The sequence below is a fragment of the Schistocerca americana genome, chromosome 3 (genome assembly GCF_021461395.2).
Source record: "Schistocerca americana isolate TAMUIC-IGC-003095 chromosome 3, iqSchAmer2.1, whole genome shotgun sequence".
NCBI lineage: Eukaryota > Metazoa > Arthropoda > Insecta > Orthoptera > Acrididae > Schistocerca > Schistocerca americana.
Genome location: NC_060121.1, coordinates 387,906,883 through 388,144,760, shown reverse-complemented (window position 1 = coordinate 388,144,760; position 237,878 = coordinate 387,906,883). Strand labels below are relative to the sequence as shown.

Sequence of the window (237,878 nt, the reverse complement as noted above, 5' to 3'; positions counted from 1 at the left end):
CGGAAGAACTTCAAAAGCTAATATTTCTACCCAGCTCCGGATCTCGGATGTTTCTGAACCGGAGCAAAAACTTGGTAGTCCCGTTTATATATTGTAGATTATATAAATAACTGATTTTTCAAATTATGTTGATTTAGTAGCGCACATCTTTCTGAAGAGTTTGATATATAAAACATATATGTTCGAGGAAATGTAAGACATGTTATTCGGTGTGCCAAAGTGCAGTGCCACGCCTCTTTCAGACAGCATTCTTCTATTGCACGCCACTGTATTTTGCTCTGTGGAATTCAAACGTGTATATTTTGTAATGGAAGCCAACAAATCTACACTCCTGGAAATGGAAAAAAGAACACATTGACACCGGTGTGTCAGACCCACCATACTTGCTCCAGACACTGCGAGAGGGCTGTACAAGCAATGATCACACGCACGGCACAGCGGACACACCAGGAACCGCGGTGTTGGCCGTCGAATGGCGCTAGCTGCGCAGCATTTGTGCACCGCCGCCGTCAGTGTCAGCCAGTTTGCTGTGGCATACGGAGCTCCATTGCAGTCTTTAACACTGGTAGCATGCCGCGACAGCGTGGATGTGAACCGTATGTGCAGTTGACGGACTTTGAGTGAGGGCGTATAGTGGGCATGCGGGAGGCCGGGTGGACGTACCGCCGAATTGCTCAACACGTGGGGCGTGAGGTCTCCACAGTACATTGATGTTGTCGCCAGCGGTCGGCGGAAGGTGCACGTGCCCATCGACCTGGGACCGAACCGCAGCGACGCACGGATGCACGCCAAGACCGTAGGATCCTACGCAGTGCCGTAGGAGACCGCACCGCCACTTCCCAGCAAATTAGGGACACTGTTGCTCCTGGGGTATCGGCGAGGACCATTCGCAACCGTCTCCATGAAGCTGGGCTATGGTCCCGCACACCGTTAGGCCGTCTTCCGCTCACACCCCAACATCGTGCAGCCCGCCTCCAGTGGTGTCGCGACAGGCGTGAATGGAGGGACGAATGGAGACGTGTCATCTTCAGCGATGAGAGTCGCTTCTGCCTTGGTGCCAATGATGGTCGTATGCGTGTTTGGCGCCGTGCAGGTGAGCGCCACAATCAGGACTGCATATGACCGAGGCACACAGGGCCAACACCCGGCATCATGGTGTGGGGAGCGATCTCCTACACTGGCCGTACACCACTGGTGATCGTCGAGGGGACACTGAATAGTGCACGGTACATCCAAACCGTCATCGAACCCATCGTTCTACCATTCCTAGACCGGCAAGGGAACTTGCTGTTCCAACAGGACAATGCACGTCCGCATGTATCCCGTGCCACCCAACGTGCTCTAGAAAGTGTAAGTCAACTACCCTGGCCAGCAAGATCGTCGGATCTGTCCCCCATTGAGCATGTTTGGGACTGGATGAAGCGTCGTCTCACGCGGTCTGCACGTCCAGCACGAACGCTGGTCCAACTGAGGCGCCAGGTGGAAATGGCATGGCAAGCCGTTCCACAGGACTACATCCAGCATCTCTACGATCGTCTCCATGGGAGAATAGCAGCCTGCATTGCTGCGAAAGGTGGATATACACTGTACTAGTGCCGACATTGTGCATGCTCTGTTGCCTGTGTCTATGTGCCTGTGGTTCTGTCAGTGTGATCACGTGATGTATCTGACCCCAGGAATGTGTCAATAAAGTTTCCCCTTCCTGGGACAATGAATTCACGGTGTTCTTATTTCAATTTCCAGGAGTGTATATTCAAGTCACTGGAAATTAAAATGTCCTTTGGTGCCTCTCCTGCTCCCAGTCGATCGGTCTTACATCCTATGGAATTCAAGCCTGTATATTTTGTAATGGAAGCCTTCTAATCTATATTCAAGGCACTGGAAGTTAAAATGTCCTGTGGTGCCTCTCCTGCTCCCAGTCGATCGGTTTGACATCTTACCCCCCCCCCCCCCCATCTTTAAAGAAAGCTCACAATCAATACAGAAGTACTGGGTGGAATTATTTGTGACCGGGAGAATATTAACTCTTCGGGAAAATTTGCACTCTTTATTGCCTATTAGCTAATAACTTTCTTTTGTGTGGCATAAAATATAGCAAACATAAAACCAGTAAAGGCAAGGGGCAAGCAAGACAGTACACATTTCTTAAATCATTAGGTCCCAGCATTTTTTTCTCTCTAATTTTGCTACAGCTCTAAACGGCGTGCATTACTTTCTGGAGAGAATGTATTATCTCATCAAAGTCCATCGTGCGTTTTGCTACATGAAAAATCAAAATGTCGTTGTCTAATAATGAAAAAGCTGTTAATACGAATAGTACCCCAGACTGGTGTGGTTTCTCGATTTGATTACCCTCAATTTTTTCACTGTCTGCTAATATAAAACGAAGCAGGCCTTTCTACTATTGTCGCTTTTGCAACAATTACTGTTTTTGCACAAACGGTCATTTCTATCAACCTCATTTACATAACACGACAGAACATAATTCAAGAAGTACCAATGCTAAATTCCTATTAGGTCTACCACAAACAAAAAGTTTTATGCTAGGAAACAGTTTCATATTTGTGTGATGTCCCCGTTTCTTCTCCTTCCTCGTTCTAAAAAACAATCTTGTCATCACTAATTCTGTAACTGTTCCTGCCACAGTCAAAACTTATTCTCCGGTTAACTTCACTAACCCTGCCAGAACCACCGGTTCAGTTATCCATCGCTTATTCTCCAGGTACGCGTTATTGCGTGTTCATAGAACGGTTTTTCCGCGCTATTCCGAGAACAGAACTTAAAAGCAGCTGCTAACCGGAGACTGTACAGCTAGTAGTGTAGTGATCCGGCAAAAACTTTCTCTCAGAATTTCATTTTTTTTGGATACACCGAGAATATGCAATCTTTCCTACCTGTTATTCTTGTTAGTCGCTTATTTCCACTCTGGTAGTCTGAATTTATGGATTTCACTAATAGTTATACAACGCTTATCACTCGCACACCCATTATTCCACATAAGCAGACAGCGATTGCCATTAACGCGTTCAGGACTATTCAGCTCAGCTCCTGTAGTCCCGTCCCCTTTTGTCTGCTGGGAAGTTTTTTATTTCTAGATCGACGGGGATTTCCCTGGCAGAGAAATTACATACACTATGCACCAAAAACCAACAGGGTTGCGTCTCAAAATCATATGAATAATCGATAGACCAACGTGCGCTCGATGCTAGGCGCTTTGTAAAACAAGTTTTTTTTTCCTCCAAGAATACACATTTTGCCCCCCCCCCCCCCCACACCGCCTCTCCAACCCCGCCCCCAGATCCGGGCCTGTTTCTACTAAGTTTGGTAACACTGAGACGCGGTGAAGCCCTGAGCAGCGTGTTTCTGAAGGTCGCTTTACGCGGTCGGAACTGTTTAATTTTGACAGCAAAATATTTCAACGGCTCGTCGAAGCAGAGAAGAAAGTGTAAATTTTTGCAACAAACAGAAAATTGAAGGCGCTTGAAGACATCATACGCACTCGTCCTATTAAGGGAGTGTGCTGCAAACGAGCACACACAGCAAGGGGATTGATTTGGTTAATTCTACACTATGTACTAATACGAGTGTTTCAGCATGGGTAGATACCTGGTACCTCAGCATCGCTTGTGCTGCTGATCTGTAAATGTAACCGTTTCGTCTTCTCCATGTGCACTGTTGCAACAATAAATGTAACAATAAATGTTGAGTGAATTGGAAACATCTAAAACGGCGTACTAATTTTTTTTTTCATGCGTGTATTTAGTTTTCTTCACTTAATCTACAATATAATAAACCGTCGTTTCTGCCAGAACTGATATCACACATTTGTAAAGAAGATATGTTGTACTCTCTTTTCCGCTGTTTCCGTAATGTTTTACATGTTTAGCAAGGAAAGGATCGAATTCTGCTATTAGCTGTAGTGCCGTCTCGAAATTCCCGCAGGGTATTGAACCAAACCCGTAGCAACTGTATTCGTTTATTATCCAGTTCGCAGAATCGTCAGAAGCTGAACCACTATCGTGATTCGCTTTATATGTGTCATTTGGGTCAACTGATATGATTGTTTCCGAGCCATTATTACTGGTTTTAATATTTGATACTATTCACCACATTATTACTCTCCACATTACACTCTGACGTTTCCAGACTCGAGCTCGAGCTAGCTGGTCGTGTTTGATTTTTAAACAGTACGTCCTTTTTTCCACTGTTCCTCACAATTTATTTATTGCCTTATCTTTCGCGAGTTTTCAGGGACCGAGAACCTCTTACTCTTCTCCGACTATCACTGACTTTAATTATTACTAAAATACAAATCACAAACTAAACACTAGATAACTGCATTCTTTATCGTTTCTAACTAAACTGAACCGCCAGCCAATCGGCCGGTTGTTGGAATGACCGGCAATATTTCCTCCGAATTTGAAGTTTTGAGTGGTTATTCTTGAGTGTCGACACTGACTACTCCTATGGCAGCGATAGGGGCGTTTCCCATCACAAAGTTTTATTGCAAGCAACGAAATTTGCTTTCCTAACATATATCACATGAGAAGGCACGACACTGAATAAAGCGAATAATGATGACATTGTTATGACGCAACGTCATTGCTAAAGCAAAACCTGTCATTCCATTGCCTGACCAGACTGTTCATGAAATATGACCTGATTGTTTCCAGTGTTATTCATATCCATTTCTCTATGAGTTATGTTCACATTCTCTTTTCAAGCGTTGTGAATAAAATGTTTTATAAAAAAAATCAGCTTATAAGCCACCCCCTAAAATCCACCGCCCCTTAAAACCCACCGCCCTAGGCAGCTGCTTCTGGCAGAGGGATATAGTACCCTCCGAATCCGGCGACGGTCCACCAGCTGTTGAAGCAATAATCAACTCACTGGTGCCCTAGTTCCACAAGATGAACAGGAGAACGTCTGTAAAGTTTGCAAGGTTCGAGACTGGAGGGGTACTGTCGAAAGTGTAGCTGCGATAACGGGTCGTGAGTCGTCCTTCAGTAGTTCAGCCAGTAGAGCATTTTCCCGCGAAAGGCAAAGGTCGCAGGTTTGAGTCCCGCTCCGGTACACAGTTTTGACTTGACGGGAAGTTTCGAGTGGGAATCATTGTAGCGACTAGACGGGCTGCGAAGGGAGAAATCCACTGAGATAAGCGACTTTGACAAAGGGTGGATTGTTATGGTCCGGCGGCTGGGATTGTATAGTTCGGAAACGTAGAAGCTAGTCAGATGTTGGCGTGCTACTGTCGTGAGCATCCATGAAAAGTGGTTGAAGGACGGCGATACCACATGTGGGTGACAATATTTGGACGTCCACCCCTCATCGTGGAATGTGGAGGTAGAGGCTTTCCCATTCTGTAAAGCAGGGTTTGTGGCAGATTGGGCGACAGAGTGTAATGTTGATGCAGGCTAAATGTTTCGGTAAAATTGTTCAGCGCTATTGACCATGGAACTCCTCAACAGACGACTTCTTACTGTTCCTGTCTTCATCCAAAGACATAGTTATTTAGGATTGGACGGGGCACAGGATCATCAAGAATGGACCGTGGATCAAGGAAACGTATCACCACGTCGAATAAATCTCTTTCCTACCGCGTCGAATGTCGTCTTCAGATACACCGTCATGCTGGCCGATAGCTGCACGAAACTTGCACCGCACCACCTATGTAGACCGGGGGCAGTTATTACGTAGTGTGGGACAGTCACTTGGGCTTCCGTGGGACCTGTGGTAGCAACCGCAGGCACCATTTTCGCTGGGAACTACGTGGACATTACTGTAGACCACATGTATCCCTACATGCTTGATGAGGCTGTTGCATACAGACAAGTAGCGACGCTAGCAAAATTGTAGCGAAATGCAGGAAGTGCTATGATTTTCTGCAAAGTAAAAACACCTTATAAACGAATCAAACAGCCGTCTAGTGGCGCCATCGAACAAGCCAATGTCTTCGGTTGGGGTACTTTATCAACAAGAGTGGAAACATGTCTTCTCAGAGCTCAGGAACAGTATATCTTCAATTGGCACCACAGATGCCCATATTCTCCTGCAGTTATCAGGGACACAGAGCTCGCCTCGTGAATGAACATCTCCAAAAGCAAAGTCAGTGTTTAGAGTGGACAGCTTTATTTCGCAATATGAATCCTATAGAACACGTTTAAGATGGACTAAGGAGGTGTATTATTGCTTAAAACCCATAATTCTCGTCACTGTTAATTTTGTGATTTAACTTAGTTTGTGCAAACAACAGTAGTTATAGTCTACATAATATAGTCTTCTTTCACTAATAGACTATTGTCAAAATAAAATATTTATGTTTATAAGGATAATACTCAAGTCTGGCTCGCAAAAGAATCACAAGAAAACGATTGATCTCACTCTCCGTAGCCAGCCGAATTTTGTACCTTATAATTAGCTACATGACAGGTTAACAGTAATTAGTACAAGAAAGACCAGTTTCACTACTGAGTGAGATTTTATGAGTGATCTGTGTTAGTGCTATAATGATCAGTTTCCTTTTTAGTCACTAGTCTTCTTACTGGATCGATGTGAGCCGTCAGCAGTCCCTCTTTCGTGCCAGTCTTTACATCAAGGAGCAGCACTTGCATCCTACATCCTCAGTTATCTGCTGCATGTATTCCAAACTCTGTCTTCGCCTACAGTTTTTACCCTCTACATCTACCTTCAGTGCCATGTACGTTATTCCCTGATGGCTCAGTATATGTCCTACCATCTTGTCCCTTCTTCTTGTCAGTGTTTTATGAAATCGCTGGCTGTGCGCATTAGCCGAGCGGTCTTGGGCGCCTTGCCACGGTTCGCACCGCTCCCCCCCCTTCAGAGGTTCGAATCCTTCCTCGTGCATGTGTGTGTGTGCGTGTGTGTGTGTGTGTGTCGTTCTTAGCTTAAGTTAGGTGAAGTAGTGTGTAAGCCTAGAGATCGATGACCTCAGCAGTTTGGTCCCATAGGAACTTACCACAAATTTCCAAAAAAATTTCTTCGCTGATTCTAGAGGGAACCTCCTCATTTCTTATGTTATCGGTCCGTCTGCTTTTCATCATCCTTCTGTAGCAACACATTTCAAAATCACTGATTCTCTTCTTTTCCGGTTTTCCCAAGGTCCACGACTCACTACCATACAATTCTGTGCCCAAAACGTGCATTCTCGGAAATTTCTTCCTCAGATGAAATCCTGTTCGATACTAGTAGAATATTTTTGACCTTGAATGCATTCTTTGTCTGTGGTAATCTGCTTTTTATGTCCTCCTTGCTTCGTGTGTGATGGCTTGTTTTGCTTCCAAGGTAGCAAAATTTCCTAACATCGTCTTGGTCTCCAATTGTAGTGTTTATCAATAATCTCATTTTCTTACTCTCATTACTTCGTCTTTACTCTTAGTCCATATTGTGTACTGACTGGATAATTCATTCCATTCAACAGGTCCTATGTCCTTCCTTACTTTCACTGAGAAGAGTAATGTCATCAGCGAGCCTGATGGTACTGTATGTCTCCAGTCTCCTAACTTCTACGCAACTTGAATAGTCACTGTATCTATGAACGTAAAAATATTCTATGACTTCTCTCACAACATGACTAAGGAAAAGGTATGAAACTTCCTGGCAGATTAAAACTGTGTGCCCGACCGAGACTCGAACTCGGGACCTTTGCCTTTCGCGGGCAAGTGCTCTACCAACTGAGCTACCGAAGCACGACTCACGCCCGGTACTCACAGCTTTACTTCTGCCAGTACCTCGTCTCCTACCTTCCAAACTTTACAGAAGCTCTCCTGCGAACCTTGCAGAACTAGCACTCCTGAAATAAAGGATATTGCGGAGACATGGCTTAGCCACAGCCTGGGGGATGTTTCCAGAATGAGATTTTCACTCTGCAGCGGAGTGTGCGCTGATATGAAACTTCCTGGCAGATTAAAACTGTGTGCCCGACCGAGACTCGAACTCGGGACCTTTGCCTTTCGCAGGCAAGTGCTCTACCAACTAAGCTACCGAAGCACGACTCACGCCCGGTACTCACAGCTTTACTTCTGCCAGTATCTCGTCTCCTACCTTCCACACAGTTTTAATCTGCCAGGAAGTTTCATATCAGCGCACACTCCGCTGCAGAGTGAAAATCTCATTCTGGAAACATCCCCCAGGCTGTGGCTAAGCCATGTCTCCGCAATATCCTTTCTTTCAGGAGTGCTAGTTCTGCAAGGTTCGCAGGAGAGCTTCTGTAAAGTTTGGAAGGTAGGAGACGAGGTACTGGCAGAAGTAAAGCTGTGAGTACCGGGCGTGAGTCGTGCTTCGGTAGCTCAGTTGGTAGAGCACTTGCCCGCGAAAGGCAGAGGTCCCGAGTTCGAGTCTCGGTCGGGCACACAGTTTTAATCTGCCAGGAAGTTTCATATCAGCGCACACTCCGCTGCAGAGTGAAAATCTCATTCATTAAGGAAAAGGTAGGTTGATAGGACGTATCCTTAAACGTCAAGGAGTAATTAATTCGGTGATGGATGGAAGTGTAGGGGGGGGGGGGGAGGGAGATGTAGATTGCAGAAATGTTGCTGGGGACTAAGGCTTGGCTACTGTAAAGCAAGTTCAAGCTGATGTAAGTTTCAGTAGTTACGCAGAAATGAAGGGTCTTGCATAGATAGGTGAATGTGGGAGCTGGATAAAGCAGATCTATGGACTGAAGAACAAAATCACATGTAATAAACATGCTCTTCATAACAGTACAACGAAACGAGGAGAAGAAGAAACAGTGCTGTTTGATAATTATATGCACTCAAACACAAAAAGCCACACACCACGAAGGAATTATCCAAATGGGATGGAATTATTCGGCTTGGCATTGACTGATAGAATTGTTGGATGTCCTACTGAGAGATATCGTGTCAAATTTTGCCCAAGTGACGTACCAGATCGACAAAATCCCGAGCTGCTTGGAAGGCCCTGCCCATACTGCTTCGAACATTCTCAGTTAGGTAGAGATCTGGAGATCTTGCTAGCCAAGTACAAAGACACGCAGTAGGAACTCTCGTTGTGTGCTGGCGGATATTTTCTTACTGAAATGTAAGTCCAGGATAACTCGCCATGAGGGGTAACAAAACGGGGCGTAGAGTATCGACGATCTCCCACTATGCTGTAAGGGTGCCACAGATGACAACTAAAGGTGTCATACTATGAAATGAAATGGCACCCCAAACTATTAGTCCGGGTTGTCAGACCACATTTCAGGTGATAGGTTGGTATACCACTGCTATCTGGGGCGTATCCAGATATGTCTTCACTGTTCACTGGGGCTCAGTTCGAAGCAGGACTCATCACTGAAGACAATTAGGCCCTCTTGATTGAGATTCCAGGCTGAATGTGCCTGACACCACTCCAGACGGGTTTGTTGGTTTGAAGAGGTCATGATATTTGGCGAAAGGGACGCCTTGAGCTCAGATCCCTTTTTGTGAGCAGCCTCTAACGGTCTTTGTGGTCATGAAGCATCACTTACACGTCACATCCATGATAATGACGAATCCGGTGCTCTAGGTGGCTCTCTGACGGTTGCTTGGGCCTCATGTCCTGTAGTTTCTCTAGGTCAACAGCTTCCTTCTTGACACTGTTTTCGGCCATGGTTCACCCATTCCCGCCTTCGTCGAATAGTAGAATCACTCGTATTCTAATATTGACTGATTCACCGACTACTCCAACTGGATTCTTTGAGCCCAACTACACGTCCTCTCTCGAATTTTCACATCGGTGAATACTGTTCATGTGCCTGTCTGTGAGGAATAGTTATTGTCCAACTGAGTACAAGGAATGAAATTCGCAAAGACTTTGTGCTCCGGTATCGACATGCCTGACCCCTGTTTACTATCTTTGCCAGCAAAAACAAACAAACACCATCTGAACAGGTACCGACTGGCCGCCTTGTCATCCCCAGCCCTTAGGCATCATTGAATGCAGATACGGCGGGGCATGTGGGCAGCACACCTCTGTCCCGGGCGAAGTCAGTTTTCGTGACCGGTATCGCTACTTGTTAATCAAGTAGCTGCTTAACTGGTCTCACAAGGGCTGAGTGCAACCCGCCAGCCAACAACTTTCGGCAGACCCATAGAGTGACCCTTCCAAGTGCTAGCCAAGCCCAATAGGGCTTAACTTCGGTGATCTGATGGGAACATCTGCGTGGTGAAATTACGCTGCTACATCACACATTCGGCCACCACCAGGAGCCCAAGTTAACAATTTCTTTTTTATTTTTAGAATGTACAATTTCTGAGATGAAATTTTGCTGCTGCTATTGAGGTACATTCAATAACATGTTAAATGTGATGCACAAAGTACAGTGATGGGAAACCATAATGTAAATGGCAAAGATGGCTCAACTATCACAGGAAGGTTATCATTATGGACCGAAGCACTTGTGACAGAAGGGTATATCTACAGATATTCGCTGAAATGTTCTGCGAAGAAATCTGATCGCTGCACAAAGCGGCTCTAAACCCTTGCCTCATTATCACGCCTGTGTATCTTGTATACCTGTCTCCAAAGCGTTTTGGCTGTCAGGTGCGCAAATATGTACAGTTCACTGGTGTTTTGGGATTGTAATCTTACCTCTGACGTCACAGTTTCTTCAGTCAAAGTGTTGCTAACTGCAAATGAGTATGTACTCCAAAAGCAATTGGACACTTTTTTGCGATTGATTTAAATTTATTGATGGTTGATACATCATAACCAGTAAAGATACGTATTTAGATGAAAGGTGGCAGCAACAAATTCAGGGATCCTGCTCCACAGCTTCGTACAATAAACATTTGATATCACTGGTACTTCGTTATACTGATTTATCTGAAAGTTGGCAGAAGTACAAGTCACAACTTCATACAGTGAACAACTGATGTCGCTGAATTGGTTTGATTTGAGATATACGCCATATTGTGTTAAGTATAGTTGCTGATTCAACAATTGATCTGTAACTATGTATTTTAATCCATGTAATCTTTAATGCATTTCGAAAAAGAAAGAAATATTTTACAATGTATTTTGTGCAACTTGTAACAGTGCATTGCTTTAACAATTAAATTTACTTATCATCTTCATAAGTAGCTGAACGCGCTGATGTACATTTGTGCCACTGTTTTGAATGTTGTTGTATCACTCTTCGTGAGCACAGTACAGGGTGTCCCAAAAAGAATGACCCGATTTTAAATAGAATTATTTACTAGGAAGAAGGGCTTGGCACCAACAAATTGCATACTAAATTACTCAGAAATGACAGAAGTTTATAAAAACCCATCATAAATGTTCAATATGTCCTCCACTGGCTGCACGGACGACATCTAGCCGATAGCTGAATTCATCTCAAACTGAGTGTAAGTTGTCTTCAGTCACTGAAGCTACAGCAGCTGATATTCTGGTTTTTAGTTCATCAATGTCACGAGGTAAGGCAGGAATGTAAACACATTGATTAACATATCCCCACAGGAAGAAATCAAATGATGTTAAGTCAGGGGACCTAGTAGGCCAAGACTGTAAAGCCTGGTCTTGTTGTCCTGTACGCCCTATCCAGCGTTGAGGCACATTGGAATTGAGGAAACTGCGTATGTTGTTGTGCCAGTGTGGTGGTGCTCCATCTTGCTGGTAGATGAAATTGTCAGAGTCAAGTTGTGGGAATAACCAGTTCTGTAGCATTGCAAGATATGATTGTCCTGTTATGGTTTCTTCCTCAAAAAAGTATGGTCCATAAACCTTGCTTTGCGAAAAGCACAAAAAACATTCACTTTTGGTGAATCACGTTCGTGTTCAATTGTTTCATGAGGATTTTCGAGCCCCCTTATACGCACATTATGATGGTGAACCTTACTACTAATATGGAAAGTTGCCTCATTGCTGAATATCAACCGTGACATAAAAGTGTCATCTTCCATGTCCTCTAGAATGGCATCGCTTAAGTCCACTCACTTCACTTTGTCAGTATCTTCAAGAGCTTGTACCAGTTGTAATCGGTATGGTTTGAGGGCTAAATGACACTTTACACATGCCACACTGTCATGCGCGGTAACGCAAGTTCTTGGCTAGCACGATGCGTAGACTTGTGGGGGCTCCTCTCAAACGCTCATCGGATTTGTTCCACTGTTTGTTCAGGAACGCGTGGCCGACCAGGAGTTTTGCCTTTACAGAGGCACCCTCTTTCTTCAAACTGTTTACACTGCCGTCGTATGTTCTTTCGTGATGGTTGTTTCGCACGAAATTGAATATGAAACGCCCACTGAACTGCGGTCACTCATTGAGTACAACTAAATTCAATAACACAATATGCCTTCTGTTGCGCGGACACCATATTGCGTGAGACTGGTTGCACGCTTCAGGTCAGCGCTCGTAACGACATCTAGCAGATTTTTTCTGAAACTCTAGACCAAGCCGATTACATCTAACGCTGTTTCAGTTACCTAGTAACACTTGTCTCAATATTATTACAAGTTATAATCGGGTCATTGTTTTTGGGAGTTAAGCACTTCGACTTCATTTTCCTTCCAGGTCTATTTCTAGGTAATAGGTGGAGACCAAGATTAGACTTGAGCATCTAATTTTGTATACAAGAGTTGCACAGAACATTTGCGCTAGTGGTCAAATGGTGAACGAAAGGGCATGAAATTAGGATGCCAGTGATATGGCTAGAATAGAGAAATCACAATGATGACTTCTGTTTGTATTTGGCGAATGTAAAGGGCATCAATAGGAATAATCATATGAAGTAGATATATCCCAATGTAGACTTATCTAGACGCTTTGTTCCATACACAGAGGAGATAGCTGTTCATATTTTTTCTCGTCTTCCAATGTTAGCCAAAGAATCTGTTGGTGAGAACCAGACTATAGTTGGGCAAAACGACAATGATTTCTAAGAACCTTCATCAGTTGCATCCAGTTTTAAACAAGGGGAATCGAATGATCTCATTACAAATCTAAGTCTTCCAAAGAAGTCATCTGAAATACTAGCGTCTAGGCTGGCTGAGAAACAAGTCCATTACCGAGTATAATAGTCTACTACAACAGAGAAAAATTAGTTTTCCTTAACAACGTGCAATGATTGCTAACGGAACTGTGTACAAGAAAATACACACCAAGTGAATGGCTGTTATTTACAGATTGCTCCAAATGCAGCTTCATGTGTGTACTTTTGGATGATAAGAATCTACACATATCTATGTCAACTGGCTACTCAGACGGTATGCATGAAAATCAGGCTGTAGCGAGCCTAACCCTGGATAAAATCTCATACTGCAGTGACCAATTGATCATCTGTATTGATCTAAAAATGGTGCATTGTCTTCAGGAACAGCAATGTGGGTACATAAAAGACCTATGCTATATATGTCTTTGAGAGAGTGTAGCACGCTGGGTGAGAAAACAGTGGCCTCTTAGAGAAAACATGGTCGTTGGAGAAAAAAAGTCATCACAGAAACTTAAGTTGACAGAGTCAAGGCTGTACTGCCACCACTGCATATAAAACTTGAATTGGTGAAAAAATTTATAAAAGCGTTGAAGAGAGGTGGACCATGTTTCTGCTATATATGTATAAAATCTTCTGCACTGTATACGGACAAAATAAAAGCAGGCATATTTGACAGACCTGCATTGTAATAAGTGCCGAGCGTGTGCATATTATGGTGTTGGAGAGAAACCTCTATATTGAGGACAGTCCCAATAAATAAAAAATAAATATTTGATGGACCATAAATCCGGGAAGTCATAAAAGATCAACATTTTCCGGACTCAGTGAACAACACTGAAGCCTATGCATGGTTGACATTCTGCATAGCTGTGATAAACTGGGTGACCGTTTACACAAGGGGATAAGTCGAGGCCTACTATATTCCACAGGCTACAGATAAGTACAAGGGAAGAACAGTACTGTGAACGATAGGATATGCATGTGACGGTAGACTACTGTTGGTGCATCTCTCACGAATGTCTAGGAACATGTAATCCGAGAAATCAGAGATACAAGGTTCAGTGACCTGACTGAAAATTCTGATGTCATAATCAGTCTACAGACCCAAAATGTTTTGAAGATATGAATAGATAATAAAACTACTTTGCTATAATACTGAAGCTGCTGCATAAGTGATTTCCTAATCAATAATATGTAATTATGATTTTAGGTAGTAATATGGTGGTTTAGTATAGTCTAATTGTTTAAAATACTAAATATTTATTGTAATAGTACTGTACTGAATATATTATTAATATTAATCGTTTTTAAATAACACAACTCAGTACGAAAACTTCTGAGAGACATTAGTTTGAGCAGAATATGTGGGGGGTGTCAAAAGTAACGACTCGTTTTTACGAAACACATGTTAAAGACAGAAAACATGTATCTACACAACAGGGGCATATACGAGGCGTTAGAAATCAATGCAGCTCAACTCGCCCACCCTGCAAATCAATACAAATAGATAACCTTTCCATCCATAGCCCAGAACATGTTCCACAGTAGTTCAGGTAGGATGCTTTAACCTCCTCAACATTCTGATCAAGCAGCTGACGCAGGGTAATGGTTTTAGCCCTGGACACATGGGAATTGATGTAAACCCACGGATAGAAATCCAAGGGGGAGAGGTCAGTTGACCTCGGAACCCAACATACGTATGTATTGAACCTCTGCTGCCTCACCGTCTGTGGGACATGCTCCTGAGATAACTTCGAACAACGAGAGCAAAACGTGGTGGGGTCCCGGTCTATTACTACACAGTAGAATTCAGAATTCCATCAGAGTCCAATTGCGGTTCCCAGAACAGTTCAAGCATGTCAAGATAGCTTGCTCTGCAAAACAGAGTTGCCTATAAATCTTAGTCTTGGTCATCCATAGCGATACGTTCACTATCTGTATGTTACCCTCCCATTCTGGCACCTCATGAGGATTGTTTTCGGCTGATATCCGGCGGTTGTGACGGTTCAAAAAACCGAGTGTGTGAAATAGGCCTTGTCTGAACACCGCAGATTATCTAACAGGTTTTCACTTTCCACGTCCTTCCAAAGATCGGCTCCCATTCCCATATGGGCGGCATAATTTTTTCCTCCAGGTGATGCGATAGTCGTCTTCTTCAGTGTAAAACGAAGAGTATCGTGGAATGTTCAGCTCACGGCTCAGCCGTCGAAAGGAAGCGCGTGGGCACCTCAGTGTTCCGGACTGCATCATTAAGAACGCTCTAAACTTGTTGACAAGAAGATTCATGTGGATCCTTATTGGTGGCTCTTTTCCGTATCTTCGACGGTATGCACCTCCTCGAAAGTTTTACCATCAAATTTCCAGGAAACAGTGACTACTTTTTCTCTTACAGAGGGCATCGCAGAGACATGTGAAAGAAGAATTGATTACGTTATTGTTTTCATGACAGTAATGGCTTCTTTTGGGACAATCTTTACATAGTACGGTAGTAATTTTGGATCTCAAAAACTGAGCTGTTAGGAGAATCGGATTCCATTTCCAGAATCAACACCCCAGACATAAAACCAAGTCCAATTTTTAAGGCACCAGAATGAGTGTTTCGCAGTAAACTGAAGTAGAGTAACATCTAATTCTACGTACCCAAGCGAAAAGTCACCGTTATCATTGGGGGCAGTCCTTATAAGACTGTTGCACGCCAAGAAAAATTTAACTGTTCGGATACTGCCAGCAAACCATCTTCAGTAACAAGGGAAACAGTGTCCATTAGTATCTGACAGTCACTTTGGTGTTGATTTACTGGAGAGAGAGTTGCTACTACTCCACTTTCTCTTACGTCCACAAGACGGTCCTGACATTGTAGGTGGAACTACCATTTGCCTTGACTGGTAATATTTTAGGACCATCTACAGCAGAGGTTCTCAAACTGTGGAGCACTCAATAACTAAGGAATAAAATTATAGTTCACCCATTAATAATTTGTTTGCAAGATAATATCCGCAATAGGACAACTGTGCCCGCATCTCGTGGTCGTGCGGTAGCGTTCTCGCTTCCCACGCCCGGGTTCCCGGGTTAGATTCCCGGCGGGGTCAGGGATTTTCTCTACCTCGTGATGGCTGGGTGTTGTGTGATGTCCTTAGTTAGGTTTAAGTAGTCCTAAGTTCTAGGGGACTGATGACCATAGATGTTAAGTCCCATAGTGCTCAGAGCCATTTGAACCATTTGAAGGAAAACTGTACGAAACAAAGATTGGAATTCTTTCTAGATGAGCTTGTGTTCACTGGGGATGCTGTGCTCACCTCTCTGTAGTTTTTCGCTAAAATTTTAACCTTATATGGTATCTATCAGTTTAATAAGTCACAGCTGCAAAATACTAACGCGAATTCTTTACAGACGAATGGAAAAACTGGTAGAAGCGGACCTCGGGGAAGATCAGTTTGGATTTCGTAGAAATGTTGGAACACGTGAGGCAATACTAACCTTATGACTTATCTTAGAAGAAAGATTAAGAAAAGGCAAACCTACGTTTCTAGCATTTGTAGACTTAGAGAAAGCTTTTGACAACGTTAACTGGAATACTCTCTTTCAAATTCTGAAGGTGGCAGGGGTAAAATACAAGGATCGAAAGGCTATTTACAATTTGTACAGAAACCAGATGGCAGTTATAAGAGTCGAGGGGCATGAAAGGGAAGCAGTGGTTGGGAAAGGAGTGAGACAGGGTTGTAGCCTCTCCCCGATGTTATTCAATCTGTATATTGAGCAATCACTAAAGGAAACAAAAGAAAAATTCGGAGTAGGTATTAAAATTCATGGAGAAGAAGTAAAAACTTTGAGGTTCGCCGATGACATTGTAATTCTGTCAGAGACAGCAAAGTACTTGGAAGAGCAGTTGAACGGAATGGACAGTGTCTTGAAAGGAGGATATAAGATGAACATCAACAAAAGCAAAACGAGGATAATGGAATGTAGTCAAATTAAATCGGGTGATGCTGAGGGGATTAGATTAGGAAATGAGACACTTAAAGTAGTAAAGGAGTTTTGCTATTTAGGGAGTAAAATAACTGATGATGGTCGAAGTAGAGAGGATATAAAATGTAGACTGGCAATGGCAAGGAAATCGTTTCTGAAGAAGAGAAATTTGTTAACATCTAGTATAGATTTAAGTGTCAGGAAGTCGTTTCTGAAAGTATTTATATGGAGTGTAGCCATGTATGGATGTGAAACATGGACGATAACCAGTTTGGACAAGAAGAGAATAGAAGCTTTCGAAATGTGGTGCTACAGAAGAACGCTGAAGATAAGGTGGGTAGATCACGTAACTAATGAGGAGGTATTGAATAGGATTGGAGAGAAGAGAAGTTTGTGGCACAACTTGACTAGAAGAAGGGATCGGTTGGTAGGACATGTTTTGAGGCATCAAGGGATCACAAATTTAGCATTGGAGGGCAGCGTGGAGGGTAAAAATCGTAGAGGGAGACCAAGAGATCAATACACTAAGCAGATTCAGAAGGATGTAGGTTGCAGTAGGTACTGGGAGATGAAGAAGCTTGCACAGCATAGAGTAGCATGGAGAGCTGCATCAAACCAGTCTCAGGACTGAAGACCACAACAACAACAACATGGTATTTTAAATACAAAGAATAAACTCATAATCAAAAATCCCGGTTGACTTCTGCAGAATACACGCTATCATATCAAATGTATCCGTATCCCTATGCATTGAGAAACTGAATACTTAATTTCACGAAAGGTGGACCCGCCCATATATAAAAGCAGGCGGGGACTATCGTGTGGTCGGTAGAGAAGCAGTGACAGCAGAATGGATGGATGATGAGGGATGGAGAGGGTTGTATGGGCGCACGACGGCAAGGTCTTCAGCGCCAGCTCAGTAACAGACTGAGACTGGTGTCAAGAAAAGACTCAGAACAGTAAGATAAAACATAACGTAAAACACAGGTAACAAGCTTGGAATAATATTGGCCTACCCACACCGAAGCGTCGGACGAAGCATGCCGCCAGCAGTAAAACATGGAGAACACAGGAAGAAAGTGGTAGAGGGAGCTAAAACAATATAGCAGATAAAAGCGGCTGGCTGACCGCAAGGAAGAAGGGAGGAGCCAGCCACTGTGCAATACACTAAAACCTCCAGCCTAAAAGTTTAGGTCAGAGTCCAGACACATCACAAAACTTTAAAACCCTAGACACACAAGTCTCATCATTAGCTAAAACACAGGGCAGATCCCCATCAACTTGTACTTCTGCCCTTGCATCACGGTATAAAATGTAGTCTGTTAAAATGTGGCGGAGAGAGATGTGCACACCACAAGCATCACAAAACGGGGGATCTATTGGTAATAGAACGCTACGTTTGAGAGGACACTGCCCAATCCGAAGACGCGTGAGGGTCACTTCTTCCCACCTGAGCAACCGGCAGGAGGAACGCCACGGCCGAGTTGTTGACTTCACCAACCGCAGTTTATTGGACGTCACCGCCAGCCATTCTTCCTCCCACAACTCCATGCACTTCTTGTGGAGTGCAGAAATGACAGACTGCAAAGGAATAGGACACTGGACCACTTCCTGCTCTCTGCAGGCTTCCTTGGCAGCCCGATCGGCCTGTTCATTGCCCTATATTCCTACATGAGCAGGCACCCAGCAGAAGGACAACTCTTTACCCCGTCGTTGGAGCAAGTACAGTTGGTCATATATCAGCTGGACCATCTCCTCAGTTGGGTACAGATTCTGAAATGATTGTAAGGCACTAAGAGAATCGGAGCAGAGGAGAAATCGATTGCCCCCAACACGATTCATCCGCTCCAGTGCCTTCACGATCGCGTGGGGCTCCACTGCGAAAACGGTATATTCATGAGGGAGGCGAATACGGGTAACATGATCAGGGAACACTACGGATCAGCCAAGGAAATTCTCCTGTTTGGAGCCATCAGTGTAAACGACGGTAAAACCGTGATACTCATCTAAAACGTTAAAAAACTGAGATTGGAATGTAAAATCTGGCGTACTATATTTCTTAAAATTAGTCAAATCTAAAATAAGTCTCGGTCTCCGGAGGAGCCAAGGTGGAAATTGCTCCAACGGCAACGGAAAACATGAAGACCAGCCACATCCATCGCAGAGAGGCAATCCTGTGCGCGAATCCCATAGTGCCGCGTCGCTCGTTGCCGGTTATGAAATAGCCGTGCCAGAGGAAGCTGAGCAACGGTATGGTATGAAGGTGTGTATGGTGTGGACAAAAGTTTTATACGCCTGGCGCACCGTAAGCAGCCGCCGCCGCATAAGTGGCGGTTCACCAGCCTCTGCACAGAGGCTTGGTATGGGGCTAGTTTTGAATGCCCCAGTGGTCAACCGAAGCCCTTCATGGTGCACAACGTCCAACATCTTTAAGTAAGAAGGCCTCGCAAACCCATACACCGTGCATCCATAATCGAGCTCAGATTGCACAATCGGTGAAAAGCGCTCAGTGACTTCAAAAGTGAACTAGTCATTGGATGTCACGTAAATAACAAATTCATCAGCGACATTTTAACCCTTATAAAGTTGTCCAAGTCGACTACTGATAATGTGACTGTGAAGAGGAAACGCGTAAGGACAACCACAGTTAAACCAAGGCAAAGCAGACCTCATATAGTGACGAGCATGGGCCGTCGAGCACTGCGGAGGGTGATCGTAAAAAAATAACATGAAATCAACAGAAGGAATCACTTGCGACCTCCAAGGTACTACCAGCAGCCCAGCTAGCTGTGCGTTGCGAGTGAAGAAGAATGGGGTACAATGGTCGAGCTAATCCTCTTTAGCTACACATTTCTGTACTCAACGGTTAGCGACGCTTGAGATGTCATTGGACACTGGATGTCTGGAAACGAGTGATTTGGAGTGATTAATCAGTCCATACCGCGCAGCAGTCCGATGGGTGGGTTTAGGTTTGACGAATGCCTGAAGAACGTTACCTGCCATCATGCGTTGCGTCAACTCTGAAGAACGGAGGAAGTGGTGCTGCGATATGGGACCGTTATTCGTGAGCTGTGTGTGATCCCCTTATCGTGCTTAAGAAAATACGAAGTGGGCAAACAAATGAACAGATCTTAACAGCATTGTGTACTGCGTGAAGTAGAGGAACAGCTCTTACACGATGACTGTTTTTATCTGTGTGGCAAACCACCGCGATATAAAGCAGCGTCTGTGAGAATGTGGACTATGAACGATAACATTCCTGAAATAGACTGGCCTGCCTAGAACGATCCCAGCGTCCACGATCGCTACCTTTTCTGGTTTCGGATTTTGAGGGTAAAGAGGCTGTTATTCCTCTACAGACGTTCAGAGCTGTCACAAAGGCGAAGGGTTGACACACACTATGTTAATGTTCACTACTAGGTGTCCGGTTATTTTTGATCAAATAGTGTTTGTACTTTCAGCTCAGTATAAATTCCAGCGTCTGTCTCTGTAGTTCTGCCTCCATAGTTGAGTGGTAGCTGACTGCCATGTGGACATGGATTTTTCCTTGATGGGAGGACCGGTTCGGGGTGCACTCAGCTTCGTCATATCAACTGCAGAGCGACCTGAATGAGAAGTAGCGGCTCCACAGTCTAGAAAGCCTTCAAAAAGGCCGGGAGGTAATGTGCTGACCACATACCCTTTCATACCGCATGACCCCGCAAGGCAGGGGACGACACGGCGTTCGACGTTCATCCCCTGGGCCTTTAAGGATTTTGCGAGGACCCCGTTGTATATACAGGGTGATTCAGGTACCCCTAATTAAGCCGTCAGCACACGGGCCGTGTTGTCGAACGTTAACGTAGAGCGTGCCAAGTTCAACGTGCTGCTGAAAGCTCAGGAACGATGCGACTTGTGCATACGGCACGTGGGCCCCAACGTGATATACGCGATCACAGCGCACTCCAGCGGCAGTTGCGGGATGTTTCTAGTTCTAAATCAGACTGTTTACTAAACAGGCGCGCGTAAAATTCCCACGTTAGCACTATTAAAACGCACATTCCCTCCATCGTCCACGAAAAGGAAAGTACCATGTCCAATCAATAAGGACACAGACTTATAAAAGTTCCATTACAAACAGTGCGATACAAATTTGCAATACTTCTCCATATAAGACAAACATTATTTCATCATTCTCACATTTTAGTAAAACCCCAAGGCCAGCCTTACTTGATCACGGTTCCTACACAGTAGCACAATCTTTATACAAGTAGCGCAAGATGTCCTATACATTAGACCAATCGAACAAAGTCAACCCTCAAAAAAGGTGAACTTATATTTACATAACATCAAATATTATAGTAATATTATAGTATATACTTATATTAAACTAATAATAGAGTGTCAGAACCCAATAGAAACACAAATGTTAGGAAAAAAATTGGAATTGTCGAGTCGCTAACCACCGCCCAAGTATGTTACATCACAAGGAATAGTGACGCTACTCATTTCGCCAAACCAACAACAGACTAATGACAATCATAGCATGTCAGCACTTGCTGACAACCTTAATCGTAGATATATTACTAACTGAAATTTAATTATAACAAATTGTACCAAGAACAATGCCTTTTTGGTGAATCTTCAGTGTGTCGCTGCCTTCAAATAGCATACTGTCATAATACGCAAGTTACAATAATTCTTTTGCCTCGAGTATTATGTTTCTCATTATTTTATTGGAACGAATCGCACAATTAACAACGGGTTTTCCAGTGATTCTCAATTTGCTGGTGCCCAGAAACGGCATATATAGGTATAGGCTTGAAATGAATGCCAATATGGCGCCTCAAAAGTCTGTACTGAAGGGAGACGACGTGCGTGTGACGTAGATGGCGTTGTGCCATCTCATTGGTCAACGCTCAGACGCACGCTCAGATATCGGGCATGCCAGGTATTGCTCTGCACGTTCGGAAAGACTCCCGAACGTGCTATTTCATGCTATGACATCAGAAACACGGCACGCTCAACGTTCGGTTGCGCGGTCCGTGTGCCGACGGCTTCACGCTGTCGTTCTCTGCGGCCTTCATAAACCACGTGCTCGCTACACGTAAACTATTAGTCTTACAAAAAAAGTGAACAGAATCTTTTTATAGGAAATTTAATGTTGTAAAATTTTGCTCTCTGATACGTTTTCGGCGGAACCACGGCTTCCGAGTTCTTGAAGAAAAACGGTCAAAAAAGATCTTCAAACGCACCTCCGCCCCATACTCATTCCTCACCAGTCAATGTCTCTAGTATGTTATTCGTGGTACTTCCTCCTACCACTGTAGAAAAAGTTCTGACTATACGAACGGTTCCCGATGTTCGACTATCCTTGGTCTCTGTTTATTGGCAATTACGCCACCAGCGTAGTTGGCTAGGTCACTAACATTATTACTTTAAACATGCACGTGAGGACAATGAACGAAAAATGACTTTCGTAGACGTTACGCTAATTCTAATTACGTTGACAATTGGATCCAAACCTAATCATTGTAAGCAAAGAAGTTTCGTAGTCAGATTACCTGACAAATACAACGATGTAATTGTTTATTTTATGCTGTTAAAATTAATAAAACTGTTAAGTAAACTCTCCACAAAAGTAATTTTTACAATTTGTGACTGCTCGACAAAGCTTGTGGCGTAATAACGCCAGTCAATGAACACCGAAATAGGTCGAGTGTGGAAATAATTCGTGCAGTCGCACATTTTTGCACAGGGGTAGGAGGGCACTCCATGAACAATGTACTAGAAATCCTGACTAGTGGGACCCGAGTGTCGGAGCAGGGGTGCGTTTGAAGATTACTTCTGAAGGGTTTTCTTGGATAACTCGAAACCTGTGGCTTCCAGCTAGAAGGTATCCCATTACAAGACTTAACTGCATTACATTTCCTGCAGAAAGGTTCTGTTCATTTTTTCTTTAGGGCTAATAATTAGCGTATAGCGAGCGAGAGAATATGAAAATCTCGCGTGTCGTTTATGGAGACCAGCTGTAACACTGCGGGTTGCGTAAAATAGCAGCGGTAGGGACACCTAAATCACGCTGTATATGTTCCTGTAACCCATAAGAACTGAAGTCTTAAAGAAACGTTCGTAATATACTTAAATGGGATGAAGTATAATGAAGCGTCTGTAGTATAAATTTTACATATTCCCTAAATCATAAAAGTCTTATACATAATTATACTTGAAAAGAACAAGGGAAACCATAACAAAACTTAATTAGTGATTGTTTTTAAGAAATTTACCACTTGTCATCAATTTAATTAATTTAATTAATAAGAAATGGAAAGGGTGCGATTAGTTTACATCAGGTCAAATATGATGAGAAACTCCAACCTGTAGTGGATATTTGCTACTGAAACTGGATAACCATCAGACGACGTTAATTATTTTCAGGATGAATCTGTCATTCTGCATCGAATTGTCCTCTGTAAGTAGTAATTGTTTTGGCACATCTTGTTCTCCTGCGTTGCAAGTGCAGCGAAAGATGCAGAGGAGCACCTCTGTGAGTCATGAAAAGTTATAGATAAGGCTGGTAGACTGGATCTTTCAGTCAGACTGTGATGTGTGCTGGAAATTTAAGTCGGTAAGAAACTTGTCCGCGAAAGTCTAGGATCCTGGTTCGAATCCTAGTCCAAAATACTCTTGTAATCTGTCAGGAAATTAAATTTATCGTTACATAATGTTGGCCAATGGCCTTGCCGCAGTGGTAACACCGGTTCCCCTCAGATCACCGAAGTTAGTGCTGTCGGGCTGGGCTAGCACTTGGATGGGTGACCATACTGTCTGCCGAGGGCTGTTGGCAAGTGGGGTGAACTCATTGTAAGGAAAACTGAGGAGCTACTCGATTGAGAAATAGTGGCTCCGGTCTCGTAAACTGACATAGGGCCGTGAGGGCGGTGTGCTGACCACATGCCTCTCCATATCCGCATCCAGTGATGCCTGTGGGCTGAGGATGACACGGCGGCCGGTCGGTATCGTTGGGCCTTCCAAGGCCTGTTCGGACGGAGTTAAGTTACGTAATGTTGCATTGGAAGTAACGTAACATCGTTAGAGACTACGCGTAGTTAGGTAATAGGGACATAAAAAGTATCTGTAACGCTGTGGTTTAGGAGAGACATAAGAAAGACGTAAGTATTTGAGTATTATCGTATAGATAATTTTAGTGATCAATTTTGAAAATTCAACTGAAGATTGACGGTTGTTCTAAATCACAAATTTTAGCTGAGCAAAACAACACCGAAGTATAACAAAATTTCAAGTAATAATTCTGTAGGAAAATAGGAAAATGAAAACGTTGTTGGGAGTCTCAAGCGGTTCTTATGCTGCAGTCGGTGATAACAGTGTAGCAGAAGGTCCGAGTTTCATGATCCGTCGACATCGATGTCATTAACGAGGGGACAGGATTGGTGCAATGTTTTGACTGTGCTTTTACTGAGAGGACAATTCTCGTATTCGCCTAAAATGGCTTATGACGGAAAGCGTAAATGAGGACGGCTTGTTGGAGATTTCAACACATCTCTTCTCGACTGCAAATACAGTACCGTAAGGGCTGCGGCAAGTCAGTCCAGCCGCAATGGGTCGTGTAGTCTGCTGAGGCAGACATTGTTGTCTTCTGACAAAATAATACGCAAAGCAACAATTTTCATCTGTGAACGGATTGATATTTCTAGCACATACTAAGATTTGATAATTAGAAGCGCGAAATTAAAAAGTTACGAGTAAATTAGATGTTCGTTCAAGACTGTACCCAGAATGCTAGGTTGGGTGGGCTGAGAGGCGGAACCTCATATTAGTTTCGTGTAAGAGGAAGTGTGGAGGAAACGAAGCACAATTTCTTACAGAATGAAACTCAAAACTATTGAAAAACTGTGTTCATTAATTACCAAAAATCCTAGCGTTACCGGTTTACAGTACGTACTTACTGCCAACAACGCGTTTAACGTAGAGAGTGTACAGTGGTACGAGGTTTGCAGTCAGTCATGTAATGTTCAGCTATGCACAAATAATGTCCGTATTCACATTTTTAGTTGATTTTTAAATTGGCCGGAAGCACGAGGGAAAACATTACGAATTGAAGGTACACGTTAGTGCGTGAAAAACCAGCCTTGAATACAGACTGCTCACCAATTACGCACGAATTGTTACCCTCCACGAGCATGTACAACAACAAATAAATAAACACGTGGTAATTAGATAATAAAGAAATAACAAATAAGCTAATGCAAGGAACTATATTTACTGAACTGATCTTGTCTTTTACGTTACATTAGGCGCTGAAAATGACTTAGTTGTACTTCAACGCACTCTTGGGCGCAACACTGCTGCATCATTCATCAGAATTTCATCATGATTATTGTCCTACAAGTCTTCTGACATTATTGAGTTATTTGGGTACACTTTTCCGATTAGACTGCCCACAGATAAAAAGTTACCAGTGGTGAAGTCAGGCGAACGCGGCTGCCACAATCCTTTGCTGGCAGTCGTTTCTTCTATGAATCTTTCATGAATTCGTGAGACTGACTTGCGTGAACTGACAGGTCTCTGTATCCTGTTGAAAGACAGCATGCGTACGTCAACTGTGTGTAATATTTCTCAAAGATTACCTATACACAGCAATGTTTACTACTGTTTCAAAAATATATGGGACCCACAATCCGACTTGGTGACACTCCACACCAAACTGCGATTTATTTCACCCTGAAGAAGTTCCTCATTAATCGTATAGGGATTGTTGATTGTGTGCTACGAGCTCACACGCCTTGTCAGATGGAATCGGTCTTCATCACCCGTGAAATTTGGCAGCGTATCCAACATTCCAATCTCAAATGTTTGACATAACCAAGTACAGTAATTCACAATTTTTGCAGCATTTTCCTCCTTCAGTTCTTGAACACAAGTCATTTCGTGGGGTTTCATCTCCACACGGTGTAAAACATGATGACAAAACACACGAAACGTTCACATGTTGTAACAGTTTACCTGTCGACTTCTTTGGACTCTGGATAATTCGTGCTTCAATATCCGTGATCGCAGCAGGTGTGCGAACGGACAGGGCTCGATTCTTTTCTGCGTTTGCAACGGACCCTCTAGTACGCCACTTTGGCACCAAATCCTGTATACTGCTCTTTGCTGGTATGGAAACGCCAGGAAACGTTATTACAAAAATATTCCGCGTTTCCTTAAATGAACCGGTAGACCCGTACGCCTCCATTACAGCAATTCTTTCTGAAAGACGATAGATTTCGCTGAGATATTTATTTCACGCCCTTTAACCAAGTTGCAACGGCTTTCGTACTGGCAATACAATAGTAGTCCCAACAGTTTCGAAACAATAGATACCAACTGGCGAGCGACGCTGGGATCGGTTTTTCGGGCGCTACGCTGCTAGAAGCTCTTACAATTCAAATCATCTGGCAGTTTCCAATACAAGAACAATAACAGTGAAAGGCGAAATAGTTTTCTGGGGTTACGACAAAAGTTTCTTGGTACTCTTGCAACTAATCAGTATCCATTACATATTCTGGTTTTATTTAAACATACTGAATTGCTATGTCTGTCTGTGTGGAGGGTGAGGATGCGGTTTGCCAAGATCATACACTTTTTTCTAATGCTGCTGTGGTGGAAAGTTAGCTATATATGCCCTTGTGCGTTAAAGCGGTATTTTCCAGACGCTTCCATCTTGAGCTACGACAATAAGCAGATGGTTATTCAAGAATGAACGCCCAAGATTCACTGCCACGTGTTGGCCTCTTTGTTTGTGTGGAGCTAGCACACTTTATGCGCTAATCTCTGTGCATACTTCTTACAGTCTCACAGCCTCTGATATCAGTCAGATCGGAGCATTATACACAGGAATTTTCCCTCCTACTTATTTACCAGAATCATTACGACCGCTACGAGCTGTAAGCTGAGTCATATTCGTAAAAATTGCAATATCACGATAAAAACGTGAACTCTGTGTTTACACGGGCGAGAGAGATAAGGAATGAATCCTTCAGGCGAATGCATTCTCACTACTGCTACGAAAACAATAATTTTTTTAAACTTCGACAGATACCTCTGGTCGAGTAGTTTTGATCCTGGCATAGAAATCACTTTTTAATTTATAATACATACCATTTAAGAGAATACAATAAAATTAATTGTGGGCATAACACCTGTCTCGCTTCAGGTATTATCACAGTCTTAACACATACAATCAAGAGACTCGCTATAGGGAAAATTGTTAGCGTCTACACACACTAGCAGTTGGTTCTCAAGTGTTATTAAAATACTGTCGCAGAAGAAGGTGAGTAGCACTGTGGTGTAGTGGCTATGATACTCCACTGTTGTATGGAGGGAGGTGAGTTCAAGGCTTACCTGGGCTGCGCAATTTTAATTTTTATATTCGGTTCGAGTACATTCTAGAAGTATCTATAAAAGTCAAGAATAATTGTACGGGAATGTTCTGTAGCTGTATATATACTGTATGTGTTCTGGCCGGAGGCAGTTCGCTCTGCGCTCTTGTATGTACAAGTGCTGAATAAACTTTCGTTAAGTGAAGTTAGTGTTCGTCATCCGCCTAATTACACCTTCTTCTACGTGACAATATCAAGCGTCCTGAATAATCGTAAAACAACTGTAAACAGAGCCAAAACTCATGAATGAAGTAACATTAAGAAATTCTCTCGGAACTGCATGTAATATAAGCATAGTCCACTGAAAGTAAGAAAATGTAACCACATTATTTCACCCCTAAGGATCCTATATTATTGTTACTGACTGACTGATACTTTCTTTGAGATGAGACAATTTTGCACGATGTCTAAAGATTTGCTCCTAATTACGCTTCATTCTACTTCCCCATTAAAAACGTTTCTTTAATATAATTACTTCATCTTCAATAGATGACTGTGCTGAAAAATTTTGAGTTTGTGGGTCTGCTGTAGCAACAATTTGCGGAATTGGTATCTTGCGAGTCGGGGGAACAGTTTTATTGTTTTTATCGGTTTATTATTATCATGCTTGTCTGGCAGTTTTCTCTTCAGCTAAAGTTACGGTGGTTTAACTAGTACGTCAAATAATGTAGGTACTGCATTCCATAGCAGATTCCTTTGTTTTTAGATTTTTTTAACTGGTTTATCTGGCCGTATAAAGAACGAAACTTCACGTTACTGCGTAGATATACGACGTGCTTCTGCAATTCGTCATATCTTCTGTTGTTTACTATCTATTCCTTTTTCTTAATAATATACGTTGTTCTTCAGTAAATGTCTGTAGGCTCAGGAAAACCGGAACTAAACAGTCCAGCAATGTTCTGTTTCATCCAACTTGTGGTCGTTAGGAAATCTGTAGAGTGGTAAATTTGGTGTTTTCTTTTTGTTATAGGTGCCATCTACAGCGCAACGTACTGTCAAATGTTCAAATGTGTGTGAAAATCTTATGGGACTTAACTGCCAAGGTCATCAGTCCCTAAGCTTACACACTACTTAACCCAAATTATCCTAAGGACAAACACACACATCCATGCCCGAGGGAGGACTCGAATCTCCGCCGGGACCAGCCACACAATCCATGACTGCAGCGCCAAAGACCGCTCGGCTAATCCCGCGCGGCGCGCGACGTACTCTCCTAGTTGTACAAACCATGCAACAAATCAATATAAACTATACTCTTCGCTTATATCGGTTATCGTATTCATCAGTGTAGCTTACTGGACGTTTGGTACATTTCTGTCACAATGTACAACACAGATGACCAGCAGTGTCGTGACTGTATGTGTTTGGGTGCGTTTACACCTGTGTACGCTGCACACGCGGAAGTAGAGGCGCCTGTGTGAACACAGGTATAAACGGCATCACTCGCTCGCACATGTTGAGGAAGAGGCATGCATCCTGAACGCGGCAACTAAGCGCAGGGCACCCAAGTGCAAACACACCTTTAGACTGTGGTGTTATGTTGACTTTTTGTGTAGTTGGCCATTGTTTTATTTTTGTAACGCAAGACGGGGCATTTTCCATAAAATTATTCTGCTTTGTAGACTGCTTGATGTTGTAAAATACACCGACGTTTCGTCCACTGTTACAGGTGGCCTACATAAAGGTCGACAACACAGAATAATTTTGTGGAAATTGATTCCAGACGCAAAAGCCTACGAACTTACAACTGTTCGAGCAACATGATGATGTTTACAGGTATGCCGCTGAAGATGGACATGTGGCCCGATTCTGGTCCGGCATAGTAAAATTTTAAAAATAAATCCTATGTAGCTGTTGTAGAGTTATAGTCATTAAAGAAGTGAAATTACTGGATAAACCATCCACGGTGCACCAAATCACTGGCCAGTTCCGTATAAGTCAGCAAATGATAACCAGCTGCCACTGAGTCACGACATTCAAACCACCTCCCCGCTACGGGATGCAGAAGTTACCGATCCACACGTCTGACCATGCCAGTCGCATGTCACAAGACATGTCGCTCAAAGCATGGGAAGAGATCACCTGGACTGACGAGTTGCAACAGTTATTGGTGCATCCTTTACTCATGAGAGCTGAATGAGCTGCTGTACAGTTTTATTCTTTTCAGCCAAGTATCCCGTTGGCTTGTAGTGGGACAGAGGGGACGTCTAGTCCTGAAATTCGCCTAATTACCAAGGGAATCAAACATATTGATAGGGGTAAGTAGGGCAAAACTGAATACCGTAACTTTTAATTCATAAAAATTATTTTAAGTCATCAATAAATTTTTAAATTAAAGTTATTCATATCTATTACGTATTCAACAACGTGACAAAAGCATAAAAAATACTAACCTCGTCAGGAGCAAAATTCACGATTTTCTCCACCTATGGGATAAAATGGATTACCAATTTAAATCACTGGAAAAAGCTTTAAAACAAGAAAATTGTTTATTCTACAGAAAAAAAATGAAAATGTGTACAGATCATTAAAAATACTACCAAGGCATAGCACGAATCTCTTTTGAATACGAAAACTAGTTTTTGACAAAGGGAATCAGATTGTCGAATTATTACACTAATTTAAACAAAGTTTTCAATAACTGGCCCTAACGAAAAACAGAACAGAAATCGTAGACGAAGTGGTTTTCATCTTCCTCGGCACTGATAATTCTTCATGAGCCCAGCCACGACAAGACCGGCACTGTGTCCTCTCCTCCTTCGATGATGACTCTAAATATGGCCTGTTACCAAATATGTTTGCTTCGATTGGGGTTTCTGTTCCTGATGAACTCGAAGAATCTGGTTACTCCAGTTCCTTTTGAGCCAGTCTAGTCTTTCTGTCGTTTTCTGCATCTTCACTTTATTTACATCTTGGCCCTTTTGGTTCTTTCCTGTAAAAAGTTTACGTTTTGAGTTTTTTTTCTTCTTTATCTTTCCTGCTTATTCTTCAGCTTAAATATAATTTAAGGAGAGCTCAGCGTTACTGTTTTGCCATTTATCCTACTAATGCTTGGGTGTTGTGTGATGTCCTTAGGTTAGTTAGGTTTAAGTAGTTCTAAGTTCTAGGGGACTGATGACCATAGATGTTAAGTCCCATAGTGCTCAAAGCCATTTGAACCATTTTACTAACGCTTTGCTTTGAATTTTCTACCGAGTCAACCTTCGGAGGAGGCATTAGAAACTTTGGTGACACATAATGACGATGATATATCATAAGTTTCAGTAACCGCCGTCAATCCGTCCGATGTCATTGCCAAAGTCCAATGAGCTGCTCCCAATTCATCTTGTGGTTATGTAGAAGATTGAGAAACTCTGTCGTGGAGCAGACTGGTTTCAGGGATGTCATCTTGAAATGTCTCAGGCACTGATACATCCTTTTGTGGCGCTTTCCCTTTTGGTTCTCTTTCTTTGTTTGAAGTTTTATCGTCTGAAACCTGGTGTAGCATGTTTTGCTCCATAGTGCAAAACTGAACAAAACATGGCATTGGAAAGTTAGTATTCACATTATGTTCCTCACCCAAATGAGCCTTGTCAAACCAATGTCAGCACTACTCACAGACTATGTCGTTTTGCCCTCACATTTGGTTTTGATGACGATGATGATGATGATGTTTGGTTTGCGGGTCGCTAAACTGCGCGGTCATCAGTGCCTGTACACATTCTCAATTGTACTGTACACTGACCATTCTAGTCACTTTCATGAATGATGATGGAATGATGAGGACAACACAAACACCCAGTCCACGGGCAGAGAAAATCCTCAACCCGACTGGGAATCGAAGCCGAGACCCCGTGATCCAGCAGTAGCAACGATAGCCACAAGACCACGAGATGCGGACACATTTGGTTTTACCCGCCTCTACTCTACACTACGAATTCTGACTCTTCCCACTTGAATTCAACACACAGAACTTTCATAAAACCATGTGAAACCGTCAGAGAAGTCCCCTTTTGGGATGCCGATCAACTCGTGCGTCTCATTGGCTCGAATGTCGGTCACCTCGTCAAACCGTTGACCTTTCTTTGAATTTCTGCACTTTGTCATACTGTGGTAGGTTCGTGTCGATAACACCAAGTCTTGTCACCAGCGATGATTTTCTCCACAGAAGAATTGTTCGCGTTTTGCGTTTCAATCAAACTGTAGCAAGCGTTCACGCATTGTTGTTTTTGTTCTGTAGTCAAGATATACGGGACAAGCTCTACACACACTATTCTCTTCTTCAGAACAGTCTGGAGAATTTCTTGTACACTTGATTTAGAGATGTTGCTCCAGTGCGATTTTCGCCACTACAACGTTGACACACAACAGTCGCAGACCCAGTGCTTAACACCGCGTGATAGCAACTGGCCGGTCGGAAACGCACCTGCATTTTACAGTTTTTAGCTCAAGCTGCCAGTGCAGTTGCTGTGCTGTTTCGCTTATACACCAGGAATAAAATAAGTCTCGGAACTTCTGCACTGACAGTGATTGCAACTTGGACCAAGCTCTGGCTATTCTGCCTGAGTTGTGAAAGGTGAAAGGGGGTACTAAAACTACAAGATACGTGTTCGTAATTCAACTTATCAGCTGATCATGAACGTTCCAATTCAACTTATCAACTGATCATGAACGTAATTAATCAACATGGTATCTGTCAGACTAATTCTGAGCACTGTATTAACTATCATTAAACTCTACATTCTCTCTGTACTTACACATGTTAAAAATTATATGATAAAATTAACTGGAAAGCTGCTACTCTAAGTAAGTTGAATTATAAGTTCCCATCGTAACTGACAGGGTGATATCTCAACCTGATATATCTCGACCAGCGCCAGTGCTAACACCGTTAGCATCATTTTCAAGGTTGTTATTTATTGTACTTTTTAACTTTCTTAACACGATTTTCCTAACAAGTGCACATAAAATGATTACAGTGTGTTAGTACTGGAAACCTGTTTTGGGGTAATGTGGCAAAGGCACATGACTAAATTTTACCTGTGTTATGAGATATGTAAAGGAAACATACAGATATCCACTATTTCTGATCCTGACACACGTCCACCTGTACTTTCTTCAATAAACGGACAACCTTCAACAACGAATTATCTCTAAATATCGTTATTCTTACAAATTATCTTGTTCGCCAGAGGTTACATTTTCAGTTTGATGCCACAAGCATTTTGTTACTTACGCGTGTATCGTCTTGCACCTGAGGTATTGTGGTGTTGCAAGTGATAAGTTCTCAATTTCCCTTGGTTTTCTTCATTTGGTATAAGAGTACAAGATTACAAAGTATCCATTAGGATTCTGTCTGTATTTCGGGGAAATGTCATAAAATGGAATAAACCGAAATTTCGACAGACATGCAACGGTCCTCCTCTGAGTCATTTCTGTTCGGCTGCACTTGAATTTCGTAACACGATGGCGTTTCATAGCATCGGTGCACCATACCTTCTACATCGAAACCTTCAGGTCTGTGTAAACATTTTGCACCATGCTGTTTTGCATAGGCATACCTGCAGACGAATTTCGCGACGTGGCATGACAGTTACGACACTGTAACTTTACGGGAGAACAGGAGTTCAAACCTTCGTATTGTCATCCAGATGCGTGTTGTTTCTATAGAACGGTTGAAGCCAATGACGTGATGACTGCTCCAAGAAGCCTATGGTCCGTTTTCAGACGCAGTGTTGTCCATCTTCAAAAATGGTTCAAATGGCTCTAAGCACTATGGGACTTAACAGCTGAGGTAATCAGTCCCCTAGACTTAGAACTATGTAAAGCTAACTAACCTAAGGACATCACACACATCCATGCCCGAGGCAGGATTAGGACCAGCAGCGAGGTTCCGGTCTGAAGCGCCTAGAACCGCTCGGCCACAGCAGCCAGCTGTCCATCTTCAGTTGTAATTACTTTGATGTCGACGAAATATTAAAATGTACTGTCCTTCCTTTTTACGTACAACAGTGAAATTGTGCAGACGATAATAAAGTGGTTGAGAGAGGAAGAGAGACACTTTTTATGATCTACAGGAAAAAGCAAGTTGCATAGGCTCACAAAATGTATAGACATTACGATTATTGTAGTGAGTATTACGCAAGTAGAATAGCTATTAAGCATACTTCGAGTATAAAGTTTAAAAGTATAAAGTATAAAAACAGTTTGTATAATTTGCATCTATACGTTCAGGATATTTCTCATATCTAGAAAATTACAGAATATCTGCTATGTTTACACAAATGAAAACATAATCGTAAAATGACTGGAAAATTTGCGACAAATTTTTAGAGACAAATCATGCAGACGTAGATTGGTACAGAAATGTTACAAAATCTAAACTGGCTGATACCTGCATCAAGATTCTAGATAGCTCACAAAAATTTTCTCATAAAATCCCAGGAACTAGTTCTGAACGAGAAATATACGTATATTTTGAAACACCATACATGTCGCTGCGGCACACAATATCTGATCAAAAATATCAGGACACGTAGTAGTGGAGCCGGCCGGAGTGACTGAGCGGTTCTAGGCGCTTTAGTCTGGAACCGCGCGACCGCTACGGTCCCACGTTCGAATCCTGCCTCGGGCATGGATGTGTATGGTGTCCTTAGGTTAGTTAGGTTGAAGTAGTTGTAATTTCTAGGGGACTGGTGACCTCAGATGTTAAGTCCCATAGTGCTCAGAGCAATTTGAACGTAGTAGCGGAGTTTAATGTGGAGTGTGAGCACCTTTTACCTTTATGATGTCTCGAACTCTTCTGGGGACACTTTTGAGGTGTCTGGATGTCCGTGGAGGAATGGCGGCCCATACTTCTTCAAAAGCCAAAACCAGGCAAGGTTGTGATGTTGAAATCTGGGGAAAAGGAGCGAAATCGACGATCTAACTCATCCGAAAGGTGTTTAATTGGCTTCAGATCGGAACTCTGGGTAGGCCAGTCCATTTACATCTACATCTACATCTACATGATTACTCAGCAATTCACATTTAAGTGCTTGGCAGAGGGTTCATCGAACCACAATCGTACTATCTCTCTACCATTCCACTCCCGAACAGCGCGCGGGAAAACGAACACCTAAACCTTTCTGTTAGAGCTCTGATTTCTCTTATTTTATTTTGATGATCATTCCTACCTATGTAGGTTGTGCTCAAAAAAATATTTTCGCATTCGGAAGAGAAAGTTAGTGACTGAAATTTCGTAAATAGATCTCGCCGCGACGAAAAACGTCTTTGCTTTAATGACTTCCATCCCAACTCGCGTATCATATCTGCCACACTCTCTCCCCTATTACGTGATAATACAAAACGAGCTGCCCTTTTTTGCACCCTTTCGATGTCCTCCGTCAATCCCACCTGGTAAGGATCCCACACCGCGCAGCAATATTCTAATAGAGGACGAACGAGTGTAATGTAAGCTGTCTCTTTAGTGGACTTGTTGCATCTTCTAAGTGTGTAAGTAGGCTGTTTAGGTTTTTTTATTGGTAACGCCACCTCTGTATGAAAATCACTGGCTGTGCTGTGGGCAGTCTGTGGCTGCTTTGCATTGTTGTAATACTCGCCATTGTAGTGTTAGGCAGCTGGCTGTGAACAGCGCGTAGCGTTGCGCAGTTGGAGGTGAGCCGCCAGCAGTGGTGGATGTGGAGAGAGAGATGGCGGAGTTTTGAAATTTGTCATGAACTGCTATATTTATATATGATGATATCAAGGTAAATACATTGTTTGTTCTCTATTAATATCTTTCATTTGCTAATTATCCCTATCAGTAGTTAGTGCCTTCCATAGTCTGAATCTTTTATTTTGCTGGCAGTAGTGGCGCTCGCTGTATTGCAGTAGCTTGAGCAGCGAAGATTTTTGTGAGGTAAGTGATTTGTGAAACGTATAGGTTAATGTTAGTCAGAGCCATTCTTTTGTAGGGAATTTTGAAAGTCAGATTGCGTTGCGCTAAAAAAATATTGTGTGTCAGGTTAAGCACAGTCATTTGTAATTGTTCAAAAGGGGAAGTTTCATATGTCGACCCTTAGCCGAGGATACCTCACTGGAATCTTCTGATCTTTTGTTGTAGTTTGTTTAATTAGTGTAGATTTTGTTTATTTCTAGCGCGTAATTGTAGAGAAAATCTCCTTTGTAGTTGCAGTCTTTCATTGTTGTACAGTAAAACAGTTGTGGCATGCATGTAGATTTGCACCAAGTAATTCGCAGCTGCAATTAACTAGATATTATTTTCAGTGTTATGTTAATGTGTTCTCTTATTTTTGCTCTTCAAATTGTGCTTTTCTGTGTTGTCGTGTGAAATATTGTGACAATAATGGCGTGTGAAAAACGTAATACTAGGCTCCAAAGTAAACTGAGAAATGACAGTGAAAATGAAAGCAGTGTGTTAGCGCCACCGAGTAATGAATTAACTGATGTTCAAAGTAGTAATTTGGTAATTGTGCATAGGGAAATGGAGCGGGCTGCAAACAATGGTGTAGACAGTGAAACAGGTAGTGAACAGGGAAGCATTATCGATCGATCGGTCGGCAACAGCTCGCCTCAGGAATCCGAAATGACAGGACACAATTTCGCAAATACTGTAGATTCAGGTTTTGGGTTATCACCGTTTTCTCAAATAAGTCAAGACGCATTTTCTGCTTGTCAAAATGTGAATGTTGCCGGTGCAAATGCACTGCCGAAAAGCGTAGAGAAACAGATTCCAGACACTAATACATTATTATTGCAATTAATGCAACAAATGGAACAAAATCAGAGACAAATGGGACAAAATCTTAAAAAGTTAGACACAGTGGAACAAAATCTCAAAAGTTAGACACAGTGGAACAAAATCTCAAAAAGTTAGACACTACACTTGAACAAACACGTGAAGATTTAACCACTGAGTTACATAACATCGAATCGAAATGTCAAAAGGTCTGTAATGACGTAAAAACACAAATTTGTGAGCATTTCCAACCTATTTTTTCGCGTCATGAAAATGTATTACAGAATCACGAAGCAGCCATAAAAGAACTGCAAACTATTGTTCATGAAAATCATGAGACCTTGCAAGCTAAAATTGACTCAGTTGCATCTACCGATTCGGTTACGCAACTTGCAAGAACTCAGGAAAACTTAAAGGACACAGTAGATATCCTGAAAATTGGTTCAGAAAGACACATGGAGGAAATAAGTACACTATCGGAGAAAGTAGCCGAACTTTCGGATCAGGTCACTAACTTATCTACAAAGGTAGATGATGATCTGAATGACACAAGACCCGTAGCCTTCACTGACACAGAAGAGTATGAACAAATAAGAAAATTCAAACAAAATCAAAATCAAATCAATACACAATACAAAAGAGAAATCCGGGAAGTACAAGATCAGTTGACGCAGGTAATACAAGAATTACGTATTTCAGAGGACACTCGCGCCCCAATACGGGAAGAGGGACATAGAAATACGGAACAACCACAAAATAATAACACAGGACACTTCGGAAATTATGAAAGAAATTGGCAAGGCGCATTGGATTTTGAGATGGAACCGCCGAAACGAAGTAACAATGACAGATATGCGACTCGCCGACATGATGACTTTGACTATAAGCTGTTCATTACTACACGTAAATTCAAAACATTTAAGAATTCTGGCAACGACATTCATCCACAAGCGTGGCTCCATCAATTCTCTCATTGTTTTCCTCCCAACTGGTCATTGGAACACAGGTTAGAATTTATGTGTGGCTATTTAGAGAATGAACCAGCTGTAAGAATGCGATTGGTCATTCACGATTGCCACAGTGAAGGAGAGTTTTACCATGCCTTCCTCTCAGCATATTGGTCTCAAGCCACGCAAGACCGAGTAAAACATGGCATCATAATGATGAAACATTTCGAACAATCTGAATTTTCCAGTCTTGTGAAATATTTTGAAGACATATTGCATAAGAATCAATATCTTTCAAACCCATACAGCCCCTCAGAACTCATCCGCATTTGCTTAATCAAATTGCCTGAACATTTACGACATATTATTTTAGCAGGACGTTGCAAAGATGACATTGAAGCTTTTCAGGGTCTGTTACAAGAATTGGAAATTGACACTGACAATTGGGGAACGCGGAAACAGGAGCACAACAATTACAGGTCACATCTGTCACAATTCCACGATGAAAGAAATAATAACTGGACATGACAAGGCTATTCTCACAACACATATCGTGACCAAAACAGACACCATTCGTATGACAACCGTTGGCAGAGTAGTAATAGTTACAGAGAAAGATCGCATTTCCGAAGTAGTGAATATGACAGAGATTACCTTAGAAACGGACAATATGGGAACCAAAACAATTATTATCGAGGGAGACAGAATAACTTCAGACGCAACAGTTCAGCGCGCAGTTACGATTCCGGGAGAAATTCTCCACCACATGACCGACAAACAAGAAACTATGTAAACTACCGACAAAACGACAGACGTGAATTTCATCAGAACTGGCGGGATTCTAACAGAGCTGGGCCCTTTCGGCAAGGCGAATTTGTAGAAGTTAGGTCTCCTAATCCCAATAACGACGCGCGCCAACAAAGAGACAGACAATGACTCGCACAGCAGGCAGCCGCGTGCGCCCGCTGGCTCCGAGAAAAATAACATAAGACGCTAGCCTTGAGAAAAATTTTAGCATTCTTTACCGATGAATACAACATGATAATTGCGTTGAAGTTGAAACTCTGTGCACTAGGAAGAGTAACGGTTTACACCACATTTCACATGCAAAACCGTTTATTGAAAGATAATCTGCTTTTTAACTTTGTCTTTGCCATATAACTTTTCACTTTACATTTCTAGTATGCTTTGTCAGACTTAAGAAACTGTTAACATACAACAACGTTTGAAGTTAAATATCCAGTCTAGAACCTAGGGAACATTTTTAAACAGAAATTACGAATGCATTGTTATAGTGAACAGACGACACAGTGTTATTAATTGTACATTCTTGCTTGTTAGTTGCACGACTACGTAACGACTATCAGGCTTACATACTTAGGACACATGCTGGTACTGCTAATGAGATTTTAATGCAACATTTTGGTTTACTTGAAAATACATTATGGATTTAAAGTACTTTCTGTGAGATACCAGACGACACAGTGGTTAGTTTATGTGACAACTACACGGTTTTATCACGACGCTACTAATGAGTGACAATTTACAATGTTGCTTTTGCAGTGTTTCTGTTTTATATCTGCACAGTTTTTCTGTATTGTTCTGGAAAGTAAAACATGTTTTAGTAGTAACTTTTGTGGTATAGCTACAATGAGACAGCCTTTTCTGTAGCACAACAATACGTTACATTATAGTACTTTCTTGGTCACGGTAAGGTACGTAATAACTACGATATCTATACACAAAGCATTTCACTTTTGTTTATCATGAGGTAAGTACATTGACTTCTGCAGAACTTAGCTTTCGGAGGACGATAACTACGACACTTCCACAGAGATTATCTTACAACAAGACGCACAGTTTAGCGCTACAGTACACGTATTTGAGTGATTAATTTTGTACTTAAAACATTTATTTTTAAAGATTTTTTGAATTACAAAGAAAGTTTTCCATGATACATTTCATTCCATTGCAATAATCTGTAACACCTGAGGGTATAATTGCATTAATCCTCAGGGGGGTACACGCTTACTTTGTGTACCATGTGTGTGGCAACCACAAGGAACCCTAGCTAATATGGTATTTGCTTATACAACTTTACACATCGGTACCATATTTCTCTAACACACAAATTACACAGCTATCTGATCATTTAACTGAAAGAGACAAACATTTATTTTACTATATCAGTGACAGATGTTTACATAATTACACAGTTGGATAACTTCACACTTATGAAACTGTATTTTGTCTGTACTTTGTAAACTGTTCATATTTTTTCGGAATCATTGTGATACTATGAGAGCTTAGAATGATGTATTTGGTAAGGGCGCATGATTTTAAAGTACGTTTGAGGTAGATGACACTATTGAAATGAGCAGAGAATTTTTTTTAGGTTTTGAAATTATTGGAGGAAGCTACGACGATTTTGAGATTTGACTGAGGTGTTATGATGTTATTATTATGACGACGATGTGTACTATGCTGTTGAGATATGTTTATGATCAATAAGATGTTGCTACCGTATATGAGGAATAAGAAGTATGTTGGAAACCAAGAATCGTACTTTAAGAGTTATGAAATGTGCGTAAATGCGTGACTGTATCACAATGCTGACGAATATTTTATTTGGACACTTATATTTATAGGATTTTCTTTCTACAGATTTGCAACGCTAATTCTTGACCTGTGAAATATTTTTATGTGAGACTGTCACTGTAGCGGAAACTGCTGTCGTAAATATTTCCGTAAGAAAGTTAAGTGACCACCTGCACGTAATGCGTCGTGGGCACCCAGCTGTGTCGGACGCCTGGAGAGAGGGCCATTGGCGCGTGCCTTTCAGAGCACAGGAAGAAAAAAAAAAAGGGAGGCCATTATCCTGGCCATTGTCATTCCTTTAGAGAAAGCATCGCAAATCCGACATGCTAATTACTTGGAAACATATCGTACTTTCTGATATTTACTGAAATGCCTAATGAAATGACAAGAAATAGTTTGTCTACACACATGACTATGACTACTGTCTTTCTAGATGAGAGATTTTTTTACTACTTATGAAATGCCACATGACTATTGAACGATGTTCTTACGCTTTGCTTTGTACATAGTTGCTTATTTCATTTGATATCTAGTTTCTAGCTGCACTGTAGCATTGGTTAAAATAAAATTTTATAGATGTACTAATATAAATATTTTCTGTCTACAGATCGAGTATATAATAATTTTTTTCAAAAAAAAATGAGGGAGCACAAAGCGACATTTACCTTCACAGGAACTGCATTCATAATTTTCTTTTCAAGTACTTGGTAATTTCTTTTGTAGAATAAATTGTGATGCATCACTCTAGTGTTAAGATGTGACATAGGTATTAGACATGGCCATTTTTAGTGTAATATTTTTTTCTGCTTGAGCTATGTCATGTTTTGATATAAGTTATTACATTTGCTGCTGCTAGCTTTGCCAATCTGTATTTTTTGTCATTGCTGCTTGTGTTAATTGTTTTGTGCTGCTGCATTGCCTCGTCCCTTAGTTTAGCATCTGAGCTCAGTAGATTTAAGTTAGCTTAAGATGGGGTAGGCTATATGAGAGAACGAGATGTGATGAATTGGAAGAAATGCATTGAGAAGCTATAAGAAAATGGTTTGGCCAAAAAAAGTATTTTGAAAGAGGATATGAGCAAAAAAGTAGGGTTTAAGGACAACAGGTTTACGTAGGATTTTCTTGGAAATAAATAATGAGGTAAGAAATATGTGAACATATAAATACAGAAAGCATGCTTTGATAGGATTTTTTTGGTGGAAACAAATTTTGAAATAAGACGAAAGATCTATGGAATGAAGTTTTAGGTTGGACTGCAGTACCAAATGTTACACTGAAAACAAACCCTGCCCTTTCCTCTTGTGTTATTCTGCTATGTGTTTGTGTACTCTTGTATATTTGTGTTTTTCCTGTCTTTATGTGTTTAGCGGATATGAGTTACATTGTAGAATTTTTCTGATACTATGTTATTTACTTTGTAAAGATGTTAGACATTATTAATTCTGTTCTGTTTAATGCTCATGTGTGAAGTTGATGTTTCAAAAGTTATTGTGATCTTTTATGTATGTACTTATGTCATAATTCCACTGATGTATATGTTTATTTCTATTCTGTTGTAAAGCCGGTACTACAAATGTTATCTGTATTGTTATGTTTTTAATGATGTATTTTGTACCTTTGTTATTGTATTCTTATGTTATAAAATTGTAATTGTCACCAGTTCATGATATTATTAACTTGTTAGTTACATTTCACTGCACACGTTTCTGTTGGTCATAGTATATGGACAATATGTGAGAAGTTGGGACTGTTAGTGTTTGCACGTGTGTTAATAACTCAGCAAGGGACTGGATAACAGCATTGCTGGTTCTAAGGACAATTTCAAAAACTTTGTGAGTGCACAAGTGGTGGTTTATGGACTTGCTATATTATCCGCAAGACTCTTCGATGGTGATTGTGCACCTGCACAGTCACAACACATGGCTGCTGGCCATCTCTATAAGGACTACAGTGGGTCTGCATCTTTGATGGCCCACCAATACCATTATTTCTACAAGGACTACAGTGGGTCTACATCTTTGATGATCCATCAATACCATTATTTCTACAAGGACTGCAGTGGGTCTGCACCTCTGGTGGCCCACCAATACCGTAATCTCTACCAGGACTACAGTGGGTCTGCTCTGTGATGACCTACCTACCAATACTCGTCAAAATTTCGACTGACTCTGCTGTGGGTTTGCTATGTTGTGGCCCATTACCTGTCTGCATGTCAAGAGTCAGCACTGTCTTTCCGTTGGAAGGACAACACTACTTCTTCAAGACTGCATGGAAATCCACTACTTCTATGTGCATTTTCTTTTACTGCTCAGACTTTGAGAAAAACTCTGCATTTTTACTGTGATGAACATTGTGGACTGTCTTTATGGACTGTGAGAAATTTTTAGCTTTTGACCAACATTGTATCAATAAGTGTGTGCATTTGATTTCTTTGTTATTGTAATTATGAAAATTTTTTTTCAAATCTGTATTGGCCACTGCCCAATCCAATTTGTAAAAATTTTTGTGGGGAGCATGGGGGCTATGTAAGTAGGCTGTTTAGGTTTTTTTATTGGTAACGCCACCTCTGTATGAAAATCACTGGCTGTGCTGTGGGCAGTCTGTGGCTGCTTTGCATTGTTGTAATACTCGCCATTGTAGTGTTAGGCAGCTGGCTGTGAACAGCGCGTAGCGTTGCGCAGTTGGAGGTGAGCCGCCAGCAGTGGTGGATGTGGGGAGAGAGATGGCGGAGTTTTGAAATTTGTCATGAACTGCTATATTTATATATGATGATATCAAGGTAAATACATTGTTTGTTCTCTATTAATATCTTTCATTTGCTAATTATCCCTATCAGTAGTTAGTGCCTTCCATAGTCTGAATCTTTTATTTAGCTGGCAGTAGTGGCGCTCGCTGTATTGCAGTAGCTTGAGCAGCGAAGATTTTTGTGAGGTAAGTGATTTGTGAAAGGTATAGTTTAATGTTAGTCAGGGCCATTCTTTTGTAGGGAATTTTGAAAGTCAGATTGCGTTGCGCTAAAAATATTGTGTGTCAGGTTAAGCACAGTCTTGTATAATTGTTCAAAGGGGACGTTTCAAGTGTCCTGCCAATGAAACGCAACCTTTGGCTCGCCTTCCCCACAATATTATCTATGTGGTCTTTCCAACTGAAGTTGTTCGTAATTTTAACACCCAGGTACTTAATTGAATTGACAGCCTTGAGAATTGTACTATTTATCGAGTAATCGAATTCCAACGGATTTCTTTTGGAACTCATGTGGATCACCTCACACTTTTCGTTATTTAGCGTCAACTGCCACCTGCCGCACCATACAGCAATCTTTTCTAAATCGCTTTGCAACTGATACTGGTTTTCGGATGACCTTACTAGACGCTAAATTACAGCATCATCTGCGAACAACCTAAGAGAACTGCTCAGATTGTCACCCAGGTCATTTATATAGATCATGAACAGCAGAGGCCTCAGGACGCTTCCCTGGGGAACACCTGATATCACTTCAGTTTTACTCGATGATATGCCGTCTATTACTACGAACTGCGACCTTCCTGACAGAAAATCACGAATCCAGTCGCACAACTGAGACGATACCCCATAGGCCTGCAGCTTGATTAGAAGTCGCTTGTGAGGAACGGTGTCAAAGCTTTGCGCAAATCTAGAAATACGGAATCAACTTGAGATCCCCTGTCGGTAGCGGCCAGGTATGTTATCCTCCACAAACCATTGCCTCACAGCTGCTGCTTTATGACAGGGTGTGCTGTCAGGCTGATGCAGACATCATCCTTTCCGAACTGCTCCTCTGCTGCACTCAGAACACAATGCGCTAAAATGTGTTCACTTCCTTCCACGTTTAGCGTTTTATTAAGCCCAATAATGGACCCTCTCTCTAACCACACTCACCTATTGTAAGACCACTCCTCTGTATTTCACTGTTGGCATTACACATGATGGCAGGCAACGTTCCCTAGGCATTCGAAAGACCAAAACCTCGCCATTGGATTGCAACAGGGTGTAGAGTGATTCATGATTCCAAATTAGTCAGTAGTCCAGAAGTCATCCACTATCGAATGGCGTCGCTCTTTACACCAACTCAAACGTCGATTAGCTTTCGTTAGAGAAGCTTATTAAGAGCTGCTTGATCATTCCACCACATTCATTTTAACTCCTTACACACACACACACACACACACACACACACACACACACACACACTCACACACACACATACAAACACACACACACACACACACACACACACACACACACACACACACACTCACACACATAGTCCATGTGCTAGCTGGACTACTGGTAGCACTTTGGAACTCTCGAGTAATTCCTTCCGCTGACTTCATGCGATTTTTTACAATCACCCTTCGCAATGCTCGACGGTCCCCGCTCGTCAATGCCTGAGACAGGCCTGACCTTTGTTCAGCTGCGGTTGTTTCTTCGCGTTTCCACTTCACAGTTGTAACGAACAGTCTACTTTGCCAGCTTCAGGAGGGTCAAGATGTCCCTGATTTGTTAGGATACGTCCAATGACTAGTAAACGCTCGAAGTCACTGATGTCTTCTGACTGACCCATTCTGCTATAGCTGCTTATCCACTGACAACACAATACTCACCCCTTCCTGGCAGGCCTACCTTTCGTGACATCTAGTGGTAAATTCCGCACTACGTACAAGTGTCCGTATACGTTTGATCAGATAGTGTAGATCATGGAGATAAAACGAGTTAACAGCTCCGACAGGAACATATAATCATACATTAATCCCACTCGTTGTCAGTGATTGGAACCGGAAGAACAATTTATGTATGGTTCAATAGAAATTATCCGTGTCCTCGCTCTGTTTGCAATGTGTATACGTATGTGTAGCTGCTCCATAAAAAAAGAAAAATTAATGGTCTCTGAGACAAATTATAAAGGCAGATTAAGACTTTTGGCAATAAAGGAAAAAAAATACAACGTGCACTTGGTGTGCTACGGGGCGAGGCCTTATATGAGATGCGTCGGAGGGCCTGCCTGCAGCTATCGAGCCAGGAGGGTTCACTCATCTTCATACTGTGGCTCATGTCAGCACCACTGACTCCTGTCGCTTGGGTTCTGAGGCCATCCTGGGTTACTAAGGACGGCTGGCGGAACTGGTCAAGCCTGCTGAGCTGCCTACGTGGTTCAAGCACAGCTTACAATTTGCAGTATCGTGTCCAGAGTCGATTGAGATCCTTAGGTTTGTAGCCGAATGGAGAGGGGCAGCCATTTCGGTCGATTCTGTGACAGTCTTGGCTGCAGACATCTCGATCTGCGTTACGGGCGGAGAATTGTAGGATTCCCCTAGATGGACCAGGTGAGCATTGCACAGAAGAAGCAGCTACTGGGTAGCGGACTACATGTAGAGTACTCTTGCGTTTCATAGGCTAGGCGATAGTTTGAGGTACTCGGATGAACGGTTGCCAGTCAATACGCAGAGAGCGTAATCTGATCGCGTACACATTTCGAATGTCAAGATTTTAACAGTAAATTGGTGAAGCATTAGTAATAAAGTCGGTGAATGTACTGCCGTCCTCGAAATCTGCCCCGTTCACATTATACCTGGAGTCGACCGTTGGATACATCCTGAAGTAGAAAGCTCCGAAATATTTAAAGAGCCGTGGAACGTATACCGAAAAGACGGATTAGACATCAAAGGACGATGAGCGTTCATTGCAATCGACATAAACACACATATCAAAGAAAGTTTTGCATCACCTCGGTTCCGAGAGTTCCGGAAACTGTACAGAACATTGGAATTGAGATCAACCCACGCATCATTTCCGCCCTTTTTATTGCTCATGAAAACCACACATTGCATGTTGTACCACCATACAGCGAGACCGTCAGAGGTGGCGGTCCAGATTGCTGTACAGACCGCTATAATTAATACCTAGTAGCACGTTCTCTTGCATTCATGCATGCCTGTACTCGTCGTGGCATGTTATCCACAAGTTCATCAAGGCACTGTTATTCCAGACTGTCCCACTTCTCAACTGCGATTCGGCGTAGATCCCTCAGAGTGGTTGGTGGGTCACGTCGTCCATAAACAGCTCTTTTCAAACTATCCCAGGCATGTTCCATAGGGTTCATGTCTGGAGAACATGTTGACCACTCTAGTCGAGCGATGTCGTTATCCTAAAGAAAGTCATTCACAAGATGTACACGATGAGAGCGCGAATTATCGCCCATGAAGGCGAATGCCTCGCCAGTATTCTGCCTATATGGGTGCACTATCGGTCGGAGGATGGCATTTACGTATCGTACGGCCGTTTCTGCGCCTTCCATGACCAACAGCGGCATATGTCGGCCCCACGTAATGCCACACCAAAACAGCAGGCAACCTCCACCTTGCTGCACTCGCTGGACAGTGTGTCTAAGGCGTTCAGCCTGACTAGGTTGCCTCCAAACACACCTCCGACGATTGTCTGGTTGAAGGCATATGCGACACTCATCGGTGAAGAGAACGTGATGCGAATCCTGAGCGGTCCATTCGGCATGTTGTTGGGCCTATCTGTACCGCGCTGCATGGACCTCGCCACGGACGTCGGGAATGAATTTGCGCATCATGCAGCGTATTGCGCACAGTTTTAGTCGTAACATGACGTCCTGTGGCTGCACGAAAAGCATTGTTCAACATGGTGTCGTTGTTGTTAGGGTCCCCCCCCCCCCCAGCGATAATCCGTAGGTAGCGGTCATCCAATGCAGCAGTAGGCCGGCCTGAGCGAGGCATGTCATCGACAGTTCCTGTCTCTCTGTATCTCCTCCATGTCCGAACAACAGCGCTGTGGTCCACTCCGAGACGCCTGGACACTTCTCTTGTAGACATCTCTTCCTAGCACAAAGTAACAATGCGGACGCGATCGCAAAGCGGTATTGACCGTCTGGGCATGATTCAAGTACAGACAACACGAGCCGTGTACCTCCTTCCTGGTGGAATGACTGGAACTGATCTGCTGTCGGACCCCCTCCGTCTAATTGTCGCTGCTCATGCATGGTTGTTTACATCTTTGGGCGGGTTTAGTGACATCTCTGAACAGTCAAAGGGACTGTGTCTGTGATACAATAACCACAGTCAACGTCTGTCGCTTAGCGAGGTCGAAATTGAGACTCACTGCAAAAGCTATTTGGATGCAAGTTACTTCCCTAGGTTAACTCAAATTAATCATCAGACTTTTTTACAGGACAGTTTATCCCGCTGCAATAGTTGTAGAATCATTCAAAGAAAGTCTTCGCTCAGTGTCGCAGAAGTTCCCTGTTCATTAAATAGTTAGCTGGAGGCGAATGTCGAGTGAGAAAACTATTAATTATTTACATGTGTTACTGACAGACTCGCGAAGAAGCTCTGAACGTTTTCTCTGAACTTTCTTGAACAACTAGTTTCACAACTCACGCGATATGGAAATATTTTGGACCTTGTTGCTACGAACACTCCTCACCCTATCGACAGTGTCAGCATGGTGACAGGGATTAGAAATCACGGTCATCATCGCCCAGATGGTTACTGAAGTTAATAAATCCATCAAGAAGGTTAGGATAGTTTATGCGAGTATGCTGGAAAGAACAGATAAGTACTTGTCTACTCAGCCAGCGAGTATACGTCATTTAGTTCCAAGATGATGGATGTAGAGCAACTATGGGCAAAGTTTAAATTGATTATAAATCGCACTCTGGAGAAGTATGCACCGAGTAAATGGATTAAGGGTGAAATAATCCTATCGAAGTTTAATAATAAAATTCGTATAATGTTGAGAAAACAGAGCTTGTTACACCCTCGGTTAAAAAAAAAAAATAAAAATAAATAAAAGACAGAGAGAGAGAGAGAGAGAGAGAGAGAGAGAAAGAAAAAATAACGCCTGTATGTCGACAGGCAATATTTAGTAGAAATTCGTACGTCTATAAGAAAATCGATGAGCGAAGCATATACACTCCTGGAAATTGAAATAAGAACACCGTGAATTCATTGTCCCAGGAAGGGGAAACTTTATTGACACATTCCTGGGGTCAGATACATCACATGATCACACTGACAGAACCACAGGCACATAGACACAGGCAACAGAGCATGCACAATGTCGGCACTAGTACAGTGCATATCCACCTTTCGCAGCAATGCAGGCTGCTATTCTCCCATGGAGACGATCGTAGAGATGCTGGATGTAGTCCTGTGGAACGGCTTGCCATGCCATTTCCACCTGGCGCCTCAGTTGGACCAGCGTTCGTGCTGGACGTGCAGACCGCGTGAGACGACGCTTCATCCAGTCCCAAACATGCTCAATGGGGGACAGATCCGGAGATCTTGCTGGCCAGGGTAGTTGACTTACACCTTCTAGAGCACGTTGGGTGGCACGGGATACATGCGGACGTGCATTGTCCTGTTGGAACAGCAAGTTCCCTTGCCGGTCTAGGAATGGTAGAACGATGGGTTCGATGACGGTTTGGATGTACCGTGCACTATTCAGTGTCCCCTCGACGATCACCAGTGGTGTACGGCCAGTGTAGGAGATCGCTCCCCACACCATGATGCCGGGTGTTGGCCCTGTGTGCCTCGGTCGTATGCAGTACTGATTGTGGCGCTCACCTGCACGGCCCCAAACACGCATACGACCATCATTGGCACCAAGGCAGAAGCGACTCTCATCGCTGAAGACGACACGTCTCCATTCGTCCCTCCGTTCACGCCTGTCGCGACACCACTGGAGGCGGGCTGCACGATGTTGGGGCGTGAGCGGAAGACGGCCTAACGGTGTGCGGGACCGTAGCCCAGCTTCATGGAGACGGTTGCGAATGGTCCTCGCCGATACCCCAGGAGCAACAGTGTCCCTAATTTGCTGGGAAGTGGCGGTGCGGTCCCCTACGGCACTGCGTAGGATCCTACGGTCTTGGCGTGCATCCGTGCGTCGCTGCGGTCCGGTCCCAGGTCGACGGGCACGTGCACCTTCCGCCGACCACTGGCGACAACATCGATGTACTGTGGAGACCTCACGCCCCACGTGTTGAGCAATTCGGCGGTACGTCCACCCGGCCTCCCGCATGCCCACTATACGCCCTCGCTCAAAGTCCATCAACTGCACATACGGTTCACGTCCACGCTGTCGCGGCATGCTACCAGTGTTAAAGACTGCGATGGAGCTCCGTATGCCACGGCAAACTGGCTGACACTGACGGCGGCGGTGCACAAATGCTGCGCAGCTAGCGCCATTCGACGGCCAACGCCGCGGTTCCTGGTGTGTCCGCTGTGCCGTGCGTGTGATCATGGCTTGTACAGCCCTCTCGCAGTGTCCGGAGCAAGTATGGTGGGTCTGACACACCGGTGTCAATGTGTTCTTTTTTCCATTTCCAGGAGTGTATTTCCAACATTATACTCCATCGTAAGCTCTTGCCAAGAATCCTAGTAATTGTGATTCTACGTAAAACATCTAAGCGGGTCGAAGCTTCCATTCAGCCATTCGCAGACCAGTCTGGTATGGCAATAAAGGGAGCAAGAATAAAACTAGAGTTTTAAATTTCGCATTTAAAACTCACTCAGGCAGGAAGATCGTAAAGCGGTATTGACCGTCTGATCACTTACAGAGACACGATAGTATTTTTTATTTACTTTCTTGTTTAAGTGAAAGTATTTTCTCTTACCTTTGGATGCAGATGTAATAGTCTGCCTATGTAATGTGTTGTTTGTAATGACAAATAAGGAAAATGGCTTACGGATGTAAAACATAAGACCATGGATCTGAAATGTTAGGATTTCGGAGCCGTGTGCAGAATGACAGGATTGTTTCTGAGAATTAATGCTCATTTTTTGTCTGACATTCTTTACCAGTCACTTCCTTCCTCATTTTTCCATCTCCTGGCCTTGAACTGTTAAGACTTATATGTTAAAGTAAGTGTTTTTGAGCAATAATATCCACAAAATTGAATTCACACATTGTCTAATACTTTTTTATTTCGTACTAATAATATCCGTTGTATGTTATTAACAGATTGTTTAGTGCAAAGGCGAGTGAGTCTTATATTGTAAGAATGGAAGTAGCCAGCTTGGGCGAAGTTTGTTCGCCCGCCATTCCAGCCCTCTCATTGAATAGCTACGGATTATGATAAAAATTCAGAACCTGCTTGTTTTTTAATTTGCGAAGTCCGATTTGCCAGTGCGAACAATACTGACGCCCTCGAGATATTCTAAAGTTCTCACGGCCGCGAAAATATGAAACCAAGCGACTTTTCCAGTAAAACTTAATATTTCGTGCAAGCTTAGAAATTTCAATTACCCGTCCTTTTAACTCTCAGGCTTTGGGGAGTTAAACAAACTCCTGTATCGAGGACATAGAAATAGGCGCCCGTGGCGTTGTAAAACACCTGAAAGAGTTGAAAATAAACAAGTGGCGAGTTTCAGATGAAATCCCAATTCGGTTTCACAAAGAGTTCTCCTCGTGGGAGGCTGAGCAGAAATCTGAGACTGTTTGCAGTTGAAGCTGTAATGTACGGAAAGTGTCTTTTTTTAGTGAATTTGAGTGAATCTTTGGTGCAGTGGAAAGTCCCAAGCGAGTGGAAAAAGCGTACTTGACTCCCACGTATAAGAAGGGTAAAAGAACAGACAAGCAAAATTACCGACCAATATGCTTAACATCGGTTTCCTGCAAGATTGTTGGGCATATTCTTATTTCAAATATAATAAATTTTCTTGAGAGAAAAAGGATTTGACCCACAAATCAACGTGGATTTAGAGAGCATCGCTCGTGAGAAACTTGTAACGGTACGTCAAATGATTTATAACATTTATATTTATACATGCTGTAAATGCTATTAGAAATCTGTAATTGCATGACTATTTGTATGCATGGTAAGGGAAGACAAACTTAATATATGCCAGTAATTGACATAAAAGTCAACAAAATATTCTTTCCGAATTTTGGAAGTTGTTCATCATTCGTTTTGTTACACTAATAATCACTATTTTCATAGCTGATGATCAGGAAATTGCAGCTTTGTAAGTACTTGTAGCGCTTTCTGGAATAACGGCTTGCCGATGGACAGTTACCGACCATTTTCTACATGTCTTTCAGATCGCCACCAACGAAGTAATTTTTTTCATAGCGTGCAGCTATTATTTCAATAAGAAGTCCGATGTCCAAGTGCGAATAAGATTGGTACGCCTATCACGCAGTCGTGAAAAAGAAGATGCGATCTTGTTTTTCTGGCAGCAGAGTATGAGTCTACATATTTTCATTCTCAAATAATTTTTTTATCAATGTAACTCTTCTTCTCGGTCAGGGAGAGAGAGTTATAAACTGAAACTGCGCTATTCTCGCATGATGTACTGCGAAGCAAGGATGAAGGGCAACTGGAGGGTTCGATATTCCTAGATTCCGGAAAGCGTTTGGCACATGGGGAACACTGCTGACTTCTACCGAAGGCACGAGCAAACATAATACACTACTGGCCATTAAAATTGCTACACCAAGAAGAAATGCAAATGATAAACGGGTATTCCTTGGACAAGTATATTACACTAGAACTGACATGTAATTACATTTTCATGCAATATGGGTGCATAGATCCTGAGAAATCAGTACCCAGAACAACCACCTCTGGCCGTAATAACGGCCTTGATACGCCTGGGCAATGAGTCAAACAGAGCTTGGATGGCGTGTACAGGTACAGCTGCCCATGCAGCTTCAACACGATACCACATTTCATTAAGAGTTGTGACTGGCGTATTGTGACCAGCCTATTGCTCGGCCACCATTGACCAGACATTTTCAATTGGTGAGAGATCTGGAGAATGTGCTGGACAGGGCAGCAGTCGAACATTTTCTGTATCCAGAAAGGCCCATACAGGACCTGCAACATGCCATCGTGCATTATCCTGCTGAAATGTAGGGTTTCGCAGGGATCGAATGAAGGGTAGAGCCACGGCTCGTAACACATCTGAAATGTAACGTCCACTGTTCAAAGTGTCGTCAATGCGAACAAGAGGTGACCGAGACGTGTAACCAATGGCACCCCATACCATCACGCCGGGTGATACGCCAGTATGGCGATGACGAATACACGCTTCCAATGTGCGTTCACCGCGATGTTTCCAAACACGGATGCGACCATCATGATGCTGTAAACAGAACCTGGATTCATATGAAAAAATGACGTTTTGCCATTCGTGCAACCAGGTTCGTCGTTGAGTACACCATCGCAGGCGCTCCTGTCTGATGCAGCGTCAAGGGTAACCGCAGCCATGGTCTCCGAGCTGATAGTCCATGTTGTTGCAAACATCGTCGATCTGTTCGTGGAGATGGTTGTTATCTTGCAAACGTCCCCATCTGTTGACTGAGGGATATAGACAAGGCTGCACGATCCATTACAGCCATGTGGGTAAGATGCCTGTCATCTCGACTGTTAGAGATACGAGGCCGTTGGGATCCAGCACGGCGTTCCGTATTACCCTCCTGAACCCACCGATTCCATATTCTGCTAACAGTCTTTGGATCTCGACCAACGCGAGCAGCATTGTCGCGATACGATAAACCGCAACCGCGATAGGCTACAATCCGACCTTTAACAAAGTCGGAACGTGATGGTACGCATTTCTCCTCCTTACACGAAGCATCACAACAACGTTTCACCAGGCAACGCTGGTCAACTGCTGTTTGTGTATGCGAAATCGGTTGGAAACATTCCTCATGTCAGCACGTTGTAGGTGTTGCCACCGGTGCCAACCTTGTGTGAATGCTCTGAAAAGCTGACCATTTGCATGTCACACCATCTTCTTCCTGTCGGTTAAATTTCGCGGCTGTATCACGTCATCTTCGCGGTGTAGCAATTTTTATGGCCAGTAGTATAGATTCCCAGATATGTGAGTGGGAACGTGATGTAATAAAAGACGTCTTGCACATGTAAAAAATTTGACAGCCTGCGGTGGATATTTGAAATAGTTTTATCATTCAGAAATTGCGTCGAGGCTGTGGATCGACACATGAAGGAACTAACGGAACAATTGAGAAAGTTTAGAGAACAGGCATTTGCGACAAACTGCAGAATGATCCTACCGCCACAAGCATACATCTCACGTAAGGATCTCGATGACAAAGTAAGAGAAATAAGGGTCCGTATGGAAGAATAAAGACAATTGTTTTGCTGTCGCTCCATTTGCAAGTGGAATGGAAAGGTGAATGACTAACAACAAAGAAGATACCCTCCGCCATGCGCTGTATCATGGCTTGCGGAGTATGTACATAGATAAATATGTACACGTGGAGGATGTAGGTAGCTTCAGAAAGGTTGTCGGCGTAAATGATGCAGTAGAAATACACAGAGTAGATACGTTTTATTGCTCGCTTAGTATCAGTATAGAGGGTTCTTGTTTACGGACGTCAGGTCGCAACGTAGCCGCTCATCCAGTTTTTCAGCCAGTGGGAGGCGTCGCGACGAATGGCGTCGCAACGTGGTACGTCGGAACGCCGCCAAGACGCGGCGGACGCTAGCGGATGATCTCCCAGAGAGGATGCCAACAGGCTTATCTGCGAAAAAATGCAACATTTCCGTTATTTCCTAACTATATGTCGCACTTCCTTCTTATCTAAAACGTGATAATAAGAAATTGGATTGCGCCTCACATTCACTTTTAAAGCCAGATTATTAACATTAATTACAGATGTCTCGGTTTGTGACTGATGTTCAAACATCGTCTTTTGAAAACTATTAATAGGCCAAAACACAGCGTATGTGCGCAAACCAACAACTCAAAATTTGTGCAGCTATTGGCCATAAAATATGACACGATATTACAAAAATGAAACCTTTGCTCCTTTTCTCTGGAGTTGGAGGAAGACAGCCTTCGTCAGTCCAGAGAGTGGTTTGATGCAGCTCTCCATGCAACTCTATCCTGTGCCAGCTTCTTCATCTCCCAGTACCTACTGCAGCCTACATCCTTCTGAATCTGCTTAGTGTATTCATCTCTTGATCTCCCTCTACGATTTTTACCCTCCACGCTGCCCTCCAGTACTAAATTGGTGATCCCTTGATGCCTCAGAACTTGTCCTACCAACTGATCCCTTCTTCTAGTCAAGTTGTGCCACAAACTCCTCTTCTCCCCAATTCTATACAGTACCTCCTCATTAGTTATGAGATCTACACATCTAATCTTCAGCATTCTTCTGTAGCGCCACATTTCAAAAGCTTCTATTCTCCTCTTGTCTAAACTATTTATCGTCCGCGTTTCACTTCCATACATGGCTACACGACATACAAATACTTTCAGAAACGACTTCCTGATACTTAAATCTATACTCGGTGTTAACAAATTTCTCTTCTTCAGAGACCCTTTCCTTGCCACTGCTAGTCTACATTTTATATCCTCTCTACTTCGACCATCATCAGTTATTTTGCTCCCCAAATAGCAAAACTCCTTTACTACTTTAAGCGTCACATTTCCTAATCTAATTCCCGCAGCATCACCCAATTTAATTCGACCACATTCCATTATCCTCGTTTTGCTTTTGTTGATGTTCATCTTATATCCTCCTTTCAAGACACTGTCCATTCCGTTCAACTGCTCTTCCAAGTCCTTTGCTGTCTCTGTCAGAATAACAATGTCATCGGTGAACCTCAAAGTTTTAATTTCTTCTCCGTGGATCTTAATACCTACTCCGAATTTTTCTTTCGTTTCCTTTACTGCTTGATCAATATACAGATTGAATAACATCGGGGAGAGGCTACAACCCTGTCTCACTCCCTTCCCAACCACTGCTTCCCTTTCATGCCTCTCGACTCTTATAACCGAATTGATATCCAATTTCAAATGACACTGTTTCAAATACAATGAAGCACTACCATTATTTATTCAAATATTTACACTATTGGCCATTAAAATTGCTACACCAAGAAGAAATTCAGATGATAAACGGATATTCATTGGACAAATACATTATACTAGAACTAGAACTCGTTTTGCTTTTGTTGATGTTCTTCTTTCAAGACACTGTCCTTCCGTTCAACCGCTCTTCCAAGTCCTTTGCTGTCTCTGACAGAATTAGACTGTCATCGGCGATCCTCAAAGTTTTTATTTCTTCTCCATGGATTTTAATTCCTACTCCGAATTTTTCTTTTGTTTCCTTTAGTGCTTGCTCAATATACAGATTGAATAACATCGGGGGTAGGCTACAACCCTGTCTCACTACCTTCCCAATCACTGCTTCCCTTTCATGCCCCTAGACTCATATAACTGCCATCTGGTTTTTGTACAAATCGTAAATAGCCTTTCGCTCCCTGTATTTTACCCCTGCCACCTTCAGAATCTGAAAGAGAGTATTCCAGTCAACATTGTCAAACACTTTCTCTAAGTCTACAAATGCTAGATACGTAGGTTTGCCTCTCCTTAATCTATTTTCTAAGATAAGTCGTAGGGTCAGTACTGCCTCACGTGTTCCAATTCTGAGGTACAAAGATTATTAATTTGTGCCCTATCGAATGCATTAGTGCTGGAATTCCTCGCAAACAAATTGCACCAAATGTGTACCTATTTTTAATTATTCCATCGTGGTATTGAGAAATAGAAGTGTAAGAACAATAACAAAAATAATAATAAATGCTATAACTACAATGACAAAAATACAAATTGGTTTAACAAGTCAGACCACAACTAGATTCGAAGACACATTTTGTTCGTTGTAATTAAATGAAGACCAGTTTCTTAGCTGTGTGTGATAAAGTCATGAAGAACTTAGTTAGGAATTTAATCTACTTAAAATCAAGTAACAAAATGCCCTCAAAAAACACTGAACATTGAGAAATAGTCAACATAAGCATTACAGACGCCTAGAGCGTAATGTCGTTGTGTACATATAAAGATATTTATCATTTATTTCATTTGATACTCATTCTGTTTTGCAACGTAAGCTACACACAACTGCTGCGTTAGGCCGTAAGCATTTTCCGACTGTCTGACTGCTGCCTACAGAGTAGCACGGGGAGCAATCTGTGATTGCGGGACATGTGATTAGCATGTGGCCAATCTCACCAGTGCCACTGCTTCTTTGTTCATGCAGCTCCTCATCTGGCCTCACGAGACTGAGCGAACCCCATTACAGACATCAGCATCTCAGAAAAATCTAAGGAGGAACCGGGAATCGAATCCGAGTCCTCCTGCACCGTAGGCAGTGATACCGACCGTTCAGCTACGGAGCCACTCCTTTATATTTCGTGCCCTTGGAAATATTATTCATTAGGCTGCTGCAGACGATATTTACCTACTGCTGATTATCTGCGGTGAAAATGACATAAAAAACAAATGTTTGTGTAGAAATATGCAATGTTGCTTATATTTAAAACAGTTCGTGAATTTTACTTGAACGTTAGGGATATATGTGATATATGAAGTGGAACGGAGGTAACGTATTTCTGTAGGGAATGAGCCAACGGCAGAGTCACAGTCAGTGTGAAATTACGATGCCATTTGTGGAACGGAATGCAACTAGTGTGTCGTGTGTGAGGCGTCATACGAGATAAAACAGTTGTCTTTAAATTACTAATTCTCGGGCTCGGAGGGTATGCAGCGACTAAAATATCTGCAAACAGTAAATCATAAATGGAAAAGGTATGCTCTGCTAATTACGCAAAATGTAGGAGAAGATCAAGCGAAATGGGTTTCCTATAAGAAATGTCTTGAAACTTGAAACTTCCTGCCAGATGCAGGATCGATCATCAAGACATTTCTTGAACAATTATGATTATGGCCTACTCCTTCGAAATGCGTTAATTTGATTGCTTTCGCAGTTTGAAAGGGGGTTGAGCCTACATTTTAATGTTGATTTTAAGAGCCACGGCCTCTTCATATCCATCATGGATGATCGATGTGTAATCATAACTGTGCAATATTTGGTTCTATGGATACCTTTTAGAATTTCAAAACCACTGAAACTATTAGTGAAACAGTACATCGTACAAAATTTAAATTTAAATTAAAGGGAGAAATTTTGGGACATTTCGAAAATAAAACAGAACTGAGACAAGATGATTGGTTATCTACATTACTTCTCAACTATGCCTTAGAAAAAAGTAATCCAAGAGTGGTGAAAACAAAAATCGTTGCTTAATATTAATGAACCAATCAAATTAGGAGGAACCAATGTTTGGATACACTGTTTAGCTTTTACTGATGACCTGAAACTTCTGTATCATGGTATTCAAACAGGGCAAAAAGAGAGAGGCATTATTAAAGAACCAGCAAAAAGAACAGGAATCCAAATATCATTTAAAAATTATATGTCCAGCAACAAGCTGAGTGTGTTTGTGGGGCTGAAACACTCATAGTTAACTGTAAGGGAGACATGGAAGATATCCAAAAGAAAGAATGGAAAGTACTCAGGTTAATTTTAAATCCAAATTATACTGTAGAAGAAACATACAGACTAAGAGGAAATAACAAATACGTGAAGTATAGAAATGTTTATTGCGATATGAAAAACCACGGGCGAAAATTCTGTGAGAATATTAAAAAAATTGAATCAGTCAGATGAACTAGAAAGATTGTGAAACTCTATGACACTCACAGGAAATCGAAAAGTTTCGTTTCATCCGTGATGGATATGAAGAGGCCGTGGCTCTTAAAATCAACATTAAAATGTAGGCTCAACCCCCTTTCAAACTGCGAAAACAATAAAATTAACGCATTTCGAAGGAGTAGGCCATAATCATAATTGTTACACAAGGATTTTACAAAAGCTATAAAAATAAAAATACAAATAAAAACATAAAAAATTCATGTTCAATCCCCTTGTAACTGTGTCTCCCGAAAATATGCTTCTACATCATTTGTCCAGTCGGTAAAATAAACTAAAATGAAGCGGTGTATGCAGTCCTTAAATACAAGCAGTGGTCACGGACAACCGTTACTCCCGTGCATGGTCCTTAGACCTCCAGCGACACGCTGGAATAGAAACACATACGTATCGTGACTGAGCACTTCGTGAGCACAAGCAAGAAATCAGGGACACTCATCAGTGGTCAAAGGTAGTGCGCACTCCTAACGAGATGTCCAGCCATTGGAGTCAATTCACTCAGTTAATATCAACAGTGTTCACGTAATTAAGGTAGCTAATCTCAGACGTATATTACAACAAATCGACGAAATTAAAAAAAAATCTGTTCATATCTTTTATTTTGATTTTTAGCACTGTGTATCATAACGTCTTACTGTACCAGTAAATGCAGTTATCTACGCTTATCCCGTATCTGACAAATTGTAAACTCTTCTTCAATTCCCAACAAACGGTAGCCACAATCATGGATGTGAATGACTACGGTCGATTTTTAGAAATTATGAAGCCGAAAACCGTCCCTGTGTTCGTTCTACCTCAACTTCAAAGACCTACCAATCTAACCAATGCAGTTCGCATTCATCTGTGACACTGAATTTGGCCAGATACCGGCTTCGTTATATTTATCAATTTCCTGTTTTAAATTATTTCTCAATTTATATTGTAACATGTTGTTGGTTTTAAACGAGGCTGCAATTTTATATGTTTCAAAATGTTTGTTACTTTCTGAGATAAATCACAGAAATGTTGAAGTACATTTTAGGAAGACACGATTACAAGGGCAATGACCACGAATTGTTTTGTTCTTTCCTATCTTTATCTTCTTTGCTTTTGTAAGATTTTTGTAGAATAATTCTGATAATAAAGGCTTGATCCTTCGAAACACATTAATTTTAGTGCTACTGCATTGAGAAAGGTGGCTGAGCCTACATGTCAACATGGAAAGCCAAAACTGAAACAATAAAATGGGTCGGAGCAGTAAAAGAAGAAGGAAGCAAGAATGACAGAACTTGGTGTATCAGGCAGAAAAAACTTTTAGAAACAAAATTCACGACTGGATACTTGACCGAGCATAATGACCTAAGAAGATGGCACAACTCGATCCACTGAGCCAAAAAAGAGTCCATTCTGAGAGAATGGAGATACAATGACCACGGAAAGCTTTTGACACCGTTCCTCACAAACGATTTCTAATCAAGCTACGGGCCTATGGGGTATCGTCTCAGTCGTGCGACTGGATTTGTGATTTCCTGTCAGGAAGGTCGCAGTTCGTAGTTATAGACGGCATATCATCGAGTAAAACTGAAGTGATATCAGGTGTTCCCCAGGGAAGCGTCCTGGGACCTCTGCTGTTCCTGATCTATATGAATGACCTGGGTGACAATCTGAGCAGTTCCCTTAGGTTGTTCGCAGATGATGCTGTAATTTACCATCTAGTAAGGTCATCCGAAGACCAGTATCAGTTGCAAAGCGATTTAGAAAAGATTGCTGTATGGTGCGGCAGGTGGCAGTTGACGCTAAATAACGAAAAGTGTGAAGTGATCCACATGAGTTCCAAAAGAAATCCGTTGGAATTCGACTACTCGATAAATAGTACAATTCTCAAGGCTGTCAATTCAATTAAGTACCTGGATGTTAAAATTACGAACAACTTCAGTTGGAAAGGCCTCGTAGATAATATTGTGGGGAAGGCGAGCCAAAGGTTGCGTTTCATTGGCAGGACAAGAAGATGCAACAAGTCCACTAAAGAGACAGCTTACACTACACTCGTTTGTCCTCTATTAGAATATTGCTGCGCGGTGTGGGATCCTTACCAGGTGGGATTGACGGAGGACATCGAAAGGGTGCAAAAAAGGGCAGCTCGTTTTGTATTATCACGTAATAGGGGAGAGAGTGAGGCAGATATGATACACGAGTTGGGATGGAAGTCATTAAAGCAAAGACGTTTTTCGTCGCGGCGAGATCTATTTACGAAATTTTAGTTACCAACTTTCTCTTCCGAACGCGAAAATATTTTATTGAGCCCAACCTACATAGGTAGGAATGATCATCAAAATAAAATAAGAGAAATCAGGGCTCTAACAGAAAGGTTTAGGTGTTCGTTTTTCCCGCACGCTGTTCGGGAGTGGAATGGTAGAGAGATAGTACGATTGTGGTTCGATGAACCCTCTGCCAAGCACTTAAATGTGAATTGCAGAGTAATCATGTAGATGTAGATGTAGATGAAGCAAAACTGAAACAGATATTTTAAAATGGCCCTTTTTATACATCGCAGAAGGCACGAATGCGAATAATAATAACAGGTATCTATGCTTCTTAAATTTTACTGAGAAGCAAACGCGAAATCTTATTAATGCTGTATTTTCCTGTGTATCTGACGATTCTTTTTTGAAAATTCAAGTAATTTTCTTGACACATGGAGAATTATCCATACTCTGAGAGGCCAGGTGAGTGTTATTGCCCGAAACGTGTGAATGGCACTATAGATCATGTTTAGGACACCACCAGTACTTTTCAACGAGGCGAATAAAATCGTACATACTGCAACTACCTCACCAATAAAATCAGTGCTCGTGCTATGTAAATGGTGGTGCAGAGTTTGGGAACTGATTCAGTATTTCGCCATAAAGAAAGAAATAGTGTTTGTAAGTGCCCACTTGTGCTGACTTAAACATTTTCCGATCAAATAAATTGTGCTATAAAACTAGTTATGTTTAATTTAATTTCGTTACTGTTATATTAAAATTCAAGCCTGTTATAATGGCCACATCTTTTTGGATTATGAATATAGGATTCCCATATTTGTTGCATCGTTGTCTCCTGGGGACGAGCAACTTAATGAGTGTCCTTGACTTCTGATTATTTGGTGTGACACATGCGTCCAGTGATGGAAAAGGAAACAATTGTAGGAGAACAAATCGTATTTTGAGGTAGCAGAAGACGCAGCGGCAGTCACGAAAGGATTAAATTTACTTGTTCTGCGTTGAATTGTAATTTTGATATTGACTGAGTATAGGGCCAGCACGAGGAAGTTGAGGTGTGTTGTTCCGTATGGCGCAGCACTATAGCAGCTGAAAAGTTGTTTTATGAAAAGAAATGTATGATAGAGGTGGATGGGAAAAATACATTTTTCTCCACTTCTTGGAGGACGATTGTGTGGCACTTTAGCCATAGCTGATAACATAGTACCGTACATTATCAGTAAGCACTCGATATCACTACAAAGTCAGTGCCGATGTCTTCCTTACCACATTTCATTCTAGAGGAATGTACTGAAGTTTCACCTCATGCTGGTTGAAACGCGGCAGCCAATACTGCATGTCATTTTCATCAGAATTAGTATCATTTTGCAATCCAGAGACTGACAATAGGGTAAAGCGGTAAGATGGTTTATATTGACGAGATGGAGTCACGATGACTTTTCCTTTATTAACAACGTGATGAGTTCGACTGGGTTGTGAAAGTCTCTGGAGCGCATGCGAATAAAAAGCCCGTTGGGTCTGAAACAGCGAGCATCAGGACCGGTCGCCCGTATGGTGAATTCTTAGAATGGAGGCCGCAACACCCGTCCTCTTGGGCGGTAAGCTATTGTCCATCCATACAACTGTAGAAACTGACGTCCAGTTCGTCCAGTTAGCGAACAATGTGGGCCGAATGCAGGTAGCGGGGGCGCATTCCATGTTTTGCGGACGTCCTTTGAGATAGCCATCTACCAGTTGCAGAAAGTGTGGGCTTCAGGAGATGCTTCATTTCTCGAGCCCTGAGGTGTGAGACTAATGGCATAAACGGGAGAACACGCGATTTTGCAATTGGCATCTAGCTCTGTTTCGGCGGGGAGGAATTATGAGGCTGTAAGTGAGCGCCACTAGAGAAGAGACTAGGTGTCTGGACACGGATATGTCCACATCGTCTTGTGCTTTGTTCGAGGAGGTGTCGGGATCGAATACGTTGAGAGCAGCTGTAGAGGAAGGATCGACGTGGCGTTGCATCGCGGCTGGTCCTGCAACATCTTAGCACGGCAAAGGGCTGCTGAGGACCTCGTCTTCACGAAAAGCCTAACTTACCGGTGTTTTTGTTTGGGTACCTTCACTTTATCAATAAATGCAGTTAACCACTGTTAAGAGAGATAGACCAGTCATAGCAAATCATATGTAAGTATATTATTCCAGTCATATGGCGTCAATCAGATTCAGATTTATGCAAATTCCGCATTTTAAGGTTATGCCGAGGACTTACTTTTGTGTTATACGTTTAACTTCGCACACAATTAAAATCTGAAGGGTAGATCTTAAGGGAGTGGCCTACCGTAATTAGTTTTGAGGAGTTTGGACTGTAACCACCACCCGGTTTCTGCATGGTGATGCCTTCGAAATCTTCAAATGAGTAATGAAAGAATCTAGTGTACTGTTAGGATAGGTAAATATTTTTATTGGACGACTGGTCGTACATAAATGCGTAAAGGAACTAAATAACAATGGGAAATCAGATTATCTAGCGCAAACCGTAATTGTTGAAGTTATGATGAACAATGGAAGTGGAAATGTGAAGACCAAGAACAGAGAGGGAAACTGAAAGACAGATGACTAGATACTGGAATAAATAATTAACTTTTTCGAATTTAATAGCGCTTTTCAAGGAAACTGGTAATACCAACGTTAAGAAGCTGTATGATTATCCATCAGGAGACACAGGATAAATTCAGGAAATTGAGCTTGGGTTACAATAGTTGTGTTACAACTCAATTCCGCACACGGTATAATGTACATTATCCTCTCTAATTGTTTATTACTGGATTTGGTCAAATGCGACTACACGTGAATGAAATAGAAATGATCAAATATTACATTTAGAATTGACAATACATCAATAAAACGTCAATTTATACACTTTTTTTTGGAGCTGGTATGTTGGGGAAGAAAACTCTGACGACCCACTTACCTTATGGATGATGTCTTCATCACAGAGATTTCGCGTGAAGGACGTTAGCAATTTCCCGAACTTCTTCTTGCCGATGCCACTACGGAGAAGACTATAGTTAATTACTTGCCTTCTATGAAGAAAGTACACTGAAAAAATAAACCGTAGACAACAGTAATGTCAAGTATAACAAATGGGAACAGAGTATTCCATACTGATTATCAAGACTGGCAATAAGTAATAAAAGAAGTGGAGAATTAACATACTCAGGAAACGAGACTTTTTTGGCCTGCAAACCGATGATCTGAAAATATTGTACCTGAAAATTGAATCCCGTCTAGCCAACTGAAACGTGTATCTAGATGGTAGTTTGGCGTAGTTGAAAATATCTTTCCTTAACCAGAAACCTATTGGTGTTAAACATTTGCACTTATCTTGGGAAGGAGCTTCTACAGCAATTAATTTGGAACAAAGCGTGCACAAAAGTGAAATATTTATAACTAGTAAACTTGTGGAAATATAAAAAACTGATATGCGACGATAGATATGTATCAAATTAAGCAGATATATTAATGAATAAATGGAGACGTGTCAGGAAGATTGAGGGAGTAAAGAAATCGATGGATACACTTCCCGTGGAGGCTGAATGGGCTAGAACCACGCATGTTAGGAATTCAGAAGTGGCTAATAAGGCTCGAGGGGGTGGGGGGGATGTAGGGAAAGAGTTGTGAGGAGATTCGAAGGCTGTAAGAAGTCATATAACTTACAGAAGATGTTCAGCGCAGATGTTCAGTTCAATAAACCCCATGAAACTTCCTGATGGATTTAAGATACGTGTTGGACTAGGACCCGAGCGTCGAACGCGGGTACTTGCTTTTCGCGGGTAATGTTATTGCCAACTGAGCCTTCACAGTTTCAGTTCTGTCAGTTACCGACGATCTTAACGTTTATTGAGTCAAAAATCCATTCTGGAGACATGAAGGTACTGCTGCACAATAGAAAGAAGTGGAGGATAACAAACAATGGTTCAAAAGAAAGGAGACTATAAAACCCGAAACCTCAGGCTAATGAACCTAGAAATGATGTATTCGGAATTCATTTTGATAAGGTGCACAGGAAAGCATTAACTATCTCGGTAGCAGTTCACAAATTAACGGGTTTTTAATTTAAGTATAATTGGAGGACATCAACATAAATGTGATATATATAAATACATTGGGGCTAAACTGATGGAACCATTGACGTGCAATAAGAATAATATTGGACCTGATACCGATCCTAGGAGTACACGTAATGCTGCCTATTTCCTATTTACAATACGACTAGAGTTGTAAAACTACCTGAGGCTACCGTGGACCACCATAAGTAAGCATAGACCACAGCAGTTTTCCTAGTAGCCATGGTCAATTACTATCGTAACCACTTATCAGTAAGATAGGTGTGTTGCATACCTATTGGGCGTTACCTTATTTCGATCGCTTTGTTTGCATATGTGTCAGTGCCTTACTAGATATCCTTAGAAACTGCAAGCGGTGAACTGTCTAGAAACTGAGTGAGGATACATAAAGGGCCACCTAGCATATGGAACCGTCTTGTTCTACATAGTTATCCTCCTGTCGGTTACTTAAAAATAACAGTGTTTGAACATCGACAATATCAATTTTCGATGTTCAATTCATGTCTTATTTTAAAACAGTTGATTTGTAATGTGACACAGAGGAATGTACTAGTAAAATTAAAAAAAAGTACACATTTATCATACAACGCTAGAAAACGTAATTTTCTCGAAAAAAGGTGAAAGTTAAAAAAATCCGCAAAACAAAACCATCTCAAACAGTGTTTCCATACTACGTCGAGCATATATAAAACATGTTTCTGTTATTCATACACATATTTCGCACTTGTAACGAGAAACTCTTGCCTTTGATCATCATGAAGAACGTTCTATTGGGTACAAAATAACAACAATAATTGTACATGGAACTTGTACTTGCATCAAAGATAATTGCTTTGGTTTGCATAAAAGCGCAGAGGTTGCGCTATCAACTAATTGTTATTACTTACAAAATGCAATTTATATTTTGTAAGGACGTAAAATACACAGTGGACTAACAACGAACGACGTGCGGTTCTAATCAGATTTAGGACAAACAGAATTAAACAAAAAGATAAGTCGTTGGCTCCCAGTTTCTCTTCACACTTTCATATATGTTCCTTCCTCTACCAATGCTACAATTACTACCGCTAAATCTATCATTTGTTGCGTCTTTTATGTACCATACCAAAACTACGCAATCACAGTTTTGATAGAGCCCAACTCTAATTATGACTTCGAGGTCTCCGACGTCAGGTGCGAGAGAAACCATTGCACCGCACTTGGAGGTCTCTTAGAAACCGGTAACTAAGTTCGGAAAATAAAATGTTGAAGTCAACAACATGAAAGACTTTGCCGTATCCAAAAAGAGATGTATAGTCCCTCTCACCTGTCCACTGTTAAACTACAGCAGATGTCAAGATGTTTGTTAAAACGTGGCTGGTTTCCCTTTAGTAGGTTATTCATCCGTAAGTAATAGGTAACATTGTTGTGGATTATACTGTATATTATAAGATATGGTAAGCGATTGAAGACTGCAAGAGGGACGTTAGCAAGAGGGTGCTGTGGCAGCACCTCCTTGAGAAATGGTTTGACAAGTTCCAGTTTCCAAACCACTGGGAGAACGCTTGCAGACAAACAGTGGTTGAAGATAACTGTCAATGAGGACAGCAGTGGGCCAATAATAAGCATAATTATTTGCACTTTAATGCCATCGTGTCCGTTAGATGCTGATCTGTTACGTCTACTGGTTTTTGGTGTTGTCTGTAACATGCTTATGAAGTAATTTTATGCGACGCCATTTACCCCCACGGAATAGTCAATAAGTTTTACTTTTTGCGATTCATTGTTGACTATCGGAAAAATTAAGTACGGATCTTGTTTCCCGGCCTTGATAATGGTATCAGCTGGAGGTCTATTAGATTCATTATCATTTTCAGCTCATCCTTTTGTCAAGGTACCCGTTTTCCTCGCACTTTGCGATCTGTTGGAGAAAAAACTTTTTCTTCTTCCTTACGTCAGGTATTGTCGTGGGGAGAGCCTAATCAGAGAGGTCCACCGCATGAACATCCATGGAAGTGATTCCAGTGGTGGTTTCCCGTTGCCTTCCACTGATAATGATGAAATGGTAATGAGGACAACACAACACCCAGTCCCTGAGCGGAGAAAATCTCCGATACAACTGGGAATCGAACCCGGGCCCCTTGGCGTGACGGATCGCCGCGCTGACCACTCAGCTATCGGAACGAACTCTGCAGAAGAAGCCTATTGGCATATAGTGGGGTAAGTCTTTCAGTAGATTCATGCAGTTTATCGTTTATGTCCAGGAGAGGAACGGAAGTCGTCAACTAAGCTATCTCTTGGCCCTCGGGCACGATTTCCGACACATTTACGTATTTAACGTCTTTGTAGTTCTTTCACGTCTGGCAGTTTTTGCTAAAGTGAAAAATGTGAGTTGCACTGTGTTTCGGAAAGTTAAACTGTACATCCCTCGGTAAACGGCTGTGTCAGTTATTCAAAGGTCGAAAGAAGACAACGGCGTACCAACTATAATACGACTATGCCTAGGAAAGCACTGTGGTGTTCAAACCAACCTTAGAATTAATGACTGCCTTAATTTTTAGGTAGTTAGTTGTGATTTGTTTCTTAGGCATCCTAGTGATTGCCTCATAAAGATTCTTTGTACAGCTTTTCACGACGTGTGGGAAAAATTATTATATAAACCAATATACAGTGACAATTATCGAACTATATGAAACAAAACGTAAATTAGTTACAAACTAGTGCGAGCACATACTTTATTCAACATGTAAACGTCACAACAGACATTCGGATTTAGGTTATGACATGTTCGATATGCCTGCCATCCTTGGCGATGATGTGGCGCAGACAAATAGCGAAATTTTGCATGACCCGCTGAAGTGTCAGAACATCGATGCTGCCGATGACCTCCTGAATGGCCGGTTTTAGCTCAGCAATGGTTTTGGGGTTACTGCTGCACACTTCGTCTTTAATACAGCCCCACAAAAAGGAGTCGCATGTGTTCAGATCCGGAGAATGTGGCGGCCAATCGAGGTCCATGCCAGTGGCCTCTGGGTACCCCAGAGCCAGAATGCGGGCCCCAAAGTGATCGTCCAGGATATCAAACACTCCCCTGCTTCGATGGGGTCTAGCTTGGATAATGTGGATGAAACATCTTCCAAAACCTTCACTCACCGTTTGGTAGCCACCATCCCATCAAGGAATATCGCACCAATTATTCCGCATTGCACACCACACAGTCACCCGTTGAGGATGAAGAGACTTCTCGATCGCAAAAGCCGGATTCTCAGTCCCCAAATGCGCCACATTGCTTATTGACGAACCCATCCAAATGAAAGTTGCCTTCATCGCTAAACCAAATCTCGCATGCGTATTCTGATTCCCATCATGCCCCACAGCGAACCACGCACTTTGAATGTCCTAACGCAAACCGTTCAGAGAAGTTATGATGATTTTACTTAATATAGTTCAATAGTTGTTACCATATATATAGGGTGGTCCATTGATCGTGACCGGGCCAGATATCTCACGAAATAAACGTCAAACGAAAAAACTACAAAGAACGAAAGTTGTGTAACTTGAAGGGGGAAACCAGATGGCGCTATGGTTGGGCCGCTAGATGGCGCTGCCATAGGTCAAATGATTATCAACTGCGTTTTTTTAAAATAGGAACCCCCATTTTTATTACATATTCGTTTAGTATGCAAAGAAATATGAATGTTTTAGTTGGACCACATTTTTCGCTTTGTGATAGATGGCTCTGTAATAGTCACAAACGTACAAGTACTTGGTATCACGTAACATCCCGCCAGTGCGGACGGTATTTGCTTCGTGATACATTTCCCGTGTTAAAATGGACCGTTTACCAATTGCTGAAAAGGTCGATATCGTGTTGATATAGGGCTATTGTGATCAAAATGCCCAACGGGCGTGTGCTATGTATGCTCCTCGGTATCCTGGACGACATCATCCAAGGATAGTTACGTTATTTAAAGAAACAGGAAGTCTTCATTCACATGTGAGACGTCAACCACGACCTGCAACAAATGATGATGCCCAAGTAGGTGTTTTAACTGCTGTCGCGGCTAATCCGCACATTTGTAGCAGACAAACTCCGAGAGAATTGGGAATCTCAAAATCGTCGGTGTTGAGTATGCTACATCAACTTTGATTGCACCCGTACCATATTTCCATGCACCAGGAATTGCATGGTGACGACATTGAACGTCGTGTACAGTTCTGCCACTGGGCACAAGAGAAATTAGGGGACGATGACAGATTTTTTGCACGCGTTCCATTTAGTGACGAAGCGTCATTCACCAACAGCGGTAACGTAAACCGTAACGTATTTCCATGTGTAAGTAGGCTGTTTAGGTTTTCTTATTGGTGACGCCACGTAGCGCTCTGTATGAAAAATCACTGGCTGTGCTGTGTGCAGTCTGTGGCTAGCTTGCATTGTTGACTGCCATTGTAGTGTTGGGCAGTTGACTGTGAACACCGCGTAGCGTCGCGCAGTTGGAGGTGAGCCGCCAGCAGTGGTGGATGTGTGGAGAGAAATGGCGGAGTTTTGAAATTTGTAAGACTGGATGTTATGAACTGCTATATATACACTTCTGGAAATGGAAAAAAGAACACATTGACAACGGTGTGTCAGACCCACCATACTTGCTCCGGACACTGCAAGAGGGCTGTACAAGCAATGATCACACGCACGGCACAGCGGACACACCAGGAACCGCGGTGTTGGCCGTCGAATGGCGCTAGCTGCGCAGCATTTGTGCACCGCCGCCGTCAGTGTCAGCCAGTTTGCCGTGGCATACGGAGCTCCATCGCAGTCTTTAACACTAGTAGCATGCCGCGACAGCGTGGACGTGAACCGTATGTGCAGTTGACGGACTTTGAGCGAGGGCGTATAGTGGGCATGCGGGAGGCCGGGTGGACGTACCGCCGAATTGCTCAACACGTGGGGCGTGAGGTCTCCACAGTACATCGATGTTGTCGCCAGTGGTCGGCGGAAGGTGCACGTGCCCGTCGACCAGGGACCGGACCGCAGCGACGCACGGATGCACGCCAAGACTGTAGGATCCTACGCAGTGCCGTAGGGGACCGCACCGCCACTTCCCAGCAAATTAGGGACACTGTTGCTCCTGGGATATCGGCGAGGACCATTCGCAACCGTCTTCATGAAGCTGGGCTACGGTCCCGCACACCGTTAGGCCGTCTTCCGCTCACGCCTCAACATCGTGCAGCCCGCCTCCAGTGGTGTCGCGACAGGCGTGAATGGAGGGACGAATGGAGACGTGTCGTCTTCAGCGATGAGAGTCGCTTCTGCCTTGGTGCCAATGATGGTCGTATGCGTGTTTGGCGCCGTGCAGGTGAGCGCCACAATCAGGACTGCATACGACCGAGGCACACAGGGCCAACACCCGGCATCATGGTGTGGGGAGCGATCTCCTACACTGGCCGTACACCACTGGTGATCGCCGAGGGGACACTAAATAGTGCACGGTACATCCAAACCGTCATCGAACCCATCGTTCTACCATTCCTAGACCGGCAAGGGAACTTGCTGTTCCAACAGGACAATGCACGTCCGCATGTATCCCGTGCCACCCAACGTGCTCTAGAAGGTGTAAGTCAACTACCCTGGCCAGCAAGATCTCCGGATCTGTCCCCCAATGAGCATGTTTGGGACTGGATGAAGCGTCGTCTCACGCGGTCTGCACGTCCAGCACGAACGCTGGTCCAACTGAGGCGCCAGGTGGAAACGGCATGGCAAGCCGTTTCACAGGACTACATCCAGCATCTCTACGATCGTCTCCATGGGAGAATAGCAGCCTGCATTGCTGCGAAAGGTGGATATACACTGTACTAGTGCCGACATTGTGCATGCTCTGTTGCCTGTGTCAATGTGCCTGTGGTTCTGTCAGTGTGATCATGTGATGTATCTGACCCCAGGAATGTGTCAATAAAGTTTCCCCTTCCTGGGACAATGAATTCACGGTGTTCTTATTTCAATTTCCAGGAGTGTATTATGACTTTTGATGACTATTAAGGTAAATACATTGTTTGTTCTCTATTAAAATCTTTCATTTGCTAACTATGCCTATCAGTAGTTAGCGCCTTCCGTAGTTTGAATCTTTTATTTAGCTGGCAGTAGTGGCGCTCGCTGTATTGCAGTAGTTCGAGTAACCAAGATTTTTGTGAGGTAAGTGATTTGTGAAACGTATAGGTTAATGTTAGTCAGGGCCATTCTTTTGTAGGGATTTTTGAAAGTCAGATTGCGTTGCGCTAAAAATACACTCCTGGAAATGGAAAAAAGAACACATTGACACTGGTGTGTCAGACCCACCATACTTGCTCCGGACACTGCGAGAGGGCTGTACAAGCAACGATCACACGCACGGCACAGCGGACACACCAGGAACCGCGGTGTTGGCCGTCGAATGGCGCTAGCTGCGCAGCATTTGTGAACCGCCGCCGTCAGTGTCAGCCAGTTTGCCGTGGCATACGGAGCTCCATCGCAGTCTTTAACACTGGTAGCATGCCGCGACAGCGTGGACGTGAACCGTATGTGCAGTTGATGGACTTTGAGCGAGGGCGTATAGTGGGCATGCGGGAGGCCGGGTGGACGTACCGCCGAATTGCTCAACACGTGGGGTGTGAGGTCTCCACAGTACATCGATGTTGTCGCCAGTGGTCGGCGGAAGGTGCACGTGCCCGTCGACCTGGGACCGGACCGCAGCGACGCACGGATGCACGCCAAGATCGTAGGATCCTACGCAGTGCCGTAGGGGACCGCACCGCCACTTCCCAGCAAATTAGGGACACTGTTGCTCCTGGGGTATCGGCGAGGACCATTCGCAACCGTCTCCATGAAGCTGGGCTACGGTCCCGCACACCGTTAGGCCGTCTTCCGCTCACGCCTCAACATCGTGCAGCCCGCCTCCAGTGGTGTCGCGACAGGCGTGAATGGAGGGACGAATGGAGACGTGTCGTCTTCAGCGATGAGAGTCGCTTCTGCCTTGGTGCCAATGATGATCGTATGCGTGTTTGGCGCCGTGCAGGTGAGCGCCACAATCAGGACTGCATACGACCGAGGCACACAGGGCCAACACCCGGCATCATGGTGTGGGGAGCGATCTCCTAAACTGGCCGTACACCACTGGTGATCGTCGAGGGGACACTGAATAGTGCACGGTACATCCAAACCGTCATCGAACCCATCGTTCTACCATTCCTAGACCGGCAAGGGAACTTGCTGTTCCAACAGGACAATGCACGTCCGCATGTATCCCGTGCCACCCAACGTGCTCTAGAAGGTGTAAGTCAACTACCCTGGCCAGCAAGATCTCCGGATCTGTCCCCCATTGAGCATGTTTGGGACTGGATGAAGCGTCGTCTCACGCGGTCTGCACGTCCAGCGCGAACGCTGGTCCAACTGAGGCGCCAGGTGGAAATGGCATGGCAAGCCGTTCCACAGGACTACATCCAGCATCTCTACGATCGTCTCCATGGGAGAATAGCAGCCTGCATTGCTGCGAAAGGTGGATATACACTGTACTAGTGCCGACATTGTGCATGCTCTGTTGCCTGTGTCTATGTGCCTGTGGTTCTGTCAGTGTGATCATGTGATGTATCTGACCCCAGGAATGTGTCAATAAAGTTTCCCCTTCCTGGGACAATGAATTCACGGTGTTCTTATTTCAATTTCCAGGAGTGTATTTAAGGGGACGTTTCATATGTCGACCCTTAGCCGAGGATACCTCACTGGAATCTTCTGATTTTGTTCTTGTAGTTTGTGTAATTAGTGTAGCTATTGTTTATTGCTAGCGCGTAATCATAGAGAGAATTTCCTTTGTAGTTGTAGTTTTTCAATCTTGTACAGTAAAACAGTTGTGGCATGCATGTAGATTTGCACCAAGTATTTCGCAGCTGCGCTTGCAATGAACGAGATATTATTTTCAATGCTATTTTAATGTGTTTTCTTATTTTGCTCTTCAAATTGTGCTTGACTGTGTTGTCGTGTGAAATATTGTGACAATAATGGCGTGTGAAAAACGTAATACTGGGTTCCAAAGTAAACTGAGAAATGACAGTGAAGACAAAAGCAGTGTGTTAGCGCCACCGTGTAATGAATTAACTAATGTTCAAGGTAGTAATTTGGTAATTGTGCATAGGGAAATGGAGCGGGCTGCAAATAATGGTGTTGGCAGTGAAACAATTAGTGAACAGGGAAGCATTATCGATGGATCGGTCGGCAACAGCTTGCCTCAGGAATCCGAAATGACAGGACACAATCTTGCAAATACTATAGATTCAGGTTTTGCGTCCTCGCCGTTTTCTCAAATAAGTCAAGACACATTTTTTGCTTTTCAAATTGCGAATATTGCCGGTTCAAATCCATTGCCGAATAGCACTGAGGAACATGTTTCAGACACCAGTGCATTGTTATTACAATTAATGCAACAAATGGGACAAAAGCTTCAAAAGCTAGGCACAATGGAACAAAATCTTCAAAAGTTAGACAAAATGGAACAACACCAGAGACAAACACAGCAACAGTTAGACACAATGGAACAAAATCTTCGGAAGTTAGACACCACACTTGAACAAACACGTGAAGATTTAACTACTGAGTTACATAACATTGAATCGAAATGTCAAAAAGTCTGTAATGACGTAAAAACACAAATTTGTGAGCATTTTCAACCTATTTTTTCGCGGCATGAAAATGCATTACAGAATCACGAAGCAGCCATAAAAGAACTGCAAACTATTGCTCATGAAAATCACGACACCTTGCAAGCTAAAATTGACTCAGTTGCATCTACCGATTCGGATACGCAACTTGCAAAAATTCAGGAAAAGTTAAAGGACACAGTAGATTCGATTTCAACACAAATGGAGACTCTGAAACTTGGTTCAGAGAAACACACAGAGGAAATGTGTTCACTATCGGAGAAAGTAGCCGAACTTTCGGATCAGTTCACTAACTTATCTACAAAGGTAGATGATAATCTGAATGACACAAAACCGGTAGTCTTTAATGACACAGAAGAGTGCGAACAAATTAGGAAATTCAAACAAAATCAGAATCAAATTAATACGCAACACCAAAGAGAAATCCGAGAAGTACAAGATCAGCTGACACAGGTAATACAAGAGTTACGTATTTCAGAGGACACTCGCGCCCCAATACGGGAAGAGGGACATAGAAATACGGAACAGCCACAAAATAATAACACAACGCATTTCGGAAATTATGAAAGAAGGTGCATCCAAGGTGCATCGAATTTTGAAATGGAACCGCCGAAACGACGTAACAATGACCGATATGCGACTCGCCGACATGATGATTTTGACTATAAGCTGTTCATTACTACACGTAAATTTAAAACATTTAAGAATTCTGGCAACGACAGTCATCCACAAGCGTGGCTCCATCAATTCTCTCATTGTTTTCCTCCCAACTGGTCATTAGAGCACAGATTAGAATTTATGTGTGGCTACTTAGAGAATGAACCAGCTGTAAGAATGCGATCGGTCATTCACGATTGTCACAGTGAAGGAGAATTTTATCATACCTTCCTCTGAGCATATTGCTCTCAAACTACACAAGACCAAGTAAAACATAGCATCATAATGATGAAACATTTCGATCAATCTGAATTTTCCAGTCTTGTGAAATATTTTGAAGACATGTTGCACAAGAATCAGTACCTGTCAAACCCATACAGCCCCTCAGAACTCATCCACATTTGCTTAATCAAATTACCTGAACATTTACGACATATTATTTTGGCAGGACGTTGCAAAGACGACATGGAAGCTTTTCAGGGGCTCTTACAAGAATTAGAAATTGACACTGACAATCGCGGAACGCGCAAACAGGAACACAACAATCACAGATCACATCCGTCGCAATTCCGCGATGAAAGAAATAATAACTGGACACGACAAGGCTATTCTCACAACACAAATCGTGACCAAAACAGACACCAACCGTATGACAACCGTTGGCAGAGTAGTAATAATTACAGGGAAAGATCACCTCTCCGCGGTAGTGACTATCACAGAGACAATCAGAGAAACAGACAATATGGGAACCAAAATAATTATTATCAAGGGAGACAGAATAACTTCAGACACAACGATCCTCCACGCAGTTACGACTCAGGGAAAAGTTCTCCACCACGTGACCAACAAGAAATCAATTACAGAAATTACCGACATGACGACAGACTATATAATCGTAACGACAGACCTGAATTTCACCAGAACTGGCGGGATTCAAACAGGGCAGTGCCCTCTCGACAAAGTGAATTTGTAGAAGTTAGGTCTCCTAATCCCAATAACGATGCGCGCCAACAAAGAGACAGACAATGACTCGCACCGCAGGCAGCCACGTGCGCCGGCTGGCTCAGAGAAAAATAACATAGACGCTAACCTTGAGAAAAATTTTAGCATTCCTTACTGACGTATACAACATGATAATTACTTTGAAGCTGAAACTCTGTGCACTAGAAAGGGTAAAGGATTGCACCACATTTCACATGAAAAACCATTTATAATGCTTTTTAACTTTGTCTTTGCCATAAAACTTTTCACTTCACATTTCTAGTATGCTTTGTCAGACTTAAGAAACTGTTGACATGCAACAATGTTTGAAGTTAAACATCCAGTCTAGAACCTAGGGAACATTTTTAAACAGAAATTACGAATGTATTGTTATAGTGAACAGACGACACAGTGTTGTATTTGTACATTCTTGCTTGTTAGTTGCACGATTATGTAACGACTATCAGGCTTACATACTTAGGACACATACTGGTACTGCTAATGAGATTTTAATGCAACATTTTGGTTTACTTGACAATACATTCTGGATTTAAAGTACTTTCAGTGAGATACCAGATGACACAGTGGTTAGTTTATGTGACAACTACACGATTTCTTCACGACGCTACTAATGAGTGACAATTTACAATGTTGCTTTTGCAGTGTTTCTGTTTTATATCTGCACTGTTTTGCTGTATTATTCTGGAAAGTAAAACATGTTTTAGTAGTAACTTTTGTGGTATAGCTACAATGAGACAGCGTTTTCCGTAGCACAACAATATGTTACAGCACAGTACTTTGTTCATCACGGCAATAAGCGTAATAAGTAAGATATCTATACGCAAAGCATTTCACTTTTGTTTTTCATGAGGTAAGTACATTGACTTACACAGAACTTTTCTTACGGACGACGATAATTACGACACTTGGCACATTTTTTACCCTTAAGTAATGACAGAAATTATGTTGCAACAAGACGCACAATTTAGTGCTACAGGACACGCATTTGAGTGATTAATTTTGTACTTAAAACATTTAATTTTAAAGATTTTTGAATTACAATGATACAAAGGTTTTCTGTGATACATTTCATTCCATTGCTGTAATCTGTAACACCTGAGGGTGTAATTACATTAATCCTCAAGGGGGTACACGCCTACTTTGTGTATCATGTGTTTGGCATGCACAAGGAGCCCTAGCTAACATGGTATTTGCTTATACAACTTTACACATCGGTATCATATTTCTCAAACACATAAATTACACAGCTATCTGATCATTTAACTGAGAGAGACAAACATTTATTTTACTACATCAGTGACAGATGTTTACGTAATTACACCGTTGGATAACTCCACACTTACGAAATTGTATTCTGTTTGTACTTTGTGAACTGTTCATATTCTTTTGGAACCATTGTGATACTATGAGAGCTTTCAATGATGTATTTGGTATGAGATCATGATTTTTAAAGTACATTTGAGGTAGATGACACTATTGAAATGAGCATAGAATTTTCTTTAGGCTTTGAAATTATTGCAGAAAGCTACGACGTTTTTGAGATTTGACTGAGGTGTTACGATGTTATTATTACGACGAAGATGTGTATTATGCTGCTGAGGTATGTTTATGATTAATAAGCTGATGCTATATGAGTTTTTTGATTATGCTATGTATCTGTTATGATGAAATATTGAAGAAGTGTCGACGAATATGTATATGTGTAATAAGGTAAGGAATAATGAGTAGTGGTTAGGGACTCTGGTTGTTGGAAACGAAGAATCGTACTTTAAGAGTTATGAAATGTATGTAAATGTAAGAATGTATTACAATGCCGACGAAAATTTTTTGGACACTGTTATATCAATAGGATTTTGTTTCTACTCATTTGTAACGCAAATTCTCAACCTGTGGAATTTTTTTACATGAGACTGCCACTGTAGCAGAAACTGCTGTCATAAATATTTCAGTAAGAAAGGTAAGTGACCTTGACGTAATGCGTTTTGGGTGCCCAGCTGAGAGGTAGTCTTCTGACAAAAGAAAGCCATTAGGTGGAGAAAAAAAGAGGCCATTATCCTCGCCATTGACATTCCTTTAGAGAAAGCATCGCAAATACAAAACGCTCATTACCTGGAAAGATACTTGCATCTGCACACCTGATTATGACAAGCGTCTTTCTACGAGAGTTGAGAGAATTTCTACTAACTTATGAAATGTCACATGACTATTGAATGATATTTTTATGCTCTGCTATGCATAGTTGCTTATTTCATTTGATATCTAGTTTCCAGCTGTGTTGCAGCATTGGTTTTATAAAATAAAATAAAATGCATTTGCTAATGTGAACACTTTCTGTCAACAGATGTATTAAATAATAATTTTGTGATCCAAATTCTTCAAAAAAGGAGCACCTGGAAAGGAAAGAACAATAAGAAGGGACTAGTAACAGTAACTGCATACATAATTTTCTTTTCAAGTACATGGTAATATTTTTTTACAATAAGTTTTTGTGGTGCACCACTTTAATTACATAGACACCAAGCTGTGACATAGGTATTAGACATGGCCATCTTTACTGTAATATTTTTTCTGCTTGAGTTTTGTCATGTTTAGATATAAGTTATTGCATTTGCTGCTGCTCTTTGCCAGACACAATGTTACTGAGTTTGACTTTGTATTACTCTGTTAAGCCAGTTTTACTACTGATTTATTTTTATTGTTTGCTGCACATTGCCTTATATTAGTTGTAATATTGCAATTGCTTTGCTAATTTCTATAATGCTGCTTGCTTTGCCAATTTCCAGTTTTTTGTCATTGCTGTTTATATTAATTGTTTTGTGCTGCTGCATTGCCTCGTCCCTTAGTTTATGCATCTGAGCTCAGTAGATTTAAGTTAGCTTAAGAGGGGGTAGACTATATAAGAAACTGACTATGGACAATAGGGAAAGAATGCGTTGAGAAGTTATATGAAAAAGATTTGGGCCAAAATGAGTATTGTACACTGAGAAATAATTATTTTGAAAGAAATATGAATAGAATGCAGAAAGCAGGTATAGATAGGACTTTTTGGGAATAATGATGAATGAAGGGAGATCTCCAAGAAGTAAAGAAAGTTTTGTTTGCAAAATACTGCAGTAAAACAAACCCTGTCCTTTCCTTTTGTATTATTCCGCTATGTGTTTATGTACCCTTGTGTATTTGTCTTTTTCCTGTCTTTATGTGTTTAGCTAATAAGATTTATGTTGTAGAATTTTTCAAATACTAAGATATTTTCATTGTAAAGATGTTTAGACATTATTTATTCTGTTTGGTTTTAATGCTCATGTGTGAAATTAATGTTTCGAAAACTATTCTCATTATTTTATATATTCACTTATGTCATAATTCCTGTAACACTGATGTATATGTTTATTTCTATTCTTTTGTAAAGCCTGTACTACTACAAATTTATCTGTATTGTTATGTTCTTTAATACTGTCTTTTGTACCTTTGTTATTGTATTCTTATGTTATCAAATTGTAATTGACACCAGTTCATCAAATTAAGTAACTTGTAAGTTACATTTCACTGCACACGTTTCTGTTGGTCATAGTATATGGACAATATGTGAGAAGTAGGGACTGAGAGTGTTTGCACGTGTGTTAATAATTCAGCAAGGGACTAGTTAACAGCATTGCTGGTTCTAAGGACATTTCAAAAAAAATTATGTGAGTGCACAAGTGGTGGTTATGGACTTGCTATATTATCCGCAAGACTCTTCAATGGTGATTGTGCACCTGCACAGTCACGACAGATGGCTGCTGGCCATCTCTACAAGGACTACAGTGGGTCTGCATCTTTGATGACCCAACAATACCATTATTTCTACAAGGACTACAGTGGGTCTACACCTTTGCGGACTCACCAGTACCATTATTTCTACAACGACTGCAGTGGGTCTGCACCTCTGGTGGCCCACCACTACCACAATCTCTACCAGGACTACAGTGGGTCTGCACTTCTGGTGGCCCACCAATACCATAATCTCTACCCGGACTACAGTGGGTCTACTCTGTGATGACCTACCTACCAATATTCTTCAAAACTTCGAATGACCCTGCTGTGGGTTTGCTCTGTTGTGGCCCATTACCTGTCAGCATGTCAAGAGTCAGCACTGTCTTTCCGTTGGAAGGACAACACTACTTCTTCAAGATTGCATGGAAATCCACTACTTCCGTGTGCATTCTCTTTTACTACTCAGACTTTGAGAAAAGAAACGGCAGTTTTACTGTGATGAATGATCAGAAGTGTCTTTATGGACTGTGAGAAAAATTTAGCTTTTGACCAACATTGTGTTAATAAGTGTGTGCATTTGATATCTTTCTTACTGGAATTATGAAAAGTTTTTTTTTCAAATCTGTATTGGCCAGTGCCCAAAACAATTTGTAAAAATTTTTGTGGGGAGCATGGGGGCTATGTTAGTAGGCTGTTTAGGTTTTCTTATTGGTAACGCCACGTAGCGCTCTGTATGAAAAATCACTGGCTGTGCTGTGTGCAGTCTGTGGCTAGTTTGCATTGTTGTCTGTCATTGTAGTGTTGGGCAGTTGACTGTGAACAGCGCGTAGCGTTGCATAGTTGGAGGTGAGCCGCCAGCAGTGGTGGATGTGGGGAGAGAAATGGCGGAGTTTTGAAATTTGTAAGACTGGATGTCATGAACTGCTATATATATATTATGACTTTTGATGACTGTTAAGGTAAATACATTGTTTGTTCTCTATTAAAATCTTTCATTTGCTAACTATGCCTATCAGTAGTTAGTGCCTTCCGTAGTTTGAATCTTTTATTTAGCTGGCAGTAGTGGCGCTCGCTGTATTGCAGTAGTTCAAGTAACCAAGATTTTTGTGAGGTAAGTGATTTGTGAAACGTATAGGTTAATGTTAGTCAGGGCTATTCTTTTGTAGGGATTTTTGAAAGTCAGATTGCGTTGCGCTAAAAATATTGTATGTCAGTTTAAGCACAGTCATGTATAATATTTTTAAGGGAACGTTTCACATGCACCAGGAATTCCATGGTGACGACTTTGAACGTCGTGTACAGTTCTGCCACTGGGCACAAGAGAAATTACGGGAGAATGACAGAGTTTTTGCATGCGTTCTATTTAGTGACGAAGCGTCATTCACCAACAGCGGTAACGTAAACCGGCATAATATGCACTATTGGGCAACGGAAAATCCACGATGGCTGCGACAAGTGGAACATCAGGCACCTTGGCGGGTTAATATATAGTGCAGCATTATGGGAGGAAGGATAATTGGCCCCCATTTTATCGATGGCAATCTAAATGGTGCAATGCATGCTGATTTCCTACGTAACGTTCTACCGAAGTTACTACAAGATGTTTCACTGCATGGCAGAATGGCTATGTACTTCCAACATGATGGATGTCCGGCACATAGCTCGCGTGCGGTTGAAGTGGTATTAAATACCATATTTCATGACAGGTGGATTGGTCCTCGATGCACCATACCATGGCCTGCACGTGCCCGGATTTCTTTCTGTGGGGAAAGTTGAAGGATATTTGCCATCGTGATCCACCGACAACACGTGACACCAGTGTCAGCGCATTGTCAATGCATGTGCGAACATTACGGAAGGCGAACTACTCGATGTTGAGGGGAATGTCGTTACACGTATTGCCAAATGCATTGAGGTTGACGGACATCATTTTGAACATTTATTGCATTAATGTGTTGTTTACAGGTTATCACGCTGTAACAGCATACGTTCTAAGAAATGATGAGTTCACAAAGGTACATATAGCACATTGGAACAACCGAAATAAAATGTTGAAATGTACCTACGTTCTGCATTTTAATTTAAAAAACCTGCCTGTTAGCAACTGTTCGTCTAAAATTGTGAGCCATATATTTGTGACTATTACAGCGCCATCTATCACAAAGCGAAAAAAGTGGTTCAACTAAAACATTCATATTTCTTTACGTACTGCACGAATATGTAATAAAAAATGGGGGTTCCTATTTAAAAAAACGCAGTTGATATCCGTTTGACCTATGGCAGCGCCAACTAGCGGGCCAACCATAGAGCCATCTTGTTTCCCCCTTCAAGCTACACAAGTTCATTCTTTGTACTTTTTTCGTTTGACGCTTCTTTCGTGAGATAGTTGGCCCAGTCACGATCAATGGAGAGAGAGACAATGGGGGAAAAACTGAGGGAAAGACAAAGAGGGAAGAAACGCCAGTTGATCAATATTCCACTAAAATTAAATAAATTTATTGGGAGTGTCTGTTGGAAACCTCACCGAGCCTTGAAGATATGTGGATTATCCACAAAGAAGTCAATGGCGGCAGCGGCAGCCTGTCTGCGTCGCCCCCGAAGCGCCGCCTCCAGCAGTGCAGGTAGGTGGTCCCAGTGGACGCCACTCTCCGATCTTCTTGCCGTCTGCTCGAGCAGGTATCTGCAACAGGGTACCATGTACACGTTCACGCAGACGTGCATTAACGTTGTAGGGTCTCCATTGCTCTAGGTGAGTTTGATGTTGTACGTCCACTGCTCATCTACCCATATTCTGAGCACTAGAAGGGATATTGGAAAGCAACACATCCGCTTTCGTTTTAGCCACTTTGCACTGTTAGTGGTTGTTGAATCAAAGTTTCAAGAGAGTATACAAAATGCTGCGTACTTCCACGTGTAATAAGTACACAGTGGTGCTAATGTTGGCAAATTACACCAGTAGCAAATGAAAAAATTAATTTTTCTGGCCAACATAATACATTAATAAAGATCTTTCACATATTATATTTGGCTCTGCACTGAATATAATCGTAACGATTAGGTCTTGCGTCTGTATATGGAGTCAATATTAAAGGTTCGGATGTCATTTTGTGAGGTACTGTTTCGCGCTATTTTCGCCTTTCAAAGAATGTTGCTTGCTATGTGGATCGGGTAGACGTCCGTCTTGTTCCGAACAAATTCAACGGCGACAGATCTGGTCATCATACCGGTCAGAAGTGCTGATGAATAAGATGCAAAAAGTTTAGGTAACCGTAGATGTGGTATGCGCGTGCATTATCGCGGCGGAAGACTACTTCTTCCTGACACTCTAGCAACAACATCAGACAGGACTAGATGTGGATATACATCGCATTGTTCTGGGTTCCACATCAAACATCACACCTATTTCTTCTCCCTAACGATGCCTTTTGATAGCGGGGCTCGCTTTTTATTTCATGATTTCACAACTAATTACAGAATATGGTGACATGATGCCCTTCAAGTAGTCACACTCGTAAGTTAATCTAAGGGAGAAATTCGTCTTTGTGAATCGTGTGTGCTTCGTTCAACGTTTTTTAGTTTGTTAATTGATTGCATATGATGTTTTCAAAGGCAATAATTGGGAACCAGTCTGGTCTTTGCGTAAACGTGCGAAGGAAATTAATAAACATTACACTCGAGTTGGTCGATACATCAAACGATCGTTAATCCCTCATAGGGGTCGCCGGAAGAAAGTGATAACAGCAGTTTGGTTAGAATTACTCTGATCACCTCATCTGTTGTATTTTCGAATGTATCACATGGTGGTAACAGATTCATATGTACTATTCGAAAACGCCATCTGCTCTTCTCATATTCTGCTTTGTTTGAATGTAAACAAGGATAAGACATGCAGTACCTCAAAATACGCTCTGGTGAATTAGCACCTTCTTCCGCCGGCCTTTGCTATTCAATCCTGGTCTAACTCACCTCCAAGATCGTTGACTGTTGACTTACAGATGCAGATTCAACGAATTTGTGTACAGTAATTGTCAGCTATGGCACCTTATTCGACACAGCAATAGCACAGGATCATCTCTGAAGCGTCCGCGGCTCGTGGTCTTGCGGTAGCGTTCTCGCTTCCCGCGCACGTGGTCCCGGGTTAGATTCCCGGCGGGGTCGGCAATTTTCCCTGCCTCAAGATGACTGGGTGTTGTGTGTCTTTCATTATCATTTCATCCTCATTCACTCGCAAGTCGCCGTAGTGGCGTTTAAGAATTTGTGGAGCGCGAGGGGTCTCCCGGCCACCAATGCCATTCGCTCATTATTATTATTATCTCTGAAGCCAGAGCAGGAAGTCCTCTCGTCACTCAACGAAGTTTAACAACCTTCAATTGCCTTTTTTCTAAATGAGAGGCAGTTTGCATATTGGTATGATTTAAGAGGAACCCTAGAGAGTTGTGTCACTGCCGGTGCATTAGTTTCCTATAAATGGTTCGCGATTGTCTAATTTGACATTCTGAATGCAATTTTTTCTTCTCCTCTTTTTCAACACTTGATGGCTTAGGAACTGAGCCTGTTCCATCTACACAAATAGTCGGACCATCTCTTTTAGGTCTTCCAACATCTCTGCTTCATGCCGTTTTCTAATGTATTTATTTTATTTTATTTATTTATTTGTTTAACCTGATCAGATTAGGGTTATCAGGCCCATTCTTACATTGGACCAGTGTTCCACAAATGCAGCATTTTACACATCATAGTTGCATTATGACAGTGGTTTGAATAAGAAAGATAGATTAATCTAGTGACAATATGAATAAAGAGTAATGACTAAGACCTAATAAAGTAAATACTGGCAGTATTCTTACAACAGCTACCATATATACAAATTATGATAGAAGCAATACTAATAACAGTAAAAGAAAAAATGAAATAGTGATGGTAAACATGAGAAAAACTGGCAATAGTAATGGAGATTTGTCCAGATTTATATTATTATATCGCTGTATAAAGTAGCCGTTTACTGGTATAGCGAGTTTTGGGGAAGGAAGATTTAAGGAGGCCGCATCAGTTAAGAAAAAACTGGGAACTGAGGAAGATCTAGTTGGAAAGAAGGAAGTAATGTGGTGAAGTGCATTCATGTACAGAGGAAGGCATTACTGTTGTTTAAGTAGATACGTCATTAACTGGTTTTTGAAGCCGGACATGTTTTTAAGTTCTCTAATATAACGAGGGAGGTTATCCCAGAGTCGGGTTCCTGCTACTGTAAAGGACTTCGAGAAGGTGATCGACCGATGTAGTGGAACAGACAGGCTTTTATTATGATGGTAACGTGTGTGTCTGTCATGTTGTTCAGACATGAGCGTTAAGGACGAGGAGAGATATGAGGGACTGTGCACATTTATAAGACAGTAGATGAGACAGGGTGTAAGAAAACTCTGCGTTTGTCTGCAAGCAGCATGGACAGTTGTGCATATGCTGGTGAAATGTGATCAAAAAGTCGAACATCACAGGTATATCGGACGCAGGCATTCATGACCAGTTCCAGACGTCGCGAATTTTCTTGAGAGAGACCTTGTAGGATTATATCGCTGTAGTCAATGGTTGAGAGTATAAGCGTTTGTACTAATTTCTTTTTCAGATCGAAAGGGAAGAGTTTTTTATATTTTTGTAAGACATGAAGGGATCCTTTTGTTTCTTGTCTGGTCTTATTTTTAAATACATTATGAATGGTACTACATATATTTCCAAATCTAGCTAATTTTACATCTAGGTCTTTATTACTGTTTAGGCCAATTTGACATACCAAATAAATGAAAGACAACCATGTTCTACAATCACATTAACCACGATGATAATGTATCTAGGAGGACCTAAAACCCAGGAAGACACCACTTTAGTTTCGGTTTTGGAAATCTCAACATTGTGTTGTATACAAAGGTAATTCTGGTGGTTCAGGCACGTTGTAAGTCGTCTTATTCTTCTTTTAATATCGTGACATCATCTACATAAAGTAAAACATTTAACATGGTGTCTTTTGACATTTTAATTCATTTATATATGTTGCTTCCAATTCAGAATAAGTCATTAATGCAAACAGTCCAAATTTAGTTTCTGTTCACGTTGTCAAATGGTTTAACGAAAAATGTAAATGTTATTTGTGGCCGGCCTGAGTGGCCGAGCGGTTGTATGCGCTACAGTCTGGAACCGCGCGACTGCTACGGTCGCAGGTTCGAATCCTGCCTCGGGCATGGATGTGTGTGATGTCCTTAGGTTAGTTAGGTTTAAGTAGTTCTAAGTTCTAGGGGACTGATGACCTTAGAAGTTGTCTCCTGGTGCTCAGAGCCATTTTGTTATTTGTGTTTGTAAATTATATTCTCATCTTAGGAAGAAGGATTCGTGCTGTAGTGGTCGTGCTGTCAGCAGCGGTTGTTCATTTGATACCGCAGTCGCCCAGAACAATGGCGATGCCCATACGACCCTTTCCTGGACCACTGGCATCAATGTTTGTACACAGCTGGCACGTGACAGACAGCATCTTGCGCAACAATTCTGGAAACCATCAAGTTTACCTGGCGGCCAAGAATACGACAGAAATGAAACTTTAGTAAATTAAACAAATTGTGATCGTCGCCGCCGCTGTGCATAGTACACAAGCTCAAGACAACAGAGTAGTCTTCCACAAAGTGAAGTGCGGCTATTATTGGTGTGTTCATGCTCCATACCCTCCTTTTAATCATTCCCTAGATTGCCCTCTAACAGACGGTAAAAGTACCTAAACTGAGTGGTTTTGAGCTCATGTAGTAATAGCCGCAAACGAAAATTACTTTTTTATTGTTGAAAAAATTTCATAGCGACAAGTTGAGCTCATAGCAACTATTCAAAGAGACGACGGTCAAGTTGATGGGAGCTTATTGCTGAATCTTCTTTCACATGATCCGGCATCATCTACTTCTGATGTAGCAACAGTTCTTTGTTGAGACCCTTGGACAACTCACTGTGACTTGAACGATCCAGTTCCTCGAAAATTTCTGATAACATCGACATTTTTCTTCCAGTTAGGATGAAAATCTGTTGCGTGCATTCGTTCAACAGTCTGGGCACTATATACTGCTGCACCATAAATTAAATTCATGTTCTCACGTTTCTGAAACTGATAATATCATCGACGACGAATCATGAACTGTAAGCAGTGATAAATTCCACTGTGGCCACATCACGGCATTTTGAGTATTGTTTTGAAAAAGGCACCTTCAAAGTCGAATTGACAGACATTGCTTCTTATGAAATGGAGCACAAACACGCGCCTCAGATGCAATGGTCGTTCAAGACCTCACACCACCCAGGTATTTATTACCACTGATTCCTCATCTCAAAATACGTATTTTCGCATCCTTTACTGTCTGTATAAAGTTGACCCAAAAGGTTTTACGTACCTTGTATCTTTGGAGAAGATCATTTTTCATTTGCCGTGAGTTAGCATATAGTGCGAAACAGCTCTTACAGTTTCAGATACTGTCCTTTTCGTCCAATATAGTCAGTATTTGCACATAGATAGATCTATCTTATTTATTAGTGTTCAGAAATTTTGTAGCTATGGCACGTGAAGAAGATACGAAAGCAAGACTATGCATATCTGATGTTCAAAGTTTTAACACTCTGATCACTGTGGTGTGCTCCTGCTCCAGGAGACTTACAACTTGTAGCAATTAACAGTACTTGAAAGCTAAATGTTTTTTTTAACATAAAGATATGTAAGCAGAATAACAAACAGAAGCCTAAAACTGTACAGCTAGTATGACGTGTGATCGCTCATATTATAATGTTTCACCATCTTAGGCCACTGGGATGCTGTAAAGAAACCAACGTTGTCAATATCGTGATTATGTCAGATGCCATGCAGAAATTATGCTTTTTCCAACATCACTGGACGAGAGCGATGTTATAGCATGTGCATCCTTGCCATAAGAGGCACTCTGATTGGCCTGTTTCCAAAAAAAAAAAAAAAGAAAAAAAAAGAAAAAAAAAACAAGGTGGCGTAACTTCCAGAGTTGAGAAATATGACTGGACATTAAAATACCGAACTATTACTGGAATAGCTAAACCTAAATGTGTGGCCTTGCTTAGAATATCTCTGATTCGACTATTTAGAGGTGATTTAGAAAGAGTGTGTAGCTTAGGAAGAGAAAAGGGGAAGGGAGAAGTGGGGATTGAGACGGAGGGTGAAGAGAGGGGCGAAAAAGTGGATGGGGAAAAGGTAGGGGAGAGGATGCGCATGGCTTAGGGAGAGCGTCTGACTCTGGAGAGTGGTGGGCATGATGATGGTATGTGTTTGTCCTTGTATTGAGGCAACCCAACAGTCAAATGTCAAATTATATCGAGAGTGCCTGTTACTCTCATTCCATGACCCACAGAGTATTTTCTATCCTACTATTGTCTGCACTAACGTATTTATGAAGGAAGTATCAGCCATAGTGTGAGCAGGATTATTTAACTTTTCTACTGCATTCATCACATTTAAATTACATTGAAATAACACTTTGCTTGAATTACATCCATTCCAAATATACTGTGGAAAGGGGTCTGTCAGATGTATAAGTAAGTCAATAGAGCACATATTATTTAAGTGCAATGAACTGACTTAATAATGTGAAATATTATAACAGTACACTGCTGATGTTAATTATACAGGATGTTTGAAAAAGAACCCCCTAAGTTACTTGCCCCCTAATTTAATGGGGAAATTAATGAAAAATTACATCAATGAGTACATATCATGAAATATAAGTTTTGTTTAGTGTTAGTAGACGCCAAAGTGGGATCCATTTGTTGCCCTGCACACGTCCAGACGATATTACACTTCTTGCCACATATTAATCAACATTTCAGGTGCAACTGTCCCAACCGCCACGACGAATCTTTCCCGTAAATGATTGATTTCTGTGATCTTTTCTCTGTACACAACACTTTTTATGTGGCCCCAAAAGAAAACGTCCAGTGAGGTTAAGTCTGGGCTTCGTGGTGTCAAGGTATTGGGCCAGCCCTGCCTATGCACCTTCCTGGAAAGCGAGTGTCAAGAGCCGCACACGCATGGTTACTGTAATGAGGTGGGGCGCCATCTTGTTGGAAAAACAAACCCCCTTTTCGATCTCAATATCGTCCATTTGGGGAAAGATGTACTCTCTCAACATGTCGCAGTAAACATCCCCGTTTATTGTTTTTTTCTACAAAAATGAAAGGACCAATCATACAATCTTCCATCAAACCGCACCAGGCATTAACTTTGGGAGTCACACTGATGCTGAATAGCTTCATGTGGATGCTCCGCCCCCCCAAATTCTGCAGTTATGACAATTAACTGTTCCACTGACATGAAATGTAGCCTCATCATAAAAGAGAATCTTTTTTTAAAAATTGACCTCATCATCAATTCTGAGTAGAAAGTCAACAGCAAACTCGTACCTTTCAATTTTGTCAGTAGGTTTTATTTCATGTAACAGTTGCAATTTGTAGGCAAGCAACTTAAGTGTTTTACGTATAACATCATACACAGTACCTTTAGGCTAATTGTAGAGTAACTGTAGACTACATCTGGCCAATGACTTCTTCAGGCTCCGATCACACGAAACACGGATCTTTTCAATAACATCTTCAGAAGTTCTCGGTCTACCTGGTGATTTTGCTTTTGAAACACTACCTGTTTCCTTGAAAGACTTTAGCCAACGACAGATAGTTTTTGATGTAGGTGGTTCACCACCATACTGACATCCAAAATTATGTTGCACTGTTATAACTGATTCAATTTTCACAAGCCAAATAACACACTACGCTTTCTGTTGCGGAGTACTCATTGTTGCTGAGTTGCTCTGCGTAGCACTGCACGCACGCCTGGACTGAACTGAGGGAACAGAGGAAAAAAATAGCATTGGTGCCGTCTCAGGGTCAAGCATACCTGCCAACTGCAAACTTCTGGGGAGCCGAACTTGGAGAAGTGATGAAACAAACACCACAAACTAGAATAGTGTATGTCACTTTGTGCAGATTCTAGGACACATTAAAACTAGAGAGTTTGTTTTCAAACACACTGTATTATAATCTTATACATTAATTTTAAGAGTTTCTATTAAAATATTCTTTAGTGCAGTACAAGTTTCCCAACAGAAAGTTCTTTAATTCATTCGTAAATTCCACCACATTACCCTCAAGACATTTTACTTGTTCAATCAGAGTGTAGAATATATTTCTTCTCATGTGAATTACTTCTTCCTGTACTAATGTTACATCGTTTTAGAGGTTGTTTCAGGTGCTCACATTGTATTTATGCTTTGAATTAGGTTTTGAGAAAAACAGAAATATCTGTGACTTCAAAGGATCTATACAAGATGGAGAGAATCAATACTCAAAATATCAAAATTTATGAAGAGATGCCTGGAGGGTGTTCTGTGACCAACGGAAGATATAATTCTTATAAAACAATGTTGTATTCTGAAAGTATAAAAAATGTAAAAGTTGATTACTTAATTCTCTGTCACACTCGTCTTTTTTGGTACTTAACTCAAATTCTATGCTAAGGTGGCTACCAAGTTCGCGGAATTCTTCAAAGTCTTCTTTTCTTTCAACTAGAAGAGCTGTCACCTGCGATCTTAGCCAATGGTATCTGTATTAACTGCTCTCTTATTTTCGTTCTGCACTCTTCTTTCACTTAACATGTACCTTCTTCGTTATACAAATTATATGCTCAGTGTACAGGAAAAACACTGTGGGAAGTTAATCGCCTTCTCTCGTACACTATAAGAATGCTGAATATATGTTCTTTTTTTCCATGAATGACATAAAATCATTATATAAATCAGCGAATGTTACGACTAATCAATATAATTGTACGTCTTTATCGCTATTTTTGTTTTTATTTTTTTTAAATATACACCTCAATGCGTTTCGGCCACACCCATCATCACAATCACGTTTAAGATCTCAATACACTGTATCTCGTCAGTTCACATGTATACATGTACCTTGAGTCAAGGGACATGTGTACATGGCCGGCCGGTGTGGCCGTGCGGTTCTAATCGCGTCAGTTAGGAACCGCGTGACCGTTACGGTCGCAGGTTCGAATCCTGCCTCGGGCATGGATGTGTGTGATGTCCTTAGGTTAGTTAGGTTTAAGTAGTTCTAAGTTCTAGGGGACTGATGACCTCAGTAGTTAAGTCCCATAGTGTTCAGAGCCATTTGAACCATTTGAACCATGTGTACATGTGAACTGACGAGATACGATACATTGAGATCTTAAATGTGATTCCATGAGTCATTGTACAAGTGAACATGTGAATTTGGAAGCCTTCATATTGGGTAGTGGCCGTTATTAAACACGAATAAAATATATTAATGTGACAGTGACGGCTAACTACCACTAACTATTGAATCAAAGCGATATTGTAAATAACTTGTATTTATTGTAAATTATCTCACGATAGAAATTAGATCATATTGAACAAATCATGAATGAAAACAAATTAAACAAATTGTACACTGTTCCTAGATGTACTACGCTGGTAAGATTGGCTCTCAGCTCTTAATGTTGAGTTGATGCGAAGTTAGATTTAATTATGCCCCTGGATAAGCAAATGGTAAATGCGATCTGACTGCGTTCCTATAATCTCTTTTGTGTCTGAAATAATATGTACTTCGGACACCACCACCAAGAAACAAACAAAACAACATGCAAAAAGACAAATAACCAATAACGAATCGTAAGCCAAACTGCACGGATGCTCAGTGGATGGCAAGAACACGATCCAACAACTATTTCTGCACTTTACTGCCGCTGCTGCAAGTTTTACAATACCGTCTACCAGCGTGCTGGCTCCGTCGATACTGCTGGGAGACGACTGTAGCTGCGAGGTCGCTGAATTAAGATAAGTCTCTCAAATATCTTGAGTAGAATAAACTAATCAGAAACTGCTAATACCACAAGCCCTATATTTCCTCTAAATGGTATACAACGCTTTCAAGACTGGCTCAACAATCTTTAAGGTGCAGCCCAGTGCGTCTTGTACTAACGTGGAATACCAGTATGATAGCTCTGCGCACTGGTAGACTACGTTCAATGGAGACTGCCAGCCTATAAGGTGGAATCAACTCCAATTATACTAGTAGTCAATGCAATGCCTATCGTGGACGCTGATGTCCTACAGTAAAGAATGTAAGTCCCTATCTCAGAGCTACCGAACTTTGCGACTGTCCGCTTTCACGGCACAAGACGCTCTCTTCCTTCCTCGCTCTCTCGATGCTCTTGCGACAATCTTGCCGTCAAACTCTAATCAGCCAATCCTAACGCTGCAAAGGCCTCCCACATCTCACTCGCGGAGTGATACAATTTCTCCACCTATCCAAAATTTCTCTGTTCAAACTGCGGGCCTTGACCCTCAGCGTTTCCCGCACTTTCTTATGAACTGCCCAATCAGAGCTCAGCCCATTTGCAGCTAAAACAGCGCGCGACCGGGTGGCGCCAGCACATACGTTGGACGCTCTCTGTCTGCTCGACATTTCCCCTCTCCCTCTCACCTGGCCTCCGGCGGCGTTCCTTTTGATGCTTGCAGGTCAGTGGCCTCATCCCCTGGGACCCCCGGCCCATGCACAATGCTCTTCCGGCGCTCGCCGGCCTTCGCCTCCCCGGCTGAGCCCGACCACTCCTCGACTCCACTGGCAAATTTACTTTGCTTACACCTACAGCATACAACTAAATATTATCATTACCAAAGCCCGTATTATTTTAGACATGTATTTAATCATCACGTATCTCCCTTTCTAATCCACCTAACAAGACTAATTAACCATTATATGGGTTTATTTACTTCAAACATGCAGAATAATCTGCGAAATGAACTTCACAAATGAAAGCCACCTTTCAAATTGGCGAGATACAATGTATCGAGATTTTAAATGTGATTCTGATGATGGCTGTAGCCAAAACGCTTTGAGGCTTATGTTTAAAAAAATGCAAATGTAAATGGCAATGAAGAGGGACAATTATACTGACTGAATGTTTATGCCAGAATGGTTGGTTTAACGCACCCACGCAGTAGGTATCACAACCGTAGCTCACCTGAAGGCTGAGGGATCCTCCTGGCAGGTGAGCGCGTCCAGTATGACGCTCTGCTCAGAGATGACGCTAGTGTTCTGGTACAGCTCCTGCAGGAAATCGTACGCCTCTGCACCGCCCTGGCGAACACCTTCACAATACACGACGCTTTTCATATCCGGGTCCACCCTGGAAAAGATACTGTATTGTGATTAGGTGTTCTCTAGCCATTTCCAGCGAAATAAGGTTCTGCTTTTCATTAGCACGCGTATTTGGAAGCTTCCGTGTCTCACCAATCTGACAACAGGTTAATTCATGTTTGTTGTTATCATTGTTGATCGGTAAACATGAATGCGCGAATCTCAGAGAGTTCTTTCGTTCATGACTTAAAGTTGGGGCATTGAAGTTGACATCATGTTTATGGGCTTCTGGAAAACCTTCGATACTGTCGCTTAGCAAACAAAAAACCATAGTTACCGAATATTGAAATTGAACCACTTTCCCATTTCTATCCTTCCCGTTACTATGTGCAGATCTTCGTGTCTGCTTTGTTTTATGCAAGTAACTTTTATATAATATGCAGATGTTAATGTTTTGTCAATTGTTTGTTCTTTGGAGGTGATGGGTTTTGGAGGGAACTTGGAATGGCAGTTGAATGCACGTGGCTCGTAGTGATGGAACAATTTGGCAGTGGAAATGTTGAGTATTTTTCATGAATTAACGACGATGAGTCAAAGCAAAATTCTGCAGATTATTATGATGACATATACACATAGAGAGAGCGGCTGCAATAAAACCCAGAATTCTCTTTCCTACAGAGCAACCTACATTACAAGGAATTTAGGTTGTTGTTGTTATTGTGGTCTTCAGTCCAGACACTGGTTTGATGCAACTCTCCAAGCTACTGTATCCTGTGCAAGCTTCTTCATCTCCCAGTACCTACTGCAACCTACATCCTTCTGAATCTGTTTAGTTTATTCATCTCTTGGTCTCCCTCTACGATTTTTACCCTCCACGCTGCCCTCCAATACCAAATAGGTGATCCCATGATGCCTCAGAATATGCCCTACCAACAGATGCCTTCTTCTAGTCAAGTTGAGACACAAATTTCTCTTCTCTCCAATTCTAATGAGTACCTCCTCATTAGTTATGTGATCTACCCATCTAATCTTCAACATTCTTCTGTAGCACCACATTTCGAAAGCTTCTATTCTCTTCTTGTCCAAACTATTTATCGTCCATGTTTCACTTCCATACATGGCTACACTCCATACAAATACTTTCAGAAATGACTTCCTGACACTTAAATCTGTACTCGACGTTAACAAATTTCTCTTCTTCAGAAATGCTTTCCTTGCCATTGCCAGTCTACATTTTATATCCTCTCTATTTCGACCATCGTCAGTTATTTTGCTCCCCAAACAGCAAAACTCATTTACTACTTTAAGCTTCTCATTTCCTAATCTAATTGCCTCAGCATCACCCGACTTAATTCGACTACATTCCAAAAATCCTCGTTTTGCTTTTGTTGATGTTCATCTTATATCCTCCTTTCAAAACACTGTCCATTACGTGCAGCTGCTCTTCCAGGTCCTTCGGTGTCTCTGACAGAATTACAATGTCATCGGCGTTCCTCAAAGTTTTTATTTCGTCTCCATGAATTTTAATTCCTACTCCTAATATTTCTTTTGTTTCCTTTACTGCTTGCTGAATATACACACTGAATAACATCGGGGACAGGCTACAGCCCTGTCTCACTCCCTTCCCAACCACTGCTTCCCTTTCGTGCCCCTCGACTCTGATAACTGCCATCTGCTTTCTGTACAAATTTTAAATAGCCTTTCGCTCCCTGTATTTTACCCCTGCCACCTTCAGAATTTCAAAGAGAGTATTACAGTCAACATTGTCAAAAGCTTTCTCTAAGTCTACAAATGCTAGAAACGTAGGTTTGCCTTTCCTTAATCTATTTTATAAGATAAGCCGTAGGGTCAGTATTGCCTCACGTGTTCCCAACATTTCTACGGAATCCAAACTGATCTTCCCTGAAGTCGGCTCCACCAGTTTTTCCATTCGTCTGTAAAGAATTCGTGTTAGTATTTTGCACCCGTGGCTTATTAAACTGATAGTTCGGTAATTTGCACATCTGTCAGCACCTGTTTTCTATGGGATTGGAATTATTATATTCTTCTTGAAGTCTGAGGGTATTTCGCCTGTCTCATACATCTTGCCCACCAGATGGTAGAATTTTGTCAGGGCGGACTCTCACAAGGCTATCAGTATTTCTAATGGAATGTTGTCTACTGTCTACTCCTGGGGCCTTGTTTCGACTTAGGTCTTTCAGTGCTCTGTCAAACTCTTCACGCAATATCATATCTCCCATATCATCCTCATCTACGCCCTCTTCCATTTCCATAATATTGTGCTCAAGTACATCGCCCTTGTATAGACCCTCTATATACTCCTTCCACCTTTCTGCTTTCCTTTCTTTGCTTAGAACTGGGTTTCCATCTGAGCTCATGATATTCATGCAAGTGGTTCTCTTTTTTCCAAAGGTGTCTATAATTTTCCTGTAGGCAGTATCTAGTGATACGCGCCTCTACATCCTTACATTTGTCCTTTAGCCATCCCCGCTTAGCCATTTTGCACTTCCTGTCGATCTCATTTTTGAGACGTTTGTATTCCTTTTTGCCTGCTTCATTTACTGCATTTTTATGTTTTCTTCTTTCATCAATTAAATTCAATATCTCTTCTGTTACTCAAGGGTTCCTATTAGCCCTCGTCCTTTTACCTGATTGATCCACTGCTGCCTTCGCTATTTCATTTCTCAAAGCTACCCATTCTTCTTCTACTGTATTTCTTTTCACCCTTCTTGTCAATCGTTCCCTAATGCTCTCCCTGAAACTCTCTACAACCTTTGGCTCTGTCAGTTTATCGAGGTCCCATCTCCTTAAATTCTCACATTTTTGCAGTTTCTTCAGTTTTCATCTACAGTTTATAACCAATAGACTGTAATCAGGGTCCACGTCTGCCCCTGGAAATGTCTTACAATTTAAAACCTGGTTCCTAAGTCTCTGTCTTACCATTATATAATCTATCTGAAACTTGTGAGTATCTCCAGGATTCTTCCATGTATACAACCTTCTTTTATGATTCTTGAACCAAGCGTTAGCTATGATTAAAGTACGCTCTGTGCAAAATTCTACCAGACGGCTTCCTCTTTCATTCACCTACTATGTTTCCTTCTCTCCCTTTTCCTACTCTCGAATTCCAGTCACCCATGACTATTAAATTTTCGTCTTCCCTCACTATCTGAATAATTTATTTTATCTCGTCATACATTTCATCAATCTCGTCGTCATCTGCGGAGCTAGTTGGCATATAAACTTGTGCTACTGTTGTAGGCGTGGGCTTCGTATCTATCTTGACGATAATAGTGCGTTCACTATGCTGTTTGTAGTAGCTTACCCACATTACTATTTTTTTATTCATTATTAGACCTACTCCTGCATTATCCCTATTTGATTTTGTACTTATAACCCTGTATGCACCTGACCAGTTGTCTTGTCCTCCTACCACCGAACTTCACTAATTCCCACTATATCTAATTGTAAGCCATCCATTTCTTTTTTAAAATTTTCTATCTACCTGCTCGATTAAGGGATCTGACATTCCACGCTCCGATCCGTAGGACGCCAGTTTTCTTTCTCCTGATAACAACGTCCTCCTGAGTAGTCCCCGCCCGGAGATCCAAATGGGGGACTATTTTACCTCCGGAATATTTTACCCAAGAGGGCGCCATCGTCATTTAACTATACAGTAGAGATGGATGCCCTCGGGAAAAATTACAGCTGTAGTTTCTCCTTGCTTTGAGACGTTCGCAGTGCCAGCACAGCAAGGCCGTTTTGGTGTGTTACAAGGCCAGAGCAGTCAATCATCCAGTCTGTTGCCCCTGCAACTACTGAAAAGGCTGCTGCCCCTCTTCAGGAACTACACGTTTGTCTGGCCTCTCAACAGATAACCCTCGGTTGTGATTGCACCTACGGTACGGCTATCTGTATCGCTGAGGCACGCAAGCCTTTCCACCAACGGCAAGGTCCATGGTTCATGGGGGGGATTTTGGTTAAATATTCCTTTTACCAGCAACAGAGAACTGACGGTATAAATACAACTCCTTTAGTTTTTCCAGTTGTTTATCTGGTGGTGGAGGACACAAAAAAATATGAGCCTAATTTTGTAAGTGCAGACATTACTATTCTGTGTAATCTTTAACGTGAGAAGAACCCTCTGATCACATCGATAGTAATTGGAATGCTCCCGAGGTAGTGAGAACATTTCAATATGAAATACAACTCAGTGTGTTGTTAATGGGAGAAGGCAAAGCAGCGACGGAAGAGTGTTAGTCTCAAGAACCAATAAGCTGAGAGAATACCTACCTGTATTTTGCTATTGAGGTCAGGTTACAAATTCAGTTAATGAAAAACAATGTTTTTTTATCACTATAGGAAATTTTGATAACATTTGTATTTTGATAATGGTACATGTTGATCTGTGAAAGGCTCTGATTTTGGATAAGATGTGAATGATTTTTTTGAATTTGAGTTACGTCCAAGTCGCCTAAACCTGCAGCCAAAATTTATAACACGGTTTCACTGGGTAGCTGAAACTAAAATAGGGGAGACTTTCGCCTTTACCCGGCCCTGTAATAGACGAGTTTAAAAAAAATTTCTTAATTATAACTTTCACTTTTTGTGTGCTGCAGCCGTTATCCGAAATTACGTAAGTTACTCCTGAAAAGTAAGGTTTTTGAAATGTGGAAAGTGTTCCAAGGTACAACATAGTCATATGCTTAGGAACAAATATTTTATTGAAATTGAAAAGTGTTGCAATCCTGATAATCTTGTCAATACTGTATTTAATACGGTAGTCTATCCGTTACATTATTATTCTACTATACACCAGTAATGAGTGAGTGCAATCAAATTAAGTAGAAATATTATCAGAAACCAGTTACAATCTAAATTTATTTTGAAACTCAAGCAATTGGAAATCAACGTAAATGTACAATTCCGAGACAGGTAAAATCGTTAACACATTAAAGAAACTCAGCTCATTTGCAAAAATCAAATATCACATGGTAGAAGACCTTCTCCCGTCTGAAGGTACGAGGTGGTCCACGACACTTGGAATATGGATTAACCATCCACACTTTATATAACTGTCTCCGAAATACACAGAATTCTACTCATCATGGGTCTCTTAAATACATACCTTAAGAACTATGAGCACTTGTTCAGTAGAAGAGACGTGTTTAATAGCAACTTAGATAAACCAGAGTCCATAGCTCTTAAGGTATACACTTTAGAGTCCATATTTACTGGACATTTTTCACTTTGGCCCACACTGCCACTTCTCGAAACATTGAAAGCAGAGAGCTTACAGTAGAAAAGGTTTGTTTCATAGTGCTGAACATGAAGAATCGTTCATAGCTCTTAAGGTATGTAGTTTGAGGCCTTGTTTGATTTGAATCATCGTTCCTGTCATATCTCTGAATATTGATCATTCCTCCTGTCACACCCTGTGTTATACAGCAGTTAAGCTCGAAATATTTAGATTTTTCTGTATAAAATACGACATCATACCTCACAACAACAAAAACAGGGGACAATGCCGAAAACTTCTTACGAGTAGAATGGTCTCTAGTGCGCATTCCTTAATGTGATTCTAAAATTTGTCACTAGATTGAAACACTGAGCAGAAAACATCATGTGTTCATACTACACTATCCTCCAGGTACTATACTCTCCACTTCTAACTGCACTACGTTTGTGTCATTAAGACATGAGATGGCAGTGCCCTACGTCAGTATTTTCAGAAATCCGGAGGTCCTTTGACGAGGACGTGAAAATCTTGTATGCTGGATGCATATATTGAGTGAAACATATCTCGTTCGTTAACGTAAGCTGCACTTATGATTGTATTTCATTTACCAAACTCGTATCGCGAATGGCACATCTTCAGTGTTTTTAGGTTTCCGGGTAGCATTCGATAAATACGGAACGCTTATAAGATCACATTATTGTCCGTCTGTCCATCTGCTAAGTTCCATTTTTCTCAGAAATGGATATAGATATCAAGTTAAATGCATCAAGCTGAAAGTTATGTCAAACAGTAAGGTCCATAAACCCCTGACAGTGTAAAAAATTTAAGCTTCTAAGTCAATACAATCAAAAGATACGACCACTTCTGACACATATTTTGATAATCGCAAACTCACTCATCAAAACCTATATGGTACTTCCAGTTGAACTAAAAATCATGAAATGTGGTAGGAAAGCGAGATTTCACAGTACAAGTAAAGGAAGAAAATCGAAAATTCTTACTTTGTAATTACATTACATACAATTTTTTTGTCGTTTGTTGGTAGTGTGTCTGAATGTCCTTCTGATGAGACCCAGTTTCCTCAAGAATGGGCAAAGATGTCATCTTGAAATTTACGTCAAAAACCAAGACCTACACACCCTTGCCAGTGTAACAGATTTCCGTTCCTAAGTAAATAAAAGTAAAAGATACGGCTATTTATTTTACTTTTTTTGTACGCGCAAACTCATTCATCACAACCCATAGATCAACTACCTACACTACTGGCCATTAAAATGGCTACACCAAGAAGAAATGCAGATGATAAACGGGTATTCATTGGACAAATATATTATACTAGAACTGACAAGTGATCACATTTTCACTCAGTTTGGGTGCATAGATACTGACGAATCAGTACCCAGAACAACCACCTCTGGCCATAATAACGGCCTTGATACGCCTGGGCATTGAGTCAAACAGATCTGGAATGGCGTGTACAGGTACAGCTGCCCATGCACCTTCAAAACGATACCACAGTTCATCAAGAGTAGTGACTGGCGTATTGTGACGAGCCAGATGCTCGGCCACCTTTTACCAGACGTTTTCAGTTGGTGAGAGATATGGAGAATGTGCTGGCCAGGGCAGCAGTCGAACATTTTCTGTATCCAGAGATGCCCGTAAAGGATCTGCAACATGCGGTCGTGCATTATCCTGCTGAAATGTAGGGTTTCACAGGGATCGAATGAAGGGTAGAGCCACGGGTCGTAACACATCTGAAATGTAACGTTCACTGTTCAAAGTGCCATCAATGCGAACAAGAGGTGCCACTGTTATGAGGTATGCCTGTCACCTGAGGATGTGATCATAACCGGTAAACGTGTAACCAATGGCACCCCATACCATCACGCCAGGTGATACGTCAGCATGGCGATGACGGATACACGCTTCCATTGTGCGTTCACCGCGATGTCGCCAAACACGGGTGCGGCCATCATGATGCTGTAAACAGAACCTGGATTCATCCGAAAAAATGACATTTTGCCATTCGTGTACCCAGGTTCGTCGTTGAGTACATCATCGCAGACGCTCCTGCCTGTGATGCAGCGCCAAGGGTAGCCGCAGCCATGGTCTCCGAGCTGATAGTCTATGCTGCTGCAAACGTCGTCGAACTGTTCGTGCAGATGGTTGTTGTCTTGCAAACGTCCCCATCTGTTGACTCAGGGATCGAGACGTGGCTGCACGATCCGTTAAAGCCATGCAGATAAGATGTCTGTCATCTCGATTGCTAGTGATACGAGGCCGTTGGGATCCAGCATGGCGTTCCCTATTACCCTCCTGAACCCACCGAGTCCATATTCTGCTAACAGTCATTGGATCTCGACCAACGCGAACAGCAATGTCGCGATACGATAAACCGCAATCGCGGCAGGCTACAATCCGACCTTTATGAAAGCCGGAAATGTGATGGTGCGCATTTCTCCTCCTTACACGAGGCATCACAACAACGTATCACCAGGCAACGCCGTCAACTGCTGTTTGTGTATGAGAAATCGGTTGGAAACTTTCCTCATGTCAGCACGTTGTATGTGTCGCCACCGGCGCCAACCTTGTGTGAATGCTCTGAAAAGCTAATCATTTGCATTTTTCCTGTCGGTTAAATTTCGCGTCTGTAGTACGTCATCTTCGTGGTGTAGCAATTTTAATGGCCAGTAGTGTATATACATAATTACTCACATTTACCCGCTCTTTTTTTTCCCAGCAGAGAGCAGGGAAAAGGAAACGTTATTACAAAAAAAAAAATGGCTCTGAGCACTATGGGACTCAACTGCTGAGGTCATTAGTCCCCTAGAACTTAGAACTAGTTAAACCTAACTAACCTAAGAACATCACAAACATCCATGCCCGAGGCAGGATTCGAACCTGCGACCGTAGCGGTCTTGCGGTTCCAGACTGCAGCGCCTTTAACCGCACGGCCACTTCGGCCGGCTGAAACGTTATTACAATTAACCACCATAGAGCACAGTGAATTTGAAACAAAACACAATGAATATTTTTAATTCAGTTAAAGATATACCAGCAATAGGTCTTCTATGCTCTGATTCTAACATTTTGTTCAGTGATATGTGCAAAACAAAGCGAGTAATTGACTTACCACTAATATGGACAACGGCAAGTATCTTGTCGCTTTATTTTGATAGCATGTTTTGACAGTCGGGACCATGCTTACGTTCTAATAACGGAAATTTTATGTTATTTACTTCACTTTGGTATGCGGCCGTGTTTTCTCTTTTCTGTTTAGAGACTTTTGAAATGCCAATTAAAGTAGATTAGATTAAGGTAAATATTTCAGATGATAACAGGCTTTCTGAAAAGAGAAATGTCATAGAATCCGTGATAATACTGTAATTAATACTATCTAAGAACTTGACATGTACTTGTAACGTCATACACTGTTACGAGGTATGCCTGTCACCTGAGGATGTGATCATAACCGGTAAAAAAAAAACCCTCGTGATAAACAGGCGTGGTGGACATGAACGAGTTTCTATGTCTCCTTGTCTACCTGTTGTTTTGTTCCCTCCTGGAAAATCATTCTTTCTCCTCGCAGTGATCCAGACAGGGACGACCACAAACTTACCAGTTGGCGGTGTCGTTAGGATCGGCCATGTAGCGCTCGAACTGGCCGAACGTGGTGTTCCTGCACTCGGTCTGGTTGCCGTCACAGGCGAGCCTGGCCACGGTTGCACGCAGGATCCGCGTCACGTGGGAGTCCTCTGGGTCCGCCGCGTAACCCAAGGCAGCCGTTACGTTGGCCACAAGGGTCTGCGACAGCGTCTGCAGCGATGCCGACTTATTATTATTATCATTATTATTGCTACTATTATTAATAAAAGCATGTCGAGGCACAAAATGTTTAAATGGCTTGGTTCATATGGCTCTGAGCACTATGCGACTTAGCTTCTGAGGTCATCAGTCGCCTAGAACTTACAACTAATTAAACCTAACTAACCTAAGGGCATCACACACATCCATGCCCGAGGCAGGATTCGAACCTGCTACCGTAGCGGTCGCTCGGCTCCAGACTGTAGCGCCTATAACCGCAGGGCCACTCCGGCCGGCACAAAATTTTTACATCCAGCTAAACTTGCACAAACATTAATTTGTGCTGTATGATGATGACAGAAGAAGAGATCGATTTATCACCAATTTCATAACGACAATATTGTACACGAGAATCGTTGTGATAGAAAATGGGGTACTGAAGACCAAGAGAGAACAATAGGATTAGAAGACCAAGAACGAAGTGCTCGGATGAAAAAGAGTGTAAGACAGGGATGCAGTATTTCGCCCCAGCTGTTCAATCTGTACATCGAAGAAGCAATGAAAATGGTTCAAATGGCTCTGCGCACTATGGGACTCAACTGCTGAGGTCATTAGTCCCCTAGAACTTAGAACTAGTTAAACCTAACTAACCTAAGGACATCACAAACATCCATGCCCGAGGCAGGATTCGAACCTGCGACCGTAGCGGTCTTGCGGTTCCAGACTGCAGCGCCTTTAACCACACGGCCACTTCGGCCGGCGAAGAAGCAATGAATGAAATAAAGGAAAGATTCAAGAGTGGGATTAAAATTCAGCGTGAAGGGATATCAATAATATGATGACATTGCTATCTTAGTGAAGGTGAAGACGAATTACAGAATCTATTGAATCAACAGTCTAATGATTATAGAATATGGATTGAGAGTAAACCAAAGAAAGACGAAATCAATGAGAAGTAGCAGACGTACGAATAGCGAGGAATGTAACATTAAAGTTGCTGATTACCAAGTAGACGAAATTAGGGAAAACTGCTGCCTTGGAAGTAAAATAACCCATGACGACGATGCAAGGAGGGCGCAAGCAAAAAGGACATTCTTTCGAAGAGAAGTGTACTAGCACGAAACATCGGTCTTAATTTGAGGATGAAACTTTTGATAATGTACATCTAGATCACATCATTGTGCGGTAGTGAATCATGGACTGCGGCAAAGCCAGAACAGAAGAGAATCCAACTACACTCCTGGAAATGGAAAAAAGAACACATTGACACCGGTGTGTCAGACCCACCATACTTGCTGCGGACACTGCGAGAGGGCTGTACAAGCAATGATCACACGCACGGCACAGCGGACACACCAGGAACCGCGGTCTTGGCCGTCGAATGGCGCTAGCTGCGCAGCATTTGTGCACCGCCGCCGTCAGTGTCAGCCAGTTTGCCGTGGCATACGGAGCTCCATCGCAGTCTTTAACACTGGTAGCATGCCGCGACAGCGTGGACGTGAACCGTATGTGCAGTTGACGGACTTTGAGCGAGGGCGTATAGTGGGCATGCGGGAGGCCGGGTGGAGGTACCGCCGAATTGCTCAACACGTGGGGCGTGAGGTCTCCACAGTACATCGATGTTGTCGCCAGTGGTCGGCGGAAGGTGCACGTGCCCGTCGACCTGGGACCGGACCGCAGCGACTCACGGATGCACGCCAAGACCGTAGGATCCTACGCAGTGCCGTAGGGGACCGCACCGCCACTTCCCAGCAAATTAGGGACACTGTTGCTCCTGGGGTATCGGCGAGGACCATTCGCAACCGTCTCCATGAAGCTGGGCTACGGTCCCGCACACCGTTAGGCCGTCTTCCGCTCACGCCCCAACATCGTGCAGCCCGCCTCCAGTGGTGTCGCGACAGGCGTGAATGGAGGGACGAATGGAGACGTGTCGTCTTCAGCGATGAGAGTCGCTTCTGCCTTGGTGCCAATGATGGTCGTATGCGTGTTTGGCGCCGTGCAGGTGAGCGCCACAATCAGGACTGCATACGACCGAGGCACACAGGGCCAACACCCGGCATCATGGTGTGGGGAGCGATCTCCTACACTGGCCGTACACCACTGGTGATCGTCGAGGGGACACTGAATAGTGGACGGTACATCCAAACCGTCATCGAACCCATCGTTCTACCATTCCTAGACCGGCAAGGGAACTTGCTGTTCCAACAGGACAATGCACGTCCGCATGTATCCCGTGCCACCCAACGTGCTCTACAAGGTGTAAGTCAACTACCCTGGCCAGCAAGATCTCCGGATCTGTCCCCCATTGAGCATGTTTGCGACTGGATGAAGCGTCGTCTCACGCGGTCTGCACGTCCAGCACGAACGCTGGTCCAACTGAGGCGCCAGGTGGAAATGGCATGGCAAGCCGTTCCACAGGACTACATCCAGCATCTCTACGATCGTCTCCATGGGAGAATAGCAGCCTGCATTGCTGCGAAAGGTGGATATACACTGTACTAGTGCCGACATTGTGCATGCTCTGTTGCCTGTGTCTATGTGCCTGTGGTTCTGTCAGTGTGATCATGTGATGTATCTGACCCCAGGAATGTGTCAATAAAGTTTCCCCTTCCTGGGACAATGAATTCACGGTGTTCTTATTTCAATTTCCAGAAGTGTATTTTACGTGTCGTGCTACAGAATAATGTTGAAATTAGATAGAGCGTTAAGGTATGGAATGAATTTGGTCCCCGCAGAAGAAAGGAACACATGGTAAAAACTGACAATGAAAAGGTCGGACAAGATGTCAGGACATGTGTTAAGACATCAGGGAATAACTTCCGTGATAGTAGCGGGAGCTGTAGAGGGTCCGTAAAAGCTTAGGGAAAGACAGAAACTGGAATACACACAACAAATAATTGAGGATGTAGTTTGCTAGTGCTTCTCTGAGATGTAGAGGTTGACACAAGGACTTTAAGTCCGGAGAATATGGTTGATGGTACATTACTTCCCAGTCCCATCGAACGAAGAGAGCAGCGCCCGCGCATTGTCGTGCAAAATGATGCGTGGGTTGCGCAGAAAGTGTAGCCGCTTCTTTCGCAAAGCTGGTGGCAGGTGATGCTCCAAAAACTAACAGTAATATTGTGCATTGACGGTCCGCCGTGGAGGAACGTAATGCGTTAGGATAACACCGTCACAGTCGTACACGAGAATCACCATAACTTTAGACCGCTCCATTCGCAACATCAACACAACAGGCTCTGCTAACGGTATACTACGCCTTCCACATCGCTAGCAACGGGTTCTACACAACGCTGGTGACTACTTTGAAAGACAGTAACAGGTGCAAACAGGTAACTCTTTTGTAACGGTTGTGAATAAATAGTTGCTGCTACTTAAGTTCCAACCCTCGTATATATATATAAATAATATTTACATTTTATGTATTTAATGTTTATATATTTCTTTCTATATATTTATTTTTTATGTATAAAATGAGAATAATGTTGCACATAAGTAAATATAATGATAATTTCAAAGGGGCAAACGTTGAAAACTGATTGACCGTGTGTAGGGGGATCGTGTACGGTGTCATTGGAGAACAGTGACGCGTTACCCGGTGATCGTAGTTGTCGAATGTTTCAATACATCCGGAGAGATAATATTTGACGATGCTCCGGCCACCCAGATGGTAACTTGGACACTATCTCTCCAGTTAAGCAGTTCAGAGGTTTTGCGACAGGACATGGGTATGTTCTGTAATAAAATGATAACTCGGGACTCAAAATTGTGCACAGTACGAGTAATGTTTCTGGGGACCCGGATGAATAAGTGCAGAGAGTCAACCAGCAGTTGCAAGTGTGGATATCAACGGTGAAGAAGGTTTTCCAGAAATGACTGCGGTAGATGCTGTACAGACTGCAGCCAGATCATCCCGGAAAGAGGCAGACGTTTTATAATAATTACGGCCTTTGCCGTCCCGGACGAAGGTTCGTCATTATGACTTATGAAACGAAATGTTGCATTCCAGTTAAAAGAGGCAGTTTTCAGCCATCTGAGATAGTACATAATTAACTGAAACGTAATCGTGTTTCACTTCATTTCTAAGCAAAAGTATGTTCTGCTTATTTTCAAAAAAATGGTTCAAATGGCTCTGAGCACTATGGGACTCAACTTCTGAGGTCATTAGTCCCTTAGAACTTAGAACTAGTTAAACCTAACTAACCTAAGGACATCACACACATCCATGCCCGAGGCAGGATTCGAATCTGCGACCGTAGTGGTCTCGCGGTTCCAGACTGCAGCGCCTAGAACCGCACGGCCACTTCGGCCGGCTGCTCATTTTCTTCGTCAATGTTATTATCACTAGGCAAATGTAGTTGTACATGTTGGAACTTTGGTTAATGTCGTAACTCAATGCAACAGAGGGGGGAATATGAGTTCATTTTCCGGTAACGGCATTCCACGTTATTGGTTTGAGCAAGAGTGCCAAAGACGCCATCCAACGGATTAATAAGTTGGTCGTGCACTGGCTACAGATGACACCTGCTGTAAATGGCCATTTCGCACGATATGTCTCACAGTGTGTGATTTCTTCCTGAAGCCTTTCTTGGAGGGTAAATTTTACAATACTGCACTTCCGGCGACATTGCCAGAAATGCGAATCTCCGTTACCACAGACGTCTAAAGCACTGTGGCACTTGAGAGGGATTTGCTAAATTGCAGCTACCTATTGGCTGTCTGTCACAATAGACATGGGGTTCACATCGATTGCCTCTGAAATCGTTGTGGTAAAATAGAGGTGTTTCATTGAGATAGTAAAATGTTATGCATTTATGCTCAGTATTGCTAAAAGTTAGTCCTGTAATCACTCTGTAACACGAAACTGAAACTAAAAAATGGTGCTGTATGGCGATACAATTAATGTGGATTCATTAGTCACACAAATGCGTCTGACTGGCCAAGGATATATTAAGCGCAATACTCGCTGTGACTTAACACTACCAGAAACTGCTATGCGTATTTGTACTTCAGCGTTAGAAATGTTTTCCGATAGATTTGTGTGTGTAATCGAAACTGCACCTTTCTTTCCGCAATATTAGAAACATCAGAGCAACGTGAAGCAAACATTATAAGTAAAAGTTACATTAGTAGCTACTTTTTTTTTTTATAAAGTTCCACTGTCACCCGAAGAAAACTGAGTGTTGTGTGATGTCCTTAGATTAGTTAGGTTTAAGTAGTTCTAAGTTCTAGGGGACTGATGACCATAGATGTTAAGTCCCATAGTGCTCAGAGCCATTTGAACCATTTTTGAAGAAAACTGATGTAAGTTACCAGTTCTGATTACGCCGTTTCCAGTCGCCACGCTAAACACTTCACGGTTCCATTCTTAGGAAATAGCAATTTACATACAAGAATCTGGAACAGGGTGCTAATCAGAAGGGTATTTATTTATTATACATATGACACTAAGGTCTTATGACGTTCCATTACAAATTAAATTGTCGGAGTAGAGAGAGAAATATCATTTTTCTTCTGTCATATTGGGCGCAATTAACTCTGATCAATTTTTGGATCTCTTAGAACCGCTGCAATAGCAATTGTTGATTTCTCAAATGCTAGTGAAAAAATACCAGTGGCTGCAGGAATCAAAACAGCGCCTTTTTCAGGATAGGGAGAACAGAAAGACTGCAAGTTTTAAAAGAGGTTATGATTCAAACAAATCTTCAGTTTGAGAAATAAACCAACTAACACAATTCTGAAATACTGCATCAGCATAAATTTTATTTCCACTCACTTTTAACTCAGTCATTGTGAAATACGTACCAGCTATCTTTATTGTATCAAAATATTCGAGAACTAAGAAGTAAAATTAATAAACTACTTTTCTGCATTGCTGAATTACAGTTATCAAACTTAGTTTATATAACCTGTCTCTTTGTACACCACGTGACCACTGGTATAAATGTGTTAAGTGTTACAGGATTTTGGTTAGCAGCTCACTTTTGTAGAACAGAAGTGGAGGAAGGAGGAGTTAACAAATTCATCAGGAACTGTCATAAATTTATGGATATTGACATTCATAAATTTTGCCTAGAACAGCACATGGAAGCATGTGTGACAGAAACAGAATTTCCTGCTAAATCCCTCATAATAGCATATATATGACGAGCACCCACAGCTAACTTTAACCTGTTCATAAACCACCTTGAAGCTCCAATGGCTTATTTAACAAAAAAACCGTAAATACTGGTTTTCTAGTAACTTTAACGTAGATATCCTTAAAAAGTCTATAATAAGAATTTATTAGTCAGTAACACTATCATTCAAGTTAACTACCACCATAAACATCCCAACTAGGGCAGCTAATCGCTCAGAAACAGCCACTGATGACATGTTTACAGGAAAGTCTAATTAAAAAATGACATTACAAAACCAATATTCAGTGGCCTCTCAGACCATGACGTACCGTTCCTTTCGTTGAATTTTAATACTGAAAACAATGTAAAATCTATTCAACCTAATTTCAAAAAGGCATTCAGTGAGCCAAAAATTGCTTATTCTAAGACACTCCTCAAAGACATGGACTGAAGTGATGCATACAGCACTCTTGGAACGAATGAAAAATGAACACTTTTGTTAAGAAATACCTACATGTTTTAAATAGTGTCCACCCCCCCCCCCCCCTGCCCCAAAGAAAAAACTAACTCAGATTATAACAAAGTCCACAAAAAAGCCATAGACAACCCAAAGAATAAAGGTATCATGTAAAACAAAGGAAATTGTATCTGTTAGTCAGAAACAGACTTAGTCAGCCAGTCAGGCAGCAGCAGCAGCAGTCAGCCGAGGCAGATGCAGCAGCTGGGAAGTAACCCATGTGTAACTTTTACGAGTTCCTAACCAGGAGCGAATTTTATAATATCATCTGTGTTCTTTAATATCTTAGTTTCTTGATTTTCTGTGTGCTAAATTGATATCTAATAGCCATAGTTCTCGCACTTTCGTTTGTGCGGAAAGTAAACCGATTTTGTGACATATTATAAGTTCCTAGTCAGGGGCGAATTGTTTAGTTTCACCTGAGTGCTTTGGTAGTTATGTTTTTAAATTTCTAATTTTTAGACACAGTTCCTGCATTTTTGTCAGCACCTGCAGTAGAGTTCCATAGCACATTTGGATAGACCATTTATCTGGGTAGTTTAGTTTTCCACGGTCTTTAGTATGGATAGAGACTGTGATTGTTGTGTGCAGATGCGAGCCGAGTTGGTGACACTTCGCTCTCAGCTCCAGGCTGTGATGGCTTCAGTTACACAACTTGAGGCTGCAGTGGATGGGCACTACCGTTGTGGGCCAGCTGTGGGGATCCAATGGACATCCAGCACTTCCGAGTCCTCTGACATTTCCTCACGAGCGGACAGCCCAGTTACTGCTCGCACTGAGGTTGACCCCTCACATGTGGTCGAGTGGGAGATCGCCCTGGGGCGTTGCAGGCGGCGGAAGACTTCCCAGGTGGCAACACGTAAGGCCTCCCCAGTTAGTCTGAGAAACAGGTCCCAGGTGCTTTCAGTGGTTAACACTATCGCTGAGACATGCCATTCCCTGTCCTGTTTCAGAGGAAGATTTGGGCAATAACAGAGGGTGGGATTATTGATAGTTGGGAGCTCCAACGTTAGGCGCGTTCCACCCCCCCCCCCCCCCCCCCCCTAGGGAAATGGCTGCCAAGAAAGGGAAGAAAGCCAGTGTGCACTCCGTATGCATACCGGGTGGAGTCATTCCAGATGTGGAATGGGTCATTCTGGATGCCATGAAGAGCACAGGGTGCAGCCAGCTGCAGGTGGTGGCTCACCTCAGTACCAATGATGTGTGTCACTTTGGATCAGAAGAGATTCTCTCTGGTTTCGAACAGCTAACAGAAGTCGACAGGACCGATTGACGATCTCTGGTGCAGAGCCAAGTGGGGGGTCTGAATCAAAGGCTCAGGTGGTCCTGCGACCGTGTGGGCTGCAGATTCCTCGACTTGCGCCATAGGGTGGTTGGGTTTCGGGTTCTGCTGAATATGTCAGGAGCCTACTATTAGCAGGAAGAGGCTACACGAGCAGCAGGGGCTGTGTCGTGTGGACTGGGTGGTTTTTTAGGTTAGGAGGTCTCAGGAAAACACAAAAAGGGGTTCAGTCACAAACGGTGCAGGCCGAATACACCGAAGAACGTAAATATAGGAACCATCGGTGTAACAGTTGTAAATTGTCGTAGCTGTGTTGAGAAAGTACCAGAGCTCCAAGCTACTAATAGAAAGCACTGATGCACTGAAAGCTGACTAAAGCCGGAGGTAAGCTCAACCGAAATTTTTGCGTAGAACCTAACGGTGTTCCAAAAGGATACGCTAAATGTGGTTGCCGCTGGCGTGTTTGTTGCTATTAGAAGTAGCTAATTTTGTCGGGAAATTGAAGTAGATACTTCCTGTAAGTCACTGTTGGCAATCGGAATAAAATAATGATTGGATCCTTTTATCTACATCCCAGTTCATATGATACAATTGCTGAAAGGTTTAAAGAAAACATAAGTTTGAGTTCAAACACGTACCCGACTCATACGATTATAGTTAGTTGGGACTTTAATTTACCCTCAATATGTTGGCGAAAATACATGTTTAATTCCGGAGGTACGCATAAAATATCATCCAAAATTGTAATAAACGTATTCTCTGAAAATTATTTCGAGCAGTTAGTTCATGAGTCCACGCGAATAGTAAACGGTTGTGAAAGCACACTTGACCTCTTAGCATCAAATAATCCTGACTTAATAACGAGCATCAAAACGGATACAGGGGTTACCGAACACAGGGTTGTCGTAGCGAGACTGAATATTGTAACCCCCAAAACCTCCAAAAATAAATGAAAAATATACCTAGTCAAAATAGCAGATAAAAATTCACTTGACGCCTTCCTGAGAAACAATCTCCTCTCCTTCCAAATTAACAGTGTAAGTGTAGACCAGATGTGGCTTGAATTCAAATAAATAGTATCGGCAGAAACTGAGAGATTTGTACCAAATTAATCAGTAAACTACGGAACTGATCCTTCTTGGTACACAAAATGTGTCAGAACACTGTTGCGGAAACAACGAAAAAAGCATGCCACATTTAAACAGACACAAAATCTCCAAGATTGGCGATATTTTACAGAAGCTCGAAATTTAGCGCGTACTTCAGTTCGAGACGCTTATAATAGTTTCCACAACGAAACTTAGTCTCGAACCTGGCAGAAAACCCAAAGAGATTCTAGTCCTATGAATTATGCTAGCGGCAAGACAGTCGATGCCTTCTCTGCGTGGTAACAACGGAGATACTATCGAAGACAGTGCTGCCAAAGCAGCGCTACTAAACGCAGCCTAGATCACGGGGTACCGCGTTCGATTCTCTGTGCGAGGACTGGGTGTTTGTGTTGTCCTCATCATTTCATCATCATCATCATTTGTAACAGTGGCTGGATTGGATTGTAAATAAAAAACGGACTATGTAAAAATTGGGATTTTGTACAGGCGCTGATGACCGCTCAGTTGAGCGACCCACAAACCAAACATCATCATCATAAACACATACTTACGAAATGCTTTCACAAAAGAAGACGAAGTAAATATTCCAGAATTCGAATCAGGAACAGCTGCCAACATGAGTAACGTAGAAGTAAATATCCTCGGAGCATTGAAGCAACTTAAATCACTTAATAAAAGCACGTCTTGTGGTCCATACTGTGTACCAACTAGGTTCCTTTCAGAGTATGCTGATCCATTAGCTCCATACTTGACAATGATATACAACCGTTCGCTAAACGAAAGATCCGTACCCGAAGACTGGAAAGTTGCACAGGTCACACCAATATTCAAGAGAGGTAGTAGGAGTAATCCACTGAATTACAGACCCATATCATTAACGTCGATATGCGGCAGGGTTTTGGAACATATATTGTGTTCGAACTTTATGAATTACCTCGAAGAAACGGTCTAATGACACACAGTCGACACGGATTTAGAAAACATCGTTCTTGTGAAATGCAGCTAGCTCTTTACTCGCGTGAAGCGTTGAGTGGTATTAACAAGAGATTTCAAATTGATTCCGTATTTCTGGATTTCCGGAAAGCTTTTGACACTGTACGACAAGCGGCATGCAGTGAAATTGCGTGCTTATGGAATATCGTCTCAGTTATGTAACTGGATTCCTGATTTCCTATCAAAGAGTTCACAGTTCGTAGTAATTGACGGAAAGTCGTCGAGTAAAACAGAAGTAATATCTGGCGTTGTCCAAGATAGTGTTACAGGACCTTTGCTGTCTTTTATGAAGATAAAAGCTTTGGGAGACAATCTGAGCAGCTGTCTTGGGTTGTTTGCAGATGACGCTGTCGTTTATCGACTATAAAGTTTTCAGAAGATCAAAACAAATTGCAAAACGATTTAGAAAAGATATCTGTATGGTGCAAAAATTGGCAATTAACCATAAATAACGAAAAAGTGAGCTCAAACACATGAGTGCTAAAAGTAATCCGTTAAACTTCGGTTACACGATAAATCAGTCTAATCTAAAGGTCGTAAATTCAGCTAAATACCTAGGAATTACAATTACTAACAACTTTAATTGGAAGGAACACATAGAGAATGTTGTGGGGAAGGTTAACCAAAGACTTAGTTTTATTGGCAGGACATTTAGACACTGTAACAGTTCTACTAAGGAGACTGCCCTCACTACCCTTGTCCGTCGTATTTTAGAATACTGCTGCACGGTGTGGGATCCTTACCAGATAGGACTGACGGAGTATATCGAAAAAGTTCAAAGAAGAGCAGCACGTTTTGTATTATCGCGAAATAGGGGCTGGAGTGTCACTGAAGTGATACAGGATTTGGGATGGACATCATTAAAACAAAGGCGTTTAAACGTCGGGGAGGAATATTCTCAGGAAATTCCAATCACCAGATTTCTCTTCCGAATGAGAAAATATTTTGTTGGCGCCGACCTACACAGGGAGAAACGACCAACATGATAAAATAAGTGAAATCAGAGCTCGTACGGAAAGATACAGGTGTTCGTTCTTTCTGCGCGCTATATGAGATTGGAATAATAGAGAATCGTGAAGGTTGTTCGATGAACCCTCTGCCAGGCACTTAAATGTGATTTGCAGATGTAGTAGAACAGCTCTGATGTTGATGTTATAGCACGTTGTAAGACATACTGCAAAACATTAGTAGTATAGATATCAAGGTAGATACATTACAAGGAAAAGATAATCACATCAGAAACAAAATAAAGACAGTATGGGGTTTAGGGAAGTAGAAGAGTGGTAGAACCAGACATGAAGAGAGGCAGACAGCATTAAGAGTAAATGATATACTGGTAACAGATGTTTGCAGTGTTGCAAAACTTTTTAACAAGCATCTTATAGTTGTTACTGAAAAGAAAGGGTTGTCAGATTTGGTAAATGCCACCTTGGGGTACCACAGACCAGTCATTAAACGTATCTTCTAACATGAATATGACCCTCACTACCCAAATAGAACTAATGTCCACAAAAAATCTGTAAGATCAAAAATTATTGTCGTTATGATGAATATCAACAAAGTAAATTAGAGACTGGGCTTCTGAGTTTAGTAACATCTTAAGCTGTCTGTTTAACCAGTCATTGATCAGTATGGAGTGTAGCCATGTATGAAAGTCAAACGTGGACGATAAGCAGTTTAGACAAGAAAAGAATAGAAACTTTTGAAATGTGATGCTACAGAAGACTGCTGAAGAATAAATGGGCACGTTACATAACTAATGAGGAGATACTGAATAGAACTGAAGAGGAAAGAAACTTGTGGCACAACCTGACTAGAAGAAGGGATTGGATGATAGGACACATTCTGATACATCAGCGGTTCACAAATTTAATACTGGAGGGAAATGTGTGGGGTAAAAATCGCACAGGGAGACCAAAAGATGAATACAATAAGCAAATTCAGAAACGTTTCAGGAGAGACTTGTGCAGGATAAATTAGCATGGAGAGCTGCATAAACCAGTCTTCATACTGATGACCACAACAACAACATGGTGCAATTTGACTTCTGTGAAAATTCAGTGCAGTAATGTGATCAATGTAAATAACTAGTATAAAATAATTTTTCCATTTAATATTTGTTATCTTTCAAATGAAAAGCTGTTTAAAGTTTTTCCGACACATTCCACATCCATGACTGTAATTTAATTTGGGATCTTTGGAAGGTACATTAGCGTATCTGTTTCTCATTCTAAATATTTATTGTGTAGTCTTTTTGTCTGAGATGTTCTAGACCCTGGATGACCTCCTCACTACTGATTATTTGGAATGAAAAGTACATCTAATCCAGGCTAGGACAAGACTTCGTTAATAGTGCTGTGTTGCTGTAATTGCCATTAATTTTGCTATTATTAGCAGTGTCCTTAATAACAGTTAAAGTAACATTAATAGTACAGAAAACTCAAAATGTGTGCTTTTTTGTTCGAAATAGAGGACATTAAGATACGTCTGTTGCAAGGTAAAATTACTACATAAATAAATGAAAAATATATAAATAAGTAAAAATTTCATCAAAATTAGTTAACGATTTCATGCAAACAGAAATTTACTTACGTTACATAAAATAAAGCATAAATAGTCATATATAAGACAGAAAGTGTCTTGGCTTATGTCAGTACATAATGGGAAACGAGCAATAAAGTAAGCAGAAACTACAAACTTTTGTATTTATATGATGATAAGAACTTTAACTATATACCACATGTTATCCATAGTCTGAACTGTTCCAGCTTTATTTATGATAATTTAAGATAATTTGTTCACTCAACATACAATGAGAATCGCTAACTATTGCCACCAAGAATAACTCATAAAGTATGATAGGAGCTGAAAAGTTTGTGGGACAAAAGTTGCATGGGGCAACGGGGGCCATAATATGACGTTGGTTTTTTGTTGCTAGGCAGGGTCGCTTCAGAGATATGAATGTCAACTTTGTTTTTTTTTTAATGGGATGCTATAGTTCGGTACTTATTTTCTGATTGCGGTTACGGAGACGAATCCGATGATGTGTAACAGTAAGGTCTTTGAATGTCAACAAAGGTCACAAAGGCGACATGAACGTCCTTTTACAGAAGGTGTTCGAAGTGATGACCATTGGTATCAATGCAGTGCTGCAATCTTCTTATCATCATCATTGAGTGGCATTCCTTATCAAATCGGCACTTATCGAAGCACATGCTCTGACAATTCTCTCTCGCATATTTCAGGTGTAGTTGTAACGTCTTTATAAACGATGCCTTTTACGAATCCCCACAAGAAAAATATCCAGAGGTGTCAAGTCTAGAGAACGAGCCGTCCACAACACATTTCCTACGCGTCCAATCCAACGATTTGGGAATTGTCTCTGCAACTCATTTCTAGCCATCAGCGAAAAATGTGCTGGACACCCATCATGTTAATACCACATTCTGTTACTTGTTCCTAAAGGTATTTCTTCCAATAGCAGACCTAATGTTTCTTGCCGGAATGTTGTGTACTTCCTACCATTAAGATTTCCTTCGATGAAGTAAGGGCTTATAATTCTGTCTTCCAGAATCCCACACCCTAATTCACCGACCACGTTTTTTGGTGTGCAACTTGCCACAGCCAACATGGATTTTCAGTTGCTCAGTAATGCATGTTATGTAAATTAACATTTAGATGGTTCGTGAATGTAGTCTCGTCAGCAAATAAAATCAAATTAATAAACGTGTCATCCCTATGAATGTGGATGGGCCCATCGGCAGAGTTCAATGCGATGTATACAATTCGTACCAGTTAATTCTTGGTGGAGACTGATGTGGTAAGGATGATACTTATGGCGATGCAGAAAACGGACAACACTACTCTGGGTCATGCCACATTCCCTTGCGATTTGGAGTAAACTAACACAAGGATGTCGAACCACAGTGGTAAGAGTACCAATTTCCGTTTCCTCGTTAGTAACTTTCCTTTGCCGGATATGTTTCCGACGCGTTAAAGATCCAGTTGTTCTCAATTTATCATACACATATTAAAATGTATGACGTGTAGGATGAGTACGTTGAGGATATGTTTCAGCGTATAAGTCTCTAGCTCTCACTGAATTTCATTGGCATTCTCCATAAAGGAGAAGGATGTCGACTTGTTCTTCGAAGAAATACATCGTTCACATTCGCTTGATTCGACGATACTAGTCTTACCGTTCCTGTTAGTGTTGTATTGCGAAACCGTCGATAGATAGCACGTTAGATGGATACACCGTATTCGGCGAATATTTACTATTTGCACGACATAGAAGAGAGAATTGTCAGAGCATGCGCTTCGATAAGTGCCGACGTGATAAGGAATTCCACTCAATCCATGATAAGAAGATTGCAATACTACATTGATATCAATGATCATCACTTCGAACACCTTTTGTAAATGGGCGTTCATGCCACCTTTGTGACCTTCGTTGACGTTAAAAGACCTTACTGTTACCCATCGCCTGCCGGAGTGACCGAGCGGTTCTAGGCGCTACAATCTGGAACCACGCGACCGCTACGGTCGCAGGTTCGAATCCTACCTCGGGCATGGATGTGTGTGATGTCCTTAGGTTAGTTAGGTTTAAGTAGGTCTAAGTTCTAGGGGACTGATGACCTCAGAAGTTTAGTCCCATGGTGCTCAGAGCCATTTGAACCATTTGAACTGTTACACATCATTGGATTCGCCTTGATAACCGCTATCAGAAAATAAGTACCGAACTGTAGCACCCCATTTAAAAAAACAAAGTTGACCTTCATATCTCTGACGCGACCACACCTAGCAACAAAAAACCAACGTCATGTTTTGGCCCCCGTTGTCCCATGCAACATTTGTCCCACAAACTTTTCAGCACTTATCATACCTTCGGCATTATTCTAGGTGGCAATAGTTAGTTACTCAACCTGTATATTCATTTATTACCACCATATTGAATAATAATCTGTGAGAATTCCACATTAGACTCTAGATATTCATTGCACAAAAACGTTCAACAAGGTAAATCTGTGGTACACCATACACGCTCGCTTTGGAAGTTTTAGGAAAAACTTACTTAGTCATCAGCATCTTCATAAACTGAAGAAGTCTCAGTTCTGTCACTGGATTCGTGACCTCCTGTCAGAAAGCCCACAGGTCATACTAGCTCACGGTAAGTCATCGGGTAAAACAGAAGAGGTATCTTGCGTTCTCCAAGGAAGTGCTATATGCACTCTGCTGTTCTTGATCTATATGAATGATTTAGGGGACAATTTGAGCTGCCATCTTAGTTTTTCTGCAGATAATGCTGTCCTTTAACATCTAGTAAAGTCATCAGCTGATCAAAACCAGTTGAAAAATGATTTAAACAAGATACATTACTGTGCGAAAAGTGGCAATAGACTCTGAATAATGAAAAGTTTGAGATCATTCACATGAGTACTAGAAAAAAATTCGTTAAATTTCTGTCACGCCATAAATCACATAAATCTAAAGGCCGTCTATTCAACTACACGCCTAGCGATAACAATTACGAACAATTTAAATTGTAACGATCAAGTAGATAATGTGCGGAAGGCGAACCAGATACTGTGTATTAATGCTAGAACACTTAGACGATGTAACTAATCCACTAAAGAGACTGCCTATACTACACATGTCCGTCCTCTGCTAAAAATGCTGTGCAGTATGGGATCTTTATCAGATGGGATAGACGAAGGACACAGAAAAACATCAAAGAGGGGTAGCTCGATTTGTATTATCGCTAATTAGAGGAGAAAGTGTCACGGGTAAGCCACACGAGTGGCAATCGTTAAAACAAAGGCGTGTTTCGTTGCGGCGAGAGGTCCGCGGGTCGTGATCTAGTGGCTAGCGTTTCTGCCGCTGGATCACGTGGTCCCGGGTTCGTTTCCCGGCCGCGTTAAGGATTTTTCTCTGCCCGAGGACTGGGTGTTTGTGTTGTCCTCATCATTTCATCATCATCATTATTCGTGACAGTGGCTAGATTGGACTGTGTAAAAAGATTGGATTGTGTAATACATGGGGGACTTCGTACGGGCGCTGATGACCGGGCGGTTGAGCCGCCCACAAACCAAACCTCATCATCTTTGCTGCGAGACCTTTACGGGATACTTCAAACTCCAATTTTCCCCTCTGAATGTGAAAATATTTTGTTGACGCCCACCTACATCTGACGTGTGGTGCCTCGAACTCTACCGCCAAAACTCCCGGAGGTTGATCATGATTATTTTGTTACAAGGAACTGTTGCTTGCAATAGTTCTTTCCAGAGTAATTATTAGTGGCTGTTACCCAAGGATCAGTTTGTGGTTGTATTGCACAAAAAATACCTTCGCACCAGTAAGATAAGTGTAATACGATATGTGCCGCTGTTGTAAAGAAAAATGCCCATTGACTCATGATACCCACTGTTTGCAATACAGTTAAATGCCAACTTGCCTCCTCGCCCTGAGACTTCAGTTGTTCATCGCTTGCCTTTATCAGAGGGTTTAGTTTATGTATACTGTAGATGCCCGCAAACACTAATACTGTTTGTTTCTAGTTATATACGATATGGAGGAAGATAGGACCGTGGAATGCAGTGGACGAACGAACCAACGAAGTTATGAAGAGCTGTTTCCGTAGCGATGGCAGCATCATCGCTGTACATTCGTGTATGTACGTAAATAGCTGCCTACGAGAAACCCACTTATTCTGTGTTCAGATGTAGAGGAAGTGTTAAACACGAGAGCGTAATATTCTGCTAAATTAGCCAGTGTGTTGCACGAGAACTGAAGACATGCGAAATATTTGTTTTGAGAATCTTACATGAACGACACCTGGACTCACCAAAGCTGTACTCATTGCTCCTGAAAATTGGTTCCTACTACATCGAAAAAAGTTTTCCTCCTTACGTATGTACAACACCGAGTGCACCTCGTTTGCGAAACAAAGAGGCGTTTGTATAAACGAAATTACACAAAGTATAGGTAACATGTGTATGCGGTGCCCACAGAACGCGAAAGGAGAAGGATCACTCACAACAAAACATGACAAGCTGTCAGTGAAAGACACCATACAGATGCTCCGGCAAAACTATAGTTTATGATGTGAAATCCAATTTATCAATAAAGAAAACCCAGTGATGATGGCACAGAGATGCCTAAACATGTTTAGGTAACAAGAAAAAAACAGTGTTTTGCATAAAAGGCGGAACCTAAATCCAATGATGGAGAAGAGACTTCTGTCACATCACTATTAATTGAAGATACCAGCATCAACTTCAATTTTACAGATTGGACTGTAATGTTGGCTGCTAGTTTTGCATATCTTGTAGAGATGAATTTAACGGTGTTTCAGAGAACAAAATCCAATAAACAGTTTCGGAAAAAAAAACAATATAAAGACCAGGAGTCCTGTTTCGAACGTCATCTCATTACTGTGCTCTTTGCGTTCGTCCTGCTCTAATAAGACAGCATGTTTAATTTATTCTGTTTGTCAAAGATTTTCTTTTCAAACTACTCAGTATTCAGCACACTTGTCAGAATACAGCCATGCATTTACCAGTTTTATGTTGGAGTCGCTTGAGTACAGAATATCGATTCGTCCTTATTCGATGCATTCCTGTTTTTGGTATGAAATCGTGGACTTCCACTTAAGGTAGCGATCAGTTTGATACTGAAAGCTGAGAAACATTGAACTCTAAAACACAGTTTCTCCGAAACTGCTAAATGGATTTCGTAGACTTATAAGCTAAGAAATTGGTATATGATACTGCTATCAGGATTTATTAAAATAAAAGGATAAGTCAAAGCTGATTTGTAGTAATTAAAACAACAAGAGACTGCATGTCGGTTAGCGCAGATTTCCTTAAGATTAATCTGGGCAACGCATAATTACAATGTCTCAAACGGTTGCACATACTTCCCGCGTTAACAGATTACGCTATTCACATTGCAAATACGCGCAGGTATACGTATCTCGTTAAATGATCAAGAATTAGGATAAACCGAATGTTTGACTATTTGTACATACATCGTGAAACGCAATGGGTTGCGGGTCTCTTGAAAGGTGAGACAAATAAACACGTGTTATGGTTTCTCTGCACAGCGTCAGTGTTTTAGCGGAGTAAGACAAGGTAGTGTCAGTCTCTGAGGCTGTGTACAGATGTTTTGAATTTTCAGCCGATACTGGCTAATCAGCTTTTGATCATATACAGTATAAGTTTGAAAAAAATATTTAAAATATGAAAAAGTAAGAAATATGCTGACTGAGAGGTTTTTTAGTTTTAACGTTATAAGTTACTACTCATACAATATTTTAATTTCACACGCGTGCCTTATACTGTTTCCCACGATTTTTAAATCTCCTGTAGATATGTAACAGGTAAATCTGGATTAAGGAAAACCCCTGTTAGTCAGGGAAGGTACTTCTTCAAGCCACTTATGAGTCCTTCCAAGTGAGAAATCGGATAAATGAGAAGCCTCTGGAAACGAGAAAAATTCCTGAGCCATTGAATCCTCGCTTATTGACCTTGGTCCGACTTGACACGGGAACGTGGGAATTTTTTCCCTTACGAGAAATGCTACTTACGTAGAAGTCATTTGTGTCCATCATAGAATACAAGAACGTAAAGACGTAGTCGCCTTCAAGCCAGGCTATGTAGTCGTACTCGTTTTCCAGATAGGACGTCAGGTTAAGAAAGGTCTCCACCGACATCTGGTCGTTCAGCACCAGAGAAAGCGCGTCGTCCACGAGTTGCGCACGGTTGACTGCTGGGATTGCCTCGTGGTCGGTAAGAAGTTGTTCCCTCAGCAGCTCCCAGTTTTCGTCGTCGTACTGCACCCTGTAAAACCCTGTGCAGACATTGACAGTGAAAACCATAAATAGAAAACATTGCAGTGTTGCTAGAGATACAAAAGTGCTGCACAGACAAAACAGGTTCAAAATGTTGGGAAATCATTTGAATAAGTAACGTGTTAAATAGGCAATTACTTTAATCAAAATCTTATGCAGTTAATAATTATTGGAAATACTAACATGTCTTTGACATTGACATGAATTGTCCGAAAATTGACGAAAATAGGTTGAGATTCAGAATAAACTCCACAGTATAATTTTCTTTCAAATAATTTCTATTTTCTTGCTGTTTGCAAATATCCTTTAACGATACAGTTACATAAGCATGAAAAAGATGGAAGTTCCAATTATTGATAAACAATTAAACACTGGATCTTTCATCACGCAACGGATTATGTCCTATTTTGAATCTATGTCGACGATTAAAACTGTGCACCAGACCGTGACACGAACCAGAAACATTACCATTTGTAGGCAATGTTCTTGCCGAATATTTTCCTTTTGTTTGCTGTGAAAATTAAATGTATTTTTTTATTTCTGTCCCATAACCAAAGCCGGTTCGAGGAAGGAAGGAAGGTTGGATTTAACTACCCGCCGACATCGAGATCATTAGCGACGGAGCGCAAGCTCGGAATGTGTCAACAATTGGTTACAGAGGAACCATCGCGGTATTTGCCTGGAGCGATTTATTGAAATCATGAGGCCGACAGGCGTTTTAGCCGTCGCTCTCCCGAATGCGAGTCCAGTGTGCTAACTACTGCACCACATCGCTCTGTGGCTCGTTCGAGAACATTTTTCCGCACAAGCGACAACTCATTTGGAGTTACCTCCCATATTTCTACGTGTTTTTATGTTGTTCACAAATTACGACACCACCTACTCTTTTCACGCGAATTAAGGCCATTTTATGTTCTTTTCCGAATGTACTCCTGACCAAAAAGCGCTTCTGGTAGCAAGAGTATTAGGTTTTTGTTAATCTTGCCTTTTACGTGCTTGTAATTAAATTTCAATAGAATCTTTCATCGCGTAAGACATATTTATTTATATCTAACCGAGAAGTGAAATACCAGTTTTTATAGATGTAGCTCATTTTTTTAAAAAATATAACGACACAAACACGTACTTTTTAATTCTAACAGAGGAGCCATTTTCAAACTTTCATAGATATAGTTTTAATAATGTTTTTATGTTGAAATAATTTCATAAAATTTTTCATCGTCTATTTCACTCCCTCAGCGAGCGGAATTTCCGGAAACAATGAAACACGTATTTTTTAATTTCTAATCGAGTAGTCTAAAACCAATTTTCATAGCTATAGCTTTAAAAATACTTTATTAGTTGTTTAATAATTATTTATTTTGAAAAAACTTTCATTCACTATTTCACCTCCATGGGTGTTAAATTCCCAAAAATACTGAAACAAGCGTTTCTTTATTTCTGATCGAGAAACCAAATACCAATTTTCGTAAGTCTAGTTTAAAAATTGCCTCAATAGCCACATTTTTCAGAAAACCTTTCATCTCCTATTTCACCCCATTAGGAGTGGAATTTAAAAAAATCCCTTCTAAACGACGCCTGCAGTATAAGATCGGCACCCTCTGCAAGTTTCAAGTTTCTGTCCTAAGTGGTTTGGGCCAAGCGATGATGAGTCAGTGAGTCGGAACATTTCATTCTGTATATAGAAATAATATTGCAAATATATGAGGGTCATTTCAGAAGTTCTGCACATTGTAAGACAGGATTGAAGAAAATAATTTATTTTACATAATACCATTACAAACCTTCAATATAATCTCCATTATTGTTTAAGACAACCTCCAAACGCTTTGGCAACCTCTTGTATTCCGGATAGGGCATCTTCATTGCTGAGTTATCTGATTACTCAGGCCACCTCTCTGAAAGCTTCATCAATTGTATCAAAACGTTTTCCACTTATTTTTCCTTCAATTTGGGAAACAAATCAGGTTGGCTCATAAGAATTTCCCATTCGCACACTGGTAGGCAATATGCGGTCTTGCATTATCGTACAAAATGAAGGACCAGCTGTAGCCACGACAGGCCTTCTCTGATGAATTTTCGGGCGCAAAACATTTTGCAGAAATAGCTTGTAGTAGGCGCCTGTTACAGGCGTCCTCCGGAGCGCTCTATTTGTGCCTAAGACTCCATTCTTGTAGTACGCAAAGATCATCTTCAGTTCCACCTTTGATTGTTAGAGGCGAAACTTTCCGGGTGTGGCTCAGAATCTCGCATCCAGGTTTCATCAGTTCTTTTCAGAAATTGTTCTCCTTCTCCTCGATAACGTTGAAGCAATTATTCTCCGATTGTTCTGCGACCTGCTTTCTGCTCTCAGATCATGCGGAACCCATCTGGCAACAACTTTTCTCATCTTTAACTTTTCAGTTATGAATCTGTAAACTGAAGTGACAGACATTCTGGTGTCATACACAATTTCCTCACATATTTTTCGTCGATCGTCTCTCAAAATGTCATTAACAAAAACCTGAGAGCTGTAATTGATGATCCTCCACTTCTTGGGTTGTCCTCAGCGGTACCTAACCATCACGCAATAAGGAAGGCTACCGCGATGCAGTGCTACGATCCACTACACTATTCCCAAACATCTCTCTCAAAGCCTTGTAAATTTCCGTTGGAGTGTTTCCATGAAGGGATTTGATTTTGATGTAGGAACGCTGGTCACAACGTGTAATCCGACCTGACTTGCGTCAGGCTTCCATATTAAAACTAAATTATCCACGATACAGCACTCTAACCAGCAAACGCATATACGACCATCAAGCCTAAAGTCTTTCTCACAACTTACATGAATTTCAACTTGATTATGCTATCGTAACGGTCAAGCAGGAGCCGTGTGCTGGACTTTTGAAATAACCGTTGTATGTACAAAAGAAGCAGAATTCTTATGAAGATCAAAACTTACACGCTCAAGGAAATGAACTGTTTTTACGTCGTTAAAAATAAGAAATAAAATGATCTAAGAAAAAGACGAAAGGAAAGGAATGACCTATTCATTTCTGAAAACAATTTTTAATTTTTTATTGGAAAGCAGCTAAGTACTGCTTTCCTGCAAGGTGGTACGGTAAGAATGACAAATGGTTAGCGGCCAGTCACTCTGTCGAACAGTCTTACATGACTCATGAATGAAGATATCGTGTAAAGTAAGTTAACCCTATTATTTGAAGAGGTTCTTTGGCTAACAGACTGAAGACATTCTGACTACAGATATTCTAATATAACGTTCCCTGAACGACGGAAATTAGCAGGACCTTCACTGAATCTTACTTCGTTAGATGCTTTCCGTTGCGAATGAATGAAACGCACGACTACAGGAAGAAAGCAATCATCAGAGACGGAGTAGCTGCTCACACAGCTATAAAATACACCAAGATTTCCACAGAAGGGCTAAAAGAGATTTTGTGAGGAGATGTAAATGTGTATTAAGGCAGTGAAGAGATTTTTGAAAATTTAATTCGTGGTGTTGTAATTTACTCATATGTCTTAGTAATAATAAATATTCCTGCGCACAATCGTTTCTGACAGAATAGTTTGAACAAAATTCTAGTCATAATAAAAATAGGACTCAAGTTTGAACGAACTATTGCGCTCAAATTATACCGTATATAATTGAAGCTGTTCTTACACACATTCAAAGGGCTTGACCCTGCAGCCGGGTATCCGTTTCGTTAAGGTCGTAAGAAACAGGGATCTCAGACGGTCGCAGAGTATTCGATTCTGATCCGATATAAACTGTCTGAAATAAAGTTAAGCACCGATGACGAGTTCCGACAGTGAAAAAGAGCACGTAAGCTGAGGGGTTATGCGACTGTATTATGAATACAAAGTTTTATAAGAAAAATGTATTTGGACTGCAGTAGAAGGTTCAATACGAGTACTATATTATATTCTCTCAGGTTAAACGTGAAATTTCGTGGTTCAAAGGGGAATTGCACAGTTGCATTCCTAGAAACTCGTCCACAGCAGTTAGGGATGTCACTCAATAAACTGCAGATTGTAAACATGAAATGTAGGAAGGGGCAGGAAAGGAAAAGAATTGGTGAGAAATCGTGAAGGTTAGCTGCACAGGGCATTCTGGTAATGCAATGCCGAAAGTAGAAAATTTGTGACGGACTGGGACACGAAACCCGATTTACTGCTTCTCACGAGGAAATGCCTTAACCAATTCGGCACTCCGGACAATTAATCGGACGTTGCAATGCAACGTCTCTCGTCCATTAAACTCTCTACTCTCAAATTCTGATTCCGGTAGGAGTTCGGACCATATTTGTGCATCCGCACTGAAACAAACGTCGAGAGGCGTTACCCTGTTTCTCAGAAATGTGTATACCTGAGTGGTGTCTGTTCTGTCGGACATGTACAACAGAACAGACACCATTCTGAAGTATAATCTGCAGTTGATTGTGGGTTAGTGTTAATGAACAACGTACTATTCCGCATGTTCTGTCGAAGGCAGACTGACGACTCTGCGCCTTCCCTAAGGATATCTGCTATTTGTGTGGACGATCTAATGTTGTAGACTGGATGTATCAGGATGCCGTCTCACAAACAGTGAAGTACGTAAACATTGGACATCTGCGATCTACTAGTGGGTCGTCACTCTCCCGGAATAATTAAAGACGTTCGATGAACTCATGGGTAGTGACTGTAGGGGGCGTAGTACCGCGGTCATCGCCATGTGTCGCTCTAAAACACGTGTGAAATAAGCTCACTGACTGACACGTTGGTCTCCTCTGACACTGTACAACAACTCTATAAGCCTTGATCAAATTTGAAATACTAGGTGGTACTGACTGAACAACGTTCTACTTGAAGAAGACGTCAATTTTCAAGAGTCTTGTTTCAACAACCAAAGGAGGTCGACTACGTTGTGTCAATACCATCTCTAAGGTTTTGTTCCGGCAAATCAAAGAGATTTTCAGCGGAGATCAAATATTGTCACCTGATGGATTATTCTAGATGTGGGATGACTTCTGAACGAAGTCAGTCATAGAGCGACCGACACGAGAACTGCTAATTTTAAATTTGGACTGGTATAATTACGATCGTGTTCATTTTGACGTGAGTTTTCATTTCTAGGAGTCACTATTTGGGTCCCTGTTTGATTGAAGTACTATGTGAAGAGTCTACCTTGAGCAAAACACAATTTCTTATTTTCCTCTTTTCACTCATTCAGCCAGAATACTGGAAACTGGATGGCAGAACTATTGAATCCATCGAAAGCAATGAAAATGTATTCTGACAATGTAGTATATAGAATTTTGACAACTTAGGAACCACTACCACCACGGATAACAACTGTACTGTAGAAGATAGATAATGACACGAAATATAAAATGGCAGTAAAACTCAATAAAGAGATACCCACTAATGACACTATAGGATCGAAATATGTGTGTGTGATGAGAGCAAAACAAGAAATTGTGTTTTGCTCAAGGCCGAATCTTCAAAATGTATATGTTGCAATCATGTTCACACGTTCATTAATTCTAATTTGCTATAGTTGTTCTAATTCATAGTATCTATCCCTTTAAGCACAGCTTTCGTTTCAATGTAATTATAACGTATCCAGAACATTATGATGTATCATGCAATACGAGAGAAAGCAACGTGACTTGACGTGACGGTGCTAGAGAGAGAGACAAAGATATTCTTTATTACTCTGTGGCGGTTAGCGCTCAGATAATCATTCTCAGCGTAGGAAGTTTTTGTTCCTGTTAAGAAGTAGGTAATTCATTATGAGGTTTCATTCTTGTGAAGTAGAAACCGACGCCATTGCGAGATTTTGAAGGAAATTGTATTACATATCTGTATATAAGCCAGTGAACAGATAATTCATGTTACGAGATGAATTTCATTGACACAAAAGACAATAAAAGATTGTTCATTTCAAGAAGGCACGTGTTTATTACACAACTGACGTATACTTCAATTATGCTCTGATGAAAAATATTATTTTAAAGGTAGGAAAACATTTTATTAACTTTGTAATTACACTCTGGATACGAAAAAAACACAGAAGTTACACAAAAGCAAAGAATAAGGATATTGACAGCAGAGTCATAGAGCAGCACATAAACAGACCTCAAGGAATTTTTTTTCTTCTCTTTTAACACTTCCTCCAAAAGAAAAAAAATTATGAAATTATTGCTTTGCCTCTTGCATGCCAATTTCTGAACATAGAAAATTAAATTGAACTCGTTCAAGGGGTTTCGTCAAAATATCTGCCAACTGAATGTGTCCATCAGTGTGTTCCAAGAAAATCTCACCATTCAGATAGCTTTCACGAACATAGAAATGTCGGACCTCTATATGTTTAGAACGTCGATGATATTCTGGATTTTTTGCTAACTTCAACGCACTAGCATTGTCAATGTAAAGAACTGGAGGCTGCCCCGACATTTCCACTAATTCTGATAGCAGACGACGTAACCAAACTAACTCTTTCACTCCTTCACTAGCTGCAATTATTTCCGCCTCGGTTGTGGATGTGGCCACTACTTTCTGCAACTGACTTGTCCATGACACTGCACCACCTGAATACTTTGCAAGAATTCCAGTTGTTGAGCGCCATGTCCGGTTATCACCTGCGAAATCTGCGTCAGCGTAAATCTTTAACTCTTCTTTTTTATTATATCCAGTTCCAAAATTTAAGGTCCCTTTCAAATACCGGAAAATGCGCTTTACTCTATTCCAGTCTTCAGTGGTTGGTTTCTCCATAGCTCGAGCAGCTTTATTGACTGCAAAAGCGATGTCTGGACGAGTTACGGTTGAAAGGAACATGAGACAACCAATTGCTTCGCGGTAGGGTACAGATGACGAAACTTCTTCGTTTTGATTATTGTCCTCACGTCTAATAGGAGTTGAGACTGTATTGCATTCTGCCAATCGAAATCTTTGCAGAATTTCTTGTGTGTATTTCTCTTGACTTATCATTATTGCTCCATCTTCATATTGCTTTATTTTTATGCCAAGAAAATTGTCATGACTGCCAGTTGTTATTTCGAATTCATGTTGTAAAACATCCATAAAAACAGCAATTTCTTTCTTGATACTGCCGACAATCAGGCCATCATCAACGTAGACTGCCACATAAAGGCTATTTCCATTTTGTCTACGATAAAATAGGCATGGATCTGCATCACTGTTTAAAAAACCAGCTTTCTTCATGAACTCAACAAAACGTTAGTTCCAGCATCGTGTTGCTTGCTTCAACGCATGAAGACTCTTTTTTAAGAAACACACTCGACCTGTACCATCTTCGAAACCTTCTGGTTGTTCCGTATACACTTCATCTTCAAGTATTCCATTCAAAAAAGCTGTCTTTACATCGAATTGTTCTAGCAGCATTTTCTTTGAAGCAGCTGCAGCCAACAGAGTTCGTATGGTGTCATAAAGTGCCACAGGACTAAAGGCGTCGTCATAATCAATTCCTGCTTTCCGAATACAGCCTTTTGCAACCAATCTGGCTTTAAAGCGAGTACCTCCATTGATTGCGACCTTTCCCCGTAAAACCCAGCAGTTTTGCAACACTTTGGCATTCTTCGGACAGTCAACCAGCACCCAGGTATTGTTCTTCTTTAGTGATTGAATTTCTTCACTGACAGCTCGCATCCATTCTTCCTTCTCATTTGACTGCAATATTTCTGAAAAACAGTTTGGAACTTTGTATTCAAGTGCATCACCTTCTGTTGCCATACAAAATTCACCACTTTCCATCCAGGTTGGTTTTATTCGCTGTCTTTTATTCTTCTGTTTCTCTTCATTAGAAGATTCAGCAGCTTCTGCTCTTAGAAATTCTGTTAATTCTTTATTTTCATCAGATTCACTCGACTCTTGACTTTCTCTAGAATCGAGAGTGCCAATTTTTTCTTGAGTTTGACTTCTTCCAGAAGTGTACAGACTAGGAGATTTACATTGGTCATCTTTAGGTGAATTTGGATCATTAAATTCTTCCCGAGGGACTTCAAATTCAACATGATCACTATGTAAATCACAAACAATTTCTGGCTTAAATTTCACATCGTGACTCAACACCACTTTTCTTTTATTGCTGTCACGAGTGTTCTGTGGACACTCTGCTGCCCAGTGACCTAATTGTTTGCGTATATTACACAGAAGCTTCTGTTTTAATTGTGACTTCGTCATCTTTACTTGCTGATTACTTGTTTGCCGTTTTCTTGTTTTATAAACGACAAAAGTGCACTTCCATTAATATCTTGTTCACGCAGTTCAATAGTACAGAGTTTTTCAATTAATAAATTCAAGCTTTGTTTTTCTGTCGGTATCGTATCCCAGAGATCCTTAAAATTGTCGTTGTCTTTTCCCAGTGTAGACAAAATTCGACCATTTAAGATTCTTTCAGATAGTGTATTTTCTTCATGTTTTGCTAATTCATCGTTCAGGACCACAAATAACTTTTGCAGTTTGGCCACATGTGCACTAATATCTTCCGTTTCATCACGTTTAACACCGAAAAATGTTTCAATCAACATATTCAAACGCTGAGTACTGCTACGTTCAAATCGGGCGCGTAATTTGTCCCAGATTTCTTTAGCATTCTTGCACGTTAAGACGAGTTCTGCAACAGGTTTACTTAGCGCACTTGGTATAAGACTTGCTGCCTTTGCGTCGTCCTTGTGCCATTCCACATACTCTTCTTTTTGTGCACTTGTCGTATCTTGCGGCAACTCTACACGTTCACGCGTACCGTTAATAATACATTCTAGTCCATATGAATGCAGCACCACAGAAATATGCCATTTCCATTTGGCCCAGTCGTCAGGTCCTTCAAGCTTATCAATGCTGACCTTATAACCGCCGCTAGCAGTCATGTTTCTTTATTTTAATTAAACTATGTTGTTTGCCTTTACACGTGTAGTGGGCCCATAACCTGATGAAAAATATTATTTTAAAGGCAAGAAAACATTTTATTAACTTTATAATTACACCCTGGATAAGAAAAAAAACACATTTACTGAAAAAAAAACCACAGCAGAAGTTACACAAAAGCAAAGAATAAGGATATAGACAGCAGAGTCATGGAGCAGCACATAAACATAGACATCAAGGAATTTTTTTCTTCTCTTTTAACATGCTCTATTAATGAATACCAGCTCGAGAACATTTCCGACAGGAGCGTTCAGTTCTAATTAAATAGTTTGATGCTTGCTTCGGAAAAGGAGTAATTTTACGGATCAGTTAAATCCACCACTGTTGGACACTTCTAAGAACTGAAAGCAAATCTGATTGCTATGCAACATAGCCCAGACGAATATTTCTCCGCAACTTTAACACTTTCAGCTTCAGTACAGCGTCTGAAGCAGCTGGAGCAGATCGCTACAACAACCGAAGCGTCTAGTGTGAAAGCAGTTTCGCACATCGCCCTGTACCAAACCAACGGTGTAAGTATTCAACACAACAGAGCACATACAGTCAGTCATACATATAAAGACAAACTCAAGGTGGTATGGGAAACATACAGAGAGAGACATTCACTCAATACAAGTGTTCATCAGTGAGACTTCATGACATCACAGAAACTCTTCCACCCTGTACCACTGCTGGCTCGTACAGTTCTTCCGGAACGAATTCTTAGGTCTACAGCTCACATGACACAAGGGGTACTTCACGCACAACCAGCAACTCGGTAAATGGGACGGAATAAGGAACTCTCAGCCTTCTGCGATCCACCGTTCGTGCGTCTTTGCCCACCATGACAGTCACTTTGTGAACACCACTAACAAAGGATCTCTTGCGTGCAGTAGTGATGCGAACGTGCGTTTGAGGCGACTCCATCTGGGGTGCGCGTTCGCAGATGGGCCTGGAAGGATGGCCGTTGATCACCGGGATCAATTCCTACCAACAATGACGCCACTTTTTTATTTTGTCAAGACCCGAGAAACTTCGGCTGTAATGGCACCTCACGGTTATCCTTCTACCGCAGTTCCGTACAGACTCAGACGTCTACCACTACTGATAAACCTATGCGACATAAAATTCAATTACAGAATCTATCACGACCTGCCAAGAATGCTATTTTGTACGCCAGATTTAAATGACCCGCTTTTACCATTTCATTACATCGCACTTATGGCCTATATCACACGAAGTGGAAGGCGGACGGTCCCCTGAACTACATCCACGGACAAGCTGAATGCGACTGTACACTCCTCACTTTACCTCATTCTGTAAGCGTCTGACGTTGCTATTAATTTTAACACTCCAGAGGATTATTTTTTTTTCATGTAAGCTTACGTTGCTCCCTTTCGGTCCTGTTATTCTTTCATAGTGTTTCTTCATGGTAATTATAAACTGAAGTTCATCAACGAAGTGCAATGAGACAAGGTCTGCCACTGGGCAAAAAAAGTAGAGTGGGATAATATATGTATGAAATTCTACTATGCTGTGTCTCTTACCAGCGACTTGCAGGTTGAAGAGTACCCAGTCATCAGCAGTTGCGCCAGCAAGACTGTCGATCCACACTGCCTTGTCAGACAGCCACAGTCTGGTGGACGTGGAGAAGTCGGCTTCCGATCTTGAGGTGTACGTCACGGGTATAGTCCACAGTGTCTGGTCTTGAGGGTTAGGCGGCAGCAGCCACCGGTTCTGTTAGCACCACGAAAAACATTTATGTCGTTGGCGTTTTATAAGAGGCGTTCAAAACGAAACGAGCAGGAGGCATAATTACAGAAACGAGTACCTGTATGTTAGAAGTATTGACCCTGGCTGTTAAGACACTTGTCCCACTGTGACACAAGGTGATGAATGAGTGTCTTATAAAATTCCCGGTGCTGTGATGTTAACCAGTTCCGCACGTAAATCTCGACGTCGTCGTCCGAAGTGAATTGTTTGCCCCTATGCTGATGTTCTTCTTTGACCAAAGATGCCCCCTTTCTGATTCACTGCCTGCAACACGGGTCAACAGTGAATGCCCAGCGTTACTCGTAAACCTTGATCAACCTTCGCCAAGCGATCAAATCAAAACGACCGGGCAACTTACCCGTGGGGTCATTCTACTCCACGACAATGCAAAGCCTCATACGGCCAACACAGTCTCGGCACTCCTGCAGAAATTCAAATGGGAGGTTCTCGGCCACCCTCCGTACAGTCCGGACCTCTCTCCCTGTGGTTACGCCATTTTTGGTCCCCTTAAAAAGGCTCTGAGGGGCAAACGATTCACCTCGGACGACGACGACCAGCTGTACGTGCGGAACTGTTTAACATCGCAGCCCCGGGAATTTTATGAGATAGCCTTGTGTCACAGTGGGACAAATGTCTCAACAGCCAGGATCAATACTTCTAGCATGGTTTCTGTAATTATGCCTCCGGCTCGTTTCTTTTTGAACGCCCCTTATATTTTTGTAGCCAGTGAGTCATGAAATATGGTGATCAGAAAACAAAATCATTAAGTGATTACTATATTCTTAATGCAGGAAATACAAATGAGTCTCCGTTCATAGTGGAAATTTTGTGAATAAAACAGTCTAGATTGCTTAATACATTCCTTCATTTATAACGTCGTTTCGTCTACTGCTATCATCAGATCAAAAACTTACAACTTGTAAAACGACGTTGTGTTGATATGAAAAATAAACTCCTGCCTAAGTGGGGCGTCAACAGATCGGTAATATTAAGTGATGTATATAGTTTTATTCACAAGAAAGATGATTATATTCGCCAGTGCGTGGTGATGGGCTTAGCAAGCGGGTTAAAAGTGACGTTAAGATACACTTAACGATACTATGTTTACCTGTTATTTGTTGGGAGAGGTCTGAGAATAAAGTAGAAGTAGGTCCAGACGCTATGGTTGTGACCAAGGTTTCATAAGTTTTTTTTTTTGGCTTTGGAGGTATGTCTAACTGGAGGTTCCTTACCATCAATTTTCATTAGTAATTTGAAAGATAGTGCTGTTTGACTGTAAAACAATTAGGAGATGCCAGAACAAGTTCAAGAAACATGAAAACAACAAAAAATAAATAAATAAAAATAAAAATGAACGAAGAATAGAAGAAAGTTTAATTGAAAAATACTTGTACAACTGAAGAAAAGTCTCTTCTACAGTTCAATAAGTTGGTGTTAGTCAATTAGAAAGGAACTTTTAATCTTTAAATTGCCACATTATGGCAAACAAAATTAAAACGTTGAGTATAATCCAAGATTGGTATATTTGCGCTTGGAAAAGTATAGAAGTCGCAGAATTGTAAGAAAAAAATCAGAACAAGTAAGATACATTGGTGTGCAAAACGTAACGGACAAAAGTAATTTTCGTATGATGTGTTACAGGAAATTAACATACCTGGATGGACGATACAAAGAAAGCATTTCTACAATATAAAGCAGAAAGTATTCAAAGACGATAATTACTTTGAAGTCACTGCGATTTATGATGATCTGGGGAACATTACGAAAGGCAGAACATGGTCCCTAATAGAGTGTGTGATCTCCACGGTCGGCGCCATTACATCTCTCCACACCATAAAACTTGGGCCACCAAAACGATCTTGTTCGACAACGTTTCTTGGTGAGAAGTGGGGACCCTCATATGGAGAGAGGTGGGAACCCTCATCATGTGGTGAGAGATGGGAACCCTCATGTGGTGAGAGATGGGAACCCTCGAATGATGAGAGGTAAGAACATAAATGCACCCAGCTACATTGTCAAACATGGTTGTATTAGTGATCCAGGTGTTATGGTATGAAGTGGCATAATGCTGCATGACCGATTGACCTCCAAATCTTTGAACACGGCGTACTCATGGGTCAATGTCATTGTGACCTGCTCTCCTTGCCCTTATGCGTTTATCAGCGGTGCAATCGGCCCTGACATCAGTTTCGTGGCTGACAATGAGCGACAGCACCGAACAGCGCAGCTTGGAACGTGAGCATATTCAGCGCATACGCTGGCCTGCCCGTTCTCCCGACATAAATCCACAGAGCGTGTGCAGGATGCCTTGGAGAGATGCATTGAAGTTCGTCCACATGAACCAACGACCATCCAGCAGCTATTAAGCGCGCTGGTGGAGGAAAAGACCGCCCTACCACGAGAATTCATTACTAACCTTATGCCCAGCGTGGGAGCACGTTGCAGACCATATATTGCCATCCATGGTGATCACAAACCCTATTAAGAACCGTGTCAGCTTTCAAATGTTCGAATGTGTGTGAAATCCTAAGGGACCAAACTGCTGAGGTCATCGATCTCTAGACTTACACACTATTTAAAACTAAGTTACGCTAATTGCCCGAGGGAGGACTCGAACCTCCGCCGGGAGGGGCCGCGCAGTCTGTGACATGGCGCCTCTAGCCATGCGGCCACTCCGCGCGGCTGTCCCGCTTTGGTAAACAATCATAAATCGCGGTGACTTCAGTGAAATTATTATCTTACAATAAAAGTGTCATTCCTGTTCGTCATATTTCGAATTTCCTTCCTTACATTCTTTATCATACTGTAGCGGCCCTTTCTATATACGGTTCAAGTTTCATCGAGATGTGTTACTTCAGGGTAACACATCATGCGAAAGCTAATTTCTTCCTTAAGTTTTGCACACCAGTGCAGAATATTAACCTTCATTGTGTCAGGTATTTACAGACGAGAAGAGCTTAATACGGTGTCTGGAAACCGAAAACGCAGGAAACAGAACGGAAAATTAAGAGTATTATTTAACTTTTCTCGTCTTAGGTGTACTGGAAATTAAGGTGGTTTTTCGCCAGAAGCGTTCCGATTTACCGGAAAAGTAACGTTACCGATGAGTGTAAGGGTTTAGATTGAAATTAGAAAACTGTTGCTTCACCCTGTCGTGTTTTCTACAAGTTATTTATTACATTTACTCTTCCGATTCACAAGTTTTCGACTTCAGTCACTGCTAAGAACGGATGGAAAAAATCTGCTGTCATCGTAACATGTGAAACGAAAAAGTAATCTCTGTAGCTTTTAGAAAACATCACTGAGTAAGGTAACGCTATTTTTAGCTCTATAATTAATGGGTACTGTACGCCAACGTTAGAAGATGCTCAGTACTTTGGTTATCAGGTGCTGCGAAAGATGATTACTCAAATAAACAGTTGGAAAATTTGTAACAGAAAACAAAATAAAAGGAGAGAATTTGTGCAGGTAAACAGACTACCTGTGTTCTTACGTGACAATACATTGTCCGTTGCTTAGTAAATTATTTCACAATTTTTTCCAAGCTTTGTGCTTAATCCCAATTAGTAGGCATCATTACTGAGTGTATACAAATTTCAGACTGATTCCATCAAATCCTCATCAATTTGCGAATTTTCGACTACCAGAATATGTGACATGGACGTATCTTTTGAGCCGTATCTTTTGGCTGAATTGACTTACAAGCTAGCGTTCATTACACCGCTAAGGGACCATAGGCCTTACTATGTGACATAAATTTCAGCTTCACACGTCTACACATTATGAGAAAAAGGGGTCTCAACAGAAAGACGGACAGAGAGACAGTGCTATAACAAATAACAAAAATATTTTTTTTTCGCGTGATACAATTCGAAATTAACGATTTTCGTATTTTTTCCTTAAGCTGTTCTGTGAAACCTTGCTTCTTGCCCTATGTCATTATTCCAGCTCAACGGGAGGTACCCTGTTGCTTTTGATGAGTGAGTTTGCGAGTAACAAATTACGTTATCTAAATAGCTATATCTGTGACTGCGTTGACCTAGGAGCTTAAGTTTTTACATCGCCAAGGCGCCGTGGAGCTTATTATGCGACATAAATTTCTACTTGATAATCCACATTTTTGAGAAGGTGGCTTTAACAGTCGGATTGACAGACAGAGGGACAAACAACAAAGTGATCCTTATGAGGGTTACATATTTACCGAGTGAACTACAAAACCCTTAAAATCGGTTTTGACAGGTGTTACCCAGTGAATGCTAAGTTAAATGTGAAGTTGTCGGATTAGTGCTGCCATGACTGCCACTTCAGAGAAATCCCAACTGACGCCAATGTGCGGAATGTGGCTCTTTGCTGACCAAACAATCAGATGTCAACTTTTTGAAATTTGTGTATGGAAATCTACATCTGAAGTATCTGTATTAGATTTTTCCCTGTTGTATATTATATAAAGATGTATTTTACTGTTGATAGTTCATTCCAAAGTGATCTTATTCTTGTTACCTTCTTCACTAACTATTGCCCTTCATTATAATCAACATCAAAGCTGAAATAGCTGAAAAACTGCATCGCCCACCACGAACAAATTATCTGAGGTGAGTGATTATCGTGAAAGAAAATAACTACCGTCATTTGGCTTGAAGTTATGATACCAATAGAGAAAAAGAGAAACACTAAAAAACGTGAAGAGCACCGGACCATCAGTCTAATTTCTCATGCAGCTAAAATCTTGCTGAGAGTGTTGAATAGAAGGTTATATGGCAAGCTGGATAGAGGGATTGCAGAGGAGCAGTTCGGATTTAGAAGAGGAAAAGGAACAAGAGATGCTATTCGCCTGTTAAAAACTACAGGGGAAAGATATATGGAAAAGGGTAGAGAAATCTTTGCTGTTTTTATAGATTTAGAAAAGGCTTTTGACAGAGTTCAGTGGAACAAGCTGATGGATATTCTGAGGAGGAAAGGAGTGGATTGGAAAGAGAGACGACTGATACAAAATCTATATTTACACCAGAAAGTAAGGATAAGGAATGGAAATGAAATGTCAGAAGGAAGCAGCATTGGACGAGGTGTTAGACAAGGTAATTGCCTTTCCCCACTGTTGTTAACGTATACCTTGAAGAGATTATTGCGAAAAGCTTAGATGGGAAAAGAGAAATATGTATTGGTGGAAAGAGAATAGAATGTATAAGATTTGGTGATGACATGGTATTAGTGACAGAAAGTGAGCGGACAGTGAATAACGTGCTCAAAGATCTGAAGGAAGCTTGTGTGGAATATGGGATTCAAATAAACACAGCAAAAACGAAGAGTATGGTCATCAGTACAAGACGCAGACTATCCAATATTAAAATAGGACAATCTACCATTAGCCAAGTAAGTGAATTTAAATATCTTGGAAGCACAATAACTGAAGACTTGAGATGTCACCAGGAGGTGAAAACTCGAATTGCCATAGCGAAGGAGGCATTCAACAGAAAGAGGAGACTTTTATGTGGCAAATTAGATAAAGGACTAAGGAAAAGGCTTGGCAAATGTTTTGTCTGGAGTGTGGCACTATGTGGGGCAGAAACATGGACGCTGAGACGAGAGGATGAAAAAAGTATTTGAGATGTGGATGTGGAGGAGAATGGAGAGAATAAACTGAATGGAGAGAATGAATGATGAAAGAGTATTGGAAAGGGCTGGCGAGAGAAGATGTCTGCAGAAGGTTGTAAGAGAAAGGAAAAAGAACTGGTTGGGACATTCCCTGAGAAGGGAATGCTTGCTAGTAGACGCTTTGGAAGGATTGGTTTGTGGGAGAAGACTGAGAGGAAGAAGGAGATACAAGATAATAGACGACATAAAGGGAAGAGGAAATTATGCAGACCTGAAGAGGATGGCAGAAGACTGGACACCCTGGAGAACTACCATGTGAAAACCTGCCTTTTGGCAGAACACTGATGATGGTGATGATGATTTCGCTTGAGCCGTAGTTGAAGAGAAGGTTGTTGGCTTCCGATGTAAAGGTGTCTGCGGGCATGTGGTGCGCTGGCGTTAGTGTTTCGCCCGTCTGACAGACAATGTTTGCGGGACCCTGAAATTGCTGACGTCCTCACAGCCAGAGAAGCCTGATGCAAGTACTGTACCATTGGCGAAGGATGACCATAGGAGCTCTTTGTGGCTCGCTGCTCTGTGACCACAGCGACAACACACTGGAATGGACGGTGTAATACGGTGCTACCTGGCGATGACCAAAGTAGACGAGGGCATGCGCGCCTTCCCCCTCCCCTCCAGCCCCTTCCCCACCGATGATGGCGAGCGACCAGCGACAATCTAGGGCTGCTGGATAATAACGCACAGTGGCTGAGTAAAAAGCCGGCGCAGGCTCAAACTCACGACCCGCCATGGAGGTACCTGACAACAGCAGGTAATCTCCCAAGTGATCCAGGGCAGCGGAGAAATCAGGGTGACTACATGCAGGCCTCTGTTCAGGAGGGAGACTGGACGTATTGGCGGCAATGTCTGTGGATGGTGCAGTTATCTACTGTTTAGTCAGCTCCTCCAGAAGCCCTGTTGGAGCTGTAAGATTTCAGAGGGGCTGGCTGGTGCCTTCCACTTTTTCAGCGTCTCTCAATACACGTTATTACACGATGGCGATTGGACTTCAGGCTGCTGAAAGCTTCCGTCGCTGTGTCATCGTTCTGTTGGTCGTTCCAGGAACATTTCGTGACCATGGCAAAGCAGTAGCATGACGGTGTGTAGGCTTAGATGCTTTCTGATCGGCCTATTACCAAGAAAGGGGCGTTACACAGAAGATTGGAACGGTTTGGTGAAGGAAGAGGGCGGGGAGAGGAAAATGAAAAGGTCAGAATTCAAGGTCAAGATCAAAGATCAGATTTGATCTAAAGTTGCCATTTCATTGCTAAACTTGAACTACGAGACCGAGGGAGGACTCGAACCTCCGCCGGTATCAGCCGCACAGTCCATGACTGCAGCGCCTAGACCGCTCGGCTAACCCCACGCGGCGATAACATGATAGAAAAATATTTTTTTCGTGTTATATAATTAAGAGTTTTCGGATTTTTTCCCTTTGCTTGTAGTATAAAACCTTACTTCTTGCCAAAATTCAAGAACTTAGGTCAACTGGAAGTACCCAATAGGTTTTGATGAGAGAGCTTTACGAATATCAAAATATGTGGCACAAACGGCCGTATCTTTTGGTTGCATCTACTTGGAAGCTTAAAGCTTTTACACCACCAAGCGACTCTGGACCTCAGTATGTCACATAAGCTTCAGCTAGATACGTTTATCCGTTTCTGAAAAAAGGAGATCTTAACAGACGGACAGAAAGACGAATAAGAAACAAAAAATTCATTTTCGTGTGATATAGTTACAAATTAACAATTTTTGTATTTCTTACCTCACGGCTACTGTTAGCCTTTTCTTCTTGGCAAATTTTGTGATTCTAGGTCAACGGGAAGTACCCTATAAGTTTTGATGAGTGAATTTACGAGTATCAAAATATGTGACATAAATTGCCGTATTTTTTGCTTGCCTTGACGGGGAAGCTCACACTTTTTTACATGGCCTAGGGAACGTAAACCTTAGCATGTGACAAAGTTCAACTTGACACGCCCACTCGTTCCTGAGCAAAAGGGCTCTTAGCAATCGGACAGACAGACAGACATATAGACAGACAACGAGGTGATCCTATAAGGGTTCCGTTTTTATAAATTTAGGTACGTAACCCTAATAACCCAGACAACGGGGTGCACACCTACAAAAAGGGCAGCAACCAGGAAAATACTATCTTGTGTTCAGATGGCCACAGTGCCACTTCAACAAGGTGTATCTCGAATTACAGGATGGAGGTCCAATCAAATTAGTGCGCTGCTGTAATTTTTACCCATAATCCGGTAAAGCTTTCCAAGTTCTCTTTCTTTTGCATACATTTCTTCACTACTCTTTAGGGTAGGGAGTACGACTCCCTATACAGCCCAGTTCTTTCAAGGGAAATCAGGCTAGCTGGTAGAGGGGCAAAAGGGATCTTAATTAACAACATTTTGGAGGGTATTTCATGGTTCACCAAATGCCTTAATAACCAAGGGAAACTTCCTGAAAACAATGGTCAGCACAGACCGAGGGGGAGCGAAGGGGAAGGGAAATTGGAGCTACTTTCTATTATTACTGGAACTTTATCTCCAGTTGAAAATGTGGTATGTGATGGTGTAGTGTATGTCTGAATTCTTGTTTACGTGTATAAGGGTGTCACGTACACAATGTGCTCGACATGTGGACCGTGCCTTCCCACCACGTGAGCTCTGAAAGCTATTCTAATGTTTTTTATCCGTTTACTACAGTGCTTACAGCAACAAGTTGAGATATGGTACATAACACAGCCTCGGTTCCTCTTAGCCAGTAACTGGCCGCGCGGGATTGGCCTAGCGGTTTAAGGCGCTGCAGTCAGGATTGTGCCGCTTTGTGACACGTTTTCGATTATCGCGAGCTGCTTGCGATCCTTTGGCTCAGGGCAACGGCTCCGCTTTCTGGCGAGGTCGTGGAGAAAAGCTGGAGTGGCTTCTAGGCGAGTCTAATGCGAGCACCGAATGGGGAGATTCCCTGGGGGGGAATAAACTGACGGCTGGAGGCGGCTATTGAGTGCTGGCCAGACTGTAATTGTACTGTGCGCAAAAAGTGGTGAGATTGTTTCTGATGGTACCTTCTGAACAACATTTGTTTTCATCTGTCCTGGATATTTCCAGGTTCGATTAGGTTGTGATAGCTCTACCCATTGGTGTTCATTTTGTAATACTAGCAGTGCGTTTTGACAGTTCGTTTCATATAAATTCTTAACTGTAGATTGGTTTTCTAGCGTGTTCCCTCTTCTCAGATATTGCCCTTGGATTTGTCTGAAAGGCACTGAGTTTGTTTCGAACTTTTTGATGTTGTCTGTAACGCAGCTTTCGGTCAATCCTAGCAGGAAGCGTCACTCTGGACTGGTTACTGTGATTACAAACGCAGTAAGATATGCAGTGGGGCCACTGTGATGATATGTGTGGCTCAATCAGGATTTGAAAGACTGTTAAGCCGCACATGTTGGTTAACGTATCAAAAGTATCTTAAACTGTTGACTGACATGGATGTTTCAGTTTTACCTCCGAGCTGGATTCAAAATGGTTCAAATAGCTCTGAGCACTATGGGACTTAACATCTGAGGTCATCAGTCACCTAGAACTTAGAACTACTTAAACCTAACTAACCTAAGGAGATCACACACATCCATGCCCGGGGCAGGATTCGAACCTGAGACCGTAGGGGTCGCGCGATTGCAGACTTAAGCGCCTAGATCCGCTCGGCCACACCGGCCGGCCTCCGAGCTGGGAGTGACCTTCAAAAATATTGCCTATATAACATGCCTGAGAGGATGGTGGGTTTGGGACTGTAAAGTTATACAGTGAAGAGCCAAAGAAACTGGTACACGTGCCTAATATCGTGTAGGGCCCCAGCGAGCATGCAGAAGTGTCGCAACACGACATGGCATGGATTCGACTAACGTGTGAAGTAGTGCTGGAGGTAACTGACACCATGAATCCTGCAGGGCTGTCCGCAAATCCGTTAGAGTACGAGGGGTTCGATATCTCTTCTGAACAGCACGTCGCACGTAATACCAGATATACTCAATAATGTTCATGTCTGGGGAGTTCGGTGGGCAGCGGAACTGTTTAAACTCTTGGAGCCACACAGTAGCAATTGTGGTCATGTGGGGTGTCTCATTGTCCTGCTGGAATTTCCCGATGGACATGAATGGATGCAGGTGATTGAACAGGACGCATACGTACGTGTCACCTGTCAGGGTCGTATCTAGACGTATCAGGGGTCTCATATCACCCCAACTGCACACGCCCCACTTCATTACAGAGCTGCAACAGTTCTCTGATGATATGCAAGATCCATGAAATCATGAGGTTGTCTCCATACCCGTACACGTTCATCAGCTCGATACAATATGAAACGAAACTTGTCCGATCAGGCAACATGTTTCCAGTCTTCAACAGTCCAACGTTGGTGTTGACGGTCCAGGGGTGGGGTAAAGTTTTGTGTCGTGCAGTCATCAAGGGTACGCTAGTGGGTCTTCGGCTCCGAAAGCGCATATCGATAATGTTTCGTCAAGTGGTTCGCGCGCTGACACCTGTAGATGGCCCAGCATTGATATCTGCAGCAATTTGCGGATGGGTTTCACTTCCGTCAGGTTGATCGATTCTCTTCAGTCGTCGTTGGTTCCGATCTTGCAGGATCTTTTTCCTCCGCAGCGATGCTGGAGATTTGATGTTTTACTGGGTTCCTGATATTCACGGTACACTCGTGAAAAGGTCGTACGGGAAAATCCCCACTTCATCGCTACGTCGGAGATGCCCGAACTCGTACGGGACTTGGTAGATTAATCTGCCACGAGTAATGAGTATGATGGGCAAACATCTATTAGGCGCACTACGAATGTAGTGTTGTGGACATGTTGGGAATGTGGATCTCACGGGGAGCGTACAAGGGATAAGTCCCAGCAGACGCACTATCCTCTGTGCCCGCGGTGGCTCAGATGGTTGGAGTGTCTGCCATGTAAGCAGGAGATCCAGGGTTCGAGTCCCGGTCGGGGCACATATTTTCAACATGTCCCCAATGAAGTGTATCAACGCCTGCTTGCAGGTAGGGTGTCTATTTAATTATCATTTCATTTCTAGCAAAGCTGCATGGTCATCCACGGTAACTGTTCTTTCGGGAACAGATACTACCGTCATATATATAGTTAATAAATATTAAGTAGCCATTCAACACTTCTATCCTATTTGTCACTCATGCAACCAATCCCACATAAATGGTAGCAGAGTGTGGTTACAATACATGCACCTCTGCACTATGGGCGCAGCTTGACTCCACACTCTTTTGGGTTTGGTCAGAACCACTTAATTTTCTTTACAATATTGTCATTTGTCATAAACAGAAATAAAAGGGAATGTGTCTGTCTGCATTTGTGTGTGTGTGTGTGTGTGTGTGTGTGTGTGTGTGTGTATTTATATTTTGTTAATTGTGCAAAAAAACTGTTCTGGAGTTGAAAGGATACTTTACTATGGCAGAGAAAAAACGAGGGCGAGAACGAAATGCTTGTGGCTTCCATCTTGAGGGCGCCAAGTGGTAATTCCATTTATGCTCCTACACTGTATATAAATCTATAAGACAGTTTATAGATTAGATTGACTTTCTCTACATGGAAGAGGGGGCATGAAGCGCGCGCGCACACACACACACACACACACACACACACACACACACACACACAGTCACACACACTCACACAGACAGAACGATGCAACTTATGAGGCCATCGCTGAGAAGTTTAATTAATGGTCTGAACCGTTGCCCACCTGTGTGATGACTGCAGAGCCGTCCACATAGTTCCTGGTGACGGTGAGAAATGGAAATCCGGCCTGCCGCGCCCAGGGCAGCATCACTGATGACACACTCGCGTTGGGACGCAGAGACGACGCAGGCGCCACCGCGTCCATTGCCGCGAACAGGATGTCATCCGTCGCGTTGCTGAACTGGCTGTACATGGATTGCAGCATTCATGAAATTGCCAACAAACAAGTTGTATGGCACACATACAGGCACACATTTCTGAAAGTGAATTGTACTGATCCCGTGTTATTCTAAAACAATTCTAAATGTGGGGATGTGGCTTTCTTTCCTTTTCCAGTTGACACATGGAAGTTGTTTTGTCCCGATACTTATACTGCACACAGGAAAATGGAGATTAGAGCTTAAAGTCTAGTCCACGACGAGATCATTACGGGTGTACCATGTATTTGATCAAAAGTATTCGGTCACCTCTATGTTATGCGAAATTTGCCATTAGAAGTCACGAGAGACAGACCCGCCTGTGTGAACCGAGGCAGTATTGCATGTCAGCAGGGAAGCAGTAGCAGAAGAATGGTCCGCTAAGGAGAGCTTAGTGTCTTCGGACGTGGACTAGTCACAGAATATCACCAGTGTAACAAATCCATCAACGGCCTTTCAGCTCTTCTAAAAATGTCGTCGTTGACTGCTGTGATTGTGAAGTGGTAACGCGAATGAACGACAGCTAAAACAAGACTAGGTAGATCTCATGTACTGACGGACTAGGTGGCTGTAAAAAAATCGCATGAAATCAGCGGAAGGAATCAATCGTGAGCTCCAAAGTGGTACCAGCAGTCCAGATAGCACAATGACTGTGCGTAGGGAATTAAAAATGAGTAGGGTACAATGATCGAGCAACTGCTCATCAGCCACGCCTTTCTGTAGACAGTGCTAAGCGCCACTCAAGATGGCGTAAAGAGTTGTAAGTAGGCTGTTTATGTTTTCTTATTGGCAACGTTACGTAGCGCTCTGTATGAAAATCACTGGCTGTGCTGTGTGCAGTCTGTGGCTAGTTTGCATTGTTGTCTGCCATTGTAGTGTTGGGCAGCTGGATGTGAACAGCGCGTAGCGTTGCGCAGTTGGAGGTGAGCCGCCAGCAGTGGTGGATGTGGGGAGAGAGATGGCGGAGTTTTGAAATTTGTAAGACTGGTTGTCATGAACTGCTATATATATTATGACTTTTGAACACTAGTAAGGTAGATACGTTGTTTGTTCTCTATGAAAATCTTTCATTTGCTAACTATGCATATCAGTAGTTAGTGCCTTCGGTAGTTCGAATCTTTTATTTAGCTGGCAGTAGTGGCGCTCGCTGTATTGCTGTAGCTTGAGTAACGAAGATTTTTGTGAGGTAAGTGATTTGTGAAAGGTATAGGTTAATGTTAGTCAGGGCCATTCTTTTGTAGGGATTTTTGAAAGTCAGACTGCGTTGCACTAAAAATATTGTGTGTCAGTTTAAAAACAGTCATGTATAAGTGTTCAAAGGGGACGTTTCAGAGTGCCGCCACCAGACAGTGAATGACCGGAAACTAGTGAACTAAACGTGTTTATTTACGCCACTAAAATATTTATTTAGCCGTTGGAAGTCAGTAAGTAATGACCATATTTGATTACACATACTCTAACTCCTCCCGATCAGGACATGAAGGCCCAAAGGTACCGACCGGACGCCGTGTCATCCTTACCCACAGGCGTCATTGGATGCGGATATGGAGGGGCATGCGATCATCACACCGCTCTCCCGGCCGTATGTCACTTTACGAGATCGGAGCAGCTACTTCTCAATCGAGTAACTCCTCAGTTTGCATCACAAGGGCGGAGTGTACCCCACTTGCCAACAGCGCCCGGCAGACCGGATGGTGACCCATCCAAGTGCTAGCCCAGCCCGACCGCACTTAACTACGGTGATCTGACGGGAACCGGTGTTACCACTGCGGCAAGGCCGTTGGCCAATCATACTCTAGAAGCTGCGTAACTAACAAAATATTGCACATTGCAGAATTCACTAGTACTAAGAGCTAGGTATTGGAACAAATGTAAATGTGTATGCTTTTGTACAAAGTAAGCAAAAGATTGTACGATACTACATACGAATTGTTATATCATTAGTGATGTGAGAACCATTAGCGCTATGTCAATTCTCATCCACAGAAGGAAAGCGGAAGATTTTTCCTATAGAGAAGACACCTTACTTGTTGTGTCAGCATGAAATTAACATACGTTTTGGTTACTCAAAGATTCGTGCTTTATGCAAATTGGATGAATCACAATTACGCATGGAATATAAGAAGGGAGTTCAATACGTAATGCAATCCTTTTTTTATTTTTGGTAAAGGCAGGTTGCTTTTATTGAGGATTCCCCTACACCATACGATTGCCCACTTTTTTGGCTACAAGAACCTAGCATTCAACTTAATCTCCGTTCAATGCGGCGGCCTTACTGGGAGGGCCTGTATGCTCACATGTTGCCACTATGCTGGTCGACGTTGGAGCCAAGGTCTTGCTGCATCAATAACGTCCCCATCATCCACGTACTGATTCCCGCGGAGTGCGTCCTTCATTGGGTCAAACAGATAGAAGTCGGAAGGGTTTGTAGAGTGGACGAGGAAGAACAGTCCAATGAAGTTTTTTGAGCTCCTCTTGGGTGCTCAGACTTGTGAGATACCTTGCGTTGTCAAGGCGAAGGAGAATTTCGTTTACATTTTTGTGAGGACGAACACGATGAAGTCGTTTCTCCAATTTCCTGAGGAAAGCACGTTACACTTCTCGGTAGATCGTTATACAATGAGAGGCGATATCAAACAGAATAACCCGTTCAGAGTCCCAGAAGACAAAAGCCATCACTTTATCGGCTGATGGCTCGGGTTTGAACATTTTCTTTGGAATGGAGTTGGTATGGCGCCACTCCACGGATTGCCATTTTGTTTAGGGTTCGAAGGTATGAACCTCATCGCCCGTGACGATGCTTGACAAAAAATGTCGCGATCAGCATCGTAACGTGCAAGCAATTCGTACAGATGGTCCTTTATTGTTCTTCTGTTAGGCGGCGAAGAGCCCAGCGGACACACAGTTTTGAGTACCCCAACTGGTGGAGGAGTGTGTCACCACTATCAACAGGGACGTCCAGTAGAGCACTGAAGTGTTTCGTTTGAACCGTCAATCGCCTCGAATGAGAGTGTCTGCACGTTCCAACACTGCAGGAGTGACAGCTGTGTGCCGCCGGCCAGCATGCAGAAGATCGGATAGATTTGGGCGACCTTCTTGCCCAACGACTCGCCGTGCTTCTGTTCACTGCCAGATCTCCGTAGACATTGTACAAGCGCCTATGAATGTCTGCAGTGCCCTGACAATGACAGGTCTCTGTTAGGGACGCAGAAGACTACGTATAGCGCCGCCATCTATCGGAACTTCCCGAAACAGTAGGGGCTGAAAGGGAATATTCGACGATGTCCCACAACAAATTCCGCAATTTTTCAACCGATACTGGGCCAGAAAAATTGTGTTCCATTAGTTACGGGACGACCCTCGTATAATTTAGACACATAGTGTACAGTGTCAACTTGTTCAGAAATGAAGCATAAATTATGTGTCCTACTACAGTTAACCCTTCGGTAGGCGCGCCTGCGGCAGTTAGCCGCAAGGTTTAGTTTTCTGTTAGTATCACAGATAGCATTACAGTTGCGCCCACATCCAGATACGTATTTGTTATTCTCAACAGATTTCACCACTTACTGCATTTGCGCAATTCATGCTTTCTGCAGTTTTGTCGTTATTCATGTTTGAAATGTGTGTTGCGTTTGCGAGTGTTTGCCGCTAAGCGCCTTGTGATTTAAGTATTTTCTATACTTGTGTTTTTCTTTCGCCTCAAGGCAATCTTTCTTTTATATTGCTATTTAATGAATATTCGAATCTAATCGAAGTTCCCATATACAATTTCCATTACTTTTTACGATCTTGGATATTGATTTGATACAATATATTACTTTTATAGAAACATATGTTTCATTAGGTCTCATAAAAGTGTGGAAATGGAGAAAAGTAGGTATTTAACAGGCACCGTCTAATTGTACGTCCTGAAGATTGTGAGATGCGGATGGAAGTTGACTAATTTATTCACAATCATAAACAGGAGTAGGATTTTATGAATGCTCCATTTCATAAAGTGTTCCCTTTTTACTTCATTTTCACGTGAATCAGTGCAATTAAGTGACATAATTAAAAGAACCATGAAGGCAATAAAGAATATCGGATTGTTATAAATTACAATGACAATAATAAACGATTGTGAAGGCAACAAATAAATAAAAGATTATTTCTATAGAGCCATATAATGTTATGTTATGTCTCCTCCTATAAAATGTAACTGGCGATTGTATAAAGATTATTTTTCCTTGGGTTAAAAGTGTAATACTAATTGCGGTGTAAAAGCTGTAACGCGCCCACTCAAGGAAGTATGAAGGGCGCGCCCACCGAAGGGTTAAATTTCAAGTATCATATGTAAATCAAACAATATGAAGCTTGTGAGTTGGATCCATAAGGACCTATGTCGAGGGAAACGGGTGGAAATTGCAATACAAGAATGTGGGGTGAGCAACTGGATGAGACGCGTTAGTTGGAGGGAGCGGTGTTAGTTTGAGCGGCAGTTTAGCTACATTGCTTACGGATTTGTCGCGAGGAGTGCTACATTAAGGATTTGAACTTTCGGAAGGACTTGGTATTTGGCGCGTGATGAGCAGGCAGGTCGTGATACTTCAACTTTTTAACGTTGCTAGGCTCCATATTCTTAAAGTTGATGGGACTTAGAGTAATTAACTGGTGCCTCAATTTCTTCGATGCGACACGGTAAAATTTAAATTTAATGAGTCAGTTAAGCCCGACTGGTCTTACGATTCATCACACTCAGCAAGCGTGTCTGAGAATTAATTCTCACACTTGTCGACTACCATAATTTTAAATCAGCCCTACATCATTATAATTTAGGAATATTTGCAGGTGTTGTCAATGAACATTTTTTTTTCAGGAACAGAATGCGACGGTGCACGGAAATCCCTTCGACACAGTTGATCCACAAACATTAGTCATCCATACATTGAGTCTCACTGCCGGAGTATATTAATAAATATTATTATATTTTTAAAAAGTTAGGGAGAACCATGATTCACTCAGTTATTGTCGTTCTTTGATATAACCATCTGTTTTGACTCTGCTGCTATTTCTTAAGGCGTCCTTCATTAACAGAAAAAATTTTGCTATGAAGTAGTCATCAGAATCAAATTAATGTGTATTTCATTACAGAACTTGTTTCAAATGGAAGTCGTAATTTCTCGTGGTTTTCAAGTGCTCTGTACCTATATGCGATATGCTTGTGTATGATGCCATTGAGTACGTACTTTTCCACTAGATAATTGTGGAGACCCTCGTAGAACGCCTCGCTGCCGATAAATTGCTGCATCATCCGGATGATGGAACCACCTTTTACAAACAGAAGATTTACACGTTCTGGTTACGAGAAAATGCATAACCGGGCCAGTAATAAGTTTATGCGTCTTATTTAATGGCGCTAATAGAAGTTTGAAAATGGTGGCAGAAGTAGTACATGTAGATAAAAATGTCAGTATAGCACAATATTATGGGTGCACTTCTTAGAAGAAAGAAGCGGCCAAATAGAAACAAAACTACGTAAAGGACAACGACCATGAAGAAAATATGAATTTGCGATTAACTTGGTACTAGTTATTATGCAACTGGTATCTTCAATAAACATAATAAATCACATTTAGAAGTTATTATGAAATAAGGTAATGTCCTTTGTCAGTAACAGAAAACCTCTTTAGATGTCTTGGAGATGATACTGTCATTTTGAAATGCAGCTAGAGTGCGGAACTAGTGCGACCAAAAATTATGGAAGAGGTGGGGAGTGTTCTTATGGATATAAACTGTGAGGTATTACTAAGGTGACAAATTTAGTAGCCAAGACCTTTGTAATAGATATTGCTGTCATAGTTTTCACTGGTGAGAGGTGGAGCCTCAGCTATTTCGTCGTAGACCATGCCTGGCCTCAACAATGTTGAGACCACAAACACTTCGTCCAGGCGCCAGGTGGGCTCCACCTGAAAAGAGAACGGAGTGGCGCAAGTAAAGCTAGAACAAGGACAACGTTGATGACATATTTAGGTCCCAACTGTACATTTGCAAACATCCTAGTTTAGAGTCAGTGTGAAGAGTTGATTAACGACTGAGTAAATGTAGTACGTAAAAGAAGTCATAAATTATCGGATAATTATTTTCTAGACAAGCCAAGTCCTTAAAAGACGCTAGCAAACAGCAGAGCAGAAAACTGCAGACTCCTTGATATTTTAGACACTTCATTTTTTACTTTTAATAAACTTGGCATGTTGCTGGGTATCCTAGATCCTTTAACTACGAATCTACAACTTTTCTGTTGGCATAATTTGATGTGGTAATAACATGTCACAAGTTTTAACGAAGTGACATTTCTCAAACACTTAAGAAGAAATCTTGGCGGGGATCAGAAAAACACTTGTATTTTACTTCTGGTGCACTACTGTCCTTGTATAAATTCGTATACTTGTATACACCGGGTAGTGGTATATGTTTCCGAAACTTAGAAGTAAAACAAACTGAAATTTTATTTAATTGCTAAAATAATCGACGGCAGCATTTACATGTACAATTTTAAATTCCCGACGAGGTTGGCAGTTCAGACGAGAACAACATCAGAAGTCTGAAGTATGGAGCGTGGCATAGAAGGGTCTTACTTCTTGTGGTCTGGAAAGGTGTGAATACTGGAGCAAAGCCTAGACCACTGTGTGGTGACCATTACAGACAACAGGTAGTAGAATAAAAGTGACCCATGGCTTGAAACTTAGATTTCTGAAGCACAACTCAATTCCGTTCCAATAAACATTGGTATCCCAAGGATCACGTGGATCCCAAAATTAGCGGCGACTAATCATAATAAATCCCCTCTACTGTTTGGGACTCGATTCGTGTTACTAAAACCAAACAGCAACTCAGGGCAGAGATATGCTGCTCGCGGTTCCTTAAGCCACGTCAAATGGTGTTTTAGCACAGAAGAGGGTGAAACTATAAAGGTAGACTTGGGAGTTCTATATCTGTCATAAATAAGGCACAGTGCATCTCAGCGTTATAAGATTCAAGTAAGAACATGTTCACTGGCTTAGTGTTTTTTTCCTTGTTGAAACAACAGAAACAAGAGATGGAACTTCGACCAAGGAAGTTGGCAATCATATTACTACAAATAAGAAACGATGGATTTTAGTGAGGTATTGCTAAAGACACCGTCTCAGATCATGGTATCCAAGCCTTTTGGGAAGTACCTTTCGCAATAAAAAAGAACATGAAACAACAGTAGATGCTATCACATGCACATGATGACGAATACACCAACGGAAGAGGAGTTGCCAGCCATTATGTTCAAGCTGTTGGCAATACGGCAGAGTGGTTAACGTATGTTAATGTAAGCTGATTTGTGTCGGCACACTTCCTAGCAATTTGCGTCACAGGATAATGATTCGTGAGTGTTCGTATAAACTAGCCTGGATCGATGTCAACATGGATCACTTTAATTCTAGTCTCGCTGTCTCATAACAAAGGTGGATATTTTGGGGGGTGAGGGCTGGAGCCCCATTCTGCCCCCTCCTCCTTCATGGGCCGCCCTGATAAAAGCTAGTTGGGACAGCATTGCAAACATGAAGCTATCACTATAAGAGAGATTCTGTAACAAAAGACGAAGATAGGTAAATATGTAATTTCCAAAATAGGTCTAACTTTTTTTTTTGGTATGTAGGTAGAAGTAGATGCAGGTAGAAGAAAGCTTGGATGTAATGTAATAAAATTTTGATCGTTGTACTCTATAGTGCGGGCTTTCAAATAAAAAAAAAAAAGATGTACTGTGGTGGCCCCCAACTACGTACCCTCAGGCTCAGAGCTGAAATATTAAAAGTTTTGGCTGGTTTCATTGTCTCGGGGCTTGGATACATAGTTGCCGCATTACAAGGCAAGTACTGATGAGTCTACAGTATACAATATGAATATACACAGGAATCGAATGGTCATAGGTTTTTATCACTCGGCAATTGCGAATGTAACGAAGAAATTTATAAATGAAAGATTGCAATTAAATGAAATCTGGAGGTACTATCTTAACGACTTTAAATGATGAGTACGATAGTAGAAGAAATTTTGAGAATGTGGTATGTTACTGCAAACACTTATTGGTGGCGATGGTCCAGCAATTAAATAAAATATAAGTTGAATAACAGGGAAACAACAGATTCCTACTGCACGTAATTAGTTATGAACAACAACATAGCTCGCTTTATATTCACTTCTTAGAGCACACTACGTCTTCACTGTAGAAGCCACGTAAATCTCACAAGTGCACAAGCCGGCACTCTGAAGTATTTCTATCTGCCGCGACCATGGGCAGACCGCTCCACACTCTCCAAGTCTCTGCGGCGACAGTGCATCCGTCGCGCCGTCGCGTCTAGCTCTCGTGCCACACTGTTCCGCACTCGCAGGTCCTCTCTCGAAACGATGCTCTTCTCCCACTTCCATTCACGAGCGTCGTGACTGATTAGAGTGCTCCCTCCATGTGTCCAAGCCAACGCATACTCACAAACGTATTGAAACACATACGAAATACTGGATTTACATTTAAAAAACTTGAAATTAAGTAAATATTCCTATGGCTGGACCATAAACACGCTCTAACACACATTAGTAAGTACCGGGTGATCAAAAAGTCAGTATAAATTTGAAAACTGAATAAATCACGGAATAATGTAGATAGAGAGGTAAAAATTGACACACAAGCTTGGAATGAGATGGGGTTTTATGCAGGATGGTGCTCCACCCCGTATTGCTAGGCGCGTGAAAGATCTCTTGCGCGTGTCGTTTGGTGATGATCGTGTGCTTAGCCGCCACTTTCGTCATGCTTGGCCTCCCAGGTCTCCAGACCTCAGTCCGTGCGATTATTGGCTTTGGGGTTACCTGAAGTCGTAAGTGTATCGTGATCGACCGACATCTCTAGGGATGCTGAAAGACAACATCCGACGCCAATGCCTCAACATAACTCCGGACATGCTTTACAGTACTGTTCACATTATTCCTTGACTACAGCTATTGTTGAGGAATGATGGTGGACATATTGAGCATTTCATGTCTTACTTTGTTATGCTAATAATTGCTACTCTGGTCAGATGAAGCGCCATCTGTCGGACATTTTTTGAGCTTTTGTATTTTTTTGGTTCTAATAAAATCCCATGTAATTCCAAGCATGTGTGTCAATTTGTACCTCTCTATCTACATTATTCCATGATTTATTCAGTTTTCAAATTTATACTGACTTTTCGATCATCCGGTACATAAACATATTAACCGTCTCTGTGCTTTCTAAAACACAGTAAATAATTGACCAATTTCTTCATGAATAGCGTATATCAGATATAAACAAAGACATTGATGAATAAATATATTTATAAGCATACTGCTTCCGTCTTTTAGTGTAACTGTGGAATACTTATGACCTGATGCGATCGATAGTAATCTGCCACTTTGACCTCCAATAACTCATGTACTATTCAAGCTACATGCCTGTAATTCATACCAAATTAGGTTTACACTAATAGCCTTCTAAAGGCACATCAATTGCCGAAATTGGATGAGCCGTTTAGATTTTGAAAATTCGTTGCTGGGTGTTACTTGTATGATTTACAGTCAGATACTAAACTTGAAACTAATAAAGATATTGAAAATCTGATTACACCATCAGAATCGTCATGCAAATAATGGTAATATACATGTTTCTTTTTGAGGTATCATGATTCATCTGGCTACTATTAATTTCTATATGAATTGTGAAATGTCTGCTATGATGGTTTCACAATGTCCGCCATCTTTGGCACTCTAGGCATACAAGTCTCTTTCATCGACACTGCGTCACAATGGAATTCCCAGGTACGCGCTCGGTCTGGACCCCTCTTGCTTCGGCCAACGTCTGGTACGACGTGGTCGGCCTGCCGAGCAGCCCACGCCCGCCGAGTGGCCGGTGCTGCCACGCCGACTCCAAACTTAGAATATTTTCAGGGCGCCACAACTCGCCTGTTACCTCACAAGAGTTAACTTTCGTGTCTGGTGACAGCTATGTGTTTCACTTGATCTCGACCCCCAGATCTTTGAAATGCGCTCATAATGAACTACCAGCTGAGCATCAAACTGTAACCCGTTTCTCCTACTTTTCAATGCACCACAGAGGTGCATATCATGCAGGATTAAAGTGCCTGGAAGATACAGAATGGTAGAAAGTGCTTAAACCACAGCCTAAAGATTGCTTTGAGACGTAATATTTAAATCAAATGTATCTACCCTACAATGGCAGGAAAGAACGTAGTCATTACAGTTACGAGACATTAGAGATCAGAGCACAGCATATTCGGCCTGCCTTTGCTGTCAACATTCCTCTGGCCAATGTCGTGGTGAATTACCGTCATCCTGATTCTAATAGTACACCCGTTGTGAACAGAAGCCATTTTCTCGAAGACACTGCGGGCAGTTTGGACATGTTTTTTGTCCTGTGGTTACGTGTGATATTCGTTACATTGGAGCTGAATTTTGTCTCACGTAACTAAGGGATATTGGCAACAAATGTTAGTCATTTCTAAATCTAGTTGGTAATGGAGGACTAGCAGTCTTCTCTGAATACGTCTCATTATAACGTGAAATAGCATCGTCATACCGTTCACTTTGCACGACATTTTGTACTAATTAAGCGAAAGTTAGTATCAAACACTTATCCATTATCCTACTGTTAACCTGTAACCCAAAGCGCAACGGTAACAATATTCTGTAAGATGTGTCAGGATGTCTCAACTGATCATCCAATGTTTCTGAGCAGTATTTTTAATGAAGCTTTGTTTCATACCCAATTCGTATAAATAACGTAATTACTAGACTTAGAAAGCCATTTTAATGTTTAATTTGAACTACACTGCTTGCGAAAACAACCTGAAGCACCCAAAAGACATTACCGGATGTCAGTGCACCTTCGTACGTGTATAAACCATCGCAAATGCAAATGATTAAGCGTTTCAGTTCCAGTGCTGTTAGAGTTTATTTTTGTTTCCAGTCCTGGTAGGGTGCATACAAGGAGTGAACAGTATCAGATGTTAAATTATCACTATGAAGAACACGGAGTTGTCGTGTAAGCGTGTGAGAGCGTATGAGCATCTTCCAGAGCTTGAAAGGGGCTTCACTATGTGTGTCTTTTTTGACCGGCTTGTTGAATCGTGCAGCACCCAGATTCGTGACGTGTTCGGATGTGACAGCCATGTCTCCGCAATATCCTTTCTTTCAGGAGTGCTAGTTCTGTAAGGTTCGCAGGAGAGCTTTTGTAAAGTTTGGAAGGTAGGAGACAAGGTACTGGCAGAAGTAAAGCTGTGAGGACGGGGTGTGAGTCGTGCTTGGGTAGCTGAGTTGGTAGAGCACTTGCCCGCGAAAGGCAAAGGTCCCGAGTTCGAGTCTCGGTCCGGCACACAGTTTTAATCTGCCAAGAAGTTTCAGAGACCCATTGTTGGACTGTATGGGAACGCGAAATCAAGCATATTTTGTAGTCAAGGTTCTCGTCGACCGCGTCTTGCCGCTAAAAGGGGGGATCGCATTATTGCGCACCAAGCACATCTTAAACCCTTCACATCCGCGCCTGCCAGCCGAGAACAAGTAATGGACTCAATGTGCTGGTATGTGCCATTCCTCACCATTGGTATAGACTAGCAGAAAGAACTATTGTCCCTTGCGTAGGCTCCTGTTAACAACTGCGTCTGGAGTTGCGCCGTGAATGAGGAACACGGAGTGCTGATGAATGGTTTCACATTGCGTTCAGCAATGAATCGCGATTCTGCGCTATTCCAGATGACCGTCGTTGGAGAACATGGCGTCGATCTGGGATGAAGCCCCTTCTTGCAGCGTGCTGGAAAGCACAGCGGTGTTACTCCTGGCGTCATCATGTGGGCCATCGGGTATGATTTAGGGTGACTGGCGGCACAACGGTATGTCACGGACATCCTAATGTGCTCATGTGTTAACTCTCATGCGATGGTGTAGTGGTTTCATTTTTCAGCAGGGCAATGTCTCTATGAACATTTTGCGTCATGCTGAGTTACTTTGGAGGCCAGCAAGATCCCCGGATATGTACCCGAAAGAAAATGTGTGGAACCCAGCTCGGAGGCCAATCCTGTTCCAGTGGTAGCATCCATGTTATCAAGGACGAGGTACAGTAGTTGTGGACCAGCTTGGCTCAGGGGAGGATACAACGGCCTTACGACAGCCCTCTCAACCAAATCGTTGCATCCATCCAGACTAGAGGGTGTGCAGCGTCGTGCGGACAAGTGGGCTCATACTGCCAAATTCTTTGTAAACGTGAGTCGATTTTGTAATCACTGAAATAACATCACATGCCCTTTCAAGTCGTGAAGTTTCATTTCGTTTCCTCCTCGCCTTCTGGAAGATTCACGGTTTTTGTCACGCAACGTATACGAACAGTGGTGATGTATGGTCATATCTAAAGTAATATTTGTTTGCCAAGAGGCTTATAATTTAGCTCATAAATTTAGGATTAGTCTAGGGGTCTGTGATATAGGGGTGCTAGGACATTGTATGTAATATGCCGCCAATGTTGAATTTTGTGACCCTTTGTCTTGGAAACTTTTTAAAATTCCAACTTACAATTTTCCATAATTATTGAATGCACCTTTCTAGATACACTGAACTAGAATTATTGCTAAAATTGTATTATGGGGAATGTGATCCTTTTTTTTAAAACACTCATCTTTTTGACAGAATTTTGTAAATAAATGAACATAAAAACAAAACAACTCAGGATATTTTAATTATTTTAGTTCCATATGTGTTGAATCTCACATTTGACGTGTTGTGAAAATTTCATGTCTCTACCATCAGTACGTTTTTAGAAAACGGGTCATTTATTGCAAAAAATGTAGTTCAGAGATATTGAGGTTTAAAACTTTATTACAAATTCTTATACAGACGTAGATTTCTGCGCCTTTTTTGCACTAGAATTTCCCTGGCCCATAGCCTGTGTCTTCTTCAGTATCACAGCAGCCCAGTGCTTGCCTCCTCCTTTTCGTTCTTGCTTCTTGTGTCATTTGATGAGCAGCTAACTCTGCTTCACGTACACGAAGCTCATCCAGTTCCCGCAGACCTTTAGCTGTTTTCTGTCCAAATCTTACCCCTAACTTCTCCAGAACCTTAAGTCTTTCATAGTTCCCACCATTAAAAGTCATTACAGTATCAGATACTGCTAACTTTAGAGTCACAAGGCCAACAAATACATTTTTAGGCACACGACATCCCACAACATTATTGAAGGACTCATTCACGTTCTGAGTCTTCCCATATAAACACTTCTTTAGCAGCTCAGGATTTGCCAAATTTCTGTAAATAGGTTTCATTGCCTCCATTAGTGCCAAAGGAAGAGAATGTTTATGTGTAAATTCAAGCAGGATGCCAGAAAATTCAGCTTGCCTATATTTACACCAAGTGTTTGGTGGAGCTGGACACAAAGTATGACAAGGCTTTTCAACGGTTGATATTCGACGAAAGAAAGTGCTCCACACAACTCTTTTCATCTTCTCTAAATTGTCACAGTTATCTCTAATGGCCTTTCCGTAATATTCCTGTAATTCATCAATTACTTTGTCCATTAGCTTACTACAAAAATAGCAGATAATCAGAATACTTTCAACGAAAAGTAGTATCAGAAACAAAGAAATGGTTTGTTTATTTTGTATGCCAACTTCTGAGACGTAGCAAGCCGGCGGTTGCGACCGAGCGGTTCTAGGCGCTTCAGTCCGGAACCACGCGGCTACTACGGTCGCAGGTTCGAAGCCTGTTTCGGGCATGGATATGTGTGATGTTCTTAGGTTAGTTACGTTTACGTAGTTCTAATTCTAGAGGACTGATGATCTCAGATGTTAAGTCCCATAGTGCTTAGAGAGCCATTTGACCATTTTTTGAGACGTAGCAGTGGCACAAAACAAAGCAATTCACAGCCTTCTAGACTGTGTGGTTCCCAAGACGTAACTGCTCAACTGTGGCAGTATATTCGTAGCCGCGAAATTTGACAGTCACATGCCAAGATTCAAAATATTATTCGAAGGTCTCACAATTGTCTGATTTTAATGTAATGTATACCAAAATGTTCAGGAAAGTCCATTATGGAATAAAAAACAGAAAACGTGAAATTTCAACGAATTTCACGTGCAATATCCCCTTAATAATCGAAACATCCTCGGTTCTGGGTTGCGAACCCGCCACCGCAAAAACTTTGATTAATAATCAGCATTGGCGGCCGAAGATTTCCGGCATGAGTAGTCACCCTCATTCTGCCAACAGATTTGTCAAAGAGGGTGGAGAAGCGGACAGAGGCTCAAGGGTGGGAAACTGCCCCTAAAGGCGAAAGAATCAGCGATGATCAACGGCATGAAGATGCAGAAGGCAATGGAAACCACTGCATTAAAGACACAATATGCGTATCCATGGGACATATGTCCCGTAATTAAAAAGTGTCATGATTATCTCTCTATTGGCAAAATATTCCGGAATAGTTCCCCATACGGATTGCCAGGAGGGGACTTCCAAGGGGAATGTGACCATGAGAAAAAATTGAATTACCAACGAAAGGATAACGTTGTACGAGTCAGAAGCTTGAACGTGGTAGGGAAACTAGAAAGTCTGAAAAGGGAAATGCAAAGGCTCAATTTAGATGTAAGAGTGGTCAGTGAAGTAATATGGAAAGAACACATGGATTACTGGCCAGATGAGTACAGGATAATTTCAAAGGCGGCAGAAATTGGTATAACGGGAGAAGGATTCGTTATGGTAAGGAAAGTAGGGCAGAGAGTGTCTTACTGTGAACAGTTCAGTGATAGCGTTGTTCTTATCAGAATCGACAGCAAATCAACACCGACAGCCATAGTTCAGGTACACATGCCGCCGTCGCAAGCTGAAGATGAAGAGACAGAGAAAGTATATGAAGATATTGAAAGGGTAATTCAGTACGTAAAGCTAAATAAAAATCTAATAGTCATGGGGGACTTGAATGCAGTTTTAGGGGAAGGAGTAGAAGAAAAGGTTACAGGTCAATATGGGCCTGGGACAAGGAATGGTCCGCAGCTCGTGGTCGTGCGGTAGCGTATTCGCTTCCCGCGCCCGGATTCCCGGGTTCGATTCCCGGCGGGGTCAGGGATTTTCTCTGCCTCGTGATGACTGGGTGTTGTGTGATGTCCATAGGTTAGTTAGGTTTAAGCAGTTCTAAGTTCTAGGGGACTGATGACCATAGATGTTAAGTCCCATAGTGCTCTTGACAAGGAATGAGACAGGAGGAAGACTTATTGAAATCTATAATAAATTTCAGCAAGTAATAGCGAATGGTCTGTTCAAGAAGAATCACAAGGGGAGAAGGTATACTTGGAAAAGACAAAGTGATACGGGAAGATTTCAGTTAGATTACATCATGGTCAGAAGAGATCCCGAAATCAGATACTGGATTGTAAGGCGTACCCTGGAGCAGATACAGACGCATATAACAACGTAATAGTGATGAAAAGTAAGCTGAAGTTTAAGAGCTTAGTCAGAAAGACTCAATACACAAAGAAGTGGGATACGCAAGTACTAAGCAATGACGAGATACGTTTGAAGTTCTCTAACGCTATAGATACAGCAATAAGGAATAGCTCAGTAGGCAGTACAGTTGAAAAGGAATGGATATCTCTAAAAATGTCAATTACAGAAGCTGGAAAGAAGGTAACTGCGAAGAAACCATCGGTAACAGAAGAAATACTTCAGTTGATCGGTGAATGAAGGAAGTACAAAAAGAGAAATACAGAAACACAAGTCGCTGAGGAATGAAATAAGTAGGAAGTGCATGGAAGCTAAGACGAAATGGTTGCAGGAAAAATGTGAAGAAATCGAAAAATAAAAATGATTGTCGGAAGGACTGACCCGGCGTACAGGATGTCAAAACAACCTTCGGTGAAATTAAAAGCAAGGGTGGTAACATTAAGAGTGCAATAGGAATTCTACTGTTAAATGCAGAGGAGAGAGCGGATAGGTGGAAAGAGTACACTGAAGCCCTCTATGAGGGGGAAGATTTGTCTGATGTGACAGAAGAAGAAAGAGAAGTCGATTTAGAAGAGATAGGGGATCCAGTTTTAGAATCAAAATTTAAAAGAACTTTAGAGGACTTAGGATCAATTAAGACAGAAGGGACAGATAACTATCCATTAGAATTTCTAGAATCATTGGGGAAGTGGCAACAAAACGACTATTCACGTTGGTGGGTAGAATGTGTGTCTAGCGACATATTGTCTGTCTTTCGGAAGAAAATATCATCCATGCAATTCCGAAGAGCTGATAAGTGCGATAATTGTCACACAATCAGCTTAACAGCTCATCTATCCAAGTATCTGACATGAATAATATACATAAGAATGGAAAAGAAAATTGAGGATGTTTTAAATAACGATCAATTTGTCTTTAGGAGAGGTAAAGGCACCAGAGAAGCAATTCTGGAATTGACAACGGGCTAAAGAAAAATCAATATTCGGTCATAGGATTTGTCGATCTGGAAGAAGCGTTCGACAATGTGAAATGATGCAAGATGTTCGAAACTGTGAGAAAAGTAGGGGTAAGCTACAGGGAGAGACGGGTAGTATACAATCTGTACAAGAGCCAAGAGGGAATAATAAGAGTGGACGACAGAACGAAGTGCTCGTATTAAGAAGGGTGTAAGACAAGACGAAAGTGATGAGAAGTAGCGAAAATGAGAACAGTGAGAAACTTAACATCAGGATTGATGGTCATTCAGTTAAGGAATTCTGCTACCTAGACAGCAAAATAACACATGAGACGGAGCAAAGAGGACATAAAAAGCAGACTAGCAATTGTAAAAAAGAGCATTCCTGGCCAAGAGGTGTCTACCAGTATCAAACATAGGCCTTAATTTGAGGAAGAAAATTCTGAGAATGTCCAATTTGAGGACAGCATTGTATGGTAGCGAAAAATGGATTGTATGAAAACCGGAACAGAAGAGAATCGAGGCATTTTAGATGTGGAGCTAGAGACGAATGGTGAAAATTAGGTGGACTAATAAGGTAAGGAATGAGGAGATTCTGCCCAGAATCGTAAAGGAAAGGAAGATGTGGAATACACTGACAAGGAAAAGGGACAGGATGATAGGGCATCTGTTAAGACATCAGGGAATGACTTCCATGGTAGTAGAGGAAGCTGTAGAGGCCAGAAACTGTAGAGAAAGACAGCGATTGGAATATATCCAGCAAATAACTGAGATCGTAAGTTTGCAAGTGCTACACTGAGATGAAGAGGCTGGCACAGAAGAGGAAACCAGTCAGACGACTGATGACAAAAAAAAAAAAAAAAAAAAAAAAAAAAAAAAAAAAAAAACTTTAATATTTGGAGGACAGTTTAAATCAGAGTATGAAACTGCTAAATAAAATTTGAAGGCCTATTTACTCGCATAATGTCTCACACACGACGACACCTTGCGAGGTACAAGAACTGGTCAGCTTCGCGTCGAAAATGCGACAGTTTTATGTTTTGTCGTGTTGTGTGGCAATCTCCCGTCAGTACATAGGCTAACTGACACACCGTTTTGGGCAAACCCCAGCTTGCACGCACGTCATGATTTTATAAATTACATTTCCACTGTAACATTTTTTCTTATTTTTATTTTTTCTTCTTATTTATTTTCTTATACTCCTATGTTCTGCAGGCATACTAACTCTGAGCCCTGGAGCCAGTTGTCGTAGCGTTCATAATAAATGAAATAGTGTTGGGTTGGCGTAGTCTGAAAAAAACACGTTATTATCATGGGCAGTGAGTTTCTAATTCCACGAGGAAAACCTTCAGGAGACTGAGCATTTGCTTGAGCATAAACATTTAGCTTACACAGGTGTGCCTACTTGGGGCACAGCGACCGTTGTAAATAATATACAGGTAAGACAACCGCAAGTCACACAGTTTTGTGAGGTATTTGTTTGTTTTACTTGTAGGCCTATATTACAATCAGGACTCTTACTTGTGAAGTTAGAAACCGATAACGAGTCACTTCCATGGGAATTACAGTGTTTCCTGTATACATGAACTGAATAAAACGACTAAAAAGAAACACTTAGCCGACACTAGATGTTTCTGGTGATTTGTCAGCTATCTTGGAAACCGAAACAATGTGTGTATCATTCGTTTCTTCTTATTTAGTTGCAAATGCAAAATAAACACACAGTGTGGAATGTTTCTATCGTTATTCACTTATAACGCAACTGTAATATAACCGTAAACATCAAAAGGAGACGTAGATTTACACCGCTGAATAAAAGAGTACACAAAAAAGATAAGTATATCGATGGAAGCTGTGGATTCGTTAGTTCATGGGATTCTCGTTTACTTAAAAAACGGAATTATTTTTGTAGATTTCAGTGTACTATTGTATTTGTGCATTAGTAAGTTTGTGTGTGTGTGTGTGTGTGTGCGTATTGTACTTACGTTAAAACGTTATTTGTTCTGCGTTAAGTACGTGACAATCTGACCACTATGCATATTACACAATCACCTTTAAGCCCTAAGGAACGATAGGAAAGTCTTATTTCGAAGCATCTTAGCCTAAGAGAAGCCGACACTTGACAACAGTCGTTCCGTCCTGCAAATAAGTTGTTATCTTTCTACGCAATATTACAGTAGGCGGACGGTTTATTAAACGACATTTCTCCACATCATTATCTGAAATGGTTTGATAATCTTACTGCAAGACTTAACTAGTTAGTTCGAAAATGCGCAGTCCTACTTTAATATACTTTGATTTTCTTTCTGCAAAAAATGGCATCAAATTAAGGTACTGTCGTCAAACGAAAATTATTACTTAAATATCTGCTGAAAATATGGACGAATTTTTACAGCGTCCGTTCTTGTAAGCATCTACAAAAATAGCATTATATGCGGACTCACCACTGCAGCGGCGAAGTTCTCGAAGAATGTGGCGAATCCTTCGCTGAGCCATAGCACGGACCACCAGTTGGGGCTGACGAGGTTGCCGAACCACTGGTGCGACACTTCGTGCTGAATGATCGTCACTACTTGCTCCTTGACTGATTCCGACGTATAGTTCTCCAGGGCCAACAGACGTGATTGCCTTCACAAAGAACAGACACATTTGAGAACACACTACCCTGACTTAAAACTGTCTAGGTTCTCTTAATTTCACAGGTAACTGCTACTTTATAGCGTCGAGTGTTTTTATATGGTTAGCGGTTAATGGACCGTCGATTGTGAGATGGAACCGTAACAATAAATCATTTCAACTAGGGAGAGAAGTGTCAGCTAGAACACAGTCCGTCGCTCCAAGTGCTATGGAGCTTAACGTTCGTCGAAAGGCTTGTCGTCGCTTAAAACGCGTACGAATAATATATGGTTACTAATTCTCAGAACTGTCTCTTTGTGATTTTTGAGCATACGCTCAGATGAAGGACGGGGGTGTATTAGAAGGCAGGTGACAGAAAATTATAATTTACACACATACTGGAACATTCTGTAACATTTACAGCTTTTATTAGTAATGTTTGCTAAAGGCTCTCTAAATTAAAGTCTACGTTTGATACCAGCACAACATTTTTTAGCAAGCAGTGATCTCCTCGCCTGTCCAAGCCCTCCGTTTCTGTCCTCCTCGTTTTGTCATACGTTCGTTTGCTTCCATGGTAGCAGAATAACTTTGTCCCGTAGGTGGTCCGCAATTTTGTTGTAGAGTGTGTCTCTAATATTATTTCGTCCTTCCCTCATTAGTTTCGTTTTTCTTCCATTTCCATTTAATTGTTGTCATTAGACTGATCATTGCGTTCAGCAAGTGCTCTAGTTGTTTATCAGTTTCACTGACAGGTATATCATTAGTGAATCTCGTCATTGATACCTTTGCACTCTTATTTTCTTTTATTTCGTCATTAGCTGTTCAATGTAAAGCTGAACTGTAACTGAGAGAGACTGCGTCTTTTCCTTGCACCATATTTAATCTGAGAATTCCATTTATAAGGGTGAAGATTCATAAAACCGCAGGGACGGATTCTTGACTTGAAATGGGGGAAAAAGATCTTATGAACATGTATCTGGAAATGCAGCGTTGCCACGGTAGATGACGGTGACGAACGACAGTTTCTCTGACCATGTGCCATTTGTTTCTTTGTGTTGCAAGCTGTGTTATTGACGTAGCTTACTATAAGCAGGGGAGTGGTCCGGTATTCATATCGGGAACAAGCCGAGATTGTGTCTGTGTGTGGCCAAGCAGATGGAAACAGTGGAGAGGCAGTACGGCTATAACAAAACAAATACTGGCGGCGGACTGTGAGTAACCGGATTTGCAGGACCGGGTTCTACAGCTTGCTGAGACGAAAGCTAATACAAGCTCCAGGCAAGCGGCCCGCCAACATGGTGTAATCCAAAGTACGATTATGTGTATTCTGCACGACAACAGCTACTATCCCTGTCACCTCCAAACCCCTAGAGGCCACTTTGAACATCTCTTGTGCCGTGGATGCGACGCAGCTCAGTACTGTGTTCCGGTACACCATCCATTTCCGGACCAACGTTCATAGAACTTTTTTTCCTCTATTTCCAGTCAGGGATCTGTCGCTGCAGTTTGTCGGTTTTATGAATGTTCACCCCGTATAATTTTGAAATAGTTTGTTAGTCTCACGGAGAAACGTAGCATTCAGGGCAATGATTTGATTAATTACTTGTACGTGATGAGACCCCAGTTTTCCATGGCACCGGGGCCCAATTCCGGCAGCGCGACGTGGTCCAGCTTGCTGAGGTAGCCATGGTTGTACGGCACGTTGACAAGCCCCGCCATCGAGGCGACCGTCCAGGGAGCTACCGAACTGGCGTACTCAGCCTGCGACTCCGTCTCCATGGTCGTCCAGACAGTCGTGTTTTGCTCCAACGGCGAGTGGACGCCCACAAAGTCGGAGATGACCCACGCCAGCAGGAAGGCGCTCATCAGCGGCGTCTCCGCGAAGAACATGGTGCGGCGACCGTCCTCCTCGTCCCTGTGACAGGACAACAAGCTACAGTGCGGCACTTACCATCTCAAGCACCAGCCGCCACCCAGCTGTAACTCGACTCCGCCTTTGAATACTTGCAGCAGGCGGCAACGCAACACTTGGTGCTGAAACACACATCCAAACGCAAGTTTGCTGGTTAGGTAGTAAACGCCGGTAAGATGTTCCGGAAATAAATGTACTGATGAATAGTTTTAATCAATACGTTTTAATCTCACCAACATTAATGACTCCCTGAACACACTGAATGCCACGAGGCCCCCGATGGACACAGCAGAGTCTCACGCCTGACGCCCTGCGACTGCCGACAACTACAAGCTCCATTCTAATAGGCGCCCGAAGAAATTATTCAGAGAGGGGGAAGTATTCTAAAGTTGCTACTCTTTACATAACTGGTACAATTAGTCTGAAAACGTAAAGGGTTCCAAGAACTAAATTTCAAAGGAATTACATAAAAGGCTATCGTATAAAGCAACGATTAATACACTACTGGCCATTAAAATTGCTACACCAAGAAGAAATGTAGATGCTAAACGGGTATTCATTAGACAAATATATTTTACTAGAACTGACATGGGATTACATTTTCACGCAGTTTGGGTGCATAGATCCTGAGAAATCAGTACCCAGAACAACAACCTCTCGCCGTAGTAACGGCCTTGATACGCCTGGGCATTGAGTCAAACAGAGCTTGGATGGTGTGTACAGGTACAGCTGCCCATGCAGCTTCAACACGATACCACAGTTGATCAAGAGTAGTGACTGGCGTATTGTGACGAGCCAGTTGCTCGGCCACCATTGACCAGAAGTCTTCAATTGGTAGAGATTTGGAGAATGTGCTGGCCAGGGCAGCAGACGAACATTTTCTGTATCCAGAGAGGCCCGTACAGGACCTGCAACATGCGGTCGTGCATTATCCTGCTGAAATGTATGGTTTCGCAGGGATCGAATGAAGGGTAGAGCCACGGGTCGTAACACATCTGAAATGTAACGTCCACTGTTCAAAATGCCGTCAGTGCAAACAAGAGGTGACCGAGACGTGGAACCAATGGCACCCCATACCATCCCGCCGGGTGATAGGACAGTATGGCGATGACGAATACACGCTTCAAATGTGCGTTCACCGCGATGTCACCAAACACGGATGTGGCCATCATGATTCTGTATACACAACCTGGATTCATCCGAAAAAATTACGTTTTGCAATTCGTGCACACAGGTTCGTCGTTGAGTACACCATCGCAGGCGCTCCTGTCTGTGATGCAGCGTCATGGGTAACCGCAGCCATGGTCTTCGAGCTGATAGTCCATGCTGCTGTAAAACGTCGTCAAACTGTTCGTGCAGATGATTGTTGTCTTGCAAACGTCCCCATCTGTTGACTCAGGTGTCGAGACGTGGCTGCACGATCTGTTACAGCCATGCGGATAAGATGCCTGTCATCTCGACTGCTAGTGATACGAGGCCGTTGGGATCTAACGCGGCTTTCCGTATTACCCTCCTGAACCCACCGATTCCATATTCTGCTAACAGTCATTGGATCTCGACCAACGCGAGCAGCAATGTCGCGATACGATAAACTGCAATCGAGATAGGCTACAATTCGACCGTTATCAAAGTCGGAAACGTGATGGTACGCATTTCTCCTCCTTAGACGAGGCATCACAACAACGTTTCACCAGGCAACGCCGGTCAACTGTTGTTTGTGTATGAGAAATCGGTTGGAAACTTTCCTCATGTCAGCACGTTGTAAGTGGCGCCACCGGCACGAGCCTTATTTTAATGCCCTGAAAAGCTAATCATTTGCAAATCACAGCATCTTCTTCTTGTCGGTTAAATTTCGCGTCTGTGGCACGTCATCTTCGTGGTGTAGCAATTTTAATGTGCAGTGCAACCCACGAACCACGGACCAAGCCGTGGTGGGCTGCCTTGTATGCCTCAACGCTAAAGAGAGCCGTTCCGTAGATGCAACAGGATCAGTGGTGTGGGGAGCCGGTACGGTAGTTCAGCGTGTTCGGTCAGACGACTGGCTGCACTCTGCAATAAACAAAGTCAGTGAAGTATTCAACGATGAACTTGAAGGGTTTCATGTGGCGTCCGCCCAGACCAAATGCCGAAAAAACGGGTGTTGTCTCTTTGACTAGTAATAAAAAACTCCAGCGTTCTAGTTTCCAACCTCTGCCCTGCTTAAGTTTTGAATAAAATCATCAGAAACGACCACCGAAGACTTCCGGCATAAAAAGTCACCCTAGTTCTGCCGACGGCTTGTCAAAGGAGGGAGGAGCAGACAGAGACTCATGGCACTCTCTTACCCTCAGGGTGGGAAACTGTCGTCAACAACATGAGGATGCAGAAGGTAACGGAAACCACTACATTGATGAAAGCCACTGCATAATGAGTATCCATAGGACATGTGTCCTTTAACTCAAACAGTGTCACGATGATCACTTCACTGGCGAAAGATTCCGGAATAGTCCCCCATTCGGATCTCCGGGAGGGGACGACCAAGGGGGAGGTGACCATGAGAAAAAGATTGAATAATCATCGGAAGGGTAACATTCCACAAGTCGGGTCGTGGAACGTCAGAAGTTTGAACGTGATAGGGAAACTAGGAAATCTGAAAAGGAAAATGCTAAGGCTAAATTTAGATCTAGTGGGGGTCTGTGAAGTGAAGTAGAATGAAGACAGGGATTTCTGGTCAGATGAGTATAGGCTAATATCAGAAACAGCAGAAAATGGTCTAACGGGAGTAGGCTGCGTTACAAATAAGAATGTAGAGCAGAGGGTGGTTTACTGCAAACAGTTCGGTGGTAGGGTTGTTCTCACCAGAACAGACAGAAAACCAACACCGACAACAACAATTCGGGTATACGTGCCGATGTCGCAAGCGGAAGGTGAAGACATAGAGAAAGTGTTTCAGGAGAGTGAATGGGTAATTCAGCACGTAAACGGAGATGAAAATGTATGACATGGGGGAAGGGGGGTGAATATGGACTTGGTATTAGGAATGAGAGAGGAAATGACTGAGTTCTGCAATGAATTTCAGCTAATAATAGCGAATACTCCGTTTAAGAATTACAAGAGCAGGAGGTATACCTGGGAAAGGTTGGGAGATACGGGAAGTTTACATCGTAGTCAGACAGAGATTCTGAAATTCGATATTGGAATGTAAGGCTTACCCAGGAGTAGATACGCCCTCATATCACACGTTAGTAATGTTGATGAGTAAGCTGAAATTTAAGACAGCAGTCAGGAAAAATCAGTGTGCAAAGAAGTCTGATATGGAAGTACTGAGAGGAGATACACTTGAATACGGAATAGCTCAGTAGGCAGTTCAGATGAAAAAGAATGGATATCTCTGAAAAGGGCAATCACAGAAGCTAGAAAGAAAAACATGGGTACAAGGAAGGTAACTGCAAAGAAACTATGGGTAACAGTAGAAATGCTTCAGTTGATCGACGAAAGATGGAAGCACAAAAACGTTAGGGGAAATTCAGATACAGAGAAATATAACTCACTTAGCAATTAAATAAATAGGCAATGCAGGGAAGTTAGGGCGAAATGGGTGCATGAAAAATGTGAAGAAATCGAAAAAGAAATGATTGTCGGAAGGACTGACTTCGGCGAAATTAAAAGCAAGGGTGGTAATATTTCCACTGTTAAATGAGAAGAGAGCTGAAGGGTGGAAAGAGTACAATGAAGCCCTCTGTGAAGGGAGAGATTTGTCTGGTGGCGTGATTGAAGAATCAGGAGTCGATAGGGAAGAGATAGAGGATCCAGTATTGGAATCAGAATTCAAAAGGACTTTGGAAGACTTAAGGCTGAATAAAGCAATAGGGATAGATAACATTCCATTAGAATATTTAAAATCACTGGGGCAAGAGGCAACAAAAAGGCTACTCACGCTGGTGTGTAGAGTGTGTGAGACTGATGATATGCCACTAGACTTACGCAAAGACATCATCCGCACAATTCAGAAAATAGTCGTAGACGACAAGCGCAAGAATTATCGCTCAATCAGCTTAACAGTGTAAGCATGTTAGTTACTGACAAAAATAATATAGAGAAGCATGGAAAGGAAAATTGATCAGTTTGGCATAGGGATATAAAGGAACCAGAGGGGCAGTTCTGACGTTGCGTTTGATAATGGAAGCATGACTGAAGAAAATCGAGACACAGTCATAGGATTTGTTGACTTGCAAAAAGAGTTCGGCAACATAAAATAATGGATGGTCTTCGAAATTCAAAGAAAAATAGGGTATGCTATAGGAAAGACGGAAGCAAGAGGGAAAAATAAGACTGCACGAATAAGAACGAAGTACTCGGTTAGAAAGGGTGTAAGAGAGGGATGCAGTCTTTCGCCCATGCTATTTAGTATATGTATCTAAGTAGCAATGACGGAAATAAAAGAAGGGTTCAACAGTGGCATTAAAATTCAAGCTGAAAACATGTCAGTGATACGATTCTCAGATGATACTACTCTCCTCAGTGAAACTGTCGGATGGAATGAACCGTGTAATGAGTACATAATGGGGTTTTAGAGTAAATCGAAGAAAGACGAAAGTAATTGGAAGTAGCAGAAACGAGAACAGCGAGAAACTTAACATCCGGATTGATGGTCACGAAGTATAAGAAGTTAAGGAATTCTGCTACCTAGGCAGCAAAATAACCAATGACGGACAGAGTAAGGAGGACTTCAAAAGCAGACCAGTGCTGGCAAAAATGTCATTCCTGCCCAAGAGAAGTCTACTAGAATCAAACATAGGTCTTAATTTGAGGAAGAAATTTCTGAGAATGTATGTTTGGGGCACAGCATTGTATGGTAGTGAAGCAAGGACTGTGTGAAAACCAGGAAGCATTTGAAATGTGGTGCTGGAGGACAATGTTGAAAATTAGGTGGACTGATAAGGTAAGGAATGGGGAGGTTCCGCGCAGAATTGGAGAGAAAAGGAATATGTGGATGACAGTGATAAGAATAAGGGACAGGACGATAAGACATGTGGGAATGCATCAAAGAATAACTTCTGTGGTGCTGGAGGGAGATGTAGAGGATAAAAAATTTTAGAGGAAGACAGAGATTGAAATATCAAACACATAACTGAGGGCAAGTGCTACTCTGATCTGAAAGGGATGGCACGGGAGAGGAGATCGTGGCGGATGGTAAAAAAAAAAAGGGAAAAAAGTTCAGGCAGCATCTGTGTTTCTGAGGGAACATTGCAAAGGGAACTGCATGCAATGGCTATTAGGGTCGGGTATCTCGCAAAAGGTCTTTGCTCTCAGAGACACATAAGGCAGCATCTCTCCATTGGCTACGCCAGTAGCTGACTGGAGGCGCGTATTGTGGACCGACGAGCCGCGACTTTACCTCTTTCCAAATGACGGAAGACGTCGACTACACCGGTGTCACGTTGTCGGATTTAACCCGCAATGTGTGGGTGGTGTCATTCATGCAGGAGTTGCTTCTGTTATGTTTAGGAGGTGTTTCTCATACCCGAGTTAGGTCAATTCATTCAGGTTTCCGCGCACCTGAATCGTTTATTTTCCCTCGGCAACCGGATGTTACCTTTTCTTCTACATCTTCATGATGAGTATGCTCTGGCACTCTACCAAGATGAAGACAACCATGTTCACAGGGCAGCAGGCAGAAACATTTAATCTGACAAACGTTGAAGCGTCCTGTCGCACCTCAACTGACCCGCTAAACCACCCGATCTCGATCAGAAAGAAAATACCTGGGACTATTTGGAACACTGGATGTAAAGTAGCAACCTACATTCCCTCGATTTGGCAGTTCTTTGGGATCTAACCATCAATGATTCAGCTAGATATACCATACCTAAAGAAACTTATTTACCCTATCCGTCTTCGAATTGAGGTCATTATCAAGGTTAGAGGAAATAATATATGGCATTAGCTTGGTGTTTTCTGGGCGTTACCCGATGTGATTATTTAACCTAGGATTGTACATCCCTTAGGTCCTTTATTACTTTGCAGCGTCAGTCTTATTTCTAAGGCTGTAGTACTCACGTTATTGTGAACATGAAACTCACAAGTAAAGTGACTTGAAAATTTTGGAAATTTGTGGTAAGTTTCTATGGGATCAAACTGCTGAGGTCATCGGTCCCTAGGCTTACACACTACTTAATCTAACTTAAACTAACTTACGCTAAGGACAACACACACACCCATGCCCGAGGGAGGACTCGAACCTCCGACGGGGGGAGCCGCACGAACCGTGGGGCCTTAGACCACACGGCTCTGAGTACAAGCTAAGACAATACCATTTATTCTTCACTAGTACTCAGGAACTCTTCCAGGAGGCATCCTAACCGTCCAAGCACTGACCAAGAAGTGAGGTCCGTTCAGAGTACGTAGAGTCCCACGTGAACAGTGACAACGTGAAACTGCTCAGTCAATAGGAAATTAATATTCCCTTTCCGGCACTATCTCTCAACATAACAAATGCTGAGCAAGCACGTGATTTATGCCATGGGAAGTACAATCTTCAGTGGGAATTAATGTACTGGGTCAGGTGGTCGACTAAGTCTGTGTCACCTTTCCACGCACTGCGCTGCCTACTCTTACCAGCATTAGATTGACTAATTATGGATGCGTTTTACTACTGACCGTTATTCCTTTCCTCAGCAGGTGCCAGTGGTTCTCCTGACAGTATTTCGCGGTAAGCATCAGAAATTCTGTTGAGTTTACCCAGTCTTAGGGTGTTTGGCTGATATCACACTTAACTGTTATGGCCAGTGCTTTGCACACTCTCGGACTTCGTCTTAATCCTAAATGAGAAGACGCAACTATAATATCACTGCCAGCAATACTTAGCTTCTGAAACACTTTCAGACTTTTTTCTTTCATTATGGTCTGCTATAAGGTGTTCATGAGATTACCAGCAATTCTGAAGAATAATTACACATACATTAACTAGGTCATCGTGATAACCTATCAAAAACAAATATCACGCCTGGTTACCTGGAAGAACCAGTGACACATGTAAGTGTCACCCAATTTGAAGACACACAAAATTTTATTATTTAGCAACAATCAGAAGCTGGAAATCGCAAACTGTGCCACGAAGGCATAGAAAGACCAGCTTGAAATGTCTTGTGAAGGGAGACCTATCAGTTTCTCTAAAGGAAAGATCGTCAATTTGCGCATCAATCCTATCTTCAGATGTGCCTGTCAGAATTGTTTTTTTACACAAATACGGAAAACAATGCAGTATTAGAATGCAGTATGCGAATTATAGCACAAAAGATATCTAATTAGGGGATTACTTTGAGCGTACATTACTTTCAATTCGCTATTTTCACAGCTTTTTGTCATTCAAATCTTTTACCGTGGTTCAGGCAGGACTACACTGAGAGAAAAAGGTACTTGGTCTACAGAAAAGTTTTATTATGGTCTCCATGTTTCTTGTAGCTAACGTCTGTCGTTAAACCGCGTTACGTATTAACTATAAATTATTTATCGTGTATGGTGATGCAAGAGGAGACCTAAGATGCATTACAATACAGTGGTTGGCCACTAGCCAGCGCAGGTAGAAGCTATTGTGTGTCGTTTTCTCATAGGTGAATTTCATTATGAATTATAGCGCTGTTTCATTTAGCTGTTGAGTCGTAGTATGGGTCTGATGGTTGGCACGTATCCTAAAAAAAATGATAATCACTGACAAATAACTGTTCCACGTCTACAGCGCCGCATGTTTACACCTGGTTCCTGACTGAACCCAGCTACGTAGACTTGGCAGCAGCCAGAAGCGGTCGCGGTCGCAGTACGGACCGCTGACCCGGGTCTCACCTGGACGTGATCAGCGGGGTGTTGGTGAGCACAGTCCAGCGCGGACGCGGTCTGAAAGTGAACATCCAGGTCGCCTTGATGGCCGGCTCGTCGTAGCAAGGCATCGTCATACGAGCCCCCATCTCCGCGAACTGCGTCGCTGCCAGCCACCTGTAACAGCAGAACCGCGTACCGGTTATGAACACTTACCGACAACTGATAATAACTGATGTTAGACTGGTTACTCGACCCCAGTTTTCAACTGTCGTTACAAATTCGCTATGATTCAGGTTCAGCGTATCTGAACATTTTTCACTGACGTCCTTACATAGCACTGCATCTTTACCGATTTCAGCAACACTGACCCATCAACTTCATTTCAGTGCATTAAATTAATTTCACGTAGTTGCTTAGTTGTTCGCTGTGACAGCTGAGTCACTGGATACATACAGTCATTACTAACGGAGACATCATAAAGAAATGGAAATGATCGTATAGCATTACAGAACGATATTCACTCTGCAGCGGAGTGTGCGCTGATATGAAACTTTCTGGAAGATTAAAACTGTGTGCCGGACCGAGACTCCTAGTTCGGGTCCCGAGTTCGAGTCTCGGTCTGGCACACAGTTTTAATCTTCCAGAAAGTTTCATATCAGCGCACACTCCGCTGCAGAGTGAAAATCTCATTCCGAAAACATCCCCCAGGCTGTGGCTAAGCCATGTCTCCGCAATATCCTTTCTTTCAGGAGTGCTAGTTCTGTAAGGTTCGCAGGAGAGCTCCTGTAAAGCTTGGAAGGTAGGAGACGAGGTACTTGCAGAAGTAAAGCTGTGAGGACGAGGCGTGAGTCGTGCTTGGGTAGCTCAGATGGTAGCCGGCACGGTAGGTCAGCGTGTTCGGTCAGAGGGTTAGCTGCCCTCTGTAATAAAAGAAACTGAGTGAATGGATCAATAACGAGCTTCAACGGGCGTCAGTTGACGTCCGCCACGAACAGTTGCAACGAACTATAACGAACAAAATGAGATTAAAAAAAAATGGTAGAGCACTTGCCTGCGAAAGGCAAAGGTCCCGAGTTCGAGTCTCGGTCCGGCACACGATTTTAATCTGCCAGAAAGTTTCATCGTATAGCATTGTTGGCCGGCAGGCCCCATGCGAGGGAGTTCGGCCGCCGTATTGCAAGTCCTTTTTAGTTGACGCCACTTCGGCGACTTGCGGGTCAATGATGATGAAGGACACACAACACTGAGTCCCGCCGGGAATCGAGCCCGGGACCCTTGCGTGGTAGTCACAGACGCTATCGCTACGCTACGGAGGTGGACAGAAGACATTATACTAAATAACCATTGTTCATTTTATACCTATACCTATCACAGTACTTTAATTGAGCTCTGCGTTGTAATTTATTATTATAAAGGATGCCTCCAATAAAACCGGTGCGCCGGTGTTACTTCAAGTAACAATGAACTAACTAAAAAATAATAGCTACAGGTAACAGTAACATTATAAAGCACGTAGTTACCTATTTACGAGGATTGAATGAGAAGTAATGCTTCCACCTTCGTTAATTGAGTTTGGATGGGAATATTTTAATAAATCAAACCCAGAAATAATCCTTAATATTTAATTACCCATACTCACTTTTCCACATAATCACCATCCAGTTGGATACATTTCTGCCAACGATGAACAAGTTTTCTGAAGCCGTCACGGAATAACTTGACACTGTTTCTGCAACCACAGTCTCACAGTTCTCTCCACGTCTTCATCAGAAGCATAATGACGTTCCCGCAGATCGTCTTTCATTGTCGGGAACAGATGGAATTCATGCGGTGCTAAATCTGGACTGTATGAAGGATGCGGTACGGTGGTGAGATTCAGTAGCTGAAGTTCTGCTGTAGTGGCCCGTGAAGTGTGACGTTTGGCATTGTCATGCTGCAGGAAAACATTTCCCTTTTCCATTCGGACCCCTGTTAGCCGTCGTTTCAGAGTTCGCAGCGTTTTGATGTAAAGCTCTGAATTTATTGTTGTTTCGAGATCAAGGAAATCAACATGGATAACACCATGTGTGTCCCAGAACACTGTGGCCATGATTTTTCCAGTTGAGGGCTGAGTCTTGAATTCCTTTTTCTGGGGCGAGTCTTTCTGTCGATATTCCATATACTGACGTTTCGTCTCCGGTTCGTAATGGTGAACCCACGTTTCGTCTCCTGCCACAACTGAATGGAGAAAGGCGTCACCTTCATTCTCGTAACGAGAGAGGAGTTCCTGGCAAATTTCAAGTCTATGTGCTTTCATTTCAGGAGTCAGCATCGGGGGTACCCATCGTGCACAGGTCTTCCGATAGCCAAAGAAAGCAATATGTCACCCACACGTTTTTGCGAAATGCTGATTGTGCTTACAATTTCTTTGCTTGTGAAACTCGGTGGTTGCTGTCACAGGACGTCCAACTCTTTGTTTGTTACGCAGGTCAGATGTCCCCGCCTCAATATCTTTAAACTTACTCGTCCAACGACGCACAGAACTCACATCAACACAATCACCAGGAACTGCTTTCATTCCCTGATGAATCTCCTTTGGGGTGACACCTTATGTTGTCAAGAATTCAATGACTGTACGTTGCTTAAACGGCATTGACCGACCGTCTGCGCAGGGTTCCATACTTTACACTGTAACAACAGAACCGTTCAATACTAAAGCTTCCCGCCAACTGGAGTTGTAGAGAAGGGCTACGGAACAAGCCAGTAACCCGCCGGCCGGCCGAAGTGGCCGTGCGGTTAAAGGCGCTGCAGTCTGGAACCGCAAGACCGCTACGGTCGCAGGTTCGAATCCTGCCTCGGGCATGGATGTTTGTGATGTCCTTAGGTTAGTTAGGTTTAACTAGTTCTAAGTTCTAGGGGACTAATGACCTCAGCAGTTGAGTCCCATAGTGCTCAGAGCCATTTGAACCAGTAACCCGCCGCATGCCAATGATGTCAACTGTTGAAGAGTTACGAAGGTGGAGGTATTACTTTTCAGTCAACCCTCGTATAAGAGATGCTGGAAGTGGTGGCCATGGACATCCAGAAATCGCTGACTTCGCGCGATGACGTTACCAGCAACACACTGTAATTCTGCAGCCGTGATGTTGTAAAATTTTCTAGTAATGTTCCGTTTAAGATCGTCTATTGTGCGAGGACTATCAGGATACATTTTGCTTTTTAGTGTGCGCCGTAAATAAAATTCACACGATGTTAAGTCTGGGGAGCTTGGGGACCAGATGCCTCTACTATCAAGTCTGTGTTCAAGAAACACATTGGTGGTGTGGGCCATACTTTGGTTGAATGTATGAGCGGTTGCTCCATCTTGTCGAAATAATGCATACGTCTCTCTACATATGTTAATTGAGCGTAGAAAGAGTCAAAGATCTCTAGATATCTGGCACTGTTCAGGGCGTAACTGAAAAATATGGGGCCAATAATGCGCATGCCGGACAACGCACAACAAAGATTTAGCTTCTCCGAGTGGAGAGTTTCTTTATGCAGAATATGTGGGTTGTCCTGCGACCAGTATCTGCAATTCTAGGAGATTACGTAACATGACAGATGAAGACAGGCCTCATCTGACATGAAGTAAAGGAAGGTGTCCAAGTAACCGTCAGCAGCTGATGTTCACAGCCAGTTACAATAATGAACTATTTTTTCCTAATCCTCAAATTTCAACTCTTGCGCCATACTCACGCGATACGTTTTTCATTTCATATCTTTTAGTATACGGTGTACGAGATACACCAACCAGCTGCGGTAACCTCCTTACCGACTTGCGGGGACGGGAAGAGAGCCAATGTGCACTCCGTGTGCAAAGCGGGGGGAGTCATCCAAGATGTCGGAAGGGTCCTTCGGGATGCCATGAAGGGTACAGTGTGCAGCCAACTGCAGGTGGTGGCTCATGTAGGCACTAATGACGTGTGTCGCTATGGATCGGAAGAGATTCTCTCTGGTTTCCGACGACTATCTGAGTTGGTGAAGACTGCCAGTCTTGCAGCGAGATGAAGCCAGAGCACACTATCTACAGCATCGTCGACAGGACCGATTGCAGACCTTTGGTACAGAGCCGAGTGGAGGGTCTGAATCAGAGGCTCAGACGGTTCTGCGACCGTGTAGGCTGCAGATTCCCCGACTTGCGCCATAGGATGATGGGGTTTCGGGTTCCGCTAAATAGGTCAGGTGTCCACTACACACAGGAGGCGGCTACATGGGTAGCAGGGGCTGTGTGGCGTCGACTGGGCGTTTTTTTTAGGTTAGACAGTCTTGGGAAAGATAAAAAAGGGCTCCAGTCTCAAAGGGTACAGGGCAAAGAAACGACGAGAATCGACCAAGCAACAGTCGGTATTGTAGTTTTAAATTGTCGTAGCTGTGTTGGAAAAGTACCAGAGCTTCAAGCGCTGATAGAAAGCACTGAAGCTGAAATCGTTATAGGAACAGAAAGCTGGCTAAAGCCGGAGATAAATTCTGCCGAATTTTTTAGAGGTGCAAACCGTGTTCAGAAAGGATACCTTAAATAAAGTTGATGGTGGTGTGTTTGTGTCTGTTGGTAGTAGTTTATCTTGTAGTGAAGTTGAGATAGATAGTTCCTGAGAATTACTATGGATAGAGGTTATACTCAACAGCCGTACCAAAATAAAAAGTTGCTCCTCCTACCGACCCCCCCCCTCCCCCAACTGTTCAGATGATATAATATCTGAACGGTTCAAACAAAATTTGAATCTCATTACAAACAAGTACCCCACTCATACAGTTATAATTGGCGGAGACTTCAATCTACCCTCGATTTGTTGGCGAAAATACATGTTCAAAGCCTGTGGTAGGCAGAAAACATCTTCCGAAATTGTACTAAATGCTTTCTCTGAGAATGACTTTGAACAATTAGTCCATGAGCCCACACGAATTGTAAATGGTTGCGAAAACACACTTCACCTCTCAGCCACAAATAGAGAGCGTCATGACGGATACAGGTATTAGTGAACACAAGGTCATTGTAGCGAGTCTCAAAACCATACCAACCAAAACCACTAAAAATAAACGCAAAATACACTCCTGGAAATGGAAAAAAGAACACATTGACACCGGTGTGTCAGACCCACCATACTTGCTCCGGACACTGCGAGAGGGCTGTACAAGCAATGATCACACGCACGGCACAGCGGACACACCAGGAACCGCGGTGTTGGCCGTCGAATGGCGCTAGCTGCGCAGCATTTGTGCACCGCCGCCGTCAGTGTCAGCCAGTTTGCCGTGGCATAAGGAGCTCCATCGCAGTCTTTAACACTGGTAGCATGCCGCGACAGCGTGGACGTGAACCGTATGTGCAGTTGACGGACTTTGAGCGAGGGCGTATAGTGGGCATGCGGGAGGCCGGGTGGACGTACCGCCGAATTGCTCAACACGTGGGGCGTGAGGTCTCCACAGTACATCGATGTTGTCGCCAGTGGTCGGCGGAAGGTGCACGTGCCCGTCGACCTGGGACCGGACCGCAGCGACGCACGGATGCACGCCAAGACCGTAGGATCCTACGCAGTGCCGTAGGGGACCGCACCGCCACTTCCCAGCAAATTAGGGACACTGTTGCTCCTGGGGTATCGGCGAGGACCATTCGCAACCGTCTCCATGAAGCTGGGCTACGGTCCCGCACACCGTTAGGCCGTCTTCCGCTCACGCCCCAACATCGTGCAGCCCGCCTCCAGTGGTGTCGCGACAGGCGTGAATGGAGGGACGAATGGAGACGTGTCGTCTTCAGCGATGAGAGTCGCTTCTGCCTTGGTGCCAATGATGGTCGTATGCGTGTTTGGCGCCGTGCAGGTGAGCGCCACAATCAGGACTGCATACGACCGAGGCACACAGGGCCAACACCCAGCATCATGGTGTGGGGAGCGATCTCCTACACTGGCCGTACACCACTGGTGATCGTCGAGGGGACACTGAATAGTGCACGGTACATCCAAACCGTCATCGAACCCATCGTTCTACCATTCCTAGACCGGCAAGGGAACTTGCTGTTCCAACAGGACAATGCACGTCCGCATGTATCCCGTGCCACCCAACGTGCTCTAGAAGGTGTAAGTCAACTACCCTGGCCAGCAAGATCTCCGGATCTGTCCCCCATTGAGCATGTTTGGGACTGGATGAAGCGTCGTCTCACGCGGTCTGCACGTCCAGCACGAACGCTGGTCCAACTGAGGCGCCAGGTGGAAATGGCATGGCAAGCCGTTCCACAGGACTACATCCAGCATCTCTACTATCGTCTCCATGGGAGAATAGCAGCCTCCATTGCTGCGAAAGGTGGATATACACTATACTAGTGCCGACATTGTGCATGCTCTGTTGCCTGTGTCTATGTGCCTGTGGTTCTGTCAGTGTGATCATGTGATGTATCTGACCCCAGGAATGTGTCAATAAAGTTTCCCCTTCCAGGGACAATGAATTCACGGTGTTCTTATTTCAATTTCCAGGAGTGTATATCTATTTAAAACAGCAGTAAAAATTAGCTTGATGCCTTCCTAAGAGAGAGTCTCCATTCCTTCCAAGCTAATTATGTAAGTGTGGACTAGATATGGCTCAAATTCAAAGATACAGTATCGACAGCAATAGATAGTAGATTCATACCGCGTAAGTTAGTAAGGGTCGGGACTGATACAGCATGGTACACAAAACACGTCAGAACACTGTTGCAGAAGCAACGAAAAAAGCATGCTAAGTTTCACGGAAGCTCAAAATTTAGTGCGGACGTCAATGCGAGATGCTTTCAACAGTTTCCACAGTGAAACATTGTCTCAAAATATGGTAGAAAACCCAAAGATATTCTGGTCGTATGTAAAGTACATTAGTGGCAAAAAACAGTCAATACCGTCACTGCGCGATAGCGATGGAGATGTTACCGATGATTGTGCCACTAAGGCGGAGTTATTAAATACAGTTTTCCGTAATTCCTTGACGAAAGGAGGCGAAGTAAATATTTAAGAATTCAAAGCCAGAACAGCTGTTAGCATGAGTGACATAAAAGTAGATATCTTAGGTGTTGCGTAACAACTGAAATCACTTAAGAAAGGCAAGTCTTCCGGTCCAGATGTCGTGCTAATTAGGTTGCATTCAGAGTATGCAGACACAGTAGCGCGTTTCTTAGCCATCATACACAACCGCTCACTTGACGAAAGGTCTGTTCCTAAAGACTTGAAAGTAGCACAGGTCACACCAATATTTAAGAAAGGAAATAGGAGTAACCCATTGAATTACAGACCTATATCACTGACCTGAATTTGCAGTAGGATTTTGGAGCATATACAGCACTCGAACATTGAAGAAAATGAGTTATTGATACACAACCAACACGGATTCACAAAATATCGTTCTTGTGCAACTCAGTTAGCTCTTTATTCCCATGAAGTAATGAGTGCTGTCGACAATGGATCTCAGATTGATTCCATATTTCTAGATTTCCAGAAGTCTTTTAATACCGTTCCTCACAAGCGAATATTAATCAAATTGCCTGCATATCGAGTTTCGTCTCAGTTGTGTGACTGGAATAGTGATTTCCTCTCAGAGTGGTTACAGTTCGTAGTGATAGACGGTAAATCACCGAGTAGAACAGAAGTGGTGTCTGACGTTCCGCAAAGTGGTGTCATAGGCCCTCTGCTGTTCCTGATTTACGTAAATGATCTAGGTGATAATCTGAGATTGTTTGCAGATGACGCTGTAATTTACCGTCTAGTAAAATCATCAGACTATCAATTCCAATTACAAAATGATCTAGAGAGAATTTCTGTATGGTGCGAAAAGTGGCAATTGCCGCTAAACAAAGAAAAGTGCGAGGTCATCCACATGGGTACTAAAAGAAATCCGATAAATTTTGGGTATACGATAAATCGCACAAATCTGAGGGCTGTCAATTCGACTTAATACCTAGGAATTACAATTACGAGCAACTTAAATTGGAAAGACCACATAGATATTATTGTGCGGAAGGCGAAACAAAGACTGCACTTTGTTGGCAGAACACTTAGAAGATGCCACAAACCCACCAAAGAGACAGCCTGCATTACACTTGTCCGTCCTCTGCTGGAATATTGCTGCACTGTGTGGGATCCTTACCAGGTAAAATTGACGGAGGACATCGCAAAATTGCAAAGAAGGGCAGCTCGTTTCATGTTATCGCGCAATAGGGGTGAGAGTGTCACCGATATGATACGCGAGTTGGGGTGGCAGTCAGTGAAACAAAGGCGGTTTTCTTTGCGGCGAGATCTATTTACGAAATTTCAGTCACCAACTTTCTCTTCTGAATGCGAAAATATTTTGTTGACACCCACCTACGTAGAGAGAAATGATCATCATAATAAAATAAGAGAAATCAGAGCTCGAACAGAAAGATGTAGGTGTTCCTTTTTCATTCGAGAGCGGAATGGTAGAGAAGTAGTATGAAAATGGTTCGATGAACCCTCTGCCAGGCACTTACGTGTGAATTGCAGGGTAACCATGTAGATGTAAATAGGGGTGGGGGTTCATAACGTCCATGCGCGTTCTGGGGGTCCTCACTCTCGGTAGCCTATTCCTCCGCACATTCTGCACGGATCCTACAGCCCCCCTCTTGCACAGATCTTGAATAGTGCTCGTCGTGGGAAGTGTCCTACCAGGATATATCGCTTGAAAGATTTCCTTATATTCCTTGACTGGACCTGTCTTTATGTAACACTCCACAATATCATTTCAGTGTTCTAATGCAAACTGGCCCATATCTATAAGATCTCAACAGTATGAGCTCCACATAACAACTGACGCTCGAACACACAGCTGCACTCAACTTTCCGGTAAATGCAATGTAGCCAACTTTCGGACAGTATTGTCATTTCATATGCAATTCGACTAGAGATGATTAACCGTTACCTGACACGTACCGGTTTTATGCGGGACAGCCGTTATTTACAAATGTATTCATGATGATGGTAGAAGAGCTAAACTTAATTTATATTTAAGGACAAAAAAATAAACAAAGAAACTCAAAAAATGTTTCAAATGGCTCTGAGCACTATGGGACTCAACTGCTGAGGTCATTAGTCCCCTCGAACTTAGAACTAGTTAAACCTAACTAACCTAAGGACATCACAAACATCCATGCCCGAGGCAGGATTCGAACCTGCGACTGTAGCGGTCTTGCGGTTCCAGACTGCAGCGCCTTTAACCGCACGGCCACTTCGGCCGGCAAGAAACTCAAAATAACATTTTCTACCAGTGAATGAAACAGTAAAATAAATTAGCTGTTGAGATTAAAAACGTAACTAAACATAACGTTATTTAAAAAGACTGACAAAGTACGAGTATTCCGAAACTTCCTGGCAGATTAAAACTGTGTGCCGGACCGAGACTGCAATGGTGTGCGACAAACATTTAAGGACCAAACTTCGATTTCAAGGAATCCCCAAGTGATTATAACCTAGTAGGCTTACAGTAAATAGTACAAGAAAAAAATACAGTGCAATGAAATGGGACAGTGACAGACTTTTATATCAAAATAATTATCAGTGACGTTGAATGGTCATACAGAACAGTGCACGATGAGTGAAACAAAGTAAAGAAAGAAATACCTGAATTCGAAGAACTGTTACTGGTAGTTCCAATTTCAGAAAAAAAGAAACATATCGGTACTACCAGTGCAAAATAGTAAGCAGTTAATGTTGCTTAGAAACGAAATAATCAGCAAGTGTAAAAAGTGAAATAGATAAAGAGAGAGAAATATGAAGAAATTGATAAGGAAATGACTGTAGACAGAGCATTTGTTACAAACAAAGAGAAATAATAGACCGTATCTAGAAACGAGATGAAAACGCATTCGTACCAGAAAAACACATAAGAAATCACACTTATGTTCAAAAGAAATAAGGGAAAGGTGTAAAAAGGTGGCAGTCAAGAAAAAGATCACGAAAGATGACAACGAAGCATGGTTATTGAATAACAGTGAAGTATAAGATCAATGAATTTAATAATAAATTATAAACATGAAATACATACAGTAAAATTAAGTAAAATAACATTGAGAGCACATGATGATAAAAGGCACATTTTGAATAATGGAAGAAATACATTTCCAGTAGGGCGTTATAGTTTACTGTAGATATGCGGTAAATAAATCTTTATCACTAATTGTACATAATTCATTTAGCATCATTAGTTGTATATATTTCATTAATCATTATCACTAGTTGTAAATATTTATTTAATCATTATTATTAGATGTATGTATTTAACTTATCTTTATCATTAGTTGAATTTATTTAATTCATCATTAGTCAATATTTCATTTATCAGCATTAGTTGTGGATATATTTCATTAACCATTATCATTAGTTGTATATATTTAATTAATTGATCATTTTATATATATATATATATATATATACATATATATATATATGTGTGTGTGTGTGTGTGTGTGTGTGTGTGTGTGTGTGTGTAAGTGTGTGTGTGTGTGTGTGTGTGTGGATATCAAGTGATCATATTGGATTCATTTCATCACATGAGGCAGAGACATAATTTATTATCAATATGTTAGATTTAGACATCAAACTGAGATGCACCAAAAGTGGGCTTATTTTATCGAAGTGGTAAAATTCGATAACGACTGCTTAACAATGGTCTAAAATCGTAAGAAAATGACTCATTTGGGGGATTGAGATGCAACATACATTTTACACCTACTTGTCTAGAATGTGTAACACTGTCTATATACCACCAGAATTTCGGAAAGAAAGTCATCCATACAATTCAGAAGATTGCACAACCGACAACTGTGAAAATGGTCGCACAAGCAGCCTAACAGATCGAGCATCGGAGTTCCTAATAAGACTAATACATTGAAGAATGGAAAAGAAAATTGAGGATCTATTAGATAACAGTTAGTTCGGCTTTAAGAGAGGTAAAAACACAAAAAGGGTAGTTCTCACGTTGCAGTCGATAATCGAAGTAAGACTGAAGGAAAATGAAAACATATTCAAAGGACTTGTTGACCTCGAAAAAGCGTTCGGCAATGTAAAATTCTGCAAGATGTTCGACATTCTGAGAAAAATAGGGATATGCTTTAGGGAAAGACCATGAACGAATTTCTCGGATCAAAAAGGCTGTAAGAAAGGGTTGAAGTATTTGGCCGCTACAGTTCAATCTGTACCTCGAAGAAGCAATGACGGAAGTAAAAGAAAGGTTCAAGAATATGATTAAAAATCAAGGTGAAAGGATATGAATGATAGATTCGCCTATGACACCGATAACCACAGTGAAAGTGAAGAAGAATTACAGGATCTGTTGAATGGAATGTACAGTACCGAGTATAGATTGAGAGTAAATCGAAGGAAGACGAAAATAAAGAGAATCTTCACATCGGGATTGATCATGAAGCAGATGAAGTTAAGGAATTCTGCTACCTAGGCAGCAAAATAACACGCGACAGGGTGAGCAAGGAGGACATGAAAAGCAGACCAGCAGTGGTAAATAGGGCATTTCTGACCAAGAGAAGTCTACTAGTATCAAACATAGGCCTTAATTTGAGGAAGACATTTCCGAGAATGTTCGTTTGGAGCACAGCATTGTATGGTAGCATAACATGGACTGTTTGAAAACCGGGACACAAAAAAATCGAAGTATGTGAGATGTGGTGCTACAGAAGAATGTTGAAAATTCGGTGAAATAATGAGGTAAGGAATGAAGAGGTTCTCGGCAGGATCAGCGAGGAAAGGAATATGTGGAAAACACTGACAGGGAGAGCGGACAGGATGATAGGACATCTGTTGATATCGGTGACGGCACTAGATGGAACTGCAGAGGGTAAAAGCTGTACAGATTGGAATACATCCAGCAAGTAATTGAGAACTTAGGTTACAAGTGCTACTCTAAAATGAAGAGGTTGGTGCAGGTGAGGAATTCGTGGTGGGCCGCTTTAGACCATCAGTCAGAAGACTGAGGACTCAAAAAAAAAAAAAAAAAAAAAAAAAAGCCTTTTCGTCTGCCCCATTGAGACTGTCCACAGATGTAATCTTTCCCATTCACATCGTAAGCCACTTCAGTCAGATCAAACCGACTGTCCACGATCGTAACAATTCAGAAGCGAACTTGTAGCTACAACTGGCCATTTCCATTGTTCACAATCTTCTGGCATCGATCACTACAGCCTGACTGGAGCATTTGCTCTGATAGAGGAGCTCTGATGGTTGTGTTGCAGCACGAGCAGTCTGAAATTGCTTTTGGCGACAAGTGAAGGAAGATTAATGTCGATGACGATGTTCATTACAGACGCAGCTCAAGCTCGGAATGGAGGAAAGGCAGGGGAGGCAGTCGGTCGTCCGGCATGCGCGACCAATGTGTTGATGTGCGAGCCACCTCGTTCGGTTTGGCTGAGGAGGCTACTCACCTGGTCTCACCGTCCTCCTCGTAAGAGCTCCGATAGAAGCCGTCAAGTCCATCACGAATCTCGCCGTTGAACTCCATCCGCAGAATGTATCTATCACCAGCAAAAACCTGTCAAGAAACAGAGAACACAGCTTGAATCGACTACTTTGTCTTTCCAGATTTGTAGATTGTTTGTAGGTCGTCTTGTGGCGTCCTAGGATGCACATATACTTTTCTTCTTTTCTAAATCATGCTGTCTAATCAAGTACTATAGAGAGAGCAAGAGATATAGTTTACACATTTGAACAGCAAACTACATTGTTGTAGAGTTTAATAATTATAATTTTGGAAAATGACGTTTGTCAAACTCGGACAATAACACACCCCTCTGATCTTTCAATGAGATCGTTCACTATTTTAAAAGAGTTGCATATAAAATGCAGGAAAATAACAACTACTTGCAGTAACTATGCACTTGAATGTTCAATAATTCCTGAGAGGCTACTATCGACACAATTTAGGTCTCATACAAGAAAATTTTCAGGATCACATCAGGTTATAGAGAGAAGACATAATGTTTGGTTTTCAAGTTCGTCCGGGCGCTCCCATCCTACAGTTCTGTCAAAAGTAGCCTGAAATCGAAGATGTTATTGGACCTGCACGAGCGAAACACTTTACAACTGCGTGAATATTCAGTTATTGAAATTGAAGCCCGATGACACGCTAATAAAAGAGTAAATTACCCGCAAGTAGGTCTAATAATTTACTGTTCGCCAATAAAAATTTGGTTGAGAGAAGTTATTAAACGCAAAATGATTGCGTTTTACTGTTCATTTAAAATCAGAGTGCTCGAAGAGATTTTCAAATTCCAAAGGTCTAATAGGTTATTGCACTTTCACTTGTGATCGGAATTGCATAGGATGATTTCACGGATGCTCCCGTGCCATTGCGCTAGCCTGGCTCATCAGAAGCAGTCTCGAACAATACAATCTCAGTCACCTTACACAGATTCTAGGTCACGTAGATGAACCGCCTGATTTTCTCAAAACAACGTTCACAGCAGCCGCATGGGGTTTAGCTTGCCCAACCACTTTCATTTCTGCATTCTGAACGCCTTTGGCCCTTAGATGCAACGGCGGAACGATTAAACTCGTCGCGTAGTGCAATGTTAAGTTATCACTTACAACCTGTAGCCCTGCCCACATATATTTACAGAGATACTTACATGTCTTATTATACCAGCAATATTGCTATCCTGTTGTATAATAGGTAAAGAAAACTCATGATTAAACTCCGCAAATCGCTATCATGCGGATCATAGTTTTAAAACAAAGTGTACATCGCTGCCTAAAGAAGGAATCCCCCTAAGAATATGACAACTAAACGTAGTGTTCCATCTGCGAACTGGGTTTAAGGTAATTGGTGCTTTAGTTACAAGAAAGCGATAAAATAAAACCGTAGAACTTATCGTACACAGTGGGACGAACCTACCTTAGGAATCAGGCATAATTCAGGAGAAATAGGGAAAACGTTAAATACTGGACATTCAATTGTTCCTGTCACATTGAACAAATAAGTGCTTTGGCGATTTCTAATTCACACTATTTCCGTCACTGAAAGGAATTCAGCGTCGTAGTCGGCAATAGGTCGGAGGACGGAAAAAAAATTAATTAATAAGTATTTCTTAAGTAATAAATTTTGAAGTGTTATGATATTTGTAAGATAGATTTGCTCAAATAACGTTTTATGGTGTGGTCGTCTTGACATCTAATGTAATTGACTACGATTTATTATTGTAGCACTAGAATTTCAGTCGATTGGGTTACCACTGTTGCAAAATCGCCGCAAGAAACCGTCGGATTATGGGCAGAGTTGCTTATTGAATGTGTGGTGAACTGTTGATGGCTTGATGGCCAGAAGTGCATTCGACTCACCTCTCGCTCGAGGGTGATGACAAGGAAGTTACTGCCGTCTTGCAGCTGTTCGTAACTGGAACCGATTGTCGTCCTGTTGATCGTGACGTTCAGAGACGTCACGGTGACGCTGCTGTGCAAGGTGAACGTGGTCGTGTTGCGTAGAACATCGATGAAGATGCTGTTAGAACCGTTGTAGTGGAACGGCACATCCCTGTGGACGCAGAGTTCAAATGGTTCAAAAGGCTCTGAGCACTATGGGACTTAACATCTGAAGTCATCAGTCCCCTAGTCTTAGAACTACTTAAACCTAACTAACCTAAGGACATCACACACATCCATGCCCGAGGCAGGATTCGAACCTGCGACCGCAGCAGTCACGCGGTTCCGGACTGAAGCGCCTAGAACCATGAGACCACAGCGGCCGGCGGACGTAGGGTGCATCCTCTCCCTCGTCATTTTCATTTCTTATGGTGTAACGAGTGATTCGCTAGCTCAAAGATTAGACTATACTCTACATATGAGACACTGATGTGAATGTAGAGGGTGGGCTTAGATACGCCGCCATTGATACTGAACATAGTTTGTTTGACCAGACTGTCTAAGCATATAAGACGATTCTTCAGCTCTTAGATTCTATTAGATATCGTATGGTGTAGGCTAAACATTTGTAAAGTCAGTTGGCACCAAATGCGTTCAAATCAAAAAAGTTCCTATTGAACGATTCGGATTATTTTCCATATCAAGTCTTTTACAATTGAATAGAGTGTCTACTTTACCATTTACTGCTGACACTGATTTTCTGATGTTGCGGTATGTTTGCAAGGAATGTAAACTGCCCTGCTTCGTGGCCGGACGTTTAGAGCAGTTACCAGCGATTTTCACGAATAGCTTCATTTCGGACATTGGTAATTACAGGTGTAAAGATAAAGCACAACAGGACTACGACGCTAAATGCTAATGAAGATTGAAAAATGTCGGGAGGATAGAGCAAACGATGGTAAAATTTAAGAAATATATAGAACATACAGAGGTAAGAGGAAGGAATAGAGGAGATAAAAGAGAACTGAAAGGTAACGGAATGGCCCATTGTATGACCAGGGGTAAGACAAGGAAAGAAAACAGAGGAACGAGGTGATATTTGTGGATGAGACCGTCGCACTAGGAAGAGTACGTGTAGAAAACCTATGAAAAGTGCGCAAAACGCCTAAGGTGAAAGATGAGAGAGCAGACCATGCAAAGAACTCTACCAGAATTTAAGGATAATGTCACTGGAGTTCAGATTCAAAATGGCAAGATTTTCTCCACTTGTAAAGTGGGCTTGGGTAGAATGACCGGAAGAGTAGTATGGGGAGTAAAGCATTCATGGATAAAAATACAGGAAACAAGTGGGTTGTCGACTCAGTTAGGACTGGACTGAGATGTAGATGAAGATGGAAGTGAAGGAAAACTGGAGAAATAAGAATACCTCAAATAATACGACAAAGACCAACAAAAAAGATCATGTTTTAGGAGCAGTATAATACAAAATTGAAATCGTGCTATAGGAATCACGAGTTGACGACTACCCGCCGCCAAAGAGCTCCGCCCAAAACCAAAAGCTCTCTCTTGTACTGGCACTGAGCCAGCTAGGACGTGTTTCTGTGAACTTAGGTCCGTAATGACTGGCTTACATTCATAATGCATCACCTCTCTGTTCCGGTAAATGTTATGATCTGACTCTCCTTGAAGGTGCCCACAATTCGTTTATTATGGTTAGGCTTCCACTGCAAATGAACAATGTACACCGGGCTTTCATATTCATGTCGGTGACCTAATCCCTCAGAATTAAATTTAAAATAGGGAACATCGCCTTCTTCAGACCATGTTTTTCTGAAGGTTTCCTTTTGTTTCTAAGGTAATAACTGGAACTGAAATTACTCTCAAGACACAAGGGAATTGAAGACATTAGGTGCCAGTGCTCATTATTTTATGTCAATGTGGCAACCCAGGTCTCTTGCTTAGTAGGCAGATAAGGTGACCACTACGCCATCCAGACACAGAGATCATCAGAACCGCACGGACTATCCTAGTACGTCCCCCGTCAGACTCAAATCCTCAACTTCCGCCACACACTACAGATGTAGTGCCCCTACACATGTACACGAAAGAACAGACACCACATATACAGGGTGTATCAGAAAGGATGGCGCAAAATCTCACGGCTGAAAGTACGCGATAATAGAAGCACAAATGTCCCAGTGAACACGGGTGCGCATACGATTCGCTCACGAGATAATCAAGACTATATGGTTCCACGCCGCCACTGACGGCGTTGTTTGTAACATGGTCGAATTTCCCCCTTGCGCACTTGAGGCCGTCCTACGTTCGCTATTTACACAACGGAACATTGCCGAGAGGTGGAGATGGAATCACACCGTACACGCAGAACGTACAGGACGGATACAGTACACAGTGTTAAAGGGTATCAGTCGCGTCTGAGGAGTGCCACGTGTGATGTGTCGTAGTTACAATGGAACCGTACAGTAACGAAGAGTATGCGGATATGCATTTCATGTACTGTAGGGCTAATGGCTATGCACGAGAGGGTGCACGCTTGTACCAAGAAACATATCCTGATCGAAGACACCCCGAAAGTTGTACATTTACAAGGGTCCATCAGCGCTTGAGAAAACACGGAGGTTTTGCACATGGTAGAGCAGGAGGTAGGCCTGCTTGCATTACGCCTGAGGTTGAGGATATGGTGCTGGAAGCAGTACAGCGCCCTCCAGGAACCTCGACGAGAAGAATTGCCGCACAAGTGCCTGTATTAAGCCACAGTAGTGTATATAGAATTTTACATTGCAGTTTACTGTACCCGTAGCACCTCCAACGAGTTCAATGTCTCAATGATGCGGAATTCGTTCCTAGAGTGATGTTTTGTCAGTGGCTGCAACAGCAGGCTGTAGTCGACCCTCGTTTCGAATGTAACATTTTATTTACAGACGAAACAGGATTTACACTCGACGGGCTGTTTAACTATTATAATACACGTTTGTGGTGTGAAATAAGCCCACATGCTGTTCATGAGTCAACACGTCAGCAACGTTTCTCACTGAATGTGTGGTTAGGGATACTAGGCGACCAACTCATTGGAGCACACAATCTTCCACCACCACAACTTAATGGACGGAGGTGCCTTAGCTTTCTGCTGCGTCGTCTTCCAGGATTGCTTGAGAATGTTACACTTCAGCAACGTCAAAGTATGTGTACATGCATGATGGAGCTCCCGCACGTTTTGTTGCTGGTGTGAGACGGCAGCAGATACGGCCAAAGATGGATAGGTCGAGGTGGACCTGTGCCTTGGCCTTCAAGTCCCTGATCTAAATCCTTTGGATTGTTGTGTCTGGGGTCACCTCACACGCAAAGTGTACGGCAAACCGGTTAACGCGGCTGAAGAACTGGAACAGAGAGCTCTACATGCTTGTCAAGAATTCCGGAATGATACAGGGGTTTTCGAAAGGATTCGAAATTCATTGCAGAGACGAGCACAGTATTGCATCCAGATGCAAGGAAAACACTTTGAACACCTCCTTTAACAGGTATCCCATACTTGAAATGTGAACTAATTGTGATGTACAACCCAATAGTAAAGTCTAATTTTCAAATTAATGTGTACTAACTAGGACGATGTTTACAATGTCATCAGTGGCGGCTTGGAACCATTCAGTCATGATTATCTCGCAAGTGGCTTGTTTGAGGGCCCGTGTTTACTGGGACATTTGTGCTTCTATTATCGTGTACTTTCAGCCGTGTATGTGTGCGCCATCCTTTTCGACACACCCTGTGTTTAAAATTACTCTCCCAAACATTTGGAATTGGGGCTCGCTGTTCTCCACAACCAATTCGCAATATACTGTTGATGGGCGAATTTATGGAAAAACCGCGAGAAATGCATCATTGAACATAAATGCAGATGCTAGCCAAGCCTACTGGTTGCAAATTTGTATTTGACCACTAACGACTCCCGTACATTGTTCTCAGTACAATTCAGTTGTCAGTCGTAGTCATAATATTGTTCTGTGTAGTCGTGAATGCATTATGTAGGAACTAAACGAATTCAAAGGTGCGCACACCGTCCGTGCTCGTATGAAGGGTGCTTCCGTAACCAAGGCAGCCGAAGTTCAAATGGTTCAAATGGCTCTAAGCACTATGGGACTTAACATCCGAGGTCACCAGTCCCCTAGACTTAGAACTACTTAAACCTAACTAACCTAAGGACATCACACAGATCCATACCCGAAGCAGGATTCGAACCTGCGACCATAGGAGCAGCGCGGCTCCGGACTGAAGGGCCTAGAACCACTCGGTCATAGCGGCCGGCTGTAGTCGACGTGTTTGGTGTTTCAAGCAGCAACTTTTCGAAGATTTATATTGCATACAGGGAAAGCGGGAAAACATCATCCGTTAAGTCAGAACGCGGACGAAAGTGTGTGCAGTGATCGTCACGGACGCTCATTCAAGAGGACTGACGAAAAACAAGAGGACGACAAAAGAAAAAGTCATCACAGATCTGAATGTTGTACTCCCGAACGCCGTCAGCATCAAAACAACACAAAGAGGACTCCATAAACTGGGAATTGCAGGGCGTGCTTTGAAACTACAAAACGACTCATCAGTGATGCAAATTCTCCTATCAGGGAAACGTGGTGCAGAAGCCATAAAACCTGGACCTTGGAATAATCGAACAATGTCATTTGATCGATTCAGTCTTGGTTCACACTATTTCCTACTTGTGATCGAGTTTACGGCCCAAGAGTGGGGTTTTTAATTTTTTTTGTGTTTCCATATTTTTGTCCACATCCTGTATTTGGCTGTAAGGACCCTGGCATTACTGTAGTTCAGAACTCGAACATCCCATTCTGTTTCGAAATGTATTCGTTGACTACCGATTTCTTGGCATCAGCAGTATTAGGTGTAGATTTGCTGTGCCGAACTGGAACTTATACCCTGATTTCCTGCCAGTCGTCGTGATGACTGGGTGTTGTGTGATGTCCTTAGGTCAGTTAGGTTTAAGTAGTTCTAAGTTCTAGGGGACTGATGACCTCAGATGTTAAGTCCCATAGTGCTCAGAGCCTGCCAGTAGTGAGGGGTCGACTTAACCACTTCGGTTATCGTCGCGCGCTCTCCGGATCAACCCAATCTTCTGTACGTCATACCGTTCAAATGGTTCAAATGGCTCTGAGCACTATGGGACTTAACATCGGAGGTCATCAGTCCCCTTGAACTTAGAACTACTTTAACCTAACTAACCTAAGGACATCACACACATCCATGCACGAGGCAGGATTCGAACCTGCGACCGTAGCGGTCGCGCGGTTCCAGACTGAAGCGCCTAGAACTGCTCGGGCACTTCGGCCGGCGTCATACAGTGTATACCCCTCTACCGTAGTCCATTAAATTTGTCACCTAATGCTCGGAAAATTACTTGGATCCCAGCAACATCGAGGAATCGAGACCAAATGTATTTATCGCCGTTTGCCCACCTAGCTTGCAATAGTTACATGCATGTCTCAAAGACCAGACACTGTGTGAGATATCGAAATTTGAATCGGTCCGGGGAGCGTGTATGGACAGCCGAAGTGGTTAAGACGATTGCTCGACATAACAGGTAAATTCGGGTTCGAGTCTCGTTACAGCACGAATCTTCGCATGTCACTATTGGTTTGTAGACTATTAAGTAATATAGCTGATGTCAAGGAATTCCCAGTCAGCGAATAAATTTGGAAGTATTTCGCACAGCTGTGTATCATCAACAATGTCATACACCGATAAGCCAAAACATTATGACTACTCCCCACTGCGACGTTGGATGCCGCCTGGTGGCGATGCGGGCATATGGCGCGGTAACGAATGTATGTAAGCGGAGCAGATGCGGACAGGGGATCATCCTGGCACAGATATGGGCTGCAAATGGGGATATAAATGGAGATAAGAGACTTTGACGAAGGGCAGATTATTATTACGGTTAGTCTGTGAACGAGTATCTCGAAAAAGGCAAAACTGGTTGAATGTTCACGTGCTACTGTCGTGAGCATCTACGGAAAGAGGTAGAATGAGTGAAACTACCACTAGGCGTTAAATCATTGGACGTCCGCGACTCTTCACAGAACGTGGGGTTAGGAGGCTTGCTTGTAATGTAAAGTAGGTAGATGGTGATATTTGGCATATCTGCCGAAAGAGCACAATGCTGGTGCACGCACAAGTGTTTCGGAGCACATTGTTCATCGTACATTGTCGAACATGGAGCTCCGCTGCAGACTACCCCTACGTGTTCACATATTGACCCAACGGCATCGTCAATTACGATTGCAGTGGGAATGGGACCATCGGGATTCGATGTCGGCCCTTCGGGTGAATCACATTTTTGCTACACTAAGTCGATGGTCGTCTCCACAAACGCCGTCATCGATGTGAACGGCGGCTCGAAATGTGGAGCGCGTCACGAACGCAGGCTGATGGGAGCAGTATTATGCTATGAGAGACATTCTCCTGAGACCTGTGGTAGTAATCGAAGACACGCTGACAGCTGCGAACCATCTGTATATCTTCATACTTGATGTCTTCCCCGACGGCGATGTCATCTTTCAGAAGCACATTTGCCCTTGTGTCGGAGCCAGAACCGTGCTACAGTGGTTTGAGGAGCGTTATAATAAACTCATGTCGATGTTTTGGCGACCAAATTCATTTCATGTAAATCCTATGGAACCCATCTGGGTCGCCATCACCGAGTAAGCATATCAGCGGTCCATTATTTACACGAGCTACATGACCTGCAAGTAGACATCTAATGCCACATACGTCCGCAAAACTACGCAAAATCAGTGATGTATTTCGTTCCAAATACGGATAATCAATGTTTTGGGCTCATCAGTGTACATGTAAACATTCCATTCTATCGTTAAGAGTGATGATGATGATAATGAGGTCCCATGCTCCAAGGAGCGTAGGGGACGATGCGGGAGACCTGCACCGCCGTACTAAGGAAGGTCCTAGCGGAGGTAGTTTGCCATTGCCTTCCTCCGACCGTAATGGGGATGAATGATGATGATGAAGACGACACAACTACATCCACTCATCTCGAGGCAGTGAAAATCCCTGACCCCACCGGGAATAGAACCCGGGACCCCGTGCGCGGGAAGCGAGAACGCTACCGCAAGACCACGAGCTAAAATTTTAGAGCAGAGTAGAAAGAGTAGAAAATTAAAGAGATTGCTTTTTCCGCACTGCTGAATGGATCAATACATGCTATAAGCACAACGTAATTTATGAGGTGTATATTTTTATATTTTCCTACATTTTTTGACGCTGCGAAGCTGGCAAAGTGAAAGAGGTGGCAAAAGTGGTTAATCCATAATAATAAATAACAGCCTAGACAGAAAAATGACTTCTTTTAAGATGTATGCTTCCATAAAATTATTAGCCTTATGAGCCTTATGTCGGATAAGCATGATATTACATTATTGCATAGTGGCACATCGCATTTAAATATAATATGCGTGTTGCGACTACTTTTAATGTTATATAATTCAGTTATGAAGACATATGAAGATGACAAGGTGCTGCTGAAACGAACTGAAAAATATTTGACTTGGTTCAAAAAAATAGTTCAAATGGCTCAGAGCACTATGGGACTTAACTTCTAAGGTCATCAGTCCGCTAGAACTTAGAACTACTTAAAACTAACTAACCTAAGGACATCACACACATGCATGCTCGAGGCAGAATTCGAAGCTGCGACCGTAGCGGTCGCGCGGTTCCAGACTGTAGCGCCTAGAACCGCTTGGTCACTTCGGCCGGCTATTTGATTTGATAGTTAATAGTAACTAAACTGTTGATGAAGTGAATATATTGTTTATAAGTTCAAAGCGCTATTTCAAAATTCTGTAAAGCAAATCACAAATGGAATATCTCTTTTCAGCTTTGAAGATGTTTTTACCCTTCGTCGAGGTCGGGTGTGATGGTGACGTGGTAAGAGTGCGGCAGGCTTTCACCCGGCAGCCTCTTCCTTTGCGCATGCGCAGGAGCCGCCAACGCCAGCAGCACCACCGCAGCTACCGATGCCGGTCCCATCTTCATCTGCACAAGAAAGAGTAACTGTGCAGATAAACAGGACTGGTCTAGGCGAAGCATAGTACGATGGCATTCCATAATACCCCTTGCCCTTAGTTATAATCAGTGCTTGATTTGCGACGACAGGCTCCAGTATGCCGTACCAGTACCTCTGACGAAAGAAGGCGTCAAAATAAAGTTTTAAGACGTCTACATTTCTATTAAAAAAAAAAAAAAAAAACACCTCCTGGCAGGTCATTACCGGAACCTCTTTTTATATGCATACAAATCAAGCACTGGCTATAACCAAACAGTGAATTCTTACTAAACAACCTTTCGTTGCGAACTCGGTTTTCCGGCTTAACTGTGTGAGAGCTGCTCAAAGAGAATTGCAGTATTCTTACCATTTACGATGCCTCGTCATTTCTGCTGCAGAATGCCTTCCTTGGTCGAAAACTAAAAGATCTAGCAGAAAAACTATTTGCAATACTGCGACATTTTGTTTGGGTTTGAGATCCTAGAAACATAGAGAACGCGCGGAGAAGTTGCTTATTTTGAGAGGATTGATACATCTACATCTATATTTCTCGAGCCACTTTACGGTGTGTGTTGGGGGGGGTTCTTTGTATACCAGTGCTACTTCCTCCTTCCTCTGTTCCAGACGCGTGTGGTTCGCGGAAAGAACGATTGCTGGTAAGCCTCCGCGTGGGTTCGAATATTGTAAAAGCAGATGGCACTATTAATATTTGGAAAACAGAAAATACAATGAGTTACTTCCCTGAGGACTGAAAAGAAGTAGGACCATCATTTCATAAGTTTAGATTCCCACTTTCGAATCTGATGTTGTTAAATACAGAGAAAATGTGCGGACAAGAGTGAGGACATCGAGGAATGAGAGTTTGATATTTTTTTCGGAAAGCTACAGGGTGAGAAATGAAGACAGAAAAGTAACAGAATAAGACTTGCAGTGAAGAAAAGTGACGAGAGGGAATTAGGTTCCCTTAGTTTTTAATGAGCATTGTCTTCCAAAATCAGAGCATAAGACAGTGTATTTCGAAAAAGCCGGAGACATCATCAAAAGCTATCATCAAGTTAAATGAAGATTCAGAAATAAAATGTGGACCTATAACACAATCGCACTTGTGTATTAAAATGACGATCTGATAGTCATACTGGCAGTCTGTAATTGAAAATAATAAAGGAAAATGAGCATGCAATGAGGGTGTAAGTTCATAATTTTTGAAAGAAATGAGATAAAGTGAAAATTCTCCGAGGTAATCAACAGTGACCTAAGTAAAAACATCAACAGTTGTGCACAATAACTGAAGTGGAATGTAATAAAAAAGGAAAAATAAAGTCTGGATAGATCGGCGTAGTTACAGCGAAAGTAAAGCATAAAATGCCATGTATAACCTATTAATGTCTCCATCCAACGGAAGGATCACCAGCAAAAGTGTCATATGCGCTCGCTCATGGAACACTGTAGAGAGGTTTGGAATTTAATCCAGGATGTTTGTCTTCAGTCTAAACTAAACTCCGCCCGAAAAGGCCTTGCAGGGCCCAACGGTACGGACCGGCCGCCGTGTCATCCTCATCTTACAGGATACGGATATGGAGGGACACGTGGTCAGCACACCGCTCTCCCGGCCGTATGTCAGTTTACGAGACCAGAGCCGCTACTTCTCAATCAAATAGTTCCTCAGTTTGCCTCACAAGGGATGAGTGCACCCCACTTGCCAACAGCGCCCGGCAGACCGGATGGTCACCCATCTAAGTGCTAGACCAGCCCGACAGCGCTTAACTTCGGTGATTTGACGGGAACCGGTGTTACCATTCCGGCAAGGCCGTTGGCTTTGTCTTCAATCATTTACTGATTATGAAAGTTTCTAGTGTGGCCAAGATTCGAAAGAGCTTCATCGTGGATGATCGTCACTATTAGCTTGTACAGTCGACCTCGACTACAGAACAGATTGTAAACGTAATAGATATAGATGAAAAGTTGCTGTTAATCGCAGAAGGCAGGCCAGATATTTGACTAGAATACATCAGAATTATATAAAATGGATGAGATTTATTCTGAAAGCTGACAGAATTAGAGGAAGAGGAATTTGATGTGTGCAAAAATAGATTTTGCACTGATGTAGTTATGTGTTGTAAACTTTGAGCAAATTTGAGTTGCAGTTATTTTAGTTATACTAGACAGCACGTCTCTGAGTTGCACAGTAGTTAATACCACAATAATAATTACTTATGAAACTACGGAGGCAGAATCAACTGGTTACTAAAGTTAGCAATTCATTGTGAATATCTCAAAGCCAAAGACCAATATCGAATGCCTGACATTTGCCACACCGGACATTTGCCACACTTGCCACTTCGCCAGATAGCTTGAGTAGCGATCCCTCAGGTAAGGGACGCCCTTCCTCGTACTTCTTCAGTCTGCTTTCAAACCGCCGTCTCCACATCTTACTCGATACAACCAGTACGTAAGGGGCCTTCTTCTTCGACATCTTGGCGAAATACAGAGCTTCTTTTCCGAAATCGAAATATTTATAACTTTTGGGAGACGAAAGTAATACCGACGATTATGTCAGTATGTAATTACTTCTGCCAAGTATAAACATAGATTCCTTTGTCTGTACGGTAGCTTCCTTTCACGCTTACTGATCGCGATAGATACAGTCCATCGGCAAGGGAGCAACAAGAAAGGAACGTTGTAAAGAGAATGCGAATGTACGCTAATCATTTCTTTTTGATCACTGCTTTTGTGCCTGCTTTAATTACTACAACTGCATACCCAAAAGACAATAAGGAAAGAAGAAGTGGGAATGTGAATGTTTGAAAAGAAGAACGACATACTCCATATTAATGTACTCTCTGAAATCCGATATCCCTTGCGGCGAAACATATGTTAATAAAGTGTAGCGAGACAATGTTCAAAACATGACTGAAAATACGCTCACTAAATAGAGATAAGAACATCTATGATTGACATGTCATCTAAAGTCGACGTACAATTTTAAAATGTTACAAATAAGGAAATAAAGTAACACAAGATGCTATGCTTGTAACGTACTTTGTTGTTCTACATTGTTTAGCTCTGGTATTTACAGGGTCACAGAGAAAGCATCCTAGGTTTAGGACGGAAAAGCCGTAATTGTAATGATCTGCACTACAACAGAAACAAGAAGCACAACTTAAGGAAAAATAATGTAATGTGTGTTTCAGCTCACAAGTGACATTGAAGCAGATAGTTCCTGTGACTTAGTGTGGGCAGAGGTTATATTCGACAACCGGAATAAATTAATAACTGGCTGCTTTTACCGACCCCTGGTCTCAAATGAAACAGTTACTGAACAGTTCAAAGAAAACTTGAATCTCGTCACCAATAGGTACAATTATAGTTGGCAGTGACTTCAATCTACCTTCCGTATGTTGACAAAAATACATTTTCAGACCCTGTTGTAGATAGAAAACAAATTTCGTAATTGTTCTAAATGCTTTTTTTAAATTAGTTTGAACAATTAGTTCACGAGGCCATTCAAATTGTAAATGGTTACGAAAACACACTTGACCTCTTAGCCACAAATAATCCTGAGCATCACGACGGATACAGGGATTAGTGAACACACAGTCGAACGAGGCTCAATTCCGTAACAAAGAAATTCACCAAAACTGAGCGCGAAATATATCTATTTATAAAAGCAGCTAAAATTCGCTTGACGTCTTTCCAAGTGACAGTCTCCAATACTTCCAAACTATTTAAGTGAAGACCATATGTGGCTTCAGTTCAGAGAAATAGTATCAAGAGCACTCGAGAGATTCATATCAAATAAATTAATAAGAGACGGAACTGATCCCCCATGGTACACAAAACAGGACAGAAAGTTGCTGCAGGAGCACCGAAAAAGGCACGTATAATTTAGACGAAAGCAAAAACTCCAAGATTGTCGAAGTTTTACCGAGGCTCGAAATTTGGCGCGGATTTCAATGCGAGATGAATTTAATAGTTTCCACAACGAAAGTCTCTCTAGAAATGTGGCGGAAAATCCAAAGAGATTCTGGTCCTATGTTAAGTAAACCAGCAGAAAGGCTCAGTAGGTACCTTTACTGTGCGACAGTGATGAGGAGGAGGAGGGGGAGACAACGGACCCAACCCTTCGGAGCAGGTAAAACCGTGGCAAATGTCCGGCGTGGCAAATGTCCGGCGTGGCAAATGTCCGCAAACCCCAATATCATCTCTAACAGTGCTTTTGACATAATAATGTACTCCTAAAGACAGACTAATTTTCCACCGAGCCCGCCGATACAAATTACTGGAACATTTTTTCACATAGTGACGTGTTAGCTACAGAAACATGTTTCCCTTTGAAGATATTACTATCAGGTGGCTATATCCGACTCCAGAAAAGAGTGGTTTTCCCTTGCAGGAGTTAGACTTTAAGCTTAATTGGACATACAGTGCTCTAACAATCATTCCTCCCGCGGATTCTACCAAGTGTCGCGTGCGATGGACCCTCTTCTCAGCAACGTCTTCTAGTAGGGTGCAGCTGTCGAGAGACCATGGATTATCACGTCTCAGAGCTTCCGTGGACTTAGGGAGCCCGTGTCACGAAAACTTTCCGCTATCGAAGTAAGAGCAGAACTTAAAGATACGAACAATGTCTTTTATTAAGTTAATCATCACTGAAAGTACAACACAGATTTTGTAGCCTGCAAGTAATTGTACTGTGAACGTTGTGTTGAGCTACCTAGCATGAAATAGAGCTATAACAGTCACTAGAGCTCTACAGACCGTCACGCCCCCTGTGAACAGTTTAAATTCTCCATGTACTCCCAAATTTTTCCGTTATTGAAGTACAACGTAGCATCGGTTCTGCAGATGCTTCCTGCAATACACACGTTAACTTCTTTGATGTTCTTATCAAAGTTATTGTGTTTTCGATATCGCGTTCTTTGCGTTCAGCTGTTCTTGGATGACTTTATTTCTAGCGGATGATATGTGCTGAAGGTTCAGTTTCCATGCAGATTATCAGCTGTTTAGCCACAGCCACTGTATTCAGCGTCCGGAATGTATAAGTCGATAATTCTGTTTACATAAGTGGACTACTGAGTGCATCGATCGATTAATTATCAAGAAAAATAACGTAAACAGTGATAAGGCCAGTTTTTCTGTCCACTTAGACAGACGCTGACTGTGATTCACATATTACTCACTAGCACTAAGTTGAGGAAGAGATACTATTTGCTCGTTATGTTTTATTTTGATATATGCAAAAGAATGGTACCTGAGCCTCCAATTCATTACACATTAAATCAACAAATGTGCTCATGTTTATGAAATATCAGTACGACACACTAATTTGGCTGCAAGTGGTTATAAAATATTTAATTAAACATACGGAGATGAAATTAGTAATAAAGAAGCAATAAACTGACTGCAGTAATCTCATATAATCACAGACTGTCGGAGAGGTCAAAGAGGTTTGCAGGTGTCCCTGAGCTTCTGGCAGCTATGCTTATTGATTTTGAGTTTAGACGCATGCTGTATTTCTTATGAGTGACCACAAAACCTACATAAAAATGGCTGATGTATGTGATACAAACTAAAAGAAGACGTAATACCTTTTTGCCCTTATTAATGACACTTGGCTAAGCCACAGAGCGTGTAATCGGGAGTCTTCCTCTAGAAATTCACGTTCGTTAAACCAACATCTAGAAATTCCCAGAGCTTACATTTCACTACAACACAAGAAAGAAGTTGAGTCGTTCAACATACATTTCAAATTACGATCACGACGAAAAAAAGCAAACAAATTCTGTTGAATGTAGTGAGGTGCCGACAATCACTCTTTCCGTGTACCTTCCGGTGCACAGAGTAGCCTCCGCTACATAACGTACAATGGCTTACGGAGTAAAACAGTTGTATATGTAGAGAGAGGGGTGCCGAATGGATGGCGTGACTTTGGGTCTGTGTAAAACCTCTGAGACAAGGGCGTGGCGCTTTGAGAGAACAGCAGCAACTTGGTTAATGCACACCCTGCCACTAATTTGAATAGATAAGTACAGAAATCACGAGCACGTATAAACTGGTCCCAGTCATAATTATACTGCACAGTTGTGCGTCTTATGTAGACGTTGTCTATGATTGGAAATCAGAGGTTGCTTCTGAAGATGAATGTAGGAATGTGGTCACTTGTGCGGTAACTATTTTGGAATAGTGTATGACGACTCTGCCGTACACGCAGGAAAGATAAACAGCTATATGAACTCGAGATAAATAGGTGTTGAAACCTGACTCAAATATTATCTCATGTGCCAGATGAAACTGTCGGAGTTTTTTCGTAAGTTATTCTAATTTCCATGGAAAACGAATTACTTTTCAGGATTAATAACGAGGTTTTGAGAAATGCACTGCTACCTAATGTTTTACCAGGTGTGGTTATCGTCAAGACCATCCGGCGGTCTCCTGAATGTCCGCTGTATGAGGGGGATTAAAATTTTTTGTCATTTGAGATGACAATGTGCGTAGCATTTTTTTAAAAGTAAGGCATAGTGTTCGTCTTTCAGTTTTCCACCAAATTACGTCTTCTGTAGTCACAGCTAACGTTACTTAAAAAATGAAAACGAAAACTGTGAAACGTGTACGCTTCCCCGGTAAACCGTCCACAACTCGTACTTTCGCGATAAGCTTCGCTGTTTCTAGACTGCAGGGTCCCAGTTTCGATTCCCGGACGTGGCGTAGGTTTTTTTTCGCTCGGGGACTGCATGTTTGCGTTGGCCTATTCATTTCTTTTCATTTTCATCAAAAAATGGTTCAAATGGTGCTGAGCACTATGGGACTTTACTTCTGAGGTCATCAGTCCCCTAGAACTTAGAACTACTTAAACCTAACTAACCTAAGGACGTAACACACATCCAAGTCCGAAGCAGGATTCGAACCTGCAAACCGTAGCGGTCGTGCGGTTCCAGACTCAAGCGCCTAGAACCGCTCGGCCACTCCAGCCGGCCTCCTTTTCATCAACATGCAAGTTGTCGAAGTGGCGTCAAATAGAATGACTTGCACCAAGCGGTCGAACAACATCAGAAAGGGTGTCCCGGACAGTAAGCCGTACAATAACTTCATTTAGATTTTTCCGGTAAATCTAATTTGACAAGCAGTCTTGTAAATCTAGTTGCAAGCAATAGGTGTCGACAAGTAAGCCAGCTCGGTTGATTCCTAATTGCGAAATTATTAGCAACGAATATATTTAAAAAAAATGCAAAGACGGTAAGTTCAGTCTTTCAGAGGACCTAGTTTCTGTAAGTAGGCTCTTTAGGTTCTTATGTTGGTAATGCCACGTAGTGCTCTGTATGAAAATCGCTGACTGTGCTGTGTGCAGTCTGTGGCTGGTTGGACTCATTGTTGGAATATTCGCTTGTGTAGTGTCGGTCAGTTGGATGTGAACAGCGCGTAGCGTTGTGGAGTTGGAGGTGAGCCGCCAGCAGTGAGCAGTGGTGGATGTGGGGAGAGAGATGCCAGACTTTTGAGCGGACGATCTGTGTCCGTCAGAAAATGGAAATGTGTTTAATTGGCTGTCACAAAATTATATATATATATATATATACACTCCTGGAAATGGAAAAAAGAACACATTGACACCGGTGTGTCAGACCCACCATACTTGCTCCGGACACTGCGAGAGGGCTGTACAAGCAATGATCACACGCACGGCACAGCGGACACACCAGGAACCGCGGTGATGGCCGTCGAATGGCGCTAGCTGCGCAGCATTTGTGCACCGCCGCCGTCCGTGTCAGCCAGTTTGCCGTGGCATACGGAGCTCCATCGCAGTCTTTAACACTGGTAGCATGCCGCGACAGCGTGGACGTGAACGGTATGTGCAGTTGACGGACTTTGAGCGAGGGCGTATAGTGGGCATGCGGGAGGCCTGGTGGACGTACCGCAGAATTGCTCAACACGTGGGGCGTGAGGTCTCCACAGTACATCGATGTTGTCGCCAGTGGTCTGCGGAAGGTGCACGTGCCCGTCGACCTGGGACCGGACCGCAGCGACGCACGGATGCACGCCAAGACCGTAGGATCCTACGCAGTGCCGTAGGGGACCGCACCGCCACTTCCCAGCAAATTAGGGACACTGTTGCTCCTGGGGTATCGGCGAGGACCATTCGCAACCGTCTCCATGAAGCTGGGCTACGGTCCCGCACACCGTTAGGCCGTCTTCCGCTCACGCCCCAACATCGTGCAGGCCGCCTCCAGTGGTGTCGCGACAGGCGTGGATGGAGGGACGAATGGAGACGTGTCGTCTTCAGCGATGAGAGTCGCTTCTGCCTTGGTGCCAATGATGGTCGTATGCGTGTTTGGCGCCGTGCAGGTGAGCGCCACAATCAGGACTGCATACGACCGAGGCACACAGGGCCAACACCCGGCATCATGGTGTGGGGAGCGATCTCCTACACTGGCCGTACACCACTGGTGATCGTCGAGGGGACACTGAATAGTGCACGGTACATCCAAACCGTCATCGAACCCATCGTTCTACCATTCCTAGACCGGCAAGGGAACTTGCTGTTCCAACAGGACAATGCACGTCCGCATGTATCCCGTGCCACCCAACGTGCTCTAGAAGGTGTAAGTCAACTACCCTGGCCAGCAAGATCTCCGGATCTGTCCCCCATTGAGCATGTTTGGGACTGGATGAAGCGTCGTCTCACGCGGTCTGCACGTCCATCACGAACGCTGGTCCAACTGAGGCGCCAGGTGGAAATGGCATGGCAAGCCGTTCCACAGGACTACATCCAGCATCTCTACGATCGTCTCCATGGGAGAATAGCAGCCTGCATTGCTGCGAAAGGTGGATATACACTGTACTAGTGCCGACATTGTGCATGCTCTGTTGCCTGTGTCTATGTGCCTGTGGTTCTGTCAGTGTGATCATGTGATGTATCTGACCCCAGGAATGTGTCAATAAAGTTTCCCCTTCCTGGGACAATGAATTCACGGTGTTCTTATTTCAATTTCCAGGAGTGTATATATATATATATATATATATATATATATATATATATATAATGACTTTTTAAAGCTATTAAGGTAAATCCATTGTTTGTTCTCTGTCAAAATCTTTCATTTGCTAACTATGCCTATCAGTAGTTAGTGCCTTCAGTAGTTTGAATCTTAGTCAGGGCCATTCTTTTGTAGGGATTATTGAAAGTCACATTGCGTTGGGCTAAAAAATATTGTGTGTTAGTTTAGTGACGTTCAGAATAAGTAAAGAGAAAACTGAGTAAGTTGAGTTTTACTCAGCTGTTTCTGTATCAAGTAACGTAAGAGTTTTGCCAGCACTGTCATTCTTAATTTTTCAAAGGGAACGTTTCATTTCTTTGACATCATAAGTGTGATGTTACCTCCGGTAATTAGTAAGAACGTCGGTTTTGACTCAGTGCAATAAAATACGTCACAATTACTTTATTATTCAACCTACGTCCGTTACTAGGGTCGCTAATGCTCGTCTGTGCTTTGATGCTCGACACGGAGGTATCCGGTCCGCATAATGGGAGAAATTTTCAGCGCATGTACCTAATCAGCAAGGGTACAAAGGTACAGTTCCGTGTTCACCAGACTTTGCGGCGGTATCCTAGATTAAATTCCAAATCGCTCCGCAGTGTCTCAGGAAGTGAGGTTATGTAACGCTGTTGAAGGTGATCTGTCCGTCGAATGTGAACGTTACGCTGATCGATCGCTTAGGTGCTGTTAGAGAGGAGCAGGCTCAGGCTATGTGCTGGCTCCTTCTCTCATCATCGCACAACACAAACAAGATGTCGGGTCCTCCGGAAGGCAAGGAACACACTCATACATTGAAGATTTCCGAGCTGCCTAGTACTGAGGTGCAGCTGAGTTAAAGCTAGCCTCCAACACAGGGCGTCCAGAGCAATAACTGTTTTATGCTTCCGCCATACGTCACACAAATAATTCCCATCCCTCCATCCATCCATCCATCCGTCCGTCCATATGCTAAACGCGGATGTAAGACGACCCACAGCTCCGCTCAAGCCAGTACTGCACTGTATCTGTACCCCAATGTAGCGTTAGAACCGTGTCTACAGTCGCCGCGAAGAAGAGCCACAATGAACATTTTACAGGTGATCGAAGTTATGGCGCACTGGATTCAGGACTAAACCAGAGTGAAAGACATACCATTGAGACTGAACACTGAACTATTGCCACGAACCATTTTCGTAGTAGAGGTAAGTATTTTTAACGTTTCTATAAGTAGCCCAGTGTAAATTAACAGCAATTTGTGTTGCAGCAATTTTGCCATAAATGTCGCGCAACCCTGTTTGGCTCTGTGACGAGACTGTATACAGGGTGTTACAAAAAGGTACGGCCAAACTTTCAGGAAACATTCCTCACACACAAATAAAGAAAATATGTTATGCGGACATGTGTTCGGAAACGCTTAATTTCCATTTAGAGCTCATTTTAGTTTCGTCCACCTACGCTCAATGGAGCACGTTATCATGATTTCATACGGGATACTCTACCTGTGCTGCTAGAACATGTGCCTTTACAAGTACGACACAACATGTGGTTCATGCACGATGGAGCTCCTGCACATTTCAGTCGAAGTGTTCGTGCGCTTCTCAACAACAGATTCGGTGACCGATGGATTGGTAGAGGCGGACCAATTCCATGGCCTCCACGCTCTCCTGACCTCGACCCTCTTGACTTTCATTTATGGGGGCATTTGAAAGCTCTTGTCTACGCAACCCCTGTAGCAAATGTTGAGACTGTTCGTGCTCGTATTGTTGACAGCTGTGATACAGTACACCATTCTCCAGGGCTGCATCAGCGCATCAGGGATTCCATGCGACGGAGGGTGGATGCATGTATCCTCGCTAACGGAGGACATTTTGAACATTTCCTGTAACAAAGTGTTTGAAATCACGCTGGTACGTTCTGTTGCTGTGTGTTTCCATTCCGTGATTAATGTGATGTGAAGAGAAGTAATAAAATGAGCTCTAACATGGAAAGTAGGCGTTTCCGGACACATGTCCACATAACATATTTTCTTTCTTTGTGTGTGAGGAATGTGTCCTGAAAGTTTGGCCGTACCTTTTTGTAACACCCTATAGATACTGCGTGCAAGCAAGCCACCACCTGATGGGCAACTGCTTTCATTGCTAGGGGTTATCTTCCTGTCACATATTTATGTTTGACACCAAGAGCAATTGGTGAATACAAGACGTGGAACCACACTACACGCACACACACACACACACACACACACACACACACACACACACACACACACACACACACGTAGATACAAACACACCCACACCCACTCACACACACACACACACACACACACACACACACACACACACACACACACACACACGCACATGCATTACAGTCGTTGGCATTCAACAGTTGCATATAAGCTTCAACTCTCGTTCACCGGTTTGCTGCATAATTCTTGAACATGTTCTCAGTTTGAATATAATAAATTCCCTTGAGAGAGAAAAGAATATGTCCACAAATCAGCTCGTGTGAATCACAGCATGCCGTTTTCTCACGTTAGGGCCTGCGAACCTTGGATGAAACGTAAGAGGTGGATTCCGCTGTATATTCCCAGGTTTCCGCAAAGCAATTGGCACGGTGCCACACTGCCAACTGTTAACTAAGGTACAAGCATAGGGAATAGGTTAACAGATATGTGAATGGCTCGAAGACTTCTTAAATAACAGAATCCAGAATTTCAAAATTTTAAAAATGGCTGAAGCAGCATCTGTTGAAAATCTTCACGGTAAATCATAACAGCCAAACAGTTGCAGGATAAAGATTTTTATTGAAATCGTTGACCACGGTTTCGGTATATCTAAATATACCTTCATTGGAAGCAAAAATACACCTGAACAGGAAGACACCTTCATTAGCAAAAAACTTGTCCCAAGTTTCAAGCTATCATTTACGGGCACGGGAAGAACTTAGCACTAAATCCGGAGTTTACAAAATTACTTGTAACGACTGCCCCAACTATTACATTGGACAGACAGACCCATTAAAGTAAGATACAAAGAACACTTACTAGGTAAAAATGGGGAAAACGTGCACAATTCCACGTTTGCTGAACACCTATTGCTCTTACAGCATACACCACGTAAACTGGATATCGCAGAATTGCTACACGAAGTGAGTAAGGGCTACAAATTGGACCTGTTCGAGGAATTAGAGATTTTCAAGCATCTGTCTCAAAAAGACGGTTTTATTCTTAACGAACAGGTGCAGCTTAGAAACAAATTTTTTTTGGATACTTTCAAACCCCTCCTTGCTCTAACGTAATATGGTCTGGCTGACTAGATTTTAGTTTTCTTGTCTGTTGATGCTGGTGAGATGTTCATTTCCTGTTTTGTTGCGATTTTACATATTTTTTATGCTTGCTGTTCGATGTTTTCGATGTGCATGTGTGGTTTAAATTATTCTGTTATGTTTTTTATTCAAGACGACAGATGGTTTCGATTTACTACAACATTTTGTTCGTTTTCGCTAGTATGTATCCTAGTTTTTAAATTACGCGAGATTCTCGCGCATAACACTAGCGCCCTCTCTTATTAGATGTGTTCCTTAGCGCAAGCTTCATCTACTTGACACTAGGACACAGGTAAATTGGTTTCATATTTTCTATTGTATGTAGGTGTCTTAAATGGTTCTGATATGTTTTATTTATTATGACAGAGGGTTTGCACTAGCACAACTTTTAAAATTTTGGCGCGCATGAGTATGTATCCCTGGGTTTTAATGTGCGCGAGTGTCTCGCGCATACCGTAAGTGCTCTCTCTCGGTGAAACTGTCTGCCCTAGTGCTTCCACACCCTCTTCAAGCTAGTTCACAGGGTAAGTACTGATGATGTGCCTTGTTCGCACCGACCTTCCATTCATAATTATGCTGTACAAATTGAGGAGATATTTTAATTTACTACTGACGACACCTTTGGCACGATTGTTTTATATATCTCCACTGCAGTATGTAATTTTAGTAAGTGACTAAACGTTTTTGTGCTTGTAATACTTTGGTAATTTTACGGTTACTCAAAGCTATAAGTGTTTATTTCTCTCTCAGTTGTGGTGCTACGTTTTTTGCTAATAAAGGTATCTTCCTGTTCAGGTGTGTTTAGATATACCGAAAACGTGGTCAAGGATTTCAATAAATCTTTAGCCTGCAACAGTTTGGCTGTTATCATTTACCGTGAAGAATCCAGTATGTTGTCTTCGACGGCGAGTATTCATCAGAGAGAAGGGATCGTCAGCAGTGCCCAAAGGAAGTGTGATAGGACCTGCGTTATTTTCTAAGTACATGAATGATCTAGTGGACAGGGTAAGCAGCAGTCGCGGCTGTTTGCTGATGAGCTGTGGTGTATGGGAAGACGTCATCGTTGAGTGACTTTAGGAGGATACAACATGACTTAGACAAAATTTCTCGTTGGTGTGATGAAAGGCAGATGACTTTAAATGTAGAGCAACGTAAGTTAATGCAGATGAGTAGGAGAAACAAACTAATAATGTTCGAATACAGTATTAGTAGTGTGCTGCTTGACAGTCACGTCGATTTAATGTCTGGGAGTAACGTTGCAAAGTAGTATGAAATGAAACGAGCATATAAAGACCATAGTAGGGAAGGCAAATTGTCGACTTCGGTTTATTGGGAGAATTTTAGGAAAGTGTGCTTCATCTGTAAAGGAAACCACATGTAGGACACTAATGAGACCCATTGTCGAGTACTGTTCGAGTGTTTGGGATCAGCACCACGTCGGGTTAAAGGAAAATGTCGAAGCAAATTTGAGCGGGGCTGCTAGATTTGTTACCGGTAGGTTAGAATAGCACGAAAGTAGTACGGAGATGCTGCAGCAACTGAAATGGCAATCACTGGAGGGAAGGCGACGTTCTTTTCGAGAAGCACTGTTGAGAAAATTGAGAGAACCAGCATTTGAAGCTGACTGCAGAACGATTCTACTGCCGCCAGCTTGCATTTCGCGTAAGGACCATGAATACAAGATTAGAGAGTTCAGGGCTCGTGCGGAGGCATATAAACAGTTGTTCTTCCATTGCTCTGTTTGCGAGTGGAACGAAAAAGCAAATAACTAGTAGTGGTACAAGATACCCTTCGCCAAGCATCATATGGTGCCTCGCACAGTATTTATATAGCTGTAGACATCGAAGGGCCAAAGCGCGCGGAGGAAGAAAGCCCTGTCCGACTATGCTGCAGAATATACCCGTCGTGTTCTCCCAGCCGACAACGCCAACGATTCTTTCTCTTTACTTTATTATTCTGAGTAACAGAAGGCCTATAAGTCATTTATACTGATTTGAATATGCCAGTTTTATATCACCTTGGAGAATGGCCTGCGCATGTTACCGACGTTTTACTTGGTATAGTTCAGGGTCTGCTTCGTTATGTCCCGCCACTGCTTCATTGTGACGTGAATATAGTTAGCGCTGCTGCACTGAACTCTTCAAACACTCATTTGGACTGTATCCCATATTCCTTCTGATCATATTCTTCTGCACTTGATGCTGACATCACATACGCGTGGAAGACAATGTCTGAAGCCTCAAATGTGGTTCCTCGATATCCAAGTCGGACAGCTCCTTGTTAGATATTTTACTCGTGGAAAATTTAGGGACACGAAGGAAATAGTTCTTTGTACCATCAAGAAAATGCAGGGCGCAAGCAGATATTCCACTAATAGGACGATGAGGGATCCATGTCACACACTTGAATGATTAAATAGCATATAAGACTTTTATCCATCACAGATGTGGAACGTAATGATTCTGATGACTCGAGGCAATCAGGAATGACTGCAACGAGTTACCTTTTGTGACGGTATTTTTTTTTAGTATATAATATGGATACAGTTTTTAATGTTTGTTTGCAGTACAAACACCTGTAATGCGCACGAATTGAAGTTGCTGTAAGCACGCCAAGCAAACGGCTTTTCCTCCTTTCGCGTCTGCGACATTCACCATGACTGTCTCAATACAGGATCGCACTCTGCTTGTAAAGCTGTATTACAAGAATGATGACTGTGTACACGTCGCTCTGCAGAAGTTCCGGACACTGACGAGTTTGAAAAAAGGCATTGGTCCAATGACTGCCGTGTGTCTCGAGAAAATGGTCCGGAAATTCGAACAGACGGGTACTTTTTGTTGTGCAACCTGGTAGAGTGAGGAAACGAACTGATTCGAAGTCAGTGGAAGGAGTGGCCACAGCAGTGCAAACGTATATTGCACGGAAAATTGCCCGAACATTGGACGTACCCGTGAGCACGGTGCGTAAAATCCTAGGAAACATCATTCTTTGCTATCCATTCAAAATTACCCATGTGCACGAGTTGCTTCCTGTTGACCTGCCAGCAAGAGAGACTTTTGCTTTGGAATTTCTTGCTCGCATGGAAGTGGACAATGATTGGCCGTGGAAGATTTTGTGGACAGACGAAGCCCGCTTACATCCGACAGGACACAGAATTGCGGAATATGGGCAACGGAAAATCCACACGCAAATCAGCCAGTACCACTTCATCCTGAAAAGGTGTGGTGCGGGTTTACGGTATTATTTATCAACAAAAATGTACAAATGTGGGTGAATTCCTAAGGGATCAAACTTCTGAGGTCATCGGTTCCTAGACTTACACACTACTTAAACTAACTTAACGCTAAGGACAATACTCACACCCATGCCCAAGGGAGGACTCGAACCTCCGGCGGGAGGGGCCGCACGATTAGTGACATGGCGCCTCTAGCCGCGCGGCCACTCCGCGTGGCCACTATTTATCATAGGACCATATTTTTCCGAAGAGACAGGTGGTTTCGGTCCTGTTACCTGTACCATCACTGGTTAGCGCTATGAGTATCTTTTGTACGACCACGTCACTCCAGTACTCCAATAGCGTGGATGTGTGGATGGGGTAATTTTTATGCAAGATGGCGCACCTCCACACATTGCAAATCCAGTTAAGTAGCTGCTAAAGCGCCATTTCGGAAATGCTAGAATTATCAGCCGCCATTTCCCTACAGCCTGGTGGTCCTGATCACCTGATCTTAATCCGTGTGACTTCAGTCTGTGGGGCTATCTGAAAGATGTTGTGTTCAGTACTCCGACTGAAAACTTAGCTGCATTGAACGCACGCACTGTGCAACACATTCTGAACGTGACCCTGGAAACAATTCGATGAGTTGTGCAACATGCTCTTTCTCGATTTCAACTTCTTGCAGAAAACGATGGACAGCATATTGAACATGTTTTGCGCCAGTCACACTGAAATTGATAATCCTATTTGGGTTTGATTGACGTTTTTATTCGGTTTTTGGCCTCAGGACAAAAACCGATATGATTGCTGCTTTCTATGAGGTTCTTGGCCTAAGGGCAATTAAAAACCGAGATGATTGATGCTTTTTATGCGGGTTTGGCCTCAGGACAATTAAAAATCGATTTTCCCATCCGATGTGACATGACCTTGCTGTGGCGGATGAGCTTACGTAACTAACAGTATCACACCTGCATACCGACGAGAAACGTACAGCTTAGGCATTGTTGTATGATTCCAATGTGAATCTTTGTTCTAATGCAAAATCTCAGAACATCATCTTTCGTCACACTCAATGGTTTGTTTGCATTCTGTAAGTCACATGGCAGCCATAGATTGTACAGTGCTGTGTAATTATCATAACTGGAAAACATAAACTGTACGCTGAGGTGACAAAAGTCATGGGATAGCGATATCCACATACACAGATGGTGGTAGGATCGCGTACACACGGTATATACTGATGAACCCAAACATTATGACCATCTATTTAATAGCTTGTTTTTCCATCATTGGAACGAAATACACGACTGATTTAGCGCATCGTCGATCCGGCAGTTTGTTCGTAGGTTTGTGGAGATACGTGCGATTAGAAGTCTACTCACAGGTCATGTAATTCGCATAAATAGCGGGCCGCTGACTTGCGTGCTCGACTATGCGCCCGATAGTGACCCAGATAGGTTCCATAGGATTTACATCAGGCGAATTTGGTCGCCCAAAAACCGAAGTGAGTTCGCTCTAGTGTTCCTCAAACCACTGTAGCACGGTTCTGGCTCAGACACAAGGGCAATTATTCGCTGAAAGATGACATCGCAGTCGGGGAAGACATTAAGCATGAAGGGATACAGTTGGTCCGCAACTTTCAGGTTGTCTTCGACTACTACCACAGGTTCCATGCAGCGTGTTGCATGTTTCGAGCCACCGTTCACTTCGATGTCGGCGTTTGTGGAGACTACCATCGACTTAGTGAAGCAAAAATACGATTTACCCGAAGAGCCGAACGTTTACTTTGATCGGCGGTCAAATCCAGATGGTCCCGTGCTCACTGCAACAGTAACTGACGATGTCGTTGGGTCAACAGTGAACCTGTAGGGGTGGCGTACTAATGCCAGAGCTCCATTTTCAACAATGTAGGAAGAACGGTTTGCTCCGAAACACTTGTACGTGCACTAGGATTGTGCTCTTTCGGCAGAGATGCCACAGAGCACCATCTACCCGTCTTTACAGAGCAAACAAGTCTCGGAACCCCATTATCTGATATGAGTCGTGAATTTTGAACCATTTAGCGACTAGTGGCAGTTTCACTGTCATTCTACCTTTTTCCGTAAGTGCTCACGACAGTAGCACGTGAACATTCGACCTGCTTCGCCGTTTTCGAGATACTCGTTCACAGGCCCTGCGTAATAATAATCTGCCCTTTTCCAAAGTGGCTTATCTCAGTGTATACCGCCATTTGCAGCCCATATCTTTGCTAGGGTTATCTCTCGCACGTGTCTGCTCCGCTTACATAATTTTGTTACTGCGTCACGTGCCTGCGACGCCACCAGGTGGCATCCAACGTGGCGGTGGGGCAGTGGTTATAATGTTTCGGCTTATCAGTGCAAAACAGCAGTCCATTGGAGGAGCTGTCCTTTGCACAGAGTGGAGCGAATAAAAGTGGCCCGGAGAACAGAGTTACAGGGTACAAAGAAACACAGCAGAAAAAAGGAGATTCAGTACTAATCTGACTATAGCAGATATTGAAAGTTACCGTCATTCACCTCCTGGCACTTTCGGGCACTGGTCAGTAAGCTGCTGAAGGCGGCTGGAAACTGGACCGGTGGAATTGCTGCAGTCGCATACGTTCTTCTGCAGTTGCTGAAGACTATGAGGGTTGTTGCGATATACATTAGACTTGGTGGATCCCGAAACAAAGTAACCACACACTGACAGATCAGGTGACCTGGGTGGCCAGCTAGGGCTTCGAGCAGACTGACCTCTGCTAACAACTCTGACAGGCATGAAGATTGTGTAAATGTGCTGCAAGGTTCGGCCGGCTGTATGGGCAGTTGCTCCATCCTGTTGGAAGCAACTGTAGGTCTTTTCCTCCTACGGCAATGCTGCCACAAGATCTTTCAAAATGTTGGCAATGTAACGCGGCGAATTAAGCGTCTAATGAAAGAAGTTGGGACCAATAATGCAGCTTGCGGACACAGCTCATTTAACCCCAACCTTCTGATCATACAATTGTGTTTCGTGGAAGTTATGCTGATACTTCGCTGCCCAGAACCTGTCAATCGACATTACCACTCAGGTGAAACCAGGCTTTATCAGACATAAAGAACAAATCCATGTCCAAGCCATCATTGTTATCTCACAAAACTGGAGGCACTGAGGAGCATCTGTTGATTTTAATCCATGAACAACAGACATTCGGTAGGGGTGCATGTGCAACTCGAGATGGAGTATTCTTCCGCATGGTTGACGTGATATGTCGGTCTCTTACGACAGGGGTCGGGGTGATTTGAGACAGGGGTCGGGGTGATTTGATAGGACTCTGAAGCATTTGCTGGCGAACTGCAGGCACATTTTCTGGTCTGCCGCGATGTTTCGGAATGTTTTTTCATCTGTTCAAAACCGATCCTGTCTGACGATATTTCAAGACTAAGCTTTGCACAGCAATCTTTGATACCATTGAACTTCTAGTGACCAACTGACCACACCGTTTCCCCGACTTTGTTGTCACGTAACTTTCCACAACGAACATCCGCTGCTCTACTGTGAGTACCATCGTCCACTCACAATGGCACAGCCCGCACTACGGTCTGAACCGATGTGGATCACGTGGCGTGCGTACACATTCTGTGCGCGTAACGGAGTGTGGTTGTGCGCATAAATTGAAGTTCAGTCGTATCCACTCGTCCGGGGAACTTTTGTCAGCCTCACCATGTACTTAGGTGGTTCACATGAAAATATTTCCGACGTGATTATGCCCGCATGGCGGGAATTAACAGAATTTGAAAGCGGAATGGTAGTTGGAGCTAGACGCCAGGGTTATACCCTTGCTGAAATCGTTAGGAAATTCAATATTCCGAGATCCACAGAGTCAAGAGAGAGCCGAGAATACCAAATTTCAGGTATTACCTCTCATCACGGACAACGCAGTGCCCGAGAGGTTTCACTTTAACGAGCGAGAGCAGCGGCGTTCGCGTAGAGAAATCAATGTGGGACGTACGACGGACGTTTGTATTAGAGCTGTGATGAGAAATTTGGCGTTAATGCGCTGTGGCAGTAGACGACCGGCGCTAGTGCCTTTGCTAAGCGCGCGATATTACCTGCAGCGCCTCTCCTGAGCTCGTGAGCAAATAGGTTGGAGCCTAGACGACTGTAAAACTGTGGGCTGGTCAGATGAATCCCGAAAGCAGGCCCCGCGTAGACATGGACCCACACTGTCAACAAGGTACTTTACAAGCTGGTGGTCGCTCCATAATGATGTGGGCTGTGTTTACGTGGAATGGATGGGTTACTCTGGTCCAACTGAACCAATCAATGACTAGAAATTGTTATGTTTGGCAACTTGGAGAGCATTTGCAGTCAGCGGGCTACAATTGTTCTCGACTGGTTTGAGAAACATTCTGGACAATTCGAGCGAATGAGTTGGCCACCCAGATCCCATCGAACAGTTGTAGGGCATAATCGAGAGGTACAACATCCTGCACCGGGAATATTTTCTCAATCATGGCCGGCTATAGAGGCAGCATGGCTCAGTATTTCCGAAGGGGCTTCCAACGACTTGTTAAGCAAATGCCATGTCCACTTGCTGCACTAATCCGGGCAAAAGGAAGTCCGACGGAATATTAGGATGTATCACCTAAGTGTCTTTTGCAGACTGATTTGTCCGCCGAGATTTGCCCCGTGGATGCAAATAACTATAAGTAATATCACCTGGTCGACATTATGACATAAATAATTCAAGATACTTTGCCACATTCATAGCTTCCGTGTTTTGATTTTTCTAAGATACTTTGCCACATTCATAGTTTCCGTGTTTTGATTTATCTGTCTCATCACAGCCACAAGTCTGCCCCACTGGACTCGTATTCGGGAAGATGACGGTTCGATCCCGCGTCCGGTCATTCTGAATTAGGTTTTCCGTGATTTCCCTATATCACTCCGGGCAAATGCCGGGATGGTTCCTTTGAAAGGGTACGGCCGACTTCGTTCCCCGTCCTCCCCTAATCCGATGAGACCGATGACCTCGCTGTCTGGTCTCCTCCCCCAAACAACCCCACCCCCCCACCCCACAGCCAACAACACTACAAACGTACATTCCCGGAAAATTTAAACTATATACCGGACTAGGACTCAATCCTGGGGCATTTGCGTACTGACTGAGCTATCCAGACATGACTCGCAACCCGCTCTCAGACCGACTCATCTCCTCCTAACTCCCGAACGTCACAGAAGTTCTCGAGCATACCTTGCGGGCCTAGAACTCCTGGAAGAAAGGGTATTACAGAGACATACCTTAGCCACAGCCTGGAGAATTATTTACAGCATGAATTTTCAGTTTACAGTGGAGTCTGCTCTGATCTGGAACTTCCTGGCGGATTAAAATTTCTGGACCGGAACTAGGTTCGAATCCCGATCCAGCAAACAGCTATATTCTGCCAGGAAGTTTCATATCAGTGCACACTCCACTGCAGATCTAAAATTCATTCGTTCATTCATTCATCCATTCATTCATTACACCATCTGGCCACGTTTAGTGGCTAGGCGGCCAGAAACCGAAGTAAAAGAGATTTTACCATCACAAAAGGCGACCGGTGGCGGTCATTTTTGATGACCTTGGCTAAGATGCGTTTGAGACTAAATCTGAAGGCTTATTTTTAGTTTTTACTTGAAGGTTATACTCACCTTGGCGGCTGGTGTCTGCTCGGTAAGCGCTCACTTTCGTTACTCCACTGTTATCACTCTTATCCCTACGAGAAGCAATTACGAAACTCTAATCACAAGTTTGTCATATAGCACAGAGTCAAGTACTTCGTCAAACGACGGTAGTCCGCTCGTTACCGATAGCATGGCACTATCTTACAAAACACTCTTAACTTACGGTTATACAAGCAAATAACGCGCAACACACATAAACATACATTTACTCAAACCTAAATTTTGTTTTTTTCTTGGGCCGTGGAAGACACCGTCATCATCATCATCATCGTCTGTTGCACATAAACAGGCCATTTATGCCCATGGCAGAAGACAAAAATATACAAACACATAAACATTAAATATAACGAATGGTTCAAATGGTTCTAAGCACTATGGGACTTAACATCTGAGGTCATCAGTCCCCTAAACTTAGAACTACTTAAACCTAACTAACCTAAGGACATTACACACATAAATGACAGAGGCGGGATTCGAACCTGCGACCGTAACAGCCAGTGGTTCCGGACTGAAACGCCTAGAACCGCTCGGCCACAGCGGCCGGCAAATATAACGAAATGATGAACACATACAGTCCATGAATCATGACTTAATAGGACTGTAACATTACAAAAAATTAATCACGTATGTTTGCTTATTTACTTCTGTGCTGGCTGTTCTACGGTCACTAGAATTTTGTCTTTCCACTTCGTTCGCGGGCGACGTTATGGAAGCGTACCAGTTCGCTGATGTACTAATACTGTATTAGGGAGAGTACCCTCAGCTCTGAGAACATGTGCCGCCGACAGTAATTATCTTCTTTCAGCCACTCTCCATTATCAGCTTTCTTAAACCACCTAAGCAAGTTTTCGTTGTGCATCATTTCCCCTCTTCCAGTTTCTGTGTTGTATATCGGACCAGAAATTTTCCTTGAACTCTTCCTCTCAAACGCAGGGATGCGCTCTTCCATTGTCTGTGTACTTGCACATGTCTCACAAACACACGATGTAACCGGTCTTACTAATGTCACGTACAGTTATACATTGCGTTCCTGGAATACAATGCCTCGTGTGTATAGGTGATTTAAACTACATCTGGTCCGCATTTATCATTCTTTGTCGATTTTACTTCTCTATCTCTCTCTTTTTCGACGATATTGACCCCAGGTACTTTCAGAATTGTGAGCGTCCATACGGATGACGTCCACATCATTTGGTCGGCGACACACTATCACATACTTTGTTTTCTCATCGTTCGCCAGTAACCCTAGTTTGTACGCTTCTAGCATAAATCGAGACGTATGTGCTGTCATCCCATTCAGGGTTTCGTCCAAACTCACCACATCGTTTGCAAGTGCAAGGATCATCTCACTCCCAACCATAGTCAACCGCCTTATTACGGCCAAGCGACGTGTCACCTTTTCCAGCGCAATGTTGAACAGAACTAGCGACAGAGGATCGACTTGTCTCAACCCATTCTTAACTTTCAAGCCTGCCAACAACTGATTTGGAAAGCGCACTTGGCAACTTAATCAGTTATAACAAGCTACAATCAGCCTAATGTATTGGCATGTTGAACACCTGTATTATCTTCCCGGTGGCTGGTCGGTTAATGCTGCCGCACGCCTGCTGGAAATCAATGAATATAAAATGTAGGTCCTACCGAATTCGTAAAACTTCTCCATCATTCGTTTCAATGTTAAGACATGGTCGGTGAGCGTCCCCGGTTAAATCCACTCTTGGGTGCTTACAATCCCTCTGAGTAACGGTTTTAGTCGACTTAGTATCACAGTGGTGTAAACTTTATATCCCGTCTAGAGTAGGAAGATCCCTTGGTAGTTATACGCTTTCGTGACATTGCCCTTTCAAAAAGTCGGGCATATAATTGCCTTCTTCCATTCTGCGGGGCTCTCCTCAGCTGACAATATTTTTGCCATGAGCTGTTTCAGACCTTCTACCACCGCTTCACGCCGTAACGAAATAACTCCGCACTGATCCCACTATCGCCTGGGGCCTTATCGTTTTTAAGGGCCGCTAGAATGGTTCTTATCTCATCCGATGTTGGCTCGTGGTTTCTTCTACGATCTGAAATCTCTCCGTTCTTTGGTTTCTACCCGATCTTCATGATTCAGTACTTTGTCAAAATACTTTCCAAAGTCATCTGCTTTCTCCACTGAAGAAACCACTCTTTCCTCATCATCCATTAGGATTAAAGTTTGCAGTCTATAAAAGCCTCTTGCAAAACTTGTCAGTCGAAAGAAGGAGCGAGATAATTTCCTTGTATTCTCAGTTTAATTCACTAATTGTCTGTCACATTCTCGTTTCTTCTGCTCTATGATTCTGTCCGTCCGTCCTCTTTCCACCACATGCTATTTTAGTTGGCTCCTTCAGCCACTCTCATCTTCTCACCATTCTAGTCTCTACCACCTCTTTACATTCGTGATCAAACCATGGATTTCTCATTATATTCGGTGTTGTCTCAGTTCTTCATTTGCACTGTGGTGATAGCCTGTTGTGGTGACCACTATTTCTCATCATCAACTCTTCCTGTGCTCCGGGACGATAGGCGAATCGTGACTTTTTCTAGATAGCACCGCCTCACTTTTTCATTTGCATGCATGTCGCTTCATTCCCCATTGTCTGTTTGGTGGGTAGTTTCAGTTGCAGTTTCAGAATCAATGCAAGATGGTCGAAATTCATATCAGCCCCTTGAAATGTCCTTACTTGCTTGACACACCAACGGTAATTTCCATCTACCAAAATGTGATCAGTCTGATTTTTTTTGTCTGGCGATATCTTTGTGATTTTATGTCTCGCTTTGCTAGGGAAATACATTCTGTCAATGGTCATTCCCCAATCGGCAGCAAAATTTATCTGTCGGACACCTTTTTCACTGCTTTCCGCATGCAGACCATCTGGGCCGATAGTCGGCTGATTTGTTTCCTCCTCCCCAATTTGTGCCCGAAGTCACCCAACAATCGGCGGCCCGTTTGTGTGGCTTATCGGCAAAACATTAGCAGAAGTGACGCAGTCTTATGACTGTGTACTGTAGTACTAAAGTTTTAAGTTTGACAAGGCCAATCTCTGCCAGGTTTTAGTTTTAATATTATATTGTGACATTTCTAAAAAAAGCTACATTATTATAGCCGAAACCTAGGTAAAGTTTCTTTGCTTTTGCTAATGGAGGCTAAAATTTAATATAATTATATTTTACGGTTGCTGACTTGCTGCACCATGCTAAAAATATTTCTCAGATTTCCGTTTATGCGGTATAACTCTTCGATACGGTGGTTCTTGAAACATCAAACACTTCTGTTAAGTTGTTTACAGAAGGCCCACCATAAGAGCACCAACAATTTGCCCGCGCTCGAATCCACTTAGCTCCGACATAATGCACTCCCAACTACACACAACACAGTTCTGACAATGACTGACGCTTGCAAAGTACTGAGCACATTGTGTAGGGGCTGTTCGTGGTCAAATACTCATACAACAACGCAGTCTTGTTTAGCATCTGCATTTATGGTACGTTCATGCATTCACTGCTCGTCGTGTTTCCTTATTTCTGCCCAGCCCTTGTATATAAGCATCCAATATAAATTTGTTGGGAAGTCTGCTGTCAGAGTACTTGTTTACAGTACGGCCTTGTATGGAAATGGAACGCGGACGATAAACAGTGTAGTTAAGAAGAGGATAGATTTTGAAATATTTGCTCCAGCAAGAGTGTTGAAGATCATATAGGCAGCTGGAATAATGAAGAGCCACTGAATAGAATTGGGAGAAAAGGAATTTACGGTATAACTCGTTAACAGAAGCGATAGATTGGTAGGATACATCCTCAGAAATTTAGCACTAGTTAACTTGTCAGTGGAGGGAGATGTATGGAGAAGAGAAAGAAGAGGAACACCAAGACACAAAAGCTTGAGTAGAGCAAACAAGTTCAAGCGAATGTAAGGTGCAATGGTTAAGAGACATGGCGGGATAGACTAGTGCAGACAAAACAGATGGCATCCAAAGCTGGTTCCATGTGAGTCCTCATACGACAGCATTCATCCTTTCCGCTGCTCATGCTCGAAAAATAGTTGCTCAGTAATAAGCTACGAAAAATAGTTCCTCGGTATTTCAGGAAGTTCCTCTTCTTTCCTGACAATATATGTACAGTGCATTCTATTAGAAATTCTTCAGTGACACACTTGCAGTCGACATTGTGATTTGGTAGCTAAACCTTTTCATCGATCTAAGAAAATACATCTGCTTGTTCGCCTTCTCGTATATTTTGCAACATTTCAGAATAGTGCGATTCGTGTTTCACATTGTGTAGTACGCCCTCGTCTCCTACCTTCCAAACTTCACAGAAGCTCTTCTGCAAAACTTGCAGAACTAGCACCCATGGAAGAAAGGATATTGCGGAGACATGGCTTAGCCACAGCCTGTGGGATGTTTCCAGAATGAGATTTTCACTCTGCAGCGGAGTGTGCGCTGGTATGAAACTTCCTGGCAGAAGCTCCCCTGCGATGCTGCAGAACTAGAACTCCAGGAGACGAGGTACTGTCGGAAGTAAAGCTGTGAGGACGGGGCCCGAGTCGTGCTCGGGTAGCGACAGCTGGTAGAGCACTTGCCCGCAAAAGGCAAACGTCCCGATTTCGAATCTTGGTCCAGCACACAGTTTTAATCTTCCAGGAAGAATCATATCAGCGCGCACTCCGCTGCAAAGTGAAAGTTTCATTCTGGAGACTATGTTATGTTCCGTTGACTTCCGTACATCGGCGGGACCGTTTGTGATGACGCCAAGAGCATAGGGACTGGACAAAGAAGGAGTGGTGCTTCTCTCGGATGAGAGCATAGTCAGTCTGAGTTGTAATTCTGGACTTACCCTCATGTGGCGAGAGATATGCATCCAGGAACGTTTCGAACATAGTGTTTTGGTGGTCCAGGTGTTAAGAAGTGAGCGCCTGCATGGGTGGCCGAGCGGTTCTAGGCGCTACAGTCTGGAACCGTGCGGTCGCTACGGTCGCAGGTTCGAATCCTGCCTTGGGCATGGATGTGTGTGATGTCTTAGGTTAGTTAGGCTTAAGTAGTTCTAAGTTCTAGGGGAATGATGACCTCAGAAGTTAAGTCCCATAGTGCTCAGATCCATTTTTTTTTTTTTTTTTTTTTTTTGTTATGAAGTGAGGAAGCATAATGCTGCATCGGATTACTGACCTCCAAATCTGTGCTCCTTCCCCGTGTGCCTCTTTTGAGGGGTGTATTCAGCTTTTGCTTCATTTTTATGAATGGTAATGGGCGACGGCATCGAACAGCGTACGTGGAGGAGAAATGTATGTTGCCCAGCAATTTTTCTGTCAACAAATGCTTTGAAACTCTCTCGATTTTTCTTACATCTCGCTTCCATTATCAAGCACAGCGTCAGAACTACCTGTCTGATCGCTCTACCTTTACAAGTCTGAAATTTTCTTTCTGGTTCTTCTGTACATTAGTGCTGTGAGTAGTATGTATGAGGTTTTATGGGCAGTGTGCGATAATTCTCGTATCTATTTGCCTATGACATCTTGGGGATCGCATGCACGACCTTTTTTCGTAAAATCTGATGGTAGGCATACCGAACAAAAAATTAGCCACCCCCAGAAGAAATCAGCCGAATACCGAGTAACGACATTTCCACTCTTGATTAGACTTCATTCCGGCGATCCAAATTTAATCAACTATGACATATCCAGCTGAACCCAAGCATTGCTGATCAGATCCCGTAGAGCCTCCGAACTATGGAGAGGTTGATTATGAATTTTCACCTTCTGTTCCAGATAATTCCGGAATTTTCATTGTGACTAATCGGGTGATTCAGCATACCTGTCGGAGTGCTATAGAGTGCATGACGGTTAGTCAGACCAGGAAGGAGCTCGTACAGACGCTTGTTGTCATCTAGAAAGACGGGAGTGTCCACAGCATACTCATCATGTAGGTATAGGAGAAACAGTAACACTTGGTCAAGAGAATGCTCAAATACAGAGTGTCTGGGTTAAACATGCACTGCTGGAAAAAAGTAGTGGACTCTTTTAGAGCTTGCCAGTTCATTCAAGATTTATTGTTGCAACTGTGCATAAGGGTTACATGAAATGATTACATTTACGGATCAATACAACAAGTGATTCTGAGGTACCAGGTATCGACCCATGCTGAAACCCCCTGTTTAGTATGTGGTGCAGCCTCCACAAGCGTCAAACAGGCGCTGACTAGCATCACGTCGATCGTACAGATGCCGAATACTGTTCTGGGATATAATACGCCACACGTGGTCGACCTGTTCAAGTAGTTCAGTAAGAGTTGTTGGCTGACGAGTCGCACGAGTCACTTCTCGTCCAATCATATCCCACAAGTGCTTGTTTGAAGACAAGTCCGTAGATTGTGCTGGCCAGGAAAGCTGATGCACGTCTTCCAGAGCACATTGGGGTTCACGGGTGGTATGTGTGTGTGTGTGTGTGTGTGTGTGTGTGTGTGTGTGTATGTCAGTGTGTGTGTGTGTGTGTGTGTGTGTGTGTGTGTGTGTGTGTGCGTGTGTGTGTAAATATTTCCCTGTTGGAACGACAAATCACCTTCCCGCTGGAGCAACGCCAAAAGAACGGATCTAACAACATTCTGACCGAAAGCGAGTGCTGGTTAGTTTCCCCTCCAGAAACATCAAAGGTGAATGAGAGTGGTAGCTTATCGCAACCCAGACCATAAGGCCTGGGATGGGGCCAGAGTGTCTTGGACGATTGCATTCACCAAGTTTATGTCGTACGCGCAAATGACCGTCACTTGCAAGCAGGCAGAATCTGCTTTCATCGCTGAAACCACGGCGCGTCATTCCATGTTCCAAGTGATCTTCTGACAGCATCAGTCGAGCGGTGCAGGCCGATGCTATGTCGTGAGTGGAAGACTGGCTAAATGTGTGCAGCCTGTAGTCCCGCTGCTAATAAACGGTACGCAACAGATCGTGTTGACACGTCTGGGCACACAAGTCCTTTTATCTGAGCTGTGGTAGCTGTACGATTGACACTGCCAGTCTTACAATGCGACAATCTTGATGGTCGTCTGTGCTGCTTGGACTTCCAGAACCAGCCAAGTGGACTCCACAGCAGAAGTTATACCGTCTGCTTTCTATAGTGGAGCTACAGTCTGTTATACTGGTTCTACGTCGTTTTCGGTGTCATTAAGGACTGCAACCAACTGATGATGTTGCGAACATTGCGAAGTACTTCTTAAATAAGTACTTCTTAATAAGATCCTGGATCGGGAGACGTTCATCTATTTCATGACCCCCAAGAAACACAGACATTGTATTGTATTGTATGGAACTGCGGACCTATAAACGACGGAGAGGCCTTCTCCCCGCTGTATCCCGCAGTGGTTCACAACCCCACAACAGGCTACAGCAGTCTACTCACCCCACCGCCGCCCCACACCGAACCCAGGGTTATTGTGCGGTTCGGCCCCCAGTGGACCCCCCCCCCCCTTCCCCCGCCCAGGAACGTCTCACACCAAACGAATGTAACCCCAATGTTTGCGTGTAGAGTAATTATGGTGTACACGTACGGGGAGAAAGTGTTAGCGCAGCAATCTCCGACATAGTGTAACTGAAGCGGAATAGGGCGAATCAGCCCACATTCGCCGAGGCGGATGGAAAACCGCCTTAAAAACCATCCACAGACTGGCCGGCACACCGGATCTCGACACTAATCCGCCGGGCGGATTCGTGCCGGGGACCGGCACGCCTTCCTGCCCGGAAAACAGTGCTTTAGACCGAACAGCTAACCGGGCGGGCTAACAGAGACATTACGCCGCTTGATTTCTTTTTCTGTGGAAATTTCTCAAGAATCGAGTGTACCAGAGCCCAGTTTGTTATCCGTGAGACATGCGTCATCGTATTCGTGCAACTGTCGCAAATGTCAAGGCTGCAATTTTACAAAACACTTGGAAAGAAGTGAAATACAGATTAGATGTCTGTCACGCCACTAAATGCCTACATATCTAGATGTATTACGAGTGTAAAAAAACATTTTGAGTTATCATTCATGTGTCCGCTCTTAGTAGCTGAGTGGTCAGTGCGACGAAATGTCATACCTAACGGCCCGGCTGGGTCGGAGATTTTCTCCGCTCAGGGACTGGGTGTTGTTTTGTCCTTATCATCATCATTTCATCCCCATCGACACGCAAGTCGCCGAAGTGGCGTGAACTCGAAAGACTTGCACCAGGCGAACGGTCTACCCGCCGGGAGGCCCTAGCCACACGGCTTTTCCATCGTACATGTAGAAACAAGTTGTCAATAAATAGCTCAATTACTTCTCAAGTTATTACAATTTGTATTATTATATGTTTAACCTGGAAACTCTGTCGTATACCTTGTACGCCTTCACCTAGCTGCTTTCCACTTGCCCACTGCAGACTGCAGCTTTACTCTGAGGAGAAACTGGACGTGGCATGGTCTCAACAAGTCGTTGAGAGTTCCCTGCAGAAATACTGAGCCATGCAGTCTCTATAGCCGTCCATAATTGCGGAAGTGTTGCCGGTACAGGATTGTGTTCACGAACTAACCTCCTGATTATGTCCCACAAATATCCAGTGAGAATCATGTCGGGCTATTTGTGTGGAAAAATCATTCCATCGAATAGTCCAAAATGTTCATCAAACTATTCGCAAACAGTTGTGGCCTGGTGACATGGCGCTTTGTCATCAATAAAAATTCCATTGTTGTTTGGGCAAATGAAGTTCATGAATGGCCGCAAATGGTCACCAAGAAGCTGAACATAACCATTTCTAGTCAATAATCGCTTCAGTTGGATCAGAGGAGACAGTCCATTCCCAGTAAACACAGCCCACACAATTATGTTTACCACCAGCTTGTACAGTGCCTTTTTTACAACTTGGGTTAATTAATTCGTGGGATCGGCGCCACACCCTTACTCTACCATCAGATCTCACCAACTGAAATAGAGACTCATCTGACCAAGCCACCGTTTTCCTGTTGTGTAGGGTCCAACCGATACGGTCACGAGCCAAGGACAGGCGCTGCAGGCGATGCCGTGCTGCCGGCCGCGGTGGTAGAGCGGTTCTAGGCGCTCCAGTCCGGAACCGCGCTGCTGCTACGGTCGCAGGTTCGAATCGTGCCTCGGGCATGGATGTGTGTGATGTCCTTAGGTTTAGGTAGTTCTAAGTCTAGGGGAATGATGACCTAAGATGTTGAGTCCCATAGTGCTCAGAGCCATTTGAACCATTTTTTGATGTCGTGCTGTTAGCGAAGGCACTCGTGTCGGCTATCTGCTGCCATAACCCACTAAAGCAAATTTCGTCTCACTGTACCAAGGGATACGTTTGTTGTACGTCTCACTTTACATCTGCGGTGATTTCATCCTGTGTTGCTTGTCTGTTAGCACTGACAGTTCTAAGCAATCGCCGATGCTCTCGGTCGTTAAGTGAAGGCCGTCGGCACTGCGCTATCCGTGGTGAGAGTTAATAACGGAAGTTTGGTATTCTCGGCACACTCTTCACACCGTGGATCTCGGTATATTGAATTCCCTAAAGATTTTTGAAACTGGCCGTCCCATGCCTCTAACTCCAACTAACATTCCTGGTTTAAAGTACGTTAATTCCCATGGTGCGGCCATAATAGCGTCGGAAGCCTATTCACATTAATCACCCGAGTACAAAGGACAGTTACACCATTGCACTCGGTATATCTCCATATCGCTGTCCCAAGAGTTTCGTCATCTCAGTCTGTATGCAGCTGTGAGTGTGTCGACAGTCGTATCAAACTCTATTGGCAGTGGCTGATAGGGAAAAGCGTAGACGCACAATCAAGGTTCCAACAATTCATTTAAAAGAAAAAACATAAAATTTTTTGCTATTTACTTGCAACATAACAACACTTAGAGAATTACTATTGACCGAGCGAGGTGGCGCAGTGGTTAGCACACTGGACTCGCATTCGGGAGGACGACGGTTCAATCCCGTCTCCAGCCATCCTGATTTAGGTTTTCCGTGATTTCCCTAAATCGTTTCAGGCAAATGCCGGGATGGTTCCTTTGAAAGGGCACGGCCGATTTCCTTCCCAATCCTTCCCTAACCCGAGCTCGCGCTCCGTCTCTAATGACCTCGTTGTCGAAGGGACGATAAACACTAACCACCACCACCAGAATTACTATTTATCATTAAACATTAACAGTACTTTTTACTATCATCATTTCACTAAACAAAGATTTAAAAGAAGAGGGAACTCAGCCAAACTCTGATCTAATCCGTAAAGCAAGGAAACGTTTATAAAGAGCAGTCACTATTTCCTTTTTAATGAAACAAGTTTTAATCATGTACAGTTTACAGTCAAGATACTTATGCTAACCAACGATACTTAAATTAAAACTCTTAATTAAAAGCAACTCCAACAGCAAAATTTGAAAATCACCATATTTAAAACAAAATATTTAATCCATTAAATCACGTCAGTATCCAGTCCATTGTAGCTTCCTCTTACTGAAAATTACTGGTTGGCATGTATTAGTTTCGGTTATCGAACGATAAGAAATTAGATCCACGAACTTGCCCCTCATAAGCGAGAGTATTTACGTACCAAAGTGCAGACTTCCCCTGAAACACAACCGCTTTGGGAAGAGTTGAAAATAATCGCTTTGTAAGACCCGCTAGACAACTTTAACAGCAAATGCCTTCAGCTATTATCATAACCCTCTAACTGCTCCCCACTGCAAGAATATAGTCGTGAAACAATCAGACTAAGAATCTTAATTCTACCCTTACAAGGCGACGTCTGTATTGGAAAAAAGCCGAAATACAACCACAGTCTAACGCGTCGCGACTCTCAATCTCTTTTTTTGCTATCTCTGCGACTGCAGCGCCCCAATCGACCAGGAAGTTATACTGTTGAGTTCGCCGAGATCTTCTTCATGTAGGCCTGCAGAATGGTTTTTTACAAACGGTAGTGTCTGTTGCACAATAAATTGGAGCAAAAACGAAAAGAAAACACCACATTTGTCCCTTTTACGTATAATAATGACTCTAGGAGATGTGCATCGCTACACCACGGAACAGTTTATTTACCATTTTCTTGTAAACTACTGACACCTACTAGAGAATATAGTGTTCCTTAAGAAGAAAAAGATGCTAGTAAACAGCAGAAGACCTGATCTTTTGCAGAAAGATGTCGTATGTCTACTAAAAAACGTGAAGTTCTCTTCGCTACACTTTCGGCCAAATTAGTGGATGTATACCATAATAACGTTTATGGACTGCAGTACCTACATTATTTAACGGAGCAGATAAGCTACCACAACTGTAACTGAAGGAGAAAACCACATAGACGTGACAATGAAAGAACAAAAGCAATAAAATTGTTTCCCAATACAGAAGAAACCAATTCCACAATTCTTGCTGTATCTGAATCCTCAATACATTGGTTTTTGAAGCGAAAGTAATTATATTTACATAAATATTTATGTATCAGAATGTAATGTGAAGTGTAAGACGTGCGGAAACATGAGGCCCCCTACAAAGTTCTTACGCGTCAAGGAAAGTCATAATAAGAACAGACAACAAATGAAATATATTCTTTTTATGCATGAAATATGTGTTTATATTCTCTTGTTTTGAGCGGAAAAAGCTGCAGTTATACACATATTCGAAAGTATTTCTCCATCATTAAGCTGTAGCTAATGTCACTGAATCAGGAATATGAGGCTGTTTTTACATGTATTTCAAGATTTTCGTGTCTCTTGATAATTTACTTATGCTTGTAACTCAAAAATGTAATAACCATTTCGTTAAATAACTAGAAAAATAATTAAAAACAAACTTTAATTTTACGACTGCTTTCTCATCGCATAGGGCGCTAGGAAGAAATTTCTGAGGATGTACGTCTGGAGTACAGCATTGTATGGTAGTGAAACATGGACTGTGGGAAAACCGGAACAGAAGAGAATCGAAGCATTTGAGATGTGGTGCTATAGACGAATGTTGAAAATTAGGTGGACTGATAAGGTAAGGAATGAGGAGGTTCTACGCAGAATCGGAGAGGAAAGGAATATGTGGAAAACACTGATAAGGAGAAGGGACAGGATGATAAGACATCTGCTAAGACATGAGGGAATGACTACCATGGTACTAGAGGGAGCTGTAGAGGGCAAAAACTGTAGAGGAAGACAGAGATTGGAATACGTCAAGCAAATAATTGAGGACGTAGGTTGCAGGAAAGGGCGCTAGTGTCGCACTAGCTGTCAGGTGGTACAGTTTTCACAGCAGTGAGTGTCAACTATATACGTTAGACTGTGATACAACTGCCGTACATACACTTATTAAACACGATCACCAGTACTTAAGTTAGGGAACGTACTATGGAAATGCGGAGTCACATTGAGGTCTCTTAGAACGTGCTTCTGTCCGGAGAAAGCCACTCGTCACACGATGCAGAACACACCGTTCATGGTCGACGGTGGCTCCCAAGGCTCCGCTCAATAGCAAGCATGCTTTGGACTCCCGCCGTTACTTGTGGTTGACATACGGCTTCCACCAGAAACAACTTGCGCTCCAGGCATTTCCGAAACAAGGGCGTTACCTGTATATTACTGCCCGACTGCCACAGGTGAGTGCTCTCTCCTTCCGTACCTGCCCAGCCGTAACCCGTTTTCGGCACGATGAATTATCACTCTGGTCTCTCCCCAATACTGTGAACATAGCGAAGGCTTATATCATTTCTCAGCCGCCGCAATAGAGAGAGAGAGGGAGAACCATAGCTTTCGGCTGCCCAGATGTAACTCATTCCTCTCTTCCCAGCAGGGAGACGCTTGCTCCCGCGATATTTCGACCTCTCTGCTTCAGCGATACATCTACATCTACACGATTATTCTGCAGTTCACAATTAAGTACCTTGTAGAACGTTCATCGAACCACCTTCAAGCTATTTCTCTACCGTTCCACTCTGTAACAGCGCACGGGAAAAATGAACACTTAAATCTTTCCGTGCGTGCCCTGATATCTCTTCTTTTATTATTATGATCATTCCTCGGTATGTAGGTGGGTGCCATCAAATCATTTTCACACTCTGAGGAGAAAGTTGCTGATTGAAATGCCATGAGAAGATTCTGCCGCAACGAAAAACGCCTTTGGATTAAAGATTGTCACCCCAATTCACGTATCATATCCGAGGCCCTCTCCCTCCTATTTCGTGACAGTACAAAGCGAACTGCCTTTCTTTAACTTTTTCGATCTCCTCCGTCGATCCCACCTGATGCCAATCCCACACCGCATGGCAATACTCCAGAAAAGGACGTACAAGCTTAGCGTAGGCAGTCTCTTTGGTAGGCCAGCCAGAGTGCCCGAGCAGTTCTAGGCGCTTCGGTCTGGAACCGCGCGACCGCTACGGTCGCAGGTTCGAATCCTGCCTCGGGCATGGATGTGTGTGATGTCCTTAGCTTAGTTAGGTTTAAGTAGCTGTTAAGTGCTATAGTGCTCAGAGCATTTGAACAATTTTTTTTCTCTTTGGTAGACTCGTTCCATTTTGTCAGTGTTCTGGTTCGCTTTATCCACAACATTATCTATGTGATCATTCCCGTTTAAGTTATTAGTAACTGTAATCCCCACGTATTTCGTTGAATTTACGTCTTTAGATTGTGTAACCGAAATCTAGCGGATTCCATTTGGTACTCATGTGAAGAACTTCACACTTTCCATTACTTAGAGTCAGTTGTCACTTTTCACATCATATAGATATCTTATCTAAATCGTTTTGCAGTTGGTTTTGATCTTCTGATCACTTTACTTGCCGCAAGATGAACGCATCGTTTGCAAACGGTCTAAGAGGTTTTGCTCAAATTGTCTCCTATGTCGTTTATATAGGTCAGGAATAGCAGAGGACCTATAACATTTCCTTGGAGAACGCCAGATACTGCTTCTGTTTTACTCGATGACTTTCCGGTCAGTTGCTACAAACTGTGACCTTTCTGCCAGGAAATCCTGAGTCGCACGCAGTTTGATTAGAAGTCGCTTGTAAGGTATTGTGTCAAAAGCCTTCTGGAAATCTAAAAATATGGTACCAATTTGACATCTCCTGTCAATAGCACTAATAACCTCTTGAGAGAATAAAGGGCTAGTTGTATTTCACAAGAATGATGTTTTCTGAATCCATGATGGCTGTTTGTCAACAAATAGTTTTCTTCGAGATAAATCATAATGTTTGAACACAGCGTATGTTCCAAAATCCTACTGCAAATCGACATTAGCGATACGGGTCTGTAATACAGCGCTTTACTCTTATTTCCTTTCTTGGATATTAGTGTGACCTGTACAACTTTCCAATGTTCGGATACGGATCTTTCAACGAGCTATTGGTTGTATATAATTGCTAAATATGCTGCTATTGTAGGCCTCCCCTTTATCAAGTGATTTAAGTTGCTTTGCTACACCGAAGATATCTGCTTGTAAGTCACTCATGTTGGCACTTGTTCTTTGTCCGGATTCTGGAATTTTGCTTCGTCTGCACTGGTGAAGGAATTTCGGAAAATCGTAGTTAGTAACTCTGTTTCGGTGATACTGTTATCAGTAACATCACCATTGTTATCACGTAGTGAAGGTATTGATTGCGTTTTTCCACTGATGTACTTTAGATACGACCAGAATCTCTTTGGATTTTCTGCCAAATTTCGAGATAGTTTTGTCGTCGAAAGCATTAAAAGCATCTCGCATTGATGTTTGCGCTACATTTAAAGATTCTGTAAAACTTCGCCCACGTTGAGGATTTTGCGTTCTTTTAAATTTAGCATGCTTTCTTCGTTGCTTCTGCAACACTATTCTGACCAGTTTTGTGTACCTTAGGTATCAGTACCATCTCTTATTAATTTATTAGATATGTGTCTCTCAATAGCCGTCGATACTATTTCTTATCTACGCTTACATATTCATATTAGAACGAGTGGAGACTGTATCTTAGGGAGGCTTCAAGTGATTTTTAAAATAGTTGTATTTTGCGTTTATTTTTGGTGGTTTTGAATTTTACGGTACTCATTCTTGCTAAGTAGTTGTATTTTGCGTTTATTTTTGGTGGTTTTGAATTTTACGGTACTCATTCCTTCTGCAACATCCTTGTGGTCACTAATCCCTGTGACCGTTATGGTGCTCCGCATTTGCTCAGGAGTATTTGTTGCTAAGAGGTCAAGTACGTTTTTGCAACCATTTACACTTCGAGTGGGCTCCTGAACTAATTATTCAAAATAATTTTCTGAGGATGTATTCAGAACGATTTCGGATAACATTTTATGCCTGTCTCCGACCATAAACACGTATTTTCGCCAACATATCGAGGATAGATTGAAGACAGCACCAGTTATACCTGTATTAGTGGGGTACCCATTTGAAATCAGACTAAAGGTTTCTTTGAACTGTTCATCAGCTGTATCGTTTGAGTTGGGGGCGGGGGGCGGTAAAAGGAACCAATTATTAATTTATTAGGGTTGTCAAGTATGGCCTCTACCCGTATTAACTAATAGGAACTATCTACTTCTGTTTCATTATAATGTTAATTACTTCTGACAGTAATAAACGTTCCACCACCAACTGTATTTAATTTATCCCTTCTGAGCACGGTTTGGTTCTTTGTAAAGTTTCGACTGAACTTATTTCCGGCTTAAGCCAGCTTTCCGTACCTATAACGATTTGAGCTTCAGTGCTTTCTACTAGCTCTGGTTCTTTTCCGATACAGCTATGACAATCTACGATAACAATTGTTCCAATGTCTACTTTCCTGTGTTTGTCCTGCACCGTTTTAGACAGGCGCCCTATCTATAGTTTCCCGATACCCTCTAACTTAAAAAACCTCCCAGCCCTCTCCACACAACCCCCAATATTGGTGGCATTGCTTCCTTCGTGTAGTGGACACCTGACCTATTAAGCAGAACCAGGTAACCCACCACCCTATAGTGCAATGGTGCCATATAAATGGCTTTTTGTCAGGAACTCAACACCAAAAGCCCTTTACACATAATTCGCTTCGCAGAGTTCGTTCATAGACTGGTTCAGATGGACATGCATTCGCTGCCAGCAGCAATTCCTACCAGACTTGAAACTGAGAGTCATTGACAAAATATGACATTCCAATTCCTGCCGGTTATGACATTTTCGCGGCCACCGTTCGTACGTCATGCTGCATGATTATTAGTGGTAGTCCGCCCCGCCAGTTGAGTGGTGTGGACTAGAACCAGGAACGGAAGGACCCTTACCTGCGGTGCAAACCCTCCGCTGTTTGGGTATCACCTTTCATAAGGAGACAGCGGGAACGGCTGCGGACAACTACCGAAGGCTGTTACTCAGAGTCCGCACGGCAGTACGACTAAACGCCCTACGGTCAATGGATATGCTGCAGCGAGTGTTACTCGTCAACTTTTATCTCGCGCCCATGATGTGCCACCTGACACACCTTCTCCCCTTGACGCGCACGATGGCTATGACGATTTAGGCGGCTTTTGGGTACTATGTATGCCTGGGACAGCTCTTTAAGGTACAGTACAACACGCTTACTCTCCCAGCGCGAGAGGGGGGCGTTGGTTTAGTGAACGTGCACGAGAAGGCGCGTGCCATGTATATTAATACTATGCTCAAACGGTGGCGCAACAGGAATCACTCGCTTACGGGGACGATCATCGAAGAACTAGTACCAACATCGCATCTTCCTCCAGTCAGTGTCGGCCATATATCGCCCCCGTTAACATATGTGCGCACGTTCATCGTGGAACACAGTTACGTTCGAGAGCGTTTCCCGACGACCCGACAGTCGACATCGAAGGACGTGTACCATCTGCTTCTTCGACAGATCGCCCGAAATAGGGTGGAACGGAAACATCCAGCTGGTTAATTGGCACGTGGTGTGGCGCACGGTCCACCACCCCCATCCACCAACACCAGTCAGATCAACATGGTACATTGACGTGAGCCGAAAATACCCTACGAATGATAAAAAGTACGCAATACATTTGGCGGATTCGCCCTTGTGTCAGCAATGCGGCGTGCTGGATACGGACGACCATCGGCTGGTCTGCGGCGAGGAATTGGCTGTCTGGACTCTCGCAAGAAAGATAATAGCGTTCATGCGGCGCACTATCTATACAGCAGTCTCTTCTGACATAGTATTTTTTCCAGAGGAAACGTATTTTCCGCATCATAAGACGAACGCAGTGGCGTGGATCACAGGTATGACGGTCCATTACATCTACAGAGACACACGTCGGAACGTACTGAACGTCCTGGATTACTGGCAATACTTGCACACAAAAATATTACGGCTACAAAAGTACAAGGATTGGTATGCCAATTTCCTAGTAACGGTTTTTGCGGACCCGCCATATACTTGGGGTGTGCCGGGTGCGCAAAGAAGAGCGGCGGTGCTGTCGTTGTGAAACCGACCAAGTAAAGTGATCAGCTAAGGACACTATGCGAGTATGCGACCTAGGAAAAACTAACGCTTGCACAGTTAGCGAATGGATGTACTTCAACAAATTTTGTTTTCATATCTATAAATACTTTTCTTTAGGGTGCCGGAGATGGCCCCACTTTAATTTTGTTGTTATTTCATGCTGCAAGGTAGGACGGCAGCAAGGTTCCTTCCAGGACACTTATCATATGTCAGGACGTACTATGTTTATTTTGTGAATAATAAAGGTTTCTGTTTCTCCTACCTTCCTTAATAAAAATAATAATAAAAAAACCCTAAAAAATTAAATCAAAGATTAAAAAAACAAAAAGGCGGTAGAGCACTTGCCCGTGAAAGGCAAAGGTCCCGAGTTCGAGTCTCGGTCCAGCACTATATATAAAAAAAAAAATGGTCAGCGTAAAGGAAAGCCGTGCAAAGGGGTCCGAGTTTGGTTCCCGGCCGGGTCGTAGATTTTCTCCGCTCAGAGACTGGGTGTTGTGTTGTCCTCATCATCACCGTATCATCCCTATTGACGAGTAAGTCGCCGAAATGGTGTCAACTCAGAAGACTTGCACCGGGCGACCGGTCTACCCTACGGGAGGCCCTAGCCCCACGACATTTCATTTCATTTCATTAGTGGTACACTATTCTTTGAAGACACATTAGGTAGTCCACGTTGATACATTAGGATACTGGGCAAGTTTATTTGTGGCATGGGTACGTCCAAACACGCTTTCTGGCATTCTGTCACGTCTCCACGCTGACGCAGCTCGCTGCACTGATTCCATACAACCGACTGGTACATACACCACACTTCACTGCCATGACTAATGCCAACAGTAGAGGATCACATGACCACCTGGTACCAGCTATACATCTGCGGCGGTCTATAGCTCTTGAGGCACTGACTATGACTCCAGGCTCAATTCCGATGAAGTGTTGACCATTTCGTTCGCCTTCATCTACATCTACATCTACATCTACATTGATACTCCGCAAGCCACCCAACGGTGTGTGGCGGAGGGCACTTTACGTGCCACTGTCATTACCTCCCTTTCCTGTTCCAGTCGCGTAGATCTTCCAAAACTCCCTCAGATTCTGGATGCCGGTGTCTCCCAAATCGATATCCATTTCTTCTTCTATGACGTTCACCAGACAGTTCTTCCCCCTCGTGGGGGTCCGCCTTGCATTTCTTCTATCTACTCGCTCTCTCCTCAGCTACTACGGCTTTACTTTCTTGCACTTCTTATAAATTGCATTTCTTGTACACCTTTCTCCTCCTGAACATTTTTGTATTTCCTTCTTTCGTTGACCTATTGAAGTATTTCTTCTGTCATCCAATGTTAATTCGCAGTTACCTTTCTTGCACCATACTCGTCTGTCTCTGCCCACTCTTCATCATTACTAAATTGTATATACGAAGGCTATCCACAAAGTCATTACGTTTTGGAATTAAAAATAAATAAAGTATTGGAATTTTTTTAATTATATTTAGATGAAAGCCACACTTAAATACTACTTTTCTACATAGTTACCATTTAAATTAAGGCACTTATCATAGCGATGGACTAGCTTGGAAATTCCTTCGTCGTAAAATTCGGCCACCTGCGCCTTCAACCACGTGGCGACTGTCTTTTGGGACAGAAAAGGTGTGATGTTTGTGGATTTCCTGGAAAGAGGCACTACAATAATCTCTCAGAGGTATTGCCAAACTCTGCCCAACCTCAGTAGAGCAATACAAAACAAGCGCAGGGGTAAGTTGGGCTCAAAGATCTTGCTGATTCACGACAAAGCCCGGGCCCACACAGCAAATGCCACTTGTGAAGTTCTCGAATCTTTTAAGTGGGAGTTGTTTCCCCATCCGCCGTACAGTCCCGACCTGGCACCGAGCGACTTCCACTTATTCCCAGCAATGAAGAAGTGGTTGGCTATGCAGCGTTTTGATGACGACGCACAGCTTCAAGAAGAGGTAACCACGTGGTTGAAGGCGCAGGCGGCCGAATTTTACGACGAAGAAATTTCCAAGCTCGTCCATCGCTACGATAAGTGCCTTAATTTAAATGGCAACTATGTAGAAAAGTAGTATTTAAGTGTGGCTTTCATCTGTATATAATAAAAAAAAATTCCAATACTTTATTTATTTTTAATTCCAAAACGTAATGTACTTTGTGGATAGCCCTCGTATATATATGTGGTCTTCAGTCCGCAGAGTGGTTTGATCCAGCTCTCCTTGCTACTCTATCCTGTGTAGGCCTCTTCCTCTCAGAACAACGACTGCAACTTACATACTTCTGAATCCGGTTACTGTATTCGTCTCTTGATCTCCCTCAGTACTAAATTGCCTAAATTGCTGGTCCCTTGACGTCTCAGAATTTGTCCTATCAACTGATCCCCTCTTTTAGACAAGTTGTGACACAAAGCTCTTTTCCTCTCAATTCTATTCTGTACCTCCACATCAGTTACGCTGTCCACCCACCTAAACTTCAGCATTCTTCTGCCGTACCACATTTCAAAAGCTATTCTCTTTTTGTAAAAACTGTTTATCGCCCATGTTTCACGTTCATACGTAGCTGCACTCCATACAAATGCCTTCAGAAAACTCTTCCTAACACTTAACTCTATATTCAATGTTAACAACTTTCTCTTCTTTCTACTGCCAGTCTACAGTTTATATTCTGTCTACTTCGGCCATCATCACTTATTTTTCTGCCCAAATAGCAAGACCTGTCTACTACTTTAAGCGTCTCGTTTCCTTCTCTAAGTCCTTCATCATGGCGTATAAAAACTCAAATTATACCCTTTATCAGCATCGTGATAAAATGTAAAATATGTCAATGGATGATACGTAGTGTCGTCCCTCAGTAAAAGACCATGTGACAACATGGTACTAACGCAAGAATGTGTGCCATTGCAGCTGCAGTGATGCATGCAATATCACCATATAAGCATCTCAGAAAACTTTCCACACATTCAAATTCGCACAGAGGGTCATATAGATGTGCTATTTGAAACAATAGATTCATAGCTAGTTATGATGATAAAACCAGTGGATCTCACGTCTTATTGCTGATCTGGTAATATAAATTACAACTAAAGAGAAACATTCTCTAGCAAGAAAAATTTGAATGTGCCTACACCGATTACCTAACTACTTTATGACAACATTATGGTGGTTAAAAATCAGTAATGAAGCAAACAGCCAAGAACAAGAAACGGGACGGTCCGTAATATTAAAGAGGGAAATATCTGGGGCATTTCACAGTTATCTAGGACGTAAATTCTCCAAGTTCGTCTCTGCAAGACCTGGTGTCAAGGCAAAACTACCATTTCTGCTACACGGGAACGACAATGTGACACTAAGTGGATGATTGGAAAAAATCGGCAAGGGAGCGTTGGAAACCATTTCGAGGAAATATAAAAATTCTGTGAAGTGGAAGTGGCTGATGTTGAAACGGCTGTAATAATAAATGCGCAGCCTGGAATATTGCAGGAATCTTCGTGTAGGCAACGTACCTTATGGATCTGCAAGATTTTGCTGGAAGTTTTAAACAAAAGGAAATGTGTGGTAACCCAACATAAAACAACAGTTTCTGTGTGCAAGAAGACTACCATAACAAATTTCTGTGTTAAATCACAAACCCAAGAGTGAACAGAGATATCTGTAACCATCTCATTAATTTTATAAAGTGCCCTGATATTCAACTACAAGAAACTTTTACTTTGTCCTCGGTTAAAGAACATGGTATTGCCATACTAGAAGCTACGATTAATAACAACAGAATTAACCGTGGAAGACTGTGTATGTTTATTGAACACCAACAAACAGTACTTAAAATGTTCTCCGCTGTAAGCTGTGATAATTGCTTTATTTGTACTGAAGACCATCAGAGAATGTGCAGAACAGTAATTGTGTTATGTTTAACACTGTTTTACAATTTGTCTACTAGTGCAATAAGAATACATAAAGTTGACTGGTGCTCAAGTAAAGCTTCCAGACAATCAATACTGGGAAAAGATTACAAATTATTTTCTGTCTGCTTATAGTTGTAATTATTTACTTGCAAACTATGTGGAAATTGTTAGCAACGTTTCCAACGAAGATGACGTTCGTATTATACATAAGTGTTTCATTAAAACTGAAGAAACACGTTTTTCTCAATCCAAAAATTTTTCCTCCACAGCACCTTCAATCACTGATGTTGGCAAATTAGGACTCGTTGTAATGAATAATTTTATTCCACATATTTTAAGAAAAATATCAAATGTATTACACAGATATAAAACATTCCCCATTATAGAACATACTCCTATAAGTAGAGTTAATACGCTATGAATATAAAAATGAGAACTGGATGGGAATGAGATCAAAGTCAGAAAACGCAGACTATAGTTTTTGCTGTGAAGGAAGAATATCACCAGCACCTGAAAATAAAACAAACCTTGCAGATGTGCAAACAAGACTTACAAATTACTTAAACAGAGTAACTGGAGAAAAACTGAACACGACTAGAAAACACAAAAATCAGCATTTACCATAAATATCAGTGGAAAGTGACCACATTTTGGAGTGTTTGCAGATAATGATTGTTTCAGGGACTTCACTGTACTAAACAGTATATGACAAATCCCTAAATATTATAGAAATGTGAGTATATATGTGTGCATGTTCCACAATTTCAACGAAACTTGGTATACATATCACTTATTGTCTTCAAAGAATCACTGTGGGGGTAAGAGCCACCTACCTATTATGGGGTGGGGGGTGCAGGTGGAGGTGAAAAAGATGTGTAGCCCACGACAGTTCAATTTCCAAACTTTATTCATCCACTAACTGAGGACGGGAGCGCTTAGTGCTCTGTAACAAACTTTACACATAATTTCAGGCCATAACGAAATGTTTTTCTCTCTGACAACCGCCAGAGAGGGGAAAAGATTACCTCTTACTACATTTTCGTTGTTCATGCAATAAAACTGCTGCATCAGGTATGACGTCTTAATTTAACTTCTTTACTGCTAAGTGCAATCGCAACATTTTGCAGACAATATTCACATATACCACTGAATATACCTGCACAATTATATCACTGTACGACACGCAACTCAGTAGATGTGACGTCTTCAACACTGAGATGAGTGAAAAATTGCCACATCATGCATGGCGTTTATGTTTATCGCTTATTTGCTACTAACTCTGTTGCAACACATATCGTATGCAGCATCCACATATGCTGTTGAATTTACCTACAAAATTATATCATTGTACGAAACGTAGTTCAGAAGCTATGACGTCAAAAACATTGAAGTCCAGGAAAACAAACTGCAGGGCGTAATTCGCAAGGGATGCGGGTGAAATATATGTGAGATACGTATGAATTTGAAATGTGAAATATGTGTATATGTGGACAAAGCTGCCGGTAAAAAACACCTCAGAAATTCTTGCATTCATTTCATCCAAATTAGGTACACATTTTGCCTACTATCTGGCAAGAAATACTGTGGGGTTAAGAACCAGAAATCTGCTATTAAGGCCGTGGTGATAATGTGAAGAGAGGAGGGGGAGGAAGAGATACGCAAATCGATAGGAGGAAGGGGAAATGGACATGGCTATGAGGGAGGAGGAGACGGACAGAGAGAGATTGGGGGGGGGGGGGGGAGGAAGAGATGAATTGGGATAGTGTGAAGGAGAAGATGGTCAGAGAGACAGGGAGGAGGAAACGGACGGTAAAAGAGAAGGTGAGGTGGACGGAAAGAGGATGAGGAGACAGAGAGAGAGGAGAAAGAGATAAAGGGAATGAGGAGTGGACAGAAGGGGCTGGAGAAGATGGACTCAGAGGTTGGAGAAGGAATGGAGAGGGGGAAAAGAGCAGAAGACAGAGCAGGAAGGAGCAGATAGACAGAGGGGGAGGGGCAGATGGACAAAGAGACGGTCAGGATGAGAAAGACACATACTAGGCGTTGGAGAAGGGCAGAAGATATGGAGAGAGAGAGAGAGAGAGAGAGAGAGAGAGAGAGAGAGAGAGAGAGAGAAAGGGAAGGTGGAGATGAACTAATAGAACTGAGATAGATGCATACCTGGGCAACGCCAGGTATTCAGATAATCTGTTTATAAACCTCCATTCCGATCTGGATCTCTATAAATGGTTACAATGTATCTAAATCTAATGGTCTCGACATTGTGCGTCTACAACAGAAAATACACTTACAGAGTTTAAAACTGGTATAATAATTACACCACTTAATCAGGCTTTAGGTTGAAAAAGTGATAAATTTACATTCTGTACGGATATTCTGCTGAATGTGGGGAAGAGTCAGCAGCATTTACGAGTTTGCTTGACAAAACAGCGATGTTTTCGTGACACCATAGATCCTGTTATGTGATTTGTTGACAGAACCAAACCGAACACCCGTCATGTTGAACTAAGTGTTTACTGACGTAGTTGGTCGTATTTGGTGCTTTCCGCAGTTATACTTGCATGTTTCGAAAATATGCATTTTAAGCGACACACCACAAAATTTTTTCCAGAATGCATCATTTTTCCTACAGTTTGTTGAGCTAAAGTGTTCGGAAATGTGACGTCAGTGACTCAGCATACCATAGGTTTTATCTTGAAGTTAACTCTGTGCATTATTGTTGAGTATAAAAAGGAAATAAGTCTGGAAATCTTTTAGAGAGCCTTACGCACCATGGTTCCAATCGATAAACGTTGCAGTTTTCCTCAGTATGGCAATCATAAGCTACGTTTGTTCAAACATAAAGCTATATTGAACCTCTCGTGAAGTACATTAAATACAAGGTATAATTGAGTGTCTAGGATGGCTTGAGTGGGCAGTGATTCTCTGCAGGAGATTAATTTTTTGCAGGAGATGAAGGCAGCTCTTGAAGACAAGAAAGCCTTTGTTTATTTACATTTATTCAGTCTTCAATGTTGCTAGTACTGATCCCTGGCAAATGTTGCAAATACAAAATAGCGTCTCCCAACCTGTTGATCTTTGGGTGAGGCGCGT

The 237,878-nt window shown here is 42.5% G+C and overlaps 1 protein-coding gene and 1 pseudogene across 1 annotated transcript; both read right to left on the bottom strand.

The window, feature by feature from the left end:
- Window positions 1-52,906: 52,906 nt before the first annotated feature.
- LOC124606886 (aminopeptidase N-like) lies at window positions 52,907-213,474 on the bottom strand. Its single transcript, XM_047138983.1, has 17 exons — window positions 213,426-213,474; window positions 192,048-192,187; window positions 184,091-184,283; window positions 182,179-182,285; window positions 169,782-169,931; window positions 161,652-161,963; window positions 159,877-160,060; window positions 146,774-146,906; window positions 146,187-146,268; window positions 140,769-140,949; window positions 129,150-129,339; window positions 118,432-118,694; window positions 99,640-99,836; window positions 90,666-90,830; window positions 80,106-80,261; window positions 62,353-62,431; window positions 52,907-53,118 (listed from the first exon to the last, which is right to left on the bottom strand). The coding sequence occupies exons 2-17, from the start codon at window positions 192,185-192,187 to the stop codon at window positions 52,972-52,974; spliced, it is 2,679 nt and encodes an 892-aa protein (XP_046994939.1). The 5' UTR covers window positions 213,426-213,474; the 3' UTR covers window positions 52,907-52,971.
- On the bottom strand, window positions 142,629-142,746 carry LOC124607640 (annotated as a pseudogene).
- Window positions 213,475-237,878: the final 24,404 nt, after the last annotated feature.

Bases quoted from the DNA above. Each gene is read 5' to 3' on its own strand.
- LOC124606886 (XM_047138983.1), bottom strand. From the start codon at position 192,187: ATGAAGATGGGACCGGCATCGGTAGCTGCGGTGGTGCTGCTGGCGTTG. The intron at 169,932-182,178 runs GTGAGTAGCCTC...CTGCTGTTACAG, and splicing joins GAGGAGGACGGTGAGACCAG to GTGGCTGGCAGCGACGCAGT. The intron at 99,837-118,431 runs GTAAGTAGCATT...GCATCGCTGCAG, and splicing joins TGGACACAAATGACTTCTAC to ACGCTGTCGCAGACCCTTGT.